Source organism: Saimiri boliviensis, chromosome 8 (genome assembly GCF_048565385.1).
Source record: "Saimiri boliviensis isolate mSaiBol1 chromosome 8, mSaiBol1.pri, whole genome shotgun sequence".
Taxonomy (NCBI): Eukaryota; Metazoa; Chordata; class Mammalia; order Primates; family Cebidae; genus Saimiri; species Saimiri boliviensis.
The window spans coordinates 82480443-82716704 of record NC_133456.1 but is presented as its reverse complement, the minus strand read 5'-3'; the positions used below and the strand labels follow the sequence as shown (position 1 = coordinate 82716704).

Below are 236262 nucleotides of genomic sequence, written 5' to 3'. Positions count from 1 at the left end.
AATACAAAAATTAGCCGGGCATGGTGACACATGCCTGTAATCTCAACCACTCAGGAGGCTGAGGCAGGAGAATTGCTCGAACCCAGGAGGCGGAGGATGAAGTGAGCTGAGATCGCACCATTGCACTCCAGCCTGGGGGACAACGGCGGGACTTCGTCTCAAAAAAAAAAAAAAATTGCCCAGAGTCTCCTTGGTATTACCCGTTCACAGCAATAAGCAGAGATCACCAAAAAGAGCCCCTTTCCCCGAGTGATCATGCTCTTGAGCTCCTGACTCTCCCCAATCTTCTCAGGCCTACTTCTTGACTAAAACATTTGGGAAGTAAAACAATAGCCTCACTAAAGCAGTGGTGGGCAGTTACTGGAAAATCACGTGATTGTCCGAATTGAACCAATTTGTCAAAGACCATTTTCCTTTCACTCATCACCTCCCCCACACCCCACGATAAGATAGGGTCCCTAGAGCACAATAATCCTTTCCTGAGATACAATTTAGAGGCTCCTGAGAAAAGAAACAAAAGTGAGGCTAATTTTGGCTTTTCTGAGACTAAAGAAAAGGACACAGGCAAGCCCTGTCCTGCTCGAGGAAGCCAGGGTGGGCCTCCGTTCTCCCTCCAGGGTATCTGCTCGATCACCAGGGGATTTGGAGAACAATGCCAGGGCAGTGAGGGGGAGATGGGAACAGAGTCCTGGCCCTGGCCACAGTCACAGAAGCCTTGCCTGGGCCCTGAAGACATCTCTACCATGACAGCAATGGCTTCAGACTTCAACATTGTTTTTTTGGCTGGGCGCGGTGGCTGACGCCTGTAATCTCAGCACTTTGGGAGGCCAAGGGGAGAGAATCACTTGAGGTCAGGAGTTCAAGACCAGCCTAACCAACATGGTGAAACCCCATCTCCACTAAAAATACAAAAACTGGGCATAGTGGCAGCTGCTCAGGAGGCTGAGGCGGGAGAATCGCTTGAACCCGGGAGGTGAAGGTAGCGGCCAGCTAAGGTTGCATCACTGCAGTCCAGCCTAGGTGGCAGAGCAAGACTCCATCTCAAAAAAAAATTAACTGCAAATTTCTTATCACCCTTCCCCAAACAAATTATTTTTAATTTACTTTATTTTATTTTATTTATTTAAGATGGGATTTCACCATAATGGTCAGGCTGGTTTTGAACTCCTGACCTCAGGTGATCCACCCGTCATGGCCTCCAAAGTGCTTGGATTATAGGCGTGAGCCACCACACCTGGCCTATTTTTAATTTTAATTTTATTTTATTTTACTTTATTTCTGAGGTGGAGTCTTACTCTGCTGCCCAGGCTGGAGTGCAGTGGCATGATCTTGGCTTACTGCAACCTCCGCCTCCTGGGTTCAAGCAATACTCTGCCTCAGCCTCCTGAGTAGCTGGGATTACAGGCATCCGCCACCATGCCTGGCTAATTTTTGTATTTTTAGTAGAGACGGAGTTTCACTATGTTGACCAGGCTGGTCTCAAACTCCTGACTTCAGGTAATCTGCCCATCTTAACCTCTCAAAGTGCTGGGATTGCAGGTGTGACCCACTGTCCCAGGCCAAAGAGCAAATTTTCTTGATAGAAATGAATTTTCTGCTGGGTGCAAAAATAAATTTTTTTTTTTTTTTTTTGAGGCACAGGGTCTCATTCTGTTGCTTAGGCTGGAGAGCAGTGGCATGATCTCAGTTCACTTTCTTCTGTCTTTTTTTTTGAGATGGAGTTTCACTCTTGTTGCCCAGGCTGGAGTGCAACGATGCAATCTTGGTTCACTGCAACTTCCGCCTCCTGGGTTCAAGTGATTCTCCTGCCTCAGCCTCCCAAGTAACTGGGATTACAGGCATGTGCCACCATGCCCGACTAATTTTGTATTTTTAGTAGAGACGGGGTTTCTCCATGTTGGTCAGGCTGATCTTGAACTCCCCACCTCAGGTGATCCACCCGCCTCAGCCTCCCAAAGTGCTGGGAAGAGGTGTGAGCCACCTCACCCAGCCTACGTGCTTTTCATGAAGTGGGAGTCACAAGCTTCGAGGTCCGGTCCCAGCTTTGCTGCCAGCTAACAATGTGTTTGGGTCAGCACCAGGTTCTCAGTCTATCTCTTTCACGAGCTACATATTGCAAAGAGATATCATGAAGTGTCTCTCAACCCAGAAGGCACATTTGAATCACATCGGGAACTTTTTTAAAAAAAACACCTAAGGCCAGGTGTGGTGGCTCAGGCCTGTAATCCTAGCATTTTGGGAGGCCGAGGTGGGTGGATCACCTGAGGTCAGGAGTTCAAGACCAGCCTGGCCATCACAGTGAAACTCCATCTTTAAAAATAAATAAGTAGGCTGGGCATGGTGGCTCACGCCTGTAATCCAAGCACTTTGGAGGGCAAGGCAGGCAGATCACCTGAGGTCTGGAGTTCAAGACCAGCCTGACTATCATGGTGAAACCCCGTCTTTAAATTAAAAATAAATAAATAAATAATAAATAAATAAATTAAATTAAATTAAATTTTTAAAAACACCTAAGCAAGGTCCCCACCATCAGATTCTTATTCAGTTGGCCTGGGTAAAGCTATGGTGTCTTTCACAAGCTCCTGTAGGTGATCTATGTGTCGTTAGCGTAAAGAAGAACAGGATGGGACAATCTCTGAGGTCTCCTGAAAGGCTGAGGCAGGACCCAGGTTTCCATCTGAACTGCATTCCACAACACAATATGTGGCCTCTCCAGCCTTTCTGACTCAAAGCCAGAAAGACTATAACAGGCAGAACTACAGAGGCCAAGACCTTTATTTTATAGTGTCAGGCCCCTGAGAGCGATCAGGTTTCCTGCCTCCCAGCCCTCAAGCTGGTGCCCCTGCCATGAGGCCACATGGGACTGAAAGGTGTCAGGGGAGTTATGGACAAGCAAAGTGACACTTTTGCCCAAAGTTTCCCCATAAACCTTTCTGTTACTGGTGTTTTGGAATTAGAGGAATATTTACGCATTCCTTCTGCCCTTAATAACTCTACGTCAAGTCCAGAGAGGCAGTTACCATTATCTGCTGATGAGACTACAGATTGAAAGGTTGATACTTGTCCAGGACACACAGTGTGATCATAGCAGAGGCTGCGTCATGGAAATATGTTTCCTGGAAGAAAACGTTCTCACTCTGCTTTCCACCATGGCTTAGCTGTTCAGAAGCAGCAGGTCTCACCTCTAGTGAGCTCCACCAGGCAGCGGGGGCACACCTGTCCGAGGTGGCTCCTGCCCTGTTATCACCCCAGGAAGGAGAAGAGACAGAACATTCTAAGCAACATCCCTCTCTAGTGGGCCAGCTCTGTCTGTGCTTTGGGCCATTCAGTCTCACTCCTGTGTCTCCCAAGCCCTTTCACATCTTGTCTGCTGATTTTCCCTGCCCTTGTGTTCCAGCTTGAGCTATCTCGGGCATCCCCAGCTGCGCTTTTCCATCCGGAAGGGCAAAGAGGCAGGAAAGCTTTCACCAGGGGGTGGAGGAGGTGATGAGAGGGAAAAATGTCAGGCTTCCAGTTGTCCTGGGGGTCAGTGAAACAGCTGCACGGGTGCTCCAGCATTGAACCGTAGTGTGACCAAGTGGAAATGCCTGCTGGCTCATACCAAGCATTTCACATCACAACACATGCATGCTTGAGACGTTCCATTTACAAAGGGTAGGCAGACTATTTCCATTCAAATCCACAATGTCATGTAGATGTAGATGTCTTTCTAGCTTTGCTCAGTGGAGAAGCATTTCTGAGGCCCTGCAGTGGTTTCACTGACCCTTCGCAGTCTGCTCTCAATCCCTTTGCGGCCACAGACAATGTGCCTCTGGAAACCGTGTGTCTAGTTGATGGGTGGCAAGCGAAGCATCCAGCTGAGCGACAGGTCTTTGTGTGGCTGGGCTTCAAGGGTGCGGCAGATGCTTCTCTCTTGGGAAATGATAAATTCCACCCTCTGGAAGGTTATTTGGGCTGATGGGAAACCTAGCAGACCCCTTGGCTGGAATAACGAAGACAGCTAACCCCCTCCGTCAGGCCTGGGCCTTTACCGGTTGCCTGCCCTTCAACTTTCTGTCAATTTTGTCCAAATTTCTCTCCCTTCGAAGCTGAATTTGTTGGTAAGACAAATAATAATAGTTTCTTTTTGAAACGATCTCAAGGCAGGCCGGGCATGGTGGCCCACACCTGTAATCCCAGCACTTTGGGAGGCTAAGGTGGGCAGATCATGAGGTCATGAGTTCGAGACCAACCTGGCCAAAACATGGTGAAATCCCGTCTCTACTAAAAATACAAAAATTAGCTGGGCATGGTGGTGAGTGCCTGTAATCCCAGCTACTTAGGAGGCTGAGGCAGGAGAATCACTTGAACCTGGGAGGCGGAGGTTGCAGTGAGCTGAGATAGTGACACTGCATTCCAGCCTGGGCGACAGGGTGAGACTTCATCTCAAAAAAAAAAAAAAAAAACTCGCTCCATCACCCAGGCTGGAGTGCGGTGGCACTATCTCAGCTCACTGCAACCTCCACTTCCCAGGCTCAAGTGATTCTCCTGCCTCAGCCTCCTGAGTGGCTGGATTACAGGCATTTGCCACCATGCCTGGCTAATTTTTGTCTTTTTAGTAGACAGGTTTTTGCCACGTTGGCCAGGCTGGCCTTGAACTCCTGACCTCAGGTGATTCACCTGTATGGCCTCCCAAAGTGCTGAGATTACAGGCATGAAGCACCGCGCCTGGCCAAGAAAAATAAAAAAAAATTTAAAAACCAGAAACCATACTTCTCTTTTTCCACAAGTCTGGATTAGGGCCCACCTTAACAACCTCTATTTTTTTTTTTTTTTTTGAGACGGAGTTTCACTCTTGTTATCCAGGCTGGACTGCAGTGGCATGATCTCAGCTCACTGCAACCTCTGCCTCCTGGGTTCAAGCGATTCTTGTGCCTCAGCCTCCCAAGTAGCTAGGATTTCAGGTGTGTGCCATGACTAATTTTTGTATTTTTTAGTAGAGGTAGGTTTTGCCATCTTGACCAGGCTGGTCTCCAAGTCCTGACCTCAAGCCATTCACTCACCTTGGCCTCCCAAAGTGCTGGGGTTAAAGGTGTGAGCCTCTGTGCCCGGCCTCATTTTTTTTTTTTTTTAGACAAGTTCTAGATTTGTCACCCAGGCTGGAATGCAGTGACGCCATCTCAGCTCACTGCAAACTCCGCCCCCAGCCTCAAGCCATCCTCCCACCTCAGCCTCCTTTACCACCACACCCAGCTAATTTTTGTATTTTTTTGTTGATACGGGGTTTCTTGTGTTGCACCAGACTGGTCTTGAACTTGTGAGCTCAAGCCATCCACCTACCTTGGCCTTCCAAAGTGCTGGGATTATAGGCGTGAGCCAACGCCCCTGGCCTTAACAGCCTCAAAACTCTAAACTCTTATCTCCAAATACAGTCGCTCGATGGACAAGATGTTAAGCCTTAACAGCTGAGTTTTGGGGTGCACAATTCAGCTCACAACAAGGCCCGGATCATCTTTCAACTGGTCTCTCTGCCTTCAGCCTTTCCTTGCTTGAAACCAGCCTCCGCAGAGCAGTTGATTGATCTACAGCACATTTGTGATCATGTGCATGCATCCTCTGCTGAAAGGGTTTCCACCTTCTAGAGGGGGACGTTGTGATGGTCAGTTTTATATGTCAGCTTGGCTAGGCTACGGTGCCATTATTCAATCAAACACAAATCCAGCCATTGCTGTGCAGGTGTTTCATAGATATGACTAAAGTCCATAATCAGTTGACTTTAAGGGAGATTATCCTAGACAATCTGAATGGGCTTGGTTCAATCAGACCTTGAAAGGCCTTCAGAGCAGACCTGAGGCTTCTCTGAAGAAATTTCATCTGTGGGCAGCAGCATTTACTAATGCCTGAGAAAGTTATAGCATGCTTTTTCTGGTCTGCCCTACAGACATCAGATTTACTTACCCAGACCCCAAAATCACAGAAGCCAATTTCTTACAATAAACCTCTCTCAAAAAAAAAAAATAATAAATTTAAAAAAAATAATAATAAACCTCTCTCGCTCACTCTTTTTTTTTCCTTTTTTTCTCGAGTTGGAGTCTTGCTTTGTCACCTAGGCTGGAGTGCTGTGGTACGATCTTGGCTCACTGCACCCTCCACCTCCTCAGTTCGAGCAATTCTCCTGCCTCAGCCTCCCGAGTAGCTGTGATTACAGGCATGCACCACCACGCCTGGCTAATTTTTGTATTTTTAGTAGAGATGGAAACCTCCATGTTGGTTAGGCTGGTCTTCAACTCCTGACCTCAGGTGATCTGCCCAAAGTGCTGGGATTACAAGCCGGGTACAGTGCCTCACGCCTGTAATCCCAGCACTTTGGGAGGCTGAGGTGGGCAGATCACCTGAGGTCAGGAGTTCGAGACCAGGCTGACCAATATGGTGAAACTCCATCTTTTAAAAAAAAAAAAAGTGCTGGGATTACAGGCGTGAGCCACCATGTCTGGATTTACATGGACATTTCTTAAAAAATTGTTTAGAAGGGCACATTTCCTAACAGTCCTTCTTATAAGAAATAGAAAAAAGAAATCAGCATATATGTGGGATGAGTCTCTTACAAAGTTTCATGATAAGTATTTGAGGAATGTGATGGTCTTTTTTATGTGTTAACTTGCTACATTCCCCAATTATTTACTCAAACACGAATCTAGATGTTGTAGTTCACGGATGTGACTAAAGCCCATAATCATTGGCTTTAGGTAAGAAAGGTTATCCTAAATCATCAGATAATTCAAATTGGTAAAGGGTTTTTTATTTTTGTTTTTTATCAGATGGAGTTTCACTCTGTCACTGAGGCTGGAGTGCAGTAGCACAATCACAGCTCACTGCAGCCTCTACCTCTCCGGCCCAGGTAATCCCCTGCCTCAGGCTTCCCAGTGGCTGGGACTACTGGTGCGTGCTACCACACCAGGTTAATTTTTTTGTTTTGTTTTTTTTTTTTGTTGGGGTTTTTTGTTGTTGTTCTTTGTTTTTTTTTTTTTTTTTTTTTTTTTTTTTTTTTTTTTTTAGACAGAGTCTCGCTCTGTTGCCAGGCTGGAGTGCAGAGGTGTGATCTTGGCTCATGGCAACCTCCACCTCCTGGGTTCAAGCGATTCTCCTGACTCAGCCTCCAAGCTGCTGGGACTACAGGTGCGCGCCACCATGCCCAGCTAATTTTTGTATTTTTAGTAGAGACGGGGTTTCACCATGTTCACCAGGATGGTCTTGATCTTTTGACCTTGTGATCTGCCCGCCTCGGCCTCCCAAAGTGCTGGGATTACAGGCACGAGCCACTGCACCTGGCCTTTTTTTGCATTTTGCTTATAGAGATGGTGTTTTACTATGTTTCCCAGGCTGGTCTCAAACTCCTGGGCTCAAGCAATCTGGTCACCCCAGCTTCCCAAAGTGCTGAGATTACAGCCGTGAGCCAGCGGGTGAAAGATCTTAACAGCAGAGCTGAAGTTTCCCTCAAGAAAAAGAAAGTCCACCTGAGAGTTTGCCTGTCCTTCTGGATAGGCTGGCTGCCCTAGGGCTTTCAGACTTACCATCCCCCACCACTGTGTAAACCAATTCCTTGCACGGAATCTCTTCATATATCAACATACATATCCTACTTGTTCCGTTTCTGTAATTGAATCCTGGCTGGTGCAAACATGAAAACCTTTCTCTCTCTTTTTTTTTTTTTTGAGACAGAGTTTCACTCTAGTTACCCAGGCTGGAGTGCAATGGCGCCATCTCGGCTCACCGCAACCTCCGCCTCCTGGGTTCAGGCAATTCTCCTGCCTCAGCCTCCTAAGTAGTTGGGATTACAGGCACGCTCCACCATGTCCAGCTAGTTTTTTGTATTTTTAGTAGAGACGGGGTTTCACCATGTTGACCAGGATGGTCTCGATCTCTCGACCTCGTGATCCACCCGCCTCGGCCTCCCAAAGTGCTGGGATTACAGGCTTGAGCCACCGCGCCTGGTTGAAAACCTTTCTCTTTAAAGCCTCTCCCATTTCCCACCTCCCCATCCAAAGTAGGAACCCAAGCACTAGGTGGGAACATGTGGGCATAATTTCCCCAAGTTAATGGAAAAGCACATTGTGATAAAGACCTGGGGTTGACAAGGCAGCGGGACCTCTGTTCTTCTACAAAGTGAAAGATTAAAGCTGTGTTGACAAAAGGAATATAAGGAACTTATGTAGCTTCTCTGAAAGTTCACTAATCCTTGAGGGGCAAGATAGGTCTAACTTTTTTCCTAACATACTTGGGGCAGAGCAAACTGCACTCTGAAATGGGAGTCTCTTTTATCCTGAATGTCCTTTATGTCCACTCTTGGGTCTCAGAGCTCCCTCATCTCCGTACCCAGTGGCAGAAAGTGAAAACAGCAGAGAGAGATGCTGGAGGCCCTGTGATAACCTGCTTTTTGCCAGCTAAAACTAACTCTCTCTTTCTCAGACTAAAAGCTGTTCAGACTTTATGTTAGCTTCCTGAGCTGGACAGACTCCATCTTAGCTTCTTCATTTTAGTTATTTTCCCACCATTAAGTATGTAACTGTAGTATGTAGCTGGGGCAGGCTGACGCTGGGCGCCTCCAGGAATGCATGTGTTAATACGAGGCCGAGTTAAGTGGTACCAGCAGGGCCTGGGAACGCAGGTGCTGTCGAGAGCCCAGAGCCCCCATTATCTGTAAGCTGTGTGTCTTTCATGACAGCTTTACCCCTCGCACCCGGCACTGTTTTATTTCTCAGGTACTAGTTTATCTTTTAACTTTTCGCTTACTCTGCTTTTGTGAAAAATTTGCTTCAGCTAGGTCCCCCTCCCCTTTAAAACTAGGGTATAAAAGACCACCTAACTTTTTCTTAGGGGCTGAGAGAATTTTGAGCGTTAGCCACCTCTTGATCGCTGGCATAATAAATCTCATAATTCAGTCTCAGAGTGTGGCGCATTCCTTGACTGGCTCGGGTACAACAGCTCCACAATTTATAGGAACAAGAGAGAACGGGGGCCGGAAGATTTCCGATAAGAGTGTTGGTGACTCAGTAAAATGGGGTTGTGGGATGCAGAGACCCCACTAGGGCTACAGAAGAAAGGGAGAATTTGAGAAGGGAGAAAGGCCAGTGTTAGAAAGGAAGGGGCAGCCACATGGTTGTAGGGCAGCTCAGTGAGGTCCAGACTTTTGCTCAGGCCGAAAGGACAAAGTCTGAGACAGGGACACAGTGTCTGACTTTCCACACTACCAAGTCTGCAGGGTTCACGGTCATCCTTGGAGCTCTGAGTACATAACTGCTTACTCTTGTTCAGGTACTGAAGTCTAAAATAGAAAAAGGCTTTTCACAAGACGGCACTCAAGATGCAGACGGAAGCTCCTGCCCCTCCTACGGCCAGAGTCAAAGTGAAGGCTTCGAAGCCAAGAAGGCAGTGCTGAAAGGTGTCCGGGGCACACGAAAAAACAAAATCCGCATGTCGTCTACCTCTAGCGGCTCAAGACACTGAGACTCCAGAGGTAGCCCGAATACCCTTGGAAGAATGCCCCCAGAAGAAACAAGTTTGACTACGATGCCAGCCTCAAGTTCCCACTGACCACATTGGGGTGACGGCCGGGCTAAGGTCTCTGGAGAATGGGCAGGTGCGTGGGAGGCTTTGTGGTTTTCCTTCAGGAATACAAAGTATAAAGGGGTCACTGGTGCTGCTGGAGAAACAGCCATGAAGACAAAAGACAACACATTTGTGTTCACTGTGGACGTTAAAGCCAGCAAGCACCAGATCCAGCAGGCTGTGACCCGATCCAACAGGCTCCATGACATTGATGTGCTCAAGGTCAACACACTGATTCGACCTGATGGAGAGAAGGCATGTGCTCCGCTGGCTCCTGAAGACCATGCTTCGGATGTTACCAACAAAACTGGGATCATCTAAACTGAGTCTGGCTGCCTAATTCTAAAGACATATATATATATATATATCTTTTCACCGGAAAAAATAAAAAAATAAAATAGAAGAGGGAAAACCCCCTTCTTCAAGATCAATGTCAGGAATTAGAAACACCTTCCCTGAGGGTGCCAAGGGTGCCGGGAAGGGGACAAAAGTATCCTTTGCGAAGTGATCCAGAGAGTAGACCATAGATGAAACTTACAAGGTGACAGATTTCAGCTCTGCCAAGAGACACCCTTTCAACCCTCTTTACAAATAAAGAGAAATGGCTTACCTCGGGAGGGAGGGAGTTTCTTGTCCCTGTAGGTGTTAGTAGACATAGGGTGACCATCTAGCAAGGGTGGCATGGGAAGGATTCAAGCAGTGACCCCTGAGGTCCTAGTCAACAACATTCTTTTCTATTTATTGAAAGGCTTAGATATGGAGGTAACTTTAAAAATATTTCACACTAGGATTATAAAATATGCTATTATAGCCGGGTGCGGTGGCTCACGCCTGTAATCCCAGCACTTTGGGAGGCCGAGGCGGGTGGATCACGAGGTCAAGAGATCAAGACCATCCTGGTCAACATGGTGAAACCCTGTCTCTACTAAAAATACAAAAAATTAGCTGGGAGTGGTGGTGCACGCCTGTAGTCCCAGCTACTTGGGAGGCTGAGGCAGGAGAATTGCTTGAACCCAGGAGGTGGAGGTTGCGGTGAGCCGAGATCACACCATTGCACTCCAGCCTGGGTAACAAGAGCGAAACTCTGTCTCAAAAAAAAAAAAAAAATGCTATTATAAGCTAAGAATTAAAACTCATCACAGGTCGGGTGCAGCAGCTCATGCCTGTAATACCAGCACTTTGGGAGTCCAAAGTGCGTGAATCATGAGGTCGAGATCAAGACTCTGGCCAACATGGTGAAACCCAGTCTCTACTAAAAATGCAAAAATTAGCTGGGTGTGGTGGCACATTTCTGTAATCCCAGCTACTCGGGAAACTGAGGCAGGAGAATCGATTGAACCTGGGAGGTGGAGGTTGCAGTGAGCTGAGATCCCGCCACTGCACTCCAGCCTGGTGACAGAGCAAGACTTCTCCTCCTCAAAACAAGCAAAACAAAACTCATTATAGAGAGACAGATCTGGACAGGATCTTTTTTTTTTTCTTTCTTTCTTAAGAACGAGGTCTCACTATATTCCCCAGGCCAGTCTCAAACTCCCAGGCTCAAGCTATCCTCCCACCTCTGCTTCCTTAAGAGCTGCCATTACAGGCCTAAGCCACTGTGCCTGGCTAGGACAGAATCTTTAAAACCATCTTGTCTAATGTTTGTCTTACCCTCTTCTCCAATTTTATGTAAGTGAGAAAATACCCAGAAAGAAATAATTAACTCCAGATTGACACAGCTAAAAAGTAGACCCAGGCTAGAACCTGGAACCTGTAGCCATGCTCCATCCATTTCTTAACATCTGCTTTTCGGGAATCTTTATCAAACCTGCCTGGCAGTATCTGGAAACTTATCAGGAAAAAAATAATGGAAACAATTAAACCTTGACAAATGACAGCTTCTTCAGATATGGTTTAAACACAAAGAACATAAGGAACTCAACTGCTGAAACTCCTTGATACCATCAAGGAAAAGGACTCATTTCACATAAATCTCAGAGATGATGTCATCTAAACATACAAGTAGTTAGTGGAAGTTGCAACTCATCATAAAGGAAATGATTCTTATAAATAGTTTTGATCTGGAGAGACCATTTGGCGTCTTCAAATCGTAGACTCTTGAAATAGGAAGACCTACCCCAGAGGTCATCTGATCCAGGGCACGCCGACCCTGCAGTATCAGCCAAGGTCAATGCCACTCTCCACTTCGTTTCCCTGGGACTTCGTGCTGGCCACTACTCCAGAATTTTGCACATTGGAGTACACCAAATTGAATGGAAGTTTTTTCTTCCAAAACTAAATGAAAAAAAAGCCGGGCACGGTGGCTCACGCCTGTAATCCCAGCACTTTGGGAGGCCGAGGCGGGTGGATCACGAGGTCAAGAGATCGAGACCATCCTGGTCAACATGGTGAAACCCCGTCTCTACTAAAAATACAAAAAAATTAGCTGGGCATGGTGGCACGTGCCTGTAATCCCAGCTACTCAGGAGGCTGAGGCAGGAGAATTGCCTGAACCCAGGAGGTGGAGGTTGTGGTGAGCCGAGACCGTGCCATTGCACTCCAGCCTGGATAACAAGAGCGAAACTCCGTCTCAAAAAAAAAAAAAAAAAAAAAAAAAAAAAAAAACTAAATGAAAAAAAAAAAAAAGTTTTTTTCTGATGGTAAGATAAACATGCTCACTATAAAACTTCAAATAGTAAAGAGAAGTATAAAAAAGACTTACCAGAGGCCGGGCGCGGTGGCTCAAGACTGTAATCCCAGCACTTTGGAAGGCTGAGGCGGGTGGATCACAAGGTCAAGAGATCGAGACCATCCTGGTCAACACGGTGAAACCCCGTCTCTACTAAAAATAAAAATCAGCTGGGCATGGTAGCGCGTGCCTGAATCCCAGCTATTTAGGAGGCTGAGGCAGGAGAATTGCTTGAACCCAGGAGGTGGAAGTTGTGGTGAGCCAAGATCGCGCCATTGCACTCCAGCCTGGGTAACAAGAGCGAAATTCCATCTCAAAAAACAAAACAAAACAAAAAAAGACTTACCAGAAATCTCACCACCCAGAGATAACCACAGGGAGCATTTTGATGACTGTCATTCAGTTTTTTTTATGCACATGTTTACACTCACCTATCCATATTTTGGCAAAATTGGGACCAGAATACAAATGCAATTTATCATATTCTTCTTTACATGGAACCATTTATTTATTTATTTATTTTTGAGATAGAACTTCGCTCTCATTGCCCAGGCTGAAGTGCAGTGGCACTATCTTGGCTGACTACAACCTCTACCTCCCAGGTTCAAGCCCTTCTCCTGCCTCAGCCTCCAGAGTGGCTGGGATTACAGGTGCGAGTCACTACGTCCAGCTAATTTTTGTATTTTTAGTAGAGACGGGGTTTCACCATGTTGGTCAGGCTGGTCTCAAACTCCTGACTTCAGGTGATCCACCCACCTTGGCCTCCCTACACAAAACTATTTATATAGATCCACAATTTCATGTTAATGGCTGCATAGAAGACCACTGTGTGAAGAGACCTTAATATAGTCAACCACGCTCTGTGTGATCGATCGATTGATTGATTGATTAGGTGTTCTCAGTTTTTTACTAACTTGGGGGTTCATTCCTGCTTTAGGGAAAGAGGTCATCTTGGCCACCCTTGAGAAGGTGAATTGACTTTGGAAACTAAAAGCATTTTGCTTCCTCCAAAGTAATAAGTGTTTGGGGACGATTGCAGGGCTAAGGTCTCTGGAGAATGGGCAGGTGAATGGGAGGCTTTGTGGTTCTCCTCCAGGAAAAAAAGAGTACAAAGGGGCCGTTGGTGCTGCTGGAGAAGCTGCCACGCTCCAGGGGAAGGCCTTAAGGATATGTCAGTGCCTGGAACCCGTCGTGACCCTGGCTGGCTTCCAGGTTGGCTTGCAAACCTACCTGGGCTAACCTACCTCTGAAAAGAGCCAGAATTGAGGACTGGACCTGCCCCTGGTCCAAGGTCCAGCTTACCCAGGCCAGTTGCTGCTCTGCAACCAGAACTCCACTTGTGGCTCCAACAAGAGACATGGCTGCCTGAAACTCACTAACGAAGGCCAAAGCTTTACCCGCTTCTGGGCTTTGGCAGATTACCAAGCCAACTGCTACTCTGCCACCAACCCTTCCCCTTACATGTACAGAGGGACACCATCATTTAATTCCCACTGGTGCCATATAAGTTGGAGACTGAGGGGCTCTGGCACACAAACTCTGGGGACAAACTTTTATATCCTGGAATACAAAAGTACCACCACCAATACCTCCAGCTGAGGTACTGGGGTATTGAGGGGAGGTGACAATGACAGTTAATACCCAGCCGGGCATGGTGGCTCACGCCTGTAATCCCAGCACTTTGGGAGGCCGAGGCGGTTGGATCAACTGAGGTTCGGAGTTCGAGACCAGCCTGACCAATATGGTGAAACCCTGTCTCTAAAAAAAAACGACAAAAAAAACAAACAAAAAAACCCCCACATTTTTTGCATATGTCTTTACATATGTATCCAATTTTCTCCTTCATATAAACTTCTTTAAGTGCCATTGCTGTATCTGCGGGAAAATGCGGAACACATCTTCCAGCAATGCTGGCTGGTGCCTGGGAAAGACCAGCTGGCCCGCTGCTGAGAACCTTTACAAGGCAGCAACTTCTTACAGACATAGCCACTGTTGAGTCTGACCTTGTAGGTTCAGTGCCCCATAGTCAATGGGACTTCCAAGGCTGACTCACTCAGAGGAGACTGAAGGGGATAGAGCAGAATGCCCAGTGATGAGTTTATAATGAAATGTATAAATGCCAGGGAAAGCAGGTGTTTGAGTCAGCCTGACCAACCTGCTCTCTCTTGCTATTGGAAATCAGTGTGGGAAGCCAAAACCACAATCAGAAGGCTAATGGTAAGCCGAGAATCGGGTAAGTGGAGTCAGTCTGGTGATCTGAATGACAGCTGGATGCATTGTCCATTCCACCACTAGAATAATGTACACCCTTCAGGTGACAGTGGTGGCAAAGGAAAGTCAGGTGAGTTGTAAGTCAGAAACTGTTCTGTGGCTAAAGTGAACCCCTAACCTTTCTCCTGCAGGGTCCTTCTTCTATCTGGCCATTACTCTGTGGGCTTAGGGAGTCACAGCTTTTCTTGCAGATAGAGAGGGTAAAAAGAGCCATCTAAGCCAGGCATGGTGGCTCACACCTGCCGGGTCTGTCCCACAGACCCTGACCAACACATGAAATCAGTACTCAGATACAGATATGCAGTTAGAGGACTGCCTGGCTCTACTGGCCAGAGAGCAGCTCCAAGAAGCTGGAGCCGCTGGCTTTTATTCAGGACAGGCACAATGCTGAAAACCTGGAGCCCACACAACCTGCAGGTAATTAACATGTATTTGTCCCCTTTCAGGAAAAGTCACTCTCGCAGATGAGCAAAGGTCAGCTCCTGGTTAACATAAGTAAACAAGCCTGTTGAAGATAAATTCCCCCAAAACCCCTTGTACCTACTTCTTGCCCTCTGCCTCAGAGTTAAAGAACAGCTGCCTTCAGCTCTTCTCCTCCTGGGCTGTGCAGAGCCTTCCGACCTTTCAGAAGGTTTGCATCCTTTCCCTATAATTTTTCCCACCACTCTGACCGATCCCCCACACACACCTGTAATCCCAGCACTTTGGGAGGCTGAGGCTGGTGGATCACCTGAGGTTGGGAGTTCAAGACCAGCCTGACGAACATGGAGAAACCCTGTCTCTACTAAAAATACAAAATTAGCCAGGTATGGTGGCGCTAATCCCAGCTACTCAGGAGGCTGAGGCAGGAGAATCACTTGAACCCAGGGGATGGAGGTTGCAGTGAGCTGAGATCATGCCACTGCACTCCAGCATGGGCAACAGTGTGAGACTCTGTCTCAAATAAAAAAAAAAAAGAAGTCAGGAGCAAGTCAAGAGAAACATGGATAAAATCCTAGGGTAGTCTCACTGAAAACCTACCTGGAGTCATAGGCCTCAGTTGTTATATCCCTCCAACATCTCACCATCTGTTGGGATTTGCTGGAAACGCCCAGGATGTTTAGGTGTGATGCCCCCTGAAATGTTTCTTCCTTCAGGAGGGTGGGAAAGAACATAAACTTCATTGTCTTTTCTGCCAAAAAGAAAAAAAAAAAAAATTCCCTCTGGCCTGAAGCAATTAAAAAAAAAAAAATCCACGTGGTGTACCACCCCAGGATCCTAGAGATTAGGCACTGAAACCCAGGTCATGTCCCAGAAGGGAAGAGTAAGAGAGGAAGAAATCTTTTCAGGGATTGATAGGGTGAATGACTGGAAGTTTCTACAATGGAAAAAAAAAAGGTTGGGTTATCATTCCCGACTTTGCTATTATTGTTGTTATCAAAAACATGTAAATAGTGCTCTTAAATTATTGTCCCTCTTAAACAATAAAGGTGATAATGGAGACTTCTTTGGACTTTTGCAAACCCAAAGAGAATATTGTTATTCACCATCAGCTTTGCTTTAAGGAACCCAGCAATGACTGTGGGATCCAGACAATTCCAGGGGAAGGTCTAGGTGTATTGTTTGAGTGACTGAAGAGGGTCAGAGGGCCTTTTAAAGAAATGGTTCTCGCCCGGTGCAGTGGCTCACACCTGTAATCCAAGCACTTTGGAGGCCAAGGTGGGCAGATCACCTGAGGTCAGGAGTTCAAGACCAGCCTGACCAACATGGTGAAACCCTGTATTTAAAAAAAGAAAAAGAAAAAGAAACATTTCTGAGGCTGGGCTTGGTGGCTCACACCTGTAATCCAAGCACTTTGGGAAGCTGAGGCAGGTGGATCATGCAGTGAGAAGTTCAAGACCAGCCTGGCCAATGTGGTGAAACCCTGTCTCCACTAAAAACATGAAAATCAGCCAGGTGTGGCAGCACAGGCCTGTAGTCCCAGCTACTTGGGAGGCGGAGACAGGAGAATCACTTGAACCGGGAGGCAGAGGTTGCAATGAGCTGAGATGGCACCACTGCACTCCAGCCTGGGTGACAGAGTGACACTCCATCTCAAAAAAGGAAAGAAAGAAAGAAAAAGAAACGGTTCTGGCAGAGTTGGAAAGGCACTTTCAAGGGGAAAGAAAGGGCCATTTGAGCAGTTCAGGTGGTAGACAGTGAGGAGAGATGGTGAGGGAAGAGAGGAGAGGGCAGAGGAGAGGCTCAGTGGCCTTAGGCACCTATGATAGGGCAGGATGGGAGGAAGGGTGAGAAAGATGGGGCTGCAAGATGTCTCTGAAACGAAGACCTGAGTGATGGGTGGGAAATGGGGGTCACCTGGGCAGTGATACTACTTCTGTGTTAACCAGGTTTGTTGGCACCAGCTGCCGCCTGCCCTTCCCACTCTTGATCTTGGTTTTGGACACAACAAAGGCTTGTTTGTTTCCCTCTCATTTCAAGGTAGGATGTGGGTGAAGCTAATGAGCGCGGCTATCTTTGACACAGCTATCTTCCAATCTGGGCCTTCTGACTATGCCCATGTGTGTCTTCACCATCTTGGAACCCTTTGCTTCCAGCCAGATGGACAGAAGAGAAAGCAAAGCTTTTACCAGGCGTAATGGCTCACGCCTATAATCCTAGCACTTTGGGAGGCCAAGGTGGGTGGATCACCTGAGGTCAGGAGTTCAAGACCAGTCTGGCCATAATGGTGAAACCCCATCTTTAAAAAAAAAAAAAAAAAAGGCGGGGTGCAGTGGCTCAAGCCTGTAATCCCAGCACTCTGGGAGGCTGAGGCAGGTGGATCACAAGGTCAAGAGATCGAGACCAGCCTGGTCAACATGGTGAAACCCCGTCTCTACTAAAAATACAAAAAATTGGCTGGGCATGGTGGCTCGTGCCTGTAATCCCAGCTACTCAGGAGGCTGAGGCAGGAGAATTGCCTGAACCCCAAAGGTTGCGGTGAGCCAAGATTGCGCCATTGCACTCCAACCTGGGTAACAAGAGCGACACTCCGTCTCAAAAAAAAAAGGAAGCAAAACTTTTCCTTCACCACCAGGAACTGGAAGTGACCTATAACTTCCGTTAGCTTCTGTAGGTAACATTCATCACATAGGGAGCACGGGGGAGGCCCTGCAGCCCAGGCCTTGTAAGGCCATTCAGGAGGCTGACCCATTGGCAGGTAGCTGGTCACTGTAGGAGTGGAGAGATGTTGGTCTCTGAGTAGAAGGGAGTTCCCCTGGGTGCCTCCTCACTCTGAATCATACCATGCTGTTCTGTCTGGAGAGTCTCTGGCTAAGGCTTAGGGTTTGGAGGACACCAGGGACAACCAAGGCTCAGCAGTCCCCCCTTGTAGATGGCAGAGCCCTGCACTGCAGGTGACTTGTTTATTGTGGTCCGGCTGTGTGCCCTTTAATGCTCCTTTCAGCAAGAAGCTTTGAGGATGAATGCTCAGGGACCCTGGATTCTTATCCTTTCTCTCCCCTGACTGCAGGGGAGGCTCTTCTCCCTGGGCCTCGGCTTCCTGAGCTACACAGGGAATGGGCTGGCCTGATGACCTTTAATGTTTTTCCAGGTGCAAGAGTCTTTTCTTCTTAGGGACAAGCTTGAACCCCCTCATTTCTGCTTCTCCTGAGCTCTTGGAAAGGAGCGAGGCCTGGAAAACCTGCGGTTACTGCCGTGAGCTTCAGCCCTACCTGATCCTACCTAAAACTGCATCCACAAAATCAGAGACTTCTTCAGCCTGTCAGCTGCTGGCAGCCATTCAAAAAGAGCATGATCGAATCGGTAGAGGGAGAGACCCAAGGACCTGTGCAGGGGCTCAGATTTCAAGACGGCACAATGTTCCCGCCTCTGTGAGATCCAAGTGTGAGCGAGGCCCGAACAGCAGATGTGAGGCCAAGCTCCCTCCGCCAGGGTAGCAGCAGGCAGCAGAAGCACATCCAGAAGTGTTTGGGGAGAGGGGAAAAAGCCTGAAGTAGGTACTGTTCACAAATGTGTAGCCAGAGGCAAGAAACGAGCGAAGAATGGTGAGGTACCCAGGGCCCGGGACCAGGCCTGAAGCAGCAAGGGAGGAAACGGTGTGAGCAGAGTCGTGGGAGAGGGAGCTTCCCACAGCAGCCAGAGCCACAGAAGAATGTAACAGCAGGAAAGCAGGATTGAGCCAGTGTGGGTGGGGGTGGGATGGAGCAAGGAATAAATTCGTCAACCTCCGATCTCTTGCCAGCGCCTCCCATTGGCCAAACCTGACAGGAAGCCAAGGGAACAGGGAGCCTGGTGATGCAGTTATGGAAAACACAGAGGCCAGAAAGGGAGTGGACAGGGGAGGCACGTGGAGAATAACCAGCTCAGGAGTCGGGTTATCCCATGAGGCGGGGAGTCTGAATGGCCTGGACCCAGTGGTATACTGCCAGTGAAATTCCCAGCCAGGTTGATGATGATGGCAGTGATTACGAAGAAGGTGACCGTACCTTAGATTTATGTAACTGTATTGTCCTCCAACAACATCTGCATTTTGCATCTGAGATTTCTTTTAGATACAAATTTGGACCCTGCTCTGACTTTTTCCTGAGTGGTAACAATAGTTGCTCTGTCAGTCCCGAGAGAGCTGGAAGAGTGGGATAAATTTAGACCACAGAGTTATTGTGCGTGAGCCAATATCTTAAATACTTGATTTTCAACATGACCTTGAACTCCATGCCCTGGATAACCACATATTCCCTGTCCTGTGTTTGACCAGCCTCGCCCCCACACTCATGTGTACCTCCTTGCCCCCGACAGCTATGAATAGTTGGTGTGCACAAAAAGACCGGGTGTTGGGCTATAATCAGTTCCCGGACTCCATCAGATACCATCACTGTCAAAACAAAGTCAGCTATGTGAAAACCCTGCCTCCTGCCTCCTTTTGGAATGCACTGTTCTGATTGCAAGTACAAAGCGACAATTTATAAGCATGAGTTGGTGCAGAAAACAGGACACAAAACCAAGAAAATGGATATGATACGATATGGCATGAAATTCATTCAGGACGTCAACAGAGATAGAATGGAATCAGGAGAAGATGACGTCTCAAGATTAACATACATGAGAGATGAGAGCCCAGAAAACAGGCCTTGGGTATTTCCTTGATTTCTTTGCATATTTGAGTTCACTATAGTTATTACTGTTAATAGATAATTTTACTGTAGCACTTTTCAAATGTTTTCATGCATTAGCCATGCATTTTAGTACTTAAAAAAGATACAGAAATATTTTTGTTCCTTTGTTTTTTAAGATGGAGTCTTGCTGTGTTGCCCAGGTTGGAGTGCAATGGTACAATCTTGGCTCGCTGCAACCTCTACTTCCTGGGTTCAAGCGATTCTCCTGCCTCAGCCTCCCGAGTAGCAGGGGTTATAGACACACGCCACCACACCCGGCTAAGTTTTGTAATTTTAGTAGAGATAGGATTTCACCATATTGGTCAGGCTGGTCTTGAACTCCTGACCTCAGGTGATCCACCTACCGCAGCCTCCCAAAGTTCTGTGATTACAAGCATGAGCCACTGTGCTGGGCCCCCTAAGGGCTCTTTAATCCCCTCACATAACACACATTTATTGAACATCTACTAGATACCAAGCACTGGGAATTTAGCAGCAGGCAAAATAAAGACCTTGCCCTCCCTGAGTTAATATGCTAGTAGAGGGATGACAGGCAATAAACAAACTAATGAGTAGGTAATATGCTCAGCCATTCTAAGTGCAATGGAGAACAATATGGAATAAAAGATCAAGAGTGCAATGGAGGAGGGAAATGGCATTTCAGGTAGCTTGAGGTGGCATTTCAACAGAGGCATGAAGAAAGTGAAGGACTGAGCTACGCAGATACCTATGAGGAGAGTGAGCTCACTGAAGGCTGAAGAGTGCTTACCTCGTTCAAGGATCAGGAAAGGGCCAGAATGGCTGCAGCAGAGTGGGCAAGGCACACTGCATGGGAGAGCAACACAGAGGGAGGGGGCCAGGGCTAAGGGAAAAGAACCCTGTGCAGCTTTTGAGCAGTGGAGAGAATCCACTGGACTGTAGGGAGGCCAGCTGGGAGGCTGCTAGAATACTCCAGAGGCGAGATAATGATGTCTTGCTCTAGGATGGTGAAGAGAAAGGAGGTAAGAGGGATTCTGCATATATTCTGATGGCGGGGCAAGTGGGGTTTGCTGATGACATCTGTGAAGTGAAGGACCAAGAGGAATATAGGATGACTTCAAGGTTTGAAGCCTGAGCCACTGGGAAGAGTTTCAGTTTATGGAGTATTGGAAACAGATGCTCAGTGCGGCAAAGAAAAATCGGCACTGAGACAACGGATCTCTCCGCAAAGCAATTTTTACTTCCTGCACTGCAGGAAGGGTACCCTCACTAGCCATCTTGCCATGAGAGTACAACAAACAAAGGAAAAGCAGTCATATGTATCCCTTATGCATTTGGGATTGTCCTTACTGTGTCTGATCTCCGTTGGTTGGAGCCAGACCTCACAATCTAAACTAATACCTGATTGACTAATAACTTAAAACTTTTGCCGGGCGCGATGGTGCGTGCCTGTAGTCCCAGCTACTCGGGAGGCTGAGGTGGGAGGATCGCTTGAACACAGGAGTTCTGGGCTGCAGTATGCTATGCCTATCGGGTGTCCACACTAAGCTCAGCATCAATATGGTGACCTTCCCGGAGTGGGGAACCGCCGGTTTGCCTACAGAGGGGTCAACCAGTCCAGGTCGGAAACGGAGCAGGTCAAAACTCCCATGTTGATCAGTAGTGGGATCATGCCTGTGAATAGCTATTGCACTCCAGCCTGGGCAACATAGCGAGACCCTTGTCTCTAAAAAAAATAAAAAATAAAAAATAAATAACTTAGAGGCCGGGCGCGGTGGCTCACGCCTGTAATCCCAGCACTTTGGGAGGCCGAGGTGGGTGGATCACAAGGTCAACAGATCGAGACCATCCTGGTCAACATGGTGAAACCCCCATCTCTACTAAAAATACAAAAAATTAGCTGGGCGTGGTGGCGCGTGCCTGTAATCCCAGCTACTCAGGAGGCTGAGGCAGGAGAATTACTTGAACCCAGGAGGTGGAGGTTGCAGTGAGCCGAGATCGCACCATTGCACTCCAGCCTGGGTAACAAGAGTGAAACTCCGTCTCAAAAAATAAATAAATAAATAAATAAATAAATAACTTTAAACTTTTCTAAACAGGTAAGGGACACGGGCTGTGAGCTGGGACATGCCTATGAGCACGTCCAGCACAGATATCTTGGTTAAAGTACAAGGGCATAGAATATACTACATGTCTGTAAATATGGCATGTCTAATAGCTACATAGGATAGGGCTTAACAAAGAGTTATTAGCAAATTTATTTTTTAACAAGAAAGCAAACTTTGAAGAGGAACTTTTTTACTTCCCACAGAGATAATGTAGACTATGAGAGGAGACGCATTGGGGTGTGTATATGTGAAGTGTGAAGTTGGAGATGCTTATTTTTTATTTTTATTTTCTTGAGATGGAGTCTCACTCTGTCACCCAGGCTGGAGTGCAGTGGCACAATCTTGGCTCACTACAACCTCCGCCTCCTGCGTTCAAGCAATTCTCCTGCCTCAGCCTCCCAAGTAGGATTACAGGCACTGCCACTATGCCTGGCTAATTTCTGTATTTTTAGAAAGGATGGGGTTTCACCATGTTGGCCAGGCTGGTCTCGAACTCCTGGCATCAAATGTTCCTCCTGCCTCAGCCTCCAAAAATGCTGGGATTACAGGAGTGAACCACTGTGGCCAGTTGGGGTTGCTTATTGAGCATCCATATGGCCATGTTGATGGTCCTTGGAAATCTGAATCTAGAGAGGCATTTATGAGTATAAGGATATGGAAGGCCACTGCACTGGACCAGATAACTGAGGGAGTGGTAGAGATCAGAATAAGCTTCATCTGGCCAGGCGCAGTGGTTCACACCTATAATCCCAGCACTTTGGGAGGCCGAGGTGGGTGGATCATGAGGTCAAGAGACTGAGACCATCCTGGTCAACATGGTGAAACCCGTCTCCACTAAAAATACAAAGATTAGCTGGGCATGGTGGCGCACGTCTGTAGTCCCAGCTGCTTGGGAGGCTGAGGCAGGAGAATTGCTTGAACCCAGGAGGCGGAGGTTGCGGTGAGCCGAGATCATGCTATTGTACTCCAGCCTGGGTAACAAGAGCGAAACTCCGTCTCAAAAAAAAAAAAAAAAAAAGAAGAAGAAGAAGAAGTTCATCTATAAAATGAAGTTTAAAAAAAAAGAGAGATTAAAAGAGGCTCCAGGACTGGTATCTAGGCCTCTCCAACAGATAGAAGCCTGGAAAATGAGAAGGCACCAGCAAACATTATTTGACTCTGTGACTCTTTTCAGAATAAGTTGCTAAACAGAGGAAAATCAGAAAAAGATGGTTTTAAACAACAACAACAAAATAAATAAAAGAAAAAATAAAAAAGAGAAAAATATGATTTTTATTTTGAAATAATTAGCATAGCTTACCTACCAATCATTGCTAAATGTATCATTCTTTTTTTTTTTTTTTTTTTTTTTTTTAAGACGGGGTTTCATCATATTGGTCAGGATGGTCTTGAACTCCCAACCTCAGGTGATCCGCCCGCCTTAGCCTCCAAAGTGCTTGGATTACAGGCGTGAGCCACCACACCTGGCCAAAAGTATCATTCTTGATTGCAACTGTTAATAGTACCTTGTAACAAAGCTTGGTAGAAAATTGCTGGTGAGGCTGGGCATAGTGGCTTACACCTATAATCCCAGCACTTTGGGAGGCCAAGGCAGGTGGATCATGAAGTTAGGAGTTCAAGACCCGCCTGATCAACGTAGCGAAACCCCATCTCTACTGAAAACACGAAAATTAGCCAGGCATGGTGGCATACCTGTCATGCCAGCTGCTCAGGATGCTGAAGAAGGAGAATTGCTTGAACCCGGGAGGTGGAGGGTGCAGTGAGCCGAGATCACACCATTGCACTCCAGCCTGGGCAACAGAGCAAGACTCCATTTCAAAAGAAAGAAAGAAAGACAGAAAGAAAATTGCTGATGAGTTAAATGGAAATGTGTATTGATTCTTTCAGTTTCTTGGTGTTGTGAAAGAATTGGGGAAAATTAGAGCTTTATTTGCTTTCAGCAACTTATTCAGACTGGAGGAAACTGATCCCCAGGACTTCCCCAGCAGCCCCCATACTCTGCAGGGAGCCTTCAGACTGGATTTCCCAACTCTGCTCCAGCCAATGCAACCTTCATTTCAGAGTACAATTGCAGTGCCAAGTCCCGCGCTCCCTGAGGAATTTCTCCTTCCTTTCTGTGAAGGCAAGAAAAATTAGCCTTATTTCAATGGCTTTCTAGTGCTTCTCAGTCTTTAACTCTCCAACAAGGAGCAGACAAACTTTCAAGTTTAAGAGAACTGAATACAAGCTTTGGCTTCTTAAAACTTGTCCTGTTGAGAAAGGATCGCAAACTACTATGTTGGGCAAAATGTGTAGTGTTGCAGGGCGTGTCTTCCTGTTCGTGCTGGATTTCCACAGCTGTTCATGCCAGCCATTCGGACGCAGCGACAGTCTTCTTGGGAGGTGGTGGTGGCCACGGTGAGATTAGAGGAGAGAGGAGCAGATTGCTATATTAGGAGCAGCCACAAAAGGAACTAGCAATTTTTGCACCCCAGGAAAACTTTCTAAATTAGCCCACCCCCATTCTCCTCTGTCCATCATCAGGCCTGTTTCCTCTCCCTAGCAACAGATTTACTGATTTGATTGTAACTTCTCCCGAACGAAAGCCAGGACACTACATTTCAGGAACTGTATGTTGGGCCTTCAACCTCCCTGTCTTCACTACCCTTGCCTTTTAAAGCACCAAACTCCTGAAATGATTAGAACTAGACTGCGAGACAGGTTGAATAGATTCAGAAACACCACTCAGTGTGGGTTTAGATATTGCCTGAGTGAAAATCTCTGGCCGGGCACAGAGGTGCTGTAATCCCAGCAGTTAGGGAGGCCGAGGCAGGTGGATCACCTGAGATCAGGAGTTTGAGACCAGCCTGGCCAACATAGTGAAACCCCATCCCTACTAAAAATACAAAAATTAGCTGGGCATGGTGGCCGATACCTGTAATGCCAGCTACTCAGGAGACTGAGGCAGGAGAGTCGCTTGAACTCACAAGGGGGAGGTTGCAGTGAGCAGAGATCGTGCCATTGCACTCCAGCTTGGGCAACAGAGTGGAGTCTCTGTCTCAAAAAAAAAAAAAAAAAAAAAAAAAAAAGTAAAGACTATTGAGCATTTTTTTAAATTTAATTAAAAAAAAAAAATAGATATGGGGTCTTGCTATGTTGCCCAGGCTGGCCTAGAACTCCTGGGCTCAGGCAATCTTCCTGTCTCAGCCTCCCAAAAGTGTTAGGATTACAGGCCTTTGCAACTGCGCCTGGCCTGCACATTCTCCAGGCCTCTGAGAGTAGTTTCATCTTCCCCAGTTCTGCTGTCTTAATCACCATGGAAAAGAGGGGTGGGGAAAAGAATAACACTGGATCCAAGCTACAGCCTAAGAGACAGTCTGTGTTTGTTCCTGGCTGAACTGCCCTGCTGGATGACTATTATTTTTAAAAGTCCTTCCCTAGTTTCCTGTTGCTTATAGTACAGGGACTAGCCTTGCTGGCCTCTCATTCAAAGCTTCACACCATTTACTCTTTCCACAGTAGTAAACCATATCCTCTTAAACACGCGCTGCACATAAACACAGCAGTACACACACACACACACACACACACACACACACACACTCTTCACTGTGACCACAAGGTCATTAACCCCAAGTCTTCCCACATCTCTAGCCCTCAAATCCAGCTTCTCAAACCCTAATTTCTGCTGTTCTCTGGGCTGTCAACCCTTTGTAATATGGGTTGCCACAGTAAGCATGGCACTCAAGAGAACTGTGTAAGCTCCTGCCTCCCTGCTCCCTCCCCAGCGCCCAGGCACACAGAGACGGAGTCCTCTTGAGTGCAAAATAACACTGTGACAGTCACATGGCAGGGGCTCAGCAACTGCCCAGCTTCTGGTGAGGGCCACTCATGGTGTTTCCACTCATGGTGGAAGGTGACGGGGAGCCTGTGTGTGCAGATCAGAGGGTAAGAAAGCAAGCAAGCTAAGGGTGGGATGAGGGGGTGGGGGGTTAATTCATAAATGCCAAAACTTCAAAGCAACCAAGATGTCCTTCGGTAGATGAAAGGATAAATACATTGTGGTATATCCAGACAATGAAATATTATTGCACTAAAATAAAATGAGCTATCAAGCTAGGAAAGGACATAAAGAAATCTTAAATGCAATTACTAAGTGAGAGAAGTCAGTCTGAAAAGGCTACATATTGTACGATTCAACCATATGATATTCTGCAGAAGGCAAAGCCATGGAGACAGTGAAAAGATTAGTGGTTGCCAGTGCTTGGTGGGGAAGAAGAGCTGAAGAGGTGGCACACAGTGGATTTTTTGGGCAGTGGAACTATTCTGTACGATACTATAATGGTGGACGTGTGTGATTATACATTTGTGAAAACCCATAGAATGTACAACACCAAGAGTGAATGTTAACGTAAACTCTGAACTTTGGGTGATAATGATGTGTAAGTGAAGGTTCATTGGGCAATGCGTCATTGTGGTGGAGGATGTTGTTAACAGGGAAGGTTGTGCCTGTGTAGGGGCAGGTGGCATATGGGAACTGCTCTAAAAAGTGAAGCATATTGTTTGTTTGTTTGTTTTTGAGACAGAGTCTTCTTCTGTCACCCAGGCTGGAGAGCAGTGTCGCAATCTCGATTCACTGCAAGCTCTGCCTCCCGGGTTCAAGGGATTCTCCTGCCTCAGGCTCCCGAGTAGCTGGGATTACAGGTACACACCACCATTCCTGGATAATTTTTGTATTTTTAGTAGAGATGGGGTTTTATCATATCGGTCAGAATGGTTGGCCTCCCAAAGTGCTGGGATTATAGGCAGGAGCTACTATGCCCAGCCAAGTAAAGTGTATTTTATTTTTAGACAGAGTCTCGCCCTATCGCCAGGCTGGAGTGCAGTGGCACGATCCCAGCTCACTGCAACTTCTGTTTTCCGGTTTCAAGCAATTCTCCTGCCTCAGCCTCCCGAGTAGCTGGGACAACAGGCACACACCACCATGCCTGGCTAATTTTTTGTACTTTTAGTAGAGACGGGGTTTCACCATGTTGGCCAGGATGGTCTCCATCTCTTGACCTCGTGACCCACCCACCTCGGCCTCCCAAAGTGCTGGGATTACAGACGTGAGCCACTGCGCCTGGCCTAAAGTGTACTTTTATTTATTTATTTTTTTTTGAGACGGAGTTTCGCTCTTGTTACCCAGGCTGGAGTGCAATGGCGTGATCTCAGCTCACGGCAACCTCTGCCTCCTGGGTTCAAGCAATTATCCTGACAGCCTCCTGAGTAGCTGGGATTACAGGCACGCACCACCATGCCCAGCTAATTTTTTGTATTTTTAGTAGAGATGGGGTTTCACCATGTTGACCAAGATGGTCTCGATCTATTGACCTCGTGACCGCCCACCTCGGCCTCCCAAAGTGCTGGGATTACAGGCTTGAGCCACCACACCCGGCGCTAAAGTGTACTTTTAAAGTGTCTGTCTCCTTGGGTTTCCTTGAGAGTTAAGTGATTTTATTTGCCCAGGCTGGAGTGCAATGGTGCGATCTCAGCTCACTGCCACCTCCACCTAACAGGTTCAAGCCATTCTCCTTCCTCAGCCCCCCGAGTAGCTGGGATTACAGGTGCTCGCCACCATGCCCAGCTAATTTTTGTATCTGTGGTAGAGACGGGGTTTCACCATGTTGGCCAGAGGTCTTGAACTCCTGACCTCGGGTGATCCACCCACCTCGGCCTCCCAAACCATACCCAGCCTAAGTGGTTTTATTTCTGCAGATCTGTTAGAAAAACACTTGGCACAGAGTAAGCATTTGATACGTTTTCGCAAAAATTCAGTAAAATCAGCACATACACATAAACAAGAAGAGATTTTTTTAAAATGCAGATGACAGCAGATTCCCCATCTGGCTGGAAGAGGCCAGGTATTTCCTATTCCAAACCCAGAGAGCCTGGCTCTGAGTGGATAAAACACAAACTGTGTTTTCCTCTGCTCTCACACCACAACAATCGACACAGAAGACTTCTGTTGACCAAAATGCATGGGGTTTTCCCCCAGCAACAAGGAAGCAACCAGTTCTGCTGCAGATACCAGCTGGGTGTCCTCCAGTTCCCTTCGGACACCATCTTGGAGATCTCATCAGATCTCAGATTCAGGGCTTGGTACCCAAGACTGCCCCCTCTTCAGACAGTAGCAACAAGTCCAGGCCTCTGGAATTTCTTTTCTTTACTTTTTTTTTTTTTAATAGGCAGGTAGTACATTGTATGTCCTTGTACTGTAACCAAGCAGGCCTCTGGAATTTCTGAGCAACTGGCTTTGAGTTCCGATTCCCACAATGCCTCTTTGGGTTTGATTAATATGCTAGAGTGGCTCACAGAACTCAGGCACACCCTTGTGTACATTTACCGGTTTGTTTGTAAAGAACATTACAAAGGATACTGATGGAAAGATGCATGAGGCAGGGCATGGTGGCTCACGCCTGTAATCCCAGCATTTTGGGAGGCCGAGGTGGGCGGATCACCTGAGGTCAGGAGTTCAAGAACAGCCCGGCCAACATGGTGAAACCCTGTCTCTACTAAAGAAACAAAAATCAGCCAGGTTTAGGCCAGGCATGGTGGCTCAAGCCTGTAATCCCAGCACTTTGGGAGACCGAGGAGGGCAGATCACAAGGTGAAGAGATCGAGACCATCCTGGTCAACATGGTGAAACCGCGTCTCTACTAAAAATACAAAACATTAGCTGGGCATGGTGGCGCATGTCTGGAATCCCAGCTACTCAGGAGGCTGAGGCAGGAGAATTGCCTGAACCCAGGAGGCGGAGGTTGCGGTGAGCCGAGATGGCGCCATTGCACTCCAGCCTGGGTAACAAGAGCGAAACTCCGACTCAAAAAAAAAAAAAAAAAGGATGTGACCTGATATTAACAAGCTGAGTGGGGAAACCCAGCAAGGCCTCTCTGTTCAGATTCTTCATGGCATCTGTGCAGTGCAGCACCCCTTCCCTCAAGGTATGGGGCAGGACCCCTTCTGAAATGGGGGTCTTATGACCTACAATCAGACAAGAGAGGCCAGAGAATTTCTTTATGACCAACTCCAAGGCAGAAATGTGGGGAAAGCTTTCTGCCTTGGGAGAGAAAGGAAGGCAGGGGAGAGTCAGAGAAAGAGGGGCCAGGGGCAGTGGCTCACACCTGTAATCCCAGCACTTTGGGAGGCTGAGGCGAGAGGACCGCTTGAGCCCTGGGATTTGAGACCAGCCTGGGCAACCCAGCAAAACTGAATCTCTACAAAAAAAAAAAAAAAAAAAAAAATTAGCCAGGCATAGTGGCACACACCTGTAGTCCCAGCTACTCAGGAGGCTACGGCTGAACCTGGGGTGGGAAAGGCGGCAGTGAGCCATGATTATGCCACTGCACTCCAGCCTGGGGAACACAGTGAGACCCTGTCTCAAAAAAAAGTCAGACAGTTTCTGTTTTCTGAGGCCTAAAGTGCCCCAATGTTATACCAAAATACTGCAACAAGGGTTCTGGGAGTTATAAGGCAGGAACCATGGAGAAAATCTCTTTCTCCCTCTCCAATAGTATCACAAATATTGGGAACAGGTGAGCAAGGGATTTGATCCCAGATTTATACGTGGAAATGAGTGAAATTGCTTAAGGATCAAGTACAGAGTGAGAAGAGAAATGGGCCCAGGATTGGGTCTTATGATCCTCCAAATTTAATAATCACATAGAGAAACACGCAAAAGAAACTAAAAAGTATAGTGGAGCATGGGGCGTATGCCTGTAACCTCAGCTACTCAGGTGGCTGAGGCAGGAGAATCTCTGGAATCCGGGAGGCAGAAGTTGCGGTGGGCTGAGATTGCTCCACTGCACTCCAGCCTGGGCAACAAGATCAAAACTCTGTCTCAAAAAAAAAAAAAGAAAGAAAGAAAGAAACTGAAAAGTGGTCAGAGAGGAATCAGAGAGTTTGGTATCTCAAAGTCAAGGTGAGAGTGTTTCAGGAATGGGGAAGTGGCTGGCTGTGCTTCGTGTTTTGCTGAGAAGTCAAAGAGTAGCAGGTGTGAGCAGTGTTCCTCACGAAGCACAGGTCCCTGGCCACCTTAACAGATGCAGCTCTGGTGGAGTGCCAGTGGAGGGAGCCTGCTGGAGGTGGCTGAGAAATGACAGAATGAAGACAGGGAGTGTGAACAATTCATTCAAGACATTTGGAAAGGTAGCAAAAAGATACATGAGGAACCAGAGGGGAACTTGTGAGCAACGAAGGCTTTAATTTGTTTCGTGTTTATGATGGGGATGGCTGGAATGTGTTTCTTTTAAACAGCAGTGAGAACGGGTGCTCCCTCCATGAACGTGAGGTGCAGACGTGGCATAGGAGGTTGGGGCAGTTCTCAGGAACAGGGTCTTGCTATGTTGATCAGGCTGGTCTCAAACTCCTGGCCTCAAGTGATCCTCCTGTCTTGGCCTCCCAAAGTGCTGGGATAGCAGGCATGAGCCACCCCGGCCAGACACTGAGAGACTTCTATTTTCTTTCTTTCTTTCTTTTTTCTGAGATGGAGTCTCACTCTGTTGCCCCAGCTGGAGTGCACTGGTGCGATCTCAGCTCATTGCAACCCCTGCCTCCCAGGTTCAAGCAATTCCCTTGCCTCAGCCTCCCGTGTAGCTGGGATTCTATAATCCTGCCACCACGCCTGGCTAATATTTGTAATTTTAGTAGAGATGAGGTTTCACCATGTTGGCCAGGCTGGTCTTGATGTCCTGACATCAGGCGATCCACCTGCCTTGGTCTCCCAAAGTGCTGGGATTACAGGCGTGAGCCACCACACCTGGCCTGAAACTTCTGTTTTCTTTATGAAGTTGGGAACCAGATCATTTGCCAAGAGAGAGGAGAATCCGGTGGAGATTTGGAGATCTGAGCGGACGGGAGGTTTGAAATTGTCTTTACAGAGAGGAGAGCTATAGACTAAAACACAGAGAGGAATTTCTAGGTCTTTTTACATGCCACATTCCTTCTGCGAATTCTTCCTTGCCTCTAGTTTCACAGCTAGGATATTGAAGATCAGAGAGTGGAAGTAATTTGTCCTAAGTCACACAGCAAGTGAGAGTTGAAGCTTTGACTAGAAGTCAGGAGTTGAGGCATCCTGGTGGGGGCACCTCTGTCCCAGGGTCAGCGGGCACTTTGTCAGGTGTTTTTTTCTTCACCACATGCAAGATATCAGGTGTTTTTCAAAGCATGATCTCCCGGGTCCTATTAGATGACCTGTCACCCCTCACACAAGCCTTACACATAGATTGACTCAAGCAATGTTGTTCCAGTGAATGAATGATTAGAAATCAGCTTCCCCTGGCTGGATGTGGTGGATCATCTGAGGTCAGGAGTTCAAGACTAGCCTGGGTAACATGGTGAAACCCGGTTTCTGCTAAGAATACAAAAAATTAGCTGGGCGTGGTGGCGCACGCCTGTAATTACAGCTACTCGGGAGGCTGAGGCAGGTGAATTGCTTGAATCTGGGAGGCAGGGGTTGCAGTGAGCTGAGATCGCATCACTGCACTCCAGCTTGAGCAACAAGAGCGAAACTATCTCCAAAAAAAGAAATCTGGTTGTCCTTCTGTCTGTCTCAGTCACTGTCTCACCTCTATTTCAGAATAAGCCAGAGGTAGAACAGAAATGCCTAATCCCCTTGGCATTTAGGGTAAGAGATATCAATTTTACAATATCTTCTTTCCTAAATTGGGACCAAGGACAACATAGTCTTTTTTTTTTTTTTTTTTTTTTTTTGAGATGGAGTATTGCTCTGTTGCCATGCTGGAGCACAGTGGCACAGTCTTGGCTCACTGCAAGCTCTGCCTCCCAGGTTCAAGCCATCCTTCTGCCTCAGCCTCCCGAGTAGCTGAGACTACAGGCACTTGCCACCACACCCGGCTAATTTTTGTATTTTTAGTAGAGACGGGATTTCACCATGTTGGCCAGGATAGTCTCGATCTCTTGACCTCGTGATCTGCCCTCCTCGGCCTCCCAAAGTGCTGGGATTACAGGGGAACATAGTCATTTATATACAGCCCCCTTGTTCTGAAAAGGCTTTAATGCCTCTAGGGTGTATCAGTTGGTAAAATAATAATAATAATAATAATAATAATGCATTTCTATTTATTGTGGGGGTCCTAATATTCCTCAGAACTGGAATTGGCTATTGCAGATTCCACTAATTAATTCATGTATACCCTCAGGGGCTTGGGAGCTCATTATGTAAATGAATGCAAAATAGATGGCAAATTAGAATTTCTACCCTACAAACCTGTCACATTAGAAAGATAAAATCAGGAAAGAGTAATCACTACTTATCCACTCAACAGGCCAGCTGAGCTAATAAAGTTTTTTTTATTTTTTTGCAGTTACAGAGACATAAACCTTATGTGATTGCCAATTGGAAGACTCAAACCTTGCTATGGCAGGAGGGAGGCCCGTGACCCTGGGATTAGCAATGACCAGAGGTACCGAGTGCAACAGATAGAACAATACACATGTGGCCAATGGGAGTCCTCCATCCTAGGCTTGGTTCCATCACTGTCTTTCTTTTTTTTTTTTTGAGACAGAGTCTCACTGGAGTGCAGTGGTACAGTCCTGGCTTACTACAACCTCCACCTCCCAGGTTCAAGTGATTCTCCTGCCTCAGCCTCCCAAGTAGCTGGGACTTACAGGTGTGTGCCACTACACCAGGCTAATTTTTGTTGTTTTATTGGTTGAGATGGAGTCTCGTTCTATTGCTAGGCTCGAGTGCAGTGGCATGATCTCAGCTCACGACAACCTCTGCCTTCTGGGTTCAAGCGATTCTCCAGCCTCAGCCTTCCAAGTAGCAGGGACTACAGGCACACACCAGCAGGCCCAGCTAATCTTTGTATTTTTAGTAGGAATGGAGTTTCACCATGTTATCTAGGGTGGTCTCGATCTCTTGACCTCGTGATCCGCCCGCCTCAGCCTTCCAAAGTGCTGGGATTACAGGCATGAGCCACCATACCTGGCCACTAATTTTTGCATCTGTTAGTAGAGACAAGGTTTCACCATATTGGCCTGGCTGGCCTTGAACTCTTGAGCTCAAGTGATCTGTCTGCCTCAGCATCCCAAAGTGCTGGGATTACTGGCGTGAGCCACGCGCCTGACCCTGTCACTGTCTTTCTAAGCCACTTCTCTTCTTGTTCTGTTTCTTATGGACTAAAAAGCGCTTTTGCAGCCTTGACTCTGAGCTTCTGGAATCTAAACGATTTCTGGCTGTGGCCCAGGCCTTACACAGCTTTGGTGGCTCCCCAGGCAAAGCAACCACCTGCTTGTCCAAAGGCAGTCAGCATATATTTATGAACAGGAAGAGCATGGAACGAACTCGTCAAATTACTCCCCATGTGACTGGCAAGGGCTTTGGATTTTGTCCTCACTGCTTCCTCTAGTGTTTGAAATTCTGGCTGCTGCACTCTAATGCTGAGTAAGCTAATGAGTGTATTTGGCTTGGTGGCATTAACTTTCTCCAGCACTTTTTTTTTTTTTTTTTTTTTTTTGAGGCCAAGTCTTGCCTTATCGTCCAGGCTGCAGTGCAGTGGTACGGTCTCAGCTCACGGCAACTGGGATTACAGGCACACACCACCACAGCCAGCTAATTTTTTGTATCTGTAGTAGAGACAGGGTTTCACCAGGTTGATCCGGCTGGTCTCAGACTCCTGACCTTGTGATCTACCCGCCTCGGTCTCCCAAAGTGTTGGGATTACAGGCATGAGCCACCATGCCCGGCCAACTTTCTCCATCACTTTCTTTTTTTTTTTTTAAGACAGAGTTTCACTCTTGTTACCCAGGCTGGAGTGCAATGGTGCCATCTTGGCTGGCACCACCTTCTGCCTCAGCCTCCTGAGTAGCTGGGATTACAGGCACATGCCACCATGCCAGGCTAATTTTTTGTATTTTTAGTAGAGACCGGGTTTCACCATGTTGACCAGGATGGTCTCGATCTCTTGACCTCGTGATCCACTCGCCTCGGCCTCCCAAAGTGCTGGGATTACAGGCGTGAGCCACCATGCCTGGCCGCCATCACTTTCTAAAAGCAGAGCAGGACCTGACTCAGAAAAACATTTTTAAGAAACTGCTTTTTTTTTTTTTTTTTTTTTTTTTTTTGAGATGGAGTTTCGCTTTTGTTACTCAGGCTGGAGTGCAATGGCACAATCTTGGCTCACCGCAACCTCTGCCTCCTGGGTTCAAGCAATTCTCCTGCCTCAGCCTCCCGAGTAGCTGGGACTACAGGCACGCACCACCATGGCCAGCTAATTTTTGTATTTTTTAGTAGAGACAGGGTTTCACCATGTTGACCAGGATGGTCTTGATTTCTTGACCTCATGATCTACCCGCTTCAGTCTCCCAAAGTGCTGGGATTATAGGCGTGAGCCACCACACCTGGCCAGAAACTGCCTTTTTAAGCCTATCCATAGACTGGACTAGGGGATCATATAAGTGAAGATAAGGCAAAGACCATAAGTAGCGTCTCTAGGGGAAAGAAACGTCTGCCTGTGACTTGGGCTTCTGTATTTCTTCTTCCATTTCCTGAACCCTTTTTATGAGCTAGGCACTGTGCCAGGGTTGGCAGCCAGTCCTGGCTGGAGTAAATGACAGCGTGAGGAGGCTGGCAGTAAGGTAGGTGGGGTGCATCCTTGGTGGAAGTGTCCTTAACCTCTGGGTGAGGCCTCAGGGTAAGGCCACCAGGCCCCAGGAAGGGAGCTAGGCCTCCAGAGCAGGAATGCATGTTCTGTCTGGAACACTTGAGTATCCAAATTGCCAGGAAGTTCCCTGGACTCTGTTGCTGTAGGTAGGTTCGTTGCTAGACATCGGGAATTTAGAGATGGATAAAGCATGATCCCAGCCCTCAAGGAGCTCACAGTGGCTGATCATTAATAGGCATTCCCTCTAAGCATGAGAAGTCCCCATGGAGTGGCCAACATCAAGTCCCTGGACACGTGGCACTGAGGACTGAACTCTGAATGCTCTCTGGCCCAGCAAAATGTTGTTGTTCCAAGAGGGCCTGAAAAAGGCAGCTGGACTTTACCCCTTCCCAGCGCAATCAGTGGACTTTATCGCAGTAACCACTATCCTCTATTAGAATGTTAGAAAATCATTATTTCCTTTTATACTTAACTTGCTGTTGACAGTGACTCTGCACGTGTTCTCTGGCTGCGGCACTGAGCCAAGAGAGGAAACAGTAGCCTTTAGGCACCTCTCCAGGCTTTAAAATTATAAAATGTATCATATTTACAGAAGCACATGTGTACAATCTAAAGATGAAATGAGGCCAGGTGTGGTGGCTCTCACCTGTAATCTTAGCACTTTGGGAGGCTGAGATGGAAAGATGGCTGGAAACCAGGTGTTTGAGACCAGCCCGGACAACTTAATGAGACCCCCCAGCTCTACGAAACACACACACACACACACACACACACACACACACACACACCCCGAAGAAACAAACAAAACCATAAAATAAAACTAGCAGAGTATAATGACACACGCCTGTAGTCCTAGCTACTCAGGAGGCTGAGGCCGGAAGAGGCTGCAGTGAACCATGATCACGCCACTGCACTGCAGCCTGGGCGACAGAACAAGACCCTCTTTCAAACTAATAAAATAATAATAAGACAAACACCTATCACCCACTAGTACCTTGAAGCTCAGCTGTGTACCTCCCTGCAGTCTCAGCTTTCCCTGACCACCACCTTCTCCCCAGGTAACCACTGTACTACTTTTTTTTTTTTTTTTTTTTTTTTTTTTTTTTTTTTTTTGAGATGGAGTTTCGCTCTTGCTACCCAGGCTGGAGTGCAATGGCGCGATCTCGGCTCACCGCAACCTCCGCCTCCTGGGTTCAGGCGATTCTCCTGCCTCAGCCTCCTGAGTAGCTGAGATTACAGACATGCACCACCATGCCCAGCTAATTTTTTGTATTTTTGGTAGAGATGGGGTTTCACCATGTTGACCAGGATGATCTCAACCACCCGCCTCGGCCTCCCAAAGTGCTAGGATTATAGGCGTGAGCCACCGCGCCCGGCCCCACTATACTACTTTTATTGTTAATCGTTACTGTTTGCTTTATAGTTTTGCCCCCATACGACATATCCCTAAACAATCTACTGCTTAGATTTGAATAGCTGAGTGGCTAGCACAAACCTAGCTGTGTAAGGAAAGAGCACTATTGCCAGTATTACCTGAGATTTCCTGAGAAAACAAGCTGAATAGAGTTGCTGGGTTATAGTATAATTTCAACCTTCTTGAGTCTTTAAAAGCCTCTTCTGAGGCCGGGCGCGGTGGCTCAAGCCTGTAATCCCAGCACTTTGGGAGGCCGAGGCGGGTGGATCACGAGGTCAAGAGATTGAGACCAACCTGGTCAACATGGTGAAATCCCGTCTCTACTAAAAATACAAAAAATCAGCTGGGCATGGTGGTGCGTGCCTGTAATCCCAGTTACTCAGGAGGCTGAGGCAGGAGAATTGCCTGAACCCAGGAGGTGGAGGTTGCCGTGAGCTGAGATCGCGCCATTGCACTCCAGCCTGGGTAACAAGAGCGAAACTCCCATCTCAAAAAAAAAAAAAAAAAAAAAAGCCTCTTCTGGAGAAGTCAGAGGACAAAATCATGATCAAAGAGCAAGGCATGGTGGCATGTGCCTGCAGACCTTGCTACTCAGGAGGCTGAGATGGGAGGATCACTTGAGCACAGGAGTTCTGGTCCAGCCTGGGTAACATAGTGAGACTTCATTTCAAAACAAAAACAAGGCCAGGTGCAGTGGCCCATGCCTATAAGCCCAGCACTTTCAGAGGCCTAGATGGGTGGATCACCTGAGGTCAGGAGTTCAAGACCAGCCTGGCTAACATAGTAAAACCCCGTTTCTGCCGGGCGCGGTGGCACGTGCCTGTAATCCCAGCTACTTGGGAGGCTGAGGTGGGAGGATCGCTTGAGCCCAGGAGGTCTGGGCTGTAGTGCACTATGCCAATCGGGTGTCCGCACTAAGCTTCGCCTCAATATAGTGACCTTCCAGGAGTGGGGAACCACCAGGTTGCCTACGGAGGGGTGAACCAGCCCAGGTTGGAAACGGAGCAGGTCAAAACTCCCGTGCTGATCAGTAGTGGGATCGCTCCTGCGAATAGCCACTGCATGCACTCCATCCTGGGAAACATTAAATAAAACCCGTTTCTATTAAAAATACAAAAATTAGCCAGGTGTGGTCACACGCACTTGTAATCCCAGCTACTCAGAAGGCTGAGGCAGGAGAATCTCTTTTTTTTTTTTTGAGACGGAGTTTCGCTCTTGTTACCCAGGCTGGAGTGCAATGGCGCCATCTCAGCTCACCGAAACCTCCACCTCCTGGGTTCAGGCAATTCTCCTGCCTCAGCCTCCTGAGTAGCTGGGATTACAGGCATGTGCCACCATGCCCAGCTACTTTTCTGTATTTTTAGTAGAGACAGGGTTTCACCATATTGACCAGGATGGTCTCGATCTCTTGACCTCGTGATCCACCCGCTTCAGCCTCCCAAAGTGCTGGGATTACAGGCTTGAGCCACCGCGCCCGGCCAGCCAGGAGAATCTCTTGAACCTGGGAGGCAGAGGTTGCAGTGAGCCGAGATTGTGCCATTGCACTCCAGCTTGGCCAACAAGAGCAAAACTCCGTCTCAAAAACAAGACAAGAAAACAAACCAACAAACAAAAACCACATGTATCTTCCTAACTGGAGGGGAGGAAAACCAAAAATATGAAAAAACAGTCATACACACACAGGGGCAGATCGAGGATTTGTGGGGGTTCTGAAGATTATATAATTTGGAGGACCCTTCAGTAAAATTATAAGTTCAAAATTACAAATACAGGTTCAGGGCCTTAGGAAGGGCATATATGAATAGGGGCTTCTGTTTCATTAGTTTCAGGTGGATACATCTCTAACCATGAGGGTTCACCTGTGTCTGGGCATGTGGCAGATCTTCAGTATGGGCCAGGCACTGAAGACCCTGTAGAAATAGGGTCAGAGGGGGGCTGGGCACGGAGGCTCACGCCTGTAATCCCAGCACTTTGGGAGGCTGAGGCAGGCAGATCACGAGGTCAGGAGATTGAGATCATTCTGGCCAACATGGTGAAACCTGGTCTTTACTAAAAATGCAAAAATTAGCTAGGCGTGGTGGCATGCAAGCCACTGTGTTCCAGCCTGGCAAGAACAAGACTCCATCCAAAAAAAAAAAAAAAAAAAAAAGAAAGAAAGAAAGAAAGAAATAGGGTCAGAGGGGGAAGGATGCTTTGTATTTTCTGCTTTTAAGCTTATGTATGACAGCCTAGGTTCAGCTCTGAAGAGTAGGTCAAAGCACAACACTTCAGAAATGGGGGCGTTTTATGAAATGAGTATGCTCAGCTGATTCTGCCAGCAGAATACAGAGAGGTACGTGGGCATTTCTGTGGTATTTGATGAAGCTGTGACAAATATGGATAAATTGTCCTCAAGTTTGAAGAAGATATTCTATCAGTGAGGATTTTTGGGTGGTGACAGTTCTCAACCTGTTTCTTGAGTCACACTTTTCCAAATGGAAACGGTTGTTCTTCACGCCTCGTACACAGCTATTATCACAGCATTTTCCTTTACTATCCTCCCCAGGGAATCTCCTTGCTTCTTTCCTATTTTAGACTCTCCTCCTTGATTTTCAAATTCAGGCATGTCGCCTCCTTCAACAGGTGTTAATTCTAGAGGACTGGAACCTAATCAGTTATGGCAAACAGATCATGCACGTCCCTGAATTTGGAAAACTAAAATATGTACATGTATCTGTTGATACCTATTCCCACCTAATGAGAGACATGCTTTTCCTGGAGAGTCTGCCCTATATGTCATGAAACATCTTCTCTTAACTCTTGCATGTATGGGGTGGCCCACAAAAATTAAAACTGATAATGGTCCAGCTTACACCAGCTCACAATTTCACTAGTTTTGTCACACGTGGAGTGCCCAACATGTTACGAGTATCCCATACAACCACCAAGGATGGGCCATAGTAGAAAGTGCCCCCTCCATCCTTAAAAATAGGCTCAGAAAACAAAAAAGGGGGAATATGAGTAAGGACCCTGCAACACTATTGGCACAAGCCTTATTGATCCTTAATTTCTTAAATTTAGATGATCAATTTCAGTCAGCTATAGAAAAGCACTTTGCTAAAACCTCCCAAGATCTCGAACCCACAGTTCTATGGAAAGATGTAAATAGTAATGTATGGTGTGGTCCAAATGATTTGCTAACGTGGGGAAGAGGATATGCTTGTGTTCACCACCCCTTCAGGTCCTCTTTGGAGTCCAGTACGATGCATCAAAGCTTCCCATGGCCAGGACCCAACCCAGTATGAGAAATGAAGGACATAACCCTGCAGGACCCACAGCACAGGACGATGCAGCTTCCTTGGGCGATGGAGGCCCCGGACATTACCTGGGGATGCTGAAGAAGACAGCTCAGGAGGCCGAGTGAATGCTGCTCCAGACGCAGACACCATTCACTCCAGATAATTTGTCCTTGCAACATTCTAACTTATGAGTTGTCCTTGCAACTCATAAGTTGCAACATTCTATTGCAACTCTCATAGGGTATTAACCTTCTTTATTCTCTCACTTTGCCTGCTACCTGTACCTGTTAGACTCTATTGGGCCCATCTTCTAGATCTACCTTTTTTCCACCTTGTTACTTGGGCAGACACCCCATTCCTAGCCTCTAACAATGTGGCTGACTAGAAGGGATTGACATACCCCTGGTGGGGTCCCTCAGTAATGGATACACTGGACTGAGGTGCCAATAACACTACATATCACTCCTTGATTGGAAAAGAATAATACTGATTATACTCATATTTATTTTATGTTGTAGCAGGAGCAGCCACAGGAAACGGAGCTATTGGACACCGAATATAGGAGGAAGGTTTATTCTGCCGGGAGCAAGGTGGCATAGTTGCCTAACAGTCAAACTCCCCTAACAAAGGAAGGTTCCGTCTTTATATATAGGCTTATATTTTAGATGTTACATGTGGAAGAACCTTAGGTTTATAGCTTAACATATGAAAAGGATCTCTGTTTACAGTCTCAGGAATTACCTATGAAAAGGGTTTCCATTTACAGTTTTAGGAATGAAAAGGGGAAGTTGATCTAAGATGCCTGGGCCTCCCTCTTCAGTGTTACTGGTTCTAGGATGCAAAGCCGGAACACAGGCTGTAACTGCTGTGCCTGTCAATCCTGTTGCTGCACACATTTGTATGCTTCAATCAACAAAACGTGATGCAAAAAACAGAAAAGGGGAGATGTAGAGATTGGTCAGAGTGGTGGGAGAGACTGTAGGGAAAGCAGTAGGCCTTCTGAAAGGTGAGAAGGCTCTGCAAGGCTTCAGGGGAGAATAGCTGAAGGCAGCTGTTCTCTATAACCCTGAGGCAAAGGGCAAGGATTAGGTACAAGAAAAAAAAAGGGGGTATAGGGGTATTTACCTTAAACAGGCTTGTTTACTTAAGTTGACCAGGAACTGACTGACCTTTGATCATCTGTGCTCCTTGACTGTTCGATGAAAGGGAACAATAAATGTTAATTACCTGCAGGTTGTGTTGGCTCCACACTTTGAGCATTAGGTCTGCACTGAATAAAAGCCAGCAGCTCCAGCTTCCTTGGGCTGCTGCACTTTTGCCACTAAAGCCAGGCAGTCTCCTAGCTGCTCTTACACTGCATACCTCTGTCTACTCATTTTGAACGGACAGACCCGGCAACTTTGTCTTTGGGTGGAATATCTTCTTCAGTAGCTTATAGAGAAGGGGTGCATGATAGATAAAATTTTTGAAATCTTACATACTTGAAAATATTTTTTTCTTTTTTTCTTTCTTTCTTTTTTTCAGAGATGGGCTTTCACCATGTTGGCCGAGCTGGTCTTGAACTCCTGGCCTCAAGTGATCCACCTGCCTTGGCCTCCCAAAGTGCTGGGATTACAGGTGTAAGCCACCATGCCCAGCCCGAAAATATTTTTTTCTACTCTTATACTTAGTTGATTGTATGGCTAGGTACAGAATTCCAGATTGGAAGTTACAGCTTTCAGAATTTTAAAGGCATTGCTTCATTGTATTTTGGCTTCTAGTGTTGCTGATGAGAAATCTAAATCCATTTTGGTTCCTAAACTTTGTATATAGCCAATTTTTTCGTTTCTGGAGACAATAAAATCTCTTGCTTCCCAAAATGGTGCTGGCTATTTATTGACTCTTAAATGTCACAGTTCCTTCTGTTCTTGAATTATATCGTTGATTGCTTTGCCCCTTCTTTTCTCTTTTTTCTTTCTGGAAACACTGGTATTCAGATTTAAGATCCCCTGAATTAGTACTCTTAACTTCCTAACCTTTTATCTTCTACTTTCTATCTCTTTATCTTTTTGCTATATTTCCTGGGAAGTTTCCCTAAGGTTGTATTTCAGCTATTATGTAGAATTATTTTTTCTGCTTAAACAGATAATTTTTTCTTATATTCTTATCATGTTTTCCTTTCTATGGAAGTATTGTATGCACGTTGTTTAAAAATTATATAGTGCTCATTTCAATAACATGCATGATAAAACTGAAGTGAGACAGAACATGGCTCCTGCACAAGTATGACGTACAAATTTGCAAGTGTTCCATATTTTTAAAAAATCATTATAGAATTCTTTTTTTTTTTTTTTTTTTTTTTGAGATGGAGTTTTGCTCTTGTTACCCAGGCTGGAGTGCAATGGCGCGATCTCAGCTCACTGCAACCTCCGCCTCCTGGGTTCAAGCAATTCTCCTGCCTCAGCCTCCTGAGTAGCTGGGACTACAGGCACACACCACCATGCCCAGCTAATTTTTGTATTTTGAATAGAGACGGGGTTTCACTATGTTGACCAGGATGGTCTCGATCTATTGACCTCGTGATCTACCCGCCTTGGCCTCCCAAAGTGCTGGGATTACAGGCGTGAGTCACTGCGCCTGGCCTTAGAATTCTTACATAGAAAATTCCATCTACTAGATTATGGAACAAAACTGAGACCAAAAGTAGATCTATACATAAACATATATAACCTAAACCTGTACATATGAACCACATTTTATATTTGCTTTTGACAAAGATGCTATATAGTAAAAAATGTCTCCCTCTAAAAGAAGTCTGGCCTTTTTCCCCAGCTCTTTCTACACTCTTGGAGTTTCCTGAGTGTTAAGGGTGTCTTTGTTTGTGTGTGTGTGTGTCTGTGTGTGTGTGTGTGTGTGTGTGTGTGGTGTTTTTTTTTTTTTTTTTTTTTTTAATAGAGACGGGGTTTCACCACATTTGGCCAGGATGGTCTCGATCTCTTGACCTCATGATCCACCCGCCTCGGCTTCCTAGAGTACTGGGATTACAGGCATGAGGCACTGCACCCGGCCAAGGGTGTCTTTGTTATTTGATGGATCCTTGAAACTACACCTGATGTTTTATGCTATAACATGACTCAGGGTGGTGGGTGGCCATGGCAGGAAGACCAACCCTCTGATAAGAGGTCTGGGGCTGTGGGGCATATGGTGTCAGCTCAACCTCTAGGGAGAAGGGGGCGGGAGATTGAGTACAACCACTTGGGCTCAACCAATCATGCCTGTAAGAAAACCTCAATAAAATCTCTGGACACCAGAGTTCAGGTCAGTTTCCCTGGTTGAGAATATTCCAAGCAAATTATCACACATCAATGCTGGTAGAAGAACACATTCCCGAAGACAGTGAAAGTTTCGTGTTTGCAACCCTCCCGGACCACATCCTATGAGTCTCTTCCTTTGTTCGGTTCTAATTTATACCTCATTGCTATAATAAAGCTGTAATTGTACACAGAGCACTTTCCTGAGTTCTGTGAGTCATTCTAGCAAAGTACCAAACCTGAGAGTGGTTTTTGCAGTTGTTGACTGAATTCAGGGCAATCTTACAGGGATTGTTCGCTCTATGTGGTTTGGGTAATTCCTTACAGATGCCAAGGCAATTCATCGAGAAAATGGACTCTTTTCTACCTGTCATACTGTAATAATTGATATCCACATGTAAATAAATGAGCCGGGGGGCGTGGAGGGGGGAATAAATAAATAAAAAACAAAAAATGAGCCTCAACCCTTATCTCATACTATCTGCAAAAATTGACTTGAAATGAAAAATAGACCTGAACGTAAGAACTAGAACCAGAACATTTCTAGAATAAAATACAGAAGAACCTCTTTGTGACTTTGGGTTGGGCTTATATTAAATAGACCACAAAAAGCAGGAAATATGATGAGTAGGGCTTCAAAAAAATCTTTTTAAATTTGTTCTTCAAATAATACTGTTAAGAAAATGAAAAGGCCAGTCTGGGGTAAAATATGGGCAAAATATGCATCTGTCAAAGTATTTGTATCCTGAATATATAAAGAATTATTGGCCGGATACAGTGCCTCATGCCTGTAATTCTAGCACTTTGGGAGGCTGAGGCACGAGGATCACTTGGTTAGTCATTCTAGCAAAGTACCAAACCTGAGGGTGGTTTTAGGAGAACCCCAAACTTGCAAACTTACAAACTTATAAAAAGAATCCAATTAGAAAACGGGTAAAAGACATGAACAGTCATTTCATGAAGAGGCTATACAGATGGCAGACACGCCCATGAAAAGAGTTCAACCTCATTAGCCATCAGGGAAATACAAAATAAAACCACGGTGAAATATTTTGCACCTAGCATAATAATATCTTTTATTTTAGGCCATGGTGGCTCACGCCTGTAATCCCAGCACTTTAGGAGGCTGAAGCAGGCAGATCACTTGAAGTCAGGAGTTCGAGACCAGCCTGGCCAACATGGTGAAACCCTGTTTCTACTAAAAATACAAAAAAAAAAAAGTTAAAAAAAATTTTTGTTTTAGCCTAGCAGAATGGCTAAAATGAAAAATAATGACAAAACCAAATGCGGGGAAAGATGTAGAGAAAGTGGGCCTCTCAGATTGCTGGTCGGAATGTGAAATGATACAACCACACTGCGAAACAGTTTAGCAGTTTTTTTTTTTTTTTTTTTTTTTTTTTTTTTTTTTTTTGAGACGGAGTTTCACTCTTGTTACCCAGGCTGGAGTGCAATGGCACCATCTCGGCTCACCGCAACCTCCGCCTCCTGGGTTCAGGCAATTCTCCTGCCTCAGCCTCCTGAGTAGCTGGGATTACAGGCACGTGCCACCATGCCCAGCTAATTTTTTGTATCTTTAGTAGAGACGGGGTTTCACCATGTTGACCAGGATGGTCTCGATCTCTTGACTTCGTGATCCACCCGCCTCAGCCTCCCAAAGTGCTGGGATTACAGGCTTGAGCCACCGCGCCCGGCTAGCAGTTTTTAAAATAAAACTGTGCATGACACTACCACACAACCCAGCAACTGCTCTCCTGGGCACTTGTCTCAGAGAAAAGAAAACTTACACTCACACAAACGTTCCTAGTGACTATATTCATAACAGCCAAAAACCAGAGGCTTTCCATATGTAAATGGTTAAGCAAGCCTTATTATATCCATACCACAGAACACTACTCAGCTGTTCTGTGGTATGGATATATGCTGAGTAGTTCATTTTATATATATATAATGAATCTCTAGGGAATTAGGCTGAGTGAAAATAGCCAATCCTTACAAATTGCATATTGTAGGCTCACATTTATCTATATAATACTCTTCAAATGACAAAATTATGGAAAAGAGATTAGTAGTTGCCAGGTGCTGGGGAAGGGGAAAGAGGTGAGTGTGGCTATAAAAGGGCAATATGAGGGGTCCCTGTGATGACGGAACTGTCTGTATCTTGACTTCATCAGTGTCAATATCCTGGTTGTGATATTTTACTATGCTTTTACAAGGTGTTACCACTGGGGAAGGCTGGATCAAGGGCTCTCTTTTTTTTCTCTTTACATAAGGAAACGATCTCTGTATTATTTCTTAAAATGTGAATATACAATTATCTCAAAATAGAAAGTTTAAATAAATCTGTATAGAAATGCTTATAGTGATTTTATTCATATTCATTAAAAGCTGGGACCTGGGCATGGTGGCTCACGCTTGTAATCCCAGCACTTTGGGAGGCTGAGGTGGGCAGATCACGAGGTGATGAGTTTGAGACCAGCCTGGCCAAAACAGTGAAACCCCGTCTCTACTAAAAATACAAAAATTAGCCAGGCGTGGTGTTAGGCACCTGTTCCCAGATACTCAAAAGGCTGAGGCAGGAGAATCGCTTGAACCACAGAGGTGGAGGTTGCAGTGAGCTGAGATGGTCTCACTGCACTTCAGCCTGGGCGATAGAGCTAGACTCCATCTCAAACAACAACAACAACAACAAAAACTAGAATCAATCCAAATGCCCAAGAACTGGTAAATAAATATACAAATTGTAGTAAAACCTTACAATGAAATATTACTCAGCAATAAAAAAGAATGAACCGCTGATATGTAGAACATGAATGAATCTCAAAAGCTTCATAACTGAAAAGAGTCAGACTCAAGACTATATAGTACATGATTCCACTTACGTGATGTGCTAAAAAAGTAAAAAAATCTAAGACCAGGCTTGGTGGCTCACTCCTGCAATCCCAGCACTTTGGGAGGACAAGGTGGGCAGATCACTTGAGGTAGGAGTTCAAGACCAGCTTGGCCAACATGGTGAAACCCTGTCTCTACTAAAAATACAAAAATTAGCTGGGCATGGTGGCCAGCACCTGTAATCCCAGCTACTCAGGAGGCTGAGGCAGGAGAATCACTTGAACCCAGGAGGCAGAGGCTGCAGTGAGCTGAGATCGTGCCACTGCACTCCAGCCTGGGCGACAGAGAAAGACTCAGTCTAAAAAAAAAAGTCAAAAACCTTAGTTATAAAATGCAGATCAGTGGTTGCCAGGAGGCAGAGGGTAGGGGTGTAGAATGACTGCGAAAGCCTTCAGGGTGATTTTTAGGGGGTCAATTTCATGATTGTGGTAGTGATTAATATTTGTTAAAACTTATTTATTGTGCACTTAATATTGGTGAATTTTATTGCATTTAAATTGTACCTCAATAAAGTTGACCCCAAAATTGGGCTCATAAATTTAGGCTATTTTGCCACTTACTTTTTCATTTAACTGTATGTTGTGGACTTCTGACTTCCAGACACACAGCTTTACCTCCTTTTTTTTGAGATGGAGTCTCGCACTGTCACCAGGGTGGAGTTCAGTGGTGCCACCCTGGTTCACTACAACTGCCCCCTCCCGGGTTGAAATGATTCTCCCACCTCAGCCTCCCGAGTAGCTGGGACTGCAGGAGTACACCACCACTCCCAGCTAGTTTTTGTATTTTTGGTAGAAACGGGGTTTTACCATGTTGGCCAGGATGGTCTTGATCTCTTGGCCTCGTGATCCTCCTGCCTCGGCCTCTCAAAGTGCTGGGATTACAGGTGGGAGCCACTTCGCCCTGCCCAACCTCCTTTTTAATAGCTGCATAGTCTTTCATTGTGTGGATGCATCACAATCCCACAATTAACTTAGTTAATCTTTCCTTGATAAGCATTTCTGCTATTTCCAATTTTTTATTGTTTTTTTTTTTGTTGTTGTTGTTTTGAGACAGAATCTCGCTCAGTTGCCCAGGCTTCAGTACAGTGGCGCGATCTCGGCTCACTGCAAACTCCCCTTCCCAGGTTCAAGTAATTCTCCTGTCTTAGCCTCCTGAGTAGCTGGGACTACAGATGTGTGCCGTCATGCTCAGCTAATTTTTGTATTTTTAGTAGAGACACCGTTTCACCATGTTGGCCAGGCTGGTTCTGAACTCCTGACCTCAGGCTCCCACCCGCCTCAGCCTCCCCCAATTTTTTTATTCTTACAATTAATGTTGTGATGGTTAGCCTTTTCATGTATCTTTGACTACCGAGAAAGTGTTTTTATTGAATGGATTTCCTAAAGTGGTATTTCTCGGTTTAAGGATGTACGTAATTAAAATTTTCATGTGAAGCCCCCAATTGCCTGACAAAATCAGGTTGAGTCAGCTTGCACTGTGATCAATGGTGAACGAGTCCTGTGGTTATTTCTAAGACATTCTTTTTAACCTTATTTACTTGTTCCTTTCCCCATAGCCTTCTCATCCAGTTGATGTTTTCCTTTTCACAACTCTCTAGGATTTCTGTAGCTCCAAACTTTGATTGTCGATGCTTTGCTAGGGCCTGTAAAATGACCTAGTTATTTGAGAATCATTCAATCAAGAAGAAGCACATGATAGTGGAGAAACAGAGAGGAAAAGCAGTGACTATATAGCATGAAAAATGACAAGATACTTGTATGTCATACACACTGAAGGAAGGAAGGAAGAAGAGAAAGAAAGAGGGAAAGAAAAAGAGAGAGAGAGAGAGAAGGGGGAAGGGAGGGAAGAAAGGAGGGAGGGAGGAAGGGCATGTGTTAAATGGAATCCCAGGAAGAATGAAAAAATGAAATGTGTGTAGTGTGTACTGGCTGGGCATAGTGGCTCACACCTGTAATCCCAGCACTTTGAGAGCCCGAGGTGGGCGGATCACTTGAGGTCAGGGTTTAAGACCAGCCTGGCCAACGTGGTGAAACCCCATCTCTACTAAAAAATACAAAAATTAGTCTAGCATGGTGGCATGTGCCTGTAGTTCCAGCTACTCTGAAGGTTGAAGCAGTAGAATTGCTTGAACCCGGGAGATGGGGATTGCAATGAACCAAGATTGTCGCCACAGTTCTACAGCCTGGGTGACAGAGGAAGACCCTGCCTCAAAAAAAAAAAAAAAAAAAAATTAAAAAGGAAGAAAATTGTGTACAAATGCACGGAAGTATAATAAAGCCAAGTGCATTCAGAGGTCCTATGAGTAATCTCAGATGGCTGCCATCAGAGGGGACTAGGGGACAGGAAAAGAAGCTGGAGCGAGCTCATGAATGGTGGATATGAGTGTTTCTGATTTCCTCGTACTAAATGCTCTCTCTTACACACACAGCATTTTGCTGGCCCAACCTTACTGATTTGTGCTTTCTAATGAAGTCCAGGGGAAGACTTCTCATTAGGAACTAATTCCAAGTTTGAGATGCAAAGGTCGAGAAAAGTCAGCCACACAGAAGAGGAGCTGAGTGTTCAGGAAAGGAAGCTGTGTGAGGTGTCATGCTGGAATTTATTTATTTTTTCCTCTTTTTTTTTTTTTCTTTTTGAGACAGGGTCTTTGCTCTGTCACCCAGGCTAGAAGGCAGTGGCGATCTCGGTTCACTGAAACTCCTGCCTCTTGGGTTCAAGCAATTCTCCTGCCTTGGCCTCCCAAGTAGCTGGGATTACAGGTGTGCACCACCATTCCTGGCTAATTTTTGTATTTTAGTAGAGACGGGGTTTCACTATGTTGGTCAGGCTGGTCTCGAACTCCTGATCTCAAGTGATCTGCCCGCCTCAGCCTCCCAAAGTGCTGAAATTACAGGCGTGAGCCACCATGTCTGGCCCATGGAATTTCTAAGGAACTGGCTGGTACTGAGGATGGCTAAGTATAAAGTGTAATGGGGGAGGAGATACAAATGAGGCCAAAGAGGGTGGCAGAGACCAAGCCATGTAGGCCCACATTAAGGAGTTCATATTACGGTGGTTATAAAACTAATCAATGAAAAAGAAATGACCAAATATCCACTCTAGGCAGGCCATGCACCAGGGACCAAAGAAGATACCATGGTGTGCAAGGCCTGAGTCTAGCCTTCAGAAGTTTACAGACTAGCTGGGAAAATAAAATGTAAGCAAAGATAAGGGAGGTGATCAAAGGTCACTAGCCACCTATAACAAGAGATAAATGGGAAATATTAGAGTTTACAGGAGAGAAAGACAAATGGCTGGGGAGGAGGCAGGGACAGTGGTAAGGAGAAGGGATGGGAGTAGGGCCTTAAAGAACAGGTACTCTAGGCTGGGTGAGGTGGCTCACGCCTGTAATCCCAGCACTTTGGGAGGCTGAGGCAGGTGGATCACGAGGTCAAGAGATCGAGACCATCCTGGTCAACATGGTGAAACCCCGTCTCTACTAAAAATACAAAAAATTAGCTGGGCATGGTGGCGCGTGCCTGTAATCCCAGCTACTCAGGAGGCTGAGGCAGGAGAATTGCCTGAACCCAGGAGGCAGAGGTTGCGGTGAGCCGAGATCGTGCCATTGCACTCCAGCCTGGGTAACAAGAGCGAAACTCTGTCTCAAAAAACAAAAACAAAAACAAAAACAATTTTAAGATGGGGTTATGTCCCTGTAAACGCATCAGAAACTGAAAATAGCATTAAGTCAATCACCATAATACCAGGAATTGGTATTATTAGAGTAAGCACCGGATAAATGTTTAACACATGAGTAAACAAATAGCGGTGTAGAAAAAAAGATGAGAACAAGTGTCCCTGAAGCCAGGTGCGGTGGCTCACATCTGTAATCCCAGCACTTTGGGAGGCTGAGGTGGGCGGATCACTTGAGGTCAGGAGTTTGAGACCAGCCTGGCCAACATGATGAAACCTTGTCTCTACTGAAAATACAAAAATTAGCCAGGCGCGGTGGTTCGAGCCTGTAGTCCCAGCTACTCAGGAGGCTGAGGCAGGAGACTTGCTTGAACCCTGGAGGTCGAAGTTGCAGCGAGCCAAGATCGTGTTACTGAACTCCAGCCTAGGTAACAGAGCAAGACTGTCTCAAAATAAATAAATAAATAAAGTAAATCAATCAATCAAAAAAAAAAAGTGTCCTGGGAATTTCAATTAGTAGAAGGGGCGAGGGCACTGAAGAAGAGTGATTGGAGGATGGTTGGATGTGGAAACATTTGGAGATGTTGGCATGTGAGAGTGGGGAACATTTCTAGGAAGGGAAAAAATTACATTCATATTCAGTCACTAACACCCATTGTGTCACTTTGCGCTGAGGACCGAGCTTAGTGCTATACCTGGGTCACCTCCTTTAATCCTCATGACAGCCTCATGAGAAGGTTAGTATTATCACACTCAAGTAACAGATGAGGAATGTGAGACATAGCAAAGTTCGCTAACTTACCTGCAGGAGAGTGAGAGACAAACCATTGAAGAGCCTTTAATGCCCAACTGGGAATCTGAACAACCACAGTCAGAAGGGAGCCACTGAAGAGACTTGAGCACAGGAGTGACATGGTCATATTGGTGCTTCAGAGAAAAGCAATATGGTAGAGTAGTTGGGAGTTTGGACTTTGGCACCAGACCACTTGGTTCTTCTAAAATCCCAGTTCTGGCCAGGAGCGGTGGCTCACACCTGTAATCCCAGGACTTTGGGAAGCTGAGGTTGGCAGATTACCTGAGGTCAGGAGTTCAAGACCAGCCTGGCCAGCATGGCAAAAACCGTCTCTACTAAAAATACAAAAATTGGTCAGGTATGGTGGCACGTGCCTGTCATCCCAGCTACTTGGGAGGCTGAGGCAGAAGAATCACTTGAACCTGGGAGGCGGAGGTTGCAGTGAGCCGAAATCACATCACTGCACTCCAGCCTGGGTGACAGAGCAAGACTGTCTCCAAATAAATAAATAAATAAGACCGGGCATGGTGGCTCACGCCTGTAATCCAAGCACTTTGGAGGCCAAGGCGGGCAGATCACCTGAGGTCAGGAGTTCAAGACCAGCCTCACCAACATGGTGAAACCCCATCTTTAAAAATAAATAAATAAATAAATAAAATAAAAAATAAATAACAAAATCCCAGTTCTGCTCCTTGCTGTTAAATCTTAGAAATATTATTTAACTGTGCTGAGTCTATTTTTTTTTTCATCTATAAAATGGGGGTAATGAAAGCATCCAGCTTATGGGGTCTTTTAGGGGAATAAATTAAATAACAACACATGTAGAACACAGAACAGTGATGCCATGTACGTGTGTGGCAACTGTAAGCTACCATCAATATATTAGCTATCTACAGGGTGGCCTGGAGAGAGCTCAGAGGTAGAGGGCAGTAGGACACGTGGACTGAAGCCTAGGGTGGAATAGAGACTAAGGTATTTTAAAGTAAGCCTCAATAGGATTTGTTACTTGCACACATGGGATAAGAAAAACACTTAAGAAAGACTCTCAGATTCCCAATCTTTTTTCTTTATTTATTTGCCCTTTTCTTTCAACCTCTCAAGATTCCCAATCTTTTCATTTATTTTTAATATTATTATAATAATTATTATTTTTTTTTTGAGACGGAGTTTCGCTCTCGTTACCCAGGCTGGAGTGCAATGGCACAATCTCGGCTCACTGCAACCTCCGCCTCCTGGGCTCAGGCAATTCTCCTGCCTCAGCCTCCTGAGTAGCTGGGATTACAGGCACGTGCCACCATGCCCAGCTAATTTTTTGTATTTTTAGTAGAGACGGGGTTTCACCATGTTGACCAGGATGGTTGGTCTCGATCTCTTGACCTCGTGATCCACCCGCCTCGGCCTCCCAAAGTGCTGGGATTACAGGCTTGAGCCACCGCGCCCGGCCTATAATTATTTTTTAAGATGGAGTTTCACTCTTGTTGCCCAGGCTGGAATGCAGTGGCACGATCTTGGTTCACTGCAACCTCTGCCTCCTGGGTTCAACTGATTCTCCTGCTTCAGCCCTGCAAGTAGCTGGGATTACAGGCATGTACCACAACTGGCTAAGTCAGTATTTGTAGTAGAGATGAGTTTTCATCATGTTGGCCAGGCTGGTCTCAAACTCCTGACCTCAGGTGATCTGCCCACCTCAGCCTCCAAAGTGCTGGGATTATAGGCATGAGCCATCACGCCTGGCCAAGATTCCCAATCTTATTAACTGAGAAGAAAAGGCTGTCCTTCCTGTAGAAGATAGACAGCCATAAAGGAAAGAAGAAAAAGAAAAGAGCAAGGGGGCTTCTGATAGAAATGGGAAAACTAGGAGAGAAGCTAGTTTTTTGGAGCGAGATCACACCTTGGGAAGGTGTGTGTATGTGGGGTGGGAGGTGTCAAAAGGGTCCTGGGTTCTATTGCCTGCTATGCCATCAGTTAGCTGTGTTCCCTTGCCAAAAGCCTCTTTCCTTTTCTGGACTTCAGTTTCAGTCAGTGAAATTAAGCTTTTACACCTGAGATGTTAGAATTCTCTCCCAACTCAGATGTTCTCCAGTTTCACCTGATCACCCTATAGCACTGCTGCTCACAGCCTGGCTCTTAGGAGCCTTCTTTGTTTTTAAAAAAAAAAAAAAAAAAAAAAAAAGATGCCAGGTGCGGAGGTGCGGTGGCTTATGCCTATAATCCCAGCACTTTAGGAGGCCAAGGAGGGCAGATCACGAGGTCAGGAGATCGAGACCATCCCAGTCAACATGGTGGAACCCCGTCTCTACTAAAAAGACAAAAATTAGCCGGGCATGGTGGTGCGCCCCTGTAGCCCAAGCTACTCAGGAGGCTGAGGCAGGAGAATTGCTTGAACCTAGGAGGCGGAGGTTGCAGTGAGCCGAGATCACGCCATTGCACTCCAGCCTGGGCAACTCAATGTCAAAATATAAATATATGTGTATATATATATATATATATATTTTTTTTTTAAGATGGGTTTCACCATGATGGCCAGGCTAGTCTTGAACTCATGACCTCAGGTGATCCACCCACCTCAGCCTCCCGACGTACTAGGATTACAGGCGTGAGCCACTGCGCCTGGCCTATTTATTTAATTTTAATTTCTTTTCTTTTCTTTTCTTTTTTTTTTTTTTTAAAGACAGGGTTTCACCATGTTGGTCAGGCTGTTCTTGAACTCCCAACCTCAGATGATCCACCCACCTTGGCCTCCAAAGTGCTTGGATTACAGGTGTGAGCCACCACGCCCGGCCTCTTTCTTTTTTTGAGGCAGTGTCTCACTCTGTCACCCAGGCTGGAGCGCAATGATGTGATCTTGGCTCATTGCAACCTCTGCCTCCCAGGCTCAAGTGATCCTTCAACCTTAGCCTCCAAGTATGTGGGACGACAGGTGCACACCACCATGCCCGGTTAATTTTTGTATTTTTTGTAGAGATGGAGTTTTGCCATGTTGCCCAGGCTGGTCTCAAACTCCTGAGCGCAAGTGAGATGCCCACCTTGGCCTCTCAAACTGCTGGGATTATAGGCATGAGTCACCACAGCCAGCCTGTAAAAAAAAATTTTAAGTAGAAGTGGAAGGGTTTCACTATGTTGCCCAGGCTGGTCTCAAACCTCTGGCCTCAGGTGATCCTTCTGCTTCTGCCTCCCAATGCACTGGGATTACAGACAGGAGCCATTGTACCCAGCCTTTTTCTTGAGGTTCAGCAGGAGGTGATGGGAAGAGGTAGCAATATGAGAAGAGGAAACCTTCTTTCTTCCTGTGCCCTTAAATGTCAGGCCTCAGGCCCTGCGAGAGACCTCTTGGCTGAGCTCTCCAAAACAACTCTGCCACGGACCCTCCCACCACTCAAGAGATCCTGGGAACTAACGTCAGAGAAAGTCAAGTGCAATGTTTATTTTTATGTAGCCGCACTCTCTTCCACTTGATTCATTCCTGTCATGGTTTTTGTTTTCCTACATTAGAAAAGAAAGGGAAGGTTGTTTTAAAAAGTTCACTCTCCTTAGCAATAGTGAAACCAGAGTCCTTGGTGGTGCTGCGGCCCAGCAGAGCTTGTGTCTACCCAGACGGTGCACCTGGGGGTGGGAGGTGGAGCCTCACCTGCCCAGGTATGTGGCCTGGACCTGGCCTCAGGCAGGTGTTTATAAAGCACCTTTGATTTAGCACAGCCTGTAGAAGAAAGGGCACACACTCTTGTAGGAAGAACTGCATTTTGAAATAGAGTTTTACATAAAATAAAACAGAATAACCCGGGCTGAATAATGCACGTGTCGAATGCATATCAACACCTGGAAGGACGTTTGATCCGAGGAAATGAATCCCTGGGAGGACTTTTTTCCCCCTCAAATAAAATACCAGTTATATAACATAACCAAACAGTGCCACAGAGATGGTGCCCTCTCTCTCTTGTTTTATTTTATTTATTACTTCATTTTTTAAATTTTGAGGCAAGGTCTTGCTCTGTTCCTCAGGCTGGAGTACAATGGTGCCTTCATAGCTCATTGTGGCCTCAAACTTCTAGGTTCATGTGATCCTCCTGCCTCAGCCTCTCAAATAGCTGGGACTACAGGTACATACCACCGCACCTGGCTAATTACTTTTTTGGAGAGACGGGGTTCTCCCTATGTTGCACAGGCTGGTCTCCAACTCCTGGCCTCAAGCGATCCACTGGCCTTGGCCTCCCAAAATGATAGGATGGCACGTGTGAGCCACCGTGCCCAGCCTGTCCCTTTCTTCCGAGCTGGCACCTGTGGCTAGACCATTTCCCTCAGGCATTGACAACAGACAGGAATTAAACTAAGGAATTCAAAATTAACTCTAACATATAATGTCTCACACTCGTTTTAACTTTAATTGCCCTCAAACCTAACGATAGAGGAAGCATTCACCTGAAGTAGGCTTCTTTCAGCTGACACAGAATCATCATTATCATTCCTGTTAGCAAACATTTATTGGACGTTTTTGTGTTAAAGAAGATCCTGTTTGTCAAATACATTTTATGTACTTTAAAGCACCATGCAAAGATAACGTATTTGGTGGATTCATAGACTCCAAAAATATCATGCTCTATATTTTACAGGTAGGGAAACTAAGGCCCTGGGAAGGAAAAGACTTAGTAATCATCTTTCCTTACTGTATTTGTCTTTCTTTCTTTCTTTTTTTTTTTAAAGATGGGGTTTCACCTTGTTGGTCAGGCTGGTCTTGAACTCCCGACCTCAGGTGATCCGCCCGCCTTGGCCTCCAAAGTGCTTGGATTACAGGCGTGAGCCACCATGCCCAGCCTCTTTTTTCTTGATAAAAAAAAATTTTTTAAGACTGGGTGTGGTGGCTCATGCCTTAATTCTAGCACTTTGGGCGGTTGAGGCAGGCAAATCATTTGAGGTCAGGCGTTCGAGATCAGCCTGGCCAACATGGTGAAAACCCGTCTCTACTAAAAATACAAAAATTAGCCAGGCATGGTGGTGAAGCTCTGTAATCCCAGCTACTTGCTGGGCTGAGGCAGGAGAATTGCTTGAACCCGGGAGGTGGAAGTTGCAGTGAGTGAAGATCGTGCCATTGCACTCCAGCCTGGGCCACAGAGTGAGACTCTTGTCTGAAAAAGAAAAATTTGTTTTAACCCAGTTCATGACAACTTGCCTTATTTTTTCCTTTCTTTCTTTTTCTTTCTTTCTTTTTTTTTAAAGACGGGGTTTCACCATGTTGGTCAGGCTGGTCTTGAACTCCCCACCTCAGGTGATCCGCCCGCCTTGGCCTCCAAAGTGCTTGGATTACAGGCATGAGCCACTATGCCCGGCCTACTTGCCTTATTTTAAGTGATAGCACCAGGTGCTGATGATTCAAAGAGATGAGAAATGCAAGTAATAGTCTAGCTCTTGAGAGAGAACACTGAGAAATTAGCCCATAGTGTCTAATCTCTCATTTGTGCTTTACTTGAAGAGCATGTCCTAATGCCTCTGAAGGTGACCTGGTGACGCAGCAACTCAAATCTTCAAAGCAACTTTGAAGATAGTAGCAAAACCTAAAAGGGAAGTGGGCACAGGAGAGTCTGGATATAGAAGAGAATCCATGGCTGCTTGGATCCGTGGGCTGCTGAAGGCAGTGACTGAGATCCTAAAACAAGGCATAGCTCCCAGAGCAGGTGGCATCAGAAGAAATCTAAGCAGCAGGGTGCTGGAGAACCCTAGTGCAAGGGCGCCAGAGCCGTGGCATGCTTCATACCGTCATTCATTCATTCACATTTATTTAGTTATTTAGTATCATTGATTTTTATTGATACATAATGATGTACATATTTGGCGGGTACATGTGATTGTTTGTTTGTTTGTTTATTTATTTTGAGATGGATTTTTGCTCTTGTTTCCCAGGCTGGAGTGCAATGGTGTGATCTCAGCTCACCGCAGCCTCCACCTCCCAGGTTCAAGCAATTCTCCTGCCTCAGCCTCCCGAGTAGCTGGGATTATAGGAATGTACCATCGTATCTGGCTTATTTTGTATTTTTGGTAGAGACGGGTTTTCTCTATGTTGGTTGGGCTGGTCTTGAACTCCCAACCTGAGGTGATCTGCCCACCTTGGCCTCCCAAGGCATGAGCCACCACACCCGGTGTGAATGTTTATTATTATTATTATTAGAGATTGAGTTTCACTCTGTCGTCCAGGCTAGAGAGCAGTGGTATGGTTTTGGCTTACTGCAACCTCCACCTCCTGGGTTCAAGCACTTCTCCTGCCTCCGCCTCCCGAGTAGCTGGGCTTACAGGTGCCCACACCACACCCAGCTAATTTTTTGTATTTTTAGTAGACACCAAGTTTCACCATGTTTGCCAGGCTGGTCTCAAACTCCTGACCTCAGATGATCCACCTGCTTTGGCCTCCCAAAGTGCTGGGGTTACAAGTGTGAGCCAATGAACCCAGCTGTGATAATTTAATACTTTCATATAATTTGTAAAGATCAAATCTGTGTAATTGGGATATCCATTATCTCAAATATTTGCCTTTTCTTTGTGCGAGAAATATTCAAATTATTATTATTCTCTTCTAGCTTTTTTTTTTTTTTTTCCAGTGGCAAGGGCTCACTATGCTGTCCAGGTTGGAGGGCAGTGGCTATTCATAGGTGCTATCCAAGTGCACTACAGCCTCCAACTCCTGGGCTCAGGCAATCCTCCTGCCTCAGCCTCCCGAGTAGCTAGGACTCCAGATGCATGCCACCATGCCTAGTGTCACTCACATTTATGAAGCACCTATTCTGTTTCAGGGCACAGGATTTTAGCACAGACAGCAGTCAGGAGTCCACACAGGCAAGCTGTCGGCATGGGGGATAATCACAGCTGGTGTTAAGCAGGGTAAGGATAGGCTTTGGAGACACATTTGCACTTTGTGAGTGGAACATGAGTCATTCATTCAACGATAAACATATTTCAAGTAGATATATATGTGTATATCTATATCTATCTATCTATCTATCTATCTTTTTCTTTTTCTTTTTCTTTTTTTTTTTTTTTTGAGATGGAATCTTACTCTGTCATCCAGGCTGGAATGCAGTGGTGCAATCTTGGCTCACTGCAACTTCCACTTCCCAGGTTCAAGCGATTCTCCTGCCTCAGCCTCCCAAGTAGCTGGGACTACAGGCACCCACCACCAAGCCCAGCTAAATTTTTGTTTTGTATTTTCAGTAGAGATGGCCAGGCTGGTCTTGAACTCCTGACCTTGTGATCTGCCTGCCTCGGCCTCCCAAAGTGCTGGAATTATAGGCATGAACCACCACGCCTGGCCCTTTCAAGTATATTCTATATGCCAGTAAAGAACAGCAAGTAGACAAAATGCCGTTGTAGACACTACTTTATAGTGGGGAGGGGGAGACAGACAAGAAATAAACTACCAGCTATAAGATGGCAGATGGAGATTAATGCCCTGGGAAAAAACAACAAAACAGATCAGGCCAGGAAACCTAAGCAGCAGGGTGCTGGAGGGGAAGGGATTGCAACTGCAGAATGGTTAGCAAGGCCACAGTGAGGAGGTGATGCTTAAACAAAGACCTGAAAAGGCTAAGGAAGCGAGCCATGGGGCTATCTGGTGGAGGCAGAGGGCACAGCAAGTGCAAAGGCCCTGAGGTGGGAGTGTGCCTGGTGCACACACACTTGCAATGAAAAGTCACTAATGAGGCTGGGCACAACGGCTCACATCTGTAATCCCAGCACTTTGAGAGACTGAGGCAGATGGATTGCTTGAGATCAGGAGTTCGATACCAGCCTGGCCAACATGGTGAAACCCCATCTCTACTAAAAATACAAAAATTAGCCAGCCATGGTGGCACATGCCTGTAATCCCAGCTGCTAGGGAAGCTGAGACAGGAGAATCACTTGAACCTGTGAGGCAGAGGTTGCAGTGAGCCAAGATCGTGCAACTGCATTCCAGTCTGGGCGACAGAGTGAGACCTCATCTCCAAAAAAAAAGGAAAAGAAAAGTCACTAGTGATCCCAGCACTTTGGAAGGCCGAGGTGGACAGATTGCTTGAGGCTAAGAGTTTGAGACCAGCCTGGGCAACATGGCGAAACCCCTTCTTTAAAAAAAAAAAAAATTAGCCGGTGTGGTGGTGTGCACATGTAGTCCCACTACTCAGAGGCTCAGGTGGGAGGATCGCTTGAGCCCAGGAGGTCAAGGCTGCAGTGAGCTATGATCGCACCACTTCACTCCAGCCTGGACAACAGAGCAAGACTCTGTCTCAAGGAAAGAAAAAAAAACGCCTGGTGAGGCGGGGCCTGGTGGCTCACACCTGTAATCCAAGCACTTTGGAGGCCAAGACCGGTGGATCACCTGAGGTCAGGAGTTCATGACCAGCCTGACCAATATGGTGAAACCCCGTTGTAAGGCTGGTTGCCTCACTAGGAGTTCAGACACGCCCATCTCCCTCCCCGCTTGAAATTTAGAATATGTCAATCATCTAGCCCCACCTTGGAAATCCCCTCTGCACTAGGATGCCAATCATCTAGCTCCGCCTTGGAAATCCCCTCTGCACTCGGCACCTAACCCCACCCTTGGAAATCCCCTCTGCACTCAGCACTTAGCCCACTCACAGGAAGTCCCACCTCCCTACCAATAGCAGCTCCCGCTGTCCACATCCTGTCTCTCCAAATCCAATCAAACACCTTCACTCCCTATAAAACCCCACTCCTGAGAAGCAGCAGTGCGACTTCCCTGGCCCGTCTCCCCTGGGCCATGGAACCTCGTTAAATAAATTGAAATTGGCATCTAATTTTCTTGTGCTGGCCTGAGTTTCCTCGTTTTTTACTCCGTGATGAACCTTCAGAGAATAAACTTTACACCCGTATTTGAAAAAAAAAAAAAAAAAAGGCCTGGTGAGGTGGTGGCTCATGCCTGTAATTTTAGCACTTTGGCCGAGGTGGGCAGATAACATTGAGTCTAAGAGTTAAGACCAGCCTGGGCAACATGGCAAAACCTGATCTCTACAAAAAAGACAAAAATTAGCTGGGTGTGGTGGCATGTATCTGTAGGCCCAGCTACTCAAGAGGCTGAGGTGGGAGGATTGCTTGAGCCCGGGAGGTGGAGGCTGCAGTGAGCCGAGATCATGCCACTGCACTCCAGCCTGGGTGACAGAACCAGACTGTCTCAGAGGAAAAAAAAAAAAAGCAAGAAAGTCTAGTGAAACACTTGGAGTGTTTAGTTGCCACAGGCTGACGTTTTTTTCCATGCTATTTATGGTGAAATTTAGCAATGAATACCCACATCCATACTTGTAGATCACAATAGACCATCGCCATAAATACTAGGTCAGGGTCCCCTTCCCAATCTTAAAAGCTTCAGGGTGACTGTGGGACCCCCCGCCACATGATCCCCACCCTGGGCTTATTGTTGTGGGTTCACCTCAGCTTCACTCCCACACCCAGAACAAGGAGACACCCACTGGGCCTGAAGTGAAAGTGGAAATCTTAGGAAAACACAGCTGCAGGCTTTCTCTGGGGTGTGGCTGTTCCTCAGCAACGTGTGCTTGTTGTTTTCTGATTTGCTTGGCTTGGAAAGCTTAGCTTTGGGGCTTTAAACTTAATCCTGAGAGACCTGAATTGATGCTTCTTAATGATGTCTGTGATGTAGTAAATCAACACCCTATTTGGAAGTCATTCAACTTCAACTATTAAATATTTAGGAACTTTTTACAAGAGAATTGCAACATGTAAGTCCTCTGGCAGGAAGAGATACTGCTAATGTTTTGTGTACACAGAAGAACTAGCTGACACTTTTGCAAAACAGAGTTTACCGGTCATATACTCCCTCATATGTTTTATCAAACCAAGAGTTTAAGTTAAGTTAGAATTATAACTGGAAAGTATCTACCTTAACCACTACCCCAACCTTTCCTGCCTGATTCTTTTGCCTCTTTGTGTTTCCTTTTATCAGGACTTAATTGGAATTATGTCCTGCTTTTCAGAGAGAGAGCATTCATTTATTCAGCAAGTTTTCAGTATTGTGGCTGGGTGTGGTGGCTCATGCTTGTAAACCCAACACTTTGGGAGGCCGAGGTGAGTGGATCACCTGAGGTCAGGAGTTCATGACTAGCCTGGCCATCATGGTGAAACCCCATCTTTATAATAAAAAAAAAAAAGTGGGAGGGGGGCAGGTTTGGTGGCTCATGCCTGTAATCCCAGCACTCTGGGAGGCCGAGATGGGTGGATCACGAGGTCAGGAGTTCAAGACCAGCCTGGCCAACTTGGTGAAACCCCATCTCTACTAAAAATACAAAAATTAGCCCAGCATGGTGGCAGGCACCTGTAATCCCAGCTACTCAGGAGGCTGAGGCAGGAAAATCACTTGAAACTGGAAGGCAGAGTTTGTAGTGAGCCGAGATTGCGACACTGCACTCCAGCCTGGGCAACAAAACAAGAGTGAAACCCTGTCTCAAATATAAATAAATTTAAAAAAGAGAAGGTGACACGTGATATGGGAAAAATAAGCAGTAGAACTGAATATTGGTGAGGTCGAGGGCCAGGGTGGAAGGTGTTACACTGTTAAACAGGGTGGTCAGGGCAAATCACATGGAGAAGGTGAGACCTGAGCGGCCTGATGAAGATGGGGCAGTTAACCAAACAAATGCTGGGAGGAAGAGCATCAAGGAGAGGGACCAGCCAGGGCGTAGACCCTAAGGTGGCACAGGCTTGCGGTGTCGGAGCCCTAAGTAGACCGCATGGTGTGTGAGGAGTGGACTCGAGCAAGACAGGAGGAAGGGAAGGCAGGAGAAGGAGGTAGGGGAGGAAGCAGATCGCAGTGTTCTGCAGCCTGCAGAAGGATGTTTGCTGTTTTTTTGGGTTCATGTAGGAACTCAAGTGATTGGATCAACAGAATCGGTTCTTTTAAGAGGCAGAGGGGAGATCTGGAAATCAAGAGACCCGGACTTTACTTTTCCTTTGGCCATTAAGTTAATAAGCCTGACCTTTGACAAAGCTTTTTTGAGCGCTTCTCTTCTGTGTTGAAAACTAAGTTATCCCTAAGGCTCCTTTCTTTTTTTATTTTTATTTTTATTTTTATAAAGACGGGGTTTCACCATGTTGGTCAGGCTGGTCTTGAACTCCTGACCTCAGGTGATCCGCACACCTTGGCCTCCAAAGTGCTTGGATTACACGCGTGAGCCACCATGCCCGGCCAGACTCCTTTCAATTTTAAAATCCTATGACTTTAGGGAGTTGTTTCCAACACGTGATTTGGACAGTAGAGAGATGTCTTGCAGTCCAAAAAGCTCACTCATCTGCAGTCACCAGACCCCAAATCCCCAGACAAGCAGCAAGGCTTCGATGTTTCTGGAGTCATGGGACCCCTTTGAAAAACTTTTGCCAGGAACTACAGAACTTCTCTCGAGAGAAATGTAGAACTACGTGTGCACACAGCAGTTGTTGACATCGTAGAGAGTCCGTGGCATCCTTGGAGCACAACCATGAAGCCCCACCTCCTCGAAAGGTAAGCCATGAGCTAATCATTTAGAATCCCTGCATTAAGAAGGCTTGGTCATTTCCCCCCAACTTTCTTTCTTTCTTTTATTTTTTTGAGAAGAGTCTTGCTTTCTCACCCAGGCTGGAGTGTAATGGCGAGATGTTGGCTCACTGCAACCTCCATCTCCCAGGTTCAAGTGATTCTCCTGCCTCAGTCTCCCCAAAGAGCTGGGATTACCAGTACCTGCCACCACACCCGACTAATTTTTGTATTTTTACTGGAGACCAAGTTTCACCATGTTGGCCAGGCAGGTCTTGAACTCCTGACTTTAGGTGATCCGCCTGCCTTGGCCTCCCAAAGTGCTGGGATTACAGGTGTGAGCCAGCATGCCTGGCTCCCCCCAACTTTCCATTATGGAAATGTTTCATACATTCAGAGAAACTGAAGACCGGTATAGCACACTCCTATACATCTTTCATTTAAATTATTTATTTTTTTTTTTAATTTTTATTTATTTTTTTTTTTTGAGACGGAATTTCGCTCTTGTTACCCAGGCTGGAGTGCAATGGCGCGATCTCGGCTCACCGCAACCTCCGCCTTCTGGGTTCAGGCAATTCTCCTGCCTCAGCCTCCTGAGTAGCTGGGATTACAGGCACGTGCCACCATGCCCAGCTAATTTTTTGTATTTTGAGTAGAGACGGGGTTTCACCATGTTGACCAGGATGGTCTTGATCTCTCGACCTCGTGATCCACCCGCCTTGGCCTCCCAAAGTGCTGGGATTACAGGCTTGAGCCACCGCGCCCGGCCTTATTATTTTTTTTGAGACAGAGTTTCACTCTTGTTACCCAGGCTGGAGTGCAATGGCGCGATCTCGGCTCACCACAACCTCTGCCTCCTGGGTTCAGGCAATTCTCTTGCCTCAGCCTCCTGAGTAGCTGGGACTACAGGCGCGGGCCACCATGCCCAGCTAATTTTTTGTACTTTTAGTAGAGACGGGGTTTCACCATGTTGACCAGGATGGTCTCGATCTCTTGACCTCGTGATCCACCTGCCTCGGCCTCCCAAAGTGCTGGGATTATAGGCGTGAGCCACCGCGCCTGGCCCCTTTTAAATTCTTAAAAATGTTAATACGTTACTATACTTATAATACTTTACCTATTTGTTGACCCATTTGAAAGTTGGAGCTGTCATGACACTTTATCCCAAAATACTTTCAGCGTGTATCTTTTAAGAATAAGAACAATAAAAACAAAACAAAAAACAAACAAACAAACAAAAAGAGTAAGAACAATTAGCTAGGCGCAATGGCTCACGCCTGTAATCCCAGCACTTTGGGAGGCCTAAAGTGAGCAAATCACCCAAGACCAGGAGTTCCAGACCAGCCTGGGCAACGTAATGGAAACCCCCGTCTCTATTAAAAATGCAAAAATTGACCAGGCGCGGTGGCTCACGCTTGTAATCCCAGCACTTTGGGAGGCCGAGGTGGGCGGATCACGAGGTCAAGAAATCAAGACCATCCTGGCCAATATGGTGAAACCCCGTCTCTACTAAAAAATACAAAAATTAGCTGAGCATGGTGATGCGTGCCTGTAGCCCCAGCTACTCAGGAGGCTGAGGCAGAAGAATCGCTTGAACGCAGGAGGCGGAGATTGCAGTGAGCTGAGATTGCGCCACGGCACTCCAGCCTGGCACCTGACGGCAGAGCAAGACTCTGTCTCAAAAAAAAAAAAAAAAAAAAAAAAAGCAAAAATTAGTTTACTGCTGGCGCGGTGGCACGTGCCTGCAGCCCCAGCTACTCGCGAGGCTGAGGTGGGAGGATGGCTTGAGCCCAGGAGTTCTGGGCTGTAGTGTGCTATTCCAATCGGGTATCTGCACTAAGTTCGGCATCAATATGATGACCTCCCCGGAGTGGGGGACCACCAGAGAGGGGTGAACCCGCAGAGGTTGGAAACTGAACAGGTCAAAACTCCCGTGCTGATCAGTAGTGGAATCGTGCCTGTGAATAGCCACTGCATTCCAGCCTGGGCAACATAGTGAGACCCTGGCTCTAAAATAAATAAATAAATAAAATTAAAAATGCAAAAATTAGCTGGGCGTGGTGGTGGGGGGGCACCTGTAAGCCCAACTCCTTGGAAGGCGGAAGTAGGAGAATTGCTTGAACTTAGGAGATAGAGGTTGCAGTGAGCCGAGATCAAGCCACTGCACTCCAACCAAGGTGGCAGAGAGAGATGTTTGAAAAAAAACCACAGCACCTTTATCATATATAAGAAAACTAACACTTGTTGACCTAAATATCAAATAGAGAGAGGCACTGATTATATCGTTGTTTTGAGATAGTTATACTTGGCAACAAAGATCAACAACAAGAGTGACGCCAGCCTGAGGTTGAACAGGCAGTCTGAGCAGACGTCTTTGCAGTATTCTTTGCGTAAGGCTTCAAAGACCTGTGCACATGGTTGCAGTTTTTGCAGTCTTTTGCGATAGTTTTTGTTTTTGTTTCCAGGTACTTATGCACAAGAACTCTCTCTTCACACCTTCTCTGGCTCTACTTGTCAGTTTGGTTTGTTTTTTGTTTGTTTAACACAAGTGACTCCATTTTGATTCTTACATCTTTAACAAACTGATTCCACATTTCATATTCAGCCACATTCATATTTTCTTCATTCTAAGAATTCCTTCAATACAATTCCTTTTACACATCATCAGGATCCAATCAAGATTCACATATTACATTTGATTCTTAGGTTTTGCTAGTCTATTCTGAAACTATCTCTCCGTTTTTTTTTCTTTTTTTTTTTTTTTTTTTTGGGTGTCTTCACTGGAACATGGTTTGTTTTTGATTGCTTATTTTCTTTTCCTTTCTTTCTTTTTTCTTTTCTTATTTTTTTTTTTTTTTTTTTTGTGACAGAGTCTCACTTTGTCCTCTGCTGGAGGGCAGTGGTGTGATCTTGGCTCACTGCAACCTCTGCCTCCTGGGTTCAAGCGATTCTTCTGCCTCAGCCTCCTGAATAGCTGGAACTACAGGTGCGCACCACCTTGCCCAGCTAATGTTGTATTTTTGTTTTAGTAGAGACGGGCTTTCACCATATTGGCCAGGCTGGTCTCAAACTCCTGACCTCATGATCCGCCCGCCTCAGCCTCCCAAAGTGCTGAGATTACAGGTATGAGCTACCACGCTGGGCCTTTTTAAAATTTTTTTATTTTTTTTGAGACAGAGTTTCACTCTTGTTGTCCAGTCTGGCGTGCAATGACGTGATCTCGGGTCATGGCAACCTCCACCTCCCTGGTTCAAGTAAACCTCCTGCCTCAGCCTTCAGAGTAGCTGGTATTACAGGCATGCGACACCACACTCCACCAATTTTGTATTTTTAGTAGAGACAGGGTTTCTCTATGTTTGTCAGGCTGGTCTGAAACTCCCAAACTCCCAAACTCCGCCTCAGCCTCCCAAAGTGCTGGGATTATGGGCATGAGCCACCATGCCCAGCTTGATTGTTTATTTTCATGATAATGACTCTTCAGAAGAATTCAGATCATTTGCCTTTTTTTTTTTTTTTTTTTTTCAATTTTGCTCCTTCTATAAAGACAGTTTGTCTTACAGAATGTTCCTGCTTCTGGATTTTACTGATTTTCCCCTGCTAGTGTCCTCTAACTCATTCCTCTATCCCACATTCCTTACAAAGGAGAAACTAGATCTAAAAGTATTTTGTGAGTTTTAATTAAAGTACAACGTAATCTGGGAAGTAGTAATCCATTTTCTAGATGTTGACTGGATTAAATGCCAGTTTAGGCAGTGGGCTCTTTAGAAGATGGTCTTTAGCTTTCTAGGACTCCATCCCCAGCAAGGATCCCCTAGGGAGGTATTTGTTATATAGAGACAGACAGGGAGAGGGAGAGATAGAGACGTTTTCCCTAGCTGTGAAAGGAACAACATTAAATTTGGAATTTAGTCTTGAAGTTGACCATTTTTATTCTCTGGACTTCAGTTTCCTCATCTAAAAAATGAAATAATAATAATTTTATTTTTGATGGATTATTGGGCTCAAAGAAGATAATAGATTAGATTTTTTTTTTTTTTTTTTTTTTTAAGACAGGGTCTCTCATTCTGTTACCCAGGCTGGATTACAGCATCATAATCACATCTCACTGCAGCCTCAACCTCCTGGGATCAGGTGATCCTTTTGCCTTGGCTCCCTGAATAGCTAGGACTGCAGGTGTGCACCACCATGCCTGGCTAATTTTTCTGTTTTTGTTGTTGTTGTTGTTGTTGTAGAGACAGGGTTTTGTCATGTTGCCCAGGCTGGTCTTGAACTCCTGGGCTCAAGCAGTCTGCCCGCCTCAGTGTCCCATAGTGCTAGGATTACAAGTATGAGCCACCATGCCTGGGCCTAGAAAATTCTTTTTATGTAAACTAAGATAGAAGTGGCTCTGCTTTAGGAATTGATACCAAGTGCAGACATATCTTCAATTCATCTCATTTAAGAGAACAAAGTGTGAATATCTATCTATGTATTTATCTACCAAGTTACCTATCTATTATCTATTATGATGAATTTCTTTTGAGACGGAATTTTGCTCTGTCACCAGGGCTGGAGTGCAGTGGTACGATCTCGGCTCACTGCAACCTCTGCCTTCTGGATTCAAGCAATTCTCTTGCCTTAGCCTCCAGAGTAGCTGGGATTACAGGTGCCCACCACCACGCCTGGCTAATTTTTGCATTTTTAGTACAGGTTTCGCCATGTAGTTCACATTGGTCTCGAACTTCTGACCTCAGGTGATCCACCTGCCTTGGCCTCCCAAAGTGCTGGGATTACAGGGGTGAGCCATCAAGCCCAGCCTCATGATGAACTTCTGATACTTCCCAAGAGTTACTGAAATAGTGGTGGGGGTCAGTTTTTCAGTGATTATTTAATGCAGTAGTTCTTAGCTGGGAGTGATTTTGCTCTCCAAGGACATCGGCAATGTCTGATTACATTTTTGGTTGTTTTAACTAAGGAGCTGCTAGTTACACGCAGTGGGTGGAAGCCAAGGATGCTGCTAACCACCCCACAGTGCACAGGACAGCCCTCGCCCCCACAACAAAGAATCATCTAGCTCAAAACGTCAATGGTGCCTAGTTAGAGAAACCTTGATTTAATGTGAGGGTCAATTAAATACTGAATCTTAGACAAGACTCCTTCACAAAGACTTTGAATATCAGGGTTTGAGATGACTTACACCAAAATTCCATGCGATAAAATTGCAAATTACATCCATCCTGGGTCACGTAATGAGACCCTGTCTCAACAAAACATCAATATATTAGCCAGCCATGGTGGTGTGTGACTGTAGTCCCAGCTACTTAAGAGGCTGCTGTGTGAAGATGGCTTGAGCCCAGGAGGTCGAGACCACTGCCCTCCAGCCTGGGCAACAGAGTGAGACCCTGTCTCAAAAAAAAAAAAAAAAAAAAAAAAAAAAGCAAATTAGGAATTGAAGTAGAAAACAGAAAGAAAAAAAAATAAAGAAATAAATATGTTGGCCAGGCGTGGTGGCTCAAGCCTGTAATCCCAGCACTTTGGGAGGCCGAGGCGGGTGGATCACGAGGTCAAGAGATCGAGACCATCCTGGTCAACATGGTGAAACCCTGTCTGTACCAAAAATACAAAAAAAAAAAAAAAATTAACTGGGCATGGTGGCGCATGCCTGTAATCCCAGCTACTCAGGAGGCTGAGGCAGGAGAATTGCCTGAACCCAGGAGGCGGAGGTTGCGGTGAGCTAAGATCGCGCCATTGCACTCCAGCCTGGGTAACAATAGTGAAACTTTGTCTCAAAAAAAAAAAAAAAAAAAAAAAAGGCCGGGCGCGGTGGCTCACGCCTATAATCCCAGCACTTTGGGAGGCCGAGACGGTTGGATCACGAGGTCAGGAGATCGAGACCATCCTGGTCAACATGGTGAAACCCCGTCTCTACCAAAAATACAAAAATTAGCTGGGCATGGTGGCGCACACCTGTAGTCCCAGCTACTCGGGAGGCTGAGGCAGGAGAATTGCCTGAACCCAGGGGGCGGAGGTTGCGGTGAGCCGAGATTGCGCCATTGCACTCCAGCCTGGGTAACAAGAGCGAAACTCCGGCTCGGAAAAAAAAGAAAAGAAATACGTTAATTATTTCAGTCAACATAATTGCTGTAGTTCAAATGACTTTCCTCTAAGGCTAAAAAGAAATCATAATCAATTGTAGTTTTGATTATCAGAAAAGACAGTTCCTAAGGAGAATTTCTTTTTCTAAAATAAACTGTAGCAAAATTTCCATAAAGATGTTTCATAATATGGGGAACAATGAGTGATATGTTGATGGGAGGGACAATGTTTTCAATATTTGTGCAGAAATGCAGCAGTAAGTTCCACACGGCTATTTACTATGGTAACTTTGGTTAAAGCTATGCGGAAAATATTAAGATGAAATTTCGTTAAGGTGGTTTAGTGAGGCAGTATATTAATAGGATTCCATAAGGAGCCTTCTCACGGTCTAATCTGATAATTCAGAATTATGGTACCCAGGGGGAAAATAAGGCTTAAGTAAAGGCACAACTGAACCATGGCCTAGAGCCTTTATTATGTTATTTCGAATGCTTTGTAAATATACTGTTCTTAAAATAATGACATTTTTGAGATATTACTCATGTATCCTAAAAAAATAAGCTTCTTAATGTCAGTTTGCTGTACCCGAGCGAGTCAAGGAATGCGCCACACTCTGAGATTGAATTATGAGTCCTTTATTATGCCGGTGACTGAGAGGTGGCTAACGCCCAAAATTCTCTCAGCCCCTAAGAAAAAGTTAGGCGGTCTTTTATACCCTAGTTTAAAAGGGAGGGGGAACTTAGCCAAAGCAAATTTTTCGCAAAAGCAGAGTAAGAAAAAGTTAAAAGATAAACTAGTACATGAGAAATAAAACAGCACCAGGTGCAAGGGGTAAGGCTGTCATGAAAGACACATAACTTACAGAAAATGGGGGCTCTGGGCTCTTGGCAGCACCTGCATTCCCAGGCCCTGCTGGTACCACTTAACTCGGCCTCTTATCAACACATGCATTCCTGGAGGCGCCCAGCGTCAGCCTGCCCCAGCAACATACTACAGTTACATACTTAGTGGTGGGAAAATAACTAAAATGAAGAAGCTAAGATGGAGTCTGTCCAGCTCAGGAAGCTAACATAAAGTCTGAACAGCTTTTAGTCTGAGAAAAAGAGAGAGTTAGTTTTAGCTGGCAAAAAGCAGGTTATCACAAGTTTATGGTATATTCACTGAGTTGTGCAACCATCACCACAATCTGATTTCAGAATATTTTCATTGCCCCCAAAAGAAACCCTGTATCCATTAGTAGTCACTGCCTATTTACCCCTTCCCCATGTTTCTGGGATTGTATCCATTTTAAGTTAATTTCTGTGTCTGCTATGAGGAAGGAGTCCAATTCACTTTTTTGCATATGGAAATCCAGTTGTTTCAGCATTATTTGTTGAAAAGAGTATTCTTTTCCCCATTGAATTGTCTTGGCACCCTTGTTGAAAATCAATTGACCAGAAATTTAAGGGTTTATTTCTGGATCTTCAATTCTTTTTTTTGAGACAGAGTTTCACTCTTGTTGCCCAGGCTGGAGTGCAATGGCATGATCCCAGCTCACCACAACCTCCACCTCCCAGGTTCAAGTGGTTTTCCTGCCTTAGCCCCCCTGAATAGCTGGGATTACAGGCATGTGTCACCACGCCCGGCTAATTTTGTGGTTTTAGTAGAGATGGGGTTTCTCCATGTTGGTCAGGCTGGTCTTGAACGCCTGACCTCAGGTGATCTGTCCACCTCAGCCTCCCAAAGTGCTGGGATTACAGGTGTGAGCCACTGCGCCTGGCCTGTATCTTCAATTCTGTTCCATTGATCTATATGTCTAAGTTTATGCCAGTACTACACTGTCTTGATTACTGTAGCTCTGTAGTAAGTTTTGAATTTGGAAGTGAGTCCTTCAAATTTTGTCTTCATTTAAACAATTGTTTTAGGCCAGGTGCGGTGGCTCACACCTGTAATGCCAGCACTTTGGGAACCCAAGGCAGGTGGATCATCTGAGGTCAGGAGTTCGAGACCACCCTGGCCATCATGGTGAAACCCCATTTCTACTAAATACAAAAGTTAGTTGGGTGTGGTGATGGTAGGTGCCTGTAGTCTCAGCTACTAGGGAGGCTGAGACAGGAAAATCACTTGAACCCGGGAGGTGAAGGTTGCAGTGAGCAGAGATTGCACCACTGCAGTCTGCCTGGGTGACAGAGTGGGGCTCTATTTCAAAAACAAAACAAAAGAAAAACAATTTTTTTTTTCTATTTCTGCTCCCTTGTATCTACAGATGAATTTTAGTTTTCCTTTTTTGTGATGTCTTTTTAAGGGGTTTAGTATCAGGTTAGTCCTGGCCTTACAGAATAAATTGGGAAGTACTTCCTTCTCTTTTTTGGTAACAGTTTATGAAGAATTGGTACCAATTTTTCTTAAAATTTTGTACATTCTTCAGTGGTCACCTGGGCTTTTTTGTGGAAAGTTTTTTGATTACTGATTTCCTCACCTTACTTGTTTAGGTCAATCTAGATTTTCTATTTCTTCTTGAGTCTGTTTTGATAGCTTTTTCCTTTCTAGGAATATATCCATTTTAGCTGTCTAATTTGTTTGCATACCATTACTTATAATATTTCTTTATCATTCATGTCTATAAAGTTAACAATAATTCCTATTTATTTATTTATTTTGCACTGTATTTATTTTTTAATTAGAGAGAGAATCTCATTACGTTGCTCGTACTGGTTTTGAACTCCTGGGTTCAAGTAATCCTCCTGCCTTGGCCTTCCAAGTGACTGGGACTACAGGCCCATATCGCCAGTATCTTTTTATTTTTTCCCTCCTTCCTCTCCTTCCTTTGTCACTCAAAAACATCTGAAGTCTCTTTCATATTTGATGTTAGTAATTTGAGTCTTCTAATTTTTGATCTGTATAGTTAAATATTCGTCAGTTTTGTTGATATTTTCCAAGAATCAAGTTTTGGTTACACTGATTTTCTCTGGTGCTTTCTTTATTCTCTAATTTATTTCCACTCTAATCTTGATCATTTTCTTGCTTTGTAAATATGCTATTAAATGTTTGCGTAGTACCCCCATCATTTGGATGTGTTATAAATAATATCCCAGTTTGGCTGAATATTTTAGATATTTCTGAATATTTACTGATATTTTAGAGCTTTATATACACCCCTACATTTTTTCCCCATGATTAATGAAATAGGCCAGGCTCATGCCTATAATCCCAGCACTTTGGGAGGCCATGGCAGATGGATCAACTGAGCTCAGGAGTTTGGACCAGCCTGGGCAACATGGTGAAAACCCATCTCTATAAAAGAAAAAAAAAGAAAAAAAAATATATATATTTATATATGAACAATCTCCACATAAGCAGAATTTTTTAGATTTTTGCATAAGGTAGCAGTTAGCAGAAATGGCTTTAGAGGAGCACCATGTCCTTCATTTTACCCAGCTATGTGACTTTGGACAAGTTGTTTGTGTTTGAACTTCTTCATCTGTAATGTGGGAATGGTAATTTGTTCTTCAGTGTCTAGGTTATGTTATAATTAGGATTGCTTTCTATCATTAAAGTATCTAGGGCAGAGGATGCAAACAGTTCTAGATAAACTCGATACATAAAGAAATATTTTCTATGAAAATAGAAAGTTCCTTTCCATGAAAAATAGGGAAAGAAAATAAACACACATATGTAAGGAGCCACTTCCAAAGCTCCAAGGTAGGTATTTCAGGAATGTGATCGTCCTTTATTCCTTTTTATTTTATTTTTTCCTTTTTTAGAGACAGGAGGCTTGCTATGTTGCCCAGGCTGGTCTTGAACTCCTGGGCTCAAGTCATCTGGCTGCCTTTGCCTTCCTTGAGGAAGGAGAACCTTAATCATCCTTAAGCATCTAAGACCACCTTCCCTTTGACTTCCACATTGCATTTCTTTCTTTTTTTTTTTTTTTTAAAAAAAAGATAGGGTTTCACCATATTGGTCAGGCTGGCCTTGAACTCCTGACCTCAGGTGATCCGCCTGTCTCAGCCTCCCAAAGTGCTGGGATTACAGGTATGAGCCACCGCGCCCAGCTACACTGCATTTCAATAGAAGTAAAGTCTGGCAGACCAGGCACCACCTTTAATTGCCACCCTATAGCTCACAGGCATGGTATGGAGGAATCTTTCTGGAAGGCATTGTTTTTACTTAAACACAAACAAACCCCCACCTAAGTCACATACCCCACCCTACTCCATGGATCAAGACTCTTTCACATGTAATTTCTACAGCTGTAAGCCTTTATAAGGGCAAAGATTTCCTTTATTCAGGGACTTGGCTATTTGGGGCATCCAGACCCACTGCAGCCCCTGGCTGAATAAATCACTTCCTTCCCAGTCCGGTGTTGGAGAGGTTTGTTTCTCGGCCTTTCCTGCTTTATCCTAAGTGTTGGGATTACTGTATAGGTGTGAGACACTGCACCAGGCTGTGACGATCTTTTTAATGTGTCAACTTGGCTAGGCTATCGCCCCAATTAGGCAATCAAACACTAATCTAGGTGTTGCAGTGAAGGCATTTTGTGTGATTAAATTCCATAGTAAATTGACTTTAGATAAGGGAAATTACTCATGATAATATGTGTGTGCCTGATTCAATCATTTGAAAGCCTTAGAGCTCAGCTGAAGCTTCCCTGAATTCTGGTCTGCTCTGTGAATTCCAGATTTGCTTAGCAAGCTCCCACAATTGTGTAGGACAATTCCTTGCAGTAAATCTGTATTTCCTACTAATTCTGCTTCTCTGGTTGAAACCTGACTTTAGTAAGGAAGGCTAAGTTGATCTGAAAAAAAGAGTTAGGAATTCTACGGGCTGAGCATGGTGACTTATGCCTATAATCCCAGCCCGTTGGGAGGCTGAGGCAGGTGAATCGCCTGAGCTTAAGAGTTCAAGACCAGCCTGGCCAACATGGGGAAACCCCGCCTCTACTAAAAATACAAAAATCAGCCGGAAGTCGTGGTACTCGCCTGTAATCTCAGGTACTGGGGAGGCTGAGGCAAGACAATCAGTTGAACCCAGGAGGCGGAGGTTGAAGTAAGCCAAGATCATGCCTGTTTCAAAAAAAAAAAAAAAAAAAAAAAAAGAATTCTATACCTCCTTCTTCTACACTTATTAGGGTGGTAGATTAATTTATTTAACATGTTTTGAGTGGCTACTGCCTGCTGGCTGGGCTACAGGATTCAGCAAAATAGAGAAAGTTCCTGCCTTCATGGAGGTTATGTCTAAACAGTAATGTCCACTGACTACCTATTACTATAGTCATTCCTCAGTATCTGCAAGGGACTGGTTCCAGGGCCCGCTTGTATATAAAAATTCCTAAGTGCTGAAGTCCCTTACATAAAAGGGTACAGTATTTGCATACAATCTATGTGCATCCTCTTGTATACTTCAACCTCTAGATTATTATAATACTAATGCAATGTAAATGCTATACAAACAGTTGTTAAACTATGTTGTTTGTATTTGTATTACAGTTGACCCTTGAACAACATGGGTTTGAACTGCATGAGTCCACTTATATGTAATTTTTTTCACTAAGTATATTGGAAAAAATCTTGTTGCAATTGTTATAAGTAAAATTTTGATGCTGAAAAAAAAAAAAAAAAAGAAAGCACTCGAAGATAAATCCTCCCAGCAAGGCAGTTTACTTCTATAGAAGGGTGTGGAGCACGGATGGAGCAATGATGGCCACCGCCTGCTTGGACAAGGCGGGAAGGGGTACTTATGCCTGACGGGGGTCGTCCCTACTGCTGTGTTGTCCCTGATTGGCTAGAGTTAGACCACACAAGCTAGGCTAATCCTGATTGGCTATTTTAAAAAGAGCAGAGGTCCAAGCTGGAGTGGCAAGGTGGGTGTTTTGGTTGGGAAGGACGGTTATGGGCCCATCAGAGCAGGTAGCCAGGGGCGATCAGGTGACCAGGATGAGTCAGGATGGAGCCTGGGAAAGGGGGAACGTATGTGGACTACTGATTAGAACAAGGAAGTTAAACTTTAAAACAGAAAATTAAAGAAAAAGAGCGTTGAACATACTGTTTCTTTGAAGAGAAATTTGGGATTTGCTGTAAAAATCCCCCATCTTAAATTTTTACAGTTTTGTTTTTTTTTTTCCTCTTCAAAATTCCTTAACATGTCTTGGCTTAGTTGTTCTGTTTGTTCTTCTAAAAGAAGTAATCTGTCTGAATAGGGTGGAGGAGGGGTTGGGGATATTTTAGTAAGAGTTGTGTCTTCTAGCCTCTGTTCCTTTAATAGTTTTACATTCACGAGGCCTAATTACTTTTAACTTATACAATACTTCTTGCATAAGTTCCCTTTTATGACATTTTTCACAACTTTCACAATCTTCAACTTTGACTTGTAAACATCCCTTTCTTTAAACAGCCAGTTATTTTATTTCAGCACAAGAATTTACCATGTAAGATTCTTTCTACATAAATTCTGCTTTCTTTTCCTTTTTGTTAAAGATGATAACCTTTCTTTTCCAAAGCAAACTTCTTTCAAGTCTGTGGACTGGACTGCCTAAGGCCACAAGATTAGAAGTTAGAATCACACATGGTACACTGTTAACTTTTAGCAAACTTCATAAGCATCATTCATAACGTATTTGGGCCGTCCACAGTTACTGGGTTAAGGATTTTTTTTTTTTTTTTTGAGAAGGAGTTTCGCTCGTTACTCAGGCTGGAGTGCAATGGCGCCATCTCGGCTCACCGCAACTTCCGCCTCCTGGGTTCAGGCAATTCTCCTGCCTCAGCCTCCTGAGTAGCTGGGATTACAGGCACGTGCCACCATGCCCAGCTAATTTTTTTTTGTATTTTTAGTAGAGACAGGGTTTCACCATGTTGACCAGGATGGTCTCGATCTCTTGACCTCGTGATCCACCCGCCTCAGCCTTCCAAAGTGCTGGGGTTACAGAAGTGAGCCACCGCGCCCGGCCGGGTTAAGGATTTTTGATAGGAAGGCTTCCGGTTGTCAGTGGCCTCCATACCTTTGGGCAAGTATTTTTAATGCCCTTGTTTACACTGGCAAAAAGATGGAATGGCTGCTTAAGGAGGTAACCTTTCCACCTGTTGGATTTCTGGTATTGCCAAATGAGGGGGTTTAGCCTGTCTTGCATGAGCTTTTTGTATAAGGGCTTTATCTTTACGGAATAAAAGTCTATCCATAGATGGAGACTCTGAAAACCCTTGAGGTAAGACTGTCCGTTGGTATTGCTATTTTCCACCGGAGTGAGGGTCTTCTCACTCAAAGGCAAATAGGTCCTGGCTGTCTTCTGCCAATGGACAAGCCCAGAAAGTATCTTTTAAACTTATTACTGTAAACTACTGGTGATTGTAATAGTATAAGGATTGGGAACTGCAGGGTTTAAGAAGCCCATCAGGGCCGGGTGTGGTGGCTCAAGCCTGTAATCCCAGCACTTTGGGAGGCCGAGGCGGGTGGATCACGAGGTCAAGAGATCGAGACCATCCTGGTCAACATGGTGAAACCCCGTCTCTACTAAAAATACAAAAAGTTAGCTGGGCATGGTGGTGCGTGCCTGTAATCCCAGCTACTCAGGAGGCTGAGACAGGAGAATTGCCTGAGCCCAGGAGGCGGAGGTTGCGGTGAGCCGAGATCGCGCCATTGCACTCCAGCCTGGGTAACAAGAGCGAAACTCCATCTCAAAAAAAAAAAAAAAGAAGCCCATCAGGGAGAAGATCTTCAATTATGAATTATAGGTTTTACATTTACCCTGGCTTTTAAAAGAATAGGACACATTGCTTTCTCTTTAACTACTTCTACCTCTTCCTTTCTCTCTCTCTCTCTGACTTCCACTGTTCCCTCTGTCAGTCTTTCTGTCCCCTCTAGGATTTATTCATTTTTTTTCTCGCTCTCTCTTCAAATTTCTTTTCAGCTTTGCCTATGGTACTTGTTGACTATCAGTCTTATGCAGGTATTTAGCCTGAGATGGAGTTTACCGCCTCCTTTGGGCTGCATTCCCAAACAACCTGACTCCAGGAAGACTCGGCCCTGTGTGCCGGGGGACCACTAGCAACCTCACACAGGCTGGGCCCGATCAGAAGGGCTTCAGACCCACACAAGCGGCACTGGGGCTCCCTTAGCCCAGGATTCAGCAAATGCTACTGCCATGGGAGTGGGCCCGCTGCCACCGCCCTTGAGGTGGAGGAGGACGGGTTCCCTGAGCCACCTTCCCTGCTGTACCTTCCCAGCCTTCCCGGAGCTGACTGCATAGCTGGTCTCTGGGGAACCCACTGGCCCCCCACCAATTCCACCCCCACACCTGCCACAGCCTGACCCCTCTGAGGAGGCAGAGGGGAAGTGAGGGGAGGGGGAGGGAGAAATGGGGGCAGGAAGCATCCTCCGGCCACCGGCACCGTCAGACCCCACAGGGTTGAATCCTTTGGGTGGACTGCATGGTCCCCACCCATTCACCTCTTAATGGTTTCACCATCTCTTGAACTCTTTTAGAAGCTCGTTTACAGGTTTATCTTTCTAGTTCTCTATTTATTTTTTTTGTAATTTTTTGTTAATATTTGACCAATTGTTAGTGATAAAATTAAGTTTCAACATTCCCAGTGCAAGAGGTTCCTCAAGATCTAGACCAGCATATTTTCCGGTGTGTTTTCTCGGTAGGCTGCATTGCTATTGTCTCGCTGGGGGTCTTGGGTGGGAAATTTTTGATCCGCTGTAGGAATGTTTTGGCAGGGGTGGGGGTGTTTACATCCCTAGGTTCCCATAGCAGCTCTACAGATCATACCTTTTTTCCCCCCCGAGAAGAGGGAAAGGGAAGTTCTGAATATCTTTTTTTTTTTTTTTTTTTCATTGCTCTATCTTGAGTGTTTCCCGTTTTTGGGGTAAGTCTCAATTTCCCTTACTGGAAATTTTTTCCCCTTTGTGGTGTGGCTCAATTTTCCTTGCTGGAAATTTCTTGCCTTTCCTACTATTGGAGATTTGTGTGAGGTTCAATCCCCCCTCGCCCCCCACCAATGGAGATGTCTTACCTCTTTTTGACCTCCAAGCCACCCTGACCAAGGAATACTTCACCACCACCCCCCACCCCACCCTGTGGCTTTTCTTTTCTTTCTTTTCTTTTTTTTTTTTTTAAGACGGGGCTTCACCACGTTGGTCAGGCTGTTCTTGAACTCCCGACCTCAGGTGATCCGCCCGCCTTGGCCTCCAAAGTGCTTGGATTACAGGCGTGAGCCGCCGCTCCCAGCCCCCTGTGGCTTTTCTTGCCTTGGTATATTTTGACCAAGGAATAGTTTACTGCCCCCCACAGCTTTTCTTACTTTGGTCTGAGCACCAAGGAAATACATTACCAGGTCCTGCCGCATCTTTTTCTTGGTCTGTGCACAGAGTTGCTTAGTTGCCATAGTATTAGGAGGCCCATAGGCCTTTTTTTATCCCCCCCCCCCCACCGCAGTTGCTGAGACACTGGGCTTGTTTGTTACTTTGGGTAGGTCTTGGTTCCTTACCCGTGGGTCTGTTGCAATGAAGCAGTAGGATGTCTCAAAAAAGTGAATCCTGGGCGAGTCCCCAGAATTGTCAAAAGTGAAATTTTGATGCCGAAAAAGAAATAGTACTTGAAGATAAATCCTCCCCGCAAGGCAGTTTACTTCTATAGAAGGGTGTGGAGCATGGATGGAGCAATGAAGGCTGCCACCTGCTTGGACAAGGCAGGAAGGGGTACTTATGCCTGACAGGGGTCATCCCTGCTGCTGTGATGTCCACTATGGCTAGGGTTAGACCACGCAAGCTAGACTAACCCCGACTGGCTATTTTAAAAAGAGCAGGAGTCCGAGCTGGGGTGGCAGGGTGGGTGTTAGGTGGCAGGGTGGGTGTTTTGGCAGGAAGGATGTTAGGAGCATGTCACAGCAGGTGGCCAGGTGACCAGGATGAGTCAGGATGGGGAGGGAACAGATGAGAACTACTGATTAGAACGAGGAAGTTAAACTTTAAAATACAGAATTAAAGAATAAGAGAGCTGAACATACTGACATACTGATTCTTTGAAGAGAGACTTGGGGTTCAGTATAACACAATTTTTTTCAAATTTGCAACAATTTGAAAAAACTTGCAGGTGAATCACATAGACTAAAACTATCACAAACATTAAGAAATGTTAGGTATGTCTTGAATGCATAAAATATATGTAGATACTAGTCTATGTGTTATTTGACTGTTATAGGCAAGGCTTCTGGTCAACAGTAGACTATTAGGAGTTACGTTTTTGGGGAGTCAAACCTTTTTATTCTTTTGAGACAAGGTCTCACTCTGTTGCCAAGTCTGGAGCATAATGGGTGTGATCTCAGCTCACGTCAACTTTGATCTCCTGGGCTCAAATGCTCCTCTCACCTTAGTCTATGAAGTAGTTGGTACCACAGGTGTGCACCACCACACCCAGCTAATTTTTTGTACTTTTTATCTATGATTGATTAATTTTAAGACAGAGTCTCACTCTGTTGTCCAGGGTGGAATCAATGCAACTTCCACCTCCCAGGTTCAAGCAGTTCTCTTGCCTCAGCCTCCCGAGTAGCTGAGATTACAGATGCCAGGCTAGTTTTTGTATTTTTAGTAGAGACAGGGTTTAATCATGTTGGCCAGGCTGGTCTTGAACTCCTGACCTCAGGTGATCAGTCTGCCTTGGTCTCCCAAAGTGCTGGGTTTACAGGTGTGAACCACTGCAGGGGGCCTGAGTGTTAAAACGTATACATTTTTTTTTCTTTCTTTTCTTTTTTTTTTTTTTTGAGACAGAGTTTCGCTCGTTACCCAGGCTGGAGTGCAATGGCGTGATCTCGGCTCACCGCAACCTCCGCCTCCTGGGTTGAGGCAATTCTCCTGCCTCAGCCTCCTGAGTAGCTGGGATTACAGGCACGCGCCACCATGCCCAGCTAATTTTTTGTATTTTTAGTAGAGACGGGGTTTCACCATGTTGACCAGGATGGTCTCGATCTGTTGACCTCGTGATCCACCCGCCTCGGCCTCCCAAAGTGCTGGGATTACAGGCTTGAGCCACCGCGCCCAGCCTAAAACGTATACATTTTTTTAATACATGGGGGCTGGTTCCCTCAAAACCCACACTGTTTAAGGGTCAACTGCATTTTTTTTTTTTTTTTTTTTTTGAGACAGTTTTGCTCTTGTTTTCCGTTCTGGAGTGCAATCGTGTGATCTCAGCTCACTGAAACCTCTGCCTCCTGGGTTCAACTGATTCTCCTGTCTCAGCTTCCTGAGTAGCTGGGATTACAGGCATGTGCCACCATGCCTGGCTAATTTTGTATTTTTATTAAAGACGGGGTTTCTCCATGTTGGTCAGGCTAGTCTCAAACTCCTGAACTCAGGTGATCTACCCACCTCAGCCTCCCAAAGTGCTGGGATTACAGGCGTGAGCCACCGCGCCCGGCCCAACTGCATTTTTCAATGTTTTATTGTGTTTTTTTTTTTCCTGAATATTTTTGATCCCTGGTTGGTTGAATCCAAGGATGCGAAACTGAGGAGGGAACGTGGTTACATGCTGTCAGGGATAAAAAGGTGAATGTGACTCTCCCTTTTCTCTTGGAGCTTGAAATCATTCTGTGAATATCTCAATTGGTAGAGCCAGATGAGGGTAGAGCTGAGCATAATTTTTGTTTCTTAAAGAGAGATAAAGCCAAGTATCTCAGGAATCTAAAACAGCTCTTAGGTACCCCTCAAAGTGATATTTGAGATCCTTAGGGTCTTCAGTCTTCTTTAAGCATATGTTTTTAAAATGAAATCAAGGTCATGAGTGTAATTAAAGGTACCCTAAAGAAATCACGTTAGTTTTGAAATAATCGTGAGGAATGTACAGCATCAACTTTAGAAAACTTTTCATAAAGTCCCAAGAGGTTTCATGTTGGTGGTCTCTGCTGGTAATATGAGCTATTTAAGTGTATTTAAAGAGTGTAGTGATAGAGACACTTGTGGAAATAGATGTTTTTGGTATGTTCCACCTTAAAGCCTTGTTCACTTTCATTTTATGGCTATTGCTGTTGTGAAATTCGCAGAACCTCCGGCTGTTTGAACTCCATCTTCCAGGATGAATTAGATTACAGGTAATCTCGTAGTGGAGGTGTATTTTGGATGGACTCACGTTTGAAATGGTTATGAAAGAAATTCCTTGGCCTTGGGACTTCCACACTGGAGCTGGCAATCAGTATTGCCTTAATTTACCTATTTCAATGAGGCATCTCTACTCTGAGGAAAACAAAACGAAGAGCTAAGGGTTCTGTTCTGTTTTGTTGTTTTAGAGACAGAGTCTTGCTCTGCCACTCAGGCTGGAATGCAGTGACAACATCATATCTCACTGCAGCCTTGATCTCCTGGGCTCAAGCAATCCTTCTGCCTCAGCCTCCTGAGTAGCTGGGATGGGACTACAGATGCACGCCACCACACCTGGCTATTTTTTTTTTTTTTTTTTTTTTGTAGAGACAAGGTCTCATGTGCTCCCCCTTTTATAAAAAAATCCATAAGGAAGCAACTGTCTTTAGCAAACAGAAGATCACAAACATCCTTGTGGAGATCTTGAGCTGTTGACTGATTTAGAGGGCAATGAAAATCTACCTACCTGAGTATAGCAGTGAGATAGGAGTGTTCCCTATGATCCTTCTAGTGAGCAATTCTTTCTGGTATCAGGAGCCCAAAGGAAACTCGGTCAATCACCTGTTTTGAGTTTGTTCTAGAAATCAGAATTGCCTGCTCTGAAAATAGGTCATAAGTGACTGGCCATCCTTGAGTTGCTCACAGGAAGTAGCTGCAAAGGTCAGGGCAAGTTTTCAACGACTATACAGGCCAGGAAATGACAGGCTTTGAGGAGCTTCTCTGCTTGGCATCTGAAACAGGTAACATGGAGAAGCTACCTTGGAGACACATTGACAGGTATGGTGACGTGAGCCTGATTCCTCAGCTCCATAAAACAGATGCCTTTGCAAAAAGCCCCTTCCTTCCTTCCTTTTCCTTCCTTCTTTTTGACAGTCTCGCTTTGATTCCTTAGTCCATAAAACAGATGCCTTTGCAAAAAGCCCCTTCCTTCCTTTCTTTCTTTCGACAGTCTTGCTTTGTTGCTCAGACTGGAGGGCAGTGGCGCGATCTCTGCTCACTGCTACCTCCGTCTCCTGGGTTCAAGCGATTCTCCTGCCTCTGTCTCTCAAGCAGCTGGGATTACAGGCACACGCCACCACACCTGGCTAATCTTTTGTATTTTTAGTAGAGATGGGGTTTCACTGTGTTAGCCAGGATGGGCTCGATCTCCTGATCTTGTGATCCATCCACCTCGGCCTCCCAAAGTGCTGGGATTACAGGCATGAGCCACGGAGCCTGGCCATAAAAAGCCCATTTCTATACAGAAGAATCATCTTGCAGGATTCAAGGAATGATTATGAGGAATCGACAGCATTAACTTAGAAACTTGATGCAATATTCCCAAGAGGAGTTAGGGTTGGGTAAGTAATCTCTGAATTAATTTAATCCTTGAGATGTTGGGATCCTATGGAGTCAGACATACATTTCTTTTCTCTTTTTTTGAGATGGAGTCTTACTCTGTCGCCCAGGCTGGATTGCAGTGATGTGATCTTGGCTCATTATAATGTCTGCCTCCTGGGTTCAGGCGATTCTCAGCTTCAGACTCCCAAGTAGCTGGGATTACAGGCACGCCACCATGCCTGGCTAATTTTTGTATTTTTAGTAGAGACGAGGTTTCATCACATTGGCCAGGCTAGTCTCAAACTCTTGGCCTCAAGTGATCTGCCCACCTCAGCCTCCCAAAGTGCTGGGATTATAGGTGTGAGCACCATGCCTGGTCCTGATACGTATTTCTATTAGTACACATTTATATGCATTATTTGTTACTGAAGTTTACACCTTATGCTTCAGAATGCTATTTCACTGACACAATCATTATAGTATAAACATTCGAGTATGGTTACAATCTGGACACTATATTTTGCTTGTCTTATTGGCCTAGCAACATGATTTTGGAATCACTGGGGACTGTCAGGCTCCAAATAATAACCAGTGTTTCAACCCAAACCAACAGGGTACTATAGAGCCAGAGTCAGCAAACTTTTTCTGTAAAGGGCCAGACAGTAAATATTTTGGGCTTTGTGGGCCATATGGTCTCTATCACAACTACTCAACTCTGCCGTTGTAACAAAAAAGCAGCCAGATAATATGTTAATGAATGAGCATGGCTGTGTTCCAGTAAAACCGCAAAAACAGGCAGCTAGTTTTGGCATGGGGCCCTAAGAGCATGGACTTTGAAGCCAGGTTCAAATCCTGGCTTTATCATCTTTTGCCTCTGTTACCTTAAAAGAACTGCATTATCTTCCCTGTGTTTTGGTCTCTTCATCTCTAAATTAGTAACAGTACTTACCTAACAGTGTTGTTATAAAGATTAAATGAGTTAAGTTTGTAAAGTACTTAAACAGTGCCTACCAACGAGTAACTACTGTAGCAGAGTGTGTTAGATAATTAAACATTCTGTGCAGTGGGTAATATTATTCCCATTACGATTTAGATTTAAAGAAAGAAACACATGACTTGCCGGGCGCGGTGGCTCACGCCTGTAATCCTAGCACTTTGGGAGGCTGAGGTGGGTGGATCACCTGAGGTCAGGAGTTCAAGACCAGCCTGGCCATCATGGTGAAACTCCATCTTAAAAAAAAAAAAAAAAAAAAAAAAAAGAAGGCCGGACGTGGTGGCTCAAGCCTGTAATCCCAGCACTTTGGGAGGCCGAGGTGGGTGGATCACAAGGTCAAGAGATCGAGACCATCCTGGTCAACATGGTGAAACCCCGTCTCTACTAAAAATACAAAAAAAAAAAAAAAAAAAAAAAATTAGCTGGGCATGGTGGTGCGTGCCTGTAATCCCAGCTACTCAGGAGGCTGAGGCAGAATTGCCTGAACCCAGGAGGCGGAGGTTGCGGTAAGCCGAGATCGTGCCATTGCACTCCAGCCTGGGTAACAAGAGCGAAACTCCATCTCAAAAAAAAAAAAAACAAAAAAAAAACGAAAATAAGAAAAAAAAAAAAAAAAGAAAGAAAGAAACAAATGACTTAAAAGAAGGCTATGACTTGAACTCAGTTTTCCCATCTCTAATATTATTGCAATTGCACTTTTTTCATCAGAGAAGAAAACATTACATTGAAATACAAGGAAATTCCCCGTAAAAGCCTGTGAGTCAGACTTTAGCCCCTAAAGCCAAAATCTTTTTTTTTTTTTTTTTGTGATGGAATCTCGCTTTCTCACCCAGGCTGGAGTGCAGTGGCACAATCTTGGCTCACTGCAACCTCCACCTCTGGGGTTCAAGTGATTCTCCTGCCTCAGCCTTCTGAATAGCTGCAATTACAGGCACCTACCACCATTCCTGGCTAATTTTTTTGTATTTTTAGTAGAGACAGAGTTTCACCATGTTGGTCAAGCTGGTCTTGAACTCCTGACCTCAGGTAATCCACTTGCCTCAGCCTTCCAAAGTGATGGAATTACAGGCATGAGCCACCGCGCCTGGCCAAGCCCAAATTCTCCCAACCCACACAAGGAATTATTACACACAGCAGTGGGCTGGGGCTCATGTGTACTGGCTCACTAGTGCTGACTGTTGAAATTTCAGGAATTTGGGCCAGGCATGGTGGCTCACATCTGTAATCCTGGCACTTTTGGAGGCCGAGGTGAGCAGATCTCCTGAGGTCAGGAGTTTGAGACCAACCTGGCCAACATGGTGAAAACCCGTCTCTACTAAAAATACAAAAATTAGCTGGGTGTGGTGACGGATGCCTGTAATCCCAGTTACATGGCAGGCTGAGGCTTGAACCCAGGAAGTGGAGGTTGCAGTGAACCAAGATGATGCCATTTTACTCCAACCTGGGCAACAAGAGTGAAAGTCCATCTCAACAAATAATAATAATAGTAAAATTTTCAGGCTTTTGTGAAACAGTAGTGAAACTCTTGGTAGCTTGAAACTGGCTGTGGTGGGAGCATGTACACCATTAAAATGGCAGGTGCCACACAGTCAGGGCTTTGAATTTCTTGGAGAACCAGGTTATCAGCACACTGGTCCTATGCTGGCAGTAAGCACTCCTCCAGCAGGGTCCCCATATCCTAAAGAGCTAGTTGGCAAACAGTATTCAGTGTCATGTGAACCACCATAGCCTAGGGCACCATGACTTCGAAAAATGTCAGGCCCATGGCTTTGCCTCATGGCAGTGGCAAAAGTTGTTTTACATGCTTTGCTTAGAGACAGAAACAAGTCAGTGATGGCCCGGGGCTCTGATCTGTAGACATCTGACTTAACAGTCCTGCTCCCTGTTCCCTGTTCTCATTCCAGTACACACACACACACACACACACACACACACACAGCACTGGCCTGCATAGGTCAAGCTAAATAGGAACTGAATGGCTTAAGATGTAGAAGCCTAAGAAGGAGAAATGGAGCTGCTTGTTGGTCAAACGTCATAATCATAATCAAAATACCTTATTTATTTATTTATATTTTTGAGATGGAGTCTCCCTCTGCCACTTAGGCTGGAGTCTAGTGGCATGATCTCAGCTCACTGCAACCTCCGCCTTCCAGGTTCAAGCAATTCTCCTGCCTCAGCCTCCCGAGTAGCTGAGATTACAGGTGCATGCCACCACACCCAGCTAATTTTTTTTATGTTTAATAGAGACGAGGTTTCACTATGTTGGCCAGGCTGGTCTTGAACTCCTGACCTAAGGTGACCTGCCTGCCTCGGTCTCCCAAAATGCTGAGATTATAGGCGTCTGGCATCATATTTGGCTAATTTTTGTATTTTTAGTATAGATGGAGTTTCACCATGTTGGCCAGGCTGGTCTTGAACTCCTGACCTCGAGATCCACTCACCTTAGCCTCCCAAAGTGCTGGGATTACAGGTTTGTGCCACTGCACCTAGTCTCAAAGTACTTTTAATGGCCACTTTTTCTAGGAAAGGCAATGAGTGCTGTGTTGTTTTTTTGGTTTGCTTGTTTGTTTTGACATTAAAAAAATTTTTTTTTCTTTCTTTTTAAAAATTTTTTTATTTTACATGTCATCCTTGCGCAGGAGCCATGCTAATCTTCTCTGTATCGTTCCAATTTTAGTATATGTGCTGTGGAAGTGATCACTGTTTTGACATTTCTTAAGATAAGGTCTTCATAATCTAAACATGTGACTTCTAACCTTTTGTGGAAGCAGCAGAGGGAATACAGACAAGGGCTAGAAACAGTCAGAGATTTCTCAGACAAGACACTCCCTCATGTGAAGTTGTGAATCTCATTTTTCTTCTCTATAAAAGGAGAATCATAACAATTCCATTGCTAGTCTGACGTGGTTGTGAAAATCAATACTAACTTGTTATCCACCTACTCAGCATACTTTTTGACCATTGCTGCATGCTGTGAAGGGCTGAGGATCCAGATGAGGCTGAGAAAGGTCCTGGCTCATGAGGAAGTCAAAGTCTGGGTGCTTAAACAAATACCAGAGTTTGGATATGAGATGGTGAATCACTCTGGCTTCATTTGGTTATAGTGGTCAAAAGTTTGGCTCTGGAGCAAAGTGTCTGGGTTTGAATCCTGGCTGTGCTTTTGGGGGAGTTATTGAACATATCTTTTTCTACTCTGTAAAATGGGATTTTTAAGCTTTCCTCAATTTCATCTGTAAGCAGAGATAATAATAATATCTCCTTCCTGGAATTGCTAAGATCAAATGAGATAGTAAAGTTTCCTCAGTTTCTTCATCTATAAAAATGAAAAGAACAATAACTACTATTTGTAGTGTTGGCATTGTTGTGGTGATCAAATAACATATGAAAGTATTTAGAACCTTAAAAAAATGAATAAGATAGTGCTCACTTCGGCAGCACATATACTAAAATTAGAACGATACAGAGAAGATTAGCATGGCCCCTGCACAAGGATGACATGCAAGTTTGTGAAGCGGTCATATTAAAAATAATTTTTTTTAAAAATGAGTAAGACTAATGGAAAACACAAACTGAATAGGTACTTGTTCTAGGTGGTAAATGCAGTGAGACAAATATGCACTAAAGAGGGTTTCTTTCTTCTTTTTTTTTTGAGATAGGTGTCTTGCTGTCGCCCCAGCTGGAGTGCAGTGGCGTGACCTTGGCTCTCTGTAACCTCCATCTCCTGGGTTCAAGCGATTCTCCCACCTCAGCCTCCTGAGTAGCTGAGATTATAGGCACCTGCCACCATGCCCAGCTTATTTCTGCATTTTTAATATAGACAGAGTTTCATTATGTTGGCCAGGCTGGTCTCAAACTTCTGACCTCAAGTGATCCACCTGCTTCAGCTAAAGAGGGATTCTTAATTTAGCCTAGGAATCAGGGAAGACATTTAGAGATGATATCGGAAGTGGTAAATTCATTCATTCAGTCATCCATCAGGTGTAAACATTTGGGTGTCTATCACATGCCAGGCTTCATCTAGTGCTGGGTATATGGTGATAAACCAAACTGATCCTTTATCAGTAGCTGCACAAAGAGATGGTTTGGGTGGGGACAGGCTTTTTTTTTTTTTTTTTAATAAGACAGGATTTCGCCATATTGGACAGGCTGGTTTCGAACTCCTGACCTCAAGTGATCCACCCGCCTCGGCCTCCCAAAATGCTGGGATTACAGGCATGAGCCACTGCACCCGGCTTTTTTTTTTTTTCTTTTTTTTTAAGAGCTGAGATCTCACTATGTTGCCCAGGCTGGAGTGAAGTGGCACAATCATAGCTCACTATAACCTCAAACTCCTGGGCTTAAGCAATCCTAGAAATCCTCCCACCTCAGCCTCCCAAGTATCTGGGACTACAGGTACCTGGCACTATGCCCAGGTGATAAGGATATTTTATGTGCCCCTTCCCCATAATCCCAAACGTCCTTCTCACATTTACAAAAATAAACAACTGCTATTTTTTTCAATCTTACATGTCACACAACTACAGCTTCAAGACAAATACAATAACAATATAATAAAATACTATAAATAAAAATATATTTGCATAACATTTACATTGTATTATAAGTAATCTAGAGATGATTTAAAGTAGGGCCGGCCGGCGGTTGGCTCACGCCTGTAATCCCAGCACTTTGGGAGGCTGAAGTGGGCGGATCACTTAAGGACAGGAGTTCAAGACTAGCCTGCCCAACATGGTAAAACCCTGTCTCTACTGAAAAAACAAAAAAGTAGCCGGGCATGATGGCGTTCGCTTGTAGTCCCAACTACTTGGGAGGCTGAGGCAGGAGAAAGAATTGCTTGAACCTGGGAGGCGGAGGTTTTACTGAGCCGGGATCCTGCCACTGCACTCCAGCCTGGGTGACAGAACAAGACTCTGTCTCAAAAAAAAAAAAAGCCTATGGGAGGATGTATACAGGTTATATGCAAATACTGTATCCTTTTATATCAGAGACTTTAGTATTTTTGGATTTTGGTATCCACAGAGGTTCTGAAACCAATTCCCTGTGGATATCGAGGGACAACTGTATATGTATTTAAGCCCAAAGTTGAACTTACAAGTTAGGCAACAAAAAAAGGGAAGGGAAAGAATAGATTATACAAAGACTCTGGGGCAGGAAAGAGGTTGGTCTGTTTGAGGAATTGAAAGAAGCCCCAGTGTAGCTGGAGTAACTTGGGGAAGAGGTCTGGGTCAGACGACAGGGAGGGCAGAGGATAGAGTGGTGCCAGCAAAGGGGGAAGTGGCGGGCAGGCCACATCCTGCACTGGACTTTGTGGACTCAAGAAGTTCATCTAGTATTCTAAGTGAGATGGGAAGCAAGTGAGTGCTTTTATCAGGAGCTCTGCTTGAAGTCCCATAAATGACTACTCTGGGGCTGGGTCAGAATGGACTGCAGGTGGGCAAGGGTAAAAGCGGAGGAATCCGCTGGGAGCTAATGCACTAGTGCCCGGTGAGAGATGGAGGTGGCATGCATTATTCTAGTGGCAGTGGAGATGGAGAAATGGGAGAGGATTTGAAATGGGCTTGGTGTTGGATTGGATGGGTGGTGAAGGAGAGGGAGGTGTAAAGATGACTCCCAGGTTTTGGGCTTGAGTAGATGTTTAGGCAGGAGGAGAGGAGCTGGTCTGGGGAATAAGGGCAAGAGTTGAGTCGGGGATAAGTGAACTTATCTGGGACCAGTGAAATACTGTGTGACAGTGATAGGGAAGAATGGCCCAGACGGGACTCTGAGAAGAGGTCTGGGCTACAGGCATATGGTTGAGTTTTTTTTTTTTTTTTTTTGAGATGGAGTCTCTCATTGTTGCCTAGGCTGGAGTGCAATGGTGCGATCTCAGCTCACCGCAACCTCTACCTCCCAGGTTCACTTGATTCTCCTGCCTCAGTCTCCCGAGTAGCTGGGATTACAGGCACATAACCACCACAGCTGGCTAATTTTTTGTATTTTTAGTAGAGATGGGGTTTCACTATGTTGGTCAGACTGGTCTCAAACTCCTGACCTCGTGATCCACCTGTCTTGGCCTCCCAAAGTGTTGGCATCACAGGTGTGAGCCACCGTGCCTGGCCTTCTGGTTTTTTTTTTTTGAGACAATCTTGCTGTGTCACCCAGGCTGGAGTGCAATGGTGCCATCTCAGCTCACTACAGCCTCCGCCTCCTGGGTTCAAGTGATTTTCTTGCCTCAGCCTCCCGAGTAGCTGGGATTACAGGCATGTGCCACCATGGCTAAGTTTTGTATGTTTAGTGGAGATGAGGTTTCACCATGCTGGCCAGGCTGTTTTTAAACTCCCAGGTGATCCACCTGCCTTGGCTTCCCAAAGTGCTGGGATTACAGCCATGAGCCACTGTGCCTGGCTTCAGTTGGCAGTTATTAATGTACATGCAGATGACAGCTACAGCCATGGTAGATAAGGCCACCAGCAGAGAGCACATGGATCAATCCTCTTATCTTTTCTGGGGGACCCAGACACCTTTTAAAAGCTGATAAAAGCTCCACTTCTTCCTTTAAAAGTATTTGCTTCCCAGTTTAAGGAGCTTATAGATCCTTCTGAAGCCCAGCACAACTCTTGTAAGGTCAAGAGATGTCAAATTAAAAACCAAACAAACCTTGTATAGACAGAGGAATAAATTCTGGGTGGAGCCCTGGGGAACAGCAACATTTAGAGACAAGACATAGGAAGCACCTGCAGAGGTAGAGTTGGATTATACAGAAAGAGGGACAAGGAATTCCAAAATAGAGTATGTTATCAAAACTAACAGCAAAGTGTCTCAAGACTATGAGATGCAGCCAGGCATGGTGGCTCATGCCTATAATGTCAGCACTTTGGGAGGCTGAAGTGGGAAGATCATGAGGTGAGGAGTTCAAGACCAGCCTGGCCAACATGGTGAAACCCTGTCTCTACTAAAAACACAAAAATTATCTGGGCGTTGTGGCATGTGCCTGTAATCCCAGCTACTCAGGAGGCTGAGGCAGGAGAATCACTTGAACCGGGGAGGTGGAGACTGCAGTGAGCTGAGGTGGCACCATTACACTCCAGCCTGGGTGACACAGCAAAACTCTGTCTCAAAAAAAAAAAAAAAAAAAAAAAAAAAGGCCAGGCACGATGACTCACACCTGTAATCCCAACACTTTGGGAGACCGAGGCAGGTGGATCATGAGGTCAGGAGTTTGAGACCAGTCTGACCAACATAGTGAAACCCCGTCTCTACTAAAAATACAAAAAATTAGCCAGCTGTGGTGGTGTGTGCCTGTAATCCCAGCTACTTGGGAGGCAGAGGCAGGAGAATCACGTGAACCTGGGAGGCGGAGGTTGCAGTGAGCCGAGATTGTGCCACTGTACTCCAGCCTGGTAACAGAGAAAGACTCCGTTTCAAAAAAAGAAAAATAATAGGAGATGCCTGCTGCTGAGAGAACTAGAAAGGCAAGGCCTGAATGTGTTCCCTGGAGTTGGCAACAGTAGTATTGTTGCCTGGGGAGGCCTACGCCCTGGAGTTGGCCTAACAGTGGTAATTTTTGTGAAGAGCTAGCTCTGTTAGGAGGCTTTGTCTCTCTGGAGTGGGAAAAGAGACACTGGGGCCAATGTAGGAAGATGAGGATGTTCCCTCTTGATGGTGTACATTTTCTTTTCTTTTTTTTTTGAGATGGAGTTTTTCTCTGTGGCCCAGGCTGGAGTATAATGGCACGACCTCGGCTCAGCATGACCTTGGCTTATCGCAACCTCTGCCTCTCGGGTTCAAGCGATTCTCCTGTCTCAGCCTCTCGAGTAGCTGGGATTATAGGCATGTGCCGCCATGCCCAGCTAATTTTGTATTTTTAGTAGAGATAGGGTTTCTCCATGTTGGTCAGGCTGGTCTTGAACTCCTGACCTCAGGTGATCTGCCTGCCTCAGCCTCCCAAAGTGCTGGGATGACAGGTGTAAGCCACTGCGCCCCGCAATGGTGTACATTTTCTTAGTGAAATAGGAGGTAAGGGGACAGTGAGAGGGAAGGGCAAGGAAAGATGGGGTTCTGAGGATGGAGGAGATAGGAAATAGCCTTTGTAAGAAGTCAAGTCGGACCTTACTAGCATGGCTGTTATCTCTGTGCAGCTGTGATCATGGGTTGGCTCTTAGAGTGAGTAGGATCACAGGAGGGAAGGAGTGGGCTTGGACCCAGAATCATCATGGCCTGAGAACCAGTAAGCCTCCCAGAACTTCTCAAGACTGTTCTAATCCCTTTTTCTCCCCTGTAGTGGGTTTCTCCTCTTTTTTTAATACCTTCTTTTCCCTCAATCTTTCAACCTGCGCAAGCCAAGTGACTCAGCACTTCCTCTAAAGCCAGTGCCCCCTTCTTTTTTTTTACCATTCTCAAAACATGTGTAACAGAAAAGTTTTGGGAATCTCTAACTGCTCTTCTCTTTTTCCTATGGCTTTCCCTTGCCTGGCTGCGTGTTGCCTTACGTTGGCTGCGCCTTGAATTCTGGGGCTCTTTGTGATCTTTTAAAAGCTGGAATGCATTGACAGGTTCCTGTTGGGTAGCTTGGAGGTATATACTGCAGCCAGAAGCCTAGGGGAGCTCGGGTTTTTAAGTGGAGTGCATTGTAGTTCACCCTGAAGGCTGAATTTGTCTAAAGGAGATAGGAAGCTGCTGCAACAATTCAGACTAGAAAGAATGGATGCCAGTGGGGACCACCGGAGGAAAGTTGTTTGTTTTTTAGATGGAGTTTTACTCTTGTTGCCCGGGCTGGAGTGCAATGGTGCAATCTCAGCCTACTGCAACCTCCACCTCCCGGGTTCAAGCAATTCTCCTGCCTCAGCCTCCCAAGTAGTTGGGATTACAGGCACATGCCACCACATCCAGCTAATTTTGTATTTTTAGTAGAGATGGGGTTTCACCATGTTGGTCAGGCCGGTCTTGAACTCCCGACCTCATGTGATCCACCCACCTCGGCCTCCTGAAGTGCTGGGATTACAGGTATGAGCCACTGCGCCCAGCCCACCTTAGGAAGTTGAGGCTTATTAAGGAGGTGAAATAGATAGGACTTGGTGATTGGGTAAGGCAGAGGGCTGAATTATGAATCACTCACTGATTCCCGACTTTCTAATTCTGATGACTGTGGAGATGGTGGTGCTAACAGCTGAGGGAGGGGCCGCTATGAAAGCAGTTTCAGTTCTGGAAGTGTCCAGTTTGGGGTGTCTCTGTGGCATCTAGCTAGAGCTTCCTGGCAAGCAGTTGGATATTTGGTTCTAAATTTTGTAGAAGGGGACTGGGTTGGAAATTGCTAATTTGGGAGTTGCATCCATGAGGATGCAGGCAATCCCAGAAGAGTGAGTAAAGTGAGAAAAGCTGTTGGCTTAGAGTGGAATCCTGCACTGAAGGTGCAGATTCACAAGCGGATGCTACCAAATGAGGCAGGGGCTTTATTTACCTTGCCGTGATAATTGAGAGGGTTCACTCTTCTGAAACCAAGGTAGTAAGTAGAGAGATTCCAGTAGGTGAGAGCTATCCAAGCTGTCAAATTAGCAGAGAGAACCAGAGAGGTAAGGCCTGAGCAATGCCTGCAAGGTTTGGCAAAATCAAAGCCATGAGTTACTCTTGCCTGAGCAGGATGAAGAAGGGTTAGAGTGGGGGAGGAGAAGTCAGACTGCCAAATGTTGAGAAATGAGGAAGCAGAGGTAGCCAGGGAACACCACTGTTTGAGGTCGCACTGAGAGACAAGCACTTGGAAGCGAGTTGGAGAGGGCACTTCAGGAGGAGGTTGTCTTGATCGTTTCGTTTTTTGGACTTGGAGAGGCCAGCCTGTTTAAAGACTGAGAGGAAACAGCCAGGCAAAGAAGCCGGGGAGATGGAGGAGGAGGATTTTAGGGCCCAACCTCACCCAGACCGCTTTCTTGCGGTTTGCCCAACACTACCACACCCCGTAACTCATTTAATCATTTCAACACCACGAGGTTTGAAACAAACAGCGAGGTTTGAAACAAAACGGTGAGGCCACGGATTAGGAAGAGAAAGCTGTGGTTCCATCTTGAGGTCCAGCGCACTGTCCACGCCAAGAGGCGGGCAGAAATGCCACAAAACTGCCCAGCTCCACCCAATGTAGGGGACCAAGGGTGGCTGTGGTGCGCTCCTTGCCCCCGGGAGGTGTCATCAGTGTCGCGGACTCGGGCGGTGTGCTGCCCCAGGTGAGATGTCATAGCATGCGTGGACCAGGGGTGGCGGCCCTGATACGTGTCCACGGGCTAAATGCTGCCTGCTCCTGGCGAGGTGTCCCCAGGTGTGGTGGACAGGGTCCGCGTGCATGCTGTCCCCTTCTCTAAGACGCGAAGGCGGCTCAGTTCTGTAAGTAGCGGCAAGGAGAGCAGTCACGAAGCGGGCCGGACGCCAAGGGCGCGGGCCAGGTGGCCCCAGGCGGAAAGATGGCCGCGGCCCAAGGCTGCAGGTGGCCGGGAGCGCTCCCTGCGCGCGTCGGGGAGGGGAAGCCGCGAAAACCAAACCCGTGATTTAGAAATCCGGCTGCGGCCCTACCCCGAGATAAGTCTTCTGCGGAGGGAAGTATTTAATTTGCCCAGGACAGTCGGAGGAGGCGCCTTCCCGCCAGAGGCGAGCAGCGGGTGCGTCGGAGCTTTCTCGGGTGCGCTCCTGCCCTCCTCCGCCCGGGGCTGGCGCGCAGAGCCCGCGGTCAGAAGCCAATGACAGTTTTTTGTTTATTTTGGCGGGGACGGAGGTGGCCAAAGGACTGAACGAACCTTGCATTGGGAGCTGGGCTCTGGTTTCCTCTCCACCATTTAGCACAAGCTTCCTCCATGACCACGACTCTGGGCAACGTTTGTCTAGTTACTGAGCCTCAGTTTCCCTGTTCTTAAAATGGGAGTTTGGACTATGATGTTGTCATAACCCAAAGAAGATGGAGTGGGACTTGCCGTCCCACTTCATCCCAGCAGAAAAGCCGCCCTCCATTAGCCACCCACGCCTAACAGCCAGCGTTTTTGGACGGCCTCCCCTTACCCGCTTCTTTCTTCTGCCAGCTCGAGGGGGCTAAACGCATGTGGTGGGCGGGGCTTACAGCTCGCCCCGCCCCTTCCCGGCCTCCTGACGTCGTCCGCTCCCCTCCGCTCCTGGCGCGGGGATGTAGCCGCCACGTGACCTCACTTCGGGCGCGGGAGTCCCGAGCTCGTGCGCGCACCCCGCCTGTCCGTCGCCTCTCCTCGCAGCGTGATCGGGCGCCGCCGCGGAGGGGAGGGGAGGGTTCGCGACGTCGCTGGCGGTAGGGGGCCGTTTCGGAGTGCAGACCGCCCTCCGTCCCCCTGCCCGCCTCCCGTCGCCCTCTCTTGTTCTCGCCCTGCCCGGCTACACGCCGCCGCCGCGGGCGCGGAGGAGGAGAACGCGGACGTCCCAGGGCCTGCCCGGCCCCGCCGCGGCGCCTCCTTCGCTCACCCTGAGCCGCAGCGCGCGGCGCTGGCCGAGGACGATGGGGCTGGGCTGAGGCAAGGCGGCGGCGGCGGCGGCGGCGGCGGGGTCCCCCGCGGCTCCTGGAGCTGGTCCGGCCGCGAGGGAGGCCGCGGAGGAGGCGGCGCGGCGGCGGCCGGTGAGCGGCCGGGGTGAGCTGGGCGAGGGGCGGGTGGGCGGCGGCGACGGGGGAGGGTGAGGAGGCGAACGGTGTGGTCGGGGCGGCGGGTGCCGGCTGAGGTCGCGGCCAGCCTCCCCGGGCCGGAGATGGGCGCCTCTGGGACTAGGAGCCGAGACCCAGGCGGGTCGGGGACAAGCGAGGCCGGGCAGGAGCCCACGCGGTGGTTGCGAAGGCCTTGGCGGTGGACGCGCTGCCTGTGTGGGGGGGAGCGTGGGGGCCGGGAGCGGGGTGATTGGTCGTCGGCCCTTTCAGAAAGTCCAGTGGGAGGTGGCGGTCCCGTGGGCAGAAGGGGTATGGGGCTGGCAGGGCCCTCGGTGGGTCTTTGTGGGACCCCTAGCTCGTCCTCAGCCATGCAGTATGGAGCTCCTTGCCGTCTCCGCATTTTACAGATAAATAAGTGAGTCCCATGGAGGAAAAGTGACTTCTGACTTGCCTAAGGCCTCCCACGCGGACTCTGTGGCAGCAGGGACTAGAAAAACCCAGGGCCCTTTTTCCTGGCAGTGCTCCCGTGGCCACTCTATGGCCTTTCTTTCCATTCCTTTCACAAAGTCAGGTTCTGGTGGAAGTGTGACCTCTGGCTGTTTTGGGGACGTGAGGGGTAGGGATGAAGGGGAGGCCCTCAGGTTGGGATTGGCAGTAACTCAGTAGGGGGCTTCCCAGTTTGGAAAGCTTTGTGACAGGTGTTTCTTGTTTCCTCTTCCCGTAGATCTGACAGAAACATCCTTGATTCTTGGTGTTTGGACATAGGAGGTATGAATCACTCACATAATTAACTGTTTTTAATCATCAGTGTCTTAGAGCAGTATTTAGTTGTTATATTAGGCAAAATGAATGCGGATGGAGTCGTACACATAGAAGCAGACTTGTGTTCCTCTACACGATTCTAACTAAATGAGCAGAACATACCTGAGTATGTCATAGCTATTTTAGATGTATGAGGCAGGAAGTTAGAATTTTAAAAATCCAAGAAATGCGGAGACTTTAAAGATTATTGCAAAATCAGTCCTTCTAAAAGTTTCATTGCTAAAATGAAAGTGTTTCGATTTGATTCCTTTGAAGGGTGAGTACATAATGAACAGTGCTGTACAGGTCTTTCGTTAGAACTTTTTACCAATGCACGCATATTAATTTTGTTTCCCTGGGATATATTTGGCATTCTTTTCTCTAGAGGTTTATTGCTTTGCTGAACAGACTAGAGTTGTGCCTAAAAATCAGTGTGTGTGGGCATCTCATCCTGGTTTACAACCCCCCTTTAAGGCAAATCAGTGCCTGGAAGTTATTGGAAATAGTAAACTTATTATTAATGATTGTTGTAGAAGATAACTTTTGCTACCGTCTTGGATTTGCATTATCCTACCATTTGATTAGGCAAAGAGTGAAATACTTAAGTGAGATTTTTGAGCCTTGTTAGAACAGCAATACCTGGTTTTGGTGAGGGGATTGGTAGGAAAAATGACACCATTTGGTTGGTTTCTTTTTTTTTATTTTTATTTTTATTTTTTTGAGACAGAGTTTCACCCTTGTTACCCAGGCTGGAGTGCAATGGCACGATCTCGGCTCACCGCAACCTCCGTCTCCTGGGTTCAAGCAATTCTCCTGCCTCAGCCTCCTGAGTAGCTGGGACTACAGGCGTGCGCCACCAAGCCCAGCTAATTTTTGTGTTTTTAGTAGAGACAGGGTTTTGCTATGTTGGCCAGGCTGGTCTCACACTCCTGACCTCAGGTGATCCTCCCGCCTAGGCCTCCCAAAGTGCTGGGATTATAGGTGTGAGCCACAGAGCCTGGCGGTTGCTTTAATTTAAAAGTGGTACAGTTATAATTAAATTCAAAATAGTAAGTAGTGGTTGATTTTGAAAATAAAATTGACAAACTTCAGGCTGATGCAGTGTTCAAATTATGTTGTAGGAGGGCCCATTTCTCCTTCCTCCTCTCCCCTCCTCCTTTTCTTTTCTTTTTCTCCCTTCCTTTTCTATTTTTTTCCTCTCTCTCCTTTCCTCTTTTCCTTCCTTCTGACAGGGTCTTATTCTGCTACCCAGGCTTAAGTGCAGTGGAACAACCCTGGGTCATTGCAAACGCCACCTCTCAGGCTCAGGTGATCCTCCTGCTAACCTCCCAAGTAGCTGAGACTACAAGCGCAAGCCACTGCCCAACTAGTTTTTTACAATTTTTTGTATATATGAGAGTCTCACTTTGTTGCCCAGGCTGGTCTTGAACTCTTAGCCTCAAGTGATCCTGCTGTCTTGGCCTCCTAAAGTGCTGGGATTATAGGTGTGAGCCGCTGCTTCTGCTCTAGGGTACGTTTCTTTATACAGGTCACCTAAGTAAGCTTTTTAGGGGGACCTCTGATAATTAAACTTCTGATTTACAACTTGTTTGAGATAGGATAAATTCCTACATAGGTAGGAAACTAGTTTCATGGAATTCAGTATAAAGCTCTGTACACCTGAAGGTCTAAATGGTATCTTATGAGTTTTCTGTTTATCAGATATTAGAGCTAAAATCATTCTGCTGGTTTAGTTAGTTAGATCTTAATAGTTACCTCATTTAGGCAATATTAGTTTCCCATCTATGTCATATTTCAAGTGTGGATTTTTTTTTTTTTTTTTTTTTTTCTGAGATGGAGTTTCGCTGGTTACCCAGGCTGGAGTGCAATGGCGCGATCTCGGCTCACTGCAACCTCTGCCTCCTGGGTTCAAGCAATTCTCCTGCCTCAGCCTCCCGAGTAGCTGGGACTACAGGCATGCGCCACCCTGCTCAGCTAATTTTTTTGTATGTTTAGTAGAGACGGGGTTTCACCGTGTTGACCAGGATGGTCTCGATCTCTTGACCTCGTCATCCACCTTCCTCAGCCTTCCAAAGTGCTGGGATTATAGGCGTGAGCCACTGTGCCCAGCCTCAAGTGTGGATTCTTATGTGGATAAGGAGTGTGTACTGGCAACTATAGCATGTTGTAGTGAAAGAGCATGGACTTGGGAATCAGACCAGAGTTTGATTTCTGATTTTTGTAACTAGCAGTTCAAGTTTGACCAATGCTACTAGTTACTGAGTGAGCTCACTATATAATAGGCTCTGATTTAAACACATTACATGAATTATTTCACTTAAACTCCATTTTATAGATGAGGAAACCGAGGTTCAGAGATGTTAATTTGCCAAGTCACATGCAGCTAACCTCATAAACCCAGAAATAGAAACCTCTGTGTTAAGCACAGTAACATAGAGCTAGGATTCTGACAGTCTTAGAAGTCGCTTATACGGTTTAACTTCTTTGATCTTTTTTTATTAAGAAAAAAGTATGCTAATACCTGAAAGTGTTGAGGATTAGCTGAGACCGTGTTTAAAGAAAGGAGTACTCTTCCTGGCACATAATGGTTTCTTCTTCCATTCCATATACTGAATCAAGCTAGGCTTGCCTAACATGGTGGTTTTGTAACTACCGTGAATGTGAGGTTTTAGAATATGAATAGACTTTATTCCTAAGATGCACAGTAATCTTAGGAGATATGCAGTAGGTCCTATTACTGTAGATATACAGCCTACTCGGTGGTCAAACTCAGTGAGAATGAGCAGTGATGGGGGCACCCTATGGAACTTTGTCTTTATTCTGTCTTTTTTTCTCAGTCTGAGTGATGGTGGAAATAAGAACTTTATACTTACGAATGACAACAAAGTGGTTTATAATTTTGAAAATCTTGAAGACAGAAATAGGATTTCAAAATGAGCTGGATAATGTGGTTTATCCAAAGTCGATTCTGTTTGCTGTATATTTGGTGACCTAAATTAAGTACCAAGTGAGAGACCTTATATTTGAATAGATGATTAATGAAATAGGAGTTGGCAGCTAATCACCTATCAAAGAAAACACTGTTAAAACAGTTCACAATTGTGAGCTAAAAGAAGGTGATCCAGTGTCTGACGTCTGTTAAGATGACATATCTGAAGTATCACCAGAATCTTAGTGATGGAATGTATTCCGAATGTATTCTGAATATGCCATATCTCATCTGGATCCAAGAGGTAGCCGATGGGGTTTATTTTAGCCTTGGTTTTGGAACATAGTTTTTGGGATAATGAAGCTAATTAGCTTATGGAGAGAGTAAATCTGTAGTCATCGAGACCATGTTGAGTTTTTTTTGAGGTAGCGTCTTGCTCTGTTTCCCAGGTTGGAGTGCAGTGTTGCTGTCATGGCTCACTCTAGCCTTGACCTCCTGTGCTCAAGCAATCCTCTCACCTCAGCCTCTAGAGTAGGTGGGACCACAGGTATGTGCCGTCACACCCAGCTGATTTTTTTTTTTTTTTTTTTTTTGTGGAGGTGGGTTTTTGCCATGTTGCCCAGGCTGGTCTTAAACTCCTGAACTCAAGTAATCCATCTGCCTTGGCCTCCCAGAGTGTTAGGACCACAGACATTAATCACTGCACTCCGTCCTTTTCTCTTTCCTTTTTTTCCTAGAGAAAGAGTCTCGCTCTGTCGCTCAGGCTGGAGTGTAGTGGCACGATCATGGCTCACTGCAGCCTCAACTTCCTGGGCTCAGGCAACCCTCCTGCTGCAGCAACCAGGGTAGCTGGGACAATCGATGTGTGCCATCATGTCTGGTTAATTTTTTAAATTTTTTTGTAAGGATGAGTATTTCAGTTTGTTGCCCAGGCTTATCTCGGAACTCCTGGCCTCAAGCAATCCTCCTGCCTCAGCCTCCCAAAGTATTGGAATTACAGACATGAGTCACCTTGCCCAGCCAAAACAATGTGTGTTCTAATTCACCACCTAAGTTCAGATAGCATTCAAGAAGCAAGGAAATTGTTAGATCCTTTTTTGAGTTTTGTCGATTATCATATTTTGAGAGTATAAAAAGAGGTTCAGAATTCTGGCACGTAATTTTAATTAAGATTTAGGTTTAAAAAAATGAAGTTCTGGGCTAACTTAATAGGAGAAAAGTAGTTATTTATAAGGTAGAAGAATGTCCTGAAGTTAATGAGTTATCACTAGTTAACTAGTGATTGTAAAAGTTAGGAGTTAAAATCATTTGTGTTAGTAGGTTGTGCACAGTGACTCACTCACAACTGTAATCCCAGTGCTTTGGGAGGCTAAGGAAGGAGGATGGCTTGAGGCTAGGAGTTTGAGACCAGCCTGAATGACAAAGTGAGACCTTGTCTTAAAACAGAACCAAAAATGATTTGTATTAATAAAGTTAAAAATAGAAGTAAAATGAGATGACATGAGTAAATAGTAGTTGGAAAAAATGATTACTGTTATGATAGTTTAAAAAAGGACTATGGTAGGCCGGGCGCGGTGGCTCAAGCCTGTAATCCCAGCACTTTGGGAGGCCGAGGCGGGTGGATCACGAGGTCGAGAGATCGAGACCATCCTGGTCAACATGGTGAAACCCCGTCTCTACTAAAAATACAAAACATTAGCTGGGCATGGTGGCACGTGCCTGTAATCCCAGCTAGTCAGGAGGCTGAGGCAGGAGAATTGCCTGAACCCAGGAGGCGGAGGTTGCAGTGAGCCGAGATCGCGCCATTGCACTCCAGCCTGGGTAACAAGAGTGAAACTCTGTCTCAAAAAAAAAAAAATAAAATAAAAAGGACTATGGTAATCAGTAAGAAGGGAGAAAACTGGAATAAAGGAGAAAACTGTCCAAATAAATGTCTGACACTGAGGAAAGTTGTTTGAGGATGGGGATTGCTAAAAAGTTTCCATGGAATGATCCTCTAGAGGGAACTATGCCAATTCTGTATCTGTTAACATCTTAAACCCACAGTGCCATATTGGAGCCTTTGCTATAGTCTGAGATGGTGAAACGTTAACTTGAATAGTAAACTTCAAGACTGCAAAATTAATTTGTTAATCAGAATTTTGTCCTTTTCGTTGACTTTCGTTTGCCCAGGCTGGAGTGTGGTGGCGCGATCTCGACTCAAACTGCAACCTCCGCCTCCTAGGTTCAAGTGATTCTCCTGCCTCAGCCTCCTGCGTAGCTGGGATTACAGGCATGCACTACCATGCCTGGCTAATTTTGTATTTTTAGTAGAGACGGGGTTTCTCTATGTTGGTCAGGTTGGTCTTGAACTCCTGACCTCAGGTGATTGACCCGCCTCGGCCTCCCAAAGTGCTGGGATTACAGGTGGGAGCCACCACTCCTGGCCTCTTTTGTTGAATCTTAAACTTACTCTCTGTGGATCTCGGTTTTAAATGATCAATTGACACTCAGAGACTAGTTAAGAAATTAAGTTTCCGGAAAAAGTGAGTTAACTATGTAAAGCAGAATTTCCTAATTACATGGTCTGGAAATTGCTGATGTCTATAGAATCTTTCTCAAATTAAAAAAAAAAATATTTTAATGTTGGGTGGTGAGGTGAAAGATGGTTCTAGCTCATGAGAGCAAGCTGGTTTAATTGACTATTTAGTTTTTCTTCTTCACAAAGGAGTTGAACACTGGAATAAAGACGTGAAAATGAAAAATAATGCGGAGAGATCATATTTATTTAGATTAGTTCCTTGTTACAGAAGAGGAAATTGAAGTAAGGGACAGCGTCAAGGATCTGGGGTTAGAACCCGTGGCTTTCTCTTGCTGAGATATTCCTTTCAGTCTTGCTTTAATTTTGTACTACTCTGTAGTAACGGCACATCTCAAAACTCTTGAGTTTTTTTTCTAGTGAGAGCCAACTTTTAAGGGTTGCCTTTGCTTGCTTGACAGACTTCTTAAACTATTTTTACTTTCTTTAAAATGAGTTGTGGAATTGCTCCCACATATGTATCTAAGGGTAGCCTCTTTATAGCGTCCCTATTGCTCCGTCTTTTTTTTGTTTGTGAAATAGGATGAAATATATCTTAGTTATTAATTTATTTTGGTATAAAAAGAGTTTTGGTTCCTGATTTTTTTCTGATTGATCTAAAGAACTGAATAAAGTGAAATCACCTTTCATATGGGGTTTTTGGGCCTAAATTCTCAGGTAAAAATCCTGTGTAGTCAAAATTACCCTTGGAAAAAGTCTTTTAAAAAGGCACCAGTTTGAAAACTTGTAGGAAACTTGACATTCTGTTTTTCAATTCCAGAGGCCAGTTTTTCTTGTCGTTTTAGAGAGGTTACTTTTTTGGTAAGCTAGAATCCTAGTCAGCTAGGAGCTGTATTTTGACAGGTGAATAGGTCTTCAGATTGACTGAGGATAGCAGATTTATAGTCTTCATTTCATGCTCACTTTGGGACAGGGATGTAAAGAAAGGCATGCTGTCATCATTATTTAAATTATTGTTCTCTGTTTGCTTCTCCCCAGAGTATAAGTAGTTGAATTGGCTTAATTAAATGCATATATGATGAGACTACACAGTGTGAATAGCAGAGAAGGAACTTAGGTATTTATGAACATCTGCTATCTCCCTGAGGTTATGCCACAAAAAGATCTAGTATAATTAAAAGGCTAGGTAATAAAGTTGAGCATATTAGAAGATTGTTGGTACTTGCTGTCATTCTGAGGGGAAACTCAACTACTTTGGGTGTTTTTGTTTTTTTAAAGAATAAATGTATTCCTTACTACTAGCAAAATTGCATTGTTTTAAAAGAGTTATATAAATTATTAATGAATTCCATGAAATTTAAAGTATCTCAACTTAAATATTACTCTGGTGATAGCACAGTGAGAAAACATGAGTATGTAAAAACATGGTGGCCAAAAATTTAACAGTCGTAGGTCCTGGGAGAGGGCATGTTGTGTTGGATTAAAATGTGGGCTTCAGAGCTATATACAGTTGTCTTGAATTACAGCTGTGTCACATACCAGTCTTGTGGTCTTAGTTAAGTAAGCCACTGAACTTCTTTGAGCTTTCTTTATTTGTCAGATAGAGGCGATGAAGGGTACCTTAGAGAATTGTAAGGATGAGTCTGAGTGAAGGGTAACTTATTATTTGTTAGCTTAGTAACATTGAAGATACTGAAAACAAGTCAGATGTGTGTGTGGAGGTGTGATTAATAATTACTTTTTATTATTTTGTTAACTGAAACAGCAGACAGTAATGTTATATTCAGGCCTTTTATGTTGAAAACACATCATGATTTTGTATCCTTAGTAGCAACATCCTAAAAAGCTCAAGATGTTAACCTCATATATCTCTGGTATACATTTTATGTACATTTTAGTTTTTCTCTTTGTGTCTCTGGTGTGTTTGCAGTTTGTTTTCTTTCTCATCTTCTATGTTACTGTTACCCAATGTTTCTATCCCTGGCCACATTATAAAATTTAAAACTATCTCTAATTATGTTTATTTTGCAGGACTTTGTATGCCTTATTTTCATTTAAAAATTCTGATTAGTCAAATATTTCTACCTTTTTTTTAAAGAAGACTTTGAATTATATTTCAATTTTGTGACCTTTAAATTGATTTCTGTAAATGTGGAATTCTAACCACTGGTTCCATATAGACCAAAGCTTTTTCATCCTTCTCTAGATCCTGCCTTAGCTTCTTCAGCCATCAGTTTTCTAAGCTCATTTACAATTTTCATCTGTAGTTGCCTTGTTCCTCCTTAATGTTTATTTTTCTTATTTTCCTAAGCACAAAAGATAGAAACCTATTTAATGCTAATTATAATAAGTAGATTAGTATACTAAGTAAAATGTAAAGTACTGTAGGCAAATGACTTCATTTTGTCTGTAGCACTTACTTATTTGAAAGATTAGACAAACCTAGCAAACTCTTAGTTGAAATATTTAATGGGCCTTTTTGATATGAAAATGTATTTTTCATAATTGTTAGCACTGCCTTAAGAGTTAGTTGAAGAATAACCAAAAAAAAAAAAGAGTTAGTTGAAGAATAATTTTAAGCTAGCCCATGGTTTTCTGTTCAGTGTTTGGTGAAAAGAACAGAATAAACTCCTTAATTTAGTCAGATTCAGAAGCATCTTAAAGAATACTCCCGCCCCCAGTCTTTTCTCAACTCTGGTGCAGCCCATAGTGAATCACCATTCTTCGTGTTCCCTTATCAGTTGTGGCAATTATTAGTTACTGTAGTGCGTGAGAGTTGTCATTTTATAGGTAGCAAGGAAGGGTGCTAGGTTAGAGCCTCTTGATTATGCCCTTAGGACTGCATTGGTACATCTAACTATTTGACAGTGTTTTCGTTCCTGTATGTGCCAAACACAGTGCTAGATGCTGGGGATACATCTATGAATGTACCCAAGTTCGGCTGTCTTACACATAAACAGTCCAGCAAGTAAACATTGTGCTGTTGAATTGCACAAGTCCAGAGGATACCATTCACGTTGTGTTCTTCAGGAATGTGGCTCCTTGGCCTGGCCTAGGATCTCTTTCAATTGATAAAAGTTCAGAATCTCCATGACCTGCAAGATAATCTGTATTGTTTATCATGTCTAACAAGAGCCTTCACCATAATCTGATCCTGTTCTATCTTTCTAAACCTCCATTTGTAATTATTCCTCAAAGACCATCACCCTGTGCACCAGCCAGTTTAAATAATTTGTGTTCCTGACATTTTTTAGGATCACTCACTGTAGTGCTTCTGCATATGGTAGTTCCCCTGCTTGGGTTTCATCCCTCTATTTTTTCCCTAATATTTTCCCTCTTACTGCTTGTTTGCTTGATCAGCTTTACATTCTTCAGGTCTTAGATCAAGGGATAGTTCTTTTCTGAAGTCTTTTCTGTTCTTGATTTTCTTCTCTTTCTCCCTGCTACCATTGCTCACCATTTTGTTTGATATTTGGTTTTGTCAGCTTACTTACTTGTGTAGCTTACTAGATACGGTTCGTTGAGGTTACACATTGAATCTTGTAATCTCCAGCATTTAGCCCACAAGTTGGCACATGGTAGGCAATACCATTCTAACAAATGACTTTTTATGAAATCAAAAGTGTCAATAAACTGAAACGATTATTACTCGAATGCTAATTTAATATTTACAGGTTTATTTGAAATATTAGGATACTTGGCAACATTTTGGTTTTCTGATTTAATTTACCTTTTTCTGGTCAAGCAGTAGTTTGGGGTTAGATTTCGGGGAACTGCTTGGCTTAGAGTGAAGACACTGTTTTAAGTTTATTGGTGAAAGTGTTGGTGAGAACTTTCTGTCTAATGAAGAATTAACTGTAAGTGGTCTCAAACTAAAACAAATACACAGGTATTCAGCCCAAGAAGAATGGACAGGTGATCTGTAGGAGCAGGATTGTAGCGCCTGCCCCAACTCTGTCTCTACCAGTAGCACCCATTGAGCTAATCTGTAGGAATGGATGAAGTGAAGTGGGAACACATCTATCTGGGAAGCTCAGCCAGGAAAAGACTCCTAGACTCTTCTGGGCCAGACTTTCTGTGTGATTGAGTGTCCACTCCCAATATCCTCTTCATACTTCTTTTAAGATTTTGTTTCTGGACGGGCGTGGTGGCTCACGCCTGTAATCCCAGCACTTTGGGAGGCTGAGGCGGGTGGATCACGAGGTCAAGAGATCGAGACCATCCTGGTCGACATGGTGAAACCCTGTCTCTACTAAAAATACAAAAATTAGCTGGGCATGGTGGCGCACACCTTTAGTCCCAGCTTCTTGGGAGGCTGAGACAGGAGAATTGCCTGAACCCAGGAGGCGGAGGTTGCGGTGAGCCAAGATCGCGCCATTGCACTCCAGCCTGGGTAACGAGCGAAACTCCGTCTCAAAAAAAAAAAAAGATTTTGTTTCTTAGAGATTCATCTTAGGTTAACAGCTATGAGAAGCTGTCACTAATTTATATGTTAACTTCTGAACAGAAGGACTCTTGGTTAAGAGGAAGAGAATGTCAATGATCTGAAGAACTTAGTGCTGTGATGGAGGTTGTGCAAAATTATATGAGGTCACTAAGGGACCTGGGAAGACAGGATTTGGGGAAAGCCGGGAAAGGGGAATAGGGATGAGATGCGAGAGCATGGCAACGACAAAATTACTTTGTTGTAAAATTTTGCCGAGAAAAAGAAGAGGGATTCCTCCCCCTCTTCACCCAGTCTTGCCCTGTCTCCTTTATTCAGTTGTGCTGCTGGCTGCTTGCCTGGTTCCCAGCCTTTAAGGTTTTTGACTGTCTATCAGTTCAACATACTGCTGGATAAGTGCTCTGATACCTGCAGAATTGGGAGAAGGGTGGGGGCAGTCCTCTGCTGGGAGGTAGAAGGGACAAACAAAGCTTAGTAGCCTGAGCTGGCCCTGGAAGAGCAAGTAGGAGCTTTTCAGCCAGACTAAGTTAGAGAAGGGCATTCTTGGCAGAAGGAATATTCTATATAAAGAAGTGGAGTGAGGAAACAGTAGGGCTCTTTGAAGAACTGCAGATTGTGTTGTTGTAAATGAATGACTTGTAAGGTTTGTAAGGGGTGAAAGATAACCATTGATGAATGGCAGATGGTGTTGACAACTAGACAGGGCCAGAGTCTGTAGGATCTTACGTGTCTTGCAATTAGTTTTGACTTTGACCTTGAAACCCAGTTGGGGCTCCCTTCCTCCCCAGTTCCTCATGGCAGGGAAATACATAATGCTGTGCATTGTAAGACTTCAAAACCTTGCTAGTGAGAGGCCTGTTTAATATTGTTTAACTAGTTCAACTTAATTTTTTTGAAAAAAAATTTACTTTGAAGGTATTCTTTATCAGTTTGGGAATTGCTACTGCAGGCAATAGGAAGCTACTGAAATTTTAGGCAGAGAGAGAAATGATCATACGTGGTTGCATACAGACTTGAATGAGGGAGACTAGGGCTCAGGACCTAAATCAAGGCAAAGCCAGTGGAGATAGGCATGGTCAAGCGGATTCGAGAGGGGTAGCAATGATAAGATTAGTGGCCAGTTGGATATAGGAAGTGCGGGATAGGAAAAGTTGAAGGGTGATTTCTAAATTCCTGGCATGGCTTTTTAGGCAAATCTTACTCATTAAAGGAGTAGGGGGAATTAGTGGTGGCTGGGTAGGGGCACAGATTTTTTGGAAGAAAGAGAAAATGAGCATATTGAAGTTTAGCTGTCTGCAAACATGTAGTTGAATCTGTGGGTCTGAAGCGCATGAGAGATCGGTGCTGAAAATGTGACTTGGCAGTTGCCATCATAGATGGTCCAGTAGTGCCACCCTTGATGAGATTGTTACAAAGAGAAGAGCCTGAGGAATATTAATAATTAAGAAGTGGGCAGAGGAAATGGAGGCTTGGTAACCTGGCTACCTGCCCAGCAACCCAGGCTAGTGTAATGTGAACTGCAGCTCAGCAGAGTTGTAGGAGGCAAAATGGGCATTTGTGGGCTATCTTAGGAACCTAGACACTATTTTCCTTATGAAAAATGTATTTCAAGTACATTTGGAGCAAGAACTGGTTTTTAAATGAATTTTGTCCCTGGAAAGATGTCATTCCTTAATTTGTTGGCAAGGCTTTTTGATGTAAAGTCACCCCATGCTTGACTTTCTGGGGAAAATGAAAAATGCTAAACTTGGTTAAGTGAAAATTATTTTTTCCTGGTTTTGAAAGGCAGGAAAACTGGTAAGTAGAGTAGATAATGCCTGTAAAAGTGTTTTTTAAACTAAATATTGGTACAGATGTCAGTTACTATTGTGGTTCTTATAGTACCTAACTAAATACATTGATTGTGTTTTGTGTGTGTGTGCGTTTTTTTTTTTTTAAATCTTGGATAGTGGCTTACAGGACGATCATAGGAGGTTTAAAAGTTAACATTTCTGTGAAGGTTGTACCATGAATAAGGTGATTAACTTCTTCTGTGGCAACTTCTATGACTGTATTTTTGAAGTATTTGTTGAATGTAGATGTCATGGGCTTTGTATTGTCCATGCCGAGTCGGCATGGGTAGGTTTCAGATTACGCAAAGGAGTAAAATAGAAAAACCTAAATTCATGTAACTTAAAGTTGACCCAAGTACCTATGAGTTACAGTTACTGTTTTGCAATATTGTACTTTTTGTACAGAATACTTTCCTAGTGAGTTTGTGCTGCTTTGTGGTTAGAGTTTCAAATCATAATCTGGAAGAGTGAAATATGAATCATTCCATAGTGTAGATCTTGAGTAAAACTAATTTTGCTCTGTTTCAAATTGTACAGTAATTCTGAAGTGAACCATACAGAAGTAATGAAAAAAATAATTTGTAGGTTTGCTATTAATAAGAAAAAACAAACATTTTTTGAGGTTTATGTGTATCTCCTTAACATACCGAAGACTTGGAAGTATAACTTCTGGAAAATTCTCTTCTCTTCTTTTTTTGTTCTCTACTCTTTAGTCCTGTACCACCTCCCCTTTTTCTCATCCCCGCTTTTCTTCTCCACTGCACTGCTCTGTTTCAGTATCTTTCTGTGCAAAATGTTACTTTTTTATTTTTATTTTTATTTTTATTTTTATTTTTATTTTTTGAGACGGAGTTTCGCTCTTGTTACCCAGGCTGGAGTGCAATGGCTCGATCTCGGCTCACCGCAACCTCCGCCTCCTGGGTTCAGGCAATTCTCCTGCCCCAGCCTCCTGAGTACCTGGGATTACAGGCACGCGCCACCATGCCCAGCTAATTTTTTGTATTTTTAGTAGAGACGGGGTTTCACCATGTTGACCGGGATGGTCTCGATCTCTTGACCTCGTGATCCACCCGCCTCGGCCTCCCAAAGTGCTGGGATTACAGGCTTGAGCCACCGCGCCCGGCCTACTTTTTGTTTTATTATGCAACTACAGTGTAATCTTTTTGAATACTTCAATCAGTAATTTAAACTCAACATAGTCTTACCAACAGCACACATTACTTAGCTGAAATGACCATAGTGTGAGCAGTGAGTCCAGTTTTAAGCGTGCGCGTGCAGTGAGTACTGCATCACAGCAGTCACTTGCTGACAGCAACTGTAAGGTTTCATCTAAGCTACATTTTGATTTTAGTTGTGGTAAAAGGAGAATTCACAAATGTTTAAATTTCAGAGACCATCTTTAAATCGATGACTGAAATGTCAGTTTATAGTATTACAGTTTAAAATGGTCGTTAATTTGCATGATAATGGAAGACATTCGTTTACATATAACTCAGTGAAAACCTTTACCTCTGAACTTAAAAGTATAATTTTTAGTTTGGGGGAATTAGGCTCATTTATCTGTTTGGTTTGCTTATACAAGCTGTTATCGAAACTCTTGATTTGTCAATTCCTATTATATTCGATGCTCATGTCACACAATTTCTTTTTTGCTTATTTTAAAACATTCTTTATTTTTAGCTGCTTGGGAGGCCAAGGTGGGAGGCTCCCTTGAGCCCAGGTGTTCGAGACCAGCCTGGGCAAGATGAAAAGACCTCATCTTTAAGTGGGGAATGGGGGAATTAGTCAGGTGTGGTGGCTCAGGCCTGGAGTCCCTTCCTGCTCAAGGGAGCATCCTTTGAGCTCAGAAGTGGAGGTTGTGGTCAGCTGTGATGGTGCCACTGTCTTCCAACTTGGGCGACAGAGTGAGACCCCCCTCTCTTAAACCCAAAAAAACTTTTATTCTAATGAGGTGTTTTTACTTTTAAATACCCACTAGCACCCCAAAGGAAAGAAAGCACAAAACTTTTGTACTCTATAAGTCTAAAGATGCAGAGGAATTTGAAGAAACTCTTTATGGTAGCCTCAGCCTTGCAGTACCACATGATGTTGTTTGGTGTGTATCTTACACCTTTCTCTTTGCTCTTTTAAAAACAGTATCCACAAGAGTTACTTGTTTGCTACAAAAATAGTGTATTAGACATATTCCCTTTTTCCTATCTTTATATATTACGTAGATCTTGGTCTCTACACATAGATTTAACTCATTCTCCTTAAGTTCATGAATTATTCATCTATTCTTCTATTGATGGACATTCAGGTAGGTTCCAGGTTTTTTGTTTTTTTTTTTCCCCTCTGTTGCAAACAGTGCTGTAGTATACATGTTTTGTACTTATGTACTTATATATATAAAACATTTGTCATAGATTTTAAAAACAGGGATTGTTGGATCAAAGTGTATGTGTTTTAAATTTAAATATCTTCTGAGATCAGAAGAGATGTGCATGTTTAGGGTGGTGTGGCTGTAGATGAAATTTAAAAATCTTGTCAATTGATTTTTTAAACAGGTAGTACAGATTGACTCCTAAGACCAATGTATAAGATTGCTCCTTGTCGGGTTTTTTTTTTCTGCCAGTTTAATGGGCAAATAATGTCTTACCACATAATTTTATACTTTAAATACGTGCTCTTGTTCTCTAATAGGTTCATGTGCACTTTGTTACTGTTGTCTCCCCTGCTTCACAACTTTGTAAGATTCCTAAATTCTAGTTTCAGACTAGAATGTAAAGGGAGTATTAATATGCCTGCCTCTCTCCTCCCCATTATCATTTGTTCTGCGTTTTATTGCATATCTTAATTTTTTGTTGGGACGCATGAATACAGGGCATCTTTTAAAAAGGCAGTTCCTCCTTGCCTTGTCACAGTGTCCGCTGGCACTAAAATGTCTTACTTAGTTTCTCATAAAAATTTCAACTTTCGGCCGGGGACGGTGGCTCAAGCCTGTAATCCCAGCACTTTGGGAGGCCGAGGCGAGTTGATCACGAGGTCAAGAGATCGAGACCATCCTGGTCAACAAGGTGAAACCCTGTCTCTACGAAAAATACCAAAAAAAAGTTAGCTGGGCATGGTGGCGCGTGCCTGTAATCCCAGCTACTCAGGAGGCTGAGGCAGGAGAACTGAACCCAGGAGGCGGAGGTTGCGGTGAGCCGAGATCGCGCCATTGCACTCCAGCCTGGGTAACGAGCGAAACTCTGTCTAAAAAAAAAAAAAAAAAAAAAAATTCAACTTTCAGATTCAGGGAATAACTATGCAGGTTTGTTACATGGATCATATTGCGTGATGCTAAGATTTAGGATATGATTGATCCCATCAACCAAGTAGTGAGCATAATACCCAATAGGCCCCCTCACCCCACTCCTTCCTTCCCTCGTCTACTTGTCCCCAGTGTCCACTGCTCCCCATCTTTATGTCCATATATATCCAGTGTTTAGCTCCCACTTATAAGTGAGAACATGTAGTATTTGGTTTTCTGTTTTTCCATTAATTTGAGTGCTTAAGATAATGGTCTCCAGCTGCATCCATGTTGCTGCAAAAGACATGATTTCATTATTTTTTATGGCTGCATAGTATTCCATACTGTATATGTGCCACATTTTCTTTATGCAATCCACCGTTGATGGACATCTAGGTTGATTCCATGTCTTTGCTTCTGTGAATAGTGTTGCGATGAACATATGAGTACATGTGTCTTTTTTGTAGAATGATTTGTTTTCCTTTGGCTGTATACCTAGTAATGGGATTTCTGGGTCGAATAGTAGTTCTATTTTTAGTTCTTTGAGATCATTTCTCATCTTTAATCATTCTTGGTCACTTTGGATAACTGCAACAGTTCTATTTATTAAGGCTTGTTGTAACTCAACCTTTTTTCCTTACTAATGTTGGAACGTCCCCTAGTGGTGAAAGAGTGTACCAGCAGGCCATATGCAAAGACCATGCTTGTGTAGTTCAAAACCTTTTTGGTTGATATTTATTGTAGGGATTATTCCACCTGCCTTATTTTAGTGGAGAAGAAGTTCAGACCAGCGTGAAGGAACTTGCATCATAGTTCATGGTGAATTCATTGTTATTTAAGGAAAAGTTAAGGTTGACTGTCTTTTTTTTGGTTACTGTACAGCAACAAAATCTTTTTTTCCTTTTAAGTCCCTTTATTGCATTCATAGAGAATATATAGGTATTTAAACTTGGACAGTAATTTTGCCTTGATACATCCAAGTTTGACTTGCTTTCTAATATAGATATAAAATTAGGTCTCTAACAGTGATAGGGACAGGGAGATTGCTGCCACCAAACCATGTTTTTTAAAAAAATAACAGAAGAGGTAGCATCCTTCCTATCCCTCCTTCACTTCTGCCCCTCCTCCAACCTCTCCCCAGCCTCCCTCACCTGACCTATTTAAGGGGTGATGGGATGAACAGAAGAGAGTGGAGGATATGTAATCGAGTGCAGAACACTGATATGTACAGAGAATGAATGAGGAGGAAGGTAAAGTGACAAGTATGGGATGGTTAGGGGCTGTAAGGACTTCCCAGAAAAATAGGATCCTGGGATGGGGTTGCTGAGGGGGGAAAATACCCCAGCTGTAATAGACCTTTATAAAAAAAAGGAAGAATAGGTCAAAAACCTAAACCAAAGAGAGAGTGGCACTCCTACCCTCCACTCGCCCCTTGGTACTGAATATCGAGTTGTTCCCCCCACCCTCTCTGCCCAAGCAACAAGGGAGATTAAAGAAAAAGAAACCCCATTCCCTATCCCAAACCAGTTCACAAAATAGGCTTCCGTCTCCTCTCAAAAAGAGGCTTTGGGGAGAGGCCATTTCTGCTGAGTCCTATGCACCTCTCCATGGAGGCCCATCCCAGGGCTCACCTCCCATTCCTAGATACTCTGTGTTGGTTCACTCCTCTGGTTTGTCCTTTCTCCTGGGACGTCTTTCTTTTATCTAAAGCAAAAAGCCCAAAGTGTGTTTCTGCTGAATGTAGGGCCTGGGACAGGAAAGGGCAGCCCCAGCCCGCCCCACCTAGGGATGAGGCTTCAAGATGGCATGCACTGCAGTCGGTCAGGGCCCTCCTCCTCCTCCGAAGTGTCTGAGTTGCTGGGAGACTCAGCAGAGTCCGCATCTGTGGCCCCAGCCCCAGGTTCTCGCCAGCGCCGGTGATGGCGTCTCTGTCTCAGGTGAGGCATGAGGAAGCACAGCATGTACTATCAAATAGGTCAGTGTGGTTCGAGCTGTCTTCATCCTGCCCTGCCTGTTCTTCTTAATCACATCTGTTAACCCTGTCAGCTCAGTGGAAGCTTCAGTTGTGGGTGGCCAGAGCTTCACATCATGGTCTAGGCCACTGGTTGCCAGTACAGGCAGGTGAAGGTGGGGCTCAAGACAGTTTACCACGCCTCCCTTGTCCTCCTCCATGAACTGAATAATCTGTGAGGATGATTTCTCCCAGAGGAAGATGTGCCCACAGTCACTACTGCTCACCACAAAGTCACTCTTGGGGCCATAGAAATTGATGCCTTTTACTGTGGCATTATTTCTGTGGCCCTTATATCTCTCAGCATACTGGGCCCCGTCACTGTGAGAGGAATTGAAGAGGCAAATGTCTTCATCATTGTAACTGATCAGGAGCTCTGTGCCATCGTGGCTGTACAAAAGACAGGTGATGTTTGCTTTGGACTCACTGTTCACCAGGTGATGAGGGCAGAACTTTTGAGTACTCCATTGTTCTTATTCTCATTAGTTTTCCTCTGGTCATAAATCCTTACAAACGGATCTCATCTGCCCACTGCAAACTGGTGGGTGTTGGCAGCATTCACATAGATTGGATACAGCCCCACTTTCTTCTCTTTCTCTTTTGTTACCACCAGTTTCGAAGCTGGGCGGTCTTGTCTCAGGTCAATGGTGAAAACAACTGCATCTTTACCTGCAGATAAGAACATACAGGGAGAGTCTGGTTCCAGAGCCAACTTCGGAGACACTCCCTTGTGCTGGGCCACACATTTCGTATTCTTGCAACACTATGTGGCAGACAGTTCTGCTACCCAAAGCTGCCTGTCACGGGCACATATGGCCAAAGTGGAATCACCGCTATTAGGAAGAAACTTGGCCTGGAACACATTACTTTTGTGGCCACTCTCAAACTCTGGTACTGGCTGCCGCCGCACACACTCTGACACCACCACCTTTGGGTCATCGCTGCCACTGGCCAGCCAGGTGCCGCGCTGGTTAAAGTGCAGGGTATTGACAAAATCAGTGTGGCCCTTAAGCCTGTGCTGCAGGCGGAAATGCTGCACAAAGACCCTTGCCCCACAGGCCTCATAGACAAAGTGGGCACTTGAACCCAGCCCCCGCTCCCGAAGGGCAGGGAGGGCTTACCAGCAAGGTTGGGGTAGAGCTGATGTTTCTGAGGACACCCAGTCCTCTAGGGCACGCTCATCATCTGATGAATCCTGGTCACGGTTAGCCTGCTTGCTCTGTACACGGTGCCAAGGCTGCTCTTCTTCCTCCTCTCCCTTTGAGCGGTCATGGACTCGATTTTCTTCATTAATGGAGTAATGACTGGTGTCCTCCATGCTGTCAGAGTCCTTATCTTCCCCTGAGCTCTCTGTGTCTGTGCCTTGACCTTCTGTGCTGGTGCCATTGGGGCTGCCACCATCCCCAGTCAAACTCTCAAACTCAGGTCTGAGGCCTCCACTTCATTGCCTGAGGATGTCTCCCTCCCCTCTTCAGCTCCAGACACCTCCCCTGGACTGCTGGTCAGGCTTCCATTAGCCAAGTCTGTTCTGCCATCTGAGCTGCTCCCTTTGCTGGACATCTTGAATGATGTTTGCTGTAGCCAGGCTTTCCTCCTTTTATCACTGAAGTAAGGCCAGGCTGAGCTCCTGAGAAAACAGGTCTGTAGATTCACTGAAGGACTGAGAAAAGTTAAAGTTTATATGGCAAAGGTGTGTCTTCTGAGGAAAGGACAACCAGTACTCCCAGCGATGACTTCGGGTCAGTAGAAGGAAAAGACCTGAGCGCCAAGAGCTTGGGAAAGGGGTCAGGCCCATCCTTAGGGGAACCGGCTGAGGAGTTGGGGGCAGGCCAAGCCGGAATGAGAGACAGACCCATTGGGTCAAGGAGGGGGAGTCCGGCTGGGACATTTACAAGCGCAGGAATCAGCGAGGCTCAGCAGCCCGCTTCCTGTCTTGGGTCATCCTTCTGCTAGCATCTGCTCCTACTGTTCCAGGCCCAGTCCCCCCATTCACTGCCACCACTGATGCCACCGTCATCCACAACAAAACCTTTATTAACATTGGGAACAGGTTTGGTTATTACTGAAACTGGTCATTTCTAAATTTAAATTGAGGGAAATGGCTATAGAGCAGAGTAATGCCATTATTGGGCACTGTGAATACAAGACTGAAAAATTGACAGCCATTCCTCAGATGGAGTTGAGGTGCAGGGTTGCCTCTGAATGTTGTAATCAGAATACGTGTGATCTTCCAGCTGGTTGCCTGTAGAAATGAGTCTCTCCTAGTCAGGGGGCATACCTTCTTTACCCTGAATCTTGGCCTTCACATTCTCAGTGGTGTCACTGGGCTTATCCTCCAGGGTGATGGTCAGGGTCTTCACAGAGATTTTTATTTTGGCCTGTTAGTGAATTCAAAGATACTGCAAATTGCCAGTCACCTCCAGTAACCTGAAAGCCACCACACTCTTGCTTGACAAAGCCAGCCACTGAATCTAAAGTTGACTCTTGTACTGGGCTCTTTTCATTTGTTTTTGTTTGTTTTGGGGATGAAGTTGTAAATCCTTCTGTTCTAATAAAGAACCTGGCATAAGATGCACACTTAATACTTAGATGAATTAGTTTGATAAAACTAATTTAGGGCTGGATGCAGTGGCTCATGCCTCTAATCCCAGCACTTTGGAAGGCTGAGATGGGCAGATTGCTTGAGTCCAGGAGTTTGAGACCATCCTGGGCAACATGTTGAAACCCCATCTCTGTAAAAATACAACTAATTTGTTGGGCATGATGGTACACACCTGTGGTCCCAGTTACTCAGGAGGCCAAGGTGAAAGGATTGCTTGAACTGGGAAGCGGAGGTTGCAGTGAGCTGAGGTTGTGCCCACTACATTCCAGCCTGGGTGACAGATAAGATGCTGTCTCAATTTTTTTTTTTTTTTTTTAAAGAATTTGCTGCTACTTGTGCTGTATTATAGGCTCATACTTTTTCAGCTGGGCCAAAATGTAGAGGAGATAGAAATAAATCTAATTAATAGAAACACACTTGTTAAAGGAGACTTCAGACTGACAACTTTCTCTTGTCTGGGGTAAGATCCAGGCAAATAGAATGGTCTGATAGAGCAAGCACCGTGATGTATTTCAAAGGTTCCTACAAGTTTAAACCCAGGGTTGCCCATGCATTGTAGAATTAGAAGTTTATGCATGTATTCAATCAACTATTCAGTCTTCCTTCTGGTAAAGGCAATCCAAAGGCACTAATGTCTCTTCCTCACTCCCACCCAGCCCAGAGGTAGCCACTGTCACCAATTTATTGATATATTCAGACTTTTGATTATCTTAGGGATAGGTGTCCGTTTTCTCTCTAGGCCATTTTGGTTCTGCCAGTTTTGAGTATTCAGTCGGGGTCTTATCACTATTTCCTATGGCCTGCTGCAGCATTTTTCATCATAGATAGTAATGTTTTGAAATCTATGTAGCAATCGTAAGAGCCTTATAACTCTTAACCTTGAATGTGGAGTTTTCAAAAGTTACATACTTGAGAACAATTTAGGGGAAGGGATGAAAGTTTTAAGACCAGAGTAGCTTGAATGATTGAGATAGAAAATCTCTCAGTGACATATAAGCGGACATATTAAGAATGCAGACTGTTTTATTACGTTGCATATAAATGATATTTTATACAATTTTTTATAAAGAGAGAGATTAAAAAGTACCTATCATTTGTTAGTCCAAAGGTAACTTCCCCTTTTTTGCTAAATACTATACAATTAGACAAAACCACGTGGGGTTTCTCTGAATAAAAGGGTTGATTTTGATTTTTGAATAGTACATATAATTAAAGTGATAAAGCACCTATGCAAAAATGAATGGTATCGTGCAGGCTAAACTTGTTCTTCATATTGATCCTAATACAGGTAATTATGTTATCTTTCCTAATTATAACTTATTTTGTTCTAGCTATGACATTGTTTTGTAACACACAAAAAAAGTATAATTATGCAGACTCCACTTTACAAATGTAAATACAGTCTTGGTTTGGTGTATGTTGGATACAATGGTCTTTCTTAAACCTAAACACAGAAACAAAAGCATATTATAAGAGAAAGTCCAAGATGGGAAGTGATAAACTGGGTATTGAGTAGAGCTTTGTTAAAATTTAGCTGGTATCCTTGTAAAATTTCCACGTATTCATTAAATTATATTATGTCATTCTTATTTTTAGGAGCTGACTCGAAGTTTTAAGTTTTGCCTCATAAAGAATTGTCACAATTTGGTTATTACAGTTGGATGATTCTGGTTTTTAAAAAATTCTTTTTACATGTATTTGTATAGGTATTAAAATGGAAATTGTTCAGTGAGTAGAGTTAGGGCTTTAAATGTATTGGGGCATATTTTATTTCAATAGCAAAAAGTAGAACTGATTTTGAACTGTGTAAGGTCAGTTACTGTAGATTTTACAAGTTTGAAAATAAAATAATATTTAGAATGCACTGTTTATATTTCAAGATCATTAAAGCACTCTTGGCTTGTGTGGTCCTTAAAGATGGGTTTATCAGATCTTTATTTAAGATTGGTAGGTCTGTTTAATTCTCAGAAAAAAAAAAAATTCTAGGACTACAAAACAAAGTGGGAGAATTCCTTCTCTCATTCAACAGTACAAGGTGTCACAGAAGTCTCATTGCAGCTTTAATTTTTAAAACTACAGAATTATATATGTTATAAACTTAAACACCATTGAGAAATTCAGTTACTTGAATTTCTTTTATACTTATTTAGTTTTGTGAATTTTGTTTTTTGTTTTGTTTTGAGACAGAGTCTCACTCTGTCCCCCAGGCTGGAGTGCAGTGGTGCGATAGCGGCTTGCTGCAACCTTCCGCCTCCTGGGTTCAAGTGATTCTCCTGCATTCAAGTGATTCTCCTGCCTCAGCCTCCTGAGTAGCTGGGATTACAGATATGTACCACACTCTTGGCTAATTTTTGTATTTTAGTAGAGATGGGGTTTCATCATGTTGGCCAGAGTGGTGTTGAACTCCTGGCCTCATGTGATCCTCCTTGCTTGGCTTCTCAAAGTGCTGGGATTATAGGCATGAGCCACTGCACCTGGCTGTGAATTTTGAATAGTGCCTTTTTTTTTTTTTTTTTTTTTTTGGTGATGCAGTCTTGCTCTGTCGCACAGGCTGGAGCACAAGGGCACGACCTTGGCTCGCTGCAACCTCCACCTCCTGGTTCAAATGATTCTCCTGCCTCAGCCCTCCTGAGTAGCTGGGATTACAGGCGTGTGCCATCCTGTCTGGCTAATTTTTGTATTTTTAATAGAGATGGGGTTTCACCATGTTGGCCAGGCTGTTCTCAAACTCCTGACCTCTCAGGCAGTGCAGTGTGCCTGCCTCGGTGAATAATGCATTTTAATTTTAGTTTTTTTTACTTCAGTGCTGCTGAAGATGGCAAATACTGACTGAAGGAAAAAATTCAATTACAAATGTATTATTCACAATTGCTTTGCTTGAACTTTTGCTTGATTACAGGTCATTCTTCAAATCACATTGTGAACTTACCTACTCTGGAATTCTAGGCACATACTTGGAGTATCCTTAAATCTAACACTCTATACACTCACTATTATGATGTTGAGAAACTCAGGTTTGAAGTAAATATATTTTCGAAGTTTGGAGATTTCTGTGTCTGAAAACAACTCATCTTGTTTTAGGAAATGGAATCTGACAACTTTTAGCATGGCATAGTATAACTAGTATACTTTAATTGTTGGTAGTAATTACATAATGTGCAAAAATAAGTAAACTTTTAAAAATTAGCATTATATTTAATTTAGTGAGATCTATTCCCAGTAGCTTTACTTGGTCCCATACTGCCTTTTCTTTTTTTTTTTTTTTTCACTCACACAGCAAATCAAGTTTATTATAAATTCAAGGAAGGGTTTGGTTAAGCACAATAGCCTGTAAGCTCCTTGCTATTTAGATAACATCAAGACTCAGGCATGCACTCTGGAATTGGAACTTCACTGAGCTAACATAGCTAGGATCTATTCAAATAATAGGAGCTCTACCAGTGACAGATGGCAGAAGGGCTATCTTCTAAAACCTGTTAAAAATTGGTGAATTGCAAAATTCTAAATTTTAATATCTTAATCATTGGAAGTAGTTCAAACAGAACCAAAACAGAAATATTTGGCATAAAATTAAATTTTTATGCCTAGTTCTATTTTTATTATTAAGAACCAGCTATTGAAAGCCCTGCCAATATCAGGAATTGGGAAGACTGATGATATAGTACTGTTGGTAAGAAACATTTCTTCAGTTTGTTTTCTCTGATATAGAATTTGACTTGATTTAAAAACTTGCTCCAGCAGTCCACAAAAGTTACACTTCTGTAAGTAATGGGTTTTTATAAATTTGGTATTAATGCTTCAAGTGTCTAATTAGATATATAGTAGAATTGTGTTTAATACTTATTTTTTTCTTGGTAAGCAGTGTATTTTAAATATGTTTGTGTTGTTTTTTATTCTCTTGGAGTCATTGAAATAATCAGGATTTTTATTTATGTACATTTAAAATTTAAATAAAACATACATATGTTTTAAATATAAGGGCTGTTGGAATTGTCACATTGGAGTTCACTAAAAGTTTATGTGAAAAGTGAATTCTTGGGTAATTTCCTTTGAGGTATATAATGTGTTCAAAGTGAATAATTGGAGGTTTTTAGAGGCACTTTTTATTTGAATTATTTATTTTTAGCACTTTCACTTTGGTAAAATTTGCTGAGACTTAATTTGCTTTAAAAACCAACTCCATTTTAGAGAAGTCACATTCATAAAAAGAGTAATGGTGTAGTATGGTTAAAAAACCGTTTGAAAAGCATGAAATTAGGTTGCTGTAGGCAGTGAACTACCTGTAATAGCTCATTTAAAAATAATGGGAATAGTTCTTTCTGTGGTCACTTGAGCTGTAGAAGATGAAGTGAAAAATATAATTATGCTGAACTAAGATGAACTCTTTCCATAGATATGTGGAGAAAAGGTTTTAAATAGTTATAAGTATGTGGGTTTAATGAAAACATTGGATTTTAATGGCAGTTCCTTTCTAAAGTTATAAAACATGTTTTATTTATCTATTTATACATACATTCTACATTGACAAATTTGGATTTACAGGAGTGGGAAATCTGTATGTTTCTGGGAAATTGATAAAAGACAAGGGTGAAGAAGAGTAAGACTCAAAAACCAACAGTAAAAGTTTGGTGAGTTGAGTTTATGGATAATACCTGGTACACAGTAGATTGAGTCAGTGGACTTCGGACCCCTAGATGCAGAGTCCTCAATATTTGTGGCACTCTGTGCTAAAAATAAATGTCTTCTGAAAATTTTCTCCTGTCTAAAAGATTCAGATGGGTGGCTGTTAATTACTTTTTAAATTTTAAATTTTTATATTTTTAGCGGTGGAGTCTGACTGTTTTGCCTAGGCTGGATTCAAACTCTTAGGATCAAGTGGTTCTCTCATCTCAGTCTTCTGAGTAGCAGAGACTACAGGCATGCACCGCTGCACCCAGCTGTTTAATTTATTATTTGAAAAACTTTTCTATTATCAACAATTTATACACATTAAAAAGTAGAAAGACTAGTAGAATGGACTCTCATGTACCCATTCACTCAGCTTTTAATTTAGCTTTAGCAGTTACCAAACTCTTGGCCATCCTCTGATCAATACAGATGGGTTTTTTAATTTAAAAAATTTTTAAATTTTGAAGTAACTTTAAACCTACAAAAAAGTTGGATTATCAGTGTAAAGTTGCTTATTAAGTTCCTTGATTAGCCTTGTGATTCTTGCAGAATCTGTTGTGCTGTATCTGCTTATTGCTGATACCGGTGATTTGCATCTCTCCCCTCCCTGTGTTCTTTCCTTTTGATGAGTCTAGCTAGCAATTAGCAATTCTATTGATTTCAAAGAACCAGCCTTTTTGGTTTCAGTGGCATTTCTTCTATCTGTTTTTTTTTTTTTTTTTTTTTTTTTTTTTAATTTCATTGATTTTTTTCTGTAAACTTTGTTTCCCTTTAGCAGTTACTCTGGGAGTAATTTGCTATTCATTCTCTACTTTTCTTAAGGTGGAAACCAAGGTCATGACTTTTCTTCTCTCAGATACTGGAATTTAGTGCTGTATATTTTTTTCTAAGTAGTGTTTTAGTGGCATCCTACAAATTTCAATATATCATTTTAAAAAATTTTATTTATTTATTTTTTTAAAGACAGGGTTTTACCATGTTGTCCAGGCTGGTCTTGAACTCCTGACCTCAGGTGACCCACCCACCTCAGCCTCACAGAGTACTGAGATTACAGGTGTGAGCCACCACACCCGGCTCAATAGATCATTTTTATTCAGTTCAGAATACTTTGTATTTTCCACCTTGACTTCTTTGACGCATTGGTGTTTTAAAAGTTAATAATTTTTTTTCTTTTTTGTTTGAGATGGAGTCTTACTCTGTTGCTCAGGCTGGAGTGCAGTAGCTTGATCTTGGCTCACTGCAGCCTCTGCCTCTGGGATTCAAGCGATTCTCCTGCCTCATCTTCCTGAGTAACTGGGACTACAGACACGCACCACCACACCTGGCTAATTTTTTGTATTTTTAGTAGAGATGGCATTTTACTATGTTGGCCAGGCTGGTCTTGAACTTTTAGTCTCAAGATCTGCCCATTCCAGCCTCCCAAAGTACTGGGATTACAGATTTGAGCCACTGTGCCTAGACTGACTTACTTTAAAACGGTTGTATTATTTCAGGTCTTATGTTTGAGCTTTGTTAGGCAGTACCAGAGCAGTTTTTGTTTGAGGCTAATTTTATCCCACTAACTAAAGCAAAAACCTGATTACCTTTCTTGATTCCTTGTGGCTAATGGAGTTTTCTACTGTAGTGGGTGAAAATGGGTACGATGCTCAGCCTTTTGTGAGCTCTGATGGTTTAACCCCCTTAATCATTTTGGGTGGTTCTTTCCCTGGCCTTCGGTAGTTTCTTCACATGCAAGTGCTGATCAGTATACAGCTGAAGGCTTGAGGGAGTCCATCTTGCAGAGCAGTGGTGTTCTTAGGCAGATTCTCTTCTGGTGATCTGACCAGCAAACCTAATTGCTTTGGTGCTTCCCCAGACTCCCAGCTTTGTCTCCCAAACTCAGGGAAATTGCTGGGCTCCCTCTGAGTTCCCGGTCCTCCTTCTCTTTTGTGACCTGTAAAGTTTTTTTTTTTTTTTTTGTTAGAAAACTGAGACAGTTGTAGGACTTATCTAGTTTGTTTTTTAATCTCTCAATTACCAGTTTTTCTTCATTACCTTATGTCCAGTTCCTTGAAAACCATGATATATTTTGTTGTTGCTTTAGGGCAGGAAGGCGAATATGATCCCTGTTGTTTCAACTTGGTTGGAAGCGGACGTCTTCATATAAGAATTTGAAGTAATCCCTTCCCTGAGGAAACATATTTTAGGTGATGGTGATTGGAACTAAAGATCATAATTGGTTATCAGAAATGACCCCATGGTGTGTGGGGGCTCATTTTTGCAATCTCAGCGTTTCAGGAGGCTGAGGTGGGAAGATTGCCTGAGCCCAGGAGTTCTAAACCAGCCTGGGCAAATACTGAGACCCTGTCTCTATTTTAAAAAACAGACAGACAAAACCCAAAGCAAAACTGACCCCAGTGACTACTGAGCGATGATTACAAGATTCATTTTTGAGCTCCTAAGGATGAATCACAGACTAAAGGTTAAGAACCTCAGACTGGTATTCTTTAGCAGGGTCAGTGTCAGAGCAAAAAGTCTTTGGTTTACACTTTGATGGTAGGCCTGTGCAGTATTATTACTCGACATGTTCAGGTGATGATAGCCGATCTTTCCTCCAGGGAAAGAGGTTGGGCTTATTCTCACCATAGTCTATAGTAGCAGGCATAGCCCTTGAGAATAACTGCCACCTAAACGTTTATTGATATGGTGGAGCATTATTATTATGGTGGAATAACTCTGGTAATATGTTTTAGGATCATTACACTGCCGTAGGTGGAGAAGATCTTGTTACCATGCCGAAAACGTTTTGTATGGTCATACGGCTTGTTTAGAGAAGTTGGACCTGATAGTATGTATGGTTTCTCCTTCTTCACAATGGCACTGAGTTCAGTATCTTATTGGTCATTTATTTTTGTACCAGTCTTTATGTGTTTATTTACATGTTTGATAAGAATGGCACACTTAGGGGTGAAATTATTAAAACAACATAAGTAACTGTACAGACAGACTCCTTTCTTTTTCCTGAGATGGAGTCTTGCTCTGTTGCCCAGGCTGGAGTGCAGTGGCATGATCTCAGCTTACTATAACCTCCACCTCCTGGGTTCAAGCGATTTTCCTGCCTCAGCCTCCTAAATAGCTGGGATTACAGGCACCTGCCATCATGCCCAGCTAAATTTTCTATTTGTTAGAGGTGAGGTTTTTTACCATGTTGGCCAGGCTGGTCTTGCGCTCTTGACCTCAGATGATCTGCCCTCCTCAGCCTCCCAAAGTGCAGGGATTACAGGTGTGAGCCACCATGCCTGGCAGACAGAACTTTCCTATTAGTAATTTTATGATAGATCAAGAAGTTTCAGCAATCTTATGTACGGGAGGTTACTTTAAAATTCTGCATTTGGTTTTTACTTGACTGTTAATTTATACTGCGTTAAAATAAATAGGTGTTGCTACTTAGTGTGCATTTTTTTTTTAAATTGAGACAGAGTCTCGCTCTGTATCCCAGGCTGGAGTGCTGTGGCAGGATCTCGGCTCATTTTGTCTGCCTCTCGGGTTCAAGCACTTCTCCTGCCTCAGCCTCCCGAGTAGCTGGGATTACAGGCATGTGCCACCACACCTGGCTAATGTATTTTTAATAGAGATGGTGTTTCACCATTTTGGCCAGGCTGGTCTTGAACGCCTGACCTTGTGATTCACCTGCCTTGGCCTCTTAAAGTGCTGGGATTGCAGGTGTGAGCCACTGTGCCTGGCCCAGTGCACTTTTTTTTTTTTTTAACCAAATCATTAATTCAGTAAGTGTTTTTGAGTACCTACCGTGTCACAAGCCTGCTGTGCACTGGGTAGATGAGCAGATGGATGGAATCTGAAATGAAGGCAGTAATATTCCTACTGTGAGATCAGCGTCATCTAAAGCAGTGGTTCTCAAACTTTGGGGGCTGAAACCTACTTAGATTATTGAAAATTTTTGTAGATGCTAAAGAGCTTTTGTTTATATAGTTTATAGCCACTGGTACCATATATGAATTAAAACGGATATTTTAAATATTTATTAAAACAATAATGAAATATTATTTTAAATAACATTTTGGAAGATATTTTCTAAAAAAAAAGTTAGAAAACTAGCATCATCTTATATCTTGCCAGTTTCTTTAATGTGTAGCTGAATGTTTAATACTGAAAAACAAAAAAAAACAAAAAAAAAAAAGGAAAAGGAAGTCAGTGGGCCTGATGGATTTTCTCCCTGGACAAGCTTTGTCGGCAGTCAGAAACAATCCGAAGGTTGCCTAATGGAGTTGGAATCGAATGGTGGTGTCAGTTGAGTGCTCTCCAGTAGGAGTAAACCTGCCACAGCGATTGACTCTTGGCCAGGGATTGCCATTTATGTAATTGGTGCTCAGTAAATATTTACTGGATGATTAATAATCCCTAATAAGTTTTTGGGTGGATTTCACTGCTAGTTCTCTAGCTCTTTACTGTGCTACAGGGAATAAATTTGAATTGTGTAAAGTACTTTTAGCTCAAGATGGTTAAACTAGACTGCTTCTGAATCTGTGGAATGAAAAGGAAGACTGTTAGTAGTTCCTCTCAGAATGTAAATTGTTCTGTATCAAAGTTGTTGCTAGTATAAACGAGTTAATGAAATATGCCATGTTTTGTGGTAGTAAGTGACGCAGGTTCAAGCACTGGTACCCCACTGAAAATGTCATTAGAACCAGCTGGCACTTTAGTACCTACTTAAGTGTCATCTAAATTTTGATAGATCCCATCAGCAAGTGATGAATATATCACTACTTTGGAAGGATTCAAATTTAAACAAAATACTATTAAATACTAAAAGAACACTTGGATGGTATAAAACAGCGGTCCTCAACCTTTTTGGCACCAGGGACTGGTTTCATGGAAGATGATTATGGGTGGAGAAGGATGGTTTTGGGATGAAACTGTTCTGTCTTAGGTTGTCAGGCATTAGATTCTCATAAGGAGCCTGCACCCTAGGTCCCTTGCAGGCACAGTTCACAATTGGGTTCATGCTTCTATAAGAATCTGATGCCACTGTTGACCTGATGGCAGGTAGAGCTCAGGCGGTAATGCTTGCTCACCTGCCTCCCACCACCTGCTGTTCCTAACAGGTCTGTGGCTCAGGAGTTGGAGATTCCTTGTGTAATAGACGGTTGATAGAATGAAGTTATATAGTCTACCAAGGTATAAAATAATCCGCTAACATTTGCCTTTTCTTCCCTCAGTGATCTCTCATTGTTCTGAAGCACAAGACCTTTAAACCACTGTAGGTATGGACAAAGAAGAAAGGAAGATCATCAATCAGGGTCAAGAAGATGAAATGGTAACCAGCTGTTCTAATTTACTCATGAAGTATGAAGACTTTATCTCCACAATTTATTAGTCTAGGGAATAGAAAAGTACAATTAACAATAGGAGCAGCAGCAGCAGCTAAACTCCATGGACTTCTTTCTTCATCCTGTGCTTTTGAATTGGGATTGTGTAATATGTCTATTAGTTGGTTTTAGTATGATTCTTTATTTACTATGTGATCTGTTAAAACTTAGGGAGAAGTAGTATGTTTTTGCATTTGGTGATTTAAGAGGTAACATTGGCTAGTATAATCCCAAATAAAGATTTAAATATAATCCCAAATAAATATTTCTATTTTTGATTTATAAAAAATTTCTAAAATCAGCTTAATAAAAAACCCAACTTCTCTACTTTGTGTTGGGGGAAGCCAGAAAGATATCAGGCAAAGTATAAGATGTCCTGTTAAATGTAAAAGTCACATAGTCCAGGGAGAAGTTGTTAGTATAAACATGTTCAGATGTTGCATGGGACAGACAAAAAGATTATTATTTCTTTGAAATTTAAATTTAAATGTGCCCCATGTATTTTCATCTGTTAAATCTGGCAACGCTTGTTGCAGGGCTAACCTGAAACATACAAAGCAATTTGTCAGTGGATCAAATTGATCAGTCGCAGTGGTATTGGAACAATTAGCAAATCATCTGGAAAATAGTAAATTAAATCTATTCTGTCCAAATGTACTATGATACTCTCAATTATATTGTGCAACAGAAATAACTAATGTTAGTGGAAAACTAGTGAAGTCCTAAAACTGATTTTAGTTAATAGTGATGCAGCAGTGTTAATCTGTTGATTTTTGACAAATGTACCAGGATGTTAACATTAGGGGTAACTGCACAAAGGATGTACAGGAACTTCATAGTATTTTTGTAACTTTTATATAAGTCTAAAATTTATTTCAAAATAAAAAGTTTATTTGAAAAAAAGCACACCTCATAAGAAGATAAATACAGGAAGAATGAAAAAGGTATGTAAAAATGAAACTGCAAAGATTCTAGGGAAGTGTACTAAATATGAGTTTACTGTATCAGTGGGAAAGAACTTATTAGGCATAAATTAAATATAAAATCAAAGTATAAATATCAACAAATTTACTTAAAATATAACTGACAATAAACTGGTCAGAAACAAAATTTAAAGGTAAACTATGGATTGGGGAAATACTTATGGTTAATGTGACAAGACAGTAATACCTGTCTAAAAAAGAAGTTTGGAATGTGTTTATCTGCCATATTATTTGATAATTAATCATGTGATCACTATGTCCATGCAGGAGATTTATGGTTACCATTTGAGTCGCTGGAAACTTGCTATAGTTTCTTTAGGAGTGATTTGCACTGGCGGGTTTCTCCTCCTCCTTCTCTATTGGATGCCTGAGTGGCGGGTGAAAGCGACCTGTGTCAGAGCTGCAATTAAAGACTGTGAAGTAGTGCTGCTGAGGACGACTGTGAGTCCACGTATCTACTTGTAGCTTATTATTTAAGGAGTAAAACAGTGTTTTTGTGTATACTTTATTCAAAATAATATATGACGGGAACATTGCTGCCTGGAGAAAATGAGGAATGCTAATTCTAGTATTTCTAAAGGATTTGTGTTGGAATTGAATATTATTATAGTGATTAGAGTTTAAAGGAACCTTAAAGATGATCAAATTCACCTCCTTCCTTTCATATTTCTTATTGCCCTGAGAAAGTAGGTACTTGTCTGTTAAGGTTCTGATCCATTAGGACTGTAGTCCAGATCTCATTCACTAGGACAGCTGCCTGTCTACTCTGTGATGCTGATGGATCTCAGGCTTTTTCTTTTTTAAGCATCCTAATTGGAAGCGTTTTATAAGAGGTTTTAGTATCTAGTCTCAATATATAGATGGGCTAATTATTTTATGAAATGTTGATGTGTTTATCAGTAAAATACAGTATTAAAAAATGAGCAATGGAAAGCACTTTATTTGAAATTAAATACCCTCATGAAATGGTTTGATATTTACTGAGTAGCAATGATGTTTCCTCAATTAGAGATGAGGAAATAATACCTTGCAAAGAATGGAAGTTAAGTGAAAATACAGGCAGTTTTATATAAAATTGTCTCCTGCCTGGGTGCGGTGGCTCACACCTGTAATCCTGGCATGTTGGGAGACCAAGGCAGGTGGATCGCTTGAGGCAGGAGTTTGAGACCAGCCTGACCAACGTGGAGAAACCCCGTCTCTACCAAAAATACAAAATTAGCCGGGCGTAGTGGCAGGCCCCTATAATCCCAGCTACTGAGGAGGCTGAGGCAGGAGAATTGCTTGAACCTAGGAGGCAGAGGTTGCAGTGTGCCGAGATTGCACCATTGTACTCCATCTTGGGCAACAAGAGCAAAACGCTTTCTCAAGAAAAAATTGACTCCTTACTCTTATCCCTTTGTGTCTTCCAAGGATGAATTCAAAATATGGTTTTGTGCAAAAATTCGCTTTCTTTCTTTGGAAACTCACCCATTTTCAAGTCCAAAATCTGTGTCTGATAAGCTTTCAAATGGCCGTGCAGTTTGTTTAATTGAGAATCCCACTGAAGAAAACAGGCATGAGATCAGTAAATGTTCACAGACTGAATCACAACAGGTATTGTGATGTTAATGGTAAAGTTTCTTTAAAAATCAGAATTGTTACATTTTATGCTCTCATGAATATTCTATAATTTTGTGTTTACAGTTATTGCTTGAGATAAATTTATATGCATACAAAAATCACATATTGCTATATATAATGCTATATATAATCCTATATGTAACTGTTAATAGAACTAACAGATTACATGCCACAAATGATGATATGCATTTTGATGTTAACATTTATGTGTGTTCCACAGATTCGTTATTTCACCCACCATAGTATAAAATATTTCTGGAATGATAACATTCACAATTTTGATTTCTTAAAGTAAGTATCTTCCTTTTGTTTGGATTATACTTTGAATATCCTGAAAACGTTCTAGGTAGAAAAGAGTCCATTCTAGTATTACATAAAATTGCTGAGGTTTTATTTCATAATTTTTATTCACTTATTAATTAACAACTCCCTGTTGTTATTTGAAGGCTCATTAGCCATTTAATAAGAAGACCCACCTGCAACTTAAACCATGGCAAAATTTACATGAAAGTTAGAATCAGTATAATGCCAAAGTCTGAGTCTGAGTTCTTACCAGTTTCACCTCAAAGTGATTTTGAGTGCATCTCATAGTGTGTATTTTAATTTAGAGTATCTGAATCATTACCTGTTAGTTTACTGACACTTAAATCCTGTGGTACTTGAGGAATAGAGTAATAGACAAATAGAGATTTAATTTTACTATGTAGATAAAGAATGGGACAAACTGTAGTAATTCCTTTATTTTTAATCAAGGATTCAAGTTATATAAGTGCAAATTAAGATTCTATTTTTATTGCTGTTAAAATGATTATTAGAAATGCTTGCTAATATCATTACTTTAGACTGCCAAAGGAATTCTTAATTTTAGCAGTAAAAAGAAAATCATGTTACAACATTTAAAATATTCATACCTGTAGGTTTCTATTGGAAGTAAAAAATAAAAAATAAAATATTCATGCCTGGATTTTTACTCAGATACGCTAAAGAATTGGAACATTCTGGAATGGGCATGGGCAATTTTACATGCCTAGTTCTAAAAACCATTCCTGATTAATAACTATTGCCTTAAAGAAAATTGGGCCGGGCACCGTGTCTCAACACCTGTAATCCTAGCACTTTGGGAGGCCAAGGTGGGCAGACCACCTGAGGTGAGGAGTTCGAGACCAGCCTGGCCAACATGGTAAAACCCTGTCTCTACTAAAAATACAAACAAAAATTAACTGGGTGTATTGGCAGGTGCCTGTAATCCTAGTTACTCAGGAGGCTGAGGCAGGAGAATTGTTTGAACCCTGGGCAGGCAGAGATTGCAGTGAGCCTACATCACATCACTTAATTCCAGCCTGGGTGAAAGAGCTAAACTCAGTCTCAAAAAAAAAGAAAAAAAAGAAAAGAAAAATTGCCAGTGAGCTGTCATTTCATTGTTGTTGTTATTATTATTATTATTATTATTATTTTTTGATTTGGCATTGGCCTCTGCTGCCTTCTGGAGAAGTCATCAAACTCAGTGGAAAGAAATGTCAAACATATTTATTGTGTGTCTTTTGCCAGCAATAGAAACTTAAAAATGTAAACTTACTACATTGATTGCAGTGTATTATGAAGCTTAGCTTTCCTATGTGGAAAATGTAGAAAAGGATCGGAATTAAGTGTATGTAAGACTCTCTTTGCTTTAGAGTTTTATAACTGGCATCTCAGTTAAAATAAGCATAATTAAGCCGGACGTGGTAGCTCATGCCTGTAATCCCACTTCTTTGGGAGGCCAAGGCAGGCAAATCATGAGGTCAAGAGATTGAGACCATCATGGCTAACATGGTGAAACCCTGTGTCTACTAAAAATACAAAAAGTAGCTGGGCATGGTGGCACACGCCTGTTGTTCTAGCTACTCGGGTGACCGAGGCAGGAGAATCGCTTGAACCTGGGAGACGGAGGTTGCAGTGAGCTGAGACCGTGTCACTGCACTCCAGCCTGGCAACAGAGCAAGACTTCATCTCAAAAATAAATAAATAAATAAATAAAGCATTTTGAGAAAAAGTAGATATGTTAGTTGAATACTAGTTGGAATTATTACAGATTTTAGGCATTATCTGTGACTCATAAGTTCTATACTTCAAAGCAGGTATGTATTAGGGAAGGGTTTGGATTGGTGCTTTTATGCAGACGAAAGAAAACTAATAGCATTTCTTAGTTTGACTCTAAAACTGAAAAGGAGAAACTATTTAGCCAAAGAGTAAAACTTTTTCATCTTTGGTTTAGAATTCTCAAGTTATACTTTATCATAAAATTTTAAAGTTTAATTTTAGTTATTACAGCGTTGGTACAGTCTTAAGGATGATATTATATAAACTTGTATTTGGAGCCATCTCATCTGTCTTGCAGTAAATATGTTGAATAGCTTTAAAGTTGGGTTTGATACTTAGATTTGTCATTATTTATCTTAAGAATTTGAGATTGTAAAATTTTCATTTGTTATCTCAATTTTTGTTAAGGGTTTCTAAGCATTTGTAAGGAAGTCACACCTTTATAAAATCAGACATATAGAAAAATGAGGCGTTAAGACATTTGGATATTTTAAACTTTGTTTAAAGTAAAAACTTTGGATTTATTTAGGGGACTGGATGAAGGTGTTTCTTGTACGTCAATTTATGAAAAGCATAGTGCAGGACTGACAAAGGGGATGCATGCCTACAGGTAATTTTTATGCAACTAAAGTTAGATCTTCTCAAAATTCCTAAAAGCAATAGTATACATAGTAAACCCTTTACCATATAGTTGTACATATTAACAGATACTTAAATATTACAGACATAGTAGTTGAGAATTTATTGATATTTTATTTGGGTAAGACTGTCTCTCAGTTTAAGAATTACAAAAATGTTAAAGCTGATATTTTGAAGTTTGTAGCCCTGAAATTATACCGTGTTTCATCAGTTCTCAGGTGCACATTTTTCTACCTTTTAACATCTCTGAAATTGGGATGTGCCATAGAGTTGGTGAAGTGTCATTCTTTACTTGATAGCATTTTTATCTTTCTTGATCATGTATAAAATGGTATGCCTTACAATTGATAGCACCTCAGATTTTCTGAAATTATAAGCATGAGCTCAAATATACTGTAATGAACAATTGTAAATTGGGAGACATAATCTTCCTCGTAGTGTTACTCCTTGTTAAATCATAAAAATATACCGGTGTATTACATATTTTAAAGATAAATGCCACTTTGAAGTTCAGTAAGAAATTTTCTTAGCAGTTCTGTAGCATGTTCTTTCAAAGGGTTAGAACATGAAATTCACTCATTTAGACTTAACACTTCATAAAAGGCAAAAAATGCTCTATCATATAGAAAATGACTATTGGAACATAAGGGATTAAGTGTAAACATTTAAACTTTAGAAGCATTTTCTTTTAAGACAAATGTACAATGTTTTGAATTAAACACTGTTTGTACAATATTAAAATAAGATCCCACAAATTTATTGGGTTTCTTGCAAAAATTAATTGTACTTCATAATTGTTAAATCTAGCGTGTTCAAGGATGCAAAAGAGAGCCTTTTGCTCACATGGTTATAGACTAGTGGAAGGATACTTGTCACACATAAAGATGTGAGACAAAATGAAGTTAAATGCCGCCAGTATAGGTATCTACTATTGATTTCTTTGATTTAAATTCTGTAGGTAGAGAGTTTGAATTATAGAAGACAAGTGTTCAGAAACATGAATAGAAACAGTCTGTGGTTTAAGCCTTACCTAATACAATGCCTTTCCTAAATTATACTATTATTATATAATGTAATACTATTAATGTGTTTTCCTGTTACAGAAAACTGCTTTATGGAATAAATGAAATTGCTGTGAAAGTGCCTTCTGTTTTTAAGCTTCTAATTAAAGAGGTAAGACTGTTTATTATGTATAACTCAACAGTTGTGATCAATAGATTTGTCAATTTGGAAAGAGTCATGATTAAGATAGTCTTGGTTTTCTTTTTCTTAACCTCTTTTTGCATATTTTTACTTGGAAAGTAAAGACAAAAGAAATTTACCCTGGTAGAGAAAGAATCTGAGGCATGTATTCTTAAAATTTTGTCTAATTTTGCTTTTATTATCTGTTGAATGTCTAACAGAGTTAGGCTCACTAATCTTCATTCTGGTTTTTACTAAAGTTCAAGAATTAGTTGTATTAGTTCCTGGAGTGGCCATGTAATGTTGCTTATGAACACAGCATAGAATAGTGATAGAAACTGGAAAGCCTGATTTGCAATGTGGTTCCATCAGTAACTAGCTCTGATCTTTAGTAAATTCTTTCTGTTGCTCCTTGACCTATGAACTTGGAATAAGTTTTTTCTAATGATTTCATTTGGGTTTGAGGTAAAAGGAGACTGTATCTATATGACAGTGCATTGAAAAATACAAAAGCATCAATTGTAAGACATTGGAGGATTTTAGTGAAATTGATAAAATATGGGGATAAATGAAGTTCATTGCCAAGGGCTCTCTTATCTCTTTTTCATTTAGGATTTAATACTTCCTGTCTTAGAGAAAGCAAAGTAACATAACCCATTAACTCATATTTGTCTTTTCTTGGCCTCCAGTGAACTTTTGACATATAAGTAAATTTGTGTTTTGTGTTTGTAATAAGCAAACATTTGTTTGATTTCATTAAAAGTTTTGTATCCTGTTAGCCCAGAGCACAGTAATTATTGGAAATTAACGTACTTTATTGCTAAAGCAGGTTGTAGAACAGCTAAATTCATACACGTACTAGCCGCTTCTAGCTGAGTCTATATTAGGATGGTTTGAATCTAAATGGATGCCAGTAATTTAAATTAACCTTATTTAGCCAAATTCTAGTTGTTTAATGATAAATTAAGAGTATGATAGCATATTGCCCTACTTTTTAGGGAAGTACATTTTGCCATGGAATACTATGGAACTTACCCTTTATGTATACATATCTTTTTGGCTAATTGTCAAATGAAGAGGTAGACAATCTGCATGGTCAATAATATCTTATTCAGTTTGACTTTAAAATTTTGTTTTTCAGGTTCTCAACCCATTTTACATTTTCCAGCTGTTCAGTGTTATACTGTGGAGCACTGATGAATACTATTACTATGCTCTAGCTATTGTGGTCATGTCCATAGTATCAATTGTAAGCTCACTATATTCCATTAGAAAGGTAAGTTCAAGTTTATTATGGGTTTCACAACTGTATTCGTATTTTGTAATAACATCTAAAGTGTGTAGAATGTACTTGGCACAAAATAAGTTCTGAATGCAGTCATTGTTTTATTCAATGCATGAATATACACTCCTTCTCCCCCTCCCTTTTGTGTTTGTTTTGTGGGGTAGGAGGTTGGGGATGGCCGGTGCTTTTTAGAGTCAGACTACCACTTGACTGCTTAGAGGCCATAGGGATCTGTAGTTGCTGATCGCAGACTGGAATACTGGAAGGTACTGTTTTCAGGGTTATCCTATTAAAGTGCTTATGCTTCTGTCTTGAACTAAAGCAGTGAAAAATCTGAATTTCTGACTCAGTGTTTTATAAAGGCAGAGTGATGTGCATGTATTGTATTCACTTATTTGTTAGCACCCTGGCTTTTTAATATCTTGAGAAGTAGGTTCATATTGGCTCATTTTTAATTTCTTTTTCCTCTTTCAGCAATATGTTATGTTGCATGACATGGTGGCAACTCATAGCACTGTAAGAGTTTCAGTTTGTAGAGTAAATGAAGGTAAGTAATTGAAGTGAATGTTGGAAGAATAAATCAGAAAAGCTACCTGTTAGGAATAATGTGTGAAGTAAGCCCGAAGTATAATATACGTTCATTATTGATTGAGTCAGCATCTCTGTCACTCAGGCTGGAGTGCAAAGGCACAATCTTGACTTACTGCAGCCTTGACTTCTCAGACTCAAGTAATCCTCCTACTTTAGCCTCCTGAGTGGCTGGGACCACAGGTGCATGCCACCATGTCCAGCTAATTTTTGTATTTTTTTTAAGAGACGGTGTTTTGCCATGTTGCCCAGGCTGGTCTCAGGCTTCTGGGCTGAAGTTCTGCCACCTAGACACCTCCCAAAGTGTTGGGGTTGCAGGTTTGAGCCATGCACACTGCACCTGGCTTTTTTTTTTTTTTTTAACTCTCATCATTTCACTAATGGGATAATGCTTTTTTTTTTTTAAGTTGATGGGGTCTCACTGTTGCCCAGGCCTGAGTGCAGTGGCTCAACTTACCCACCTGCCTCAGCCTCCTGAGTAGCTGGGACTACAGGCTTGTAGCACCATACCTGGCTAATTTTTTTTCAAGAGATGAGGTCTCACTATGTTGCTCATGCTGGTCTTGAACTTCTGGGCTCAAGAGATCCAGAAGTCTCCCAAAGTGTTGAGATTACAGACTTGAGCTACCCTGCCTCGAACATACATTCATGTGTTTTAAGAACTAAAAACAATACATTTCAATTTCTGAGTTTGTATCAAATTCACTTATTTATATAAAATTATAAATTCTTTTTTTTAAATTTTCAAGGCAGCGCTAAAGGAAAAATTATAAATTCTTTTGTGTGACAGGTACTATGCTAGGCTCTGGGGATTCAGTGTAGAGATAACAATAGTAACGTAACAATGAAGTGTGGCAAATGCTGTGATAGGGAGAAGTCAGCGAACTTACGTATTAGAGAGACCTCATTTACTGTAGGTATCAGGGATGACGTCTGTAAAAGTACTTTTAAGTGGTGACTTTGAATTAGCCAAATAAGAGGTAGGTGAGAAGTTGATAAGGGGAGGGTCAGAAAAGGATAGAAGAGGTTCTAAATACCCAAAAACCTAGAAATTAGAGATTGTGTGGACATTGTAAGAACTGAAAGAAGAAAGTTAGTATGACAAATACAGCAGCTATAAATGATGGATAGCTCTCTAAGGCATATTGAGGAATTTGGGCTCACTCCAAAAGACAATGGAAAGCCATTGAAGCATTTTATTATTATTATTATTAGATAGAGTCTCACTTTGTCACCCAGGCTGGAGTGCAGTGGCAGTCTTGGCTCACTGCAACCTCCACCTTCCGGGTTCAAGTGATTCTTCTGCCTCAGCCTTCTGAGTAGCTGGTATTACAGGCATGTGCCATCATGCCCAGCTAGTTTTTGTATTTTTGGTAGAAACAGGGTGTCACCATGTTGGCCAGGCTGATTTCGAACACCTGGCCTCAAGTGATCCACCCGCCTTGGCGTCCCAAAGTTCTGGGATTACAAGCTTGGGCACCATCATGCCCAGCTAATTTTTGTATTTTTAGTAGAAATGGTGTCACCATGTTGGCCAGGCTGGTCTTGAACTCCTGATCTCAAGCAATCCACCTGCCTTGTTCTCCCAAAGTGCTGCGATTACAGGCATGAAACACCATGCCTAGCTGCCATTAAAGGGTTTTAAGCAGAGAAGTGATAAAATACTTGCCCTTTGGGGAAACATTCAGACTGGTTTAGAGGGTAGTAATACTGTAGGTATGACCTCCCTGAATCAAGGTAGGGATTGTAGAGATGAAAATAAATGAATTTGAAAGATACTTAAATGTGTCCATTGAACAGGATTTAACTCATTGGATATGAGGCCATGGAGAGGTGTTTGGCTAGGTGAATGGATGTTGGTGCTATTTAATTAAATAGGAAACTCTGGAAGAGAAGCAGGCTTATAAGAAGGGTACTGTTTTCGACATGTAAATTGTCTGGCGAGATGTTGAAGAGGTAAAGGAGGCAGCACAGTATGATGGGCCTTGGAGGCAGAAGCTGCTTTGATTTACTCAGAACACCAAATTGGTCTCCATTTTCTTGACTCATACTACACCCAAGCGATTGCTTCCTTCCCTGTGCTTCCTGGTCACTTTGCTGCTCTAGGTGGGAAGATATGTCTCCCTTAGCTGAAGTCTAAGATATGTACCTTATTAACACCGCTCCTCGTCTTGTTCTGTTGCTGAAGATGCTGGGGATGCTAGGGCAGACATACCATTAAACTTGAATCTTCCTCAGCCACTTTGTGTAGTCTTACATATCATCAATACCTGGTTTTTTGGTACACATAAAAGGAGTAGAATTTCAAGTGCTGTTTAAAAGCTTTAAGAAAAGTCAAATTTTTACTTTTTCTTTCCATCTCAGGAATGGATTTATTTATTTTTTTAAAGAAAAGCCACATTTTTAAAAGAAGGAATCTTATTTTAAAGATGAAGATTGATATACCTACTGTGTACTAAATGTCATTCTTTAAAAGTTGTTCTCTCATAATTTACTAAATTACTTTTTTTTTTTTTTGAGACGTAGTCTCGCTCTGTCGCCAGACTGGAGTGCAGTGGCGTGATCTCGGCTCACTGCAACCTTCGTGTCCCAGGTTCAAGTGATTCCCTGCCTCAGCCTCCCCCGAGTAGCTGGAACTACAGGCATGCACTACCATACCCGGCTAATTTTTTTATATTTTAGTAGAGATGGGGTTTCACCATGTTGTCCAGGATGGTCTTCATCTCGTGGCCTCATAAGCTGCCTGCCTTGGCCTCTCAGAATGCTGGGATTATAGGCATGAGCCACCACGCCTGGTCACTTCATTTTTTAAAAAAGGAAACAAAGAGTATTTGTCTTACAGGCTAACATCACAAACAATAGATTTCTTTTCATCTGTCTCCATTTATAAACTCGTGTGACTGTCTTTTGAGCACAGTATTAAACCTGGGCAGGGAGAGGGAGGAGGTTAGAGAATGAGAGGAAGAGAGAGAATACCTATGTATAAGGTGATCTTAAAAAGTCTTTTACACTTGGGGAGATCTTTTTATTTTAATTTTTCTTTTTTTCAAACACCAACTTGTACCAGAGGGAAGATCTTTTAAAAAAGTGTTTCGCTAACTTAAATTTGTAAGGAAATAATGAACTAGATAAAAATATTTAAATGTTTAATTTATTTAATGAATTTACTCATATTTAAAATATCTAAAAACAGTAATTTAGGAATATTAAGGAGGCAATGAGACTCAAAGGCAGTGAGTAAAGGAATATGATAGATATGCTGTTGAAAAGAAAATGTTCTAAGATTTTTAGTGCTTCCTTCTGTTTCCAAGGGATTATAGAACTCAGTTTGTTTTGCCTGTTTCACAGGAGTCTCCTCTATGGACTCATTGTGTCTCTTTTCCTTAGGCTGATAGCCAACATTTATCACGGACAGTTGTCATGAATGTCGAAGCACACTCACTTGCTTGGCCAGAGGGTACTTGGCATCACCTGTGTACAGTTGGTGTCCTGCCAGGAGACTACCCGATACACCATGCTTTGTTGGCCTAATAAACCTATTTGTTAAAACTTGCCATTTATTGGGTTTTTCTGTTTTACCCCATTATATTATTAACTTCCTACTGAGATCAGATGACTTCTGAATAGTATTTGCTGTGTTTTTCCAAGGTAAAGAATTTTTTTTTCCAGATTTTTCTTTCTTTAAATTCAGAAATAGAAGAGATCTTTTCCACCGACCTTGTGCCAGGAGATGTCATGGTCATTCCGTTAAATGGGATAATAATGCCTTGTGATGCTGTACTTATCAATGGTACCTGCATTGTAAATGAAAGCATGTTAACAGGTAAACTAAATGAGCAAATACCACATGAGTTGTTTATAATGATATCATGACTAAGTAGTTACTGATTAAGCCTTTTCAGAATTAGCTATGTCATTTGTATCTTTACTCATAAATATGTTGGATATTGGAGATTTAAAATTCTGAGTAGACTAAATTTTGCGTTATACTCAGCTGCAACAGTAGATACTGTGCTATAGTGTTGGTCACATCTCTTGACCTGACTCTGGCTACTCTTTGAACGTTAGGAAATGGTTTCTAGTTAAGGAAGTGGAAAGAAGTCCCTTTCCCACCGAGAATGCTGCATACAGTATTTGGTTCCTCCTTTGATGTGTAAACAGCGGGAATAAAGAAAGATTTTATATTTTTCTTGATGGGGAGATGTGGACTTTAAAATTACTTCCCTTTGGAAATTTCACAGTCTTTTTTTTTTTTTTTTTTTTTTTTGAGACAGAGTCTTGATTGCTCTGTCACACAGGCTGGAGTGGAGTGCAGTGGCGTGATCTTGGCTCACTGCAACCTTTGTCTCCCAGGTTCAAGCGATTCTCCTGAGTCAGCCCCCCGAGTAGCTGGGACTACAGGCATATGCCAACACACCTGACTATTTTATTTATTTATTTTTTTTTTTTTAAATTATTATTTTTTTGAGATGGAGTTTCACTCATTTCCCAGGCTGGAGTGTAATGGCGCGATCTCAGCTCATCACAACCTCTGCCTCCTGGGTTCAAGCGATTCTCCTACCTCAGCCTCCCGAGTAGCTGGGATTACAGGCATGCACCACCATGCCCAGCTAATTTTTTTTGGTATTTTTAGTAGGGATAAAGTTTCTCCATGTTGGTCAGGTTGGTCTCGAACTCCTGACCTCAGGTGATCCGCCTGCCTCTGCCTAAGCCACTGTGCTTGGCAACTTTTTGTATTTTTAATAGAGATGGGGTTTCACCGTGTTAACCAGGATGGTCTTGATCCCCTGTCCTTGGGCTCCACCCGCCTCAGCCTCCCAAAGTGCTGGGATTTCAGGTGTGAGCCACTGTGCCTGGCCTGGAAATTTCACAATGTTGAAATGCTTGATTTTTTTTTTCTCTTTTTTTTTTTTTTTAATTTGACACAAAGTGTTGTTCTGTCACCCAGGCTAGAGACCAGTGGTGCGATTTTTTTTTTTTTTTTTTTTTCCCAGTTGGAATCTCGCTCTGTCACTAGGCTGGAGTGCAGTGGCGCGATTTCAGCTCATTGCAACCTCTGCCTCTGCGTTCAAGTGATTCTCCTGCCTCAGCCTCCCAAGTAGGTGGGATTACAGATGGGTGTTACCACACCCAGCTAATTTTTGTATTTTTCAGTAGAGACAGGGTTTCATCGTGTTAGCCAGGATGGTTTTGATCTCTTGACCTCGTGATCTACCCACCTCAGCCTCCCAAAGTGCTGGGACTACAGGCGTGAGACACCGCGCCCAGCCAGTGGTGGGATCTTGGCTCACTACAGCCTCTGCTCCCAGATTCAAGCAATTCTTCTGTCTCAGCCTCCCGAATTACTGGGACTACAGGTGCGTGCCACTGTGCCTGGCTAATTTTTACATTTTTAGTAGAGACAGGGCTTCACCATGTTGGCCAGGCTGGTTATGAACTCCTGGCCTCAAGTGATCCACGCACCTTGGGCCTCCCAAAGTATTGGGACTACAGGTGTTAGCCACTGTGCCTGGCCAATATCTTATTTTAATCATGTGAAATTTTTCTTATTGTCATAGTCAGTCTGGCTAGAAAATGATTTCTATGAAATACATTTTGAAACTGTTAAGAGCCCTGTCTTAAAATACACAAACATAAATATCTCGTGTCTTAAAACACACAAATATATACATATCGGACACACTTGCCTTCTTTGAAGCAAGAAATATGAGTGCTACAGAGAATTAATTTTAAAAAGAATTTGACTGTGGTTATTTGAGAGAACCACCACATTACTCATTTTTCTCATCTTTTTTTTTGCCCAGATGTCTTTTCTTTTCTCTCTCTCTCTCTCTCTCTCTCTCTCTCTCTCTCTTTCTTTCTCTCTCTCTCTGTGTGTGTGTGTGTGTGTGTGTGTGTTTAGGAGTAGATCCAGGGGTAGGCCTTCACATCTCTTATGTACCTGAGGTAAAGTGCTTTCCACTGTTACCATTAGTTCTTAGAGATAAGAAAACAAGTACAGGGATGTAGCAACTGCTTAATGTTTTTTGAAATTATTTGAAACTGAACAACACAGCTGTTTCTAAGTATAAGCAAATACCTTTGAGCCACCAATAGCTTTCTGGAATTATTGTGGGAGATAATATTTGATACTTCTATGTGAGGAAATTGGCAGACAAAAAATTAAGCCCTTATCCACATACACAACTCTTAATGATTCAAGTATGGTAGCATTTAAAATATTTAACAATTTAATATTTTTTGATGTTTGATACTGATTCCTGTGCTTTTGTTTAATAGTTTGTTAACTTTTTTTTTTTAAAGGAGAAAGTGTTCCAGTGACAAAGACTAATTTGCCAAATCCTTCAGTGGATGTGAAAGGAAAAGGAGATGAATTATATAATCCAGAAACACATAAACGACATACTTTGTTTTGTGGAACAACTGTTATTCAGACTCGTTTCTACACCGGAGAACTCGTCAAAGCCATAGTTGTTAGAACAGGTGGGAAACATCTTAATTAATCTCTTATTGCATATTTCAGCATGTTCGATACTTACTGAATGTTTAAAAAGAGATTCTGTTTTGGGAGATAATTCTCATTTTCTTTTAAAAATATAAATGATTCTCTTTTTTTTTTTTTGAAAGGATTTAATACTTCCAAAGGACAGCTGGTTCGTTCCATATTGTATCCCAAACCAACTGATTTTAAACTCTACAGAGATGCCTACTTGTTTCTACTATGTCTTGTAGCAGTTGCTGGCATTGGGTTTATCTACACTATTGTTAATAGCATTTTAAATGAGGTATGTAAGTGGGACTCTTAATAGGGTTTGAACCTCAATTATTTATCACATGCAGCTGTTGAGGATTTGAAATGTGACTGGTGAGACTGAGGAACTAAACTTTAAGGCTAATTTAATTTTAATTAATTTAATGCTAATAAAGTCATGAGACTAGTAGCTATTACATTAGAAAGCCCAGCTACAGAACATTTCCATTGTAAACGACATTTCTTTTGGATGGCTCTGGTTTAGATGGTCTTTTACTTGGTCTTGTGAGTTAATTAAAAAAAAAAAAAAAAAAAACCCACATACTTACCAAAAGCTTTATTTTCTCTTTTTTACCTCTGAGATGTAATATACAGAGTTAAAATGATTTTTGATTATAAGGCACTGGTTGTCAGAAGTCGCGACTGGCACAGTAAGGTGTGTGTGTGTGTGTGTGTGTGTGTGTGAGTGAGTGATGCGTCAATAGCTGATGAAGCTTGTTGACTGGCTTTGAAGTGTGTCATGTGTGAAGTATGCAGGGCTATGAAAATGAGAAGTTTCTTTTAAAAGCAGCTGTCATTCTGTAATCCATTGAGCTTTTTTATTTTGCAGAAATATCTAAAGAAAAAAATTATAAATGGTTAATAGATATGTATATACATACACATACATGAAATAGACAATTGAAAATGACTTACAGGTTTTCACTAAAGAAATACTCATATTAAATTAGTAAATAATATGGGGGGTTTGACATTTATTTTTGTGTTAATTGTAGGTAGAAGTTGGGATAATAATTATTGAGTCTCTTGATATTATTACAATTACCGTGCCACCTGCACTTCCTGCTGCAATGACTGCTGGTATTGTGTATGCTCAGAGAAGACTGAAAAAAATCGGTATTTTCTGTATCAGTCCCCAAAGAATAAATATTTGTGGACAGCTGAATCTTGTTTGCTTTGATAAGGTTGGTTCAGTTTCATAGTTACTTTCAAAGGTTACTTTGTAGCTTTTAAATGTTTAGATCAGTATTTTTAAATTTTCTTTGTCAACAAATTTGCGCATCTTCTGTCATGTTCCTCTAATTTTCCTTTTCCACAGCTTATCCGGTATATGCATTATTTTTATATACCCTGAGTTGTCACTTAACATTAATGATAGGTTCTTGGAGAACACAACTTTAAATGAAATGAAACCAGTTTTACCATAGGCTCATTGATACAAACGAGATTTAAGTTCTTATGCCATATTTTGGTCACAGAAATATCACCGAATTTCTAAATAAGGATCTAAGACACTTCTGATATTAATCGTTGAAATAAATATGAGCTATACATTCATTTAAGAAAGAAAAAAAAACAAGTAAGATAATTATTTACCTGATTGTTTTATTTCAGGCTTATGGGTAGTGAGAGCCTGTCTCACAACTGGGGAAACAAGGCAGGAGCCGGCCCTGGACAGGATGCCATTGTATCACAGAGTGCAGTCGTACTCGCTCAGACTGGGGCCATTCAAATGTGCTCGTTCACTTAACTTGCGTAGCTTTGAATGTGGGAGGAAAACGAAGTACCTGGAGTGAAATCCATGCAGACAGGAAGAGAACATGCAAATTTCATGTAGATAGTGTTCTCTGCTGGGCATCAGCACTCCCCACCACTGCCTCCCATCAAAGTTACAAAAAAGACTAACAAAACAAGGTTATTTGAGGACGTGCTTTATTTCTTATTTTCTCACTTTTTAATACTTTGGATATTGCTTATTTGCTCAAAGCTGCAGTTAATTTGATTATATCCAGAATTAGGCCCAGTAGTATTAATAGCAGTAGTAGTAAAGATTACTTGATCTTTAATGTTTTTAGATAGTAATTCTTATTTAATACAGTAGGCTCCATACATATATATTTTTTATGATTTTATTGCTTTTAAGTGTGTATGTTTAGTGTTTGCTGTATGATATTACTGAATATGTTTCAGAATTATGAAGGTCATGGATTTTATGTCAAAATGACAAATTATGTACCTGTGTGACGTATATCTTGCCTCTTAGGTTTCTCCTTTCCTGAGCTGGAATTAGTTTTTTTAAAAGTTTTCTGAGAATTAAACTTTGACCAAAAAAACCTCCTATCAAACTCTTCTGGGTAACTGATATGATATGAATTTGATTTTTGTGCATTTCATTATTACAGAAAAAAAATGTGAAACATTCTGTTAAAAAAATGTCACTTTTGGTATTATTTCAGTATCACACATTATTTTACCCATAACCACCTCAGTATATATCTAGAGGACATTTAAAATGCCACTATCACGTTTACCAGAATTTGTAATTCCTTAGTTTTTTTAATATCCAGTTGGGATTTCCTCAAATCTCCAATTTTTACTAACTGATTTTTCATTCAAAATCCAAAGAGAGATTACATTGCTTACAATTAACATGTAACAATTGCCTTTACTTACCCTTTATCCCCAATTATTTTGTTGAAGAAACCAGGCCATTTACCTTGTGGGTTTGGCCAGTTGATTCCTTCTGATATATTTTAACTTCTTCCTGGCTCTCCCTATACAGTAATCCTTCATTCCTTGATAGGCATCCTTTATTATTGATCAGATAGGATAACTAGTGCATCTTTCCACTGATTTTTTTTTTTTTTTGATAGTATGAGCACGTAAATATATGCCCCCTCCCCTTACGTAGAAGACTTGTAAGCATTGTTAGCACCCCTTTTCCCACTTGAACCGTATGTCCTAGAAGCCATTCTGTATCAGTATACAGAGATCTTGCCTGTTTCTTTTTTTAGCTCTGTAGAACTCCATTATGTTACATATAGTATAGTTTCTTATGCTATGTGGTTGTTTTTTTATTTTTATTTTATTAATTTTTTTTTGAGGCATTATCCATACTTTGTGCATTTGTGCTTTGTTTTTTTAGACTGGAACTCTAACTGAAGATGGTTTAGATCTTTGGGGGATTCAACGAGTGGAAAATACACGGTAAATACTAGTTAGACTTGATAGATTATTTTAAATAAATATTTTGACATGTGCAACATTCAAACATAGAGGAAGTAATATAACAGACAACTATGTACCTGCACCAGGAATGAACAGTGGACGTGTTACTGTATTTGCTTCAGATCTCTTCCTTTAGAAGATTACGATATTATAGAAATTACCAAAGTCTCACTCTGTCCCTTCTCCAGTTCCTACTGGCATTCTGAAATTATTTTTTGCATATTCTATTTTTTTACTGCATATAAATCTATAAATCAGTATCCATGAATGATATACTGTACTTACGTGTTACTACTTTTTCCCTCCTCTCCAAACCTTGTTTTCAAGAATTATCCATGTTGATATGTACAGATCTAATTTATTTAACTGCTCTGTCTTATTCCATTGTATGATTAAACCTTGTCTGTTCTTCTACTAAGGGACAAGTCTCTTTTTTCTCTGCACTGTTACAAATAGTGCTGCAGTTAAAACTCTTACACACAACTCCTTGTAGGCATGTGGCTGAGTTTCAGTAAGCTAGATCCCTATAAACATAAATGCTGGGTCATAGCATGGGCACAGCTTCAGCTTACTTACACTTTCTCCGTCAGTGGATAAAGGTCTTTTTGCTCCACATTCTTGCCAAACTTAATATTGTCAGACATGTAATTTTTGCCATATGGATGCATATGAGTATTACATTGTGGTTTTATTTACATTCTTCTCATTACTTACAAAATTGAGCATCTTTTCACATTTTTGGAGGGAGGGTCATTTAGAATTCTTCTGTGTGTTTATATCCTCATTTTTCTAATGTGTTGTGAAGTCTGTCTTATGCATTTGTTAGACATCTTTTTTATTTTCTGGATAGTAATTGTTTTCAATACCATGTATTGAAAATGTGTCCCATTAGTCTCTGGCTCATCTCTTTACTTCTGTTTCTGTCGCTTGTTGAAGATGTTTTACTCCTGAGTTTTATGTATGTTGTTTTTCCCCCTCAAAAGTCTGCTAAATTTTGGTTTACATAGTTTGAGAGACAGTATTGTTTGGCTAATGTAATTTCAAGAGTTGTTATATCTTGCAAAATAGGATGTCACATTGTGACCTTTTTTATCCCTAGTAATGCATGTTGTCTTAAATTCTCTTTTGTTGTACATTTATATAGCTCCACACCAGCTTTCTTTTGTCTAATGTTTGCCTAGTATGTGTTTTGCCACCTGTTTACTCGGTCTTTTTGTGCCGTGATGATCATATTTATTCAGACATGTTTGAAATTATTTCTACCAGTGCTCCCGTAATTTATATGCACATTTTCACATTCTCATTTTTTTCTCATTTTCTCAGTTTATACATCTTAATCGTATACTGCTTGTTCTTACATTATCAATATTTATACTTAGGGTATAAAGTTCGTGGGTGTCAATACTGCCTTTTAACCATCGCTCCTCCGCAAAACAAACCTATGGATTGTAAAATACTTTTGGTTATTCCCCTTCTTTCTTATATGTATTTGTTGTGTAATATTTTATTATTATGATTTTGGTCTTAGTTTGCATGCTTAGATTTCCTAGGTGTACAAATAACCGTTGCATCTTGTATAAATTGCTGTCTTCTGTAACTACATTCGTTCACTTTGTTTCACTGTCACTCTTTCTTTTTAACTGAAAGCAAGTTTATTAAAGTAAAGGAATAAAGAATGGCTACTCCATAGGCAGAGCAGCCCACTGTCACTCTCGGGTGGTGGTGTAACTGCAGATTTCTAGGTTTGATGCTTGTGTTCTCTCAATACTATGAAGGTGTTATTTCTTTTCTCTTAATACCTTTTCTTAGTTGGTAATGATAAATGTTAGCCTCTTTAGTAATCTTTTTTCTCTCTGGTTGCTTGAAGAATATTTCTTCACTTTTAATTTCTGCAGATTCGCCGTGATATTTTTATTTGTTTGTACAGGGTTCATGTTGCTTCCTGATTTCATGCATTCATATTTTTCATAAATTCTGGAAAATATTCCGGACTCTCTTACTTCGATTATGGATCTTTTCCTTGTGCTTTGTTTTCTCTCCATCTGAACCACGTGTTGGACAAGACAGTTTACTCGGTTCTTTCCAAGTCTGCTCCCACCCACCTCTCACATCTACAGTGTCTTACTCTTTTTCTAAGTCTAATTTAAAAATGTCCTTTTTGTATTCGTTCAGATTTGCCATTCTGTTATCTTAAACTTAGGGAATTCTTTTATTTTTTATTTTTTAATTTTAAAAATAGAGATAGGTGTCTGCTATATTTCCCAGGCTGGTTTTGAACTCCTGGCTTTAAATGATCCTCCTGCCTCAGCCTCCCAAAATGCTGGGATGACAAGCATTAGCCATTGTGCCTGGCCAAATTTATGGGATTCTAATTCTGTCTTTGTTATGTCTCTCGACACTTGGTGAATTGTTTGCTAGGGCATTTTTTTTTTTTTTTTTGAGACGGAGTTTCGCTCTTGTTACCCAGGCTGGAGTGCAATGACGCGATCTCGGCTCACCGCAACCTCCGCCTCCTGGGTTCAGGCAATTCTCCTGCCTCAGCCTCCTGAGTAGCTGGAATTACAGGCATGCACCACCATGCCCAGCTAATTTTTGTATTTTTAGTAGAGACGGCGTTTCAGCATGTTGACCAGGATGGTCTCGATCTCTTGACCTCGTGATCCACCCGCCTTCGGCCTTCCACAAGTGCTGGGATTACAGGCGTGAGCCACCGCGCCCGGCATGGACTCATTCTTAACTGAATTTTTCTTTGAGCTCCCCTCTGGAGAAGTTTAGACTTTGCTTGGCTAAGAGCCCCAGTGGTACTCAGTGGTGTCGTACAAGCTTTAACTGACCTCCTGTGTTTCAATCCCTGGCTCTGCTACTTAACGGGCTATGCAACCTTGGACAGTTACTTAACCTCCCTCCTTCAGTTTTCTCATTCATAATGGGGACAATGAAACACCTTTGTATGGTGTGAGGATAATGAGTCTATATATATAAAGTTATTAGAATAATGCCTTGTGCATATTGAACATTATACAGATATTAGCTATTTTCTTGGACTTTGGGTGAGGAAAAAGACAATCTTATTCATAGTTAATGCCTATAGATCTGTGGGTGAATTTTTTCTTATCTGCCCTTTTCCTAAGACCATGTAGCTCTTCAAAAGTACTGGCTTTCCTGAGTCAGAGGGATCCTTTTAGTACCAGCTCCCTACTTTGCATGGGGCCAGACTTTGTTTCCTGTTCTTTTGTGGTTATTAAATCCCAAGTTCTTAGTTTACTGAGATGGCCTCCTCCCTTCCTCTCCCCCAGTAGCCATAGCATCAGCTCAAGTTCACACTCCTCTGGTTTTCTTGTCCCTCTGTTTCTGGCACTTGACAATTTCTCTTTCTTAGGAGCTCAGTTTGGGATTGAAAAGATATATATGTTTTGTTTTTTTTTTAAATCACAAAACCAGAAAAGCCCTGTTAAAATATTATCTTGAATCTTAGGCTTTATGAAACTAATTCACTATATCTTCTGCTTAGATTTCTTTTACCAGAAGAGAATGTGTGCAATGAGATGTTGGTAAAATCCCAGTTTGTTGCTTGTATGGCTACTTGTCATTCACTTACAAAAATTGAAGGAGTGCTTTCTGGTGATCCACTTGATTTGAAAATGTTCGAAGCCATCGGATGGGTAAGTCAGATATTTTAAAATACAAATAACTTTAGGAAAATAATAGTAAAAATTAAATTACCTCATGGAAGGATTATTTCTGCTTTTTGTTTTAATGACAGTCTATCTCGTACCCTAAAAGGAACTATATGATTTCTAAAGATAAATCACTGGAGAAATATTTTAAAAATCGTGCAAAAGTAACTTTTAGTTAACCCATTTTATACAACACCTTTATTAGAGGCTGACCAGCCCAGGTTCCTGCTTTCTGTGTAAGATAAACCAGGGTTCAGCAACTTGGGGCTGTAGGCCAGAAGCCAGTAAGATGATCTTCACTGACATAATTTCTTGGCCACAGGCAAAGGAGTGTAAAGTCCTATGTCTTCATTGTTCTTTTTTGCCATTTACTGTGTCCACACACGTGCACATGTTTTTGTTTGTTTATAAATTCCTTCTATTTTTGCCATTGGTAATTTTAATTTCTAAGTGCCTGCTTATGTTCTCTGGTTGTTACCATTTTACAGCATTCAGTTCTTCTTTATTTTATTTACTTACTTTTTTGAGATGGAGTCTTGCTCTGCTGCCCAGGCTGGAGTGCAGTGGCACAATTTCGGCTCACTGCAACCTCCTCCTCCTGGGTTCAAGTGATTCTTCTGCCTCAGCCTCCCAAGTAGCTGGGACTACAGGTGCGTGCCACCATGCCCAGCTGTTTTTTATATTTTTAGTAGAGATGGGGTTTCACCCTATTAGCCAGGCTAGTCTCAAACTCCTGACCTCATGATCCACCCGCCTCGACCTCCTGAAGTGTTGGGATTACAGGCGTGAGCCACTGCACCCGGCCTTCAGTTCTTTTATAAGTACAAAGACAGTTCAATTTTAGAATTCTATTCGGGCTTCTGAATTATTTATTTTCTCTGGAGTTAGGGTCCTCTCTGGCCCCTGCCCCATGCTTGGTGTCTCTCTTTCATGCTTTTGGTTTTTGTTGTGCATCTGGATGGCACTTTTTAAATATAAAAATGAAGATCTGATTTGGTAATTCTGTATAGCTGCAGTGAGCTACTTAGAATTTTACCCTTGCCCCCATATGTATGTTAGTGTTTCCGAGAAGTGTCTGAGCAGGAAGGCTTGTTGCCGGGGGAGGTGGGGGATGGTGCTTGCTGTGTGTCTGAGAGTGGGGTCTTATAAACAGGGTTCTTCAAGTTTCAAAGGAATAGTTGCAGTTAGTCTTTCTGTTGCTCTCCTCACCCCTTCTCACCACGCTTGCACATGTGGTGCTTTGTATTCTGGAATCCTTGCCCTCATGTTAGCAGCGTTTACTCCTGTCAGACATACAGTTTACATCTCTGGAGGAGGACTCTCTGGTTTTTTGTTTGGCTTTCTTTCGCTCAGCGATTCTGGCTGCTAAATGTTCCTGTCTCACCTGGTGTTGTGTTTGTTCTGGGCTACTGTTTCCCTCGCCTTTATATCCTTCTGTAGGTTTCAGTTTGCCCTTTGTTTACATATTTGAAATCCCTTCCTTCAGGTTTGCTTTCTGTTTACATTTACAGCATCCTTCCTCCCTTCTTCCCTGCCTTCCCACCTCCCTCCCTCCCTCCCCACATTTTGAAAGGGAGGAAGGGGGGACTGAATAAATGCTCCATCTGCCAACCACTGAAAGTCCAGGGTAAACACTCTTGAAATTTAATTCCGTAAAGAAGGCCTCACATCATTTATAGAGAGTATAACAAAAATGGGCTGATTTATCTTTCTTCTGTAAGCTTTCTCCAACTGAATAGATTTTTCAGTAGAGTTTAATGTTCAGTGTTTGTGGATCTTCAAAAAAATTAAGAAAATTTGTATAATGCCGTATTTTATTGGCCCTGAGTTGCTTTGATACTTGATTCTACCAGAGCTTACTTATCAATGAAATGGTTTCACCTAGCCAGTCACAGCTGTGACGTGATGCGACTTATGTCGTATGAGATGCATTCCAATTTCAGAGATGTTAAGGTATGAGAAAAGCTGTCTTAGAATTGTACAAAATTGTCTCATTTTTCACAATTCCCTATCATTTTCTCATTGATTGATCCCTCCAGTTACAGTGTCTTGTATGTGTGTTTAATGTTTTTCTTTGAACATTTTTCATCAAAAAAGGTTTTTTTAAAAAAGTAGTAGCTTAACTAGAAGTATTCAAGCTGAAAAACTCTTAAACTCTTATCTTTGTACTTCAGCTGTTCTTGACGCAGTGGTTCTGTTAACCACTCCTGAGCTCTGTGTACTTTTGAATCACTTCTTATTAGCAGAAAGGAATCACTGGATAAGACTGAAAATTCTGGGGACCGCAAGAACCTTTTGTTTTCTGCAGAGCTAGTGTCCAGGCCCAAGTTTTAGGGGTGAAGTGAGAGAAGTTTCTATTTCTTCTGCTTCTGACCCTGAATGAAGCAACCCTTCTTCTATTGGTTGCTGGGTATCTAACTCACCAGCTTTGTTGATATTTTCTTTTACTTATGTTAGTGATCCAGTAGTGCTCATTTGTTCCTTGGACGTAATTTTTTTAAAAAATTACTGAAGATGGCCATAATGTTCCATTTAAAAATGGAACCATGAATTCAATTTTATGAAGCAGTGCTTGAATGTTTTTCTTGTTGTTGTTGTTTTTTTCCCCCAGATTCTGGAAGAAGCAACTGAAGAAGAAACAGCACTTCATAATCGGATTATGCCCACAGTGGTTCGTCCTCCCAAACAGTTGCTTCCTGAATCTACCCCTGCAGGAAACCAAGAAATGGTAAGAAATCACTTAAAGCTAGATAAAACTGTTGTTGCTTACTTATGTTTGTTTTTTAATTTTTATTTTTTATAGAGACAGGGTTTTGCTATGTTGCCCAGGCTGGTCTCAAACTCCTGGGCTCAAGTGATCCTCCCACCTTGGCCTCCCCAAGTGCTGGGATTACAGGTGTGAGCCACTGTACCCAGCCTGCTTACTTTCATTTAATTCTCATTTTGAAATGTTGGTAGAAGAGAAAGGCACAAGTCCTTTCTTTAACTCTTATACTGATATTTGAATATTTTAACTGCATTTTTCAGAAACTATACCTCTAGTGTGTTGTACACATTTTTTAAAAAAGGTTGAGATTTAATTCTCAGTACTATCACTTTCTTTCCTATTTACTGAGCAGCTTAGAGCCTTGTGATTTATACAGATGGTGGTTAATCCTCTTATATTGCGTCTGTATTCCTAGAATTTAATAAAAAAGTATATATGAAAGGCTTTACTTTCAGGTGAATTTTTAAATATATTCTCCTTAGTTTATTATTATTTTTTGAGATGGAGTCTCGCTCTGTCACCCAAACTGGAGTGCAGTGGTGAGATCTTAGCCCACTGCAACCTCAGCCTCCCAGGTTCAAGCGATCTCTCACCTCAGCCTCCTGAGTAGCTGGGATTACAGGCACGCACCACCGTGCCTGGCTAATTTTTATATTTTTACTAGAGACAGGGTTTCGCCATGTTGACCAGTCTGGTCTTGAACTCCTGCCCTCACGTGGTCCGCCCACCTGGGCCTCCAAAATTGCTGGGATTACAAGTGTGAGCTACTGTGCCTGACCAGTTTATTTTTTAATAAGGGTTGCAAACAAGTGATGTGTACACTTTTTTGCACCCCTTAGTTTATTTTAGTATTTTAAAATGTTAATATTTTCAGGATAGCAGAACATTTGAAAATATTTAAGAACATGCTTTTTAAAAATGGGAAGTAGTGTGTATAGAAGGAATCTTGAATCTAGACTTTGAAAAACAGTTGTTGTTTTTTTTTTTCCAAATAATGTTTTTTGGAAGCTTAGTAAACTTTTTCTAACTTTAGTGTGTTAATAGAGTTAATCTGTACTATTTCTTCTTGTTTTGTTTCGTTTTTAGGAGCTGTTTGAACTTCCAGTAAGTGAAGAATATTTACTTGTTCCCTAAGTATATTTGTTTTTATTCTTTAAGGATAATAAGTGCTTTGTGCATCTTTTGAAATTATATAGGCTATTTATGAAATAGGAATTGTGCGCCAGTTTCCATTTTCCTCTGCTTTGCAACGTATGAGTGTGGTTGCAAGGGTGCTAGGGGATAAGAAAATGGATGCCTACATGAAAGGAGCGCCTGAGGTCATTGCCAGTCTTTGTAAACCTGAAACAGGTAAGCAAATATCTATGCTTTGGATAAAATTCTGGTATTTGTGTCAACTTGTATTAGCAATTTTAACAATGAAATTTACTTTTTCTTTTAAAAAGTTCCCGTTGATTTTCAAAAAGTTTTGGAAGACTTCACTAAACAGGGCTTCCGTGTGATTGCTCTTGCACACAGAAAGTTGGAGTCAAAACTGACATGGCATAAAGTGCAGAACATTAGCAGGTAAGATTGAACAGCTTTCCTACACAGGTTTTCCAGTCATAATCATTTATGTTTATATCAGTCATATACAGTCATTTGCATGTAATTGAGTATTTATTGAATATTGAATGTGTGAAAAATATGTAGTACTGTTTTAGGTGATTGAAGTAAAAGTACATTTTCCCCACTGCCTAATTTCCTTTCATTCTGGGTTGGTTGGTTTGGTTTTGGTTTTTTTTTTTTTGTTGTTGTTTTTTTTTTTTTTTGAGAGACAGTCTCACCCTGTACCCAGGCTGGAGTGCAGTGGTGCAGTCTCTGCCTCCCAGGTTCAAGCGATTCTTGTGCCTCCTCCTCCCAAGTAGTTAGGATTATAAGCATGTGTCACTGTGCCCAACTAATTTTTATATTTTTAGTAGAGACGGGGTTTTTGGCGTGTTGGCCAGGCTGGCCTCAAACTCCTGGTCTTAAGTGATCATTCTGTATTGACTGTTTACCTGTGTTTTCTTACGTTATTGTAATACCATATGTTTTTTACTTAGAGGCCTTTGAAACTATTTTCAATTTGTTAAATATTTATTGTGTGCCCACTATGTGTCAGGCACATTCCAAGAATAGTAAATGTAATTTTATGGAAGTTAATTTTCTCCAGTTGATCTTCTCACTTTTGCCCAGAGGTTGGATCTAATTTGATCAGAATATAATGTTGAGTCCTAGTAACTAAGCTTCTCCCACGCCACTTGTTTCCAAATCCCCGATACGTCCCCGTTCCCCTCTTGTCAAATGACATCACCAGTGTCACATTCAAGGATTGTCACTTTTACTGTAACTGATACAGACCTACCTTTCAGGATAGCATTTTTGTTTAGGAATATTTCGTGATGTACCTAGCAGTTTGTAAGTAGAAAGGAGTATCACTTGGCTGTCCTGCTAATTCTGCCTATTTGGCGGAGGTGGTCTAAACATGAGTTTGTTTGTTTTTTTTTAAAGAAAAACCTCTACCCAAATTATGTGATGCACATGCATGTGAGGAACCACAAATGTGTATAATATATCCTAATTCCCACTAAGGACACGTTGGTCTCTTCTTAGTTTATAGCTTCATACTAGCAGGGTGCTAGGGGGTAAGACAATGGATGCCTTTTGCTGTTTTCCCCCTTAAAAACGAATTAATTGAATTGTCAATAGTTCTTGAGACTGTCATCTTCAGACATCCTTCCCTGCCACTGGATTGCCTTTTCCTTGTGCTGAGAACACTCTGTCCCTCCTTGTTAACTTTCCTCTCTCTCTCTACTCCGTTTCTTTACCCTTCCACCGAGACCACCTCTGTGTTCCTATTCCACCTTGTAGGAACAGATTTTAGCATTTCCCTTATAGCTTAAGCTTTTATATCTTGAATATTGGACTATTCACTAACTAGAGGGTAAGATTTCCATGACCTATATCATTTATATGCTATAGAGAGAGTTAGGAGACCAGCTGAAGCCAGAAACTCGTGCCTGAAGGAAAATGGCATAGTACTTTTGACACAGTAGCTTCACATTGATAGAGCTTTGTGCTTTGAAATACCATTTCAGGTTTCAAGGCTTTTTCCTGCTGTTACCACCAGCAGTTTCATTTATATTAATGTTCTCAACTATTCTCTAATGTTCTTACCACCCATTGTTAGAAATTATGTGTTTCAAAAGGTTTTAGGTTTCATAGGTGTATACTTCAAGCAGCTTTTATTGGAATTTTATTAGAAAAATCATTTGATTCCAAGTCTGAAATTCTAGTCTCTGACCTTAGGTCCTCTTCCTTCCCCATTGAGCAAAAAATTTCTATGATAAAATTAAGGTAGGTTGAGGTGTTTGTGGTTTGTTCGTTTCTTTTGAGATAGGGTCTCTCTTTGTTGCTTAGGCTGGAGTGCAGTAGAACAAACATGTCTCACTGCAGACTTGACCTCCTGGGCTCAAGCGATCCTCATGCCTTTTTTTTTTTTTTTTTTTTTTTTTTTGAGACGGAGTTTCGCTCTTGTTACCCAGGCTGGAGTGCAATGGCGCGATCTCGGCTCACCGCAACCTCTGCCTCCTGGGTTCAGGCAATTCTCCTGCCTCAGCCTCCTGAGTAGCTGGGATTACAGGCACGCACCACCATGCCCAGCTAATTTTTTGTATTTTTAGTAGAGACCGGGTTTCACTATGTTGACCAGGATGGTCTCGATCTCTTGACCTCGTGATCCACCCGCCTTGGCCTCCCAAAGTGCTGGGATTACAGGCTTGAGCCACCGCGCCCGGCCGATCCTCATGCCTTAAGCCTTCCTAGTAGTGGGACTACAAAGCCTTCCTAGTAGTGGGACTACAGGCACATGCCACCATGCCCAGCTGATTGTTTTTTCATTTTTTATAGAGACGGGGGTCTCACTATGCTGCCCAGGCTGGCCTCAAACTCCTGAGCTCAAGCAGTTCTCCTATTTCAGCCTCTTACACTGCTAGGATTACAGGCATGAGCTACCATCCTAACCTGAGATTTCTTAAGAATGTGGCTATCACTGAACAGACTTCTTCTCTTTTATAGTGCTAAAGCCTATATTATTTTTGTGTGCATCTCTTTGGTTGCATGTCTCTTTCCCCACCCAAGTTTCTTGAGAGTAGAGACCATCCCTTTTTGTCTTTAACCTCCTAATGACTAGCACAGTGCCTGCTCTATTATAAATACTTAGTTATTTAAAGAGTAACATCCTGATAACTATATTAGTAATATTTTCAAAGACCCATCTCTGGGTCCCCAAGTTGATCTGTATTGATTGTGCTTGAGTCACAGTTTTTCCTGTTTCACTTAACATTTTAAATTAGGATATGTTGTAGAGGGCAGTAAAGAATAGATTTATGCTTACACATTTTTGGTTAGAGCACAATGTGAATGTTCCTTAGTACTGGAATTGTTTAGTAACATATATTTCCAAATGGTTATTATATAGAGATATTGAACTCCTGAACACACGTGGTTTATTCAGCATATAAAAATGTTAATAGATAGCTTTTTAAAATTGCTTTATAACTTAGACATTTTTAAGTACTTAGATATTTTAAATTAAGTGTGTATACATAAATTGCTTACTCTCTTGACTAAACCATTATGTGTTAAAACTGCTTTTTCTGCAGAGATGCAATCGAAAACAACATGGATTTTATGGGATTAATTATAATGCAAAACAAATTAAAGCAAGAAACCCCTGCAGTACTTGAAGATTTGCATAAAGCCAACATTCGCACTGTCATGGTCACAGGTTAGACTTTATAAAAGAACACAGAAAAAAATTGAGTGTGGCAGAGTTCAAGTTATGTAATATTGAGGGATATCAGTTATAAAATCATGTATTATATAGTGGCTCCAACCTGCGTTCTCTTTTAGCTCTTCATATTTTCCCAAGTGCAAGGTAACCTTGTGGTATTATTTTTGACGTTTAGCAAATACTGTTTATAGAAAGTATAGTAAAATATTAAAAGTACACTGTAAAAATGTACACTAGGCTCCTTTTTGTCTCTTTCTTTTATATATTTCTTGTAGTACTTATTGTACCTTGTGTTATTTGTAGATTTGTTTTCTCTACTAGAGTGTTAGATTCTTGGGTGGGTGCGGTGGCTCGTACCTGTAATCCCAGCACTTTGGGAGGCCGAGCCAGGCGAATCACCTGAGGTCAGGAGTTTGAGACCAGCCTGACCAACATGGAGAAATCCCGTCTCTACAAATTTTGTGTTTGTAAAAATAGAAAATTAGCTGGGCATGATGGTACATGCCTGTAATTCCAGCTACTTGGGAGGCTGAGGCAGGAGAATCACTTGAATCCAGGAGGTGGAGGTTGCAGTGAGCTGAGAATGCACCATAGCACTACATCCTGGGCAACAAGAGCGAAACCCCATTTTCAAAAAAAAAAAAAAAAAAAAAAAAGGGGGGGATTCTTGAGAGTTAGGAATACATTTTACTCGTTTTGAGGTCCTTTGGAATTTTTAGAACTGTCAGGTACATAGAAAATGATTAATAGATATTTGACAGAAGTACATTTTTATATGTAAGATATTGTTTATTACTCTAGCTTGAATTCTAGCAAAATAGCCCTTTTTTTTTTTTTCTAGCACATCTAAGGGATTCTCCTGGTATTACTATACTGTTAATAATATTACATAACTCTTATTCCTTAGCTGTGTGAAATTGTGGTAGCTCTTTTTTTTTCTTTAGCAGATAATTAGATTTAAGATACTTTATGGTACTTACGTGTTCAGTAAGACTAATATGGAGAAAGTCTGTATACCTTTTTGTGTTTTAGACTCTGGGATCTATCTAATAGCATGCTTTTACCATGTAACTCAAGGTAACTAAGTCTGTTAGCATCCCAGTAATTCTTAGTTCTTATGTCTCCTCTGTCAAGGCACTTTTCACCTGTACCTCATCATCCTCTTTTTCTTTTTTTCCCCCTTGCCAGAGTATGGCTTTGTGTATCTAAGGTCGTAGGAAGATATTCTTGGAAATAGTATGTGGGAATTGAGGAAAGAAATACCTCCGTCTTCTGGTAGCTTCTTTTGGTAGCAGTGGAATCCGCAAACCTTTGCCTGCTTCTTCTTTAATATCCCATCCTTGCTGCTTTTCTGTTCTTTCTTCTCATGACTGACAAGTTGTCTCGATTCTCATTTCCACCTATCCCTATTACCTTTCTTAACTTTTTGTTTCATATAATCTTGCTTTTGCAACTCACCCTTTTCTATGGTATGGTGCTTGTGTTCTTGCATAGACCACTAGTCATTGCAAAGTTATTTGGATAAATATCTGTTGAGCCACCTGCTCTGTGTGTAGCACTGTTCCAGGTATGGTGTGGATACAAATAGTGCATGACTGGAAAAGATTGAGAATTGTATTTGGCTTCAAACATTGTGGGTGAGACGTTTTCTTTAGCATATACGAGCTTGCATTATTTGAGGCTGCTTTTGATAAGTATGCTCCAGTTTTGTTATTTTTAAACTCTAAAGGAAAGGACTATAGATTATTTTTATTCTGGCAGCACAGTCAGGGAGACTGTAGTAGATTCTCAGCAAGTGCTTGTTTGATACGTTCACGTTTTCGTTTTAATTTTAATACATTTAAAATATTTTTAAAATTAGGTGACAACATGTTGACTGCTGTCTCTGTGGCCAGAGACTGTGGAATGATTCTACCTCAGGATAAAGTGATTATTGCTGAAGCGTTACCTCCAAAGGATGGGAAGGTTGCCAAAATAAATTGGCATTATGCAGACTCCCTCACACAGTGCCGTCATTCATCAGCAATTGACTCAGAGGTAATGTCAAGTATTAATTGTCCCTTTTGAAGTTTGTTGGTTTACATTTAGTCTGTGATGCATTAAAACACAGTAAAGCAAAAACTAAATGAAAACAGAAGTCTGGGCTATTTTTTCAGAGATGACATTTCACTGGGACTGGTGCAGACCCAGAAATCTCAGTGTTCAAAATCTGATATATAGCCAGAGGTGAGAAGCATAGTTTTAAAGTATAAGAATTCCAAATGTTTATTGTACTCTTCACGTAACTAGTGGTAAAAGATGTAGGTGGTCCATCATGCTCAGTTCATGCATCGTTTCAAATTGAGGCTCATATTTAATTGAGTTTCTTCTTACTTTGAATAAATGTCAGGCTTTCGTTGTATTGTGTAACATGTCAAATGAAGAATTCAGTTTTAGAACAAATATGTTTAAAATAGAATTGTTTTACCTGGTTTGGCTGTCTAAATAATGTTCCCAATGTCTCATACACAGGATATTCCAGTTAAATTGGTCCATGATAGCTTAGAGGATCTTCAAATGACTCGTTACCATTTTGCAATGAATGGAAAATCATTTTCAGTGATACTGGAGCACTTTCAAGACCTTGTTCCTAAGGTACGTAATTTGGGTGTATGTATATATTCACATGAATACATTGTGAACAATATTTTTAAGAAATTTACATGATTTTTTCCAGTTGATGTTGCATGGCACCGTGTTTGCTCGTATGGCACCTGATCAGAAAACACAGTTGATAGAAGCATTGCAAAATGTTGAGTAAGTATTGGTGTCTTTTTTTGATGAATTATGGTTTCATTTCAGCATCAGAAAAATAATTTTTATATGTTTCTTACACTAATATTTCATATTTTTATATATATAATTGTGATCTGTAAGATACACGAAAACTTTAAGTGCCTCTTTAAAAGAGGCTCAGATACTTAAGCTTAAGTGAAATATCCAGGTACTACCTATGACTTCATTCTTTCTTTCAGGTGTTCTATCTTGATAGAATTGACTATATAATTTTAGTAAAGAGTCGTGTTTCATGTTATTAAGGGAGCATTTTTTGCTGATAACTTTAAAAGTAGTTATACTAAAGACTGTAGGCACAAGCGCTTTGCTCTAAAAATTAGGAAATGGAGACACCAAAATGATTTGACAATAATGTGACAGAAATAGGGCAATAACCTCGGTCATTTCACTTGCAGTCTGGTGCTATGTGCAAAGCAGCACACAGTATAATGTGTCCAATATCATGAAAAGATTCATTAGTTTCACTGGGGGAATCTTGGTGTGTTAGTGCTTTATACTATTGTAATAGAAAAATCTTAGTAAGTTAAATGTTTTGTAGTTTAAGAAATTAATTAAAACCTTAACATTGTTTTGTTTCTTAGTTATTTTGTTGGGATGTGTGGTGATGGCGCAAATGATTGTGGTGTAAGTATAGTTTCTGTGATTCACTTTTGTAGCTCTTACTGTAGCCTAAATCATATTCATTAAACTTAACCAGTTTTCTTAATATTATTAGGCTTTGAAGAGGGCACACGGAGGCATTTCCTTATCAGAGCTTGAAGCTTCGGTGGCATCTCCCTTTACCTCTAAAACTCCTAGTATTTCCTGTGTGCCAAACCTTATCAGGTAATACAAATTAAAATTATTCTTGTCCCTTTTTATCTTGCTCTAGTAATACAGAAGAGAAAATTGTCATAAAACGTAATGTGAATTTGTTTAATATTAGCAGATTAGCATATTTGAGCTGTAACTTCTTAGTAACTGATTACTACTCCTCATTTGGTGATGAAGCACTTTGTTGTAGCCGTTGAATGTTGACATTCATCTGTCAAGATAAAATTGTGGTTTGGAAAAGGAGTTGAAAATGCCTTTATTCATATGCCAACATTTAATTTCTTTTCACAGGGAAGGCCGTGCTGCTTTAATAACTTCCTTCTGTGTGTTTAAATTTATGGCATTGTACAGCATTATCCAGTACTTCAGTGTTACTCTCCTGTATTCTGTGAGTATTAACATTGTGCACAGGGATAACACTTAATGTGCACAGTAAATTAGGATGTTGAGCATATATGTTTGATTTTGAATGCATCCATTAGTAATTGAGTTTATGTGAGCAGTACCTATAAATTGACCTTCAGTTCACTGTGTTTGAATAGCAGATTGAAAGTTAGAATGAGAGAAGATGTTTCAACAGTGGTTTGTTGAATTTGGAGAATGGTTTGCATTTGGAGAAAAAGTATAAATAGCGATGCCCACAGGTACCCTATCAGATTTTATAATCAAAGTGTTCGGACATCCTAAAGACTCATGCTGACACTGTCTCATTTTACCATTTGTAGAAAGTATCAGAAGGGATGGTATTAGATATTAAGGAAACTTCAAGATACAGATTTACAAGGTTGAATATTTTCAGTAAATGTTTGTGTTTTCTTTTTGCCAAAAAACTTTTTAGAGGTTTTTATTGAACATAAATTTTTTTTTTTTTTTTTTTTTTTTTGAGGCAGAATCTTGCTCTGTTGCTAGGCTGGTGTGCAGTGGTGCTATCTTGGCTCACTGCAACCTCTGCCTCCCAGGTTCAAGTGATTCTCCTGCCTAAGCTTCCAAGTAGCTGGGACTACAGGCACACACCACCATGCCCAGCTAATTTTTGTATTTTTAGTAGAGACAGGGTTTCACCATGTTGGCCAGGATGGTCTTGATCTCTTGACCTCGTGATCTACCCACTTCGGCCTCCCATAGTGCTGGGATTACACACGTCTGCCACTGCTTCTGGCCTGTTGAATGAATTTTAAGAAGATGCCTTTTATACTAATGTACTAAACCAAATCTTTGTAAATGTATGTTATATTTAATTAATTTCAAAGATACATACATATATTTCAATTTTTAAGCAGGTCCAAGTGTCATTTTTAAGTTGTCATTACTGGGAAATTCAAATTATTAATAAAGCCTGGGGACAATGCTATAAAAATAGTTCCTGAAAACTAATAATGTTTTTAAAATTACTTCTGTAGATCTTAAGTAACCTAGGAGACTTCCAGTTTCTCTTCATTGATCTGGCAATCATTTTGGTAGTGGTATTTACAAGTGAGTATTTTGCTTTGTTATTAATCTTTAAAGTATATGAAATTGTGATGTGACTTATTAGACTTTGGTAAATTTACATTGACAGTTGTAACATAGCTCACACTTCTCCAGATGCCTTGTAAATATATTATTTTATTGCCAGTTGTTTACATCTTGCTCCATTTATTTTATTGTTCTATTTTTTTCCTGAAATATTTGAAAATAAGTTTGGAGTCATTGCCTCTGGCAATTTAAGTATTTTTTCTAAAAGCAAAACCATTCTTTTATATAACTAAATACAGTTGTAAAGATCAGGAAATTTTAACATTAATATGATATTATCTGGTCCAAAACTCATATCCAAGATTTGTCATTTGTCTCAATAATGCCCTTGTTGCCTATTTTCCCCTAGTCTCCTAGATTAGAACCAGGATGTAATCCAGGTCCACACATTTCATTTAGCTACCATGTCTTTTTAGTCTTCTTTAATCTGGAATAGTCTTGTTTTTAGGGGCTCTTGATGCTAACATTTATGAAACGGTATAGCCAGTCAGTTTGGGTTTACCTGATTTATTGTCATTAGAGTCAGGCTGTAAGTTTTTGGCAGGAATATCACAGAAGTAATGGTGTGTTCCTCCAGGTTCACCATATAAAGAGGCATAAGATGTTGGTTTGTTCCAGTATTGGTGATATTAACATCTGAATAAATAATGATGATAATGGCATGTGAGCCACTGAATCAATTGAAAATTTACAAGTCCATCTGATTGAGAGAAGGGAAAGCTCTTCCCCACAGTAAATGCTAACTAATAAATATGGAAGGAATTAGACTATAACATTTTAGGCAGGTAATTCTTTGTTGTGGGAGCTGTTCTGGGCATTGTAGGATGCTTAGCAGCATCTCTGGCCCCCTCCTTACTAGCTTCCAGTAACTGTCCACGTTGTAACAACCAAAAATATCTCCAGACATTGCCAGATGCTCCCTTGGGGTGCAGAATTCTTTGGTTGAGAACTACTTATCTTTAGTAGATGATAAAACTAGTGGAAGTTTGATGAGGAGCAGAATTTTCACAAAGTATCTTTTCACAAGGCAATAGTTAAAAAAGGAAAAATAGAAACTTGGTTTTTTTTTTTGAGAAAGAGTGGCTCTCTGGAGTGCAGTGGCATGATCTGACTCACTGCAACCTCCGCCTTTCGAGTTAGAGTGATTCTCCTGCCTCAGCCTCCAGAGTAGCTGGGATTACAGATGCAGGCCACCATGCCTGGCTAATTTTTATATTTTTAACAGAATCGGGGTTTCATCATGTTGGCCAGGCTGGTCTCCAATTCCTGACCTCAAGTGCTCTGCCTGCCTTGACCTCCCAAATTGCTGGGATTACAGGTGTGAGCCACCATGCCTAGCTGAAAAATAGAAACTTTATAGTGGAAAACTCGTGGACACCACCTTAAGTAATTAAAGCCTTTTAAAAAAATGTTTCTGCTGTGTTTATATTGCTTCAAACATTGTTAATGTCTTAAGAGGAAGAAGTATGTATTGTTTTAACTGTAGTTTTGCAATTAAAGGTTCAGAAAATAGGGCCATGCATGGTGGCTCACGCCTGTAATTTGCATACTTTGAGAGGCCAAGGCAGGTGGATCACGAGGTCAGGAGATCGAGACCATTCTGGCTAACAACAGAGAAACCCCATCACTAGTAAAAATACAAAAAATTAGCTAGATATGGTGGCACGCGCCTGTAGTCACAGCTACTTGGGAGGCTGAGGCAAGAGAATTGCTTGAACCCAGTAGGCTGAGGTTGCAGTGAGCCAAGATCGTGCCGCTGCACTCCAGCCTGGGTGATAGTGCAAGACTCTGTCTCAAAATAAATAAATAAATAAAAATTCAGAAAATAATGGTCTCTTAAAGATATGAGATGATTAACTTTATAGTTCTTGTGTTTATATTTAGTTTTACTATTTTTTTAATTAAAACATTTTATATCTGGGGCCCTTCTTATTTTCTAATTAAAAAATTAAAACATTTTTATTGTAGAGATGGGGTCTCACTATGTTGCCCAGGCTGGTCTCAAACTCCTGGGCTCAAGTGATCCTCTCATCTTGGCCTCCCAAATTGCTGGGATTGCAAGCATGAACCACCACTCCTGGCCTAGTTTTATTTTTATTTGTCAATGTTTCTGCTGAATTTCAATAGAAATGTAGAAATTATTCCTGGGGCATTTTTCAAAAAAGCCTACACTGTTTACTTTTACAGATTATTTAAATATGGTACGATATGTGGCTTAGTTTTGAGGGAGTTTTTATATTAAAAAATTGTTAGGCAAAAACAAATTTTTTAAGTTCCTAAAGAATCCCGTTATGCCTTTTATAGTGACAGATTAATGTAGATACAAACCTTTCTTCTTTTTATTTTTCATATAGTGAGTTTAAATCCTGCTTGGAAGGAACTCGTGCCGCAGAGGCCACCTTCGGGTCTTATATCTGGGGCCCTGCTCTTCTCTGTTTTGTCTCAGATCATCATCTCCATTGGATTTCAATCTTTGGGGTTTTTTTGGGTCAAGCAACAACCTTGGTATGAAGTGTGGCATCCAGAATCAGAGTAAGTTGGTCAGTCTGTGTAAGAATCTACATAAAATATGTGCAACATATATGATATAAAAATGAGTTTAGAAGTTTATATAAAAGTTTGTGCCAGGCACAGTGGCTCATACCTGTAGTCCCAGTACTTTGGGAGGCCAAGGCAGGTGGATCACTTGAGACTGGGAGATCAAGACCAGCCTGGCTAACATGGCAAAACCCTGTCTCTACTAAAAATAGAAAAATTAGCTGGGCATGGTGGCTCCTGCCTGCAATCCCAGCAGTTTGGGACGCTGAGGCAGGAGAGACACTTGAACCTGGGAGGCAGAGGTGTCAGTAAGCCAAGAGATTGTTTTTTGAGATAACATTTGCAATGAGGACTGCTTCAAACACTTCCATAATTTGGCCTGTATTTGCCTTTCTATCATGGTCACTCCTTCTGGCTTTGGGAAGACGTTCAGGCAAAATCCTAATAATCACTACCAAGATCAGTTTCTTAATTTGCTGCTGAGCCTTATTTAGCTGTAAAATAAAAAAAGTTGGAATTAATCTCTGGGGCCTCTTCTAGACAGAGTATTTTGTACTTCTAATCTTTCTTCCCCCAGTTTAGAAAATGGCATTTTAAAACTTACGGGGAAAAATAAATTAGGTGCTAGTGTCCTATGGATCACAACATAAAACATTGTTTTAACTATTTAAACATATACGTTGATTTTGTGGAATTAAATTTTCAGATGTAAACATTTATTTCCAGTTTGATTGAGAGGTATCATCTTTAAAAATTTGAGAATATTTAAAGAAATTTAACATTGCTTTTTTTATATGTACATGAAAACACAGGAAAAAAATGTGGAATTTTCTTGAGAAGCTTTCCATAGTTTACTTGCAGCAGATTAACATTTTGTGAGCACCTACCTGTGTTTATAGTTAATATTTTAGTAATGACTGTTGGGGACTTCTCATAATTAGTTGTGTATGTATGCCTGATGGTCCTGCCTACCTGAAAGTGGAAATGAGGGAGAGCCATAGCTGGAGAATATTGAGGACCATTTCAGCACTGGTGACTTGTGTGGCGTTTGCACAAGTCAGCCTGCGAGTCCCTATGTAAACTTGTGATGTAGGTACCAGTATTTACCAGTGAGGAGGTAGGCTGAGAGAGAGAGTAAATAATACTTCCTCAGTAAGCACTGAAAAGTGATAGAGCTTGGGTCAAACCCATTGTCTGTCTGCTTTCACTCTGCCAAAATTACTCCCCAAATTAAAAAACTGAGGGGAGCTTATTAAATATTTCTTACTTGATTCTAATTTTTGAAGTGATTGAGATGTCTGACCGAAGAGAAAACCCAATAATCTTGTGCCTGTTTTGTACATCTTATATTGGTATTGTTGGATCTTTTGCTGTAAATATCACCATATTTCTATTTGTTACGGTAGCAATTTAGGGCAGTTAAGGTAAGATTGGTTTCTTTTGGGAAACGAGTATTATGTTTACTAATGCAAACATTTTTGCATATGTTCTAGTGCTTGTAATACAACAAGAAGCCTGCTTTGGAATTCTTCACACGTAGACAATGAAACTGAACTTGATGAACATAATATACAAAATTATGAAAATACCACAGTTTTTTTTATTTCCAGTTTTCAGTACCTCATAGTGGCAATTGCCTTTTCAAAAGGAAAACCCTTCAGGCAACCTTGCTACAAAAATTGTAAGTTTGGCATTTATTGTGATTTCCACGCCACCTTGCCCCTTTGAAACAAATGTAGAAGAGAATAATTGTCACAGTCTTTTCCTTAGCAAACCAGATCTTCACAGATAGAATGAATGTAGTGATTTAGATGTTTACTGTTGTGTTTTACTTTCATTGGTCTTTGTCACCCTAAAATTAAAGCCACCACTGCTGAACATTGCTGTTTTTCACATCCTGGTGCCTCTGGCTCCAGCATTTATTTCTACAACACACTGTAGAGGAGTTAGGATTGGAAGCAGAGACAGAGGTTTCTCAGTTGGACCAGTAGGTATTATACTTTCCTTCTGGGTGATCTGCACAGCATCGGCTGTATTCTTCATTTCTGACACTGGTATGGCCTGTGTTTACCTCTGGGATTCTTTGTTTCTAGTATCTTTGCATGCTATTGCGAAAAGGGCCAGTATACTGAATGGAGGCCTGCGCCATGTGGACTTGTCTATGGCAATAGAATATATCATTTTGATTGATCAAAATTAGAGTTTATGGGAAAAAAGGAGTTGCTACATCTAAATTGCCAATTTTAAAAAATTGAGAAGACAGTAATATATGGAACAACTTTTAGACTTAGACCTCTGTAGTATTTTGGAGCAAATAGCAATTACTCTTTTTCTGTAGTTATGAAGAGGTGGCAGTGTTCTAGTTGGCAAGATGCCAGGTCACAGGTATTGGTATGTCATAGGAGTAACAACTCTTAGTGTCTTGGTCTCATATTAGCGTTTATGAGGCATTTTCTCATACGGTATCTTATGTCACTTCTACCCTGTTGGTTTGTAGGGCAAGTTTTATTACTTTATAGTTTGGACAGGTAAGATTAAAATCTAATCTTAGTGGTAATTTTTCCCCTTTTTTTGGCCGTCTTTTTGGAACTGATGTTTCTTATTTTAAAAATAGCTCTTGTTATTATTTACTTATTAGTCATATATGGCTGTATAACTATACTAATAGCTGTGTTACTAAGAACTGTATTAGAACCATGCTGCAGGATGAAAAGCTTTCCACAGAAAGTTTGCCACAGTATTTCTAAAAGGATTTCATCACTACAGATAACTTATAAGGTGAATTTAATAATTAGAGTTGGTATACGTTTTATTTTTAGTTCAGCATTTTTAAATTTCAAGGAAATACTGAATACATTTAAGAGTAGCTAAAAACATCTATGAAGAAACATTGCTTTTTTGTTTGTTTGTTTGAATTTGAAGAAAACTGGTATTCAGACTGGTCTGCAAGCAAGACAGCTCTATCAAGAAAGTTAATTTTAGAGATCTACCCTATTCACACTGTTACAATTTAAAAAAAGAAAGGAAGAATATTAGTTGCCTATTTCTAAAATGCATCTTGTATATGTTTGGAAAACTTTAAAAAAAAAAAGGCTTAAGAAATTTTGTATTGTCATTTAATTTCCAGTTTACTTGAATAAATAGTAAACACTTTATTTTTGGTCACTGGATGATTTTAAAAATGTATAAAAATTATATTTAGCAGAAATATAACCATGAAACTATATTGTCTTCACTATTAGCAGCTTGTATACTTCTCTCAGTGGGTAAACAGAAGCACATGCTGTTATACAACATGCCTTCTGAACAGCACAAAAGGAGCGTACAGTTGACACAGGCATTCTGCTAGTTTTCACCTCTTGTCTGTTTGTCATTGGAGTCCATGAGTAGTCCTTTGCTAGGACCTGCCAGTTGTTGTTCTCTATAAATGGTGTGTAATGTATTAAATGTATTTTGAAATTATTATTTTTAAGAATTAATCTGTCTTAGGCGTTTAAGGAAGTTTCTTTAGAGTTTTTTCCTTTCTTGTACTGGTCCACTTTCAATCTAAATTAAACTTAACTTCACTCTGTGTGGTTACCTGTTTTCAGCTGCAGCTTCACAGTTATATTTTCTCATTCAACTCCTTTCATTTCAAGGGTCATGATATGCACTTAATTCTTAACACTCTCCTTTAACTACATGTGATTTCTTGGGATTTGGCTTCAGTTTTTTTTCTTTCTTTTTCTTGTCTGACATTACCCTAGGCTTGTCAGTCAACGGCTTCAATTTTTAACGCAGTTTCTTGTGGATTATCCCTCCAGTTTATTGCTTGTGCTATCCCTTTCTCTGTCTATGAAGGCATTACTACTGAATTGCCAGTATGTTTCCTGTTCAGGGCCTGTGTATCTTTTTCCTATTCATCTAACATGTCTCAATTGGCTGAAGCAGTTCAGATACCTAGAGGCCCTACAGAATAAGGTGACCTTTTAAAGACATAACTGGATAAGAGGAGAGGGATAGGAATAAAAACGTTTAAGATTTGTGGCTGGAGGTTAGAAGGTCCTAGTTATTATTTGGGGAAAGAACAAAGAGATAAATAATTAGGGATGAATATTATATGTGTGTTTACTTTATTTCAGTGTCACTAAGGAGAATAGGAAGGAAACCCTTTCTGATACTTTATTTTGATGCCATAGTCCATCAGTGGGATCTGGTATTATTAACAGCACGTCATAGGTTGCCATAAGCTGAAAATATTTAATAATGACTTCAATTTACATGTTGCTATATGCTTTGAATACTTAAAAATCTATTATTTCCTATAGGTTCCTCACCATACCCCATTTTATAGATGAAATAATTTGACTCTAAATGACTTGTTCAGAGTCACATAGCTTTATGGAAGAGTCAATCTAAAACAATCTAAATCGAGGAATACTCTTGACCCTGGCCTGCCATCACCAGTGACACAATTTTTTTTTTATTACTGTCTTCTGGTGAAGAATATTTATACTTTAGTACAGTTACTAAGCAACTGCTTACAATGCCAGGAGAATCTAGGAGCTGGCTGCATAGTTTATAAGAATTTCATACCTCTCTAAAGTGAATGCATGATTGAAATCCTTATTGATTTAAAAATTTTGTATGGTTGTATGTCTGCCAGCCATCCTTCTCCTTGTCACTTAGTGTCTTTTTTTGAATAGTGCCTTTTTTTTCTTTCCAGGCTAAACAAACAGAGATTCAGTTACTTATTTTCTCTTTCACATGGAAATCTTGGCAGATTTATTGAGGTGGGATCCAAGAGGTGGCTCTGGGAGAGACATGAAAATTTGAGAAACAAACATTGTTTAGGTAGATGTAAAGAAGCTTCTGAGCTTGAGTAATTTTTTTTCCCCAACAACACACAGAACCAGATTGCAAATCTGCTTTTGCTGTAGTTTGAAAAATGCAGTCAGATTCGAAGAACATGCAGCATGGGCTATTACTACTTTATTGAAATTCTTTTTTTTTTTTTTTTGAGATGGAGTCTTGTTCTGTTGCTAGGTGGGAGTGCAGTGGCGCAATCTCGGCTTACTGCAACCTCCGCCTCCTGGGTTCAAGTGATTCTTTTGCCTCAGCCTCCCGAGTAGCTGGGACCACAGGCGCTTGCCACTACGCCCGGCTAATTTTTGTATTTTTAGTGGAGACGGGGTTTCACCATGTTGGCCAGGATGGTCTCGATCTCTTAGCCTCATGATCCACCCACCTTGGCCTCCCAAAGTGCTGGGATTATAGGCGTGAGCTGCCACGCCCGGCCTGAAATTCTTTTTCAGTCTCCATGTTTCTCTCTGCTATTTATCTTCTGACTATTTCTTTTCTCTCCTTTTTCTGATTTTGTATTTTCTCTTTGTTGTGTTTGTATACTTCCAACCAGCACTTTGTAAAACACTTTTTCCTTATCTGATCATAACTACTTAAATGGCCATAGAACTTAGGCAGTACTTTAGTTGCTGCATTTGTGAAACCGAATGTTACATTTCATATTTACAATTAGTAGAATTGCTTTTTACCCAGCATGGGTCCTAAGTATTTTTTGTTTCTTTTTTTTTTTTTGAGATGGAGTCTCCCTTTGTTGCTCAGCCTAGAGTGCAGTGGCATGATCTCGGCTCACTGTAGCCTCCGCCTTCTGGGTTCAAGCGATTCTCCTGAGTCTTAGCCTCCTGAGTAGCTGAGATTACAGGCACCCACCACCATGTCCAGCTAATTTTTGTATTTTTTTTTAGTATAGAGGGGGTTTCACCATGTTGGCCAGGTTGGTCTTGAACTCCTGACCTTGTGATCTGCCCGCCTCAGCCTCCCAAAGTGCTGGGATTACAGACATGAGCCACCACACCTGACTGTTTTTAAAAAATCCTTTTGGTCAGTGTCTCAGAGTAAAATAGTGTCTCCAGTTTTGGTATAAGTGTTAGTGTAAGTATAGTATACTAACAATAGTAATTGTTAGTATAAGTTTCAGCCTAAGCTACTAAAACTACATATATACATACATATACCCCTACACACTGGTGTATCTAAACATAAATATAGTATAGTTTTTGTAGAATAAAAAATATTTACCTGTAGGTTTGAATTGGTATTAACAAAGTTTGTATTTACAAATAACTTCCATGTTTGGAAACAGCACTGAGACCCTTCCTTTACAGTCAGTAAAAAGGATAGTAACTTCTTCACCCCACCTGAAGGCTTCATGATAAGGTTTTTGTCTGTGGTCTTAGTAAAGTTTGAGTTTGAAGTGGACTTCAAATAGGAACTTGGGAATAAATGTCCAGATCAAAGGAAAAAGGGGAAAAGTTGGGGCTATCAGTAGAATTAGAAAATCTCTGAGCCACTTTTATGGCTTCTTATTATACAAGTATATGCTTATATACATGCTTGTGTGTCTGTGTATATATGTACACACTTAAGAAAATGGCCATGAGCGAGGAGTTTGGTTTTTGCATTAGGAAATGAGACAAAGTACTGCTGGGTGGCTTCGCCATTCCCAGCTCCCATAGCAAGCCGTAAGGCCAGCCCACTTTGAAAAATAGTACACCAACTCAGTCTCTTGGCTTTTGGCTAACATTTTCTGTGAAAATATTTTCACAGGGTAGATCAATGAGATTCACTTAGCAGAAATACATTTACATTTAGGTTAGAATGCCTCTGTTTAGGGTTAAGACATACCTACTACTGAAAATAAATGTTATTCAGCATTTTTACAACCAATAGTAATTGTCATTGAATACATGTATTAAATGGTAATCTCATTTTGCCACACATAGTCTAGTCTCTTATTTGTACATTATATATTGGCTTTATTATCTTACAAAGTAGCTATCCATTTGGGCAACATACAGATGGTCATGAAGGTGTGAATTGAATTTTTGTAAATGCTGATTGTTTTCTGAAGTACTTTTATAAGGTTAAAGCTAATGGGCTTTAAATATCCATACCATCACATCATGTATATGAATCTTTTCGGTGCCCTGAACAATAATATATCATCCTCTAGGAAATAACAGAGCACATAACATTATTCGATCAACTGAAATAAAAACACTCAAAACCAGATTTAGAAATGACAGTATATCAGTTGTTATTGGATGCCTTTTTATATAAAGGAATTTCCTAATTTGTTTTACTTTCTTTTCCAGATTTTTTTGTTTTTTCTGTGATTTTTTTATATACTTTTATATTATTCATCATGTTGTATCCAGTTGCCTATGTTGACCAGGTTCTTGAGGTAAGGCTTAATTAAACACATCATTTGTTTGGGGGAAAAAAACCAGCCTGTATACATTTCTTTTTTTCCAGGATCTCTTATTTTCTTATATTCTAAGACGCAGTTATATTAACCCAAAGGTACTCTACTAAGAATAAAGAACCTAATTAAAACAACAGCTTTTATTGATTATCCCTATTTAATCTCCACTTCTGGTTCCTTTTTATTGTCTGCAAACAAATTAAGTGTCCCTTGGTCTTTAAAAACAAAGAAGCCTTGATCCTGGTATCTGTTACTTCTCTCTTCTTTACCAGGCTGTTTCTTCCGTAGTCTACACATGCTCCCTTTTCTTTTTTGGCCATTTAGTTCTTCATTCTTTTCATTAAAAACTTTCTGAGTAATGAAATAGTTGTTTTTCGTTCAAAAGAATATGCACACATATTTAAGTTGTTAACCATAATTTAAAAATAGTAAAAAGATAGCACCCTGAGTGTATCATCCAACTTAAAAGAAATGAACATTACCTGAGCATGAGTCAGTGACAAAAAGAAAACAACAAAGGGCAGTACTCCCGGTCCGTGAGGCGCTCTCGTTGCCTATTTTCATGATTTTCCCCTTCATTCCTGGTCTTCATGATATATTTACCATACATGTTTGCAGTCATAACAGATGCTTTCGTGTGCTCTCGAACTTTATGAAGGTGTTATCTTGTTCCCTTCTGTCTGTGACTTGCGTTCTCCCATGAACATTGTTTGTTGATACCTGTATTTTATTTTCACTGCTGTGTAGTATACAGTTGTAGGAATATATTAAATTCATTTCTCCATTCTTTGTTGGTAAATAATTACTGAACATACTGTTGATATGAACGTGTTTTTACGTGTCTTTTAGTGTATGGGGGCAAGTAATACTGTAGCGTATCAGAGTGAAATAGGAGTGGTTTATCCCAGGTACAGGCAGTGAGAGAGTGGTGCCATGCTGTGGAGAATTTGAAAGCAGTAATTAAGCTCACTAGAAGTCCATCTGCTTTTTAAATACTGCCATGTGCTGATAATTCCATACACTTCCAGTGATAATATACTCCTTCCACTACTACCCTTGGCAAACCACTAGGGACAAAAGGTTCCTCTGGTGTATTCTCGTGTGAAGGTGAGCATGTACTCTTCAGCTACAGTGTGCCAAGTTGTTTTCCAAAGCGATTGCTTCAATCTGCCATCAGTGTTTAAGCCTGTTGTTTCACATCATTGCCAACACTTGGTCTTGTCTAGTGGGTATAAAATGTTACATCATGATGGTTTTAATTTGCCTATTAATTTTGCTGATAGAATTAAGCATTTTTCATTTGTTTAGTGGCCATTTTTATTTTGTCCGTGAACTGCCTCTTCATGCCTTTTGCCAGTTTTTTCTGTTAGGATGTTGCCTTTTTTAAAACTTAGTTTTCAGAATTCCTAATGTATCATATTTGATTGTATAGTGATAAATATCTTCTCCCAGTTTGTGGCTTGTCTTTTTACTTTGTTTATAATATCTGTTTTTAAAAAGCAAATTTGCCGGGTGCAGTTGCTCATGCCTGTAATCCCAGCGCTCTGGGAGACCAAGGTGGGCAGATCACCCAAGGTCAGGAGTTTGAGACCAGCCTGCCAACATGGTGAAACCCATGTCTCTACTAAAAATAAAAAAATATTAGCTGGTCATGGTGGTGGGCACCTGTGGTCCTAGCTACTCAGAAGGCTGAGGCAGGAGAATCGCTTGAACCCAGGAGGTGGAGGTTGCAGTGCGCCAAGATCGCGCCATTGCACTCCAGTCTGGACGACAGAGCAAGACTCCATCTTAAAAAAAATTATAATCTGACAAGTCAAATTTAATAGTTTATTTATTTGTTCCTTTGTGTCTCAGTTTGACAGACTTGTCTACCTCAGTTTTAAGGTACTCTTCTTTCACATTTAGTCTTTGATCCATCTGGAATTAATCGTATGTATAGCTTTTGAATAGGGATTAGTTTTCTTTTTTTCTCTCATGAATACCCATTTGTTTCAGCAGTTGCTTATTGAAGTTTGTCTTTTCCCACTGATATTCAGTGATACCTTTGTCTTATATCAGTTTGCCCTCCCCTCCTTTCCCCTGTGTAGACAGGCATCATATATAAGTAATTACAAGCTGTTTATTTCTGACATTTCACAGTCCTTATGTGCTTTCTCTGTGTTTTTTATGTCTTAATATATTGGTTACAGTGATAGTGATATCCTTGTCTTATTCTTGTCTGTAAAGAAAGTATTATTCATATTTCACCATTAAATATACCGTTTGGTGTATATTTCTAGTATATGTCTTTATCAGGTTAAGGAAGCTCCTTGGTAGTACAGTGTTGTTAACATAAAAGGTTTTAAAATTTTATCTAATGCTTTTTCTTTTCTTTTTTTTTCTTTTTTGAGACAGAGTCTCGTTCTGTCACCCCAGGCTGGAGTGCAGTGGAGCAGTCTTGGCTCACTGCAACCTCCCAGGTTCAAGCAATTCTCCCGCCTCAGCCTCCTGAGTAGCCGGGACTGTAGGCATGTGCCACCAGGCCTAGATAATTTTTTTAAACTTTAAAATTAATTTAAAAAATTTTTTGAGGCAGAGTCTCACTTTTCAGCTCACTGCAACCTCTGTTTCCCAAGTTCAAGTGATTCTTCTGCCTCGGCCTCCCAAATAGATGGGATTATAGGCACGTGCCATGACACCTGGTTAATTTTTGTATTTTTAGTAGAGACCAGGTTTCTCCATGTTGCCCAAGCTGGTCTCGAACTCCTGACCTCAGGTGGTCTGCCTGCCTCCGCCTCCCAAAGTGCTGGGATTACAGGCATGAACCACCATACCTGGCCTGTATTTTTAGTAGAGGTGGGGTTTCACCATGTTGGTCAGGATGGTCTCAATCTCTGACCTTGTGATCCACCTGCTTGGCCTCCCAAAGTGCTGGGGTTACAGGTGTGAGCCACTGTACCTGGCCAACCTAATGTTTTTTCTACAGCTATCGAAATGACCACACAGTTTTTCTCTGTAAAGAATGTGATGAATTATAGCTGATCAGTATTCAAATATTCAACTAACTTTGCATTTCTAGAATATATTCAATTTGGTCATGATGCACTCTATTAAACCCTCTGGATTTAGGTTGCTATGATTTTTGTTTTGAATTTTTGCCTCTGCATGAATGAGATCAGATTTAATTTTCCTTTCTTGTATGTTACGGACAGGTTTGATCTTAAAGTTATATGAGTTATATAACTTAAATTACAAAGTTTGTGAAATGAGTATTCCATTGCACGGACTTTTTCATAATCTGTTTAGTCCTGTTTTGCTGGATATTTAGGTTGGTTCCATTGTTTTGGTACTATAAACAATGTGGAGTTGTAAATCCTTGCACACTTCAGTTACAGACAAATATTTATAGGCTAAATATAGTAGAATTGCTTGGTCTGAGGGTATGTATAATTTTAATTTTCATAAATCCTGCATTATTGAACTTTGAAGATGTTTTCAGGTTATAGTCTTACCAGCAGTATATGTCTGTTTCATACATATTTCATTGCGGGATTTAGCGCTTACAATAAAAGAAGAAAACAAAATGCATTTACATTTCTCTCTGGCCAGACATGTCCTCTGTTTCACAACCAACTTTTTCTTGAAATAGTACCACATTCAGCTCACCTCCCACACACTGATCAACTAGCCTGGCATCTTCCCTGCCAATCTACTTAAACTGCCCTTAGCAAGGCCATTAACAGCCTCTTACTGGTTAAGTCCAATGGCCTTTTCTCCTTAATTGATTTTTTTCCAGTTTTCCTTTACTCCCCAGCACTATTTGCTTAGTTAGCTGTGTCATCATTCTTAAGATACTGTCTTCTGAAGTTTGATGCTTAGCTGTCTTTTGGCTTTTTCTTACCTCTGTGACTCTTCAATCTCACTTTCCATTGTAGCTCCACTCCCTCTGCCCATTGCTTAAATGTTGAGAGTCCCTTTTATTTCTCTTCTTATCCCTCTGGCTAGTCAGTACATTCTGGTGATGTCCCCTAAAGTCATGGCTTCACCTGTAATCACCGTCTAAATGTTAAAGGCTCCCAACCTTTATACCCTGAGCCTAACACATTACTAAGCTTTAGACCTGCATATACACTGATATTTTGACTATTACTTGGATCTGTTCCACCCAACAGATCCCTCAATTTCAACATTTTAAAAACTAAGCTCATCATGTTCTCCTTCAGCCCTGTTTCTTCTTTGTTTCTTGGTAGCACTCATGTCGGAAGTGTGCATGTGTGTGCGTGCATGTGTGTGTTGTCTGTTCATCCTTCCTTTTCCTCCTCTTTTAGTAGCTAGACAGTTGTTAGATTCTTTCCATTTTCTTACTCTAAACTTCTTTCCGTCTTTACTACTATCCTGTTTTTTAGGCCTTAGAAATTAGTCAGATTTAAAATTGAACACAATTTAAAATTGATTGTTGTTTCTTAACTTCATCTGTATAGTTCTTTTATGAATTTGTCTTTATAATTGAGTTTTGACTAGTGCTTCATTAGACTGGTATCTCCTTTTTTTTTTTTTTTTTTTTAAGTCAGAGTCTTCCTCTGTCGTCCACACTGGAGTACAGTGGCAGGTTCTTGGCTCACTCCAGCATCCGCTTCCCAGGTTCAAGTGATTCTCGTGTCTCAGCCTTCTGAGTAGCTGGGATTATAGTCACACAACCACCTCGCCTGGCTAACTTTTGTTTTTTTTGTAGAGATGGGATTTTGCCATGTTGCCCAGGCTGGTCTCTAACTCCTAGCCTCAAGTGATTTGCCTGCCTCTGCCTCCCAAGATGTTGGGATTACAGGCGTGAGCCACTGTGCCTGGCTAGTACCTCATTGTTTAAAGATGGGTTTTTATTCTAAAAATAGAAAGTTGTTAGACATTCATGAGCTAGAAGATCATGGACTTTTGAATCTGAGTGAATAGAATTTGACTCTGACCTCAGTCATTTAATGTTTTCTTTAACCTTGAGTTACTTAAACTTTCAGTTTTATAATTGAAAATATAATTTATACCTTGGGGCGTTGTTGAGGATTAAGTAGATAATGTATATGGAAGTATTTGGCACATCATAGCAATTCAGTAAATTTAGAAATTATGATATAATGCTATAATATGGACTACCTACAGCAATTTTAACTTAAATTTTTTTTTTTTGCATTACAGATAGTGTGTGTACCTTATCAGTGGCGTATAACTATGCTCATCATTGTTCTTGTCAATGCCTTTGTATCTGTCACAGTGGAGGTAAGCACTTCTATAGTCAAATGTCTGCCATATTGCTTTGGGATTCTTGGGTAGTTTACTGGTAAATGGGAGAAGAGGACAGGTAACATAATGGAAAGCCACAGAGTCTCAGTTTCATCTTAGGCAAATTCATTTAGCTTTCTCTTCTGAACTTTTCTGTGAATTGATAATGGTCATATTAAGGGGTATGATTTGCAGTCATACACATAGGAGAAAATAAGCAGTGTGATAATAAAAATTAATGATGAGTAGAAAGAAGTTTGGTGCCTAAGTGGCCCATGAACAGATGAACCAGTGATTATGAAATCAGAGTTGGCACGTGCCATCTGTGTTTTGTGATATACAGCAAAATCTCTCATTTAAGGGAGGAAGAGGTAGGGCCATTCTCCAGGAAACATAGTGAATATTCATAGTAAGATAATTTATTGAAAGTAGAAAATAATAATCCTTCTGGACTTACCTAATTTCAGCATTGATTATAGAACTTCCTCCTTCGTATTTGGTTTTGAGTGGTCTCTAGAGGTCTGGAGTACTCCTTGATTCATTGTATATTGTATAGTTACCCTACCATTAGGATTGCCTTTAGGTTAGCATCTCTAAAAGGAGTTGACAAGTTCTCACTGATGGCTTATTAATAAGCTTTTGTCTGCTCTCAGAACTACTGTCATAACTGACTCTTATATTAACTATAAGAAATAGAAGGGGGAGATACAGTTGTGATTTTTAAGTTCAGAGTTTCATAGTACAGGCTTTTTGATTAAAATAAAGGTAACTTTTTTGAGAAATATATATCTATATATTTCAATGGTAATAGCTCTGGACTTAGAAATTATGCTTTGTTTCAGTTATCCCCCTAAAAGATGACTTGGTATTGAAATTTGAGATATGATGGAAGCATGGATATTATGGTACTGACCTTTCGAAGTTGCCCAGTGAAATGTGTGTGTCTGTGTTTTTTTTCTTTTTTATGGGTGCTAGAAAGCACATGTAAGCTATTATATTCTAAAAATTGTTCCTTTTTCTACAGTATAAGTTCATCTTTTCACAGAAATGTTACTTATTCTTACTATCTAAAGAATGATTTGTGTTGGATGCTGATTAAATTATGTATAGATATGGATATAGAATTTATACTAGATACTCAATGATAACCATTGTTAAGAAAGACTTCAAATTATGTAAGCATCACTTTAATATGGGAAAGACTTGAGGATTTATACAAAAGCTGTATTTCATGGAAAATTTAGAAGTCTCATTTTATCAATAATTTAATGATTGATTTATATTTGTTACAAAAATCCTGTCATTCTTGATCCTTTTGCGATATTAACTGAAATTCTATATGTGAAAATGATGAAAATTATGTTTTTCATCAATTATGCAGCATTGTGATTTTTTTAAATGTGCACATTAATAAAAAAATGACTTAGTCATTATTAATTCTTAACTCACTGGAATGTCTCAGAACTTCTTCCTTGACATGGTCCTTTGGAAAGTTGTGTTCAATCGAGACAAACAAGGAGAATATCGGTTCAGCACCGCACAGCCACCGCAGGTCGGAACTCAGCGCTTATTATCCGTTCTTCATGTCTCTCCAGGCTCTTCGGCTTGTATCCTCTGCATTCTATAGTGTGCTCTTGCTCTGTTCTATTATGTGTTACTTCAGCTTTTTTTCTTATGCATGGCATTTCATTTCTTATAAGAAGTCCTGGAAAATTCATGGCAAACATTTGTTAGAGGCTTTTCAAGATCAGAAATTTCATAAGTCTCCTTTCCATTCCAATCCTGATCTATTCATGTAAAAGTCTTGTCCTCAAAGGTGAGAGTTAATTTTTCCATTTCAATCTGCTATAAATTTTATGTTATTGTTTTTCATGAGTCCCCTTAGAAGCTAAATGAGATTTATTATAAACAGAGTTTGCAATGAAAATTGTTTCTTTTTGGATCAGAGTCCAAATGCCAAAATTTTGAAGAATGATTTCTGATTTCTTTTCAGTTACTGTCCCTTAATTTGGGGTGGCTTTTTGGCTTTCCCCAATGTTATATACCTTATCATTCACAAGACGGTGTGCCTTTTTTCATACAAACTGTGGTTTAGGACATTTGACTTTTGGGGCCTGTTAAATAGCCTATCTTTTGAAAGTTCTGTAGTGAAGAGAGAAGAGACATCGAAGAATAAAACCCATTTCCTAGTGTTAAGATATTAAAGTATAGCTCTTGATACAGATACAGATCGGACTTATTTTTTAAACCCATCAGAGCTCCTTGGGGCATAGAGAACTGAGTAACATATCACCCCTTCATTGCCTTTCCCATTGCTCTTTAGAGATGGGTGATGTGCTTTACAGATAGTCGTTCTGAGTCTTTCACTCAGCCTTGAACCACAGGAAGCTGGTGGAGATGACGAGGACTCCCTGGCATTTTTAAGTTGGGTTACCCACTTACTTTTAGCCAACTTTTACCTAAGTGGGAACTTCTGAGCTTTGTTTTGGTAATGCAGCAGGCCTGATGTCCCGGTGTAATGCCACAGGATTGCTTTATGAGAGGGCCTGTAGAGTACCGTTTCCATTTTCTAATGCTTTATGGTGAATAATGATGGAAGGCAACAGCATCTGGAATCAGCCTGTTTTCTTTCTTTTTTTTTTTTCCCCTGAAAGCAGTGTAATACCAGTTGTCCCTAGTAGTAGGTATGACTAGGGTTGTACAATGGGCTCAAGTCCTTTAGCAAAATCTTGTATGTATACAGACACACACACACACATATATACACCCCATACATATAGTTACCTCACTACATTACTTCAAAAGGTTGTCTTTGGCTTATATTGTCAGTTCTCATGTGAAATGTTTACACTGTATTCCTAGGCCTAGGAAAACATTTAGATTTTTCATATTCTCTGAAGAGATCTCTGACTTGATCTAAATAAGAAATGCATGTTTTGAAGGTGAGTAAAGCCCTGCTTTAGTTGAAAATATCATGAGATCCCTTAAAAATATTTGGATTGGAAGTCGCTCCTGGCTTTTCAATCAAAATTAAATGGCAGAAAATTCTTTTATTTGTCTCTGTTTTCTAAAAAATTATTAAAAATATCTGCCCTTTTTGTGAGACTGGGGTCTCACTTGGTTGCCCAGGCTGGAATGCGGTGGCACAACTATGGCTCACTGTAGCCTTGAGCTCCCCAGGCTCAGGCGATCCTCCCACCTCAGCTTCCTGAGTAGCTGGCGTTATAGGTGCCTGCCACGATGCCCAGTAATTTTTGTTTGTTTTGTAGAGATGGGATTTCACCATGTTGCTGGGTAGATGGAACTATAGGTGCATGCCATCCCAGACTCAGCATTTTTTTTGGTGGGGGTGGGGGCGGCGAGGGTAGGTTTCTCCGTGTTGCCCAGGCTGGTCTCAAGCTCTTGAGCTCTGCCTGCCTCAGCCTCCCAAAGTACTGGGATTACAGGTGTGAGTTGCCACACTTGGCCTTCCCTTCTAATTTTTTAAGAGTTTGTATGTCCTCCTCTGAAGTGTTCAGGGGAGAGTGAAGGTAGACTGGTCCAGAGCAGGTGGGCCCCACCCAGCACACCCTGTTTGTTACCTGATTCTGAGAATCATCAAATAGACAAGAATTTAAGTCTTCATTTCGGCGATCATGATTAAGGTGTGTTTTTAAAAAACTTACTGGCTTTAGGAAAGAGAGTTCTTATAACCTCTCAGCACAAAGTAACCTGCTTTCTTCTCTGATGCTTCCGTGTGTAGTGTTGCTTCACTGTTCATGTTTGTGGCTCTCTAAGAGCCAGTCCTCAGTTAATCATATTACCATAAGGCCGTGGTTCTCAATCAGAGGTGATTTCCCCCAGGGGACATTTGGCAGAGTCTGGGGACATTTTTGGTTGTTACAATTGGCAGCCCCAGCTGTTAGTACTTATTCTCTGACTGCCCTCCTCTCCAAAAAATCCTTTGTATCAGTGATTTTCAAGCAAGATTATTCATCAAAAATGCTTTTTTCCACCCTTGACCTACTGAATGGGAATCTTCAGTGGAGGCCCCCAGCATCTGTGGTTTTCCGTAAAGCTTTACCCAATTTGAGGAGATCTGTCGTATCTTCTCTTTAGAAGTATTTGTGCCTACCTTGTGTCTGGTAAACTGAGGTCACTTAGTAGTGGAACTAGAATCATACTAGCCTGTAATTTGATCCTGCCTGAAGATTTATGCCCAATTTATGTTTTCTTTTTTGGTGAAAAATCAAAAAAAGCAGTCTTTATGGTATAGTGGTAGTCTTTATGCCACTTAGAATATTATTTGAGCTTATATAGACAGAATGTTAATGCTAAGTTTCTGTATTGGTTTTATATTCAGGATTGGTGTGAAAGAAGACTTATGAAAACCATTATAACATTTTTTTCCTTCAAGCATGGCATCATATTTTATATACTGCCCATGAAAACATTTTCTGAAAGACATTCTAAGTGTAAACTTGACATTTGTGCAAGTTCTTTTTAGTTTCTCTGCTGAACTAAGCATGATAGCCTCTTTACTTCTCTGAGGGGATACATTTGGTCACTTAAGCATTCCTTTCAGGAACAAACGGAAAGATCCAGTTGCTACAGCTGCTGTGCTCCCTGCTTGAAGGACTTGGCTGTGGGTGTTTGGAGAGGCCCCTGCTGTCCTGCCTCATGGTCTTTGTGTTATGCAGCACCTGCCCTTCCCGTCACCATCATCATCTCCCCTGGCTGATCTCTCATTCCAGCATGCCCATAGCACCTTTTATTTTCTCTTCCAGTGAATTATCTTGTGTTTGAGAATGTGTTTGGTATGTTTGTGTTTGTGAACTAACAAACCTATGCTTGCACATAGTGTATTTTTTGTGTATGATACTCGGGAGGAGATAAGGGTACAGGAACAAAATGTTTCCAACTAGAGTAGAGCAGGGGCATCCTTAGCGTTCCTCATGGCTTTTTAAAAATTGTGACAAGTGTGCATTGTTTTTAATAGGGTTGTGAGGATTTTTTTTTTCAATGTGTAAAAAGAATCCTATTCAGTTGTAGTTCTATTTGCAGTTAAATTAATTTTAATTGTATTGGTTTACTGACTCTCTACAAGTAGGGAACAGTGAATTGAGGTATGTGTGCGTGTGGCTGTCCTTAACTCAGCTTGCTACGCACTGCCCTTCACACTGGCAGACTCTTTGGACAGACAAGGCCTATTATGTTCCTGCTTCTTAAGAAAAAGTCATCAGTCAACATTAGCTTATTTTCTGTGATCGTATAACAGTGCTACTTAAAAGTGACAGCTTTCGAATTGATTTAGGAACAGTGATTTTTTTCCACAATTAGTTTAGCAAATGTCAGCACCTTCGGAAAAAGTAAGATCCACGTCGTAAACTGTCATCCCAGATTAAATATTACATTTGTGTGTGCCTTTACTGGAAAGACTTTATCTGTTATTTTGCATCACCTGAAGAATCCTGTACATAGTGAGTTCTGTACCTTAATGCTATTTTCCGGGGAACTTTTTTGAAAGGTAATACTAATATAACTCTCTTTAGTTGTGACAATAAAGAGGCTACTAGATGAGTAATCTTAAACCTCCCCTGCCCCCACCCCGGAATGTCACGTAGCTTATTTTTTTCACAGTCTTTGCCTTTAAATTCTGGGTAGCAGTGCAGCTTACTGTGTTTCGTCGGCAGACTTAAACTAGCAGACCTTTAATGTTGATGAGAGCGGTGAGTTACCATTAATCACGCACTCAGCGGGGCGGGGAGAAGAGGGAAAGGGTAGTAGTAGGTTCCTGACGGGTGTTTGAGTAGGATGAGCAAGAGCTGTCAAGCGAACCATGGAAAAGTTTTAAGAGCTTTAATTTTGAAGTATTTTTGCTCTTCTCCATTGGCCAATTTAGAGACATGTTTCCAAATACATCTATCGCAAATACCTTTTTAAATCATGAGGCATTTTGGATAACATAAGAATATGTATCTCAGTTATGTTACACTTCTATTTTGTGAGATTACTTCATTTAGAACTAGTTGTAACCTGGGTTATATGTTGATTGGCAAAACACAATGGCCTGGGATTTAAATTTCGTTTTGGAGAAGCATCAGCCAAAATGAGACATGGCCGTTTTTAGAGGAAAATATAACTACTACAGGTCCTGGTGTAGTAATTTATATTTATTTCAAATTTCAATTGAGACAAATTCCGAGAGCCCTTTTCAGCCCTCTCTGGAGTTTACATTTCTTTTTTTTCCCCCTCTCCTTTCAGTGTTATCCAAGAGCTTACATTTCTATGCGTCAACCAGTGATTCTGCTTTCTTATTCTCCAAGGATTATTTATCTAAGGTCACATTCACTAAAAACATGAGGATTGATCAGAAGGATCTCGGTAACAGCAGAGCCTTTTGCAGTGAAATAATGTGAAAGAATAGGAGTTGCTTGATACCTTTTATACCCTTTCCAGTCGCGGAGCACCAACGGACCATCATTATAAAACAGTATCACTTTTTACATTAGTAAGGATGTGGTTTTAAAAGACATAATTGACATTAAACATGATCAAGCCTTAAATTTGATCAAACAATATTTACTTTGTTTTAAGAGATGATACTAATAGTAACGAGGATTTGAACATGGCTTTCTTCCAAAAATGGTCATGTGGCTAAGTTGCCAGGAGCAATCGTACTAAAAGACAGTTTGGGACACAATGTGAAGATTTTCAAATTAAATACTAAATGTTTTATCTTTCTGAATGGCTTAAAGTTCTTTTTAATACATTGGATATTTTGTGTTAAAGCATTTATATCTGCAAGTTATTTAAAATGTATTAGTACACTAGAGTATAGGTACATAAAACTAAATAAAATGAAGTAAATCACATCGGTAACAACAACAAAAAATTCTAAAGAATAATCAGTTTCTAAATAATCGAAAGCTGCCTTTAAAAAAATAAAAGAACACGGGCTTTCACTGTGTCACCCAGCCTGGTCTCGAACTCCTGGGCTCAAGCCTTCCTCCCACCTCAGTCTCCCAAAGTGCTGGGATTTCGGGCATGAGCCGCCACACCTGGCCAAAGCTGCCTTTTTTAAAAAAAAAAAATGGATTCCCACCCTCACCACCATTTGATGCGCTCAGAAGTCATTTCCTCTTATTTTTCTCTGCTAATGTGTGCTTTAACCGGTTCAAAACAACAAGCCTTTAATCAACTGGGGTGTTTTTTTGTCCCCTCCCCCCCTATTTTCTTAGGAGTCAGTGGATCGGTGGGGAAAATGCTGCTTATCCTGGGTCCTGGGCTGTAGAAAGAAGATGCCAAAGGCCAAGTACATGTATCTGGCGCAGGAGCTCTTGGTTGATCCAGAATGGCCACCAAAACCTCAGACAACCACAGAAGCTAAAGCTTTAGTTAAGGAGAATGGATCATGTCAGATCATCACCATAACATAGCAGTCAGTCAGTCTCAGTGGTAATCATCACCATAACATAGCAGTCAGTCAATTCAGGAATACGTGGTTTGAGGAGTTTCTGATCCTGTGTGTCAGAATGGCACTATTTCTTTATGTCCCTTCTAATATAGTAGTTATTTGAGAGCTTTGCTCTTAAAAACAAAACCAGAAAAAGGTATTGTCCTAACAGTTAAATTAACAATCTGTAAAGTCCTGTATCTTCATTTCAGTCATGCAAATATTGTATACATTTCCAGAATTTTCTTGATTGTTACTCTCAGTGATACTCTCTGTACTGGGTACAGGAGAAGTTTGGTGTTTGGTAGGTTTTTCAACATTAGTTTTTGAGGTCAGTTTACCTCTTTACATTTATGTTCACAACCCTCTTATTAGAAAAAGTCTTTATTTATATGGACTCTAAATTTATGATTGAAAAAGAAAATGAGTGTTAATTAGCCTCCAGTGAAAATATGTTGAAAGCCTGTTTTCATTTGATTCCAGTATTTCTTCCAAAGAATTCTGTATAAATATACACCAATTCCCTAAGATGGTCTAGAGTTAGGAATGAGTTTTTATGGTGTTGCTTATAGAACAACTCAGGTAATTTCCATTTATGGTTTTATATTTTCTGTACAAACTGCCTGGGTTTTATTTTTCTAATCAGCAAGGTGCTTCACTGCCTTCTTGAGATGCCTCTCAAAGCTATTACATGGCTCTTGTCCTATGTGAGGTGTCAGTAGTCTAATTTGCTTCTGTTAAATGTTGTAGAACCTTTTTCACTAGGAAGTAGGGTTCATTTATGTTGGCAGTAGATGTGGATTCATCTTTCTAATGTTTCTTCAAATTTGTTTCTGTCAGGCTTTATGTTAAATGATTTTTAAAAGTTTTCTTGTTTTCAATTACCTAAAGACATAAGATAATAGTTTTTTTAAGTTAGAATTTTACCTCATAAGATTTTTTGAGGTTTGACATATGTCTCTGTCTTATGAATAATGAGGCTTAAAGAATATTGGATTAGAATGGCTGCATTTTTTAAAGCAATATGAACTTGGTGAGAGTTTGTTTTATGCCATTAGGTGGCGCCAGAGGTCAGAGCATGTCTATTTTGAATTGGACTATTAAAAATGAACGTCTTTGGTGTGGAAATTTTTGGGTGAAAAAAATGAGGAAATGAAGTTTAAAAAAAGGACATTCATTGAGCCAAAAGAAATGTGGAAAAACATGTTTCACCTTTCTGTTTGGCCTGATTAATGTTTAAATTCTTGCCAAAATTAAGGTAACTTTAAAAATGCCTTTTACATGTAGGATCCAGCAGTTTGGCAAAACCTAGAAAACTGACAGTGCTATAAAATGGACACTAAACTATTAAAACGTGTGACGTTGTTCTGTGTTCTTCCATAGCCAGTAACGTGCTTGCTGCGCTTTCTACTTCTAGCTGATCATTATTTCCCAGCATATATTTACCAATTTACCAATTTACCAAATTTTACCTAGAATTGTGGGACCAAATGGCTCTCACTCTTTATGCTGCAAAGACCTGGATGATGTTTGGTAACTAGAAAAATAGAAGTTACACTCAGGATCACTGTTAACTGCTATTGCCACTGATGATTCTTCCAAAAATATAATCAAAGTTCTCCATCAAAATGTATAATATGCTTTTAATACACATTAGATGATAATAACAGTTGTTCCATGAATAATCCTATGAAGCTATGCATCTTAGACCTCTTGAGCTGTGAATTAGCACTATTTTCTGTAGTTACTTCTTCTCTGGATCATTTTATAATTTCCGTATTAATTTCAAATATGCTTGTGTTATTCTTCAGTGCTCTCCAGAATTGTGCATTTTATTCTTTGGTTTAAGCACTCAAGCATATAATTAAAGGAATTGATAAGTAGCAGCTTGAAATTCAGTTATCAGATTGTATTTAACAATCTTTAAGAGCATGATCATAAAGAGCTATTTTTGACAACCCCCCCCCTTTTTTTAACATTAAGTGTTAATAAGGGTTTTGTATCTCATCTGTCCATACTGTTTTCCAAGGAATGAGGTGTTGAGGTAGGTGGAAAAGCATTTGTAGGAAGTTAATTTGAATATAGACACGGTGGGTTACTCACACTGAGAATGTTATTTGAAGACTGTCTCTGAAGCCAGGTGTGGTTCTCCTCAGTGCCATAGACCGAGTCTTCTCTCTGTAGGTCACCATTGCATAATTTGCATTCTGGATTTCACATTAAATTATTTGAGTTCATACAGACCTAAATTTTAAAATCTGTACATATATTATTTTGATGTATTAAGATGAATAAATATTGCTGATTTAGATTTTATTTATACACATACTTAAAGGACAGAAATGTCTGGGAAAGTAATTGTTAAATAATGATATGTAACTTTTTAACTTTTTAAATAAATAACAAGATTTTTAATGTGTATCTCCCTCAGGGTTGTTTAAACCTTCTTTTCTCCCTCAAGTATAAATAGTGGTAACTATATGTTTTGTATCTCCTGGCACCAACTGCTGTAAAGCAGTGCTGCAAATAATGCTTGAATAAAAATGGCTAAGCCAGCAACAAAATACGTACTTTTTACAGTAGTTTTATAATCCTTAAATTTGAAAGCTTTCCAAATGGCACTTGCATCTAAACAAAACTGTTGCAGTTTTTACTCTATTTACTTTGCTCCCTGTGCTTATGAAAGTACTGCACAGTTTCAAGGGCATGGTAACCAATATGTCAGTGTTTATGCAGTCTGTTCCCAAAACAGCTATCAATAACAGTACTCAGTGAAAGGCAAAATTCAAGCTTTAGAAAACATGCATGCATGCAGTTTTGACATATCTAAAAATAGGTTTTTGTATATTTATGGTGGGAGGTGGTTGGGGGCTTTTAACAAAATGGGATGTTAATTTTTGTATAGTCTGTGGGCATTTACACATTTTTAATGTATTAAAATTTGGTAATTATGTGTACATTAATTACTTCTGGTTATGATTTGTGAATTCCCTAAGACCTTGGATTTTTTTAAGTAACTTTATATCAGAAATGATACTGCATCTTTATATTTTTAAAATTGTATTGCTGCTCAAGAATGGTACCCTCTTGTCAAAAAGGCATACATTCATAATTGTACATTCAACATTGTAAATAATCTTATGAAACCTTTTTTGATTGAAGCATTCAAAATAAAAATTTTAATGAATGAAATACTACTTCATTTTTTCTGGGTTTTTATAAATTTGTTTGCTTTTTAGTCACATGAATACTTCCCTTTGTGGATTTGTTTTTCTGCGTAGTAATACTTCCCATTTACTTTTTTTTTAAAAAAACTAGATTTTTGAAGGAAATAAGAACAGCATTCCGCATATCACCCCATGTCTGCGACCATCCTGGGGAAACCCTTGAGTCAGATGCAGTGCAGAGCCAAACGTTAAACGCCAAGAAGTCTGAGGGAAATGGCGGAATATAAGAGGAGGAATTTATAATCTATTCATAGTTGGGAGAATCAAACCGAAAGCTAATACCATGGAGAGAGAAGATGGTTGTGGAAGTTCCAGAGAAAACAGAACCTTTGTCTGTGGGTGCGAGTTTCTGGGCAGCTCAGCTTCCAGAGACGTGCAGCCTCTGCTAGGGCACACATGGCTGGCTGTGATGTGATGAATTCGGCGGGCAAGGGCCTGCCTGCTTTTAGCTCCAGTTCTTGCCAGTCGCTATGGTTTGTACGGCATGTGTGATCCTTTCCACACAGGCTGCTGGTGTGGGCACAGTTCTGCATGTCTCTTCTTCTCCTCTATTACTGCCAAGTGCTTTATTCTGAGTGCATATTGCAGGAAGGGACATTGAGTCCTAGGGGCTTGAGTGAGACTGTCCGTGGTCCAAGTTGGGGTGTGGTTACTCCCCACTGTGCCCTGCCCACTGAGTCTTCCTCAAAGGGGAAAAACGCTCTCTCACCCAGGCAGACCTGCTTTTGAATGGTTAAGCCCCTTAAGCCAGGGATCTGCGACTATTTTATAGCAGACTTCTGACCTGGTGATGGATCCAGAATCTTGAGGCTTGAAGCACTGGAGCTGTCAATTTCATTGCTCCAAATACTCATTACCTCATCCACGTGCTGAGTGGATGGACTAAGAGTGTTTTCCACTCTGCAACTTCCATTCCTACTTATCCCTTCCTGGATAATCAGAATGTCTTCCTAAAGAACAAAACATAGAGGCCATTCTGACTGGATTTTTCCTGGGGAAATAGGCTAAAGAAGTGTCACAAGCATTTGAGTTGGCATCTTAATGCTGTTTGACAGCACACCTTCCCAGTCTGTCATGTTGGCTCCCTGGCATTTTCATGGGCTAGGAGGGGCCTTTCATTTGATTTGCCCTTGTATGATGGACTTACCAGCTCACCAGTGCAGCAGTTCTGGTCTCTGGAGTTGCATTCCTTGATCAGAACTGAAAGACCTCCTGTGATAACCTGGCAGAGGCTCTGACTCTTCCCTGTGGTCCAGGGCTGCATGACTTAGAAGGTAGTTTCAGTCAACTCAGCATTTACTGGGCTCTGACTGCATTTGGCTACATCAAAGGGTGATTAGATCTCATGATGTAGACATTCCTGATTTTAAGCCTTTGTCAGTTACAAGTGTTACGAATATCTCTAGTTTGTGGTTTGTCTTTTCACCTTTTTTTTTTTTTTTTTTGAGACGGAGTTTCACTCTTGTTACCCAGGCTGGAGTGCAATGGCGCGATCTCGGCTCACCGCAATCTCCGCCTCCTGGGTTCAGGCAATTCTCCTGCCTCAGCCTTCTGAGTAGCTGGGATTACAGGCACGCGTCACCATGCCCAGCTAATTTTTGTATTTTGAGTAGAGACGGGGTTTCACCATGTTGACCAGGATGGTCTCGATCTCTTGACCTTGTGATCCACCCACCTCAGCCTCCCAAAGTGCTGGGATTACAGGCTTGAGCCACCATGCCCGGCAGTCTTTTCACCTTTTTTATGGTGTCTTCATGGATAGAAGTCTTGATGCAGACAACATTAGAGTGCTTACAAAAGACACGTAGACATACATGTTTTGCCTATAGAAAAATGGGCAAAAGGAAACCCAGCATTCTCAAATGAAGCACAAGTGTGCCTTGATTATGTGAAAAGGTGCTCAAGTTCATCATTAAACAGGGAAATGAAAAGTTAAAACCATGCTGTGATCACTTTCATAGAAATGGCAAAAATGAGGAAGTAGCAAGTGTGGGCAGAGATGAAGCACAGGAACTTTCATCAATGGCAGGTGGCGTTGTAGACCAACACAACCACTTTGGAGAGCAGTTTGATGTTCCCAAGTTAAATTGAACATGTCAACACCCTGCAACACAGCAGTGCCATTATTGAACATGTACAAGGATGTTCTTGGCCTTATTATTCCCAAAAGGAAAAAAAATGGAGCATTTGAGAATGTTCTTAGCTTTAGTGCTAAATGGAGAAAGATAAACAACACACACATACACAATTGGGTGGAAAATTAGGGCAGTGTGGCGTGAAAAGGAAGACCCAAAGGAGGTGTGGCCCATCTAGGGTTGTGGCTACTGCAGTGATCAAACTATCATTCAGTTTTCTTAGCATCCCAGGTTATGTTGTGCCATTTATGGAAAACCTCTTCCCACTGCTCTTGGCTTTGACAGTAGGAATCAGGTTATATATGGTCTCTCAGTTTGAAGATATCTGTCATGAAAAACCAGAACATGTAGCTGGGTATGGTGGTGCGTGCCTGTGATCCCAGCTACTCAGGAGGCTGAGGCAGGAGAATTGCCTGAACCCAGGAGGTGGAGGTTGCGGTGAGCCGAGATCGCGCCATTGCACTCCAGCCTGGGTAACAAGAGCGAAACTCTGTCTCAAAAAAAAAAAAAAAAAAGAAAAACCAGAACATGGCCTCTGAGATAGGGTCCTTTCCCTGACCTATTCTGGTAAAATCCTTATCCTCAGGATGCAAGGATCTTACCCTCTTCCTTTAGAAAGTGTCGAATCACATGCAAAGCTCTAAGTCTTTCAGTTGCTTTGGCATGCAGAACCATTTCAGGTAAGGCCAAATATTTTAAAAATTAGTATAGGAAATTAGAGGGCTCCATTCATCTGTGTGTGCATGAGAAATAAAATTTCACCAGAAGCAATTTATGTAAAATTTCACTTGGGAAACATTGTTTTGGCAGATAAATAGTATTGTGCGCATTGCACAGAAAATTCAGTGCCATGAGTATTACCTTTTATTAAGCATCTTAGAAATGGTAGCTCTTTATGGCTAAGTCAAAAATACTTCCCTCAAATTCTGTGTGATCCTAGTTATACTATTGAACCTTTCTGTGCCTTTGTGTCTTTATCCTTGAATCCAGGATAATATACTTACCTCCTAAGGTTATCATAAGAATTAAATGCATACAGTATAAATAAAGCACTGAGAACAATGCTTGGTGTAAAGTGATAGGCATTATTTTATGCTTTTATTGGCTGTTGCTTGTAAAATGATAGGTATTATTATATGCTTTTGTTGGCTGTTGATTGAAGGTGCTCACTGTTTTGGGGTGTCCATCGTTTTAATAGAGTAACTTGGTACTGCAGAAATAGCATGATTGTGAGCAAAAGAATCAGATGGTGGTGCCTGCAGACTTTGCTGTTCCCTTCTTGACTGTTGGTTAGAGCCAAGGCAGGGGACATTATAAAGTCAAGAGCAGAGCTGCTTTCACAATGGACACTGCTTTGTAATGTCTGTGAGCTTGAATGTGAGAATGATTATTTTAATTAATTCTCTGTAAGGATTTTTAAGTATTGGCTATTCGGTAGCTTGAGATATATATATATGTGTGTGTGTGTGTGTGTGTGTGTGTGTATACGTTAGACAGAGTCTCAATCTGTCCCCCAGGCTGGAATGCAGTGGCATGATCTCAGCTTACTGCAACGTCTTCCTCCCAGGTTCAAGCGATTCTTTTGCCTCAGCCTCCGGAGTAGCTGGGACTACAGGCGAGCGCCACCACACCTGGCTTATTTTTGTACTTTAGTGGAGACGGAGTTTCACCATATTGGCCAGGCTTGTTTGGAACTCCTGACCTGGTGATCCACCAGCCTCAGCCTCCCGAAGTGCTGGGATTATTTACAGGCGTCAGCCACCGCACCCGGCCTGGGTAGCTTGAAAACACTAATGTTTAAAACTCAGAGTAGAAAATCAGTGCTTTAAACTCAGAGTAGAAAATCAATAGAGCAAAAGAACGAGACCACACAGTGTAAAATGAATGTCTTTTCACCACCTAAGGAAATCTGCAGTCCTAAGAAAAGAGGGAGGGAGAATTCTGGCCAAAGGACTCGTGCCTCTGCAAAAAGTGCAGGATCCCAGGATTCAGTATGGGCGCGAGCGCTCCTGTGCGTTGACCACACTCCCACGGTTGCTTTTTCAGACATGCTGAGGAGGACCCTGCTATGCGCGGTGCTCGGGCTTCTACGAGCCCAGCCCTTCCCCTGTCCGCCAGCCTGCAAGTGTGTCTTCCGGGACGCCGCGCAGTGCTCAGGGGGCGACGTGGCGCGCATCTCCGCGCTGGGTCTGCCCACCAACCTCACGCACATCCTGCTCTTCCGAATGAGCCGCGGCGTCCTGCAGAACCACAGCTTCAGTGGCATGACCGTCCTCCAGCGCCTCATGCTCTCCGACAGCCACATTTCCGCCATTGACCCCGGCGCCTTCAATGACCTGAGAAAACTGAAAACCCTCAGGCTGTCGCGCAACCAAATCACTCGTCTTCCAGGTGCGCTGCTGGATAACTTGGTGCTCCTGGAGCAGTTGTTTTTGGACCACAATGCACTAAGGGACCTTGACCAAAACCTGTTTCAGAAACTGGCTAACCTGCAGGAGCTCGTTCTGAACCAGAATCAGCTCGATTTCCTTCCTCCCAGTCTCTTCACGAATCTGGGGAACCTGAAGTTGTTGGATTTATCGGGAAACGACTTGACCCACCTGCCCGAGGGATTGCTTGGCGCACAGGCTAAGCTTGAGAGACTTCTGCTCCATTCGAACCGGCTTGTGTCTCTGGATTCGGGGCTGCTGAACAGCCTGGGCTCCCTGACCGATCTGCAGCTCCACCGAAATCACATCGGTTCCATCGCACCCGGGACCTTCGACCGCCTCCCAAACCTGAATTATTTGACTCTTGCGAGAAACCATCTTGCGTTTCTCCCCTCGGCGCTCTTTCTTCATTCGCACAATTTGACTCTGTTGACTCTGTTCGAGAACCCTCTGGCAGAGCTCCCGGGGGTGCTCTTCGGTGAGATGGGGGACCTGCGGGAGCTGTGGCTGAACGGCACCCAGCTGCGCACCCTGCCTGCCGCCGCCTTCCGCAACCTGAGCCGCCTGCAGGTCTTAGGGGTGACCCTGAGCCCTCGGCTCAGCGCGCTCCCGCAGGGCGCCTTCCAGGGCCTGGGCGAGCTCCGGGAGCTCGCCCTGCACTCCAACGGCCTGACCGCTCTCCCGGATGGCTTGCTGGGCGGCCTCGGCAGCCTGCGCCAGGTGTCCCTGCGCCGCAACAGGCTGCGCGCCCTACCCCGCGCGCTCTTCCGAAATCTCAGCAGCCTGGAGAGCGTCCATCTGGACCATAACCAGCTGGAGACCCTGCCTGGTGACGTGTTTGGGGCTCTGCCCCGGCTGACGGAGGTCCTGTTGGGGCACAACCCCTGGCGCTGCGACTGTGGCCTGGGGCCCTTCCTGGGGTGGCTGCGGCAGCACCCAGGCCTCGTGGGCCGGGAAGAGCCCCCCCGGTGCACAGGCCCTGGGGAGCACGCCGGCCTGGAGATCTGGGACCTGCCGGGGAGTGATGCGGAGTGCCCTGGCCCCCAGGGCCCGCCTCCCCACCCCGCTGCCGACAGCTCCTCGGAAGCCCCTGGCCATCTAACCTTGGCTCCCAACAGCTCAGAACTCTGGGTGTGGGCCCAGCCGGTGGCCACTGACAAACGTCGAGATCATAGCCCATTGTGGGGGTTTTATTTTCTGCTTTTAGCTATTCAGGCCATGATCACCGCGATCATCATGTTTGCTATGATTAAAATCGGCCAGCTCTTTCGAAAATTAATCAGAGAGAGAGCTCTTGGTTAAGTCAATCAGAAAATCTTCTAATTCTTTAGAACGTGACCAGATATGGCTCAGAGGAGAATCCAGACCGGCTGCTGCTGTCTTCCTCCCCTCCTCCCCTCCCCACTCCTCCTCTCTTCCTCCTCTTCTCCTCCACTGCCTCTCCTCTCTGTGCTCTTCCTTCTCACAGGCCTGCAGTCGCTCCTCTCTGTCCCCCCTCCCTCCCTCTCCTCGGAACTAAGCTTTACGTTTGTGAACTGTGGCTGCCTGCCTTCCCTAGCTCCTGCTCCGGTTTGGGGGTGGGGGCGCTGGATTGTGTTGGGCCCATCCTTGTCCCGCTGTGGCTGGCTTGGCGTCTGGCGGAGAGAGGGCTCTCTACGGAGTCAGGGGACAACTCCAGGCCAGCGCCTGTCTCCTGCACAGAGTTAGCCGGCGAATGTTTGTGAAATCAATGAATGGATAAAGAAATGCATGCGATCCAAGTGATGATGGCTTTTCCCGGAGGGAAAGGATCAGTTGCTCTCTTTATTTATTTATTTATTTAAGACAGAGTCTCACTCTGTCGCCCAGGATGGAAGTACAGTGGTGCGATCTCGGCTCACTGCAGCCTCTGCCTCCCAGGTTCAAGCGATTCTCATGCCTCAGCTTTTCGAGTAGCTGGAATTACAGGGCTGTGCCACCACACCCAGCTAAATTTTGTGGTTCGTTTTTGTTTTTGTTTTTTTTTTTTTTTTTTTTTGAGACGGAGTTTCGCTCTTGTTACCCAGGCTGGAGTGCAATGGCGTGATCTCGGCTCACCGCAACCTCCGCCTCCTGTGTTCAGACAATTCTCCTGCCTCAGCCTCCTGAGTAGCTGGGATTACAGGCACGCGCCACCATGCCCAGCTAATCTTTTGTATTTTTAGTAGAGACGGAGTTTCACCATGTTGACCAGGATGGTCTCAATCTCTTGACCTCGTGATCCACCCGCCTCGGCCTCCCAAAGTGCTGGGATTACAGGCGTGAGCCACCGCGCCCGGCTCAATTTTGTATTTTTTTAAGTAGAGATGGGGTTTCGCCATGTTGGCCAGGCTAGTCTCAAACTCCTGGTCTCGAACTCCTGGCCACAAGTGATCTGCCAGCCTTGGCCCTCCCAAAGTACTGGGATTACAGGCATGAGCCACCACACCGGGCCCTCTTTATCAACTTTTAATTGAGAAGTGCGCTCTTGCCGTTCTTTCCCCTGCCCCGTTTTTCTCACTTTATGTATCTCTGACCTACGGGCTATTTGGGAGAGCACTGGACTCCATTCATGCAGTGAGCAATTTCAGGATAGGCAGTTTCTGTGAAGCTGACAGAGGAAGAAAACACAGAGCCTTCCCTCTAGGCGCTCAGTGTGTGTCCAGCGTGGTTCCTGAGCCTCCCGTGAGTTCCCATTTGCTTTACATCCATGCAATACGTCATTTTGAAACTGGATTGATTTTCATTTCCTGGAACTTTGCCACCTCATTTTACAAGCATTTATGGAACAGCTAACATGTGGCTGTTATTCATGAATATAATGATAAGCTTGATTCTAGTTTAGCTGCTGTCACGGGCTCCTTTGTTCTTCCAGCTGAAAGCTGTAAAAGTTTTGTTGCTTTAATTGGATATCTGTGCGTGGGAGAGGCAGTGGTTAAAACAGGGACTGGTGAGTTGACAAGTGTGGGTTCAAATCCCAGCTCTACCACTTACTAACTGCATGGGACGTTATGTAAGACACTTGCTTACATTCTCTAAGCCTTAGTTTCCTCAGCCTTAAAAAAGGATAAAATAGTACCTGCTTCTTAGAGTTTTTATGAGAATTAAAGGCAATAAAGCATATCATGACTTTGCCCTGTGGCCTGCAGTCCATAAATGGTAATGAATGTTAGCTATTATTACTAAAGGACGAGCAATTATTATTGGCATCATGATTTCTAAAGAAGAGCTTTGAGGGGTTCCCCCCCGCCCCTCTGTGTATAAAGGTAAATCCAAACTTTCTCATACTGGAGGTTACATTCAAATCAGTCTGTCTTCCCCTGTGGGTGGCCTCAGCCCTGTGTGGCCAGGCTGTGTGCTCACGGTCCTCCAACACCATCAGGTGGATGCTGGCGTTGGGTTGTGGGTTCTGCAGATGTGGGAGTCAGTTTCTGGGTTTTCCATTGGTCTGTTTGTCTAGTCCCGTATCATACTCATGGTCTTCATTATTGGAGCTTTAATAATTTTTGGTATAGGCTCATCTGTCTACCTTGTTTTTCTTTTACTGTTGGCTCTTTGCAATTCTATGACTATTTCAGGGTGAGCATGTCAACTCCATTGAGAACACCTGCTGGGATTTTAATAGAAATGCCAGTAAATTTGTAAATAAATTTGGGGAAGAATTTGCATTTTTTACAAAACCTACTGTTCTTGCCAGTAAGCATGGTTCATCTTCCCATTTATTTACATAACTTTTTCTTTTTCTTTTTCTTTTTTTTTTTTTTTTGAGACAGAATCTTGCTCTGTCTCCCAGGCTGGAGTGCAGTGGTACAATCCGCTTGGTGGACAAGATTGAGACTGAGTCTTAAAATATATATATGTATATTTCATCTTTTTACCTCATATTTGGAAGGAACTGAATGGATATATGTTGTTTTTCTATATCTTCTTGCTCAAGCAACATATATATCAACGTTAGTTTTTTCTTTTTTAGAGCTAGTGAAAAAGAAACCCCACAATTCTTTGAAGAATGAAATGGGGAGCCAACTGCCATGTCATGAGGACACTCAAGTAGCCTTAAAGGGGTCTACATGGCAAGGACCCAAGACCTTCTGCCGTGAGCCAGCAGGGAACTGGCCAGTGTGAGCGGGATACATTGGAAGCAAATCCTCCAGCCACAGTCATGATGATCATAGCCCCAGCCAACATTTTGATGCCAATCTCATGACAGACCCTGAGCCATAGCTGCTCAACTAAGCTACTCCTAAATTCTTGACCCTCAAAAACTGTGACGTAGTATATTTTATTGTTTCAAACCCCCAAGATCTGGGGTATTTGTTTTGCAACAATAAATACCTAATACACACATACAATAAAACCAGGCCACGATGGTTTTCCAGAGGAGTTCTACGACATGTTCAAATAAAAGATAATTCCAGTTTTTATGAACTGTATCAGAGAGCACGTCCCTGCCCACTTTATGAGGCTGTATAACCTGATACCAAAATTGGTCATGGATTTTTTTTCAAACAATTTATAAGCAAATCTCACTAATAGTAAAAGTCCTAAACAAAACAGCAAGCTGAATTCAGATATATATTTTGAGACAGAGTCTCACTCTGTCACCCAGGCTGGAGTGCAGTGGTGTGATCTCGGCTCACTGCAGCCTCTGCCTCCCTGATTCAAGCAATTCTCCTGCCTCGGCCTCTTGAGTAGCTGGGATTACAGGCACCTGCCACTACGCCCAGCTAATTTTTGTATTTCTAGTAGAGACCGGGTTTCACCATGTTAGCCAGGCTGGTCTCGAACTCCTGACCTCAGGTGATCCACCCACTTTGGCCTCCCAAAGTGCTGGGATTACAGGCGTGAGCCACCGTGCCCAGCCTAAAAGATTAAATCTTTAGATGAGTTCTAAGTTGTACAAAGAAGCTAGATTTGCTACTGTATAAAAAGTAAAGGGACCTGCTTTAGGTCCCTTTACACAGAAAAAATGTAATGCTTTTCGTAAGAATATAACCTGAGCTTTGCTGAAGTTTCGTCTTCCATAAGGATGTTTAAAATGCCAGGCCAGGCCAGGCACAGTGGCTTACACCTGTAATCCCAGAATTTTGGGAGGCCAAGGCTGGTGGATTGCTTGAGCCCAGGAATTTGAGACCAGCCTGGGCAACATAGCGAGACCCCATCTCTACAAAAAATGCAAAATTAGTTGGGTGTGGTGATAGGCTCCTTGTAGTCCCAGCTACTTGGAAGGCTGAGGCGGGAGGATTGCTTGAGCCTGGGATGTTGAGGCTGCAGTGAGCTGTGACCATGCCACTGCACTCCAACCTGGGTGACTGAGACCCCAACTCTCAATAAATTACAAAATAAATAAAATAAAAATTGATTTAAAAATTTTTGTAGTTTAATTTGCTGATATTACACATTTCTGCTCATATGTTAGATTGAACTGTATGAAATTTTTGATGTTCAACCATTTTTGACCTAAAAAGCAAGTTCTGTGTGATTTAACTGAAAATTTCTGGGACTATATGTAGTTCTTCCAGTGATTACATCTGTAACTTCAAAGTCCACCTTTTTCTTGTTCCAGCAACTGCAGACGATCTCTGTAAACGCCTTGAGCTGTGTGTTGACATCTGCGTTCCTATTTGCCCCATGCTCCTGTCTCTCTTCCACCTCCCAGTTTCAGTCAAGGTTGATCACTTTTGTGTTCTCTGATAGCTAAAATTTTGGTGATTGTTGAAAACGAATAAAAAAGAGTTTATATGTTTTCTTTGTAAATATTTGCTATAGTACCAAATAGTTCACTGTCATTTCATTTTCTTTCTAGCACTTCCTTCATTTTTCTGGCATTTCTAGAGACTACTCCAGGCCACCTACCCAGCTGTTTCCTAGAACTGCTCTTCAGCTTTCCCTGATTGCTTCCACTCTTTCCCAAATTCCGTGTCTTCTTTCTTGCCTACTCCCTCATTTTACAACTACTTAGCAAAAGGGATCCAGAGGCTATCACTTTTTCTGAGTCCTTGCCTATAAATTTCTTTATTCTTTATTCTCTCATACTTGATGGCTAGTTTAGCTGGGAAGAGAATTCTAAATTCAAATGATCATCTTGCACCAAAGGGGCTGGTGGGAGTTTGTTGTCATTTTTAAGAGGAGACCTCTCTTCTTCTTGGCAGCCATCCTTAGGATCTTCTCTATGTCCTCTGTGTTCTGATTTTGATTTGATGTTTGCCATTACATTGCTCTTTATTTCATTCACACAAAGGGGCATTTGCAGGGTCCTCTGGAGACTTGTGTCTTTTAAGTGTTGTGAGATTCTGTCTTATTTATTTATTTATTTTTGATAATTCCTTTGTCCTCTCTTTTCATCTTTTTTTTTTTTTTTTTTTGCTTTTTCTTTTCTTCATCTTTTTAGTCTTTTTCTACCTTTTTTTTTTTTTGAGATGGAGTTTCACTCTTGTTGCCCAGGCTGGAGTGCAATGGTGCAATCTCAGCTCACCACAACCTCTGCCTCCCGGGTTCAAGTGATTCTCCTGTCTCAGCCTCCTGAGTAGCTGGGATTACAGCCATGCACCACCATTAATAGCTGGCTAATTTTTAGTAGAGACGGAGTTTCTCCACGTTGGTCAGGCTGGTTTTGAACTCCCAACCTCAGGTGATCTGCCCAACTCGGCATCCCAAAGTGCTGGGATTACAGGCGTGAGCTACCATGCCCGGCCTCTACCTTCTTTTTCTACCTTCTGAGAGACTCCTCAACTCCTTTCAACACTTAAGTAAAAATGTTAATTTCTGCAATTGCAATTGCATTTTTAATTTCTGCGATCACTGTTAATGTTTTAAAAATAAGACTCTTATTCTTATCTTATGGATGCAGTTTCTTTTTTGTTTTTTAGGATACTAGAGTTTAAGATTTTTGAGTTTTCAAAGTTCCCCTTTACTTTCTCAGCTCTCTCTTTTTTCTCTGGGATTTCATTTTGCTGCTGCTGTTGCTTGCTGGGTTCTCTTAAACCTTTGGTTGTTGTTTCATATTTTTAAAGTAAGGCAATAAAAGTAACTGACTTTGGGATCTTTGTGCATACCGGCAGGGGTTATCAACTCTATTTTAGGGTATGAGGAGCAAGCTGCGTGTTACACTGGGAACCTCTATGAGCCAGAATGTTTGTGGAGGGTTATTTATCTAGGATCTTGCAATTTCTTTAAATAACTTTTTGTGTGTTTGTTTTCATAAGGGTTGGAGCAACCCTTTATACTATAATAGCTTTCAAATAACTCCCTGGATTTTATTCCTACAGATCACACCTTTGCATCGTACCCGGTCTAATCAATCTTCACGCCTCTCTGGGGTTCTGTTAAACAGACAGAATCTCTCTGCTCACACTGGCTATGGCTTTCTCTTCCTCATCTACCACTCCTTAACTGCTCTGTTCTGTAACCTTGCTGAAATCTCCAGTCCATTGCTGATCCTCTCGCATTCCCTGTGACATTGTGGGCTGATACCATTTCAATTTCTTTTACCACCATCGAAGTGAGGTCTTCGGAGGGAGAAGAGCTAACTAGCTTCCATCAGTTTGCTTGATTAACTGAAAGTCCAACAATTCTGTTCTCCGAGTTTCCAGCTCTAGAAGTTTCCTTGACTTCTCCTGGGCAGAGTTAGGTCCCCCTTGTCCTGGGTTCCTCATCACTTTGTCTCCTCCCTCTCCCCCGCTGCATGTTGTAATTGACTTCACTTTCTGAGACCATCACAAAAGTTGGGCTCTGAATCTTTGGTGACATAGGAAGTGAGCAAGTCTGTTTTGGGAGAAGTCAATCTGGGCTTCCCAGCTTTTAAAAGATCACTATTACTACAGGGTGTGCCAAAGGCAGGAGATGCCAGGACTCATTGCCCAGTAGTTGTGCACACCCTCATTAGACACCTGGAATGTTACAGGATGATTCCATCAACATCATAAACAGACAAACATTAATTTGTTTAAGTTCAGTGGCTGGGTCCAGAATACTAGAGGCTGAGAGGCCTAGGGGAAGAAAACAATGAACAGCTTCTGCCCCGTGACACATTCTGGCTCATAGAGGTTCCCAGTGTAACACGCAGCTTGCTCCTCATACCCTAAAATAGAGTTGATAACCCCTGCCGGTATGCACAAAGATCCCAAAGTCAGTTACTTTTATTGCCTTACTTTAAAAATATGAAACAACAACCAAAGGTTTAAGAGAACCCAGCAAGCAACAGCAGCAGCAAAATGAAATCCCAGAGAAAAAAGAGCTGAGAAAGCAATGGGGAACTCGGAAAACTCAAAGATCTCAAACTCTACTATTCTTTTTTTTTTTTTTTTTCCTTTGAGACGGAGTTTTGCTCTTGTTACCCAGGCTGGAGTGCAATGGCGCGATCTCGGCTCACCGCAGCCTCCGCCTCCTGGGTTCAAGCAATTCTCCTGCCTCAGCCTCCCGAGTAGCTGGGATTACAGGCACGCGCCACCACGCCCAGCTAACTTTTGTATTTTTGGTAGAGACGGGGTTTCGCCATGTTGACCAGGATGGTCTCGATCTCTTGACCTCGTGATCCACCCGTCTCGGCCTCCCAAAGTGCTGGGATTATAGCCGCCACACCTGGCCAACTCTAGTATTAAAAAAACAAAACAAACAAACAAACAAAAAGAAACTGCATCCATAAGACAAGAATAAGAGTCTATTTTTAAAAGTTTGAACAGCCTCTGCCCCGTAACACCTGCCCACCTTCTGCCTCTCTGTCAGTGCTCCGGGTGCTCCCTGGCTTTTAGTATCCCAGCATAGATATTTCCATCTTTGGGGGTCAGGGGAGGGTCTGTGTTTCAGCTGCTGCCACACTCAGTGAAACTTTAATTTTTATGATTTTAGTTTGTATTATATTTATTTTATTTTATTTTTTGAGACAGGGTCTCACTCTGTTTCCCAGGCTGGAATGCAGTGGTGTGATCGTGGCTCACTGTAAACTTCACTTCCTGGGTTCAAACAATTCTCCTGCCTCAGCCTCCTGAGTAGCTAGGACTACAGGTGTGTGCCACCATGCCTGACTGATTTTTGTATTTTTAGTAGAGATGGGGTTTCACTATGTTGGCCAGGCTGGTCTCGAACTTCTAACCTCAAGTGACCTGGTTGCCTCGGCCTCTCAAAGTGCTGGGATTACAGGAATGAGTCACCACACCCACCTGTTTTTGTTTTTTGAGACAAGGCTCTGTCATCCAGGCTGGAATGCAGTGGCGTGATCACGTTTCATTACAGCCTCAACTTCCTGGGCTCAAGTACGCCTCCCATCTCAGCCTCCTGAGTAGCTAGTGGCGTGATCACGTTTCATTACAGCCTCAACTTCCTGGGCTCAAGTACGCCTCCCATCTCAGCCTCCTGAGTAGCTAGGAATACAGGCATGTACCACTACACTTGGCTAATTTTTAATTTTTTTGCAGAGATGGGGTCTCCCCATGTAGCTCAGTCTGGTCTCAAACTCCTGGGCTCAAGAGATCCTCCCACTTTGGCCTCCCAAAGTGCTGGGATTACAGATGTGAGCCGCCACACCCAGCCATGAACCTTTATTAAACATCGAATACATACCTGGCCTCATGAAGTCAGTTTTCTTAACCCTTCCGACCCCTGTGGGAAGTAGGTATTGTTATTTCACTTGACAGATGAGAACACTGAGGTCCACGGTGCATGGTGACACATGCGAGGTTATGACTGGCAGAGCTGCCACATGAGCTCGTCCCCTGCCTTCTGGCCTAGAGCTATTCACCCCTCCCCACACTGCTCACCACTTCTCCTGGATCAGCTGCCCAACCCAGATTCCTGCTACTCAGGGAGATCAAGTGCCAGGAGGTCACTCCTCTTCATGTCATAGACCATCCCGACCTTAAAGGGCTTCTAGTTCTTTGAGCTAGTGGGAGCTCCCTGAGAGTTAAGCATTATTTTGGGAGGGTTTGGATGATGAGATGAAGAAAATCAGATAGAATAAAGAGAGGAATGGAAGAAAGATGGGTAGGGAGAGAAATAGATGGGATGGAAGGAAGTGACAGAAAGGAGCTGGAAATGCAGGTGGAAGGCCGGGCGCAGTGGCTCACGCCTGTCATACCAGCACTTTGGGAGGCCAAGGCGTGTGGATCACCTGAGATCAGGAGATTGAGACCAGCATGACCAAGATGGCGAAACCCTGTCTCTACTAAAAATACAAAAATCAGCCGGGCTCGGTGGTGGGTGCCTGTAATCCTAGCTACTCGGGAGGCCGAGGCAGGAGAATTGTTTGAACCCTAGCGATGGAGGTTGCAGTGAGTGGAGATCGTGCCACTGCACTCCAGCCTGGGCGACAGAGTGAGACTCCATCTGAAAGAAAAAAAGAAAAAAAAAAAGCTTAGGTGAGACGAATACTATTCAGGGAGAGACCCTGGAAAGAGACACACAGTTCATCCGCTCCTCCTGATGGCCTAAAATACGTCCTTAGCCAAGCAGGACGTGGAGAGAGGCTGAGGTCACATGGTTGATCAAACAACCTCGTGGCACTCACGGCTCCGTCATTAGGATGTCTGTTGCCAGGGACGTTTGGACCAAGGGACAAAGTGTCCACTGTGCAAGGACCCTGGGAAGAAATGCTCATCTGGCCCCATCCCAGGGTTGCCCCCACCCCTCCTCAGACCCTCATCCCTACATCTGGCCATGTAAATAATTGGTATCTCCTTTTTCCCATTGCCTGCTGGATAGCTTAGAGGCCAAGGTGTGACCCACTTTGGTGAGGTCCCCTCCCCATCCCTATCTCTCTGGCTGTCCCACCTCAGTTTCTCCTGCAAGCTCAACCTCTTCTCCCAGCCCTTAAATGCTGAGAGCCCCAAAGCCTCGACCCCGTCCTCCTCAATCTCCGATCCCCTGGTCAGTTTCCCGCAAACCTCTGCTTCAGTTGCCTTCTGCATCAGAATCGCGATGGGCTGTGAGGAACAGACTCTCTGCAGATGCTGGTCTCGCCAAGTCGGGGCTGGCTGTACTCATGTGCCCGCCCCCGAGTGCAGAGGCAGACCGTCCAGGGCGGTGCAGCGGCTCCAGGGCGGCGTCTCCCATCCGTGGCCTGTGGCATTTGTCCCCGTGGCCGGCTGCACCTCCCACCTCTGTATTCCAGGCAGGGAGAAGAGTCGGGCAAAACTGCGTGCCAGCTGGGTCGATCCCTTTAAAAAAATAAGTGGAAGTTTTTTTGCCTAGCATGCATAGAGACAAATGCATAAAGCACGTGTGCTGCTGGCTGCGGGTCACAAAATGAATTTTGAGCTGTTCACTTTTAGCCTCTTTCCTGGCTCCCTTATATTCTCTCACTTTTGTCTTTCTGCCTTCTTTGCTGCCTACTTTTATTTATTGATATATCTATTTGTATTTATTTGTCTGTTTTATCTATCTATCGCCCAGGCTAGAGTGCAGTGGCCCAATCCCAGCTCACTGCAACGTCCACCTCCCAGGTTCAAGTGATTCTCCTGCCTCAGCTGCTGGAGTAGCTGGGACTACAGGCGCCCACCACCACACCCAGCTAATTTTTGTATTTTTAGTAGAAACGGGGTTTCTCCATGTTGGTCAGGCTGGTTTTGAACTCCTGACCTCAAGTGATCTACCCATCTCGGCCCCGCAAAGTGCTGGGATTACAAGCGTGAACCACTGCATGGCCGCTTCCTGCTTTTAGTTTATGCTATCTTGTTACGTTTTGTTAATTTCCTCAAATTCTTTCTGTAGCCAGGAGAGGTAAGAATAAATACACAAATAGATGAATGAGTGGATGGGGTGGATCCACTGTACTCTGACAGGGCCAGGAAGCTGATTCAGACAGTTACCAGTCCTGAGGACCACAGCTCCATTTTGTGTAAGACGAAAGGCCTCCGAGCAGGGATGAGATGAGGTGGGGAAGAGCCAGAGCAGGGCAAACCTGGGGGATCGTTTATATCAGTCCGGACATCAATTTGCACCTCCTCATGACCTGTCGTCCGGGTCTGCAACCACACTTGGAGCCACTTCTTCATTCTACCTGCTCAGTTGTAAGAAGCACGATCATGATGCTCCCGTCTTTAGAGTCCTCTGCTGTGAGAAGCAAACTTATCCTTGCCCTCAATTTCCCAGGAAGGAAATGGTCCGTGCTGGGGGGAATAAGGGCTGTCATTCCAAGGACTCAGGAGGTGGCTCTGACAGTGGAACCTGAGGTCAGGAGTTCGAGACCAGCCTGGCCAACATGGTGAAACCCCGTCTCTACTAAAAATACAAAAATTAGCTGGGCATGGTGGCGTACACCTGTAGTCCCAGCTGTGCAGGAGGATTAATTGAATGGCCGTCTGGGCTGGGCACTGCAATACGATACTGACGTGTGTGCAGTGGGCAGTGCATGCAGCAAGAGGGTCTGAAATTAGTCAGGGAGGATGCGAAAGTGAACTGAGAACAAGTGTTGCCTGGCTGTCCCCTCACTTCCTCTCTTCTCTCCTTCCTTCTTCTTTCCTCCTTCTCTCCTTCCTTCTTGTCCTTCTTTGCCAGATGAAATGGGGTAAAAAGATACACATTTTTACATAGACGCATAGGCTGTCGTAAGTGATTATCTCATGTGCTGTCCTCATTTTATGGATGGGAACCTGATACCTAAAGGCCGAAGTGACTTGCTAAGGTCTGTGTTCTGGGTTTCTAGCCTTCCATGTCTTTCTAGAACCTGTTCATCTGGCTATTGGCACTTTTTTTTTTTCTTTTTTTTGAGGAGGAGTTTCACTTCTGTTTCCCAGGCTGGAGTGCAATGGCGTGATCTTGGCTCACAGCAACCTCCACCTCCCGGATTCAAGTGATTCTCCTGCCTCAGCCTCCCGAGTAGCTGGGATTACAGGCATGCACCACCATGCCTGGCTCATTTTGTATTTTTAGTAGAGATGGGGTTTCTCCATGTTGGTCAGGCTGGTTTCGAACTCCTGACCTCAGGTGATCGGCCCACCTTGGCCTCTCAAAGTGCTGGGATTACAGGCGTGAGCCACTGCGCCCAGCTTTTCTATTTCTTCTTAGATTGCTCACTAAGAGGAATTTGGGACAGGGGAGGTGGTGAGGAAGGCAAGTTTCTCAGTGAGGCGGAGGAATGGGGCTCCCTGGATTGATCCCACGTGCCCCTGTGTTTCTGTGTAACCTTCAGTCAGGCATTCAAAACAGAGCTGTGCTAATCAAGGAAGACACACTGCTCTCACAGCACCGGACCTTTAATTACATGCGGTGACGCGCTGGCAGCTGCTCCAGCCATGAGGACTATGAGCTTGTTAGTTTTATCATTTCAAAGGCTACTCTGCTTTATTGTTGCATAAAATTTGGAAGTCTCGTATTAAAATGTACAATTAAATGTGACTTGAATAAATTGCTTTAGGCCAAAGACAACTTTTTCCTTCTGCTCCCTGCACCCAGCCCTGTCCCCCTGCCATCCCCACCTATTAATTGTCTCCTTTCAAACTCTCTGAACCTCCCTGAAAGGGAGGGATGAGAGGGTTCTTTGAAAAACAACCTTGGAAAGACATGTGGCAAGCTTACGGGCTGGGCTCAGGCTGCCCTCGAGGCTGGATTGAGCCCCCTTGCCCCTGTGTTTCTGTGTAACCTTCAGTTGAAAACACAGCTTTCAATGAGAAGCACAGGCAGCTTCTCATGTCTTTGGTGCCAGGTGGCCTCGTGCCGAGCCCAGCTCAGCCGTGGAGATCCCAACCCAGGCGGCACTGAAGGAAGTAAGAAACAGACGCAGAGACAGAAAGCAAAAGGTGGGTTCAGAGTGGAGCACCGTGGTCTCACCGCATTTCCAGCTGAGAGCCGGAGCGGACTCTACCTGCATATTTATTCTTTGCTTTCTAGTGACAAGTTTCACAGGCGGATGCTCGCTGTTCTTTCATTGGTTAAAGATAAACTCACCAGGCTAGTGTATGTTTACTACAGGTTACAGACAAACTAGAAAGCGCTCTTTACAAGGGAACAAAGGAGTCACATATCCTGTGTTCAAAGAATGAATTCATCTGGTGTGAGATATATTCATATTGGTTACTGTTTTACAACGTTTTCCGCTTTGGGGGCAGACTAGGTTTTCCTTGCTGCTGCTCTCAGCAAACAATATGATTTCTCACACACAGCAGAATTTGCTCTCAACAGGCTCGTCTCTCTTTTTGTTTGTTTGTTTTCGAGACAAGGTTTTGCTCTGTTGCCTAGGCTTGCGTGCAGTGGCGTGATCTCGGCTCACTGCAACCTCCAACTCCCAGACTCAAGTGATTCTCCTGCCTCAGCCTCCCGAATAGCTGGGACTACAGGTATGCACCACCATGCTTGGCTAATTTCTGTATTTTTAGTAGAGACGGGGTTTCACCATGTTGACCAGGCTGGTCTCGAACCTCTGACCTCAGGTGATCTGCCCGCTTTGGCCTCCCAAAATGCTGGGATTACAGGTATGAGCCACAGTGCCCGGCCCTGGTCTCTTGATAAAATGAAAGAAACCCCCATACTCACCCCCGCTTGCTGATTCCCAGTCAGTCTGTAGAAAGAAGTCCACGTGGCTCACCCAGCATGCAAGGGCCTGGCCTTCCAGCTATCTGTGAAAGCTGTCCCTCACCATAGCCTCCCTTCCTACCTCCAGGCCTTTGCTCAGCCCTGCTCTGCAGCTGGATGGTCCACCCACCCTTCGGACCCTTCAGAGTCCCATTCACCCTCCAAAGCTCTGCACCTACCCACTGCACCTCTCCTTAGTCAATCCTGGCGGTGGGGGGGCAAATCTTTCCCTCCTCTGGCGCTTTGAGATACGTTCCTTAACTCTATGTTTACTTTTTCGAGGACAAGTTTTACTTTGGGGTGCTTTATACCCATAGTGTGTCAGTACCCCGTGACTGGGCTCTCGGGGGAAAGGCTGAAGCTGGTTCCTGTTGTCTCTGCAGACCTTGTGTGGCGTGCCCACCTGGAGTCCAGCCAATGGCCACCAAGGTCTGCTGAGACTTTGCTCATCTAGACTGTGCGTCTAGCTCCTCCCTGAGATTTTACCAGCAAGGCTGACCTGGAAAGCTAATTCCAGGCAGTGGAGGCTTCTCTTGAGTGATACTGCAGGAGTTGACATGGAGGATGAGGTCTTTAAAATAGAGAATTCGGCCGGGTGTGGTGGCTTATGCTTGTAATCCCAGCACTTTGAGAGACTGAGGCGGGTGGATCACTTGAGGTTAAGAGTTCCAGGCCAGCCTGACCAACATGGTAAAACCTCATCTCTACTTAAAATGCAAAAATTAGCCAGGCGTGGTGACGGGCGCCTATAGTCCCAGCTACTTGGGAGGCTAAGGCAGGAGAATTGCTTGGACCCAGGAGGTGGAGGTCGCAGTGAGCTGAAATCTCACCACTGCACTCCAGCCTGGGCAACAAGAGTGAAACTCCATCTCAGAAAAATTAAACTAAGAGAGAATCCAAGGAATGTTTTTTCCATTATAATACTCATCAGCTACAAAAAAAAATGTGGAAAAAAAAGACAAAATTATAGAGGAAGGAAGGAAGGAAGGAAGGAAGGAAGGAAGGAAGGAAGGAAGGAAAGCTGGCTCATATTCCCATCACGTCAGCACATGGCTGCGGGGTGGGTGGCTGAGTTCATCCCAGAGCAGCGAGGTGAGCTCTATGACCTGTTCTCGTCCATATGGAACTGGGACCATCTTTCTTAGATTGGGTTTCTACAGTCTTTTAAAAACATATATAATGTTTTCAGAAATGACTCATTTTTAATGTCACAGAACCTTTCACCAGCAAAATGGTGGTCTTCAATTTTCTCCAGCATAATTTCATCTGATGCTTGATATGTGTGTGTGTGTGTGTGTGTGTGTGTGTGTAGTAAAATATACATAACATAAAATAGATCAGTTTTTTCAAATTTTTATTGTGGTAAAATACACATCAAATTTACGATTTTAACCTTGTTAAGTGCACAGTTCTGTGGAATTAATACATCCTATTTTTGTGCAACCATCACCATCTGTCTTCAAAACTTTTTTATCTTTCCAAGCAGAAACTCTGTCCCTCATTAACAAGCCCCTATCCCCCACTCCTCATGGCTCCTGGACACCACCAGTCTACTTTCTGTCTCACATTTTGTGTACTTCTTACAAAAAGAATCATAAAAGTGTCCCATTGTGGCTTTCTTATTTCACTTAGCACAGTGTCTAAGAAAGACCTTCCTTCTTTTTATTTTTATTTATTTTTGAGACAGGGTCTCACTCTGTCACCCAGGCTGTAGTGCAGTGGTAAGATCTTGGCTCACTGCTACCTCCACTTCCTGAGTTCAAGCAATTCTCCTGCCTCAGCCTCCGGAGTAGCTGGGATGACGGGTGTCTGCCACCACGCCCAGCTAAGTTTTCCATTTTTACCATGTTGGCCAGGATGGTCTTGATCTCCTGACCTTGTGATCTGCCTGCCTTGGCCTCCCAAAGTGCTGGGATTACAGACATGAGCCACTGCACCTGGCCACACATGTTTACTTTTTCAAGGAACTGCCACACTGTTTTTCCACAGCAGCTGTACATTTACATTCCTGTCCACAGCGCACTAGGGTTCCGGTGCTCCACATCCTTGTCAACACATACTATTGTCTGTTTTTTGGATAGCAACCCAAGTGACTGTGATGTTCAGCAGCTTTGAGTGTGCTTACTGGCCATTTGCATATCTTCTCTGGAGAAATGTCTGTTCAGATCCTTGGCCCGTTTTTAAATGGTGTTGATGGTTGGAGGGTTGCTTTCTCAGGTGTGAAATCCTCTGTCCCCCACCCACTGCTCCCAGGCTCAACACTGTGACCAAAAGCCTCCTTGGGACACTCGTGACTCTAAACACATCATTGTCATGAGGAACGGATGCCGGAGACCAAGGGCAATCTTACGAAACTTGCCTTTGGAGAAACACCACTAATTACCGGGTATGGCAGGACATGAGTCTGGGAGTTGTCACTGGGGATTTTAAGAAGGTGACTGTTTGCTTGTTTGTCTCATTATTATTATTCTATATATTTTTAGTGTTTCTGGCTTCATTCTTCCTATATGAGGATGGTGTGTAGTACTTTATAGAGACCAACTTTTACCCCTTTGGCATAAGTAGGAATAAGTCATTTCCTCAAAGACTGCCTTTTTCCTGCTTACAAAGCAGCAACAACCCTGTAAACAGGGAAAGATGGGAGTGGGAGGGGCATTCCCGCTTGCAGGGTAGCTGCTGTGATCAAGCCCTGAGCTGGGCACTTCACACACGATTCTTCTGCTAACCCTTCCCTCAGTCAAGTAGGGGCGGTTCGGTATCTGAGTTCACACATGGGGACAAGGAGGCTGGAAGTGGCAGGTCAGGGCCAGGCCAGGCTGGGATTTGGAAACCATCAGAGAACCTGAGCTCCTTCTGTGACAGAAAGCCCTTTTGTTCCTGCTGAGCTCTAGGCGGGCATTAGGGGCCTGTTTCCAGAAGAAAATAGCACCCTCCCCTCCCCTCCCCTCTTCTCCCCTCCTGTCTCCTCCCCTCCTGTGCTCTCCTCCTCTCTTCTCTTTCCCTCCTTCTCTACTAGACATTAACTCCATTAGACATGTCAGTCTATAGACATGTTTCATTCTCTGCCATTAAAAGAGAATTCTGCGTGGTGCACGTACTCCGGATGATACATGATGGTGGATACATGTCGTTACACACTTGCCAGAGCTCACTGAAGGACAGCACCAATCCCACACGGGCCTTACGCTGGAACCTGGCGGTTCGTGTGTCTGAGTCCCTCAGAGGGGTTCACTTCTGTACGCCAGCACCTGACTCAGGGAATGCCGCCTACAGGATGCTCAGTCATTGAGTGAATGCAGGGCTCCCCCGTGACCCATCAGGATGGTTGTGAGCAGGGCCTGTATGGGGCAGTTCCAGGGGAGAAGGCTTTGGAATGAGTGAGCCTCCCTCGGGCGAGGGTGGGCACTGTGGGGCCCAGAGGGTTGAGGAGAGCCCAGTGTGGAGGGCCCAGGGGGACTGGTTTCAGTTTAAGAAAAAGATGTTAAACAAATAGAACCTTATCAAGACCAGCTTGGGCAACATGGCAAAACCCCATCTCTACTAAAAATACAAAAAAAAAAAAAAAAAATCAGCCAGGCATGGTGGTGTGCACCTGTAATCCCAGCTACCAGGATGATGCAGAAGAATCGCTTGAGCCTGGGAGGTGGAGGCTGCAGTGAGCTGAGATCGGACCACGGCACTCCAGCCTGGGTGACAGAGTGAGACGCTGTCTTAAAATAAATAAATAAAAATAATTTTAAAAGAGAACCTGATTTTTATATTTCAAAATAGTTGTTCTAATTACTTCCTGGATGTAATTCAGGAATGCATGTTTGTTTAAATGACACATGAAACAACACATAGTTATAAAATCTCTTATTTATCACACTCCCTGCCTGTACTGCTTGGCAATTTTGTATGTGTCTCTCTAGATCTTTCACTATGCATTTATATAAGATACAGACAAAGACACCTTTGTGTGTGTGAATATATATGTGTGATACAAACACACACGGACACACACGCACCATACAGCTGGGTGAAATTTCTCTGACCTGTGTTGTTCTTTCTTGTTCCTCTCAAGCTGTATTAGGGAACATTTTCTATGGAATTGAATCCACCCGCAGAGATTGAGGTGGCTGAAAGCTCCATCACAGTCCTGTGACGAGAGGCTGTCGCATGAGAAAAGGGATACCTGTTTGTCTTTGAGATGTGCCGCTCTGAGGAACAGCCTAAAATTCCTCATTCAGAGAACAGCCAGGACCCTGGGAATGAGCTGGGAACCACTGGCTGCCCCTTGGGACCTTTTCCTGCCGTGAGGGGAGAGCAGATGGAGGGGAACCCGGCTGGACAGCAGAGAGGTGGGAGGGAACCAGGCGCCCTGGGTGCCCATCCGAGGCCAACTCTGTAAACACTGAGGGCCATTCAGTGGGAAAATTGACGTTTTGTGCCATCTGCTGGCTTTTTGTGTGATCATGATTGACAAATAGATTGTTTTCTTAACTCTTTCCCATATGTTGAGGTATAACCGAGGAGTTATACATTTATGTCTTTTTTTTCTTAAACCAGTAAGTGCAATTGTATTATTTACATTAATCTGTGACTTGCTTTTTCTGCTCAATACATTGGATACATTTTTCTTCTGCAATTAAAGATGTATCTATCTCAAGCGGGGCACGGTGGTTCAGGCCTGTAATCCCAGCACTTTGGGAAGCTGAAGTGGGCAGATCACAAGGTCAGGAGATCAAGACCATCCTGGCTGACATGGTGAAACCCTGTCTCTACTAAAAATACAAAAATTAGCTGGGCATGGTGGTGTGTGCCTGTAGTCCCAGCTACTCGGGAGGCTGAGGCAGGAGAAAGGCTTGAACCTGGAAGGTGGAGATTGCAGTGAGCCAAGATCATGCCTGGTGACTGAGTGAGACTCTGTCTCAAAAAAAAAAAAAAAACAAAAAAAAAAAACTGTCTCATCTTTTTTTTTTTTTTTTTTTTTTGAGACGGAGTTTCGCTCTCGTTACCCAGGCTGGAGTGCAATGGCACGATCTCAGCTCACCGCAACCTCCGCCTCCTGGGTTCAGGCAATTCTCCTGCCTCAGCCTCCTAAGTAGCTGGGATTACAGGCACGCGCCACCACGCCCAGCTAGTTTTTTGTATTTTTAGTAGAGACGGGGTTTCACTATGTTGACCAGGATGGTCTCGATCTCTCGACCTCGTGATCCACCTGCCTCAGCCTCCCAAAGTGCTGGGATTACAGGCTTGAGCCACCGCGCCCGGCGTGTCTCATCTTTTAAAACTGGCTGTTTGGAATGGATTTTCATGATCCGCACAGTCATGGTTTTGCAGACATCTGAGTTGTTCGCACTGACCTGCTGTTACCATCCATGCTGCTGGGAGCATGCTTGCACGTATCTGTGTATGTGGGGGTTTATACATATTGAGTTTCTTTTTTTTGTAGAGATGAGGTCTTACTATGTTCTCCAGGCTGATCTCAAACTCCTGGCCTCCCGCCTAGCCTCCCCAGTCACTGGGATGACAGGGGTGAGCCACCATGCCCGGCTTTTTGAATTCCGATAGCTATTGCTCTACCAGTTTATATTCCCAACAACAGAGCGTGAGACCACCGTCATCCTTACCAGCCCTAGGCATTCTCCATCCTTCTTTTTTTTGAGACAGAGGCTTACTCTGTTGCCCAGGCTGGGGTGCAGTGGCATGATCTCGGCTCACTTCAACCTCCACCTTCCAAGTTCATGCAATTCTTCTGCCTCAGCCTCCCAAGTAGTTGGGACTACAGGTGCCCGCCACCATGCCTGGCTATTTTTTTTTGTATTTTTAGTAGAGACAGGGTTTCACTTTGTTAGCCAGGATGGTCTCAATCTCCTGACCTCATGAGCCACCCGCCTCAGCCACCCAAAGTGCTGCGATTGCAGGTGTGAGCCACTGCACCCGGCCTCTCCATCTTTTTTATTCTGCCGCTCTACCAGGGGATATAACGGTGTGGTCACAACATCCCCATCCCTGATGTGAACTGAGCAGGGATCAAACTCCAGGGTGCTGCCGAGGGGTTTCCCCACCGAAGGGAGGCTGGGTCCCATGGCCTCCAGTGCCCGATTCTGTGCTTGTTAATTAGAATGTAGACACCTGCATGGGTGGTAGAGAGCAGAGTTCCCTGAAGCCCTGGGGCAACCTGGCTCTTCTGGTTCTCCCAGGGGGGCTAGAAAGTGAGCCCTGGGGTTATGGGGCCTGCGGGTAGTAAATCAGCCTTTTGCTTTCACTAATGATAGATGTCCCGTCCCTCATCAGTGGACTGCAGCAGCTGTTCCGGGGGCTGAGTGGAGCTGCCTTGTTTCCTCTGCAGGAGAAGGCGTACTTCTCTGGGACAGAGAGGGTCTCAATGTTCGGAAGCCCAGAGTCCTGCAGCCGGACCTCCGTGGCACCCGCAGCCTGGGGAACTGGTCCTTCCTGCATGGCCTGGTTACTGTGCAGAAACCTACATGCTGTCATGCGGGCAGAGAGAATCCTCTGTGAAGCCTGGACACCCCACCAGAGCACGTTTCCTACAGCATGGCTCCAGCTGGGCCCCTCCCTCCTCCAACACTTCTGGTGGCTCCTTACTGCCTACAGAGGACCTCCCTCTTCAGAGAGCATCACGGTCCTCAGTGAGGCCCACATTCTCTCTCCTGCTCTCTCTGATGGCATGGTTTTCCTTTACCCCTCCCCTCACCTTCCAGAGCCTGCTCATCTTTTTTTCTTTTCTTTTTCTTTCTTTTTCGAGACAGAGTGTTACTTTGTCTCCCAGGCTGGAGTGCAGTGGCACAATCTTGGCTCGCTGTAACCTCTGCCTCCCAGGTTCAAGTGATTCTCCTGCCTCAGCCTCCCAAGTAGCTGGGACTATAGGCGTGCGCTGCCACGCCTGGCTAATTTTTTTGTATTTTTAGTAGAGATGGGGTTTCACCTTGTTAGCCAGGATGGTCTTGATCTCTTGGCCTCGTGATCGCCCACCTCATCCTCCCAACGTGCTGGGATTATGGGCGTGAGCCACCGTGCCCGGTTGCGCCTGCTCATCTTTTAAGGCCACCCGCTGCATGACACCTTAGTCCCATCCCTTGAAATGCTCCCACATTCTCAAGCTTGCCCTGAGGAAGGGTCTGTCAGTGACTTCACGCCTCCCATCCTCTCCCTAACCCCGCTCTGCGCCAGTCTAAACTTCAGTCCACGGCGGTTGTGAGCCCGAGCACAGGATCCAATGGTGTGCAGTTAGCGTGGAGCCCACACGCTGGGCTTTGACTCTGGCTCTGTCACTTAGCCTATGGCTGTGGGGAAATTAGTTAACTGGCCTGGGCCTCAGTTTTCTTGTCTGTGAAAGGGGAGTAATTACTGCCCTCATAGGACTATTTGGCAAGTCAGTAGTTCTTAACCATGAGTGTGGGGTGTGGGTGTGTGTAAACTCTCCTTTCCTGGGGACATTTGGCAGTGTCTAGAGACATTTTGTTTGTAACTTTTGGATTGGGGGACACTACTGGCATCTAGAGGGCAGACGCCAGGTATGCCATTGTGCCTACTGCAACGCACAGAACCGCTCCAACGCACAGAACCGCTCCTTCAATGAAGAATTATCTGCCTCCCAATGTCACGTGGTGAGGCGGAGGTGAAATGATGGAGCGCTGCAGTGAGGCACCCAGGGGTTCTCTGGTTCACAGCAGGTGCTTCACAAATATCCACCTTTAAATGCAGCCGATTCATCCCTGTGCTGTCCAGCACTCCCAGCACGCTTCCTGACACAGAGCGGCTGGGTGCTAGGATTAGGGAGGACAGAAGAAGGAAAAAAGGGGATAGTTTCATTCTTGCAGGTTCTATGGCAAAGAAGTTAAAGACCCTGATTTGGGGACATCGGGGGACCAGGGCAGTCAGAGGGAAGGTGTTCTCCATGTGGAATCTTTGGTGTAAAAATTCTGAGTTCAAGCAATGCTCCTGCCTCAGTCTCCCAATTAGCTAGGACTACAGGCACGTGCCACCACGCCTAGATAATTTTTTGTATATTTAGTAGAGATGGGGTTTCACCATATTAGCCAGGATGGTCTCGGTCTCCTGACCTCATGATCTTTGGGTTCCAAAAATTCCACGTGGGAGCAAGGCTGATGGGTGACAGGATGGGGCTGGGAGCTGTGTGGGTCCACTCCAAACAGTGCCCGGCCCTCCTGGGCTCCTGATATTTAATGGACAAGACACTTTTTGTTTCTGGCTCTGAATCACAGTGCCACGGTGAGGAATAATGTGGCATGATTCAGGCTGCAGGCTTTGACCACGGCAAGCCGCCCAACTATTTCAGTAATAACACTGTGCACTTTTATATCTTCCTTTCATCGAAGCTCTCAAAGCACAGCGCAAATATTAATTAAGCCTCTTGGCACTCCATGAGGCACTGTGTGTAAATAGCACTCTCCCCACTTAGCTGAGAGGGTAAACCGAGCCAGGGAAGGGCAGGATGGCTTCAGCCTGGGGCAGCTCAGGCCTTGTTGAGGCTCCATCTCGGAGGAGAAGCCAGGGTTTGGAAGCCTCCCCACCCCTCTAACTACGACTCCTGTATCCTCTCCCCAGGCCCTTTTTGGGGACACCACAAATAGAAACACTTTTGTCGCCCCTGGGGAGGGGGGCAGACAGGGCCGAAGGGTGTGGGCTATAATGCAGAGGTGAAGGGCATAGGGAAGCTCCTCATGCCCAAATATGCCCCTCAACTGCCCATCCCCAGGCCATAGACATGTATGGCTGCACCTCTCAGAGCACCAGTAATGGCATAGACCCCAGTATCACAAGGAAATCGGAAACGCTGTTTTTAGGGGTGACGCGGTGGTCATAATTATATTTTTCCTTAGAATCTAAAATATATGCTTCTTCCGCAGTGTTAACAACAGGTGAATCACGTTGTCTGTAAATTTAAAGCCATTGCCAAATAAAAAGTTTAAAATGAAAAAGAAAGAGAAGAGTGAATGAGTTTTCCAGAGCCACAGGGAGAAGCACTTGCCAATACTTCCAGGAGCAAAGAAGCGCCCTGAGTCCTGCCCCCACCCCGTCTTGGGGGTCCTTGTCTCCTTGGGCGGGGCAGGGCAGCAGGGGTCCACAGTCACTTAGGGAGGGTCGTGGGGTCCTTACAAACTCCCTCTCACAGTGGCCGATGCAGTGAAGGGATCCAAAAGGAACAGCGGGGGAAAGAAGGAAGGGGAAAGGCACCCTGAGTTTTTAAACATGGTTGAAGCAAACCCTTTACACTTAGGGATGCCAGCTGTGTGTCCCTGTAATGCCAGCCTGGGACATCCAGATGCTGCCCTGTGGCCCACAGGCCCCCCTCACAGGGCTGACACTGCCTTCTGCAGTGACTCATGCCTGGGATGCTTTAAATACCAGGACAGCCCAGGCGAGCCACACTCATGCTGCAGCCTTGAGCCCTCCCTCCTCCTCCTCTCAGGCTCCCTCTTGTCCCCAGCGGGTGCTGAGCTGCTGGTAAGTAGGTGAGCCACCCCCTTCCCTGCTCCCTGCTTAGAGGGCTCCGGCCATCCCCCTCCCATTTCTGCTGAACCTGCTCCCTTGGGAGACCCCAGAAGGGGCAGGGCTGATGTGTGCCTGGGATGTTCTCGGGACAGGGCTAGGAGAAGCCTGCGCTGGAGGGGTGCAAGCCAGTCTCCCTCCCTGCCTGGACACCAGGACCACCAGCCCCTCTGCTGATGCCTCAACAGCCTCTTATGTCCCTTGCCCTTACCACCTCGTGATGTCAACCTGGGCTGCTGAGATGTCTGAGACCAGCACGATGGGCTGAAAGTGGACTCCGTTATACCCGCCTTGTCCCTGGATTCATCTTTCTGGAATCTAGATCCACTAGGGGAAGAACTTTTCTTTTTAAAGTTCAGAGTATTTGAGCCTGTGCCGTCTTTCCCGGCACTGACCATGGTGGCCACCAGTGGCCTGCCCTGCATTTGGGTCTGTCCAAGACCTTCCTTCATGGGGGTTGCCCAGGCAAGAGAGGTGTCTTCTCTGCATGGACGGATAATTGCTGCAAGCAGATGTGCCGGTGCCTGGTTTGCAGTTCCAGTGTGGAATTCAGAAGTAGGCTCAGCATTGTTCAGGCCCTAGCCAGGTGGCTTAAGGGACACTATGCTGGAGTTTCCCTTCTCTCGCGCTGGAAGCGTGGGCCTCCATCGAGCCCGGCAGCTTTGAGCAGGGAGTCAGGGCTGGAGACGGATTTGTGATGAGGGCTGTGTGGATTTGAAATTGTGATGGCTGTGCCTTGACCTGTGTCTCTGTTCAAAGGTAGAGGCAGGACCTGGGGCCAAGAAACCACCTGTGGGACACCAGAACTTTCTGGCGTCTCCCACCCCTGCCAAAGTTCGAGGGCCATCCCACCTCCTGGGTCCAATGCGTCACCTCGGTGCAGCTGCACTCTTTCTGGGATGACACGTGTGCTCCCGCCACAGGTGCCAGGTGCCTGTCTGCCATGCGCCAGCCTCTCCTCTGGGGTTATCTGGGATACATCACTTTATCTCGGGCAGCTCTCAGATGCGTTGTTGCCACTGGCTCCTTAATTTAGAAGTTGTCTAGCGGCTGGCACTTCCTTCATTCTGCAGAGATTGAACATCTGGGGTAAATTCAGGGCCACACAGTCCAATTTGCCTGTGGTCTTGAGTCAGCTGGGCGGGGTCAGCAGTGATGAGGCAGGCCTGTGAGCGAGGTTGGGGCCAGGGGCAAGTTCTGGATAGATTCTGCAGAAAGTCAGGGCATGGAAGGTTCTTCTCGGGGATCGGGAACGCTACCTTGGCTTGCTCAGTAAATGGACGGGGTGGCGAGGCGAGACTGGAAGTAGATCCAGCTATGGAGAAATGAGAAGAGATGGGAGAGAAGCTGTCCCAACTCAGCCCTGCCAGTAAGCTGACTGTGATCACACATGGCAATTTGCTGCCCTAAATCCTGACCACGAAACAGTCACTGCCGCTTCAGATTTCATGGCCTCTCTTGGCTTTGGGACTCAGAAATTAGAAACTGCTTCCAGATGCTTTGATTGGGGGCTGATCCATTTCTGTCTACTTCGGGCCCCCTGGTGCCAGCCTGAAAGGGGCTGTTCTGCTGGGTGGTTTGTCAGTTTCTCCTGCTACCCTTGCCAGGCTAATGACAGCCCTGCTCTGGCCTCTGCAGGAAGTCAGACCTGGGAGGATCCTCAACAGAAGGGCTGGAAAGGAATTGTGCTTTTTAACCAATTTTCTTTTTTTAAGACAAGGAACTACGTTTTGGCTTTGAAGGGCCATGAGAGATGGGCCATGAGAAATGGGGGTCACCACTTGATCGAGATGGAGGATGAGGGTGTGGCCAGTCTTGCCTTGGAGTTCAAGGATGCTTTCTGTTTGGGATAGAGTATTCCCTTGGCCGCAGGTCCTGTCTCTACATTTGAGCAGAGACACAGGTAAAGGTGCAGCTGTGCCAATTTCAAATCCACACACCCTTCATCACGAATCCTTCTCCAGCCCTGATTCCCTCTCCAGCTTGTTGTTGAGATTACAGGGGTCAGCGCCTTCTGGTGACCCCTCTGTCCCTTGCCTACAGTCCTCCAGGAGACTCAGGTGAAACTGAACAAACACCAGCATCATAGCAGTCTTAAAGAAGAAACCCCTGAACCCAGCAGCCTGGTAGTTGGGAGAAGCTGTTGTCCTTGGTGAATCACGCTGTGCAGGGGAAAGGTGGATTGTATGAGCCTCAGCTGATTTAAGCTGGAGGGTGCAAAGCCACCTCCTCCCCAATCTCAGGCCCTGCTAGGCATGTGGTTGGGTATCAAGAGTCTCCAACGGACTGTGTGACCTTGGGCAACTTCCCTCCTCCCTGGGGACCCCCCTCAGCTTTCCCAACTACAAAATGAGCAGATGTTTGACTAGATGCACTCAGAAAGCCCTGGCACTCTGATGCTCTAGGCGCTAAGTACTGTTTCTGAAAGCAGCTTTTATTGCCGGGTTCAACTCAGCACAAACCGCGGTTCCTGATGGGGAGGCAGAAGTGGCCACTGAGAGAAATGTTGATAGAGGGATGGGGCCAGGCCTGTGGCAGGACCTGCGACCTCCCCGCTTCGGGGTTCTCTTTTTCTCAGCGGTCAGTCCAAGCCTGGGTTCTCGGCTGGTCTAGACCTCACGTGGTGTCTCTGAGCGTGTTCTATGGACTCACGTGGTGTCTCTGAACATGTTCTGTGGACTCACGTTGTGTCTCTGAGCACGTTCTGTGAATTCACGTGGTGTCTCTGAGCACGTTCTGTGTACTCACGTGGTGTCTCTGAGCATGTTCTGTGTACTCACGTGGTGTCTCTGAGCATGTTCTGTGGAATCCTGCATCGGAGTCACTTGGGAAGTTCGTAAAACATGCAGAATCCTGGGCCCCAGCGAGATCTAGGGATCAGGATCTCTTTACCCAACAACAAAAATAACAATTGTCACTAACATTTATTGGGTCCTCACTTTGTGCCAAGAACTCACCTAAGTGTTTTCCATGCATTAACTCATGTAATCCTCACAGCAGCAACGCTATGAGGTCAATTCTATTAAACAAGCTAGGTGATTTTATGTGCTGCTCCAGGAGAGGCGACGTTTGGTGAGACGGGGAGGTCTGGAAGCACCGAGGCCTGAGCTTCAGGCCAAGCCTCTCAGACAGACCTGCTGACCCGAGCCCCAGTGAGCGCATGCTTGAGGACAGCACTGGTGTGGGCAGTGGGGACAGCCCCTGGCAGCTCCCAGCCTGGCATCTTCCTCAGAAGCCCTCAGACTGGTTGGGTGACATCTCTCTGCATTCAAGACCATGACTGGGTGGCACTCTGTGGGGAGATGGCAGAGGCCAGGGAGAGACAGTCCCTCTCTGGGTCTCAGTTTCTCCAGGTACCTTGGGAGGGGGAAGGACCAGAGGCTCCCAGAGGCCCTTCCTAGCCTCTGGGCTCCATGGAGCGGCTATTGGCTATTGGATGTGCTGATTATTAGGTGGGATTGCCCTGGCTGGGAAACTTGGAGACAGGTGGGCCTGAAAAGATGGGCCTGAGTTCCTCAGGCCTCCGCATGAAGCCGGAGCTAGGCCGGGCAGCCCTGCTGGGGGTCTGGCACGTACACTGGGGAAGAGAAGAGAAGGAGAATGAGGGGCTTCAAGCCAAATTCCTTCCTGCCTCACATCAGAAAGTAGCAGAGCTCTCAGAGCCCTTGGAAGTCTTTACTGAAGGGGAAATTGAGGCCTGGAGAATGTACCTAAGCTCCCACTTCAACTGAGTTAACCAGAATAGGACGTTGATTTGGTCTTCCAGGATCCATCCAAAAGTTTTGCTCTGTGGTATTAAAATAAGGAGTCAGCTGGGCGCAGTGGCTTACACCTGTAATCCCAGCATTTTGGGAGGCCGAGGTAGGTGGATGATCTGAGGTCAGGAGTTCAAGACCAGCCTAGCCAACATGGTCTCTATTAAAAATACAAAAATCAGCTGGGTGTCGTAGTGTGTGCCTGTTAATTCCAGCTACTTAGGAGGCTGAGGCAGGAGAATCGCTTGAGTCCAGGAGGCGGAGGTTGCAGTGAACCAAGATCGCACCATTGCACTCCAGCCTGGGCAACAGAGTGAGACTCCATTTCAAAAAAAGGAGTCTCCTTTCAGGGAATCTCGTGTTCAGAGAATGTGAACGATGGTATTAAACCAATAACGTTCCAACTCACCAACCAACAAAGCCCAGGGCTTCGAGGCTAATTATGCGTTTGGTGGTGAGTCACGGTGCTTCTGCTGAGGCCCAATGCCGGAGCGCCCTGGCTGGTGCACTTTGCTCACGGGTAGGGACTGCGTCGGAGTGCCCGGGTGAGCTGTCAGGCTGCCCTTCGGATAGTCTGCTCTGCTTGCTGACTTCATGGGCCAGTGATAGACACCAGGCGATCCCCCCTTCCCAGGAGCTGGACAGGGGCTGGACTGAGTCACTGAAGTGATTGAGGACGCTCTCAGCTGCCTGGGAGAAGTTATAATTAGGACAGCTTTGTGGCCCTTTAACTGCCACCTGTCACAGCTGCCAAGCGGCACCAGGCAGCGTGGGCTATCAGGCTTCCATGTGCTAGGCTTCTAGAGGCTGTGGCTACTGCGAGAGCTGGCATCACGTGCTGGAAATCCACCCGCCCAGCCGTCAGCCCTGGTTCTAGGGCCTCTCCCTCCCCTGAGGGCTTTGCAGCTGGCTTTCAGGTGGGCTCTCTGGAGGGCCTGTGGAGCAGTGGACGCCAGCCACAGCAGTAAGGAGTGCTGGAAAACAGGAAACTACAGTATGTGGTGCTGGGGCCGGCTTTGCAGATGTGAGGTTTTTTTTTTTTTTTTTTTTTTTTGAGATGGAATCTTGCTCTGTCCCCAGGCTGCAGTGCAGTGGCGCGATCTCAGCTCATTGCAATCTCCGCCTCCCAGGTTCTAGTGATTCTCCTGCCTCATCCTCCCAAGTTGCTGAGATTACAGGTGCACGCCACCACACCCAGCTAATTTTTTGTAGTTTTTAGTAGACACAGGGTTTCACCATGTTGGCCAGGATGGTCTTGGTCTCTTGACCTCATGATCTGCCCGCCTCGACCTCCCAAAATGCTGGGATGGGATTACACGTATGAGCCACCATGCCTGGCCTTTTTTTTTTTTTTTTTTTGAGATGGAGTCTTGCTCTGTTGCCTAGGCTGGAGTGGAATGACATGGTCTTGGCTCACTGCAATCTCTGCCTCTTGGGTTCAAGCCATTCTACCGCCTCAGCTTCCCGAGTAGCTGGGACTACAGGCACGCACCACTACACCTGGCTAATTTGTTTGTATTTTTAGTAGAGACAGGGTTTCACCATGTTGGCCAGGATGGTCTTGAACTCCTGACCTTGTGATCCACCTGCCTCAGACTCCCAAAGTGCTGGGATTACAGGCATGCCCTGTAATTACACCATGCCCAACCAGATGAGAGGATTATCAAGAGGAAAATCTGCAAACTCTTGCAATATTTGCCTTGCTGAATGTGGTCCATTTTAGACAGGGGTGGCCCTATTCCCACAGGGAATTATCTCTGTACTCCTCCCAGGCCAAGAGGCACCTTCCCCTGGCACAAGCCCTTCCTGGGCTGGTTTGATGTCCCTCCCCAGCTGGGGAGCCCAGACTCAGAGAAGGCCACATAAAGATGAGCAGAGGGTGCCTCATTCTACACTGTCAGTTATAGATGGGGAAACTCAAGATTTCCCTGGCTGGCCAGATGACAGGTACTTAATTTAGTCTCTGATACTTGGGCTGTGACATCATTTTGAAGCACGCTGGGCATGTGAGCGTACATTAAATATAAGCGCCAGCTAGCTTGTCTCCGGGAGCAATTTCAAGCTCCACCTTTTGTATGACAGCCCAGGCAGTAAATATATCACATACCCTCACACCAAAGAGATGGGCAAATACCCACACCTGTCCACACAGACCCCTAAGAGCACAGACACCATTGCCTTGGTGAACAGATGGTGTATTCACACCCTGGAACTCAGCCTTAGAATCCTAAGATCTTAGGAATGGACAGGATCCCTGTTGTCTTCTGGTCTAGTACCCTCCCAGGAGTAGGAATCTTCTCTACAGCTTGCTTACCAAGTAGTCGCTTTAGCCTCTGCTTGATTGCTTCCAGTGACAGGGAGCTTACTCCCTCTGTGAGTTTGCCCATTTTGACTGTGGATCGGCTGTCTTCGGTGATGAACTGAAATCCGCTACTCTGTAACTTCTGCACTCGTCTGACCTCTGGAGCCACAGTGAGCTAGGCTGCTTTCTGCATGCCATAGCAGCCGTTCAGAGATGCTAGGAAAGTGATTGTGACTCTTCACAGCTTCTCTTCATCTGGGTATTTATTCATCCACAGCTCCACAATTTTAATTTTAATTTAATTTTTTTCTCACCATGTCTTAGGATGCTGACACAGTTTCTTCCATGGATGCTCAGATGTTCTGCTTCCTAGACTCCCTCGTCATCCTCTAGAATTCTTCAGGAGGCCAGTTTGTCATTAGCCTTCTTGAAGTTCAGAGTGGAACTGAGCCCAGCACCACAAGTGTGGCCATGTCAGGAAAGTGTAGGATGAGACCATCACCTCCTTTTTTCCACATGTGGTACTTCTATTAATTCAGTCTCAGACCACACTAGCTTTTGCGGACAGCCTTCTTTCTTTGCTATCGTTAGTGAAAAGCCCTAAGTCTTCTCCTAGGGTGAATATTGAGCCCCTTTTTCTGTGCAGTCTGTTTAGGCAGCTCACTTTCTGTTTTCAGGTTCTGGACCTGACATTTCTCTATATGTTTATTTTTTTTTATATGTGTCCCTAGCATAATCTGGCCCCATTCCTTTGTATCTAGATTCCGCTGGCCAATGCATTCTTTTTCCTTTCTGTTTTCTATTGTTCTATGTACTTAGTCAAGTTCTTAATGCAGAAGTATAACAAGTTGGGGCTTGCATGGGCTGTGAACAAGTGAAACATCATGGTTTGTGTGGTTGGGGAATGGGCTTAGGTTTTTATCTCAGAGTAAGCTTGTTGGGGTGCAGGGAAGGGGTACATGGGGCCGAGGCCAAACTGGGAAGCCTGGGTTATTCTGAGATGTGGGCCAGGCTCCGGACCCCATGAGTTGAGGGGCACAAAGAGAGACCAGAGAAATACCCTCTTCACCCAGCCATTGATGCCTTCTATGCTATCATTTGAAATTCCTTCCTCTGACTCAGGATTTTTGCTCATCGAAAGGGTGACACAGCATTAACACTTGAAGTACTTCCCTAGGGGTCTGGAGACCTGGGCTTTAAGCTCGGAAGTCTCTCCTTGCTTCTTGCATCCCCATAAAGTGATGGGAATGCTTGGCCAGCAGTGAGGGCTGAATTTTCCGGGAGTTCAGAGCCCTTTGAGCCTTTGGTGGAAGTTGGAGCTACTCTCACATACACACCAAAATCTTTAGTCCCGTGACTAACAATGCCAAGACAAGAAGCACTTTGAGGCCCCCTGACTTCAGGAGTCTGTAGGGTCCATGCTGTGGATAATGGAACAACAGCCCGCGTTTGCACAGCACTGCTGGGGATGGCCTCTTGTCCCTTCCCCATTCACTCCTCACAACAGCCCAAGAGTGGGGTGGGAGCCACCGTCCCCTCTTCACAGATGAGGGAGCTGAAGCTTGGAGGCTTCAAGCTTCATTCAAGGTGAAACTGTTAGTGGTCCTTAAATATTCATATAGAGACCAGCACCTATGCCCCATATCTCTACATTACACACACACACACACACACACATATATATGTCATTGTCATCAGTGATTTCAAACACAGACATTTCCCTGCATCTGCCCCCACTGCCAGTTCATCACCACGCCTGACCTACCACCTTTTAACTCAAAGTGCATCTCATTGGTTTTCTACAGCTCACTCAAGGACTCACCCAATGTTTCCTGTGGAAACCGGGACTTATACTCACAAGGCTGGCTCCAGTCATCGGCTAAGCCATAGCAGCCTCTCCCAGAAGATATGTCATTTGCCCTTACTGGGAGGCTGGTTTGAATTAAACCAAAAGGAAGCACATGTGAAAGGATTAACAAAGGGCTAAGTGATGGTTGGTGGTGATGGACTGGGCACGGCAGGACCAGGCGAGGGTGAGGAAGAGCTGCTTCCACTGCCATCATTCGTCTTTTGAGCAGATACTGACTCTGTGGCCCTAACTGTGCCGCTGCTGCTGCACCTCCCAGTAGGCCACCATGTTCGTGGCCTTCTCATCTTCCCCCAGGTTCAACCCTATTTATTTGTTCTCATTGCCTCTGTGTTCCTCTTGACAAGGCTGTGTTTAACCAGTATGTTGAGAAATATTAAGTTTACCCTGCACCCAGGGCTCCCTCATGGAGAATACCTTTTAGTTTGTCTGTAATCAGTGGTGAGCAGGTAACAGCTGCCTACTTGGTATATTTTTGTGCCATGAGAAGACACAGAACACCTGTTTTTTGATAATAATCACCTGTTCAGAGAGGATAAATACATGGATCAGAATCTGCAGGGGGCCTTCAGCCTGGAATGCTGGCAGCCCTGGAGGCTCTCAGCTCGGAAGGCTGTTGGCCCCCCGGATAGACTCACTTTGCTGTTCTATCTGGGCGTTTGCCTCTCATTACCTTCAGCGCTGCCTGGGTGGGGGTCTCCCAGCCAAGCTGTTACTTGATACCAGCACATTCAGTTGATATGAGGGATGTAGAGATGAACAAGATAAAGTTCCTGCCGTAAGGAATCTGTAGGGATGAAAGATGAACTCCCTGTCTTTGGAAAGCTTATTGGCTGGGGAAGGAGACAGACAGGGACACAGTGAATGCCATACGAGGCCACTGTAGCATGCCCAATGATGGAGACTGGGAAGACCACTTCATGGACGGGTAACTGATCCTGACTCATGGAATCTGGGAAGTGTCCTAAAGGTAATTGCACTGGAGCTGGACTTGGAAGCACGGGAAAAAAATTGTATAAGGATAAGGAGCACTCCAGGTAGGGAGCACTGGCTGAGCAAAGGCATGGAAGTAGAAAGGCAGGGGTTAGGGCACAGAGGCTTGCTGGCCAGAGCACAGGGACCATGAGTTCAGCATGTGATGATGAGATTCAAAGCCAAGCCAGTGTTGGCACTGCAAGTTGATGTTGGCTTAAAATGTGCCAGTGTCAGCTAGGGGACCCTGACTAACATGTGCTCTCTCCCTTTGCAGAGGCCATGCCACTGAAGCATTATCTCCTTTTGCTGGTGGGCTGCCATGCCTGGGGTTCAGGGCTGGCCTACTATGGCTGCCCTAGCGAGTGTACCTGCTCCAGAGCCTCCCAGGTGGAGTGCACTGGGGCACGCATTGTAGCCGTGCCCACCCCTCTGCCCTGGAATGCCATGAGCCTGCAGATCCTCAACACGCACATCACCGAACTCAACGAGTCCCCATTCCTCAACATCTCAGCCCTCATCGCCCTGAGGATTGAGAAGAATGAGCTGTCACACATCATGCCCAGCGCCTTCCGAAACCTGGGCTCCCTGCGCTATCTCAGCCTCGCCAACAACAAGCTTCGGGTTCTGCCCATCGGTCTCTTCCAGGGCCTGGACAGCCTCGAGTCACTGCTTCTGTCTAGTAACCAGCTGGTGCAGATCCAGCCGGCGCATTTCTCCCAGTGCAGCAACCTCAAAGAGCTGCAGCTGCACGGCAACCACCTGGAATACATCCCTGATGGAGCCTTCGACCCCCTGGTGGGACTCACCAAGCTCAATCTGGGCAAGAATAGCCTCACCCACCTCTCACCCAGGGTCTTCCAGCACCTGGGCAACCTGGAGGTCCTCCGGCTCTATGAGAACAGGCTCACGGATATCCCCATGGGCACTTTTGACGGGCTTGTCAACCTCCAGGAGCTGGCTCTGCAGCAGAACCAGATTGGGCTGCTCTCTCCCGGTCTCTTCCACAACAACCACAACCTCCAGAGACTCTATCTGTCCAACAACCGCATCTCCCAGCTGCCGCCCAGCATCTTCATGCAGCTGCCGCAGCTCAACCGCCTTACTCTCTTTGGCAATTCCCTGAAGGAGCTCTCTCCGGGGATCTTTGGGCCCATGCCCAACCTGCGGGAGCTTTGGCTCTATGACAACCACATCACTTCTCTACCTGACAATGTCTTCAGCAACCTCCGCCAGTTGCAGGTCCTGATCCTTAGCCGCAACCAGATCAGCTTCATCTCCCCAGGTGCCTTCAACGGGCTCACGGAGCTTCGAGAGCTGTCCCTCCACACCAACGCGCTGCAGGACCTGGATGGGAACGTCTTCCGCATGTTGGCCAACCTGCAGAACATCTCCCTGCAGAACAACCACCTGAGACAGCTCCCAGGGAATATCTTCGCCAATGTCAATGGCCTCATGACCATCCAGCTGCAGAACAACCAGCTGGAGAACTTGCCCCTGGGCATCTTCGATCACTTGGGGAAGCTGTGTGAGCTGCGGCTGTACGACAATCCCTGGAGGTGTGACTCAGACATCCTTCCTCTCCGCAACTGGCTCCTGCTCAACCAGCCTAGGTTAGGGACGGACACTCTACCTGTGTGTTTCAGCCCAGCCAACGTCCGAGGCCAATCCCTCATTATCATCAATGTCAATGTTGCTGTTCCCAGTGTCCATGTCCCTGAGGTGCCTAGTTACCCAGAAACACCATGGTACCCAGACACACCCCGTTACCCTGACACCACATCCATCTCTTCTACCACTGAGTTAACCAGCTCTGTGGAAGACTACACTGATCTGACTACCATTCAGGTCACTGATGACCGCAGCGTTTGGGGTATGACCCAGGCCCAGAGCGGGCTGGCCATTGCCGCTATTGTAATTGGCATTGTTGCCCTGGCCTGCTCCCTGGCTGCCTGCATCGGCTGTTGCTGCTGCAAGAAGAGAAGCCAAGCGGTCCTGATGCAGATGAAGGCACCCAATGAGTGTTAGAGAGACAGGCTGGAGCAGGGCTGGGAAGGATGGAACTAGAGGACCTGGGAATTTCATCTTTCTGCCTCCACTCCCGGGTCTACGGAGTTTTCCCGTGATTTCTCTTTCTAACCCTAGAGAAAGGTGTGCCTACCTCTTCCTGATTCTCCTGCAAAGAATCATGTCATGCCAGACCCTCCTACAATCAGGCATATCCAACGGGCCATGGCAAAAGCCCTGGGGATTTCTGATTCACACCCCTGGGCTTCCTTCAAGAGGACTCCTCCTCCAAATCCTCCCTACCTGTCCTCCAAGAACCACCTTCCCTGTGCCCAGGCCCCTTCCTGGCCTCTGCAGACTCAGTCCACAGCCTGCTCTCTTCGTGGGAATAGTTCTCCGCCAAAATAGCCCCTCTCCTCTAAGTATTATGTGAGTTGATTTCCCTTCTTTTCTTCCTCTTGTTTGTGCTGTGGCTTGACCCAGCACATCCCCTCAAATGAAAGTTCTCTGCTTCATTTTCTGCTCCTGAAGGCAGGGTGAGTTCTCTCCTCAAAGAAGACTTCAAACCATTTAAATGGTTTCTTAAGAGCCGCCAAGCAGCCTGGCTTTGAGGACGCTATGGAAGAGAGAAGGAAAGTCATGTCGCTCAGTTCTGGAGACAGAGCCGTCATCAGCGTCTCTCTTGTGATTTTCATCTGGAAAAGGAAGAAAGACCCCAGCACAGCAAGTCCAGGCTTTTAGAGAAGGATCTTTCCGAACTGTAAACTTTGCTTTGAAAAGTTTAGCCCTTTAAGGAATAAAATCATGTTGGATTTTGGACTTCTAAAAACATTAAAATCAGCTTATTGGTACTGGATAGAGAAAGAAATCTGGTGCCTGGGGGGTTCTTGTGTTCACCCCTAGAGTTTTCTTTTTTACATTTGTAGTTGAAGTATATGTACAGAAAAGTGGGAGCATGATCGTGTGCAGCTTGGTGAACTGTCACAAACTGAACACACCTGTGTGATCAGCATCCAGACCAAGGCGCAGAGCACCACAAATATCCCGCATCCCGGGCTTTTCCCAGAGGAGACGGGGGCTTCTGGAGATGGACTAACCTAGGAGCTGCTTCCCGTGAGCCAGGATGCCCCTCCCACAGCCGGCCTGCATAAAAGCCCAGTGGCCAGGGGTGGAGAATATGGGGATGTGGACAGGGTGGGAGACTCTGGTCTGAACCGGAGATTTTATTAAATCTGGAGATCCTGAGACCACAGCACCCTGGCTGGCCAGGTCAGAAGCATCCTGATGGCAGAGTCCTGTGCAGCCACGCCCCCTTCTCTGCCAGCAAGCTGTCTGCATGCAGCTCATTGGAGGCCCCTCTGCCTGGAGCCTTTTATGGACATGATATGTCTGTATCTGTTTTTAATTTTCATTCTTCACTTAGGGGAAGTGAAATAGCTCAGAGATGAGATCTTTTAATTGGAAACCAAGTGTAATGGAACCCAGCATCTTTCTAATGTGGTAAAATTCTCCATCAACATCACAGTCAGCCAGCAGCTAAACTTTAGAATCTCACAGCAGGCAACACTGGGGTACCGTCACACTGGGTCTCGGGGCTCCCTGGAGCTCCTCCTGCATGTGATCTGTTAGGAGTTGAGTTGTTTGCTCCAGGGTTATTCTCCTCTAGTCACAGCCACACGAATGCCTGCCTTCTCCCGTCTTCCTGCTACACACGTATTCACGTGCCGCTCAAGAAGTTATGCTCCTGTCAATGTGTGCCTTTCTCTGGACAACTGGCCCACCGGTTTAGAAGTAAAAACGGTGAAATGGAGACTTTAGGGTTTCCAGGTCTGCTCAAGAAAGAACTTCCGCTGACTCTGCCGGGATTTGGAAATCCACCACCAATCCTGTTCGGTTCTTATGAGTTCCCCCGCTCCACAAGACACCTGTGACATCCCCCAGGGCCACAGCAGCACGGTGCTGACCAGGTGTCCCTTCCAGTTCCCGCACAAAAAGGGTCCAGAGGGACGTCTGGAAACACTAGTGCACTCTGTAGCTTCTCATTCCCTGTCCCAGGGAATCTAGGAGAGATGAGCCTGTCAGAGTCAAGAGATGTCATCTCCCCACGGCAAATCTGGGTCTCCAAGCATTTCCAAACTATTGGTAGCACCAGGAGGACCTGTACAAATGGTTGCCAGGGCCAACAGGAAGTGCCTGGCATGTGAGCATCACTCGCTGATGGGGGCCTCTGTGGGATGGGGCCAACAGGGGCAGCTTGGCCCTTTCCCCTCGACAGGAAGCATAGGTTTTCCCACATTCCTTGTCTCCAGACCTGCTGGGTGCTCCTGTGAGTGGGCTCCAGCTGCCTGTGTGCATAGGCACAACTGGGCCAGGGCTGGAGAGAGTTGGGGAGCCTCCTCACCTGGTGGGCCTTGCCAATCTTAGCCCAGAACCCCTGGGTATTCCTGTCAGTAGCCATGACATTGGAGTATCTTCCTCTCCAGCCCAGAGGCTGACCTGAGGGCTGCTGTCCTCAGATGACGCCACCCAGGAGCACCCTAGGTGAGGGCTGGGGGCCCCTTTATTGTGAACCTCTTACCTCTTCCTTTCTCCCATCAGAATGGCTGGATGGAGCCATCGGGCCTCCTTTTCCTCCGCGGGTCCTTCAACCTCTCCGCACGATGTTGTCTGGCTGGGGAGCTCCTAGAAAAGCTGGGTGGAGTCTCCTTTCCAACACGATGATGCATTTGCTCAGTTCTCAGATCTGGAACGAACCGGCTGGTCCCCTAAAAAGCTGGAGTAGGGTACAGAGTTCGGTGTGCTCTTCCCCTCCTTGACAGTCCCACGCCCATCTGGAGTGGGAGCCATGAGTCAGTGTTGGAGAAAAGCCAGTTAGAACCACTATTTTTAAAAAGTGCTTACTGTGCACAGATTCTCCTCAAAGCACTGGACATGGATTCTCCTCTGGCCCTCACAGCACCCTGGTGGCATGAGTGCCGCCTCTCCCCGCTGGTGACGGGGCACAGAGCCACTCATTATTCTGCATGGCATTCCATAGGTTGGGAGTTTTGTTTATCTCTTCAAACTTCGTACAAGAGCTCATGGCTTGCCTTGAGCTTTCACCATTAAACCAAAGAAAATGGAAGCCACTCCCCTGTTGGTCTCCTTCGTCTTGGTTATTGGAATCTCACTTGGTATCATTTAGATCAAAAGCTTTGTAACTGCAGGAAAAGATTACACTCATCCATCCCTTAAAGAATAGAATAGCTGGTCCCTCTCATGGGAATTGGGCTGTAGATATATCGTTCTTCCTCCTTAGAACGCAGAGATCCAAGAGTTCTTATAACTTTTCACGGACACACTTTCCACAACCTTTCGGATGCTGATGTAGAGCTATTGGGAAGGAACTTCCACACTCAGGAAGCTTACAGAGAGCAGACAGCTAGAGATAACTCGGGAACCAGAGTTAGTTGACAGATGTTAGATATATCCTAGCCTTTAGCTATAAAGCACTCAAAGATTCAGCTCCCAGATCCCACAGTCAGAACTGAATCTGGGTTGCTGGGGAGGGAGTGGTGACCTTGGGAAGGAAGCCATTGCTGTGGTTCAGAGAGGGTAGGCTTGCAAGCCACTTCCGGGTAAAACTTCTTCCGCCTGAGGTTTCTTCTAAGGAGAGATCGTTCTCACCAACCCACTGCCTTCATGCTGCCTTCAAAAGCAGATCACGTCTGCCTCGCTTAGAGAATTATGCAAATCATCCCCAGTGCTTGGCAATGCATTTAGAGATTTTTAGAGCCTCAGGGTTTTGTAGAGTGTGAGCCCTGGTGGGCAGGGTTAGGGGTCTGTCTTCTGCTGGATGCTGCTTCTCATACATTTGGTGTACAGAATCAACAATAAATGGTATACGCAGACCGTGTGTGCTCTCCATGGATGTCTTGGTGAGGGGGAGGGGGTCTCACACCTGTGGATTCTGCTCTTGCCATGCTTGTGCAAGGTACAGAAAGCAGATTCTTGGCTGAGAATAGGACTTTGGAAGGTGAGTGGGAGGCTAGTCTCGGTGGCCTCCCTGTAATCCCAGCACATTGGGAGACAGAGGTGGGTGGATCACCTGAGGTCAGGAGTTCAAGACCAGCCTGGCCAACATGGTGAAACCCCATCTCTACTAAAAATAAAAAATTAGCATGTGCCTGTAATCTCAGCCAGTCAGGACGCTGAGGCAGGAGAATCACTCGAACCCAGCAGGCAGAGGTTGCAGTGAGCAGAGATTGTGCCACTGTCCTCCAGCCTGGGCGACAGAGCAACAGAGCAAGGCTCTGTCGAGAGAGAGAGAGAGAGAGAGAGAGAGAGAGAGAGAGAGAGAGAAAAGAAACAAAAAAGGAAAAAAGAAAAGAAAGTGAATGAGGACCAAAAAGGAAATAACAAATAATATCTATAAGCCACCTCAGCTGGAACAGACCTTAAGGTTAAGTTCAACCCATTTTGTAGAGGAGGAAAATGAGCTGAAGACAGGAAATGAATTTCCTGCAGTCACCCAGTAAGCCAGTGGCTGAGCTAGCCCTGCAACCCAGGTCTTCAGGCTCCCAGGCTGGTTCTTTTATGCCACCAGGAAGGCACTGATATTCACTCAGCATTTGTTTGAAGCACACGTGTGTATGCACACACACACACACACACGTGCACGTGGGCAGGTGGTAGGACTGTCTTGCACACCTCTGAACTCTTATGACTACTTAACACCAGTGTCAGAAGACACTGTCTGAATGAAGCTGACTACCTCCAAGTGCCCAGGCGTCCCCAGAAACCAGGTCTCTGTGTCCCAGGGGTGTCACGGCTGCTGGTGCAGCTCCAGCAGTTAAGAGAGGGATGATCTGCTGTTCCTTTATTTCACAGTTATACCCAGGAAAAGGGCTTCCAATCATATTTACCTGGACTCTTTTAGCACCTTAGATCCCCTCCGCCAGGTGTAAGCCTGTCCCAGGAGATTAAGCTGGACAGGAGTCAGTCAAGTTCAGTGTATTATAGGGCTAGACCCCTTCAATAAGGGGCCAGAGGCTTGCTGCCCTTCCCTAACCACTGAAATGTAGTACACTCAAACAGCTTTCTGGAACTTTGGATAATGGAGAAAGGAGTTAGAATCTTTGTCCCTTCTCTCTCAGAAGATCTTTGGAATTTTTTTAAATTTTTTTTATTTTTTATTTTTTTTTTGAGATGGAGTCTTGCTCTGTCACACAGGCTGGACCACAGTGGTGCAATCTCGGCTCACTGCAACCTTCGCCTCCTGTGTTCAAGTGATTCTTCTGCCTCAGCCTCCTGGGTAGCTGGGACTACAGGCATGTGCCACCACACCTGGCTAATTTCTGTATTTTTAATAGAGACAAGGTTTCACCATAATGGCCAGGCTGGTCTCGAACTCCTGACCTCATGATCTGCCTACCTCAGCCTCCCAAAGTGCTGAGATTACAGGTATGAGTCACCGCACCCGGCTGATTTTTGGAAGTTTTAAGGCAAGTCCCCTTCCACAGATGTCTCATGACACACACACACACACACACACACACACACACACACACACACGAGTCTCTCTCTCTCTCCTGCCTCCCCAGACCTTCTGCCACACCCATTCCCCAGATGAGAATGCAGAGACTTGTAGAGATGAACTTGTCTAAGGACTGACTAGCTAGTTGAAGAGTCAGAATTCAAACTGAGATCTGTCCAATGCCAAGTTTCTCTTGTTCACCAGGCCATGTCGAGCAATGCGCAGACGGTGTTGCTGGAGGTGAATGGGGATGCCTTGAGAACCTGGCAAGTGAAAGGCAGCGCCAGGCTCTTCCCAGACCTGCTTGTGAGTGCCCCACACAAGCCGCTTCTCCAAGCCACTGTCCTGCCCTTGTGAGTGCCCCACACAAGCCGCTTCTCCAAGCCACTGTCCCGCCCTTGCCAGTCCGGGGGCTGCTGAGGGGGAGCTGGGCACACTATGTTCACCAACTTTCGCCATCTAAGAGGCTTCTGCTCACCTCTGCCAGAGTGCATTTGTGGCATAGCGCCACTGAAACACACTTCCTCGCCATGCTCTATCAGGCCTTTGCAGTTTGGCTGATGCAATTGGCTCACAAGCAAATAAAACATTAATTTTCACTCATAAAAAGTGTGAGATAAAAATTAATGCCATGCGGTGAGAGAAAAGGCCATCAGTCTACTTTAAATAGTAGACTCGGCATTGAGACAATCTTGGATTGCTTGTCTGGGTCACCCCTTCACCCTGCACTCCTTTAAATATACACCTACTCCTACACTCTCACCACAGACCCACACTCTCACACTCACTGCACACTCACACCCACTCACCACACCCCCCACACCCCCCGACACATTCACTTACCCACTCACCACACCACACTCGCTCACACACCTGACACACACACTGCACACTCATACACAGCCACTCACCACACACCCCAATGCACTCATCCCTGCACAGCTATCCATACTCACCACACACCACACATACACACATGGACTCGCACACACACCCAAACACACGCATTCACACACACAGTAACATATACAACCCCTCCACACCACAAATACACACACCCCCACACACTCACCACACCCTCCCCACATACAGTCGTCACACGCACACACATGCATCACACCCACACACTCATATACCCATAGTAATCACACACCCCCACACCACACATCCACTCACACTCACCACACATGCTCTCACACACTCATCACACACACACATGCTCACTCATATATACCCACACACCACACATGCACCTACACCCACTCACACCCACTCACACACACACCACACACACATGTACTCACCACGCACACAACATACACACCCACTCACACATATACATACTCACACCACGCACACCTACACCCACTCACACACCCACCACACCCATACACACGCACTCCCCCCCACACATGCCCACTCACACATATACATACCCACTGACACCACACACACACCTACACCCACTCACACACACACCACCCTGACATGCACGTACGCACTGCACACACAACATACACGCTCACTCACACAGGTACATACCCACTTACACCACACACACCTACACCCACTCACACACCCTACACCCACTCACACCACACCCACACACACGCACTCCCCCCACACACAACATACACGATCGCTCACACATGTACGTACCCACACCACACACACACCTACACCCACCACACACACACCACACCCACACGCACACATGCACCACACACACACTCTGCGTGTCCCGCAGCCCTGGCTCCACACCTCCAGAGACAGGAAAGTCCCTCCCTCCCAAAGCAGCGTCTTCAGCCCTTAGGCAGCCCTGAGCGTGTGAGCGCTCCTCTCCATCCTGAGCCCGAATTTACCTCCCCGTAACTTTTCCCCTTCTAACTCAGAAAGCGTTTAGAAAGTTCATTAGTTCAACAAACAAACAAATAAGACAAAACTACAAATCGAAGCCCTCTTGGAATGTCTCAGCGCTGAGAGCCGAGCAGGGGCCCAAGGATGAAGGCAGGCCTCCAGTTCCTCTGCCTCTGCTCCTGGGGCGCGGGTGTGAGCGAGGACCCCATCGCAGTCCTCCGCACCTCAGCAGCTGGCGGAATTTCTAGCCTTGGGGTCCTGAAGGAGCCAACCTGGCAACCCAGGGTGGGGGGGATTTCGGCCTTGCCTGGGCTCTGTAGGCGGGTGTAGTTCAGGGTCATTTTGCAATCTTCAGAGGCCTTGCCGAGGCCCTCTCCCGACCTGTGACCCCAGTGACATCCCGGGACGTTCGGGCCACGTGAGGGGAGGAGCCACTGCCTGGAACTTTGATCAGCGTGGGGGGCTGGATTGAGCTGACCACAGGCCACACCAGACTCCCTTCTGCTCCCGAGGAAGACCGGGCAGCCCGGCGCCACCTGCTCAGCTCTCACGGTAGGCTCCCGGGGTCACTAAAGGGCTCCTGCATCTGCAGGGACGTGGGGGCGGGAGAGGGACTTGCGATCTCCCTGGTTTCAGAGCATTCCGCAGCTCCAGACAGGCTGCAGTTCCTGGGGGGACCCTGTCACGGGAGGAGAAGTCCGCGAGGTTCCCGGCAGGAGGAAGGTGGGGGGTGGGGTGCGGGGCTGGTGGCTGTCAGATGAAGACCACTGCTGGGTCTCTGCCTGCAGGGAGCTCCTAGTGAGTAGAGGATAGGCAGGGCGACCAGATGTCTAGGTTGGCCTGGTTCTGCCTAGTTTATACTTGTCATCTTGGCTTAATAAATCGTATTAACTATTTATTAATACTATGTTAATATTAAATATTATTTATTAATATCATTATTGTTTTTTTGAGATGGGGTCTTGTTATGTTGCTCAGGTTGGTCTTGAACTCCTGGCTTCAAGCGATCCTCCCACTCAGCCTGCTGAGTAGTTGGGATTACAAGCGCACACCTCCGCACCCAGCTCAGGCACAAAGATAAGTGGCTCTTAGTTTCCTTCGCAGAAGCTGCTGGCTCATATGATCAAAGTTACGGTCATATAAAGCTGCAGGGAGCCGCCTTTTAAGGGCTTGGGTTAAGGGCTTTATATTTCCTACCTTATTTAGCATATTTATCATCCAATGGAGTGCTAATATTAACCCTAAGGGCAGACGTGTTAATTTAGGAAGGAAAAACTGAGGCTTAGAGAGTTGGAGTGATTTGCCCAAGACCCCACGGCTAGTAAGTGATGGCGTCAGAATCTGATCCCAGCTTGGGTCACTGGCAGAGCGAAAGTGCTTTCCCCTGCTACTAAGCAGGATGAGAGTGAAGCCTGAGATGTAAAGTCACCGAAGGTCCGGAACACATTCCCTTCAATTCACCGTGCAGGGCCTGGCTGCCTTCGAAGTGCCTAGCCCTGAGCCAGGTGCTGGGGTGCAGCTGAGCCGCTCACAGAGACGGGTCTGTTTTCTAGTTTTTTGAAAACTAGACCATGTAGTCTAGTTCTGAAGGTTGCAAAATGACCCTGAACTACACCCACCTACAGAGCCCAGGCTCAGATGGATGGGTGCACCCAACTAGAAAACAGAGCGGGAGAGCCCAGGCATTCAACACAGTACCAGAGGATCCGAGGATCCAAGAAAGGGCTGGTTGCTGTGGCTCCTGCTGGTAATCCCAGCACTTTGGGAGGCTGAGTCGGGCAGATCACCTGAGGTCAGGAGTTTGAGACCAGCCTGGCCAACACGGTGAGACCCTGTCTACTAAAAATACAGAAATTAGCCGGGTGTGGTGGCGGGCACCTGTAATCCCAGCTACTCAGGAGGCTGAGGCAGGAGAATCACCTGAACCTGGGAGGTGGAGGCTGCAGTGAGCCAAGATTGCGCCACTGCACTCCAGCCTGGGTGACAAGAGGGAAACTGTCTCAAAAAGAAAAAAAAAGGATAGTCAATGAAGGCTTCATGGGGTAAGTGTGACTTTTGCTGGCCTGGAAGGGTGGGTATAAATCAAGAGGGTGGCATAGTGCCCAGTTCATGACTGCCTCTTGGTGCAACCTGTCAGCTGTCTTCTCTTCCAGAACACTCACACAGCTGATAGACAAGCTCCCTTGGGCCTTTGCAACGTCACTGCCTGGAAGGAAAGAGTCACGTAAGCACCTACTATGTGTGTGGAATTGTGCTTTGCATTTTTCACGTTTATCTCAATATTTAGAATAAAATAGGTTTCAACCTTACAGGAAAAGTGATATGTTTCTTACCTAAAAATGTAGAACATATATATATATTTTTTTTTTTGTTTGAGAGGGGGTCTTGCTCTCTGTCACCAGGCTGGAGTGCAGTGGCACAATCTCAGCTCACCGCAAATGTTGTAAACAAGCGAGTACAGAATCACCACTGAGACTAATGTAAGCCAGTTCAGAGGGTCATTTATTGCCGGTGACCACGGAGGACTAGGGTCTCTCCAATCCGTGGCCCAGAGCTCAGGGGGAGCAAGGGATTTAAGCAGAAAACCCACATCCTGGTGGGGCACAGGGTTCTTTTTTTTTTTGCAATCGGTGTTATGCAGAGCAAGCTAGCCCTTTTTCACAGAAGTCAACGTCAGCAGTTATCACAAGGAAAACGGGGCAGCAAGCAGTTATCACAAAGGAAACGGGGCAGCAGTTACAACTTATTTTTGGAAAAACCGTTTTTCTTGGTGGTTGCAGGGTGCAGGGTTTAAGATGGCATTGCTTAGGTTCTAACTCTGGGTCAGCTATGGCACATAACGTCCGTCTCCAGGTTCAAGCGGTTTTCCTGCCCTAACCTCCCGATTAGCTGGGACTGCAGGCACCTGCTACCACACCCAGCTAATTTTTGTATTTTTAATAGAAGTGGGGTTTCACCATGTTGGCCAGGATGGTCTTGATCTCTTGACCTCATGATCTGCCCACCTTGGCCTCCCAAAGTGTTGGGATTACAGGTGTGAGCCACCGTGCCCAGCCTAGAACATATATTTTTAAACACAAGGAAAAAATTAAAGTCATCCACAAATTGATTCTTCAGAGGCAACCACCACAAATATATATACATGTATTTTGAGATGGAGTTTCATTTTTGTTGCCCAGTCTGGAGTGCAGTGGCATGACCTTGGCTCCCTGCAACCTCCACCTCCTGGGTTCAAGCGATTCTCCTGCCTCAGCCTCCTGAGTATCTGGGATTATGGATGCACACCACCACGCCCAGCTAAAATTTGTATTTTTGGTAGAGAGACGGTTTTCACCATGTTGGCCAGGCTGGTTTTGAACTCCTGACCTCAGGTGATCTGCCCACCTTGACCTCCCAAAGTTCTGGGATTACAGGTGTGAGCCACTGTGCCCAGCCCCACTGCAAATATTTTGTGCATAAGCTTCTATTATGTTTTCTGTGCACAAATACACCTTAAGAATGGAAAAGTAGCATTCTGGGATTTCATCTATTTCATTTAAGATATTGCAAACAGGCAGGCTGCGGAGGCCCACACCTGTAATTCCAGCACTTTGGGAGGTCAAGGTGGGCAGATCACCTGAGGTCAGGAGTTCGAGACCAGCCTGGCCAACATGGTGAAACCTCGTCTCTGCTAAAATACAAAAATTAGTTGGGCATGGTGGCACATGCCCGTAGTCCCAACTACTGAGGAAGCTGAGGCAGAGAATTGCTTGAACCTGGGAGGTGGAGGTTGCAGTGAGCCGAGGTCACGCCACTGCACTCCAGCCTGGGCGATAGAGCGAGACTCTGTCTGAAAAAAAACAGAAAAAAGATATTGCAAACATCTTGTCAATAAATAAACATCTATAATAATTTTTTTTCATTTAAAATTTTTGTTTTTATTTTTGAGACAAGCTCTCCCTCTGTCACCTAGGCTGGCGTGTGGTAGTGCAGTCACTCACTGCTCACTGCTGCCTCGACCTCCCAGGCTCAAGCGATCCTCCCGCCTCAGCCTCTCGAGTAGCTGAGACTACAAGCATGCACCACCATGCTCAGCTAATTTTAATTTTCTGTAGAGATGAGATATTATCATGTTGCCCAGGCTGATCTCAAACTCCTGGTCTCATGCGATCCCCCTGCCTCTGCCTCCCAAAGTGCTGGGATTATAGACATGAGCCTCTAACATAATTTGAAAGATAGCAGAGAGGATTTCCATTATATCTGCATAGCATAATTCATGTCACCCATCCCTCATGCTCGGCATTTGTGTTGTTTCTGTTTTTCTGCTGTGGTCCAATGCCTGTTAGCTCATTAGGAGCCACAATAGCCCTAATAAGGCTGTAATTCAGCTATTATGATGATGATTGTCATCATGGTTTACAGATGCAGAGGCTGGGACTCTGGGAGGTGGCTTTACTCCCTGGGACACAACTGGGCAGTGAATGGGGTGGGCTGGCCAGGGCAGGAGCAGAGGCCGGCACCCAGCCCAAGCCTAACCCCCTCAGCCACTAGACTTATCTTGCTGGGTTGAAAAGAGAGGGGACCAGGTCTGGGGAGCAAGGGGTCTTCTTAGAGGATCAGCTGAGGCAGCCGGGGACTCTGGACAGGTCTCAGAAGCCCCTCTTTGTGCTTCCAGCTGAGCTGGAGCGCAAGTGGCCAAATCCAGCCCTGTTGGTGAGGCAGACCTCCACATAGCCAGGCTCAGGCAGCAGTCCCTGGGTGTCGGGCCGGGTTTTGGCCCTATCACCCTGTGCAAGGTGTGAGGCTTAGCTCTGTGGTACATGACAGACCGGCTTGAGGCGTGCACAGAAATGTACCCTCCCAAGAGCAACTGAGGAGAGGAAGGAGTTCATTTGTACCCAGCCAACCCCTCCCTACCCCCAAAAAGACCTGTTTAAAAAGCCAGACTTCCTTGGCTTGCCCAAAGCGTGGAACATTTTTGTGGGCATCGGCTGGTCTTCTTCCCAGATCAGGAGCAGAAAGCCTCTGGCTGCCGCCCTGCTGTGGTCCTCAGGGCCAGCCTCCACAGTGCCCAGGCGGGGGCCCTTCCTTCTCCAGGGCTCCCCAGTGACCTGCTTACTTGAGGGCAGGCTGGGGAAGAGGCCCAAGTCCAGAGCCTCCCGGCCAAAGCCCTGAGAATCTGTGCTGCCCTAAACCAAGGACCAGACAGTGACGCTTTCCCTTGGCTGGAGGAAAGGAGCCAGGAGGAGGGCGTGGAGAGCCTCTCGCTGGCTCACAGTGGGGTGGCTGGGTGATCTCATGGGTTTCTCCCTAGCGAAGCTCTGACTGCTTCAGCACAGAGCTGGGGCCTCGCTAAACTCGGAGCATCAGGGTCACTAACGTT

General features: G+C 43.7%; 4 protein-coding genes and 3 pseudogenes across 16 annotated transcripts in view; 5 read left to right on the top strand and 2 right to left on the bottom strand.

The window, feature by feature from the left end:
- The first annotated feature begins 75885 nt into the window (after positions 1–75885).
- On the top strand, positions 75886–184008 carry ATP13A3 (ATPase 13A3). Of its 9 annotated transcripts, none has more exons than XM_074404743.1 (34): positions 75892–75910; positions 94053–94096; positions 123621–123718; positions 125021–125194; positions 126164–126346; positions 126594–126664; positions 128982–129062; positions 130195–130264; positions 131415–131549; positions 132033–132105; positions 135838–135969; positions 138450–138629; positions 138774–138931; positions 139674–139862; positions 141824–141885; positions 145418–145568; positions 148195–148311; positions 149437–149454; positions 149547–149700; positions 149796–149916; positions 153036–153160; positions 155028–155203; positions 155678–155800; positions 155883–155962; positions 156583–156625; positions 156717–156826; positions 157106–157202; positions 158215–158287; positions 160684–160861; positions 162361–162548; positions 168022–168110; positions 173298–173378; positions 174844–174933; positions 180602–181969. In XM_074404743.1, the coding sequence occupies exons 3-34, from the start codon at positions 123668–123670 to the stop codon at positions 180797–180799; spliced, it is 3771 nt and encodes a 1256-aa protein (XP_074260844.1). In that variant the 5' UTR covers positions 75892–75910; positions 94053–94096; positions 123621–123667; the 3' UTR covers positions 180800–181969. The 9 variants fall into 9 exon arrangements, with proteins under 9 accessions (XP_074260847.1, XP_074260844.1, XP_074260849.1 ...); XM_039478664.2 differs by lacking the exon at positions 75892–75910 and adding an exon at positions 93230–93304; XM_074404746.1 differs by lacking the exon at positions 94053–94096 and having other exon boundaries at positions 75886–75910.
- Positions 84315–84412, bottom strand: LOC120367713 (U6 spliceosomal RNA; annotated as a pseudogene).
- Positions 85131–85247, top strand: LOC120367709 (U6 spliceosomal RNA; annotated as a pseudogene).
- On the bottom strand, positions 110920–112803 carry LOC101048840 (DDB1- and CUL4-associated factor 8 pseudogene; annotated as a pseudogene).
- An 82-nt stretch (positions 184009–184090) lies between the features above and the next one.
- On the top strand, positions 184091–194946 carry GP5 (glycoprotein V platelet). Its single transcript, XM_074404752.1, has one exon. The coding sequence runs from the start codon at positions 188059–188061 to the stop codon at positions 189907–189909; it is 1851 nt and encodes a 616-aa protein (XP_074260853.1). The 5' UTR covers positions 184091–188058; the 3' UTR covers positions 189910–194946.
- A 17549-nt stretch (positions 194947–212495) lies between these two features.
- Positions 212496–227412, top strand: LRRC15 (leucine rich repeat containing 15). Its single transcript, XM_010337736.3, has 2 exons — positions 212496–212580; positions 221799–227412. Exon 2 carries the CDS (start codon positions 221804–221806, stop codon positions 223547–223549), a length of 1746 nt encoding a protein of 581 aa, XP_010336038.1. The 5' UTR covers positions 212496–212580; positions 221799–221803; the 3' UTR covers positions 223550–227412.
- Positions 227413–231350: 3938 nt separating this feature from the next.
- Positions 231351–236262, top strand: part of CPN2 (carboxypeptidase N subunit 2) — an 11013-nt gene continuing 6101 nt past the window's right edge. For 2 of the 5 annotated variants that reach the window (XM_010337735.2, XM_039478853.1), the window contains exons 1-2: positions 231351–231452; positions 233054–233124. The gene's annotated coding sequence lies outside the window, so the exon portion shown is untranslated. Of the gene's footprint in view, positions 231453–233037; positions 233140–236262 lie in introns of all 5 variants that reach the window. The other 3 variants (XM_074404741.1, XM_074404742.1, XM_003927034.3) reach the window with 3 other exon arrangements.

Bases quoted from the DNA above. Each gene is read 5' to 3' on its own strand.
- GP5 (XM_074404752.1), top strand. From the start codon at position 188,059: ATGAATGTCTTTTCACCACCTAAGGAAATCTGCAGTCCTAAGAAAAGA.
- ATP13A3 (XM_074404746.1), top strand. From the start codon at position 123,668: ATGGACAAAGAAGAAAGGAAGATCATCAATCAGGGTCAAGAAGATGAA. The intron at 131,550-132,032 runs GTAAGTTCAAGT...TTCCTCTTTCAG, and splicing joins CACTATATTCCATTAGAAAG to CAATATGTTATGTTGCATGA. The intron at 145,569-148,194 runs GTAAGTCAGATA...TTTTTCCCCCAG, and splicing joins TGTTCGAAGCCATCGGATGG to ATTCTGGAAGAAGCAACTGA.
- LRRC15 (XM_010337736.3), top strand. From the start codon at position 221,804: ATGCCACTGAAGCATTATCTCCTTTTGCTGGTGGGCTGCCATGCCTGG.